At 41.1% G+C, this 245,378-nt stretch overlaps 8 protein-coding genes across 16 annotated transcripts; 2 read left to right on the forward strand and 6 right to left on the reverse strand.

The window, feature by feature from the left end:
* Nucleotides 1-1,796: 1,796 nt before the first annotated feature.
* Nucleotides 1,797-9,195, reverse strand: tmem9b (TMEM9 domain family, member B). Its single transcript, XM_086107269.1, has 5 exons — nt 8,974-9,195; nt 7,092-7,183; nt 6,900-7,008; nt 6,234-6,368; nt 1,797-2,840 (listed from the first exon to the last, which is right to left on the reverse strand). The coding sequence occupies exons 1-5, from the start codon at nt 9,043-9,045 to the stop codon at nt 2,685-2,687; spliced, it is 564 nt and encodes a 187-aa protein (XP_085963395.1). The 5' UTR covers nt 9,046-9,195; the 3' UTR covers nt 1,797-2,684.
* Nucleotides 9,196-9,935: 740 nt separating this feature from the next.
* On the reverse strand, nt 9,936-46,608 carry scube2 (signal peptide, CUB domain, EGF-like 2). 5 transcript variants are annotated; one of them, XM_086106879.1, is made up of 23 exons: nt 46,342-46,608; nt 45,896-46,012; nt 44,371-44,496; nt 42,061-42,195; nt 39,177-39,302; nt 38,949-39,065; nt 34,567-34,656; nt 31,132-31,248; nt 30,223-30,345; nt 28,397-28,513; nt 27,759-27,881; nt 27,360-27,476; nt 25,290-25,379; nt 25,051-25,173; nt 21,679-21,846; nt 21,142-21,348; nt 16,915-17,085; nt 15,293-15,460; nt 14,414-14,575; nt 14,140-14,337; nt 13,018-13,170; nt 12,827-12,906; nt 9,936-11,111 (listed from the first exon to the last, which is right to left on the reverse strand). In XM_086106879.1, exons 1-23 carry the CDS (start codon nt 46,427-46,429, stop codon nt 10,965-10,967), a joined length of 3,063 nt encoding a protein of 1,020 aa, XP_085963005.1. In that variant the 5' UTR covers nt 46,430-46,608; the 3' UTR covers nt 9,936-10,964. The 5 variants fall into 5 exon arrangements, with proteins under 5 accessions (XP_085963005.1, XP_085963006.1, XP_085963004.1 ...); XM_086106880.1 differs by having other exon boundaries at nt 21,142-21,345; nt 45,896-46,015; XM_086106878.1 differs by having other exon boundaries at nt 45,896-46,015.
* Nucleotides 46,609-48,463: 1,855 nt separating this feature from the next.
* sinhcafl (SIN3-HDAC complex associated factor, like) lies at nt 48,464-55,039 on the reverse strand. 2 transcript variants are annotated; one of them, XM_086108163.1, is made up of 6 exons: nt 54,900-55,039; nt 53,845-54,013; nt 52,519-52,618; nt 52,155-52,269; nt 51,186-51,336; nt 48,464-50,190 (listed from the first exon to the last, which is right to left on the reverse strand). In XM_086108163.1, the coding sequence occupies exons 2-6, from the start codon at nt 53,970-53,972 to the stop codon at nt 49,998-50,000; spliced, it is 687 nt and encodes a 228-aa protein (XP_085964289.1). In that variant the 5' UTR covers nt 53,973-54,013; nt 54,900-55,039; the 3' UTR covers nt 48,464-49,997. The 2 variants fall into 2 exon arrangements, with proteins under 2 accessions (XP_085964289.1, XP_085964288.1); XM_086108162.1 differs by having other exon boundaries at nt 51,186-51,339.
* An 847-nt stretch (nt 55,040-55,886) lies between these two features.
* On the reverse strand, nt 55,887-91,707 carry dennd5a (DENN/MADD domain containing 5A). 3 transcript variants are annotated; one of them, XM_086106872.1, is made up of 24 exons: nt 91,475-91,707; nt 78,594-78,665; nt 77,658-77,767; nt 75,195-75,885; nt 71,010-71,197; nt 69,720-70,031; nt 68,599-68,814; nt 68,123-68,357; nt 67,819-67,969; nt 67,641-67,734; nt 67,348-67,452; nt 66,224-66,355; nt 65,864-66,016; nt 65,662-65,749; nt 65,492-65,579; nt 63,298-63,426; nt 62,243-62,364; nt 62,018-62,163; nt 60,370-60,488; nt 60,105-60,286; nt 58,689-58,771; nt 57,819-57,942; nt 57,567-57,735; nt 55,887-57,273 (listed from the first exon to the last, which is right to left on the reverse strand). In XM_086106872.1, the coding sequence occupies exons 1-24, from the start codon at nt 91,572-91,574 to the stop codon at nt 57,090-57,092; spliced, it is 3,993 nt and encodes a 1,330-aa protein (XP_085962998.1). In that variant the 5' UTR covers nt 91,575-91,707; the 3' UTR covers nt 55,887-57,089. The 3 variants fall into 3 exon arrangements, with proteins under 3 accessions (XP_085962998.1, XP_085962999.1, XP_085963000.1); XM_086106873.1 differs by lacking the exon at nt 78,594-78,665; XM_086106874.1 differs by lacking the exon at nt 67,348-67,452.
* Nucleotides 91,708-93,372: 1,665 nt separating this feature from the next.
* On the reverse strand, nt 93,373-100,668 carry tmem41b (transmembrane protein 41B). The gene is made up of 7 exons (XM_086107702.1): nt 100,441-100,668; nt 98,345-98,462; nt 97,192-97,320; nt 96,555-96,648; nt 96,121-96,225; nt 95,456-95,594; nt 93,373-95,364 (listed from the first exon to the last, which is right to left on the reverse strand). The coding sequence occupies exons 1-7, from the start codon at nt 100,553-100,555 to the stop codon at nt 95,195-95,197; spliced, it is 870 nt and encodes a 289-aa protein (XP_085963828.1). The 5' UTR covers nt 100,556-100,668; the 3' UTR covers nt 93,373-95,194.
* A 1,751-nt stretch (nt 100,669-102,419) lies between these two features.
* On the forward strand, nt 102,420-120,969 carry ipo7 (importin 7). The gene is made up of 25 exons (XM_086106876.1): nt 102,420-102,640; nt 104,378-104,459; nt 107,295-107,448; nt 108,661-108,819; nt 108,888-109,044; nt 110,164-110,253; nt 110,352-110,446; nt 110,520-110,604; nt 110,706-110,840; nt 111,147-111,246; nt 111,344-111,420; nt 111,549-111,665; nt 112,068-112,157; nt 112,314-112,479; nt 112,582-112,742; nt 113,369-113,497; nt 115,032-115,098; nt 115,265-115,390; nt 115,521-115,618; nt 115,702-115,797; nt 115,905-116,125; nt 116,915-117,123; nt 118,376-118,582; nt 118,675-118,791; nt 119,919-120,969. Exons 1-25 carry the CDS (start codon nt 102,557-102,559, stop codon nt 120,014-120,016), a joined length of 3,120 nt encoding a protein of 1,039 aa, XP_085963002.1. The 5' UTR covers nt 102,420-102,556; the 3' UTR covers nt 120,017-120,969.
* Nucleotides 120,970-122,072: 1,103 nt separating this feature from the next.
* Nucleotides 122,073-145,030, forward strand: LOC147207543 (switch-associated protein 70-like). The gene is made up of 12 exons (XM_086107147.1): nt 122,073-122,204; nt 124,063-124,203; nt 125,863-126,036; nt 126,120-126,344; nt 127,263-127,409; nt 139,617-139,725; nt 139,975-140,156; nt 141,772-141,879; nt 142,629-142,795; nt 142,858-143,056; nt 143,665-143,761; nt 144,700-145,030. Exons 1-12 carry the CDS (start codon nt 122,109-122,111, stop codon nt 144,816-144,818), a joined length of 1,764 nt encoding a protein of 587 aa, XP_085963273.1. The 5' UTR covers nt 122,073-122,108; the 3' UTR covers nt 144,819-145,030.
* Nucleotides 145,031-148,973: 3,943 nt separating this feature from the next.
* Nucleotides 148,974-242,030, reverse strand: sbf2 (SET binding factor 2). 2 transcript variants are annotated; one of them, XM_086106884.1, is made up of 42 exons: nt 241,897-242,030; nt 230,623-230,708; nt 206,861-206,998; nt 201,864-201,998; nt 201,657-201,767; nt 200,494-200,599; nt 193,040-193,172; nt 192,389-192,497; nt 192,088-192,201; nt 191,742-191,819; nt 191,402-191,515; nt 190,711-190,839; nt 190,410-190,508; nt 189,112-189,316; nt 188,911-189,020; nt 187,326-187,475; nt 180,210-180,278; nt 174,064-174,234; nt 172,665-172,930; nt 171,042-171,214; nt 170,727-170,800; nt 167,634-167,829; nt 167,353-167,480; nt 166,151-166,326; nt 165,840-165,973; nt 165,535-165,736; nt 164,820-165,016; nt 164,489-164,629; nt 163,426-163,509; nt 162,197-162,271; nt 159,919-160,097; nt 158,638-158,814; nt 158,345-158,446; nt 155,863-156,048; nt 154,211-154,337; nt 153,854-153,981; nt 152,256-152,480; nt 152,079-152,180; nt 151,262-151,452; nt 150,362-150,449; nt 150,158-150,289; nt 148,974-149,965 (listed from the first exon to the last, which is right to left on the reverse strand). In XM_086106884.1, exons 1-42 carry the CDS (start codon nt 241,949-241,951, stop codon nt 149,867-149,869), a joined length of 5,694 nt encoding a protein of 1,897 aa, XP_085963010.1. In that variant the 5' UTR covers nt 241,952-242,030; the 3' UTR covers nt 148,974-149,866. The 2 variants fall into 2 exon arrangements, with proteins under 2 accessions (XP_085963010.1, XP_085963011.1); XM_086106885.1 differs by lacking the exon at nt 162,197-162,271.
* Nucleotides 242,031-245,378: the final 3,348 nt, after the last annotated feature.

Below are 245,378 nucleotides of genomic sequence, written 5' to 3' on the forward strand. Positions count from 1 at the left end.
AATAGTTTTTATGACACATTTTTAATACATTTATCAAGATAAACTATTGTAATCCAAACAAACAACAAATTATCCTCATATTGTAATTTATTTTTAAAATAAATTACAAAATTACTGATAACATTTTTATCAGTGCTAAGGGCTCTTTTGCATGAAAATTGCCATTCAAGGACGGCACAATGCTGCTGAACAAGAAACCAACATTCAGTATAAGTTATTTTTTTCACAAAAATCAGCTCACTCAAAATTGTAATATGATTGAGGTTCTCTGTCTTGCAGACATCATTTCAAATCTGAAAACAATATATTAGGCCTACTCGCATAATAGAGGGCATAAAACCCAGTGTAAGGGCAAATAAAACATGTCTGCCATCTACTGGTGAATGATGATATTACAACTTTAAAACAACATATTTCGAATTCGGTATTCGTAGATTTGCGTATTCAGATTTGTTTCCAATATGGTATCATATTTTGGACTCACCGTATTTCTTGTGGAATATGTGTGTTGAATGTTTATCAGCATTTTAAAAATCAAGGGGCCACTCAGTGCAGTCACATCCCTGTGCTATTTCACTAGCTCATCTATGGCATTTACACAGATGATGAGATTCAAACCCGAAACCTCTAAACTGTGGAGCAGTCACCCTAACCACTCACTCACTGTACTGTTTTCATGATCATTTGGACTGTTGGAATCCTTAAAACTGAAGCTGAAGCGCACCATAAATGTAATGGGCTACTGTTATTTTTCTTATTCAGCAAAGTTATAATATTTTTTGTTTGTTTATTTCTAATCTTTATGAATATGCTGCATTTTGTGTCACTTATGTTGAGAATTTGCGGATTAAACATATTTCCATCGCTTGCCTTAATATGTACGTTTTTTAACATTTACCATTTTAATGTATTCTTTCTGTAAGGTAAGCGACTGGATTTTTGAATTTCCCTCACAATTACTAAAGCATCAATCTTAACATAGCGTAGCTGGCCCTTTTGCGCTCTCCTGCAATGGATGTAACACTATCATCTTCCTCTTCAATTCCAAAGGTCATAACAATAAATCCAGATTGACATTTTTACCGATTAAAACCATTTCGTAATCTCATCCAAGTATCTGCACATGTATGGCTCAAAAAGCAAGTGGCGAGGAGGAAAAGCGGCACACATCCCAACGAAAAGCATTGCTGGCGCATACTGATGAGGTGACTGTTGTTACAAGGTGCCGGATCAACTTTAACGTGCCACATTCTGCTGAGATTGAAGCCAAATGCAGCAAAAAAGTGGGGGTGATTAAACAGCGTTTCACAGTGCAGGATGTCTGATTACACAAAACACACAAGCCAAAGCAAATCGACGGCTTTTCAAGGCAAACAAATGGAATATTCTTGGCCAAGCAAGTCACCTGACCTCAACCCAAATGAGTCCCACAAAATTGTAGCCGAGGCCTGGCGCAGCAGCCGAAGGAAGGCCACGCAGCATTTGGTGACGTCCGTAAATAAAAATTACCCGTGTCTAAATATCACTGGACTTGCAAAATAGAACGTGGTTTCAAATTCTAAAACACAATGGCTGGGGGTTGAGGGGGGTGGGGGCCGCACCATCAATTACAATCATGTGATTTTGTTTCCAATCCATTGTGGCAGTGCATCGGAAAACTCTCAAAATAGTCAACGTGTGTCTGTTAAAGATCGCTAACAGATGTGACTGGATACATTCACTTTGTGTACAGACTGTACCTGGAGGGAAAGTTTGTCGCGGTTTGGAGCGTGATTCACAAAATGGCGACGGCACAGTTGCAAGACTCACAAATATTCACATCAATTTATTTCAAAGTTAAAAGGTGGCACACATGTTACAACGCTTAGGAACGGTTTCTGAGGCCACCCCAAAGCAGTTATCATAATAACTCCAGTGTGTCGCTCGCGCGGCGGGTGTCCAACTAGGCATGTTATTTAGGACCTTGATAAAAATAAGTCAAGTTAACAGAATTGGAACGGCTACACACCTCTTCACCATCTCTGTCATTACGTTCACATTTGGCCTCACTGGTTAACTTCCTGTCCCAAAGTGAAATACAACTGGTGGATATCAGTCGCCATACAGTTAATAAAAATAAAATTTAAAGTCCAAATGTCACTAAAAGATGCACAGATAAATAACACGAGATCACCTATTTCAGCAACTAAGATCAAATGAAAATTTCAAATATATTCAACATCGACTTACTCAGTACAATATTCGCGATCAAAAAGGAAACGCCTTCATAAGATGTCTTCAGTCCGTGCGGATTGTATTCGGACAGCCAGTTTAGTGTGCAAAATATACGAGGGTGGCCCAGCTTTGATCCAATGTGGTGCTGGTCCAGTAGATATAACAAATCATTTTCTTGTAAGGTTTTTATCTGGCATTTATTAGTCACATTCTCAAGATATATTCCTCTGAGAGCATCCGTGCATGAGTTCAGACATATCATTGAAAACAGTGCAACAATAGTGTTATGGAGAGAAAAAAAAATATCTATGTGATCGCTTGTAATGTCCCTTTTGATCTAGTTTGTACTTCATTGACACTTACGGAGATACAAACCACAAAATGAGAAACGGGAAGAGATACAAGTCACAGACTCGGTCACAGTGTGTTGTTGTTTGGGGGATTTTTTTTTTTTTTGTCCTCTCCATCTTTTAACTGAGGACGACATGACGGTCGAACACAGACTTTCTCTGTTCCTGGACTTGCCTCCTCCAGCGCTGCTGAGCGTGCTCGACCTTGTTCAGCATGTTGGGTCGAGAGTGTGAGCGAGAGAGGACGTTGTGAGCGTTTGCAAAAGGCTGCTGGTCCTGAAAACGCAGATGATTATTTAGTTAGGGCCTGTATGACATTCCATGCCTTATATTCCAAGGTTTATAATGTAGCAAATCCCAAACTTTCTGAAAATGCTGCACTACAGTGGATCTAAAAAGTTGACACACCCCTGTTCAAATGCAAGGAATTAAGAACCGTTGCAAGTCATTAGCGTAACAGCAGACCGTAATTGCTTTAGCCTAGTAACATAATTGCCATTTTGTTTGTGAAATGTGAAGAAAAAAAAAATCAAATTCAATAAACAAGAAGAGGGTTTGGCACTCCAGTGGGAATTAAGAACAATTACAAATCATTAGCCTAATATAAAATAATTGATTTCTCTTTATGACATTGTTTCCCAAGTAATTTCTGAACGTTTTTGTAAAACAAGGGGGGGAAAAAAAACACATACGAGATGAGTCTGTTTGCATGCCAGGTGAAATAAAAAGTCGACATTCCCATGTTCAAGTACAAGGAATTCCAAACCGTTCCAAGTTGTTAGCTTTACAACATAATTGCCTAAATCAATTATGGTAATGTTTTGATTTATATTCTGACAGTACGTTAAAAATGACTAGGGCAATTATGCTATTAGGCTAACGATACGCCTGTCAGTTTTAGCACAAACCTTTGAGCTTCTTCTAGAAAAAGAAAAGTCATAAAAACCCAACAAGAACACCTCAACTTTATTTTCGGTTAATCAAAGGTACGATACATTAAATCACAGGTGTCAAACTCAAAGCCCAGGGGCCAGATCTGGCCCACCACATCATTTTATGTGGCCCGCGAAAACAGATCAAACATGTCAACTTCCATGAAGCTTCCTAAGATGTCGAACAACATTTTGAATTCTCAAATGTAATAAATAGAGATATTGGAAGCATTTTCTTGTTACCCTCATGATGGTAACTTAAACAATAGTTGAATCAACAGTTATTCTTGACTTCTTGATATGGCTCGAGTCATCACAGCCCTCCAAGGGAAACGGTAACTAAAATGTGGCCAGCGACAAAAATGAGTTTGACACCCTTGCATTAAACAGTGGATGCTGTGTGATGGCTCCTATTGAACAAGTCACATTACTGGTTTAAAGGATTCTCTCTCTCTCTCTCTCCCTCTCTCCCCCTCTCAGTTTTACTTGCAAAGACATGAGTGGGACATCACTGCGAAAGACAGGTATCGGACGAACTTGAATGGGCTAACATCTCAAAATGTCAGCCGCCGTGCGCTCGAGGAACCACTCGGAGGTAAAACAACAACAATCAAACAAACAAAAACAAAACACAGCACACACTCAAAAGCCGAAGTTCACAACGACCCGCGAGGCTGCACGTTAGCTAAAAACACGTTTTAGCTGCAACAAAATGAAGCAACATTTTAATTGAGGTGTTGTGCAAAAGTTTCAAGGTGCGTTTCAAAAAAAATTGTGGTTTCCACGTGACCATATTTGGTCATAGTGATGTTTAACGATCAAGTGGAGCTAAGTGGCTCAACATCGCATCTCTGCTGTGTTGATGTCTGTATTCATTGGAAGTGGAATGAGTGATCATTAAGGCAATGAAGTCGAAGCAGTTCTATATGTTTTAATAAGTCATAAAAAAGGTCAGTCCTCAAAATAAAATGAACAAACATCATCATCCATACGTACATTTTCTCTCTCTCTCTCTCTCTCTCTCTCTCTCTCTCAAAAACCTGTCATTTGAACAAGGGTGATAAGACTTGTAATGTCCACATCATGTCCCAGAAGAGTGTCACTTTCAAAGGACGACAGCATAGGAAGCCCAGGTCAAAGATTACATGAGTTCATGTTTTCTGTCAGCAATTCTTCCATCAACTGAATTTTCCACAGTGCTAATTTGAAAGCTCTTCAACGGCCAAAAATTCTCCAGGACAGTTCGTATTCCCTGGAGGAATTTCGGTGTCTACCGGTCACTGCCCCCCCCCCCCCCCCGCTTTATAAAAAGAAGTATTGGAGACTCAGAAAATAAATGACACATGGATAAAAGAGCACATAATTAAAGTTACAATGCAACAAGTACAGTATCAGAATTTTCCCACAAAATAAGCCCCGCTAATATCTCCACAAGGAACAAATTAAAATGTTACTTGAGGAGATGCTAGTCAGGTACTGAATCCTGTCGAGATGCCGGTTAGCAGGTTTCACGTCGTGATGTTGTTCACGCTTTCTTTTTCATTACGTTTGACTTGCACATTTTTTCCCACAGATTCTTGGATATTTCTCACAAGGTTACACATTCAAAACAGAATCTGATCCCCGACGTTACTGTTTTCCAATACATTTTTGTTCTTCTCGAGCGAAATTTGCCAAATAAAATAACTCGACAAAAAAGAAGTCTCGGCTCCTCCGAACAAGTGGTTCAGAATTCCGCCTGTAACCACACAGCCTTGGGTTTGATTCGGGTGAGTGGCATCGGTTTATGTGCCGGGGAGTGAATAAACAGCAGAGTTATGTAGAATGCTGGAAGGCTTAATGAAATGAAATGAGTTTGGGATACGGTGGCACCCTATCTAACAAGTTGAATTTGTTGCGTGACAACACTTGTAACTCAACGTGCATCTAAAATCATCTTTCCCCATTGAAATAACTGAAAATGCAATTCAGCCATCCCACGGTGTGCGAGCCAATTAGGAAGCAACCTAAAGCCGGCGCTGTTGCAAAATCGAGGAGGAACTAGTTGTCTCGAATGGTTGTGTTTACGTTTCTCCCAAGTATCACTGACCACAATTCACATTGGTTACAAGATCTAAGAAAGGAGCAGTACATTATCCTTGTTGTAGCAGAAAATTTGATGCAACAATTCTTGTGCGGTATTGGATTTCATTCGATTGTGCAGGTGTACCTAATGTTGTTTCCCATGCTGGCATGTAGGGAGAGAGACATAACTGCATTGACCACCTCCCGCTAAATAATGGATGCGCTATGATGAGAAGCCGACTCGAGCACTCAGCAAGTGTGCAAGTGATTGGGCTCTCAAATGGATCCTACAGTCGGCTCTCCCGCGCAATACATCTGCCGCCGCCACAGAGAATGATGACAAAATAACACATCGCTCATTTGCACTGACAACTTCAAGCCTCAACCCATTTAAACAGCTGCTTTAAAGTTTGTTTCCTTCGGAATCCTACTTTTATATTTACATTTCAGTATTTCAGACCTACAATCTTGTTAAACTTGATCTAGATGTTTGACGAAGGGGAAATCTTAGCTTATATACACATCGACAAGCCCTCACAGCTAAGTGTTACCATGTAAATAAGAAAAACATCGCATAAATATTACTATTAGACAGTGGCCACTGGTTGGGGATGGTTACGATGAGACAGATTTCTAGAAAATGAGTTTTTGGTGAGGCGATGTGATCACATACCCCAACATCATCGTCACTTTGAATGAGCTGCGAGTGACCAAACAGACGTCTTTTCAGGATGGGCTCCAGGAGCGTCAGGTAGACCATGTAGAGAAGCAGCAAGCCCAAAATGGACAAGTAGATGATGATAGTGACCTGGGGGGGGGGGGGGGATAGTACAGGTTAGAAGGGTTGCAAAAGGCCAACAAATCTCCATACATGTCCCTATGGCCCATTCAGGGTACTTTCCACAGGAATTGATGATAAGTAAAAGGTAAAAATGTGGACATTACTGTAAAAACAATAGCAATGGTCAACCGCAAGTTTTAATCAGAAATGGCTTTATGTGTCCCTATCAGTTAAAAAAAATGATCAGGAACTACCAAAGCATATTTTTGACACCAATTTCAAAAAGGTCTTTTTTCTGGCACTTCAGGTTTTGCAGATATTTTCTTTGTTGCGATTGTTGTTGTTTTTGAGTTTGACTTATAAAACCCTTGCACAATACAGATTTGAACACGTGTACGAATTTTCAGCATTTCAGAAAAAGCGTCACCAGTTACTTAAACTAATATAGGTTGAAAATGTAGATTAGTCTTTCTCAGCGCGTTTTTTTCAGCCAGCAGTGAAGTACTGTATTTGTGCTTAAAACACTCATCCAGTAATGCAAATGGTTGTACAACTTACCTTAATAGTGCCTGAGCTTCTCTCTTCATATTTACACTCACAACGTAAACAGTAAGCCTCCACGTCTTTTCCATCCACCGGCATTGGTTCCACTACATGCAGACAGTTACTGGAAAAAGGGAAAAAAACACATTACAAGACATTCACGCCGGGACATACATTCATTCGGAGTGGGAAAAACACTGAGCATACCAGTCTTTAAGAGACACATTCTGCTTGTAGATCTGTCCCTCGATTTCTCTGTATGGTGGGCAGATGCACTTGCAACGGATGTCTTCAGAATTCTGGAAGAAACATTATCTCATGTTATTTTAAAATATACTGTCGATTTTTATTATCTTTATGCCCAATTTTTGTTGATCATTATGGCCACTTTATTTTGACATTCTACTGCTTCCACATTACGATACAGAATCAAACTTTCAAGCACTCATAAAATTCAAGAATGGGAGGAATTAATTTCCATAATACAAAAATGCTCACATATCCCAGATTTCAACTTTTCCACCCCCAAAAAAACATTGAAGTGAATGGGATCATTATTAAATTCTCAAACAATGCTCATCTGAGCATTCATTCCATACTCTCGATATCCATCTTAAATTCCATGTACTTGTGGGGTCTTTATCCTCACTAGCAGGACAACTTTGGCGTTCTAGTGAGGAAAAACTGTGCACTTATTGACAACTGCGTACTACTAGCACTAACAAATGACACCAAAATTCTACGACTTAACATCTAGTGCTTCACTAGTAGTGTGAAGATGTCAACTTGTGCATAGTTTTGCCAGACTAATAGTGACGCCCTACTTAAATGCCAAGGTTGTCCCGCAAGTGTGTCAAAACTTCATACAGTAGCGGAAGGCAATATGGGAGGAAAACGTTACTTGTAAGACACATTTCTACTGTTCTCCAAGTGCACTGAATTATCTTACTAGTTAAGACAAAGCATGTACAGTGTTCCTTCGCTACTTCACGCTTCGGTTATTGTGGATTTGCGGATTTTCATTTGTGACGGTGACTTAACCTATAGTTTTAACTCTCTATTTTTGTTGGTTTTCTAACTACTTTTCTTACTTTTAAATCGGACCAGTCAAGAATTTTTTAATGTTTTGTTTGTTTGTTTGTTTTGTTAAAGAGAAGAGCATGCGCCGCTTACATTTATTCATGAATTCAGTTCTGTATTTATTCAGCATTTTAAATTGTGGAAGTTCAATTTATTAAGTTTAACAAGTGTTCCCAGGGGGCTTTCTATCAACGTAGTAAGACAACATTGGCATCCAATAATAGGACAATTACAGGTGATGAGTGAGGCAAAACCATGCACAATTTGACAACTGTGTCTTACTAGTACTAGTACTGTAGTTGTGTTGAAAAATGGCATACACATGTTACAAATACACACACGCTCTCGACAGGGTGCTCAATTGTGTACAAGTGAGGACATACGGTGTACTAGTACCTGAAGCTGGATGTCAAGATTACCAAAAGAATGCTCAGGCGGTTTTCCAGAACATTAGTAGCACAACTTTGACACACTCGTAAGACAACTACATGACAAGGGAGGCAAAACTGATACCAATAATGCTACTGACATTACATTTTCCTAGTTAGCTTCACGAGAAGTACTAGTAGCACGCATATTTCAACCTTTGCTAAGTTTTGCTTATTAGTAACCTGTAGTTTTGGTACTCGAGTGCCAGAGTTGCTCTTCTAGCATGCAGAAATTCTGACAGAAGTGGAAGGCAGTAAGGTAGGAAGGTAACGAGTTAAGCGCAGTCGTTGCACGTTGAATTGTCTTATGAGACAGGACAAAGCGCGTGCTAGTGCATGGACCTAAAACTGGATTTCAAGATTTAAAAAAAAAAACTTAAATAATTGCTCAAAAAACGATTTTCCACAGGCATCACACCTGTTCAGAACTGTAAATACAAAATTTGACTAGATGGCTGACATTTTATACATTTAATACTAATTCAACACAACGTGTAGATGAGTTGTGATACAAACAGAAAACATTCGTGATTAAAATCTACATCATATGTCCCCTCTGTCCCAGCTAGCGTTAACCTTACCTTCGCTGTCACTTCGCTTAGAAGCAAAACACACACAAAGCCAAATGTCCGTAGAAGAAACACGCCCTGCATTTTAAAAACATGTGTAGTGCACAAAGGAGAGTGGGTAAACGGTTTACACGCAGCACGCCGTTACGTGTTTTCTGTTAACGAGGGACGAGGTTAGCCATGATGCTACCACACAGATAAACAGCCTCGCATCAGCTGACTTAGAGCTTCCGGAACATGGCGACCAATTTCCGCACATCGTGCTCCGTTATGAAATACTGTACAGTAGAGCTCTTTCGATAGACAGTCAAGAATCGCTAGTTTTACAAGGAAAACATTTTCACCAATATATAAACAGGTATATATTCAGATGATATAATGACATGATGATTATTATTTATTTTTCAATTCTGTGTAATGTCATGAGCACAGACGGGGAGTTAAGCTTAGATCTAGAATGACGTAGTGACCGAAACAAACGTAACCAAGGATTTGCTGTCAAATTTTTTGGATCCGCAAAATCTCCCAAATATTATGCTATATTACATATTTTGTGTGTTTCTTTTTTTAACTTACTTCGTGTTAAAATTGTTTTGTTTTTTTATATATCATGGTATTGCATTGGCTTTCCTTTACATTTACAGTACATTACATTATTTTGTCTCGCATGTGATGTGCTAAGTTGCCGTTTGACATAATACAGTATTGACATGAGTTGTTAAAAGAAAGTACTCAAACAAAAAAAACGTGTCTTAAAGTGAAATAAATGATTCCCCACGAGTCGGCTTCACTTCAGTTGGCCTCCAAACTTTCATATTAGACACAAACGTTGTTTTACAGTTACTCTTCACTCACATTAAATGACAATAAATGCAAAATGACACATTTTTCTCCTGCATTATTTTATACTGTATTTCAAACTCAGAATTTAGCAGATGAAAGTCACAATCTTAAAAATGAAGAAAAAAATACTGTTAAGGTTTCTATCTTTATTTACAGTATAGTAGATGTACAAAACCATAAAAATATACACACACAAGAATCATCTATGGCAGGTGAGTAGCTCAGTTCTATTTTACAAGACTTTTCATTGACTTACCTAATTTTACTGTTACTCAGAAACATGTCATATACCATTACATGCTCTCAATTGTCAGAATAGATTACAGGCGTCTTTGGTTATTGGTTCACGATAAAAAACAACATTTAAAAAACAATGGAGGAGTTGAGATGCCCTTATTTCATTTATTCGTCCTCTTTTTTGGAATTTGGGATGTATTTAAAGTGATTTTCCATAATGTGGCAACCTCTGAAATAAGAGTTGCAGTACTATCCCGTCAAACATCTCATCGCTACCATACATTTCACCTAAAACTTTTTACATCATATACAAAACATTCATCAGGATAATTGCTTTTTGTGGCTCCACTACTTTCTTCATAGTGCTAAAGTTCCCAAGAACGTCATATGTGCTATCATTGTTTTTCTCATTGTGTATATCTGTCACTTGTAATAGTAGCCTATGTGAAAACTACAGACGCACTCTATATACAGTATCACTGAGTTTCAGTATATATTTACTTTGCTACTCACTTCTCATCAGAATGCCATCAGCAAATGTCTCCTAGTGTTGCAATGAGCAGGTTGAGCAATATTCACTTGGATGAATACACATAAGATGAAAATACAGAAGGCTCGTCAAACATCATAATGAGACGTATACATCGAAAAGGAGGTTATACAGTTAATGTCGTTGCTTTGTTTTAATTCCAATACAAAGTGGCAGAAGTGATCCTGATGCTCTATTGAGGCCAGAATATTCCCCTGCTAAGACGTCCAGTTCAAAAGTCTGCTCTCTTTTCTTTTATTTCTCCTCAGGATTACTTGCATCAGTTACGTGATCCACTTTATTATTAAGCATATAACGAGAGAAAACATTGAATCCGGACAAATACTCGGGGCTGCTTTAACTATTCATCAGCATGGTGTCCTTCAGCACTTTCTTACGGGCGAAGGAACCTCAGGACTTTGGAGCGCAGGAAGCGGATGAAGGATTTGGGGAACATTTCTCGGGATTCTTGTGCCGTGTAGTTGAAGAAGTTTTGTGGGTGAGCCAGAACATCGAATAAGGCCTTCATGAGCTTTTTGTCCTACACAAGAGCATAGGAAAAATACACAACAAACAGTAAAGGTAATGCATACAAACGGAATAAACATTAGTGGAGATAAACAAGTAATTAGCATGTGCTGTACTGTATTCACTGAAAGGATGAAATATATTTAACACAAAAGGCGGTTATTCAACACATAAACACACTCAACACCAAATGTCTACTCAAAAAAAATCATTGATTATCATTATGTCTAACGTCAGCGAATCTTGAGGTACAATAATAAGGAAGAACCTGAAAAATGAGGGTTAGAAATCACAAGAAACCGCTCATGTCCAATCGGCTCCATTGCTCAGATTTCATTCCTATATTTCACAAACACTAGGGGGCATGTTTGAAAAGTATCATGGTTATTATAGCATGTTGGAATGCATCAACCTAACCGCAATTACATTTATAATTGTGGCTGTAGTTGGCAGACGTGTAGAACAGAGCCGCATATTCAGAGCCGTTCTTAATGTTTTGACTAGCTCTTGTGACTAAATGAAGCATTTGAAATAAATCAGTTTAGTTCTACACCAATTTCTACCAAAACATACATCATGTTAAATGACTCCCCTCTGATCATAACCTTGCAATCTTTTGTCAAAGCAGTATTTTGCAAGTTTGGATGCCATTCTTCACATTGTGGCCAGTGTGTGTATTGTAATAGATCAACTTTATGTGAGAACAAGAGGCTGCTTCATCTTGAATTTGTGGTGGGTCTCTGGAGAAGCTGGTGGTGCTGCTCCAAACGAAAACATATTTGCTCTTGTGGCTTGTACGGGAGGGCAACTACGGTTTGCATGGATGTCTTCATCCTCATGAGAACAAGCACTCAACAATTGCAAAAGCTAAACTGAAACATGACTTTATTATTATTATTATTATTATTGTTACAAACTTAAATCCTGACTAATTTTCTTTTTACTTTGTCACCAACGTTGACATTAGCAGATGCTGCTTGTAGTTATACCTGTTTCCAAGAGAGGGCAGTGCACACTTATACAAACAAACAAAACAAAAAAGGGAAACGTCTACCCGAATGGTAATCAAACTTTTACACAAGTACCACCTCACACAAGCCACAGGTTTTATTCCTAAAAATTGTATTTAATATTTTTGATAGTCACGTAACATTATGCACAGTCTCAACATCAACACTGTGCTTGAATATGAGAGAATGAAACACTACACGTGAATGTATTGTACACAAAAGTTAAATAGAACTGAAATGAATGGCACTGGATTAAAAAGAAAAAGATAGAGCCACCGTAACATTATGCACATTAATTAATTTAGTGCACTACGAGTGGTAATCGTACCACACTTTGAAAATCTGTATGCAAATAATGATTGAATGAAAATAAATTTCAATATAATTGTTACCTAAATAAAAATGTTTGAAAACAAAGACTTCATAATTATTAAATGCAATGTGTTGTTCCTAAAAGTTAAATACAACTGAACTGTACTGTAAAAAAAAGTTTAAGTCACTGTACCATTCACTAATTCAGTGATTCTTTTTCACACCACCAGGGGGAGCCCGCATACCTCTAGTGGTACTTGAAGCACATTTGAAGAATCACTGGTCAAACTTCTCTTGGGCAACATTGACGGTACATATGATAATACAGTACATTTAACTGGTGGATAAAAGTGTACGGTATAAAGTTTCTGTGGAGGACAAAAAAAAAAAAAGATTATTTGCATACCTTTAGAATCTCTTGATGATTCTCTGACGCATATAACCTCCCGTCTCTAACGATGTCCTCTATCAATTCCTGGTAGTCCTCTACAGTAAAAAGTCCATCAAGAGCGTCACAAGACAAAAATGCATACAAATAGACTTGACAACATCAAATTAATGGGACAAGAAATGCAATTAATGTTTTTTTTCACTTACCATCATATGTAACGTACGGGACCTGGAAGCCTTTCCCGCTGTTCCCCTCATTGGATCGGAATTGAATCCAGAGCCTCTTGGAGCGAGAGGTGAAGGCGATGGGACGCTCGTATGTCTGGCACGTTTCGTAGGTTGTCACAGAGTTTAACAGAGCTGTGAAGTTCAACCATATGACACAACATCATATACACGTGCAAAATATCAAAACACCTATTCGTTCATTCAATTTCCATAGTGCTGGTGCTCATTAGGGTCATGAGTGTGCCTGAGTCGAAATGGCTGAAAGCAAACCCGCTGATGTATCTTGGCCCTGGCATGAGTCGTCCCAAGTATAAAAGAACCTGAACACTTTGTTTGCATCAGCAGTTATCCGGTGCAATTGCAAAGTGCAGTCAGGTAACTGTTCACCTGGTGTGGCCGCGTTAGAGTGCCTCAATGTCAGCGGTGAATGTGCGCACGTCAAGCAGAGAAAGATGCAAAAGTAAGGAGTGAGGAAAATCTTTTAATAAGTCCGACTTCACAGTGTGCTTGTTGACCGGGGCTACGGGCTAGCGTAACAGGTTTAGAGCGCCACAATGTCTGCCATGAGTGTGCACACTTCACACAGAGAAAGGCTGAATAGTAAGGATGGAGGTAGAATTTTTTTTTAAAGATCAGATGGGACAACTAGAGTGTGGTCAGTGGCTTTGTGTTGGCATGGCCACTTCAAGGCACCTTGTTGTTGCGGTGTGGAAAAGCCCTACGGCGACTCAGATAAATACCAGCCACCAAAGGCTTTAAGCGGATATATTTTCACAGGTCAAACATGTATTGATGTGTCGGTTATAAGAAAGATGCTAGACAGACTACTGTCGGATCTATATTTCCAGGTCATAGTAGAAGTATTTGACTGACAGTTGACATATTTTCACAATTTTGAGGCCTTGTGTTATATTGTATAGTCGCCAATTATTATTTTTTTAATCATATACATTTGGTATAAATGTTAACAACATTCTTTTCTGTAGTGTGTCACAATGTCTGATTGGGACTTTACAAGTTAAAGTGAACTGTACTAAACAAATGTAGTGTGCTAAATACTAACTGTAAAAGGTATAGGGACAGAAAGACAACCAGACTCACCACTTTTCCTCATCACTAAGTAGTCTCCACACTCGTCCTCAATTGGCAGGAAGATTTCCGGCACCACAATAAGAATCCTACGTTTGGGCGGCGGATTGATGGTCCACGTGCACTCCACGTTGGCCGGGTAGTTCCCGGGATAGTTGGGGGACTCGATGTAGCCAGTGAAGTCCCCCAGCTCGCCCCCGCACTGTCTGTCTGCGAAGCGACACTGTTTCGTCAACTCTTTCGATTTGTTCGGCCAATCAAAATGCTTCGTCGTGTACACTCATACTTTTGCACTGCATAATGCTGGTGGAGCCATCAAAATCCGTGGATGTGTTTCCGGGGCAGGCGACGCAGTAGTTCTGCCCAAAATCCACCTGAAAGGTGCCCGTGGGGCAGCGGATGCAGCGGTGTGTTGTTGTGTTGTAGTAGTGGCCTGGGGAGCATTGAACTACAAGGACCAGAACACATGTCGTCAATCAAGTCCTTCAGAACGTCTCATCTGTTTCATTGGCTTTAGTGGAAAGAGTTCAAACCTGTCGGGAATTTTACAAGTAAAATCCAAATTGTACTTATAAGACAATGTTCATCCTCACGTCGACAAGTGACACTTTATGTCAGAAATATATATACGATTCTGTTTTATTAGAGAGATGCGTACCCCTCGCGTTTATGGATTTGTTAAAAAAAATCAAGGATCCTATTAGTAGGCCAAAAGTGGTACTGTAGTGGATAAAATTGTTACTAAGTCAATAATTCTAAGTCATTCTAGTTCCCTGAACTTTCTTATTACACTGAAAAAAAAATGCTGTGTAGAAATTAGTCATTTTCATTTCAGCAAGTTGTTGCACAAAACAAGATCATCTGGAATCAGATACGTTTTATAAGCAGACTGCTACTCTACTTAAAACAAAACTCTCTTTGGATCCAGATGCTTTTATTTTGTGTGACCACTTGGGGAAAAAAAATGTAGTTAACGCAAGACACCATTTTTTCAGTGTTGTGAAGACAAGCATGGTAAGTACATGGAACTTAAGGTGGATATCAAGAATATCAAAGCCATGCCGCTGTATCTGAACACACAACGTAGTTGTTTACATAGTAAGCCAAAAAAAAAAAAAAAGAAAGAAAGAAAAAAAATAAGTATTAAAAATAAGAAGAAGCACACCTTTGGTCTCACACTCTTGAAAGGTGACGGCACCACTGCGCTTGGTGACCAGGTTACCCCCACAAGGGAAGCAGGTGGTACGCCCCACTTCTGGCTGGTACGATCCCAGAGGACACAGCAGGCAAGGGGTGAAGCCATCTTGGGAGAATTGACCTGGGGGGCACTGACCTGAACACACACACGTTTAGCAAGAACTGATGTGTTGCAACTGCTTCCATGACAACAAGAGAGCAGATGTTGGAGGGAAAAAAAGTCATGTTTTTTTTTTGTTTTTCAAATTTTTTATCTCCAATCACATCACACGTAGTATCTGGTTGACTAATACAAAGTAGGCGCCTCTGGGAGGCTACAGATAAATCTTTTTGTTTAGTCTGTCAGGGGAGATGTGGATTTAAGCTATGGCATCACGCCACATGCTGAGTGCGATAACGACAGGCGGGGAGAGCAAAACATGGTGGCTCGCCCTCAGCGTTTATTCCCAAAGAAGATAAGTTCGCCTCTAAACTCGGCTTTCTTTGGTCTTACACAAAGCAGAGAATTTCTGACAGAACATCCTTATCGAGGCACCGTCGCATCTTGTGTGGTTTCTCATTGTGAAAAAAGTGAGTTGCAAGCTGGCTTTCGTATTGCCCAGCTTTCTCATTTGACTGTCAACGTTTCATTTATTCACGTTATCAAATTGTGACAATCTTGAATACACCTCTCGGCCAACATTCTTATGTTGGATTCCGTTTGGTGGTCATCCTTAGTACTTTCAAGGAAAAAAAAAGATCAAGTGTCTTTTCTCCTGTTATTTTTGGTTTTTAACAGCATGAACTCAGTCTGTTGGGACTTGGGCAAGTTATTTTTCATTCTTCACAAAAACCTCTGCTGATGTTCCTTTTTTTTAATGGCACACATCCCCTGCTTATTCACAAACCCCATAATTTGTCAGAAATTATATTTATTTATTGTTTGATTTATCTTTTAACTTTTGGGGTGACCCCAGCTATTTGTGGATTTTTGCTTTTCGGATTTAGGCCCTTATCCCTTCTCTGCAAATTATTGTGTAGTTTATGTTAAGAACAGATTTGGTTAAAATAAAAGCGAATTGATTTTCTGACAAAATGAAAAGAACAAATGCTTTTAGCAACAAAGACATTTGCTTTAGCGGGTCATGTAAACTGATGCGGAGGGCCAGATCTCACTCCCATGTCTTGACTATGAGAACTAGAGTGGGCTTCCTCTAGTGGCATGTGATCAAATCAAGTACAGTTCAGTTGTATTTAACTTAAGTTCAATACATATACATTGAATCTTTAAGAACTGACTACTGTATTTGAAAACCTTTGGTACAGATTTTCTTTAACCTTAAATTGCGACACAATTCAACTGAATCATAATTTAAGTGCAGCTTTCATTTTTTGCAGCTTGAGTGCTGCATTAATGTTAAAACTGTGCATAATGTCACAGTAGATTACAATAATATTACACATAGTTTTTAGGAATCAAACCTCAGTCTCATTTTTGAAGAACACATAGCCCTACTAGCTACTGTATTCCAACGTTGGCTATGAAGGTGGAATTTTTTTTTAGGTGATTTTTGGGGTGCTTAAATGTCTTCTTAGATGCTACATTTTTACCTCCGCACTCGGAGACGTTTCGAGCTCCGGCCACTTTGGCGACGTCCTTTCCTTCAGGTGTGGGGCACACCTCGCAGGACATCTGGCCTTCCTCGTCCTGATAGGTACCTGCTGGACACGTCACACACCTCCCCTGGTCGCCATCATAGTATGTGCCAACACTGCAGCTCACTGTTGGACAGGTGAGGAGTGGGATTGGTATTTAACACATAAGTGAAGAACCTTGCTCTAAAAAAAAAAAAAATGTCACGCTTGTGTTTATTCAACACAGTGAATGTTTTGTCGTGTATGGGACAAAAATAAATAAATACACATCCCCTGAATAAAAATAGTCTTGTAATGTGGCATCTTGGTGCTTCTGTACCCAAGATGATCTCCTCATAAAACAAAAACAAAGCATTGGAAGTCCAAAGCTAAATGTTGTCTGCACTTGTAATTAACAACCATTTAAAAGACAGATCAGTATGTGGCGTGTCAATCGAGCAACCCCGCCGCAAAAGCCATGAGAGGGGAAGCCAGACAACAAATCAAACGGCCCTGACAACACGGCAGATTTACACCATCGACGCTGCACTTCAAGTGTGTAACAAGAACATAAAATTAAAGCAAGCCAGACTTCATCAGCACATCAGCTGCCTTTAAAAGGATCTGATGCACAGGTGACAAAGCCCGCTGTCTTCCAAATCACACGCTAATTCTCAGCAGATTTTCACACTGGGATAAGTGCTGTTTATTTGAAAGCACTCACCACCTCTTTTTTTCCCCAGCAAGAAGTACGCTTTACTTCTGCATAACATTGGTGAAGTGATATTCCAGGGAACCCAGCATTTGCTGAAAACAGCATTTCAGTTCCACACTCCAACGATCTCATCTTAACAAACAGATAACATTATGGAAATTCGTTTCACAGCACAACTGCATCTTTGACATCCAGTTTAAGGTCCATGTGCTCAGTCGTATGCTGCTTGTCCTCACTCGTTTTGTCAACTCGGCATACTAGTTGAATGGCTAGCGTCATATTAATAAATAGATTCTATCATCTTCTCTGTTTTAATATTTGTTAATCTGAACAAATTATATTGTAGATGCTCTTAATATAAATAGACAAGGTCTTCAAACCGACTGCAAAATGTCCTAAATCCTTTTTTAACATTTTCGGAAAGCAAGAAAAAGCTGAACCAACTGAACTAACAAGAAGAGTCCAGTTGCCTCAATTCAATCTTTGTGGATTAATTACCATTCCGTCAATAACTGCGAATCTACACAGGCAGAATGGCAACGCTTTTATTTAAAGCAAGCACATGGACATTTTTATTTTTTTGGTAATATTCTCACAGTAAGTTGAAAATGACTTGGGCAACTATGCTTTAGGATAACAATATGTTTGCTCATAAGAAATTATTACCAAATTCCGGTTTGACTCCAGAAATTTGTAAAACTGAAGTGCTCATCGCACTTAATACAACTGCGTGGAATAAAACAATACAAATAACAACTGCTTCTAATCAATCTTTTTTTTTTTCACATAAGGCATTTGGGATATAAATGATAAAACCTGTAATTGACACGAACTAAGCTACGCATACCTCCTGCGTGAGCCGATACGTACACACAACACGTGAAGGCATGCATGCGCTCCCTCATAATTATGTCAGAAACTTCAGCACATCCAGTAAACTACGGTCAGGGGCACATAAAAAGTGCTTCACCGGGTCATTAAGAGCTGTTGCAAACCCGACGCCAAATGCATTCTTGTAAAAAGCAGAGAGACAAAAGAGCACCCGGCCTCTCCGCAGCTGCCTCCGACGACTTGATGGAGCGCGGCTGCTGTGGCTCGCCAAATGACTTTTAATGTCGCCGTAAGGCCCCAAACACAGAAGCAAATCAAAGAGCGCATTTTCCTCTTATCTCTTAAACGCCTAATTAAAGGGACTCTTTGCTTGGGTTCCTCCCTTTCAGACTGATGCCTGTAATTAATTTCGGGAACCTATTCTTAAGAACTCGACTCGGGAGAATAAATCAAGAATCCGAACTTTCAGTGCTCACAAAGGCGTTAATTAATTACGTGAGGTTCAGCAAATTGTTCAATTTTCCCTACTGAAAGAAAAGAAAATATAATTCTCTCGAGAGCGCTACGATTTTTGGAAGGCCCATTGACTACCGTGAAAGAGCATGAGGAGCCATCATCGTATTGTCCGAACAGCTTTTATTTGACAGAGGGAAACAGTGAGAGAAGAGACGGAGTGAGAGTGAAAGAAAGAAAAAAACCTTGAAGCCTTTCAAATGCAAAGAGCGCATCCATAGTCCTCCAATTGATGGCCCCAAAGAGGTTTGAAAGACCTTTCACCTCTATTCAAGCCTTCAGTCTTTGCCCACTTGATGACATAGGAAAACACTCGGGTATCACAGTGGTAAGGAGCTGAACCCAATAAAAGGGATCAGCTTTCTGAATCCCCCCATTCTGCTCGGCCCAATCGCTGCTCACGCCCATCATGCCGGGGCCCAAACAGCTGATGCTAATTGATTCCCATGGTGTGGCTGAAGTCAATTCTCTTTAGCAGTTTAGTGGCTGGGGGTCATGCAAAGTGGCCCCGGCTGGGGGGCACTTTGGATGCAAGAGGAGAGCGGTGGGGGACAAGCCGCACTCAAGCTGCCAGCTTCAATCAACACGACTTCCTAAACAACTTAAAACAAACAAGGAACAACAAAACAACAGTTCATTTAGTCACTGTTTATATCGACTAGTTAATTCTTAACCTGTCAGTGCCTCAAGAGTGATCACGACTTAACCAGCTCAAAGGATAGCAGCGGCCCGTCGAGGCGAATGAAGCCGAGCACGCTGCCGAAGTCGGTAGAAAGGGAAAGCGCACCTCTCCGAATGCACTGGAGGCTGCCTTGCGGTAGAGCGCCTCGTCGCTCTGAGTGGGCTTTTCAATGAATGGCACCAAACTGCAGAGCTAAGCCAAAGCGGGAGGTGGGGGAGGAGGAGGAGGAGGAGGAGGAGGGGAAAATATAGCTCCTTTAAAGAGCTGGAGGTTAAGAATGCCTTTCACTCACCCCCACTCCACCTCCGCCACCACCTCTTTTCTTCTAAATAACATGTCCACGCCTACCATGGCCATTGGACTGCTTAATGTTGATCTGAGAACATAGCACTTAAGATCTGCCTTACTCACATCATGAGACAGTATATCAGCATCACAAATTACAAACTCATGAAAATACATCAACGCCTTTCCCAATAACACAGTCAGATGCCTCATGTAAGGGAGGATTTATAGTGGGGAAGGCCTCTTATACTGCTTTCGATATGCATCGGTTAATACACTAAATGTGTTGAGAAGCGATCCTAAAAAGGAATTTGGCAGTACTGTTTTAACAATGAAGCAGCAAAAAAAGGTAAAGGAGTTGACAGTTACAACGAGGCACTCTTAAAACAGCTATGCCAGCTGACCGACACCTTGGCTGTCAAGTTAGAGTTAATTCAAGTTAGAACCTCCACCTTTCCCTGCGCACACTCACGGTCAACAATGTGGAGCTTGAAAACGCCCACGCCAGCCCAGCACGAAGCCCCGGTCCACACGCTGGCTGTCAAATCTGACTTTCCCTCAGCTAGCTCTTTCCCTGCTCTCTGCATGATGTGCACACACTCACTGACAACAAGGCACACTATTTAAAGCAGACATGCCAGCGGACTATCTGAAGGGAAGATGGATTTTCGGGGTGTAGGCTAGCTAGCTGCACGTCACAACTGTACCAGAGAACTGCTAATGCGAACCAAGGCGTTCAAGTTCATATAAAGTGGGGAAGGGGCTTCTCATCCTGTGTTTTTTAGCCACCACCCAAAAAAATCAGGAAACATGTCATGGTGAAAAAAACGTTCGACACCATATTTCTATAATTATTACAGTACTACACAGTACGAAGTGTAAACACACTTTCAGCAATTATATTCAAAAATGCATCACAAATTTAGAAATAAATCTCTGAATCCAGTTTTGGTCTTGGCAGTGTCTTTAGGCACAATCAATAAATGTGCATTTAATCTTTTCCCATCAATTGTTTGTTTAAACATTTCTTTTTATTGTGCAATACATTGTAACTGAGTCATTACTTAAGTTCAGGGTTTTTATTTTCCCATATTCAAGCCCAGCATTCATGCTAATGAATGTACATACAATAAACAAACGTAATCACTGTACAAAATAGAGTAAAAAGCGAACTCACCACACCTCCTGCCCACCAGCACCTGTCCCGCCAAGCAGCGTCCTGCTCCTTCCGCCGGCTGCGCCAGATTCTTGGCCAGCTCGTAGTCCGAGCCGGCAAAGTGGAGGTGGAACTGTTCCCGGTTGATGGACTTCCTCAGGGTGCGGATGGTCTTCCTCAGCCTTTTCTCAGAGCGTCGTCTCATGCAGTTCAGGTCGCAGCCCTCTGCTGAGAGAAGAGCTAGATACCACAACTGTCTCCAGGAGGGGAGGAAAGATGTCACCTTTGTGTTCGGTGTCAATTGATGCCTTCCTTGGAGGCTGGCATGCAAATGTGGACATGCATGGAGACAAAAACCCTCATGATAAAGACACACTTTCGAACAGGAATAAGTCATGACATTAAAATCTAAACATGAGATCCTTGAGCCCCAAAGTACAGTCCACCACCATTGCAGCACACTCAAAACAGGAGATACTTTCACAGACAGAAGCAACAGGAGCAGACGAGGAAGCAAAGACTGCAGGCAGGCAGGCAGGCAGGCAGGCAGAGACCAACCTGTTACCTCCTCTAGGTTCACATCCAGCTCAAACACGGCCGTGATGGATGAGCCGTCCTCTTCGGCCGCTTTCCTGCCATGGCGGCTGCGCCCTCGGTGCGCCGACGAGGTGCAGCGCAAGCTCACGTAGCTGAACTGCACATTCTCGGTGAAGAGAAACCTGCTGTCTGTAGACAGTGGGAGAGCATCATCAACTGTCAAACGATCAATAAGTATCGTCGCCAAGAGGTGCAAATTGAAATGGAATAGGAAGTTCTGTTATGTTGTAACACTGTCATAGATTTAGTGGCACACAGAAGCCCTTTACATGAACCAAAACATTCAGACCACATTTGATTTACGGCCCGGGCTCAGAGTGGCCCGTAAAAGAGTCTTGCGCTAATTCCACCCACGCTTGTCACTGGCAGACGAGGTGGTGCGCCAAGACCGGCAAGACAAACCAAACCACATCACTTGGCCCACAAATTTCTTTCACATATGCGTCTGCTTTTTGGCTTTGTTTTGAAGCAGCCATCATGTATGCTTGATCTTCTTTAGAGGAGAGCTCACAAAAGTTCTTTTGTAAGTTGTACAAAGCTTTATCCAAAGAAGTTGTTGTTTTAGACGTGCTATTTCCTTTTACGGAGAATCGCCCTCCTCTCAGCGAAAAATGCATCCCGCCCTCACCAGGATATTCAAATTAAATGAAGCGAGAGATCAGACTCAATGGGCCTGGGGGTTTCAACCATTCCGTCGATATGTGTGTTATTCCCCAATAGACAAATTAACGACTGTTAGAAAACTGCAGTTGTTTGTTTACATTCAACCTTCAGACTGAAGCCATCACAAGTTATGAACACCCTCGGCGCACAGTGGAGACTTCAATCATGCTGCTGTCTCTGACTGAAGAACAACTTCACACAACAAGCAGACTCTGGAACAAGAGGGAATAAAACTCTGGACCTCATTTGTGCCTAATGGCAATGTGAAAGGAGCTCTTATTGTATACTTCCATCTATCCATTATCTGAATCGACCATTATCCTCACAAGGGTCGCGAGCGTGCTGGAGCCTATCCCAGCTGAAGTGGTTGCCGGCCAAGCGCAGGGCACACATTAATAGACAAACAATAACCAGTCACACTCCCAATCACACTTCGGGACAATTTAGAGCAATCAATCAATCTACTATGCATGTTTTTGGAATGTGGGAGGAAACCGGAGTACCCGGAGAAAACCCACGCAGGCACGGGGAGAACATGCAAACTCCACACAGGAAGGCCGGAGCCTGGAATCGAAACCTTGCACCTCTGCACTGTGAGACGGACATGCTCATCAGTCTAACACCGTGTCACACTTGTATACTTTAATAAATGAATAAGATTTATATATTTATTTTCTACACCAGTCTTCCTCAACTGGCGGACCGCGATCCACGACCGGACCGCCGACCTCCTCTGTCCGGACCCTCGGCAAATTGTATAAAATAATAAATTATAAAGTGATTTTTACGTTATACATTTTATATTTTTGGACTATAATCTGCGCATTACCGCGATCGCTTGTTAAAATTATCCGTTGTATTATTTGCGTGCACGAACAGATGTATTGCAGAGGACGCAGCAGCGCGACTGTGTGTGTATAATGTTTGACGAGGGACCCTGGCTGAGCAGGGCATGCCGGCGATAACGATGCGCTGATTGCTCCTCTGAACTTAAGGTGTGCCCATACATAAGCGTCACGCATTCAAAATGGATGATTGTGTCAGGAAACAGACGCATGCGTGATGCCACAGTGTGCTCACAGCTTCAGCACAGGAGAGCCGTACACAGACAATTAGACAAGACGAATCGCGGGAGGTTTCGATTGTGTGCAGTTTTGCTCCCGTCTACCCGGGGATCTTTGCAGCTGTTTAACAGCAGAACACCGCAACATGGTAAATGAACATCACAATGGCGTCCTCAAATAATATTTGCATGCCTCAGACATTGCATTCACCTTTAGTGGAAGAACAGCACTGCACATTCCTGTGCTCCCTTGTGTCAGTATTTAAAATGGTTCTTAACTCCTCTTCTGATATATTTTTCAGTGATTTCAGAGGGGATGTGAAAAGGGGATTTGTACAAATGAAAAGGATATTTTTGTTTTCATGTTTAGTATTTATTTTGGTAAAATTAGTATTTTGTTTTGCTTTTGTTAAATTAAGGGAAAAAAAGACAACTACTGTTTAACAAAGTTAAAGTAAAAATGTCTTATTTCCCTCCAAGGGCTATTTCTATTATTAAGCAGGCACAACTTAACAAAATAAAAGAGTTCCTCTGCCTCAACACAATACCTCTCATTATTTGCTGTGTACTGGCAAAGTGAATAATTGTTATTTTCATGCACCCCATTATTGGTTGGTTGTGAGGAGTGTTGATTTGTATAAGTTTGGCTTGACCATACTAAATTAGCATATAGCCCTGCTCCCCATGACCGCCGTGCATGGGACCGGACCTTGGTCTTATAAAAAAAAAAAAAAAAAGTGGACCTACAGCCTTTCTAGTTGAGGACCACGGGACTCACTTTGGTGGCCAGATGTTTAGGTGTTATGAGCTATGTGTTGATTATTTGGAAGGTAATGTTACACAAGCTGTAGACTTACTACTTTACACTGTAGCAAAGTGTAATTTCTTCAGTGTTTTTTCCCCATACAAAGATAGAATAAAACGTTTACAAAAATGTGAGGAGTGTGTTTTGTGAGATTCTGTGTGCATATACATTTATGTTTAGATTTGTGTTTATAAGTCGCTTGTCAAATATCCTGCAGTGGTAATGTTGCAATGTTTGTAATGTTATTTGAAATGTGTTGTGTAACAACAGCTTGACAAGGCACTGCCAAAAAAACAAACAAACAAAAAAAAAAAACATTTTCACTCAGGGGTGCTCTCAATTTTCTGGTGGTATAGACATTAAAGGCTGTTTGTTGAGTTATTTTGAGGAAACAATACATTTATAGAATTTATATATTGACTACACAACATAATTTCTTCATTGTTGGCCCATATAAGTGCATTGTAAAATATGTACCAATATGACAATACAGTGAAACGCCTCTACAACGAAACCTACATGGGCGAAAATACCTCCTAGTGTGAAAACATCTTCATGCATTAACACCATTCCCACTTTCCTGCCCCCCATACAACGAAAAAAAACCCCTGTTGCGTGATACGAAATCTTTTTCTCTGCTCTTGCCTCGCGACGACATTCACTACAACGAAGTCTAATCCATCAGCGACCTCTACCTCACCCCCCCCCCCCCCCACTTTGGAGGAGGAGGCCATTAGGTTATCGAATGTGCTTCCTTGCCTAAGTTGAGTGCACTTGTGTTGTATTTTCAAAACGTGTGTACCTGAGCGTGCTGAGTTCAAGCTCTCCCTGAGTCGCTCCTGGCTTCTTTTTAAGTTGCACTTGGTCGTGCCCGACTTGAATGTCGCTGTGGTCTTAATGCGAGGCACGCCAGACAATTCTGGAGCTAGGTAAAAAAAAAAAAAAAATCTTGTCATTGTGATTAAAGTAAACGCCCAGTAAAAACACTCAAAGCCTCAGTGACGACAATCTTGCCACGAATCGCCGGTGTTTTGTACTTGCCGAAGCATTGCAAGCCACTGTTGTTCTTTTGTGCGTCAGCCAAGCAGGGCAATGGCATTCCACAGGTCACGGTGTAGGAATCCTCCATCCCTGAAAACACACACAAGAGGCCGCGGCACATACAAAACTTAGGGCCACAAAGGCAAGCGAGCAGCATGTAAGAACACGATGCGTCTGTCTGCGGAAGGATGTTGACGACTATTTGCACAACAGATTCCACAGCGGGTTAATGTTTAAATCATGTTTTATAACAACACAGCACCACTGAGGTTGACTTCACATTCTTGACAGCGGGAGCATGTCATTAGAATAAGGTTTAATTACATGTATGGGACTAATGGTGTTTATAATGATTTTCAAACATAAAAGCGTCTGCGTGTACCAACGCCTTTCCATGAGGCATTCATTCAAGATCCCCCCTGTATGCGTTTCAATAGAAGTATGTATTCGACGTCCTTATTAGTCAGTTTAAGGTCCATGTACTAATACGCTATTTGTCCTCAGCGTACTAGTAGAACAACTGTGTCTTGCTCCTAACATTTTGTCCACTACCAGCGTCACTTTAGATTAACTAGTATGCAATTCATCCTTACGAGTCAACTACTGTGCTCCACTAGTAAAAACAACTGTACTATGCTCCTGAACCCTATTAACACAAAAATAGAAAGTCCATGTACTAGTATGCTCTTTATCCTCACAAGTAGGACCACAGGACATGTTATAGAAACTCTTTCCAGGTGTGCGGAAGCTGTTGTAGTTGCAGGTGGAGCTTTTCGCTTCCTGTCCATGCCAAATGCCCCGATTCTTTTGTCCATGTCGTGCAGTTGAATGTCTTTGTAGAGTGCATCTTAGCCTCCGAGTTCATTTGAATGACTCGGTCATAAGCAGAGGATGTGGATTTTTTTATTTTTTTTGGTCTGTCTGAGATCTAACAACTACAGGATTATTAAAGGCCGCGGTTGTGAATGAAGGGATGACAAATCCTTTTGAACGGCGCACAATATGAAGCAGATGCAGGAAGTGTTGCGTGGGCTAGAAACGGAAAGCCATCAAGGGCGGCACTAAAGGCAATTGAGTGCTGTTCGAAGCAGGCGTGTTTTTGTTTCCAAGAATTTGGTCAGTTTAGTGATCATTCCAGAATTGGAGGACATTTTCATCCTTGGTCCCCATGAAACTTCAAATTAACCATGCATATAACACATAAGCATCCACTTTTTGCATTATTACAGTTGCCCTGACACAAAATGTACCTCTAAAGTTAATCCTGAAACTATCACAAAATCTTACACACCGCTTAAAATTCCTTTTTATCTTTCACGTTGACCCATTTATTGATCAAATGTAACAGATAAAATCTGATAAAACGTGCAGATTTTAATTTGTAGTAATTAGGATCTAAAATTGTGTCTCTCATCGTGCATGCCACCATGCCACTGATACACCTTCAGCCAACGACAGAAAGATATGGAAAAAAAGTGGACAAGCTGACCCAGTGTATTCTAAAAATAAATAAATAAATACATAAATGGCGGTTCTACATAGTACCCAAACGATACTTTGGCTGGTATGCATAGCAGAACTGCTCGGTGCTATTTATCAGCACCCATAACCACTAAGAATCTGTGCTAAATAGTATCTTATGGTTACTAAATTCTACCCTTATGCTTGCAAACTAAAGAACCATTTGGGTACAATGTAGAATAAACATTCTACATAGCATTCTAATTTTATTTTTATTTTTTTGTCGAAATGACATAATCAAGCTAATTGCTCTCACCATAGGTACACCGATCATGTTTTCTCGGTTTTATTTTTCATATTTTTTATCAACACTTTCAGCTGTAATGGATTGGGCCACACAAACCAATGTAAGCATGTATAGCTCTCTCTCAATCTATCTATACACACACACACACACACACACACACACACACACACACACACACACACACACACACACACACACACACACACACACACACACACACACACACGCACAGCAGTGGAAATAAAAGTGCCATTAAAGGGTTTGTCGCATTGAGCGCTGCACTTTCGCTTGATCCAACTCACCACTGCTGATATGAACTTGAGACTGGCATGTCAGGAAACAGCGGTCGCCTCCCTCCTGCTTGCTACAGTTCAATGTGGGTTTCGAGGTGGCTTTCGCAGGTGGTAAACCCTCTGCCTCTAGATAGAAACCACAATAAAACTCCAAGGTAAAAGAGGAACGCGTTGGAAAGGGGCAAGAGGAAGAGCAACCCAATATTTGGACGGCGAGGACAGCACGGCTCTGATTATTGTACAAGCGCACACGAGAAAGTGAGCGTGTGAGAATACAAGAGAAAAGAGAACAGAATTCAAAGTATCTCCTGTTTTTGTCCCACACTCCCTCCGTCTTCCAAAAATGTCATACATGCTTGAGTTTTGTTCAAAAGGGCATCTTTTCATGCAGAGGAGGCTTTGACTTACCAATACAGTCCTTTTTGTTCCAGTGGAGCTTGTAGCCAGGGTTGCAGGAGCATTCAAACCCACCCTGGGTGTTCTCACAACCCTGCTCACAACCGCCATTGTTGACGCTGCATTCATTTATGTCTAAGAAGAGAGAGAGGAAGTCAGCTCAGATTGAGAGTTACTTTTAACGTTTCTGATAACCTTTTTGGGCTACATGGACACAGTGCAATTATGATACTTCTCTATGTTGATCAAAAGAAAACATTACGGTATTATCTTTGGAAAGTTTTGGAGAAATCTCATTAGAATTGGGGTTTTTTTTTAAATGTTTGGAACAACAATCAGTGTTACTGGTCTAGTGAGGCTCAACAGTGCCATTGGACATCGCCCTCGACCCCCCCCCCCCCCAAAAAAAAGCATATTGCTCAAAACAGTGTGCACCACCGTATAAAACAAATTGAGACAGATACAAACACCCTGTAGCATACTAAAATATGGAACAGTTAGACATGTGCATCCAAAGGTTTAGAGATAGTCAAATTAAGATCACCCGTCAAGGTGAGTGTGCACTACAGCCTACAATATCCCCAAAAATTGTGAGCGGAGTGTTTCGCTGCGCATTCACGCGCCTGAAGTTCTACCTAGCCTGATCTCACCTCCACAGTGGGCCAGTCCGTACATGGTGTAGCCTTTGTTGCACAGACACTGAAAGCTACCGGGGGAGTTGACGCACGTGTGATCACACGTCCGCTCAAAGAAGCACTCGTCTATATCTGTAATCAAAAAACAAAAAAAATCACGTGACATAAAAGCAGAGAACTGTTCATGAAGAGGGATTTCCCATCCACGCAGACAAACAGGTGCATTTGAATGAACGTTCAAACGGCTCTGGCTGTAGCAATAATTACAGGGGAGAAGAAAGTAATCTTTTAGCTATGCAGCTACTATCAGTCTGGCATGTGTTACAGAGCTAATATTTTTACCAAGGCCCAAGCACTAGCGGTCGCACTGACCTACATGTATAACTTAAATTACAATAACTCATTCCTAACAGTCAATTATCTTGAGTTCATTGCATCGCTGAAATAGATGTTTCTTTTTTTTAACCAATCAGATTTTAGATTCGCCACTTCGTGCCTTCACGCAGGCTCAGAGTGATGTTGGCAATTTTCAGTCCTCTGATTGGTTCAGCTAAATATTCTGCTTTGTTTATACCACTAATTGGTTACGCCAGGGAAGTCAAACTCATTTTAGTTGTGGGCCAATTTTGAATCATGCCTTCCTCAGAGGGCCGTTATGACAGTAAAACCACAAAATTATTACACAACAAAATAACAGATTACTAGTTTTCAAATCAGTAAAGTAAATTATAATAGTTTGTTCAATTATTGTTCAAGTGGATGTAAACAGGGTAACAAAATTACAGTATTGCAAAATGTTTGCTCAGATTTTAGCAAGTTGACATGATTTGCTTTTGCGGGCCACATAAAATGACCCGGCGGGCCAGATCTGGCCCCCGGGCCTTCAGTTTGACACTTTTGGGTTACGCTAAATATGCACACTTTATTTACGGGGGAGGATGATGTCAGACTTGATTAAAATTTTATTTTCAAGGTGTACTTTTCAAGAAAAAAAACATTTTGTGATGACAGGTCAATAAATAACGTTGCCGCCTGGCTTGTTTCAACCTGGAAAAGGATTTTTGGGGCACTTTGAGAGAATCACGTACAACTGCTAGAGCTAGCTTACACAGACAAGCAGTTTCAAAGAAATGTGAACTGCATCAGAATCCCTGGTGAGTTTGATGTATTTTATTGAAGGTTTTTCTGTTTTTGCCATATTATGTAAATACAGTTTTATTGATTCTGAAGTGGTATATTGGAGTGTAGAGATTTGGACTTGTTTGGAGATGAGGGTAAAAAAAAAAATCTTGTTAGAGTAAATTAGAAGAAGATTTAGGTCAGGTGAATTTTGTAGCGCAACAAAAGGCGGAATTATATTGCAGCAAGAGTGATTATGAGCGTCCTTCCTTGTCATCATTTCAAGGGAAATCTGACAATCAGAAAATCCTGTAAAAATAAGGTTTTGGCTATCAAATTATTTCATACTCTATATAACAGCTGTATCTCTTTCTGTGTTTTGCACAAAATGTCCACTGCCTTGTGTGACGTAACACTAAATTCAGAATTCATAGTTTTATTTGGGGGTTTTTTTTGGTATTATTTGTATTAGACTTCCACATAATTTTTTTAATTGTCAGACAGTAAAAAACTGTTTAAATGTTACTTTGCCAAACATTACTCTGCCCCTACAACAGATTATTCCCACTTCCATTATTTCCTATGGGGACATTTATTTTAACATTCAAACACAACACTCTCCTGGGATGATTTTTTTTTCTTTGAGGTTCCACTGTACTATTGTTTTCAATGGAAAAGTGCTATTTTTTTTCCCACACAAAGCAACGAGGTGCAGGCCGTACCTTGACATGAACGTTCATCCGTCAGCAACTTGAAGCCTTTTCTGCAGTTGCACTCAAAGCTGCCGATGGTGTTCCTGCAGAAGTGATCGCAACCGCCATTTTGAAGCTCACACTCATCGATGTCTGCCGACAGAAGCAGATGGAAAGCATTTGAGCATTTATTCCACAACCTTGGTATTCAGGATATACTTAGATGCTCTTTTTCCTCACTTATGAGACATAGCAGACTACATACTAATAGAATGAGGGTGTCTTTACACTGGTAATGTTTTTGCCACAGCTAAAGCCATTTTTTTACCTACTTGGATACAACCTTACTAGTAAACTACCGGTACTGTGTTGTGATGAACTACTAACCCGATGAGTAGACGTGTGCCCAACACTAGTAGCCTCCTGAACTGTACTAGTAGACCGAAATGCCAATTACTACTTTTGTCTTGCAAGTAATATGGAGTTGTCCTGTTAGTATGTCAAAGGTTTTCTGTGATTGTGAAAGTGGTGGAGAAAAAAAGCATTGCTAGAGGCACAGTTGTTCTACGAGTGCCCTGAGCTTTTATTCAATAGCCACGAACTCCAATCAAAGGCGCACTCGTGCATTCTTTTTCCTCACAAGTCCAACAGTTCAGCACAATAGTAGAATGAATAGCTTCATTAGCAGTACTAGTAGGGCACGTATGTCAGTTAGTGCACACTTTAGCCTCACGAGTTTGATAAAGTTGCACCGCTTGTTCACACAAATGTATAGTTGTGGAAGGCCTTGAATTGTCCTACTTGTGAAGACGATGAGTGTACTAGTACATGACCTATGCTGGATATCGAATAAATGCTCAAACGGTTTGTCATAAGATCACACGTTCTCAACAAGACGACAGTGGCATCGGTGTGGCTGCTCCGAGCGGCAAGACGGACCTTTGCACGTTTTGGCATCCGGCTGCAGCGTGAAGCCAACGGGGCAGCTGCAGCGCACGCCCGTTGATGTGTCTTTACAAGTGCAGTCGCACCCGCCATTGTTGACTGCGCAGGTCTCTGCAAGGACGACACACAATATGCAAATGTATGGCAAAGATCAAAACCCACAGCAGTCACGGCATGTTCAGTGATGGACAAAATGGGTGTATCCAAGCGACTGGGGAAAGTTTCTCTATTTGTATTGTGATGTTACATTACATACATACATACATTCCTACTCCTCTAAAATGTAATTTTTGAGATGGGAACTTGTCATTATAGATGACTTTCTTACATTTTGAGTTCTTTTCTCCATTGCTCTTTTCTATTAAACACGGTGGGGAGGCAGCATTTGTATGGGAAGCTTTTTGAACATTTATACTGTTTTCCTTGAGCTCGACTTTAAAGGCGAATTTAAAGTCCATGTAATAGTACACCCTTTGTCATCACTTGTAAGACAATTCAAGTACACTAATAGAACCACTGTGTCTTACTAGTAAGGGCAAAACTGCGCACAAGTTGCATTCTACGAGTGACATTCTAAAACTTGACTTGTTAACATCTAGTGCTTCACTAGTAGTACTAGTGGTGCAGAGATGTCAACTCGTGGCCAGTTTTCCCCTCCTAATGGTAACATGTAGATGTTCGACTAGTATGACAATGTTGTCCTTCTAATGAGGACAAAGAGCGCATACTCATCCCTGGACTATTATTTGAGCATTTACGATAGCGCACTAGTAGCTATTCATAATTGAAAGCACTGGTAGAACATCACACGCATGCTCAAACAGCATCATGGCAAGCAAGGGCGCACTAGTAGAATGACTTTTTTCCACTTCTGCTTATCAATACGGTATGACAGTTGTGCGCAATAATTGGCCAACTTTGGCATGGTATGTGCCAAACTACATTTGACCAGTAAGGCAAAACTACTCATGGCAATTTTAGTGCTATGATTGGCATCCAAGAGGCTATTAGTGCTTGCCTTCCAGTGGGGTCCAGTAGTGTTATTACACAGTAAAATTGGTTGACTAATATATACAGATTGACATTTTTTTTTCCTTTTCATTTACTTTTATTTAGACATTTGGGTACAACCTCACAGTGTAAAATGTGGCTGAGTAACATTGATTCTCTTCAAATAAAAGTTCATTTTAATTGTTTGGAGTACAGTACAATTAATCCACTACTCAGAGAAAAAGATGGAATATTTTATTCTCTTCCAAGGGGAAATTTTACTTTGTCCAGCCTGGGACCCAGTATAGTCTTTTTCAGAGTATAATTTTCCTTGATTAGGATAAAATGTACACTATGAAATTTACTGTGTAGTGTGAACATCTGCACATTATTAATACTACTGGTGAAGCATAAGATGTTAACTGGTACAATTGTATAATGTCACTAATGTTACTGACAAACCATACAAACCGTCAACTAATCCACAGTTTTGATTCACTTGTAACATGAAGTAACATGGAAATCTGGAATGCACCAGTTGTGAAAAAAACATTACTGGTTCTACTAAGTCACTGAATTTTCATACTGGTGAGGATGAAACGTATACTCCAACATGGACCTTAGTATGGATGTCAAGGATGTGGAATAAATGCTCAAACGGCTTTCCATAGTACTGTGGCTGGAGGTGAACAACACCACAAGCAAAAAGGGTTCAACTTGTCCTCGCAAAGAACACATTGTCCTAGTCAGGATGAGAGTTCTTGGAAATAAAATTAAGCTGACCTGCATAATCAGATAAGAATCAAAGAACGATAGTATGGTTTAAAAAAAAACTCCTAAAAGTTAGATACGACTGAGCAGCACTTAACAAATGCAATGTACTCCCCCACCACTCCCCCCTGCCCCCCCCCAAAAAAATATATATATGTATACACACACACACACGACACGCTGTTTGAATATTTATTCATTGATTCTTTGCGTACCACTCGAGGGAGTCGCGTTACCACTACTGCATTTGGAAATTATGGGTCGGCTGTGTTAATATTTCGAGTGTTATGCAGATGAATCAAGGATGCATTTTAATAAACAGTGGAACCTCAGTTTTCATGTGCCCTGGTTTTCGAACCATTCAGTTTTTCCTCAGTCACTCATTTCCGCGAATTGACGCGCATTCACCTGAAGCGTTTCGTGAATTGCATATTTTTATGCAATTCAACAGATGGCAAGACATGTCGCCCAGAAATGCAACATTATTGACAAGTCAAAGCAATAAATCTCAGGCGAAATCATATTTTCTAAATAAAAGCACAGCGTGCAATAAAAAGGTTTCACTACACCTTCTTGGGCCACATGATGGCTTATTTCACAGTTACACGTGAACAACCTCAATATAGTTTGAGTGTGACTGCTAAATAAGCCACAATCGGGCTCAATTAAATGTAGTGAGAATATGATGTGCTATTTCGTTGAAGGCCTGATATTTGGCAGGCCGTCACACCACTGTTGCCCCAGGTTGTCTGAGTGTTGCCGAGCAAACCGATATTTCCTCGAATTGTTAAAAAAAAAATGTATTCAATCATTTTTGTTCATATTTTTGGGTGTCTGGAACAAATGAATTGGTTTCACATTCTTTCCTATTGAAAATATTTATTTGGATTTTGTACCATTCAATTTTACTCAGACTTTCTAGAATGGATTGATCAGGAAAATGGAGGTTCTACTGAACAATAAAACAGATCCCACTTATTCCAAATATACAAGCACAGGTCTCACACTTAATGCCCAGACCCGGTCAGCCACGTCATTTCCTGTGGCCCGCTAAAGGATAATCATGCGTGTCAACGGCACGATTTGAGCTGAACCAAAATTGAAAAGTGTCTCCACTTTTGGTAAATTTTCTTTGACTTATGTATACAATCATTGTGTATATGTAATAATTCACGTATTAATTGATATGGTTTCAAAGAGAAACCATAACTACAACGTGGCCTGCAAAGCCCCCGACTACTAATTAAATGATTATTGGACAACAACCTCCCAATAGGAGCGAATCTAATTAGGTGTTGCCATTGTTTGATTTAGTGTTGCTTATGAACTTGAAAGACCTTTTAAGGCATCCACACATTTAGCAACGTTTTCTGACTAACATGTAAGGAGTGACCTGAAAATCTGTCAAATCCAAAGTGTCGAGTCAAGGCTTTCACACTCGAACCTTCCCAAATGGAAGGAAAATGTGAAATGTACCACACTGTCACAAGTGCATATTTTTCAGGGGAGAAGCAGTGGGCGAGACGGTGAGTGTGCAGTCATTTCACAGTTTGCTCAAAAGGCTGAGGAATGCTCCGGTTTACTAGACATTTCGCCTCTTCAACGCCCAGCGCTTCCTGGCAGCTCCGCATGCCATCACACAAGCCAAGGGACTGACTGCTATATTACCCATCAGAAGCCTCCGCTTGACCCGTTTGTCCACCTCGGCGAAGGACGTGGCGTTGTGGTCCGACGACTCGGTGGTGGCCTCGTCTCGCTCTGCGACACAAAGCTTAGAGCTTAGGGCACACACTCACTATTCACACAGAACTGCTTGGGCAGAACAAAGCAACTAGTAGCCATTCCACTCACACCGCAAACATGGACTGAGGATAGAAAAAGCCTCCACACCCTTGTTCAAATGCCAGGTTTGTGTGATGCCCAAAAAATTGCGACTGAGATAAGCCATTTTAAAACTTTTTTTTCCAATATTAATGTGACCAGCAACCTTTATGAACCAATTGAGAAGGTTGTTTTCATTTTTTTTGAGAGGGAACATACAAATAAACAACTGAAATGATGTGGTTGGAATAGCGTGTACCGGTAATTCAAATGCAAGCATTTAAACTCATGCTTGATGGGACTTAGTACTCACCTGCAACCATATAAGGCGCCACTGATTAACCACAAATCAATTTCAGGCATTCCAGTGAGCTTTTCTTGACATGTCAAGCCGAAAGTGTGACTGACTGCTATTTCAAAATAAAATATCTCGCATTGTCTGATGAAACTTGAAAAAAAACTAAAAGTTTTGGACAATTCCAAAAGGTGTTTTTTTTTTTTTTTTTTTTGCAAAACAAAAACAAGACTGTTCGATTGCCTGAAAAACACCATACTTACGAGAGAAACATGGTGTTGGCAGCATCCTGCTTTGGAGGAAGAGGGAATTATGAACAGACTAAACCCTCCCACTTCTTCTAGAATGCAAAATGTCAGGAAAAACCAACTAGAATATCTGATTTTGATTTTGGGGTTCATCAGAGGCACTTTAAATGGTGGCAGGTGACTGTGGACTCCCATTTAAATTGAGTTTGCATGTGATTCATTAATTCTGAACACAGCCATGTCCCAATTATAAAAGCATGTGCAGACTTTTAGTCATTTAGTTCGCTTGTTCTTTTCAATTGAAAATGTATCTTGGTCTCATTTTAAAAATAACAACCATCTGGTGTTCGAACAGGAGTGTGTAGACTTTTTCTATCCACTGTATACTGGGAAGTCTCAGCGTCAAAGAGTAAAAATATCTTTCTCTTTTTCTGTCTGCTCACGGTAATCATGACGAACAACTCGATTGCTGTCAAGACACCAACCCAAAAAGAATGGCTGGCTTTAGACTGATCATTAATGTAACTATTATACAGATTTGTTTTTTGTTGACTTATGAAAGTTATTTTTGTCTTTGTTCCATGACAGTGTTTTTTTCTTTTTGATATATTTTTTTCAATGATTGAGTTTTTATTTTCCTGTTGAAAGAATGTTACTTGCCTGCAGCTATAGGATGAATGTAAGGTACATCGAGAAAATAGTGAAATCGAGAAGGCTATTTTGAGGGGTGCATTGGGTCGGGATTTTGTTTCAGGTTGGAGCCACTCAAGACAAAAGTGGGCTTACTCCATCTTATCCTGACTTGAGTCACGTCTGAGCTGGAGCCTATCCCAGCTGACTTCAGACGAAAGTCGGGGTACACCATGGACTGGTTGCCCACCAATTAGAGTGGGCTAACTCCATTTTGTCATTTCGCAGGAGAGAAACTCAAAGCTTGAATGTTACAAAAGCAAAATAATCTTCCAATTCACTTCAAAAAAGGACAAATATGGAGTTAGCCCATTGTAGTTCTCTGTGGCTCACTGGTGGTATGCTTTATGGAAGTAGTAATGTGTTGTGTATGTTACGTTTTTCTGTCTATATGTTGTGAGTCAACAGCTGGAAAAAAAAATCATGAATCCAAAATAACACTGATGTCAGTGGTCGTCTCGCAGCATGTTTACACTTACGATTTTTGGCTGTGTGTGTGAGTGTGTGTGTAGCTATCTCGGCACAACAGGAGATCCAATTTGGAAAGAAGCCTGCACAGATATACGCTTGGACCTCACACACACACACACACACACACACACACACACACACACACACACACACACACAACAGCCGCCACGGTGGAGCAAAGATATCACCTGATCTCTGCAGCCTGATCCCTATCCTTCATGGTCCACTCAGAGAGCTTTCCCCCGCTACCGTGTTTTCATTCATTCATCAAAATAATCTCTGCTTGACTAAAGAAACAAAGTTTGCAACTAAGCTGGCCCCCGGCTTGTGCTCTCATCGACTTGCGGTGGACTTTTCGTTCTATTTTGACAGGAAATATGACGAAACACACTGAAAAACTATTTTAACAAGCAGTTTTGCACTGTTCCTTCTCCCCTGTGTAGGTCTGAGGTTGGAAAAGATCCTTAGCCCCACTCACAATATCTGTTTTTATAGCTGCACCATTCCACCAAATGGAAATATTCTGGGTGCCTTTTGGACGGCTTCATACACATTCACCCAAAATGAATCTTGACATATTTGGTATCTTTGGAAAGTACTGGATGTGATCTCCAATGAAACTCTGCACATTTGCGTCTGCATAGTCTGCACAGCATGAATTCACACTCGAGTGACCTCCGGGGAGGTCTGCATGCTTTTTACAGCTTGAACCCTGACTTTAATGGAATATTAATTTTGGGGGAGTTGTGAGGCAATTAAAGCTTTGATGGTTTGCCAGCTCTTTATCAGGTTTAAACAAGGGTCGCGGACATGCCGGAGTCTATCTTAACTATCTTCGGGCAGTAGGCGGGGTGCACCCTGAACCGGTTGCCAACCAATTGCAGGCCACACAGAGACAAACAAGCATCCGTTCTCACAGTCACACCTAGAGACAATTTAGAGTGTTCCATTGACCTGCCATGCATGTTTTTGGAATGCGGGAGGAAACCGCCGTACCTGGAGAAAACCCAAGCAGGCACGGGGAGAACATACAATCTCTAAACAGGAAGGCCGGAGCACCTCTGCACTGTGAGGCTGACGTGTTAACCAGGCATCCACCGTGCCGCCCTTGTCAGGTTAATTCACTGAAATACTTGGAAATTAGAAGCTTTAACCACAAAATTATGACGTTTTAAGTTAATTTTGAATTCAAAACAACTGGCCAGCCTTTTTACCTTTGTCAAAGAACAGTTTTTAAGCAGCTCTTGTATTGGACAGCGATATTGTATAATGGGCAAGCTGTCATATTGTTGGAGCTGGCATACAATGTCCTTGAGAACATAATTCTAACTGCATATACGAGGTTGTGAGGAGAATAGTAAACATTGGAACCACTAAAGACTAAACTGTGGAAAGCCATTTGAGCATTTATTTGCTATTCTTGATATCCCACTTGCGGTCCGTGTCAACGTAGACTCTTTGTCCTCACATGTAAGGAAATTCAGCACACGTATTGAACGAATAGTGCTCAGTTTAAGCGATTGTGTCTTACTAGTCAAACCTTTTTCCCTCTTCTAGTGCTTTACAGTAAACTTCAACCTAGGACTGACAAACAGCTTAAAGCAAGCATGCATTGCCTCTTATTTGGAGAACTGTGCGAGAGCGAGTCTTCTTTGTGGGTCTTCGGTGATTTCATACAATCGTCTCCCAGGAACAGGTGCAAAGAAAATCTGAAAGTGTGTTTTGATAAGTTTACGTGAGTTTTAATGAGCGTTGAAAAGTGTGTGAGGGATAAAACTATAGGATCGTTCTATATTGGAGATTTTTAGTCTACTAGAGATGTGTCATGAAGTGTACGGGGAATGCTATCAAAGTTACTCTGTTCAGTTATTAAAAGGTACTGTAGTATAATTTCAAGTTTGACAAAAATTATTTAAACACGTAATTATAATTTGATCGAGGCACAGGCGGACAGATTCTGAGCTCCGTTGACATGTGTGGTGGATCGCACCCAACAACAAACCCAGTGAATCACTGTATTATGCATATTTTCTAAATCATTCCACCGGGCGGCACAGCTATGGGGGAAGCACATCAGTGACAGGGGAGGTCTCCATGTGCTCCCTCCACGGCACGGATGTGCTTCCATCATGGCCCGACTTTCATGAGACAAATAACATTTAAGAGAATGAAAGGTGCTGCTTTGATTGGTCATGACTGGTCCCACCGTAGGGCAGCACCCCCAATGTGCTCGTCTGCGAAATTACTCGCGGGTTTAACCCGTCTTCGTACAGAGATATGACGTGCGCTACACTGAATTTACACCGGTCGCGAAAGTAGAGCCTATGGTGTTGAAAACAAAGGTTCCACTGTTTGTTTTTACATGTCATGATGCATTTTTTATGAGTATTATATAGATAGACAGATAAATAGACAGATAGTTTAACATGGGACTGTCCTGCCATTTTTGTGTGTGTGTGTGTGTGTGTGTGTGTGTGCACCTGACATACTGTACACAAACATGAATAGAAGGCAAAAAGACTTACCAACACACGACCTCCTGTCAGGCTGCAGGGTGTACCTGACATGACACTTGCATATCGGGCCATGATCTGTGTCCTCACAGGTGTGCTGGCAGCCTCCGTTGCCATGGTTACAAGTCACTACGGGGGTCAACAATAGCCAACTATGAGCCGCACAGTCAGCAAATAAGCCCTCAAATGTGTGTACATCTGTGGGTTTGTGGTACTGTATCGAGAAAGATTCACACGTACATATGCAGCCTCTCTGGTTGTGCGCCAGCTCGAACCCCGGGCGACACTCACAGGCCACGCCTCCCTTGGGTGACTCTTTGCAGATGTGGGCGCAGCCATGCTCCTTATTCATACAGTTGAGGCCCTCTGGGATGCACAGAGGAACACAATGAGGCTCTCTAGACTCCTACAGTGAGTGAGCAGCTCTACACAAAAAGCGCTCATATTAAGAGATTAGCCCAGGGCTGATTGTTCTCATGCTTTGGAATGATACAAAAACATTAACTGGCATGTCATTTTTAGCTAAAGAAATTTAGTGGTACCTTGAAATACGAATATAATTCATTCTCTGACCGCATCCAAAACTAAAAACATATTTTATCTCAAATCACCTTTTCCCATTGAAATGCATGGAAATGACATTAATCCGTTCCAGTTTTCCCCAAAAGTACAGAATTTTTTTTTGTAATTGTGTATTATAAGGAAAAATAGCACTCCATAACATTGTACTGTATATAGACACGCAGTAATGGCATTAAACAAAATTAAAATGAATTCAACTGTTGCACAATTTGGCCACCTGGGGGCAGTATAAGACTGGCACCAAGGATAATGCTCATAGCCATTACTTGAGCCGCTTATCGCTACAAGGATCGGGGCATGCTGGAGTCTACCCCAGCTGTCTTCGGGCAGTAGACGGGGTACACCCTGAACTGGTTGCCAGCCAAACGCAGGCCACACATTGAAAAACAACAACAAGGGACAATTCAGAGTGTTCTATTAACCTCCCATGCATGTTTTTTTTGGAATGTGAAAGGAAACCGGAGTAGCCAGAGAAAAGAAAACCCACGCAGGCACGAGGAGAACATGCTAACTCCACGCAGGAAGGCCAGACCTCTGGACTGTGAGGCGAATGTGCGAACCAGTTGCTCACTATTCACTGAAGCGTTAATGTGAATCCCATTTGAGGTCTCAGCAAACCATGCCTCTTTGCAGCAGCATGCCTCTTTAGCGCGTCATGTCCTGCAGCAGGATTCAGAATACAGCTTTTTTGAGATGTTTCAACTTCATTCTCAGGTCACCCGTATTCCACGCAGAGGATAAAGAATATATGACTTTAAGAACTGTTAGATATTGTCTGTCAACATGTTGCCGTTGTTTATGTGTGTTTTAAACACATGAAATGTAATTCACTTTGTTTAATTAGACGGTAAACTTCAACTCGTGATGACTTGTTCACTATTTGCCAAACTGTTACTTAGTGTAAAGCGCGTTGAGCTGCGTTGACTCACGCAGTCAAATGGCTCTTGTGTGCGCTACCGGGCTCCCTTGATGCTTTCAGTTGGAAAATGAGATATGGAGTATTTGTAAAGATGGGTCACAGCTGAGTGGCCGGGTCTTCACGAATTAAAAGGCCTATCAGGACCTGATGGAGTGGAGAGCACAAAAGCACTCCAGTGTGATGTGTGACACAGAGCACACAGGGGCAAGTGTTGTACTTATTAACTTGTTTTGTTCTCGGGATGCAGACATCCTTTTTCCCACAGCGTGTTGCTGCCGCAGATGAAAAGCAAAGGCGATGCAAGCTTCATTGTGCCCTCCAAGTCTTGAATTTGTATGAGAATTTGTCACTCACAAGGAAACACAGGCGTCATCAAATCACACTTCAAAGTCTAAATGTTGAGAGATTCACATATGTATGAAAAGTTACTTGATCATGCATTTGATAGCTTTGATAGCTAGCAGCCAATTATATTGCAGCAGGACGTGTCCTAGTACTCAAGTGAGATTCATAAAGTTACATTGAGACGCCTCACCTCCTCACTTATCTAATCAGTACTGCACAAATATTAGTTGTTCAATGCAGAGGATGAAGAATATGTGACTTATTCTCTACATGTGTACATGTTTGTGTTTCACCATTTTTTATTCAGATTTTTTTTCAACTACCATAGCCGCTTTTGCCCTTCAAGTACGAACCAATAGCTAGCTATAATTGATATTGAATATTGTGTATGCTCATAAGGCTTTGACATCCTTGATACTCACCTTAAGGCTATGTACTAGTATGCCATAGTAAGACAATTCAGCACTCTAGGTGAACGAGTAATGTTAAGTAAGACACAGACACTCTACTGGTGTGCTGAATTGTTCTTTTCCAAGTGAGGACTACTATTTATATTAGTACGTGTACCCTAAAATGGATATAAAGGATATCAAATAAATGCTCAAATGGCTTTCCAAACATGCCGACTAGTCGGGCCTTGTAATGTGGCATTGTAGTTTACTAGTCACGTTTGCAACTAGTAGGCCAAATGTGGCATGAGCAAAGGAAAAAATATTATTAGTACGACACGGTGATTTTTCTAATCCCTGAAATAGCAGACTATGCTTCATAAGAAATAGGACTACACTAATGGATGTTTTTGAGGCTGATTCCGATATTTGGCAAAATAAAATTCCACGATCCGATTAATTGACTGTTTAATTAAAAATATAAAAATAAATAACTTTATTATTAAACTATTTTTGGTCCATTATCACTTACAACAGTAAAAATGTGAATTACAGGCACAACAATTTGGAGTGTTTTACCATCTTTTAGTGGTTATCTTAACAAAGGGGAAATAAAACCTGTAAAAATCAGCCAATTTTGGGAGGGAATGAATTTAGTGAACAGTGTCTGAATGTCATTATCTTTGTCTTAGACTGTAATTTGTTAATGTGCAAAAGACGACAACAACAAGCCGATTTTTGTTCACTTTTTGCCTATTTTAAGATCTCTAATAGAGATTTCTTCACCCAGCTGATTGTTTGGGGCCCAAATATGAAGGATATGCAATAAATATTGAATCGGCTTTGCATCCTTTGGTACATGCATGTTGTGGGCGTGCTACGCACTCACCAACAGAGCGGTGGATGCACGTGTGCTGGTTGTCGCTGAGGAAGAAGCCGTCCTTGCAGCGGCACTCGTAGCTGCCCATAGTGTTGACACAAGTGTGCTGGCAGCCGCCGTTGTTGAATTTGCATTCGTCCACATCTGAAATTCAAAGTCGGAGGTATTCATGGAGGTGTTTACGACCGGTGGTGTCCAAACCATGACCCGCGCAGGAGGGAATTTGCGGCCCGTCATCAGTTTTTTGGCAGACGGCGGTACATAAGTACTAAAATGAAAAATTGAGACTGCCCAATATATACATTGTGTATATAAAAAAAAGTCTACATACCTATGGTAAAATGCCAAGTTTTTGTGGTAAACAAAATCAGAACAATTTAAAATACATTTCAAATGTCAAATGAGAATGTTTTGTGAAAGACCCTGAAAGGTGAATTGATGGATTTGTTTCTTTAATACATTATACATGTTTGAAGCTACTTCCTAAAAACATTTGCAAAGACTGAGAACTATGTAGTAAGCCAGACATGTCCAGCTCCAGGCCTGGAGGGCCATTGTCTTGCCTGTTTTCCAGCACTCCCGCCTGCAACACACCTAATTCAGATGATCAGCTCATCAGCCAGCTCTGAAGCAGCATTCAAACGATCCTGATGATTTGAATCAGGTGTGTTGCTCCTGGGAGAGCTGGAAAACAGGCAGGACAGCGGCCCTTGTGGACCGACTTTGGACACCCCTGTAGTCAGCAGTTGTGGAATCACAGCACTAATTTTCACACATTTCAGCTGTGCCGATTTTTTGGGGAGTGGCTAAAATGGCTCCATGTAACACACTTTGGATGAGTCGCCCCAACTTCGCTACATAAGAAATGCTGTTAGCTAGCTAGCTATGCCAACACCATAGAAATGTATGTTTCCTTCTGGTAGTCTGCAGGTGTGGCCCCTTTAGAGCACTTCATTGTTGGCCGTGAGTGTGTGCACATCACTGTGAGAAAGACAGAAGCACAAGGAGGGGGAATTTGACAGCCATGGCAGCTTTAGAGCGCCTTGAGGCACTCGAGCCTTTAAGCGGATAAATGTTCATCGCTCAAGCATGTAGGGATGAGCAAAAAGACAGATTTGTGGTATTTTATTGACAGTTGACATTTGAATTGGGCATAGTTTCAATGTATTTGGCTGACTTGCCCACAGCATTTGCAACGGGACAAAACAGACGTTAAACTTAATTTTGTTTTAACCATTACAATTGGAGTGGTCTGAAAATAATCTCACAGTTGCTCAGGGCTCAGGTAATGACCAATCGTGGCTCAGCTTCAAAAAAACAGTTGAATCGTAATTGATCATTACCTGAGCCCTCAGCAACTGTGTGGTCATTTTCAGCCGACAGTGGGTGGCAAAATGGCCGCTGCCTGAGATAGATAAAAACGGGAGGATTTTGCTGCTTAACTCATATTCCATCCATGCAATATGAATCAGAATGCTGTGTTTAGATTAGTCGGGCTGCTTAGAACATATTCCTTCAAAGAAAATGTTTGGGCTGACTGCCCCTTTAACAACACTCTCTGTGGCGTGGCACATTTCCAAGAAATTCTACATGGACTTTAATCTTTTGCAGAAGGGAAGTAAAAATAAATCACAGACATGAAGTGGTTGCAAAAGTGTTCACACCTTCTTATAACAGGTAATATGACTGATCAAAATCAATCATCACATTCAAAGTTATCTTAAATGTGAGTCAGCACAAAGTGCCTCTGATTAACCCCCAAATAAAGTTCAGATGTTCTAGAAGGCTTTTCCTGGCATTTTGGAGGGTGGGCGGGGGGGTTGAATTTTTGCATTTTGTTTTGTACAAAGGTGGATTGCTAAATAAATTACAACTGAAACATGTCAAAGTGGACCTTGCATTGTTTGATTTTTTTTCTGGATTGCTAAATAAATTACAACTGAAACATGTCAAAGTTGACCTTGCATTGTTTGATTTTTTTTTCTCTAAATGCAGCATTTGGTCGAAAAAGTGTGGACACTCCCTGGTTGAGACTCGTTGGTTCAGCTCAATCAGCAAATGCAAATCCATCAATTCATTGTTCCGTTGCTTGTCCCAAACATATGGTAAATCCAGCTTTTTCATATCATTTCAGACATAAATATTTATCTGACTTTTGAGCGCACATGAACAAAACCAAAACTATTTGTATTAGGTTACATTTTCACTCTGTGTGAGTTTCAAAGGAAGAAAAGAACTCCCGAGTCAGTGTGAGAAAGTTTGCAATGAGCCAACACAAATGCGATGTGTGCCATCAAAATCGCCCCCAGCTGATCTTACCTAAACAGTTGTGACCATCGTGAGCCAAATTGAAGCCGTCGTAACAAGTGCAGCGATAATTTCCTGGTATATTGTTGCATTCGTGTACACAGCCACCATTGTACTCCAAGTCGCATTCATCAATGTCTAGGGAGTAAGCAGCACATAAATCATTGAGCTTAAGCAACAGGAGTACAGTACGGCTCATTTGCCAGAGGGTCAGAATGGGCTAATGATGCTATGCTAGGAGGGGGCCATCAAGGACATAATATAATTCTTCTCACACACTACTGAAATACTCTTGTGTGCGCAACTGAAATTCTCACATGCAATATTCAAACACACATCCACACTGCTGAAAGACTTTCACGCCCACTACTGAAATATTCTGTGGCACACAAAATGAATCATTCTCATTCACACTACTGACGCTCTCATACGCACGACTGAAATGCTCTCATTCAAACTACTGCAGCACTTCCATGCACACACAACTGAAATGCTCTTATTTATAGTGAAACAATATCATACACTACCGAAACGTTCACACACTATATTGAATGTGCTCATCCAGACAACTGAAATGATCACACACTACTTAAATGATCTCATACACACGACTGAAACGAGCTCACGCACGCCACGGAAATGCTTTCACACCAGCACAGACATATTTTTTGCTCTCTCTCTCGCTCTCTCTCTCACACACACACAGACACACACACACACAGGCTCCCATAGACTACTGAAACACTCTCACATAAGCAAATGAAACACACGATATATTGAAACTCACGCATCCACAAAATTGTCACACTCTCACACCCACTTATCAAACGCTCTCTTAAACTAAATGAAACTAAAAGCTCTCATGCACACAATGGAAATGCTGTCTTTCATACTGCTGAAATGCTCCCACACACAGTGCTGAACTGCTCTGATGCAGACATCTGAAATGATCTCATTCACACTACTGAAATAATCTCAAACACTCTACTGAAACGGGCTCATGTGCACTACTGAAATGCTTTCACACATACCACTGACATTTGTCTTCTCACACTCACAACGGAATTGAGTTACTCCAACATTTTTTAATTCATGTGCACTATTGAAATGCTCTCACATGTCAGTTTCATGCATAATTACTGACATGCTCTCATAAACTACTACTGAAATGCTGACATATATATATATATATATATATACTGCTGAAATGTTCGTATACATGTATACATATACTCTCACACCCACGACTGACATCATTGCTCATATATGACTGCAACACTCTCGCACATTACTGTAAAACACTCAAGCACATTACTGAAACTGAAATTCTCTCATGCACACAAACAAAACACTTTTACATAAACACTCTCAAGCGCTATTAAAACACTGTCACACACAACTGAACCACTCTTCAACACTCATATACACATTACTACCGTGCTTCGGTGGCGCGTATCAGAGCGTTTGAGTAGTATATTTGAGGGGTAATCCTGATTGACGTCCCTGACGACCCCTTGATATAATGTGCACACGTTACCTTCACAGTGTTGGCCGTCTCCTTTAAAACCTGTTTTGCAAGTGCACTTGTATGAGTCCTGGGTCGTCTGACAAATAGCATCTATGTGACAGCCATCACTGCCCTCTGCACATGGGTCTGCTTGGAAAACCACACAGCACAGTCAACATGGATTTGAACGAGCATTGCCAACCGCTGGACGCAAACACGAAAAAAAGTATTGCGAAAGTAATCAAGTAAAAAAAGTACACGCATTGGAGATAACGAGAGATATAGTTTAGCTTCACAATCATAAAGTAAACGTGTAAATTAGAAGAAAGAAGAGCGCACTCTTGAAAGCGTGCGTAAAGAAGTCGTCTCAAACACAGGCACATACACACGCACGCATTTACACGCGCGCGCGTACACGCATATATCTATATATGCACAAGCGCACGCACGCAGATACACGCACGCCATAGTCCAACCTCGAATCTCTGGAAGCGCAGCACTTTGGCGACTATTTAACAAGAGCAAAAACAAACAAAAGTCCCTTGTAGCCCAAATAGCTCCCATGGTGATACGATCCAAGTTTAGAGGTCTGCTCAAAAGGACGCGTACGCACTGGAGTCGTGACCGAGCGTCCGCCTCATTTTCATTCTAGCCTGTCAATCTGCCTCACAAGGGCCTTTTGAAAAGAGAAAGGAGTGAGTAATAGTGAATGTGTGGGTCTGCCTCTGTGTGCGCGTGTGTATATGTGTGTGCGTGTGTGTGTATGCCCGAGGGGGCGAGAATGAGGGCGTGCGCGTGTGCGCGTACACGGGAGACGAAAAGAGAGAGAGGGAAAGGCTTTTGAAGCGGGGCAGCATCAAGGTAAAGCTGTAATGATCAAATTACCGGAAGCAGTATTACACAAAATAAAAGTGTATATGTCCGTTCAGCAAACATTCTTATAATTATGAAATAATCCATCTACTGTTCGGCGCGTGTGTTGTTCCACTTGACAGAATTTGGCTTTGGAAAGCTCCGTAAACGTTTAGTGTGCTGTGTAAATTCAGCAATAATAAACTACGAAACTCAAAAAGCAGATATTTAGTGCAGCTAACACAATAGGTTTCCGCGGGGGTTGTTTGCTCATTAGCTCAAAACGTAAATATGGCAACGCTGACCTAACAACGTGGTTGCCTAGCAACACCGTTTTGTCAGTCCACCGGAAACTTCAAGCAGTCACCATTAAAAGCCATATAATAGATCCTAAGCAAAAATATATATATAAAATAAATTGACGTTTTACAAAAGAGAAAGAGGACGTTACCTTGATTCTATGCGGTTACTCTATCCTATTTAATAGTTATTTTAACAGGAGAATTTGAGGCCTGGACTGTGTGCAAACAGCTTTCGTCACAGCTGTGAGCATTTTCACCTTGATTAAGGGAGTTGGACATTTTATATGAATTGGAAAATCAATTCATGTAATGTATTTTGTTAATATAATTGGCACAGTTGCACCTTGTTTGATTATTTTCAGACAAGGATATATACAACATACATGTGCAAACCCAATTCATTGGGACGTTGTGTTCAACTTTAATAAAAACAGAATACATTGACTTGCAAATTATGTTAAACCGATATTTAATTGTATCTACTGCACAGACAAGTTGTTCAAACTGATAAAGCTTATTGTTTTAGCAAATAATCATTGACTTAGAATTTTATGGCTGCAACTCATTCCAAAAAAGCTGGGACAGACACAGCTAAAAACAAAGTTCATCAGTTTGAACATTAAATATCTTGTCTTTGCAGTGTAATCAATTAAATATATGATGAGTATCATGGTATCCTGTTTTTATTTATGGTTAAGACAACGTGCCAACTTCAGTAGATTTGGGTTTGCACACCACTTACAAAAAGTTGGAGGGGTTCAGTTTTTGGGTTACATCTTAAGATAAACATAAATGCATTATAATCTTTACGCGTGAATTTAATTTGACCTAAATATTTGAATGCACTTTAATGTTTTAGTACCTTTCACACAACTTGCTTTCAAGATTTAGAGAAGGTCAAATTAAATTCACCTGTAAGGTTTACAGTGCATGTTAGATTCACTGTGAAATTTGACCAAAAGGCCAATATTATGTTAACTTTTCTTTTGATGGCGGTGCGGGCACCCGCAGCGGCTCCTCTTGTATTATGTTGTCTTGAGAGGGAAGACATTTCATCTGTGTTGTGTGGTGCACATACAGCACATTTGACAATAAAGTTGTACTTGACTTGATATCCTTAACTAGTATAATAGTGTTTGTGTTTTTTTTATTGTTTTCGTCTGGGCCCTGAGTAGGTAGAACAAAAAATGGACTTCATTTTTAATTAACGAGGGTAATACCGACAATTACCGACTGTACAGTGCACCCATAGCCGAAATAAATCACAACCAGGGTTCGTCTGGACTTTTTGTCAAGTTATTGGGCGCCATCTAGCGGTGAAAACACGTACATTACATCTTTATATAGCGCGTTCACAACCGCTCAACGTTTAACAGAGCGCTTTACAGAAGAGTTAACATAAAAAAACAAAATAATGTAACACATTACATAAGACACGGACATCTAACACCTCAATGACACCGTTTTATTCGATTTCAACTTATTACAGTACAGCTCTACACGGTGGTACAGTATACAAAAATTGAGGAACATTGTAAGTTTGCATGTTCACGAGAAGTGCGCAAAAACATTTGGAAAAACGCTCTACACCAGCTATCTCAGTAAAAAAAGAAAAAAAACCCCTTCTGCAATAAATAAATATAAATTACATGAGAAGACAAGGTCAGGTAATTCATTAAGGCACATCTCACTTTCAAAAATGCACATGCCAAAAAGCTTATCAAGCAGTTTGAAAAAGAGCCAGCCATTCTCCTTTCAATGAGAACCTTAACAAAATAAAATAACCCTGCCACCATCAAGAGCAGTTCTGATGGTTTAACCCAAAAAAAGGAGGGGGAGGGAGGGGCATAGAGACAGCGTGCCATGGCTATCACAGTGGTGCAACCTGAGCATCATGAACATTAGACATATTTGGGATGATAACAATGAATGGTGATTATGGGCTCTTTATACAATTAAATTTGGTAGAATCAGGACCAAGGTCACGTCACACTGAGAGACGGCGATTGACCCAAAGTCGCACATTCAGAATGTCTGCATAGTTTTTGACAGTTGACATGACAAATCACATGCAGTCACCTATGCACACTATTTCAAATATATTACACTTCCCTGAACTTTAACCAAATAAAAATACATCTGAGCTTTGAATTGAGTTTTAGCATATTCGTCAATAGGAATGGTAAACTGGAACGGCAGAAAAAGCTTAAGTAGTGGTTTCCCATTCTTGTAAAGAATTGTTTGCGTGGAGCATAACTATTTACAAAAAAAAAAAAAAAAAGTAATGTCATTGGTGGCTATACAAACGAAATAAATAAACAATTTATTCGCCTCCAAAAGGTAGAGAAACATATTGCATGCATCTTCTAATCACATCTATTCAGATCAATGTGCTCCAAGTATTGATAAAAACAAAAAGAAATGATGCATGACATGCTTCATCTTCCAAAAACATCACAATTGCTTTGACAAAAATATTAAAATCTAATTTAATTCATTTTGCTCGGAACGTGTCGCTAGCATCCACCCTCGTGTGTACTCTCCAAAAAAGTGAAATAGATAAGGATAAAAGTTTGCAGCATCATGTGCAGGAGTAATTCCAACACAGAGGAGGGAGGGAACTGATATTGGAAATAGCTGGTGTTTTTTTTTTTCAAAATGCATATCATGGAAAAATAGAACAGTCTTGATATGTATGAAAGTGACAAAATATTTACACACCAAACACATGGATAACCAAAAATAATGAGTTTTCGCAGAATTTTTCTCCTCTTCCTATAAATAAAACTAATGCCCATAAGTTCTTTTTTTTGTGTTTTGTATTTTACAAAAAGAAAAGAAACTATACAAACGTTAAAATAATATCCATATGTGGAAAAAAAAATACATCTAACCAACTGATCGAAAGAAGATGGTAAAAGGGAAGTCTGCCACTGGAGACAAATTCCGGGTGAGTTCCTTGGACAACTCTTGCGAGGTTAAACGAGAGCCATCACCAGGTTTCTTTCCTCCGGGAGTTGTGGCGGGAGCGTTTCCGGAAGGAGGGAGGGAACTTGCGTGGACGCCAGAGTCTTCTGCGTTTTGGAATTGCAGCAGGGCTTAAAGACTCGAGGATCGATGATCACCTCACCAAAGCGGCCCTTGTATACGATCCCACAGCAAACTTTTTGCCTGCAGATGATTTTTTTGGGGGGGGGGGGGGGGAAGAAAAAAGAAAAAAAGACATTCAATCAGTTGTTCAAGACTTTATTAACAGGGGAGGCATTTGGAGTGTGGTTGTTTACATAGCTGACTTAAGGAATGAAGCGATACCATTTTCCCCTCCCAGACCGAGTACTTGCCAACAGAGAGTACCGATAATCGATAATGCTGTTGCATCTTAACAGCTTGTCATGACTGACATGTGAACAGCCACCCACGTGTTTTTCTCACTATGTTGTCACAAAAGGTATTTCAGTTTTGTGCTGTACTCAGTCTGAACACAAGGGGGCAGTATACAAGTATGACTACAGATGTCATGTTACCTTTGTGCAACAACAAAAAGTTAAAAAATAAAACTGCCACAGGACAGCTGAAAGGATACTTCATCATACCATTCGTGGTTTATCTCTCTTTACTTTGCTGCCACCCAAGAAGAGTTCACCATTCATTTTTGTGAAATTTGCAGTCAGTGGTGCCAGTATGTAATATTGGAACACACGTTTGTTTTTTAATTCAGAGTACGCGTACCAACACCTTGAAAGGCACCAATACCCACTGGCATTATTTCCAGTGAAGGTCCTATTTAGGGGTGTCCAATTTAATTTTTGCTTTCAAGGCAAAGAAAATTAAAATGATCCAAGAGCCACTTTGACTTCCTTCACCTTTCATTTATGGAACATAAAAACTCAATCCACGAGTGTAGGTAAAGATCAAGGTTATCATGGTCAATGAAAGCTGACAAATCAAGTAAAATCAAAACAAATATTTTTGTGAATGAAATAAAAGTATGAGTGCTTTTAAAAACACAATAACTAACCGAAACTATATTTCAAAGTTATAAAACCACAATTATCTATAATTAGAGCGAAAATGTCCTTTGCTTTCATCTTTACCAGTTCATTGCATGTTCGGGGTTTATTTTAAACATACCGGTATTCATTTTGGTATTTACTGCAATTCCTCACCTTTTCCAGTAGGAGCGGTCCAAGAAAGAGAAAGCAGAAGGTGATGAGCGCCTTTGCTTGGACTCGATGTCCGAGCCGTCGTCGGACAAGTTGCTGTAGCTGGGCGACTGGGCGGGAGACACGCTGGAGGTGGTGCTGTGAGCATCCGAGTCTACTTGCAAAGCAAAAAAAAAAAAAAAATAGAACATTTAGTCAAAAGGAGAGATCGGACACACTGTGCTGGTTAACGCTCAACAGTGGTTATCTCAGCAAGGCCTGAGGATGGTCAAGAAACACTGACCTAGATCTAAACTTGCAATTTTTATTTTTGTTTTGTCAAAACTGTATGATAATGTCATAGCAACAGTCTACTCTTTCCCTTTGGGCAGCATTTCTTTTGGCTTCACGGCATTCAGTATGCGTCGGTCAATTACATTTTTTTTTCCTCCATTCAGTCAGATTTCAGCCTCACGGTGCTTCCATGTTTATCTCATCAGCCCAGAGTCTTCAGATTCAGCATAATGGGCCGTCGTTACTTCGACTATGAGCAACTGGACTGTTTCTTTCCCCGAATTGGCCCTCAATGTCCTCAGCATTTTTCTGTCCTCTGATCAGATCAGGTCAGAGCAAAATTTGTCCCAGCCAACTATGACTAGCAAAACATGTTTGTGGCAATAGTGTGCTGTGTAATAATAAAACATGTCCATTTAACAAATGAAAATGTAGTTTAACTTCAATGTTTGGCTTGGATATTAATAACAAGAATTATTTGCATATTTATATTTACTGATCATTAAATACTGCCATGTCTTTATTTCTCTCTAGCAGAGGATAAAGAAAACGGGCCTCAAAATGACAACAGATTTAAAGTGACAAAAAGGCACGACAGTCCTGGAACCAAACACAGCTGTAATCATGAAAATGTCATCCATTGCAGACACATTTGGACTTTCTCTCACAAGTTTAGCTGAGTAGATAAATGGGACTTACTTTGCCTCTTCAACTTGTGAAGCCTCTTCAACTTGCTTTTCTTCTTGCCATCGCTGTTCTTGATCTTTTTGGGTTTTGTCACTTTGAAGCCCGGTCCAGCTCTGGCATCCACCACCTGCATTAAGACAGCCAAAACAACAAGTCTGATGACTGAACACAAGATTTTAAAAGGTGAAAAGTGGATGTGACAAGAGAATACAATCACCAGAAATGATTCCTGTCGCAGACTTTTTCAAATGTGGGGAATGAAGTCAAAACATCAGAAAAATAAATACATACTCAAAGCATAGACACCTGAAAAATCAACTTGAGCACAGTAACAAATTATCCGTGCTTACTACGTAAAGATGCACATGTGACTTACGTGGTTCCAGTTCTTCTTGGAGCCATTGGGGAGTTTCTTCCACCTCTTCACCAACAGCACGCAGGCATTGCAGATGTCTCCAACACGGTCCTCAGACAGCCTATCAATACAAATTAAAGCAGTGGTTCTTCAACTTTTCACAGCAACCGTTACCATCATGACCAACAATTTGTTTTTGGAAGCACTTGTGGCATATAGTTGTTATTTTATGTTAAATGTTCTGTAAGGGGGCTTTGTTACAGCTGCAGCTGTTGTGAAAGCGCGATATAAATAAAGACGTATTGTATTGAAGTAGCGTTGGCCAGTTTTGCTCATCCGGTCAGTTGACTGTCACCAGGGAAAGTATAGTAGTCACATGACATGCAGTTGGGGGAGGCTTGCTGAAGACATTTACATTTAGCCTTATGTTGTTGTTGTTTTTAATTAACATGAAATGATCTACAGTACAGGGACTAACAATGATTTTGTCCCACTGCGAGCTCACATGGCTGAATCTGGATTGAAGGCACAAACCGGGTGCTGCCGGAAGGCGTGTCCTGCCATTGCAAAGGCAACACATGCCTTTGAAATGGCATATACGGTATATCTTGAAGAGAATTGCAATTGTTGGTTTAACAGATCAAGATACAACAATTAATCAACAATCAATTATCAAATGACTACTAGTCGATTAATCATTTAGAGCCATTGTTTAACTTAACTTTGCAAATCCTCTGAATTTCACCCTCACAACAGTAAATATACAAATATTTTTGTACATCGAATTAAGACATTTAGAAAACAGCAGCCAACATTTTCTGACGGATCTTATGGGCGGGGACTCTGGGGGTGGGGGTGGGGTGTCATAAACAGAATCATAAACAATTTCCTGTATGTTTGAGCATTTTCTGCACTCTCGATTTGATAGAATGTCCCATTCTTGAATTAATGGATCCAAATGTATTTTTAAAATTCAATTTGGTTAACCGAGGAAAAAATAAATCAACAGTTTATTATTTTTCAAAATCATTTGCAGCCCTACTAAAAATATACAATTGTAACGCGCTGAAACATCAGGCACATTTTGAACATAAACAATATTGGACAATAAAAAAATACTTTGATAATAATTCAATTAAAATGTTTTGGGGGGCTGCATTCAATCACAGTTATACCTAAATAAAAGTATACAAATAAATGTATTTTAAAAAAAATAATACAACTAAACGTACAAAAAAGTTAAGTACGACTGTACTTAAGTCGGAAACTCTTTTTCCACACTTTGACAATTACGAGCATGCAAAAACAACACAAGAAAAATAATTCTGCACAAGTGCGACATGTTACCCAAAACAGAGCCGGAACGTGTCTTCATATCGACTGCTGTCTGTGAAACGCGAGCTGGATGACTTGGTTTTGCAGATGCAACAGCCGTCGTTACTCCGGTAGATCTTTGACTTGTGAAAGCCAAACATAGTCTTCCTTTTTTTGCAGCTCGGTGCACGCGTAAAAGAACCTGCACGAGGAACGAACACACACACGCACACATACATACACAAAATGAGAGCTTGTTCTACTAGTTGTGCACCAGGAGCGAACACTCTGGCACTCGCCACCATTGTGCAGGGGGGCGGTCCCCGCTCCGAGCACACATTAAAAGATGAAGGTATCGTTTTTAACATGCGTGAGACTTGGGAGATATTTAGACAGCACAAGGGAAATGCTTGGACTGGACTGGGTCACTTTTTTATTGCACAAATCGAAGCGGTCTAAAGGCGATTTAAATGAAGCTCAACTATGGCTTCACAGAAAACCAAACATGACTTTAAAACCCAAATTGCAACGCGACGCCCACCACCAACTGACAACGACGTCGCTTTTGCAGACAGTCGTGAACACGCAACATACTTTAGTGTAAAAAGTGCACATGTGATTATAAAAGTCGAATAGGTGTCATGCGACGACGCAGTGCAAAGACAGCAGCTCGCGTCTATCGGAGAAACAAAAAGCTACCCGGGACGGTTTGTTGAAACATCAAACACTTGGTTACAACATGAACAACTTTATTTCGCTTGGAGTTCTCCACTCGAGTCGGTTGTGTTGATCAAAAGGCGAAACGTCGCGTGAGAATCGGTGTCCCCTTTAAATTCAAACTTTTGCCCGTTCGAGCGCCAAATATGCCTCATTGTTGTTAGCCGTTAGCATGCTGGCTAGCGCGCTCCCCGCACCACGCCATGCTGCCATTCACTTCCATTGTCGGCGGCTCTTTGTGCAGCCCACTCGACACTATAGACAACTACATAGTGAACATCGAATAACGTTGCTAGTTCATTTCACTCTAAATACATTAGCTCCATTAAACGACCGTCACTACGACCTCAAGGAAATAAAGAGAGACTTACCGAAGGAAAACTTTGAATCTTCGTCGTTTTCTTGTCACGCACTGCGCATGCTCCTTACTACGACTGCATACAGCTGGATATTAAAATATGATTAGCATAAAAAGCCCGAATGAAGCGCGCGAGTGCACGATGACCAAATAAGGCGTGCAGGCGTTGGGTTTGAACAGCGCTCGACCAATTGGAGACACGCACAGAAGAGCGGAATGCTGGGATGTGTGGTGAACACCTCGGCCGGAGCGTTGTTGGTTGCTCATTTGAAACTACAGTTCCAACAAGCCACCTGGTGTACGACTTTAAAGATAAACAGACATTTGACATGGCGCGAAGAAGTTTGTTTACATGTTCTCGCTAGAAAAGAGCTCAAGTAGACCATCGTTAAAAGAAAAGCACTAATCAAAAATAATATACGTAATATACATACACACATACATATACATACATACACACACATATATACAGTATATATATATATAAATATATATATATAAATATATATATATATATATATACATACACATTATATATATGTATATACACACACATTTATACATACACTATACTGTATATTATAAATAAATAAAATAGTAATCTTTAGTCATTCCATGTAAATATCTAGTGCAAAAATAGTTTGTACTATTATTATCTTTGTAAAATAAGCCATGCATCATTTCAGACATGGTCAACCTATACTAAGAAACCGCATGTGAGCCAGAATTTCTGAATCATTAGCTTAAAGGCATAAATTCCTACGTTATCTTTGAATGCCTCGATTCAATTTATGCAAATTACAACCTGGATAACTGAGGATCTACACAGACAAGGAAAAAAAACCCTCAACAAAAACTTGATGTTGATGTTTAGTTAAAAATGACTTGGGCAATTGTTCTATTAGGCTGAATGGATTATGTTCAGAGGCCGATATGCATGAAAAACGATCACGTTTTGCATCATAATTGGATAAATCAACATTTGCAAATTTCACCAAACTAACATTACAGATGCTTTTATTCTTGATATATTTTTACACTGTACATGGTCTGTCACTTAGTAAACACTACATTACACAGCTATATCATAAATGTACAACTGTTTCTTTTTGGAAAACAAAAATATATATCTTGCAAGACACTCATGTATGAGTCATATAGAGAAGAGTTCATTCCAGTCACTGTTGGCACAAAAAAGGAGACCTTCAATTATCAAATCTCTTTACTCTATACATACAAGTTCATGAAAGATGACCCGGTGTGACCTCAGGCGGCCCTGACATAGGCTTTGTGAGGGGGGGGGGGGGGCACATTTTCTGCTGTGGAAATTGCATAGCAAGAAACCATGACAATAAAATCAGGTGGTGGGCAATAGAAGCATTTTTGCTCCCATTAGGGATGACTGCAAAGGAGTAGCAGGGGATCAAGGATATTTTCCTCCAAGATGCTGACATGGGCAGGAAAGCGTTGAAGAGGAGTCGGATGGAGCCATTTACATAAAGGCTGCCATTGTGCAGAAAGGTGGAACCCTTGGGAGCACTTGTATCTTCCATCCGTTATAGAGTCTCTATTTCATGCAAGGAGAATCCATTTTTGCACTGAGGGTACAAAGGTATTTCACATAAAAAGGTCTGCATACATTTCCCAAGAAAAGGCTGCAATGGAAGCGGCCCTCGGCTTCTTTTGTAGGTGCCTCAGTTCAACTCTCCCATTTCTGTCACATCCATACTTATCAAACACACCTCTATATTTGCTTTCTGCTCTGCGTTATGACATTAGAAGACTGGACAACAGAGCAAGCAACTTGACTGATTTTACAAAATACTGTTTTTCTCTGATAAAATATATTAAGAGTTTTGACCCCAAACTCCCTTTAAATACAGCTATGGCTGTATTTAAAGGGAGTCAGCAGTTCATTCCAACAATGAAAATCTTAAGCGTTTGATAAAAGGTAGCACAAGAAGGTCATTGACAATAATATGGGAAAACATGGTTCATAAAAGAAAGCATGTTTGAAACATGACCACATTATTGGGGATAAAAAAAAACAATAGATTTCAAAAGGCTCATTGCACTTCAATACAATATATGGCAAATGTAACAGTGTCTTTCACATAAGCCAAAGTATGTCATCTGTTTCGAGTCTGTTCCTGCATATAAAAGGTTCACTGAATTGGTGCAACCAGCAGGATGCTGGTTTGGTTTAAATCCCGACACCTTTAATGAGCGATGCCTCCAGGGTGATGTTGAACTCCTGCAGAGTCTGAAGAACTCGAATCAGAGCGTTCACCAGCGAGCGGTCCTTGATCAGCGCGGCGTCTTCGTACATTTGCGCCGTGATTGGACAGTCTGCGAGAAGGGCGATCCAGTGGTGTAGCAAATGGTCCCTGAGGGGAAACAAAACAAAGAGCAGACTCAATGCAAATGCACACCGATATCATTTAAGTATAGTGTAAACAATGAATGCATTAACTATTGTTTTATGACTCGCTCGTGACACACTCTTGATGTTGGCCATCAAATTGGTGACAAGATTGATCTTGAGCTCTTTTCTTAGTTTGCAAGTTGAAAGACAATGCTGCTCATAATGTCTAACTAATATTTGTACAGGTTGTTAAAGGGCAAAGTGAGCGTTTAACGTCATCTTCCCCAAGATAACATTCATTTGTTTCCTGCCTACCTTGCACCCAGACAAATGAGCATCTGGAACTTTCCGTCCTTGCCAATGTTTCTTGACGTGTTGTTGATGGCGCGCATGAAGCGGCAGAAGTGGCGCACTCGGCTTTGCCAATTCTCATCCGGATTCACCTCCCGTTGCTCAGCGCTTTCAAAGTACGCTTGTGCTTTTTCTGTTTCATTGACAATATTGAAAATAATAGATGAAATGCAGAATAGAGCTAATATGTTATTTCAAGGAGATAGTGTTTCTTACCCAAGAAGTCCCAGATGAAGACATTTTTAAAGAGTCGAGGTGATTTAAAACCATGCTGGAAAACCTGCTCCAGAGCCCAGACAAGACCAAACTCCCCACAGAGGAGAAGTGTCAAACTGCCTCTCTGTAAATAGCAGGAACACAAGACATGATTTCAATTTCCCTCTGAGTCATGCCTACAAATTCTCTTCCATTTTGTATCCTGTTAGGTCATCTCATCGTTTTATTGACTACATCATTCATGGGTCTATGGGCTAAGAAACGTTAAGAAGATGTGACTATACACTTATTTGCTTTTGTGAAGTATTAAAGACTTTTTTGTCCTGTCGGGGGTCAGCGTGAGCGCAGACTTTGATGTGAACAGTAGGTGCTGGTGGCATGCCCTACCATTACAATCAATGACAGCGTCATATATTTGCCTGTTTTCTTGTCACAGTAAATTAACAATTGAACATGACTTTGAGGTGGTGTTGTGGTAATGTGAGTATGTAATGGTATATAAGACCAATATAACCTATAAAACCAACTGTGAACGATGCAATCGCCTGAAAAGTAGTGATTTTGGAGATGCAAGCATTCTGCCCGATAGCAACAATATGAAATTACACCAAAATCCCCAACCTCCTTTCATTTCAGTGCAATTGAAATGATCTGCTTTGGTGTTGAATACCACAGACTCCAAAACATGAAGACGACTAGCCATCATTCTAGGTCAGACAATCCGTATGAGAATTAAAACAGCTGTATCATTTAAACTTTAATATGTTTTTAACAGTCCAAAAGAGACCACGTGGCAGCTCGGGGATCGCCAGAGGAGGGATGAATAATAGAAGGACATGATGGTGGCTTGTCTAGACTATCGTCTCCCACCTCCTTTTCCGGTTTGTGGAAGTGCTTCACAATGCCGTTGATGGCTTCTCCCACTCCCTCCTGGATTTGACCTGTGTTTAACTCTGCCAAAAGAGAAAGAAGACAGGGCTGATGAGTAAAATAACATGGAGGGAAAAATGTTTTTTCTTATCAGACCGCTGAAATGTAACAGTTCTATTTCATCCCTACTGACTGCCAGAGGCGGTGCTGAAAGCACTGGATGTTCGCTTTGCGCATGCGCAGTTTGAGTATGCATATGAAAAAATGTCACCTTCGACCTCTGGATGACCTTGAGAAAGGTCGGGGGTCGGCAACACGCGGCTCCAGAGCCGTATGCGGCTCTTTAGCGACATCTAGTGGCTGGAGCTTTATAAAAAAATGTTTGAAAGTGGAAAAAGATTTTGATAGTAGGCTAATATAGCTCAAATAGATATAGATACATGTTGCAGCTCCGAAAAAGGAGAGCTGTGGTCTTGTTTTTAAAACGTACACTTTATTTATGCTTTTAACAGTCTCGACAAACACTGACACGTCTGCGTCCGACTCTGTGCCTTCTCTCTTCTCGTTCACTCGAGAGGCGTTCAAAGACAGCCTCAGAAAAACGGAAATTAATGATCACTTCACTGACACTAAGAAAAGCGAAAATAATACACCAAAAAAAAAATCAGGCGAGGCAATTACAAAATAAATTCTATGGGGGCACACAACAAATAAACAATTCTGAGACAGTCCAGTCTCCAACAAACATACAGCATGAGTTTCCTTCATTGTAAGTTTTATAGAAGACTTTTATTTTTTTGCGGCTGCGGACATATTTGTTTTTTGTCCTATATGGCTCTTTCAATATTTTGGGTTGCCGACCCCTGGGATAGGTAGAGGGTTCTGGTGTCACCAGAAGTTAGTTTCCGACAGAATCTTCCAGTGAACATGAAGATTCCGAGTCACAGAACCCTCTGGTGGTCATTTGGAACTTTGATTTGATCTGCCTTTTTGCCCAGATTATATGACATAATATGTTATGATTTCAAAAACAGAGATAAGTGGTGACAGCGACGTTGCATCAGTCAAGTGTTTTCACAGTGCCCTCAGTTTCATGAGGCAATATGTCACGACATATCGAGCCATTTATCCTCTAATATGTAGCCGCTGACAACTTCGCTGAGGGCGGCCATCTTCAAAATCGTGTGAGCAACGAAAGTGTTTTGATTTCCCACTGCTAAAATGATGGGCACACGGTGAGCTTTGTACCTCGTGAGGGGAAAAATATCAAACCTGTTAGAGATTTGCCTTAAGGCCCCGTGAGACAGACAAAGCCCCAAAAACTCACACGTTCTTGTCAGATTATCTAAGTATGTGAAAAAAGAAAATGGACGACATGACTGAAGTTTGGCAAAGTTGTGTGGAGCGGTTTCTTACTTGGCTTGCTATTTGGTGAGATTGTCACAAATCTCCTCATCATCCCCGGCGACTGCTGCATTGGCGGCGTACGACACATCCTTTCGTCGTTCTCCGTGATGGGCGTCATCAGCTCCCCGACGAGGATCCTCTCCAGGCTGCCGTCATCCACGCCTTTGCCCAGCCACCGGCCGCACGGAAACCTGCCCGGCAAACAAGCTTGTTTGTCTTGTGCTCTTGGTGAAAGCAATGTTGAGGTGAATTTTCTTTGAAAAGCTGCACTTACTTGTATGTGTGTCCTGTGATCTCATTACGGACCATAACGCATTCCACCAACCACTTGGCGTAGAGACCCGTGTTATCATGACCCATCTGCACTGTGGTCAACTTACCCAGGTTCTGGCACTGGAAGGGAAGGGACATGTTCTCTTTAAACTTTGGGTCAACACATGAGGTGAACGGAATAGTTAATAGTAAAAATTGGAGTACAGTTATTTTCGAATAATATGACTCGAGTAAAAGTAAAGGTTATCCCTCCAAATAATTACTAGGAGAATTTAATCGGGGAAAACCGAACTTCTGAGTAAATAACGAGTAACTTCTGATTGTTTTTTTTTTAAATTTAGAGCATGAACATCAACAGACAAAATATAAAATAGCAATGTAGTATTCAAATATCACCCAATTAAAACCAAGTTAAATTAAATCTGGATAAAATCATAAAAGGAAGGCAAACTGCAATGACAGCAATTGAGGCAGAAGTCTCTCAAATAACCAAAACAAATTGATCGCGCAAGAAATCAAGCAATAATAAATAGATACAAATAAAGTAGCAAGCTCAGTGTCATGGACTCTAAAGGGGTGTTCACACGGCAAGATCTGGTCCGGTGCTACGCCGGGGCTGCCCCAGTAGAGCGTTCACACGTGCAAATTAGCTCCGGCGTAGCCCCGGAAAACAGCTTACACCGGACCAAATTTGATCCACCTCAGGGAGGTGGTTTAAAAATTTGCTCCAGAGCAAATGCTCGTTAGCGAAGCAGCACCGGTGTAAATTTGCACGTGTGAATGCAACTGGGTTAAATTTGCTCCAGAGCAAATGCTTGTGAAGAGTTTACGTACGGCGAGAATGCGTTGCTTTCGTGCTCTGTCGGACTTCCGCCATGTGTTTGTTTAATAACGACACAAGACTTGGCTGGTAACATCTTTCCTTTTGTAGAAGACTGGACTGTCTCGGAGTTGTTTGTGTAATTTGTTCATTTGTTGTGTGTTCACAACCCCCCGCTCCCCATATAATTTATTTTGTGATTTCCTCTCTTGATTTTCTGTTTGGCGCATTACGTGTTTGCTTTTCTGAGTGTCATTGAAGTCATCGTTGATTTACGTTTTCGGGGGCGGTCACTCTCGAGCAGAAGGCACGGAGACCGAGAAGGAGAAGGACGTTCCTGTCCAGTAGTCGCTTGAATTGTGTATACGTTTTAAAAAGAACCAACACGACAGCTCATTTGTTTTCTGTCGTTTTGCCCCGCTGCAGAAACTGCCGTGTGAACGCAAGTGGGGCTGCACCGACGCTGTGCCGGTGCAGACACGCTCAGCGGCTTTGTACGTGTGAACGCTCCACACAATTTGCTGCGGTGCAAAATATATCGCAACAAAATACATCGGTGCAGCGCCGGACCAAATGTGTGCCGTGTGAACACCCCTTAAGTGTTGTTTCTTCCTACTAATGCTCCAGTAAAAGTCCAACAAGTACAGTTCATCCATAAAGGTGCTTCAGTAGATATAATGGAGTAAATGTCGCGTGTTATGGTGTGCTCCTGTGTTTGATTTTAACCTACATCTAAAAGACATCGAATGGATGATCTAAAAATTCAAGTGCTGCAAATTTATTTTCAAGAATTTGTGTCAGAACATAAAACTCAAGAAACGAGACAAACCTCAAATGTGATCTCCTGAGTGTTCCTGGGGACCTGCAGGATGCCCGTCTCGGCCAGTTCACCTGACACGCACACCCAAGGATTGGCTGTAAACATTGAGCCACCCAGCTTCTTACTGGGAACCACCACCACGTGATAAGGGATCACTGAAAGGCAAATGAGACAAATGTCAATAATTTCAAGTTGAATCAACACCAAACCTAAGAGTTTATTAGGTCAACTCACTGATGGTGGTGAAGACATTGGTGAAACAGAAGTAGTCCACTGCGTTGAATGACAGCAGATGGTAGAGAAACTGCTCTTTCTCATCATCGCAGCGCAGGAAAGCATATCGCTTGTATAGTTTTCTAAAATGAAGGTGGATTGACAAAACAAAATTATTTTGAGCAAGCCAGGCTTCCAGCGAGGTATGTACCCAATATCATCAAGGCGGTGAAATAGTTATGCTACATTTCCAGGAAGTTTACAGCTAATTTTCATTGGAAGTGAAAAATTCTGTAAAATATGCAAAATTGGAACATTTCCATTGGAATTGAATTGATGTGCTGCCGACTCACCGGAATAAAGACTTTCTTTACATGAAACGCGTCTGTGGTACAAAAAAAAAAGTTCTCTCCACCTTCCTTGAGCGGCGAAAGTTCAGACAAACTTGAATGGACCAAGTGATGGCTCATGACTCAAAACACTCAAAAGGTTGGGGCCCCTCTAAATAAGGATTATTTTCCTTTAGTACCTTTAAAAGCTAGTTATCAAGTTTTAGTCAGGATTACGATAAAATAGATTTTAAGTTTCCTATCAAGAGCCAAACTTGAATTTTGTCAATTACTAGATTATTCCTGCTAATTCCCATGGAAAAGTTTCAACTTTCAAAATTCACTGAATATTGCAACCTCTAATATGACTTATGTACTCTAGATGACTTACCAAAGTTAGAGCAAATTGGCTTTAAAAAAACAAACAAACAAACAAACCTCTGTTGTTAGATGGAAAGCACAACTGTGACATGAGGTCATAAAGGCAGACAAAGCCACCTGACCTAGTTCACTTCACTCCCCACCATATCTATTATGAAGTGACGTGGATGTGCATTATTTATGCAACGGCAGACTACAGTGTGATGTTTTGCAGTTTCAGAGAGGCAATTTATTATATATGAGTGGATCACATTCTCCCACAAACATCAAGTAAGTTGAGTTATTCTACGATTTTTCAGTGGCAGAGAAAGAAAAATATTTTGGTTGCATTGGACAGAGGACCCAGAGTGATCTTGTTCAGCTCACTTGGTAAGCTCGAGATCAGACAGCAGCTGCTTCAGGTGTCTGGAGAGCAATTTCTTCTCCATGGAGAGGCGAACCCAAGCTCTGGCCTTTCCCACATCTGTCTTGATCTCACTTATGTTTTGAATGTGTCTAGGGGGGGGAGAAACAGCTCATGTCAGAAAGGTCTTGTACATAAAGAGAAAGACAAATATTAATCTCATATCTAATATCACAATTGAATTATTACAGTGAACCCAGGCGTATTTATGATTCGGCATTTGCTAATGTACTGATTTTATTTTGTGAAGCTATCGTCTGTTATTCACTCTTATGCTCAGTCCAAAGCAGGAACTATGTTGAAATGAATTGGGGGAGCTTCATTATTAAAAAAGGTGTGCTTTGCTACAATCTTGAAGCAACTCACACCAAGAAAATACGTTGGTGTGAGTTGAGGAGTTTAATTTAGATGTTGGTGCTACTGAGCTTTGTTGAAATGAATTAGGAAGCTCCACTTACATAAAAGTAGTGTTTATGATGCCTTCATGTGGAAACATGTGAGTTGAAGAGTTTTATTTAGACAAAAGAACTGCAGTTCTTTGCCGTCATTTTGTGGCACCTCGGGCAATTGCAAACCTTTGCCACTACATGTCGGTGCCAACAAAATATGTTGAAGTTAATTTGGTAGCTTCATTTGGACAAATGTTTTACTTTGTTTTGTGGCCAAGGAACTATGTTGAAATGAGTTGAGTAGTTCCATTCAGATATAAGTAGCGCTTTGCTGCCATTTTTTGACATTTACAGGCAATTATAAAACTGTTTTGTGGGAGCATCAATTACTTGCTGATTTGTACTATCCGTGGCATGGCTGAGTTCCTAACCCCTGCTAATGGCATGGCAAGACCGCTCCACAAATAGGTTGGGTGATTCATTGAAGACTCAGATGTGGCACATTCACTATATTTACATTATTGTGGACCTAACGAGATATGTATTGGATGAGGATTTTGGTTTTCATTAAATTCCTTTAAAGCCATTCAAGTCCATGGTTTGACAAAAACAAATTCCTCTGTCATGGGGCTGAACCAGTCCACATTCGTATGTGTCATTGCTGCAAGCCACGATCATGACTTCGATGTCCAGACACATTCCCTTCCACTCCACCTGTGCCAGAAGCTTGTCTACTCTCTTCTGCCTTCTACAGCTCCCACACCCTCCCATGTCTCAATCCTTTACATCCAATGAGTAACCCATTTTCTCTGCACAGCATCTCCATGGCAACAGAGGTAACATTGATAATGATGGCCAAATATAACAGTGACCCATTGCCAAGTTATGAGAGTCTAGCAATCTTCTGAACATAAATATCGACTCCATGTTATGACAAAGAAATGAATGCTGAAATTAAGTTAAGGGACGTGTGCCGATTGTTTTTGTATTGTGTGTCAAAGTAACGGTACGTAACAGTCTTTGGGTCAACATTGAGTTGGGTGGAGGGGGAGCGTCTTACCGGGAGCACAGTGCTGCGTATGTACGTGTGTGTGTGTGACCTGATATAACCCAGAGGGCGTGTGTGTGTGTGTGGTAATTAGGCTGGAAGTAATATACTGATACACGCACTTCTTCATGCAACACAAATGCAGACGCCTCATGCTGACAATTCTGCAGCCATAGTATGAGTATCAGCACACTCGCACACACATTCACACAAGCACGTACAGATATAACAAACAGTTGACTGATCTGTTACGTTGAACTTTACAGTGGCAAATTTAATGATGACTTAATATATGGACATTATTTGTGACTTGAGACACTTACTAACAACATTGAAATTAATTGAAATGCTATTAAGATGTCTCATCCAACCCACTGTCCACCACCCAAAAACAATACTATTTATTGATTTTGTTGTGGCTATTTAATAAAAGGCAAATACAACTATTACATAAAAACATGAACGTAAAAAAAAAAAAGACTGTTTTACGAAGTGTAATTACTATACGTTGGACAAGCTGAAATTAACAACAACAACAACAGCTGTAGTCCTGTTTGAGTGCCTTTAAGGGGCATGGTTTAGTGAGTGATGTCAGGAATTTGGCTGCATCAAGGTTCTTCTGTGTTATGTATTTAACTTGAGACTTCACAGACATCGAGACAGTATCAGTTTCCTTACACTTGGATCCAAAAATGAGCCTTATTGTTCTTTTCTCCTCACCTCATGTCCTGGATCAGGGACACTTTAAGTGGGGGCATGGCAGATCCACCACCATCCGATTTCCGTCTTTCAGTGTCGTGAATAAAACCTGGGGCATAAATGTTCTCCAGGTTATGCTTTCAGTCGTATTACTTTTTATGCCAAGTCAGTGTCTGAATTTGTTTTTCTACCTGGAGGTCCCAAACCAGCTGGGGTTGCACTTTTCTTTTCTTTGCTTTCCTGGTAATGTAGCAGGTGGGACCATAGTGCAGATTTACCCTGAAAACAGAAAACGGGTGTGGGAGGTGGGAGCATAATATTCAGGGTTAAACACCTGCAAGGGCCGAATAGTGCTGAATAGCCCGGTGAAAACTACTGTGTTGTTTTCCTTACCTGTTTAACTTGCAGCCCGTGGCTCCAGATCCTCTCCAACAAGTCACAGAGACTGGCAATCAGTGTGTTCTCTTCCACACCAGTGATGCTGACTTCTACATGACCCAACTCCACTGCCTCTCGACCCATCTTCTCAACAAGCATACGTTTGGTCTGGAGGGTGAAGGCAATGCTTAAGACCAATTATTTATTGGGGTACTTTATTTGAGAATTTGTTTTCTGACAACTTTTTACTTTTACTCCCTACATTTGAAAATAGTTATCTGTACTTCTAATGACGCACAGAGAAGTACTTTTGCCACCCCCAGATCAAATGGCAATCGGATGAAAACAAAACACCAAAGAGTGACACGTACAAACCTTGATCCGGCATTCTTTTAGTAACCCCTCGACAAACTTCCAGTTGGTCTGAGCAATGACAGAAGGTGACAGGTTGGACAGTTTGGGCTGTCTGATGGTCGTGCCCAAGTTCCTTGCTTCTTGGATATATTTCTATTGAAAAACATATTTGTTTCAACCGCTACAAATCCAACTGTGCCAGAGTAACCCTAGACTTACAAGATCTGTCATTACACACACAAAAAACCTGTCATCACACCTTTAAACATTAACAAATAAATAGGAGCTAACACTCTTGAGCCAAACAATGCCTCACTTTAGAAAAAAAGAAGAAAAATAGCATTCTATAGTATTGTGCTTTAAAAACAAAACAGGAAACAATATAATGAAATAGAATGTGTACATCATGATTTCATGCATTCAACGTGCGACTTCTGGTGAGTGTGTGCGCGCCTTGGTTTAAGTGGGAGGTGGTTATTTTACCTGCATAATATAAATTCAAAGATACTCACAATTGCTCCATAAGCTACAGTAATATTGGCTTTTTTTATAGAAAATTTGGATGTAAAAATATATGACTGTGAGTATAGCTTCATGCTAGTTTTGTTATCCCGTCTATGGCATGTTGCGGAAGCATTAAGCAAGCAGATTTCTGCCAGACAAGGCTATGCACTATTTGGTTAGATAAACACTGAATTTTCTTTGTTCAGTTTTCCAATAAATTTTAACTTGGAATGAAAAAAAGTTCAAATAATGTCTGCCTGTTACACACTGTTAACTGATAAATGATATTTATTTTATAAAGTGGAAATACCAGATCTACAGCCACAAGACATTTATCTAGTGGGACACATATTTATTGTTGAATTAATTCCTCTCAAATAGCGTTATTTAAAACTGGTCGTTATTATCCATCACTAGTGCCGATTCATGGGGTGTTGGGGGAAAAAAAATCTGTATTCTTAATCAATTTGCTTTTCCTCAACTGATGTACAGATTTTTATTGCAATTAATTTGGCCCGTATATAACAGAGAATCTCAGGCAAAGCTGGTCTGATAGTGGAGGAAATGGGAAAAGGGGAAAAATCATAAGCGCGGCTCATGTGATCTGAGCATGATGACCTGACCAAAGGCCAGCAACATACCACATCCACAGTCACCAACTTTAAACAGGGCTTGAAGGACTGCAAGTGCCAGTAGTAGTCAAGAAAGAGCAGGAGCTGCAGCTCCGGAAACAAACACTCTGCATGCTGAGAGTGTGCAAGCATGTGCGCAAACAGAGAGAAAGAGACACAGCGACCAAAGAAATGATGAAACGACAGAACAAAAATATGAAGGCAAAGTATTAAAAAAAAAAAAATTAAAAAAAGAATCAGAAAGGATCATGCAGAGAGAACACAACAACGCTCAGGTCGCCTGTGAAAAGTGGAACGCTAACCTCTCTCTGGTCATTATCTAAATAAAGGTGCTCTGCGTGCTGCTTCTGGCGGTCCCGCCTCCTCCATTGGGCAGGGGCGCTCCTCTTGGCCCATCTGGAACATAACGCTCGGAATAAATGACAAAAGCTGGAAGGAGGGAAGCATCGGTTGAACATTCGGGTGGTGCAAAGTAGTCACTTGTTGCTAGTGGGCCCAGAGGAGAGCACATCGGACTGCAGTCGTGGGAAGAAGCCTTGCTCATAACGTCCTTGGCCAATCTTCATGTCCAGAAGGTGGGGATGTAGGGCTGTGTGGTCGATCTTCATCACTCTCATCTCAATGGCCTTCTCTGTGAGTAAAAACAAAAACGAAATAAAATGCCGTTATATGCGGTTGAATATATCTTTACATTAAATCAAACTCAAAGATTACAATTTGGAATATGTTTCAAATTCCCCAGCTCAACTTCTCGTGACAATTTTCCAGGCCTCCTAATACTTACCCGCCTCTTCAATGTTTGTACACTTCTGGTACATGGAGGTGCGCAGGGTGGGCGTGCGGACGTTCAGCATGCGGACCTTATCGACCCGGGTGTCAAACACCCTCAGCGTGTGCTCCTTGTCCTCATCGTCATGGCAGAGGATCTTGCTGTCGATGAAGGAGGCAAACATCTGTGTCTCCAGGAAACGGGACAGAAAAGGTAGGTAGGGCTCGGGCTGGTCAGACAGGAAGGAGGCCTACACACAAACACAAATGTATAAAAATATTAAAGGCAATTTAGAATGAAATGGTAAACCCTTGTTTAGTGCAGTGGAATATTTGAGGTGATTACATTCAGGCCTTTGGGAAGTCGGTAATTCACATACACAATATGATCACTTCAACGTTGACCATATATAGCAAGGGAATGACTGATGAACCGTGCTCAAGCAGGAGTTCACTGTCCAAGTATTCTTTGAAAAATCTGCAGCATCTCACCTTGTCAAAGTTCTGCATCTGGTCTCGATTGGTGAACCAGGACTCCCTGTCTTGGCTCGGCTGGATCACAAACACCTCGTAGTCAGCAAACATCTGGGTGAAGCGGTTGGCGAAGACCTCACGCACGTGGATGTTGAGCTGGTGCATCTTCAGCTCCTCATCATCACAATGAAATCGCGGGTCCTTATTGCCGCTGGCATCCTCTCGAACCTCAAGCTGATGTGCACACGTGCATGCGTGAAAAGCAAATCAACTCCAGCACTGAAATAGTCACTCAATAACTAAAAAATGTAACAGTAGCAGAGCATACATCAGTGCTTTGGTGCCTCAACTGAAAGTCAGCATTGAGTGATTCAGACAAAGCTGTCAAGTCATCTTTTAATTTGCAAATGATCCTTCCACTTATCTTGATATACAGGTAATTGTTTTTAAGATTAAATGCAACATATCTATGAGACGAACACAAGAGACGATTAAAATGGATAAAGATACAGGCATAAGCATTATGCATATTGACAGGACAGGACTCTGTCAATGGATATAAAGCCATCCAGTGTGGCCCATTCACCTAATGGATAACACGTCCTAAATTTGTATTGCTTGTTGTCTGCAACTGGAATTTTCACGTAAATTTTAATCTTATTCCAAATAAATACAAGAAAACAAGTACCGGTAACACTTTTTTCCTTGTATTGAAAAAAGTGAAGTGTTTTCAATACAAGAAAACAAGTACCGGTAACACTTTTTTCCTTGTATTGAAAACACTTCCCTGAAGCTAAACTCTTCATCTGGACTTAAATGTGTTAACGGTAGTGTGTAAAGGGCTCCCTCCTCTGTTTAGTCAAGGTTACTGCAGTGGGTGTTTTTTTTTAAGTAACTCAACTTAAAAAGCATGTTCACTCATCCAGCTGTGTTCTGAACGGAGCATAGTTATCAGATACAGGAAATTTTATTATGATGGAAACTCATCTATTATCTATTAAGGACTTGGATTTTTTTTAATCGAAAAGTTGTAAAACACAGTTGAACATTTTTCCAAAGCCTTTAAAATGAAAGATATAGCACATCAATTTGATTGATTTGTTTGCGCTTTATAAAGGATTAAACATGTCATGTCCAACCTTCTCCAAACTAACGCCTGTCCTCTTGACCAGAGCCTGTAGTCTGGCGATGGTTACATTCTCCCTCAGCAAGTAAGAGTTGAGAGGCGACGCCAGGTTGCCGTTGCGTTTGTCGGAGACCGCGTCGGCTGATCGCAAGCCTCTGTGCTTGACTTGCGTGTCTGTCGAGTGGATGTTTCCTTCCGGTGTCATGCCGAAGGACACAAGCACCTCCGAGATCTCTTGTATGAATTCAAGCTTGTTGGGAAACTGCGGCAACTCTTCTGGAAGTTCTATAAAATGGTTGTCGATGTCCACAAAACACAAGTTGGCCTGAAGGGACACGGGAAACAAAAAATGTAGTAGACATGCTAATAACTGGCACAAAAATGAAGGTCACCGACATATTAAATTAATGCAAGTGTAAACATAATAGTTCCCTTGTGTGGCGTAAAAAAGAAAGGACAATAGATTGGGACACAATGCTAAGAGCAATAGCTGACCTTGAAATACTGTACTCTTGTGCATTGAGAGTTATTTGCATGTTTTAAAATGAAAACCCCAAATACTAAAACATCTGGAGGAACCTTTAAAGAGCTCAACATGTAAGAATGTGAATGATGAAACTGTCATAGTGGGGCTAGTAAAGCAAAGAGCCCATAATGTGATTTGAAAATGTAAGTTGCACATTGAGTGCGCAGTTAATATATTTTTGAAGACATTTTTCCCAACACTGTCATAAAAAAATTATTTTTCTAATGTTTTTAAATCTGAAGTCGAACATCTTGCAGGACCGGATGGAGTCCCAACGTTGAGGCTCCAATATGGAAAGGCATTCAAGCATTGATTCAATATTCCTGATATGTAGCTTAAAGTCCATGAAGTAGTGTGCAATGATACATTTTATTATGACACTTTTGATATTTTTGTTCCCTTTTGCTTTGATTTGATAAGTAGGCCAAAGGTACGGCTCGCAATTTAAAAAAAAGGCATCGACAAAAGAATTTTTTGTAAGATCCTTCCCACAGTCAATTTAAACTGGCAACACTGCATTTGTGTGGGACAAAATGCTCCATCTCATATGTGAAGGTACTTAGGCACAGAGCCAAAGTGAAGGATGTGCATATTGACAGCTGGAACAAATGGACACAACCAGGGTGGACACTGATGCGGTCAAGTTACACGTCACGCGTCACATGTGATTATGAGATGTACAGTCAAAACACTATGCAGAGCTGTTACAAAGCTAGCTTTGTTCAGGTCAGTCCAAACGAGTGATGCGACATAACGGTGGGGTGAGAGAGTATCTACCTCCTGCGGCAACTCTAGCTTGGTGCGGTCATCCTGTCCATTTGAGTGCAGGCCCATGAGATATGGAACAGGGGCGTCCAGGAAGTGGAGGAGAGAGGCAGGCAGAATTGGAACATACACGTGCTGCCACTGGTAGGGGAACATTAAGGCTGTGATGCTTTCTGCAACCGTCATCAGCCTCTGGTAATCTGTGACGCAGAGAAAACAGATCAGTGAGAGCCGTCCAAATGAGAGTAGTCTTTCGTTAAGAATGAATAAAAGATATCCACCATGTACATATAACAGAATTTTGACAGCCCGTAAAACAGTAAATGCGCCACTCCACCGAATTGCTGCCATTCGCGGCAACAGGAAATGCAATGAAAATAGAAAACACACAACAAAACTAACTGTAAAAGTGTCCTGCATCTTGATCTGATTACATGTTTAATGAATACAATTTAAAACCCATTTAAACTAGGGCTGCGTGAGATTGGAAAAATCATATTGCAATATTTATATTACTGCTGTGTTTAACATGTACCGAAAAAAAAAAAAAAACTTTTTTTCATGCGGCAAAATGAGAAGCCTCAACTAGTAAGTACGTAATAAATTTAAGAACTCACAATTTATTATACTATAAAGGTCACAAGCTGAATTAGTTCTCTTTGCGGAGTAGATAACACCTCCAGGCTGGTGCCCTTGCGAATAGTCTCTGAAGTGTGACAGCCAAATTCAGCTGACCCTCCAAGCTCATGACCAATTCCCTGTTTGTGACTTCACACATCACCACTGATTCGTGGTCATGGTTTCGCTGCAGTCAAGTGGTCCACACACGAATACGTGTCTGCTCCTCCTCATTCACATTCCTACTCTGTCCTGTTGACAGCTACTACACAGCGCTGCCTTTCCTCTTATGGTGACAGACCAAATACCCTTCCTTCATTTGGTCATGTGCTGGTTGGTACGCAAGACAAGATTGCAACTTCGAAACGAGATTCCGCCCTCAGGAGGGATACTAAAATACTAACATGACCCACTTTTCCTTTGACAAGGCCACAAGGACAAGAACCACTTCACTCCTGTTGCTAAATATATATATAGATATATATACTGTATATATATTTTAAATGTGATTTATAAAGTGCAAACTCATTGGCCACTCCATTTAGTACCATTTCACAATCCAATAAAATGCTCAGTTTTGACTGACATTTTAGAGATCCTATCAAGTTCCAAGGCAGTGGCAAAATCTTAGAATCACCTCTCGGTATGACACAGCACAGTTCTACCCACTGAAGTTCCTCTGCAATGATAGCTTTGTTGACCTCGGCATGCGTTCACTTCCCTTCTACAGTTTTTTTGATGCGTCAACCTGGAAATTTTACGAGTGGGTGTCCTTTCAGGGATGTCCTGATTACGTTTTGGGGACAACCCGCACAGCTACATCATAAAAAAAATATTTTCATAACCCAAGAAGATTTTGATCTCAACGGTGAAATTGGTGAATCATACCTAAACTGAATATGTCAGAAGCTGTGATGTCAAACAGGGTTTCGCTTTGTCACGGCGCGTATATTGATGTCAAATGTCATTAGAAAAGGGGGACAATTAGATATGCTGGAGTACAAAAGGCTAAAGAAGGTTAAGTATGACGCAGAAGACCTCTGACAGTTTTAGACCTGTTATTTTTTTGCAGATGACCAATATTTGCATCTTTGCTGAGGTTTGACCATTTTGAGTTTTCTTGTTGTCTTGAAGAACCTTCATTATATTGTTCAAGGACACCTACTGAAGTTGGTTTTCTTACACGTCAAACTATTTGGTAGCAACTACTTATTGTACACCATTTTCACAGCTCTCCAATTGACATTGTAGCAGCATTGCAAAAATGCTGCCTAAAAAGACATTTCTCTACAGTTCAGCACCGGTTTGAGAGGCTTGAATGGCCATCACACCCTGACAATGCCTAGTTCATTTTCATGTCAACGGGACAGAAGTTTTTGCCAGACCGCAAATTTGACACGGTGCTCAAAGTCAATGGGGGAGCCAGGCGAAAGGGAAAGATGTGCTTAAAAAAACCCTGTCAAAACTGTCAAATGCTGATGGCGTCACATCGGTGTGAATGAAACCGAATACGAATTAGAAAGAGTAAATGTACTTTTGGGACACTGTGTTGATCCCTCCCGTCACTCACTTTTCTGCGAAAACAAAAAAAGCAGAAGTAGGCAATAACGTGACCTACAACACGTGAAGTGCAACATGGCACAATGCTTGACACATGAACAGCACAGGATGATGCATCCCTTGACAGATTGGGTAAACGGATCATTGGAAAGATGCTGACCACAATTTTAACCAATTATGAATCCCAGTGTCATGTCAAGCCTCATTGTCGTCTTGTTATTGTAAAACATCCATTTTAATAGCATGAATATTGATGCGCAGTGCTTCCTCCAAACAATCTTTTAGTCCTTCCCGGTGGAGTAATGCCAGTCGACACCCTTCACACGTTCCGCGGCTCTCTCATGGGAGAGAGGGCATGATGTCACCTCCAACCAATGATAATCATCCTGCATCCTGGCTATCCTCCCTGTCTAGAGGTTGCCTAGCAACACCACAGCTTTCCCTTTCAAAAGCTTCTCACCCAGCTCATGGCGTTTTATAAACCATTTGCCCTCCTCTTACTATTATAATGGATCCAAACACCACTCCACATCTAGCGCACACTCTAAAAAGCCCTCTTTGCTCAGCAAATAATTGACTTACTCTTGCATGAGAAACTACCCACCGACAAGGTTTAAGAGATCAAAATGTTACCTAGAAGATTTCCAAGTACAGGTATGTGCATGCAGCATCACCATCGAGTACATAAAAACCTCTGACTAAAATGGGCGAGGGTCGCAGTATGATACAAGCTTGTACTCAAAATGCATTACTTAAATGGACACTTAGTAGGTTATGTAACACTAGTGCCAACATGTATATCAAAGATTTGCCAGCGCCTTGGGTCTATTTCATTTACGTATTAAAAAAAAAAAGACATCTACCACATTGTTAATACCTCACGCAGTGTCAATTAAAAATGTTTTTAAAAAAAGTGTCGAGACAGAATCCTTGATACCACTTTACAGTAAGTGTGGTTCGGTAAAGATTTAGAAATCGTTTATCAGTGGGTTAATAACTCAAGAGTTTAAATGGCATGAAGCATTAATTTTCAACAACACTTGGTTTATTATTTGGTTCGGGTTATTCTCGACAGTTATCCCGTGGCCACTGTCGAGTGGTAACATCTTATATCAGCTTAACAGAGCCTTATGAAGTAAGAAACATCATTAAAAGGCTGCTGGAAAAATTCAGCAACTAAGTGGAGCTAAATGTCAGCTAACAATTTGACAAGCAGGCTTTTAACTACCGTACTTAATGGCTTGTATAGAGAATGTATAAAGCTGTATTAAGGGCTTCCTTTATGCATAAGTCAGTGAGTACCTGTAAACGTTATTTGTATAGGATTATCACAGAGAGGACTCACAAAGTGCTTAATCCAAAATCACAAATATCATGCAGTCAATACAGGATTTTTTTTCCTTTTCTTAAACAATTGTAAAACGGTTCAGGATAGAAAATCTGTATTAACAACTGCTACATTTACAGTGACTCTGTCACTGAATTATTCATTGAGCAGCATTTATTATCGTGGTCGTAGTTTGCAGTGGTTAAAGTTTTATCATCTGAATGAAACTGACCCGTGTTCTTTTCTGAACTATTCCAAAACAGCGGTGCCTTGAGATATGAATAATCAGACTTAAACAAGTCTTTTGACATAAGGGCTGTCAATTCTTTGCATTGACTTGCAAGTTAAAAATTTGATTGCTGTACGGTAGCAATGAAGCAATACTTTGGCAGATAGTGAACAATTTTTTTTGAAAGGGTTCTTGATGCTTAATGCTCACCATCATTTGACATTTAGGGCAAAATGAAACTAAGATTTACAGACTGTGTTTCAAACAACCACACTTGTTTGCATTCGGTTAGCTTAATGCTAAAAAAAAAAACAATGCAAAAGATCATAGAAAGGCTAACGAGACTATTGGTCAAGAGAATACATTTTGCACCACACCATTTTGCTCTGTGCCGCTGTTGATTCATTCATAAATACTGGAAGAAAAGCTGAGGGGGTGCACATGCGGCGGCTGTGTTACTTACGCTGTGAGTAGAGCAGTATCTGCATCTCGAGCAGGGCACAGGTGAACAACTGTAGAACGTTCTCCACCCCCAACAGGTTAAACATTTCACCAATGGCAAAGTCAAAGAGCGGAAGTTCTGATGTGCTCGGCCTCTGGCACACCACAGGACCGTAAACGCCTGAGAACTTTAGGGATCTCCCGGAGGGTGGCAGGGGCACCTCATAGAGGATGTTGAAGACGTAGCTCTCCAGCGGGAGAGGTGGGGGGTGGGGCGAGGTGACGGCTTGGTAAAGTTGCTGCAGCACCTTTTGGCATGCTTGGGCAAAGGCCATGGGTGTTATCAAGCAGATGCACTTTGACACGTACAGCGTGTCTCGACTGATGTCATACGAATTGAAACGTTGCAGACGAGAGATGGCCGGCGCGGCGTGGAGGATGGGCCGAGCCTGAGTGTGGGAGTGATGGAGACGTGGCTCGTCGGGTCCACGAGGGGACGTAGGGGTATGCAAGATGTCATACTGCTCGGCATTGTGCATGTGGTAAAGAGTCTGCATGGCGCTGCAGATTTGCTGACTGGTCACCTCCTCGAAGAAGGTGAGAGCAAATCCGTACGTCCGAGAGCCGTCCTCCCTGGTGATGATGAACGAGTGAAAGTGCGGCTGCCGGGAGTCCACCTGCGTCCTGAAGGCTAAACCTTTCGGCATACAGAGCTGCAGGACGACGGAGAAAGGATGTTAGTGGCATTAAATTGGAAGGCTGAACGATTTTGAAAAATGAGCAAATTGCTTGGGTTATTTTTGCTCGATACTGCGAATGCAATTTAATATGAGGGTATTACTTTTTCAAGGTCTTCTTGTCATGTATTTTTAGCAAACACAAGTCATACATCAACCTGTATTACCATAAACAATATCAGATTTATTATACAGAAATGATTTGCTCATACGTTTGGTTTACACTAAAATATAACCATGCATTAATATAAGTTTATTTATCTACTTCAATTAGAGTTGTTCATTTACTTTCACTTGCAGTCATTTAAGTAGTCACTTAAAACGGCTCAAAGTTCTACCAAACAAGTGTAGTGTAAACATACTGTAAGTCAGTAAGTCATAAGTCAGATGACAACAACATTGCAAACAAATCTGTGAAACCATGAAAGTGTCTGTGTGTGATTTGTGATTGAATAGGTGAGTCGGGGGTAAGGCGACTCGACTGGAAGGAGTAAGAAGATTCTGATTCTTGTCTGCAGGGTGAAGGTTTAAGCCAAACACTGATTTTGTTCCCAGCTTTTATGGGCAGAATTTCCAGGTGCAGTCAAGTCACTTGACGGTGTCTGGATTGGTGACCTCGGTGTTACATTCTTCTTTTTTGCTGAGGATGTGGTTCTGTTGGGGTCATCAAGCTGCGAGCTTCAACTCTCATTGGAGCAGTTTGCAACCGCGGAACAAGAAGCAAGGATACGCCCTGAGTAATTTGTAAACAACAGTCGGCTGGAAGCGGAATTCATGACTGCGAGAGCGGGCAGAGTTCATCATTGTGGGCGGAGAGGAATCGAAAGGAGCACCTGAGACAGCACGGTAGGATACGACAGCAGACATTCCCGACACCAGGCGCACGGTAATGGAAGGAGGAGAATCATTCGCCAGGGCGGCAAAATTATTTTTCAGCACCAGCTGGTGGCAGGGGGGATGGTTCTCTGCTCTTCTTGCTGTGAGACACCACTTCGACCCAGGTGGTACCCTGTAGTGGTTTTCAGCAGAATGGCACTGGGCAGGCAGCTGGATCCCAACTCAGCGTGTCAGTCAGGGGAGCCTCAGTCGTCAAGATCCCACTTGAGTGCCCATCCACGGTGACAGCGGAGATTTGGGGTCAAGGGTCGTGAAACAAGAGATGAGGGCCTCTTTACTCAGTTGGCCAGGCCAGGCCCAAGTAAGGCCAGTGCTGGAACCTGCAATGGAAAAGTGGCATGCGTCTCCTGGTTGGCCTGGGAAGGCCTCAGGATTTCCCAGAGGAGCTGGAGAAAGTGGCTGGGGAGAGGGAAGTCTGAGCTGCCCCTGCATAAGCTGCTGCCCCAACGTAAGTAGAAGAAGATGGACGGATGGATGGATGGATATTTCCACATGCTGTGCCGACTGGCCTCCAGTTGATTTCAGCGAGTCTACAGAATGTTCATGTCAAAATATGTGATTGCTGATTAATTGAGTTCAAGCTATAATTGTCATAGTGCAGTGGGAGTCAATGCATAGACAGGTTGAATAGTCCATTGAAACCTTTAACCAACAAATTCAGGTTTTATTTTTAGCAATCGTCTTTCCAACAAGTGAGACGTTATGACTTAATTCTTTGTGAAGCACACTCCACAGGGAACTTTTGGTCATTACCTTTCACATGAAAAGAGATCTTGCATTTGACTAATTTTACAATACTTCTGAAATGCTATCAAATCCACACCGAGCCTTTGGCTAATTGGTGGTCTTACCATGCCGACTGCATCCTGGTCAAACGGATTCCACTCGACATTGTCTGGGTAATGTGCAAGAACTTTGGATTTAAAGGTTCTCCGTAGCGGACTCTGCTCAAAATTCTCACCTGAAAAGGCGAAGAGGAAAAACAGGACGTGAGAATAAATAGGAGAGAAAGACTCAGCACTAAATAGGCAGCGGTGCGCAGGAAGTGGTTGATCAGTAGCAGGCGCAACTCTAGAGGGGAGAGAGTAAGTCAGCAAATTGGTCTACGGAGGAAGAATGTATTGCATCATATAAAGCTGCCATCTGCATTCCTGACTCAAAAAAAAAAGCCAGATCAAATAATGGGCCATCCGATTGATGTTCACCAGAAAATTAATGAAAACATTAATAAACAAGTCTTAAAGCTCAAGGTGCTTCCTGACAGCTTTAATGGCAATACACAGAAACACACCAAACAATCCGTCAAGAAAAGCCTGAACTGAGTTTGAATTGAACCCAGAATGAAGCAAAAGTGATGCACACACCAAGGCAGTATTGAAAAGCTCATTCAGAGTTATAGGGGGAGAGTAAACATTGACCAGGCAATGCCAGCGCAGGCAGCACTGGATTCACCAGTGAGTGAGCGCAATGAGAGCAGTGTGTGTGCGCGCGCGAGTCCGCACAGGAAACAGGAGCAGTGATTGTCAAACATAAGCTTTGCATTGTTCAGCCGCTGCTTGGGGACGTGAGGAAGAGGGAGGAAGGACAAGCTGGGAGGAGAAAATTGAACTTAGGAGTGTGCATAAAAAGAAAGGGCAAATCCCCACACGGTCTGAAAACAAGATACGAACATGAAAAAGAAACAAAGGAGGTCTACTGAAATATTGTCATAACCGGGTTACAGCTTGAGGGGGTAAAGCTTTGCAAAGGTTAAAACGGGGAAGGAGAGTGTGTGATGGGAGGGTTACCTTCACTTGCCCCTGCCAAATTTCCTCTGGCCCCATCTCTGAATTTAGTAGCCTCTATATACTGGCATAGAGCTACACAGCAAATAAAACAAAAATATCATTACAAGCCTGGTTGAGGAAATGGAGCGCCTCACTTCTCACATGCTGACACCTTGCTGCATAGAGGCATGAGCTTTTCAGGTTGTTTTTAGGCTGTTATGCCACACAAGCTGGTGTTTGCTTGTTTGTTTGTTTTTTTTTAATTAGGGCCCAACCGATATGGATTTTTCGTGATCAATGGCGATTTTGGGCATTGGAAAAAAAAATCTACTGATTAACGAACCATTGAAAAGAAATTTAGAATGCATAAAAGCTTTTGAGAAAGGAAGTAAAAATAAACTGAGATAATGTGGCTGCACAATTTGAAAACTAGGGGTGTGCTTGTGTTCGGAATTAATTGATCACTTTCAGTCTCATGTTCAGTGAGTATAGAGGTACTGGAAGTCCATGGAGTCAGCACACACCTGCCACAAAATAAGTGCCTCTCATTAACCCGAAATAAACTTCACCTGATCTAGTAGGCTTTTCTTGACATTTTTGTCGTCGCATCTTACAGCGCATGCCATGGTTCGCAAAGAGCTTCTGTAGCATCAGAGGCATCGCATTGTTCAAAGGTTATCAATCAATCACGGCAAGGTTACGGAACAATTTCCACGCATTATGACTTTGAACGCAGTAAAAATGTTGACTTTGATACTATAACTGTATAAAGTACCTCTTTCCCAGTACTGAAACGACCATGGCAAAAACTTAACACATCATGTCATTATCTTTGTCTTGTGATGTATGTGTTTGTGTAAAATAAATAAATAAATAAAATGAATTTTACAAAATGGGGGGAGGGAGGGTTGTTTTTTGCTGATTGACAGATTTTAAAAGAATAATCAGTCAGAACAGCCAAAAAACGAGGACCCCCTGTACAGCAGCTGTCTGTGTGGAACTGTCAGTCCTGTGATCATGTTGGTCAACTAGAAAATACTCACATATTTAACACATATTCACATATTCAGTCATACCTCGGTTTTCGACCATAATCTGTTCCAGAAGGCTGTTCGAAAAGCGATTTGTTGGAAATCCGAAACTATTTTATTAGCCCATGATTAGGGTCCAATACACTTTGCAGAAATAACAAACACAGTCAGATGTGAATAAATCACAACAAACACGTCTGATCACGATGAACGCTAAACGAGGAAGCGTCACTTCCTTGTGTAAGGAAGCCGAGAGGAGTCAAGTGGCGTATTCGGGTTTGCTCAATTTGGTCGAAAACTGGTTTTCGGTCGTAATCCGAGGCGTAAAAATCTCGAATTTTCTGGTCGAAAACCAATTTGGTTGAGAATAGAGACGGTTGAAAACCGAGGTTTGACTGTATGGGTATCCCTTAATTCACTATACATTTAACCTTTTTGATTTTAGATATCATTTAGACTGATATCAAGCCCTCAGCGTTTTGACAGTTCAGTCTTTGCAGCTTTTATGAGCATATCGTTCCCTCGTGACTGCCCATGACTCACCAATTGACAGCACGCTAAATTTGTAGCACAAATTTGAGAAGCTGCATGGTCGTCACACTGCTCCAGCACGCATTTCAGTTTACACGATGGCAACTTTCTCAAAACCACTGATGAAAATGCCAAACTCCTTCAGCAGGCGTTCACACAAACCAGGAAATGTCCTCCCTGGTTTGACTGGGAATAAGACTGCAATGGAATTCAGCATCAACAAAAGCTCGATTCAGTGGATGCTTTGGGGAATACTAAAGCTTTAGCGATACCGATTTCAGGTTGTTCAAAGACTTCAAGCAGAACATTTTCATGCTCACTAAACGGAAGTTGCTAAAGTGTACTGTGACAATGACTTTTGGGAGATGTGTTTCCTATTCATGGGTATTTCTGTGAAAAATGTGATGGGACTCCATGAATAAGGAGAGTAGAATCCATTGGACACGTATTTTCTGAGAAATTATGTAACATTTCAAGCCTGTTTCGGCCATTGTGACCTCAAGCTAAAACATGTCAAGGTGGAAAGGGCTGTCACAAATATGGGCATCGAATCGGTGGACAGTCATGGGGTTGACTTCCGTGAATGGCTCTTGTGTAACTAACCCCTGGAGCAGAGGATCTGAGTGAGGTTATCTGAACAGAAAAAAAAAAGTATCACTGGAGCCAGTCAAAGCTTTTTGCTCTCCATGCACACTATTTGTTCTGTTTCACATGAAAATAAAAATGGCAAGACTTGCTCCAGTACTGAAAATATATATATTTTAAAACCACACACATACACAAAACAAATCTAAATGGATTGCTGCACATTTACGTTCCTAATTGGTTCTCTTGTACATCCATCCATCCATTTTCCAAACCGCTTGATCCTCACTAGGGTCGCGGGGGGTGCTGGAGCCTATCCCAGCCATCTCCGGGCAGTAGGCGGGGGACACCCTGAATCAGTTGCCAGCCAATCGCAGGGCACACAGAGACGAACAACCATCCACGCCCACACTCACACCTAGGGACAATTTAGAGCGTCCAATCAGCCTGACATGCATGTTTTTGGAATGTGGGAGGAAACCGGAGCACCCGGAGAAAACCCACGCAGGCCCGGGGAGAACATGCAAACTCCACACAGGGAGGCCGGAGCTGGAATCGAACCCGGTACCTCTGCACTGTGAAGCCGACGTGCTAACCACTGGACTACCGGGCCGCCGTTCTCTTGTACATGAATATATTAATTAAGTTGCGTGCATCATGCTTTAATGCACAGATGTCAAACTCAAGGCCCGGGGGGCCAGATCTGGCCCGCCACGTCATTTTATGTGGCTCGCGTAAGCAAATCACGCGTCTCAACTTCCATGATCCTTGCTCAAATCTGGACCAAAATGTCAAATTGCCATGTGTAATAAATAATGTTGATATTTTGCAATAATTTTATACCCTGTGTATACTCACTTGGACAATAATTGAATAAACAACACGCAAACATTTGACTGATTTCAAAACTAGTAATCCATCAATTTAATTTGTTGTGTACAAGTAACAATACGATGCGATGATTAAACATTTATTCGATTTCACTGTCGTAATGGCCCTCCGAGGGAAAATGTAACTCCAAAGTGGCCCGCGACAAAAATGAGTTTGACACCCCTGCTCTAATGTGCACAAGAAAAGAGCAATGGAAGCTCACTATTCCTTGCTCCCATGAACTAGTGTTGTCTCTGGGCTGTTTGGGCTCATGAGAAGCAAATTTTCCATGAGAATTTCAGCTAATAAAAATAAAATTGGATATTTGCAACATGACTGTTTGACCGCTCCAAAAAATGAGCGAATGGCTAAAGAGTCATCTCAAGTCTTACATCGGAAAATGTATTCGCAATCAACTGCTTTATTTGACAATAATGCTACAGTTGTTTAATCAATGGTTTGATCGGTCTGTGAGAGGGTCACAGAGATGCTGATCACCCGCCCACATTTCAAATCATTAATGACACAAGACTACGAGGGGATGACCACAGTCTGGAGTCAACCATAATGATTGGATTTATTCTTTCTTATTTAATCATAAACGGATGGAAAGCTTGCAGTTATTCTGACCAGTGGGTGAGACACTGTGTAGAGATGTGTGTGTGGGATTACGTCCACTGTCTAATCTTCTTTCAATGCTTGCAGTGCAAGAGATGTTGAGTGGAGACAGGAAGTACTGCGCGGATACCCGCAGCAGATTCATTACACTAATAAACCTTTAAATCTTCAGGATTAAGAGAATTAAGATGTTGTTTTCTTGCACCTCAACACTGGCCACATGGACACAAACACGCTAAAACTTGTCATTATATAATAAGAAGCAATGCATAAATCATAGGGTGTCAAAATTAAAACAATATTAAAGAAGTATTTATCAAAGCACACTGACAGGAACTTATGTTGGAATAAAAAAAAAATCACGTTCATGATTAAACACAAGGCAGGTAGAAATAAGCGAACAATGATGTTAACGGGATCGCTCTCTCCAGTTCTTTTTGCATCTGAGTTATCAGCTGCATGTTGGAACGTGACACACGCTGGGCCCTGAGCCTCTGTTTTCATTTATTCATAGAAGACTGCACAGGTGTAAACTGTCTGAAACTCTCGGCTTCCATTTACTGTGTACATATTTCTCTGACGTTATTCAAATATACACACTCAAGTAGATTGCAGACCACAAGGTTTTGCGTAATTTGGAAGGTGACCCTGGTCAATGAACTACATTATGTCTAAAATATGGGATTGGCTGGGTCTGAGATGGCAACAATCCTCACATCATGAACACTTCTTTGATTTTGGAAAACACAGACGTTGAAGATGTACTTGTAGCAGTGGGAGTAAAGCATCACCAAGCTCTCAGTTTCACACCACCCATAGTCCAGGAACCACCCACTCTTCTCCTCATACGTGGAGCCTCCTGGTGTGGCATTTGCCCAACATTTGTGACTAGAGCAATGTACTCAATCAGGACTTTTCTTTGTTCATGATGGGTTAACATTTTTGTAGGAGAATACTTTTTTTTTTTACACCGAATGTATGAAAAGCTGTGACGTTTGTCTCGAAACAGGTACCAATAGCTCAGTCAATGATAAAAGCATATGCATATAAGGTCTGTCGGTGTTTTTTACTAATCTTTCAGTTCAAACATCTCACCAATTACTACTAGCCTTAAGGCAATGCATTGGACAAAAATTAAAATCCCCAAATGGTTCTTAAAAACCCCACTGATAAACTTAACATGTAATGGTTAAAACATCTCTGACATTCATGAAAAAAAAATGCATCAACATCGTCAATCATTCAGGTGGGCGTAGCTTTTGTTCAAAATATTGCTATTTTGGTTGAACAGCTTTGCACAAGTTCATACATTTACTTTGCAACTAGGGCAAGTAGCCTATGCCTGCTAATTTTATTTTTTTGGCTCGTATTGGAAGCTGGCTGTGTCGTACAAGTCCCGGTGCTCTCAGGCCACAATGATGATTTCGTCTTACATTGTTTGACCACTGTTAACCGCCGTGTATGCGATAGAGTACGCACGTTCTCAAAGGTGTTTGGCTCTGGTGCAGCTTTACAAATTCGCCTCTCTTTGTCAACTCTACTAACTTTATATGTTATCGCGTCACAAGAATATGTCAAGTCATGTTCGGTATGACCACAGTATATCTCGTATCCTTGTTTGGCTGAAGTTTGGCGTGTCTCAACAACTGAGCTATTTCCGACTTTGTTCAAACAGCACGCCCGCCTGCTGGTTGCATCTGTGATTGGCTGATGAACGCTACTTTAAATCAGATGTGAAAATATTTTTTTGTTTAGTTACCTTCCCCCCCAAAAATGTTGCCGCTTCATTCATATTCAACAAACAATAACAATCAGAATGCCGTGTTTATACTCGTCGGGCTGTGTAGATTGTATCAATAAAATTGCGTTGACTTCCACTTTCAACTAGTAACTAGCTCTCGGTTTCTTTTGCTTTGTTCAAGCACATTCAATCTCACAGTTTAGTGATTAGCAACCTTGATTTACAGGGTATGAGATAACACCCCCACACCACTGGTTTACCAAATACTTCCCAAAACTATTTGCTGCAAAAACACACTGGCCTGCCAGAGAAGTGAATCTTTCCAGATCGCTCAACATAATTGTCCAAAACGTAGAAGATAAGCCACTGAATGTCATACACACAGCCTCAAAGTCAAAAACACCAAACACCTGGTTGCAAAGCAGTCATGGCGTTAGCACTTGATGAAAACATATAGCCTGGCAGATTAAAAGAACAGGCTTCAGCGCTTTCAACATTGCCTGTAGTCTCTCCATATTCTGTCATCTTTTTAGCACATTTAATGAAATCGGAAAATGAAGAACATACAGTGGCTGATTTCAACTGATTAGGGTTCCACAAAAGAAACAAACAAATTAAAAAGAACACAATTCCATCTACGAGTCTTTCCATTTCAAAACTAGCTTCTCTTCCTATGTCAGTCTCCACATGGCAGACAAACAAAAATCCATCCCGTGATCGAAAACGATCCTTAGTACAAATTAGCTCATTGGAAGGTGTACTGACGTGTGCAACTATCAGCATTTACTCACTTCTGTCTCAATCAAAGTGAGTCAGCAGCGTTCTGTGCTTAAACATTTGCCACACTTAGGGCTTTAACAACACCTTTCTAGGTTTAAGTTTCAAGTGGTGTTGTGTGAATATGCACAAAGGTTCCACTAAAATTACAAGGCATATACACTAAAGAATTGTAAGCTCACAAAATCCATCTTGACAAGCTTCAGATTGATGGATAGCTTTGCGGCTTGTTGAGGAGGAGACTAGCATGGATGCTACTGTAACAGCAGTTTTATCAGAATGAGACATGTTTTTGCCACTAACTGAGACAGCAACAGAACTGAACTGTTGACTAAATTCGGCAAGAGACGCCATCTGTTTGTCATGATAAATGCTACGTACGTCATTGCACTTATTAACAGGAGTGGAATGTAATAAGAAATAATGACATACAGTAATCCCTCGTTTATCGCGGTTAATGGGGACCAAAACCACCCGCGATAAATGAAAATCCGGGTAAAATATATACGGTATACGGGTAAAAAAAAAAATGTTTTTAAAGTCCGCAAACTGTCCGCGAGAAGCTGCAAAACAACAGCAAGTCACATAGAGCAACATATACAGTACTGTAGTCCATGTATATTAAAAAAAAAATCTATATATATATTTTTTTTTATGTTTGAAAAAATCCGCGATGCACTGAAGCCGCGATAAATGAACCGCGAAATAGCGACGGATCACTGTACTGAGATTTGTCCAATCACGGCTTTCCTTGTGAATTTCAAACTCTACAGCGATCACTGGATTTTGAGATGTCAACAAAACTCTATAGACACACAGAAAATATGTAATCCCCTGTTAGCTTTCATTTGTTGAGCCAGGCATACTCTCATTTGTTTGCCGAGGAGGACTAGGTGGGAACGTTTCTCTGTGAAATTCTAAAGGTTATTAGCATTTGAATAAGCAGCGCCTGCGTGTGAACACACTTATGTCCCTGAGCGCCCCATTTTTTAGTATTGCCTGTGAGGCAACAGGGTCATACATATGCTAATCGAGGTCATTATGCGCCAAACAGAACACTCTGGTCACTTTTTGCTCTACTGTACCGATATATAAATCCATGTATTCTGGATATTAAAAAAAATCTACACAACACTATTCAAATGCCAGGTTGCTGTGAGATAAAAAAGACATCCAAAAGAATCATTTCACCTCTTCTTCCAGTAATGCAGTGTTTCTCAAATAGTGAGAAACACACCCTGGGGGGGGGGGGGGGGGTGCGATGCTCCGTCAAGGGGGGCGAGTTTGACCTCGGGGAACATGCTTTTTTATTTTTTACTGTCCTAAAATAATGTGCAGTTGCACCTCCGCTACGTTAGGGGGCAGTGGCGCTCTCATTTGCAGGGTTTGCGCAGGGAGCATTCTAAGTGAGGAAATAAGACGAGGTGTATGTAGCACTTGGCTTCACTGTGACTGCGGTGGCAGACGAGGAACGATTGGTGAGCTTACCGTGTCTAAAAATGTTGGTTGCGGACAGCATGAAGCTAAATAAATTAAAGCGCCACTTCAAGACATTACACCCCAATCACGCTGATAAGCTGCTAGAGTTTTTTTTCCAGCAAAAACGTGCCGAATATTGCCAAAAATCATGCCGCTTTGTGACTGCTACTTCAGTAAACTGAAATACAGGTCCCGGCTACACATTGAGCAGGAGCCGAGAGTTGATGTGTCCTGCTTCAAACCTCACTTCGAAAAGCTGTGCATTGGAAAACTTGCTCATTGTAGCCATTATTCCAGACATCATCTTTGATATAAAAAAAAACAAAAAAAACCCACAAATCATTTTATATATTTTTGTTTTGCTGGTTAAAGTTTTTTTTTTTTTTTAATATTGTGCTCCTGAGATAATGTTGGTGATTAGTTTGAATGCATTATTAGTTATTGATTTCATGTAATTTTATTTTTCAGTATCGTATGGTTTGACATGGTCAGTCAAAAAATATTTGCGGTTAAATTAAGGATTTAATATAATTTTTGAATTTCAGATGCACTTCAAATATTTTCTGTTCCAGTTACTAAAGCTATTCTTTGTTGTAAATTGGTCCGTATTTCTTTCTTTTTTATTCTCTTATCCGTTAATAAGGATACAGTGTTATGCAAAGGTGTACTTTTATAATTTTATAGACAAATGATACTATTTATAGTCGTACGGGGGCGGGGCGCGAGATGTTCTCCTCTTCCTGGGGGGGGGGGGGGGGGGGCATGACAGAAAATAATTGAGAACCACTGTATTAATGTGACCCTTAACCTGTACAACTCTTAAATCTTTTAGTGTGGTTATGTAAAAATAAATAACTACAGTGTGGTTACACAAGTGCACACACCCTCTTATAGTTGAAGATGTAGCTGTGAATTAAGAATTAACCAATCACAGTCAAACTCGCATAATGGGAGACAGCACACATCTGCCACTATTTGAAGCGCTTCAGATTAAGCACAAATAAAAGTTCAGCTGACATTTTTTTTCTCTCTAGCAGAAGTTTGACTATTTTGTGTTAACAAAGACAGCTATTTCAAACTGTTTAGAATTCCCACCGCACGGTTTCAGGCCAACTTCCAGCTGATGAGAAACAGCCCGAATGCATAATACTGTCACCACCATGCTTCAATGTAGGTATGGCATTCTCTTGGTGATGAGTAATGTTGTGTTTGCTCCCAACATACGTTTTGAAATGACAGTACACCTCAAATCTTGAACCTTTTGTTTCATCAGTCCATGACAAAATCCCCCTAACCCATTTGAGAAAATGTGATTTCATACCCACCGTACCCTTGTTACAGTTAATGAAGTATGACAGTGTGCGTGAGTAAAAAAGAAACTGTGGTATTTTCAAACTTTCCCTTTGAGACTTGTTTTAAAAGGCAAATCAAATGCAGTAGAGATACTCTTTATGCAGCTGGGTACCTGTGGGAATTTTTGGTCAAATAGCAGAATCTACAGCTAAGAGGAATTTCCACACCATTTCCTCCCTTCGACTCAAACTGAAACAATCGACAAGTGTAAGCCACCTGTTTTTGACACACAGTAAGTAGGACAACAAGAGTGATGAGAATATCAGTTCGCACTCTGGTCTGCAGAGCATATTTTACCAGCAAGATCTTATATTTTAAAGTTAAATCCAGAGCCAAATTGTTGGACAGTACACCCCTCTTTCTATGAAATTCACAAGCAACATTTATAAGAATGATTGTGTGAGATGCTGAAGACAAGCAACATCTTTTCTCAAATCAGCCTTCCTGTCTCTTTATAGAATCTGACTACGCATTTTTTTTGCCCTCGAGCACAGCTACATAATGAAAACACGAATGGCAATCCCACGCCAGCATTTTCACAGACCGCAAATGCAATGTTGGCGCTTTTAAATGCACCCACTGGGTGCTAAAAAGGCCTCCCAAGTGGACAATGGTTGGTCTCAGGTAATACAGGCCCAGTGCAAATGAGAGCACGGTGGCTACAGTCAATATCCTTTTTTGATTTGCATGAATTCAAAGAGGAACCTCATTGTAAAAGTGGAAACAGGAAGTGTGTGTGTGTGTGTGTGTGTGTGTGTGTGTGTGTGTGTGTGTGTGTGTGTGTGTGTGTGTGTGTGTGTGTGTGTGTGTGTGTGTGTGTGAGAGAATCTTTGAAAACCAACTGTTTGGGGTTAAGCGATATTGCTTCGGAAGAAACACTTTCACCAAGACTTTGACCTGCTGCACACTGACTCAACGCGCAATTCACATATACAGTATTGGACTCGTTGGAGTGGGGAGATAACGAGGCTGAATATTTCTCAATCACTGACTGACTTCCAAAATGTCAAATTTGCTGATTGGTTATTCTTAATACTTTTATTAGAATATAAGGCCTATAGTTGGGTTACAGTGTTTGGCAAATGTTCTTTCAGTATATTTTACAGTACTTTTACTTTGTCATAAACAACCCCCCTGCCCCCCCCAAAAAACAAACAAATAAAAAAAATACTGCATCCTGTAAAGACGATTGCCGCAATAGGTTTAAATAAAAACTTGGCATTAGCCCAGTCGAACAGTTTTTCTTAATGACATACGTACTTTTGGTGTACATTATTTAGCCCGTGTTTAATGGTCTATGCTTTTGCTGTAGTTTAGATTTACCACTGACATTTGTGGTGTTTATGTCCACTACATAATCAATCAGCACACAGCGGTGTCTTCGATCAGGTTGCAGTGGTGCCCGACACAAAACACTGGATTACAAATCATCTTTCCCCTTTGAAATGAAATGGAAATGTCATGAAACAGATCCATTCTATTCCTTCATTAAACACTCCTAAAATAAAGTCATGGGTCTATACGAAGTAAAATAACTTTCTGGAGTAATAAAAACATATAGTAATAACAATTCAACTTGTCAAGAATAATTTCATGCTTTAATACGTTGTGCGAGTCCTTCTGGAGTGCGTGCCTTGCCCATTAGGCAGCACTATAAAAAATACATGTGTAAATACCAAGAAGATGGACATAACTGTTCCTTACATTGTTGTACTATTGTTTTTTTCCCAGAGGATAAAGAATATATGCCAAGGAGTATTGTTATTGTCTGTCTACAAGAGTCGCTGCACTGTTTGTGTTGAAATATCTGTGGTTTTATGGTTAAAATACTGTGACGATCGATGGTAGTTTTGTTAGCCCGTCTTTGCTATTTTGTGTCGTGTGATAGCATCATGCTCACAGACTTTTGTAAAACACAGCTAGGTTTGTTTAAAAAGAAGAAAACATTTAATCGGCCCGAAAACTGTTCAAATCAAATGACTCTAAAAAACTGTTCAAATCAAATGACTCTAAATCACCTCTTCTCACCAAGAGGCAATAATTCTTTGAGAAGGCCACGAATCATTACTCAAGCCCAATTAAGCCCACCATAAATGACAGGACAGTTTGGTGCAGGGAATCAAACGTCTTTCTTGTTTAGCGTAAACTCTGCCCTGTCCAGTGGCATGTTCCCCTTTGTGCAATTGGAATAGAGTACCACAACGTCACATTCTTTCTATTATGTCATCAGCATAGTACCTACAGTAGCTAAATTAGAGTGTACACACTCTCAATGATGAGAGTCAGCCAGACTCCTTTTCATGGGCATGAGCATGAGCATTATTGCTCCTTTAACATCCACATGTTGACAACATTGAATTGGTGCTTGGCTGACTTGGTGCTGCACCTTCAAAGTAGCAACAAAATAAAGGTCTTATTTAGCAAGTGAGACTAAACAGACCAAAAACAACATAGGGCAATCAATCACTTCAAAGGTGCATGAGCAGAACACCTGAAAGGTTTGTGTTCTGTAGGATTTAACACTCCGAACCATGGCAAAACAAACTCAAACATTTGGCCTTGTATTCACATTTTGATGTGTAGGCACATCCTAATACTATCTAATTAAGTAGAGACAAAAGCATTTCCAGAAACAACCAGATTGACAGTTGAGAAAAAAAAAGATTATAAAGTTTTGTTTTCTTTTTAGAAAATGTAAATTTAGGGACCAAATTGTGTTATGTCCACAAAGAGCCTAACAATAATCTGTGTTAGAGAGCCTTCCTGTGCAGAGATACTACATCAACCTCCGAAGCGTGGCATATCAAAATACTGACTAGACAGGATGATTATTGCACAGGTGTGCCTTGGGCTGGCCACAATAAAACGTTAGTTGCAGAAATAGTCATTGCGTTCTGTTCATGAAAAATGGGAGCAAAAACACATGTGTTTATATCTTTCTACAGTTTATGCAACCACCGGTGCTCATCTTCAGAATAACTGCATCCTGATATCTACGTGAGACTTACCTTTCATTTAATATTATATATATATATGTTGTATCATACAGTACATAAGCATAGATGCATATTTTCTTTGCATTGACTGAAATATATTTGTGCCTCTTGCTTTGCACTTTGGCCAACTCCTTATCAGGTTGAACTGAACTGCTGCTATCAAAATAAACCAACCAGATTGTGGACACACACAAAAAGAAAATAGTTCACCACGTTTTAGTTCAATCGAAGAATTGGCTCATGTAGTTCACAACATTGGGATGATACTAAGTTTTACGAAGCACCTTCTCAGAAAAAAAAACATTAATCGAACCCCAAGCCTGGTGAATGATGCTGGAAACAGATGCGCTATTTCGAGACAAATGTTTTTACAAAACACCCACTAACTAGGATTAGTGTGTTCTGGAAAAAAACAGAGCGTGTGGTTGAAGGCACAGAACCACGTTTCAATATGTTTTTGAATTATACCGCATTTAACAGGGGTAATAGCTTCTTCTTCTCTATTTCAGCTCAATAACGCATTGGCAATGGCATCTTCAATCAGATCAGAACTGCATATCACACCACTGATCAAATATTATACAATGGTGTGTATATAACATGTTCGGTTGGTTTTGAAAACAATATTAGAACCCACAGGACATTTGAGGCTTTTAAATACAAATGAACATAACAAGTCGGTAATCCGTCGCTCTTTGCCGAGAATTGCAAACAAACAAGGGAGGAAACGGACCGAAGCCAGGCCTAGCATTAACATTAGCACTACATACGCTACGTTATAGGGTCTGGAAGAGAAAAACACCAAAAGCAGACCAAATCTGTCCTAAAACGCTAAGGGCCGACCGAATCGTACTCTTTTCATTTCGTTCTTAGCAACAGCATCAGCCCAAAGAAAATGTCCACGATGGCTAATGTGCTTACCGGAGAGTTCGTCTGGTTCCAGCCCGCTTTCGGTGTCCAGTCCGCAGACCACGAAATAATCTGCGAACCGACAGGAGACGGGGCTGATGCCGGTGGTCATTTTGAGACTGGTCCGGTGGCTCCCTTATCCCCGCGACAGAGAGCATATTAAGTGGAAGCGGACAAGTGATTTGTTTCTGCCATCACGTAATGCTATGTATGCAGCCTAGTACGCGCAGTATGAGTCTATTAAAATCACAACCGACCCCTTTATTTACACGCTCAAGCGGCACCGTATATTTCCGGTTTGATCCCTCCACAATAAAACAACATTCTGATGTATCACTATTGCGTTTTGTCGTCGTCCCATAATGTCGAATAAAAAGTGTATTGTTGCAACGACAAAAGTATAGTTAATACATTAAGAAGGAAAGAAAGAAAGAGAATCCTACTTGAACACAATTTTTCACCCCACCCCTAATGACTAGTTATGCATACAGTCGGGGTGACACAAACAGTAGCTGATTATCTCATTTCGATGGAAATTTCCTACACTTCCGTCTTAGATCCAATTACTTCTGACTTCACACACGCGTTGCAGACTTGCAGTCCAGCATGACTTTTGATAGCACGCAACAATCGTCTCTCTTATCAAGTCATGAAAAGAATAAACCTGACAGGCGACTATTGCCCACTAAATAAAGAATTCTCTATACAGTACGTTATTCCCATTATATTAAAAAAATGTGACCCGGTGTGATACAATCTTGGCAGTAGAATAAATTCAATTGTCAAAATGTAACTTAAAAATTAATGGTGGCTGCTGAATGAAGCGACATTGGTCATTTCCAGATAGGAAAGGGTTACGGTATATAGCAGGGTCACCAACATCTTGCCGACACGTGTAGAAGTGACCAGTGCAGTACAGTATAGGCCTGTGGTATAATACAGTGGCATACCTTACTTTTTTGGGGGGGGGGCTTGTAGGAGCTAATTATCCTGTCTTAAATTGCTTCATTTGTCATCATTTGTTTTAGGTAACTTCACAAGAAGCAGTTTGTGAGATTAAAAGAACTGGAAACAATTTAGTAATACTCCCAGTTGATGTTAACTAGAAACATGGAGAATTACACTGTGTAATGAATCAAACACCACATAACTTTGTAAAACAAGAGTCAGCTAGCTTAATAATGCTAAGTCCCGATCCAAACTCCAAAAAAAGGTCCAATAGAAACTAAGATCGATGTCGTGGACTCGTGAATTTTTAACCCTTAGTAAAACTTATATTTGAACACACAGTGCTGCAACACGTGTGAATTATATACAACAATACTCAGTCATTTTTCTGAACCTCTGCGAAAAACGGCCACTATTATCGCAGTTCACGAAATCACTTAGCTGTGAAATGTACTGTATACGTATGCAGGCATTATATTTTTCCTCCTGCTGGCCAAGGCAAGAACACAAAGGAAAGCCGTGCAATGAGCATGAAATCACGATACATGTACAGTACTTGTACTCACATTTTTATCAAGTTTAATTGTTTACATTTTATTTGATAACGCGATTATTGTATGATTGTATAAAGTTAAATACCGCAGAGTGGTACTTCTTATTTGAAAAACACGTTACAGGAGCTGGAACAGATTAATTGCATTTCATTAATTGGTAAGAAAATAACTGCTGTACTGCAGTTCAAATCATTATTGTTACTGTATTGTGGGGCCACCCAGTGGCGGGGTGTCTTCTTAGATTCAAAGAACTGGTTGTACTGCTGCATCGCAACAAGACAGATTAAGGCATGACATTTCCTAAAAGTGATTTAAAACTCTCCACCTAAGGAAAAAACAAATATACATAAGCTTCATCCAATCTATAGATATACTGTATATGACAACGATAGAAAGAGATACCAGTGCTGACATATTGAGGCAGAATTTATTTAAGACATTTCATTCACTTGAATTACCCTGTCAAATAAAGCATCCTTCTTAAGACAGTGAGAAACAAAACAAATCCCAAAACATTGATGAGGAACATGTATGATAAGAAATGTTCATATATTAAATTTACACACAACAGGTAGTTTATCTACAGATATCTGTTTAGTGACTGCAGTCATTCAAAATCCAGTTTGGGGAAGCTCTTACAGTAGTTAGCAGAAATCTGTGCTGCATGAAGACATTTCATTGGCCAAAATGAATCAAAAACTCTTGACAACACTCTAAATAGAAATCTTGAAAAAGATTCAAAAAATTCTGGAATATAAAAATGTGGTATCTATCTCTGTTTACTTCATCAGTTTTACTGTTGTACAGTTCAAAGGCATAAAAAAGAAAAAACAAAAACACTAAAAATTAATTTTGTCAGCCTTGTGATGGGGAAAATTGTAGGACTTAAAATACAAATCTGTCATTTTGCACCAAGTAGAACGCAAATCTTCAATTGGCACTGCACAGGAGTATTATAGTGACTTGACTAAAAGTAGTATGTGGCCATGAATCCAGGTGCATTTAGAGGTAGAATCGCAAACAAAAGATGCACTTGCTTACTTTCCCATACATTTTAATTCCTTCCTCTGTGCTGTACATTTGATTAAGCAAGCACCTGATATGATACTTAAAAACAGAACTTCACTTTCAACGGCGGTGACAGTGCGGCAGTTATTGCTTCCTTAAAGACAGAAATAAAACAAGGAAAAATCTACTAAGACATAACGGAGTGAATGTTGACGTGCTACAAATAGGATGTTGATGTCATCCACCGAAGGAGGAATTCCACAGTAGTGGACTGAGCTCTGAAGTGATGTTATTTTTAGCAAGCAGAAGCACTACCATCAATTAAACAGGTGGCCAATTGAAGCCAACTGCATCTCCTAAACAATAAAAATAATAATAAATGCTCTCTCTGAGAGAAAAGTGGAATATTATAGTCCAGTCACAACATCCTAAAGGTCGTGCCTTATAATCACCCTTAAATGAAAAAAAAATACACATTCTCTTATGTAGATGTTATAGAGCCCCTTTAAGGGATATGGGAGCAGGAGGCATGTTTTGTGTGCACACCAGAAGCCTTTTACTGTGTTACTCTCTGCTGCGCATCGGAAAAAGCAAGTTTTCTTGTGGGCATGAGAAAGGATTAGGAGTGCACATGAGAAAGTTTTCTCGTGAGCATGACAAGATTTACAATCGCACCGGAAAGTTTTCTCGTACGCACCAGAAAGTTCCACAAAATTTTCTTGGGTGTGCCACAAAGTTTATCGGACATCGCAGAAACTCTCTCATGTGTGACAGTTTTCTTGGCAAGTTTTGCTGTGCGCATCATAACGTTTCTGGTACATTTCGTCATGTTTTATTTTGTATGCCCCAGAAAGTTTTACGCGTGCCAAAAACTCTCCCATGAAAGCCAGAAACTCTGTCGTGCACAACAGATACTTCTCAAGTGACCCAGAAACATGCTGTTGTCCCTTTTGAGGCTCTGGAGGATGTGCCGCGATCAATCAGGTAATTATGTGTGCAACTGCAAGCCACCACTGTGTGCACCATGCGGTCGAGCCATGTTTGTTGTAACATCAGCAGGAGAGAACCTCCACCAGGACTTCATGCAGTTGTGACCGATGCAGAGCATCGTGAGCGACAGGCACACATTCCTGAGGAGAAAGGATTTGGGGGGGGGGGGGGGGGGTGCTGTTACTGTTATTCAAGGTCAAACTGCGGATCAGGTGCTGAGGTCTTTTGTGGTCTACTCTAGTTTCTGCTGCAGCTTTTTCTGGAAGCAGACGGGCAGGATGGAAAGCACAGCGAGCACGGCGAGCACAGCCAGAGAGTTCCAGGACACGGCCTCGCCGGCAGTGGTCAGTTTGTACAGTGTTGTACCCGCCTTGATGGCTACGAAAGATGGTGGCGCTACGCCTGTGAATAACATGAGTGCAGTCATTAAGAAAGACTCAATAGCGAAAGTGACTTCAGCATAACATACAAACAAGGAATCAGAATTACATACCCAAAAAGGTTCCAACAAAGAATACCCCCAAGGGCACATTGATGACAGGTGAGGTGATGTTGATGAACCAGTTGGGAAGAAAGGGAGTTATCCTCAGGAAAATGATGTAATAGATTAAATGGTGTCTGTGTTTATCCACCTGCCAGTGAAAAACAAAATCTTGAAATATAAATGTCTAATCAATGGCTTTTTAAGAGTCTAGCTGGGCGGGGCAGTTGGTTTCCAACTGTTTCAAGTAGCATCTCCAAAACACATTCTTGGCACTCTGAGCTCCATCATCACGACCAACATTTAAAAAAAAATACTACTGTGTTTGCATTGTCTGTTAGCATTTGGCTAACAGACTTTGATATGTTTTCTGGTTTGAATACAAAACGTCTTTGTTTTAGGTTTAGTTTTACAGGAAACGAGAAACAGCTTGGAACAAGCGCATCGCCTCTTTTTAATGAATTGTTCACCATCTGGTGCCTGCCAGTTCATATCTAAAAAAATGGAAAAAACAAAAAACAAAACATCACCATTATGTTACTGAAATTAGGAGGTGATTGTTTTCACATACCACAAGAGGGAGACCACATGCCACCACAATTGTGGAATTACAAGACAAGTGTTCTATCAGTGAAGGCTCACAGGCAAACAGTGTCCCAATACTCCCATTTACTTACCTGCTGTGACCACTTTTGGGCTTTTTCCGTGAGATATTTGTACACCATGGGTCGGCCCACCAAGTAGGACAGCATATAGCAAAAGGAAGCCCCCAAACCAGAGCACTGGTATGACACAAACACATAATGACAGCTACATTGATCATCTTTACACATTGACTGAAAAACTAAAGGTTCCTACTGGCTGCCAGAGGACCTAAGTTGAATGAAAGAATTTTGCCAAGTGTCCCACAAATATAGGATCCAACTTTTGACAAAGTAAATGGAATAAATTGCATACTGTATGTACCAAATTGAACCAAACAGTACTGCTCGATAGAAATTCTGCTTTATTCCACCTATTCAATTAACAGGCCTCAGTACTGGGTAACTAGAAATCCAATTGTCTACTAATATACTAATAATATACTGTACTTTATATCGTTATTACTCACCAAGCAGACTAAGAAGAGAGCCAGGGGGAAAGGGTAAAGATATCCAGACAAGATGCTGAGGAAAATCGATCCGGGGATGGCAAAGGTCTGAAGGCTAACGGAAGGTGTCAAGGTATATATATATATACAGTACATTTTTTAAAAGACTTTAAGCATCACATGAATGTACAAAAGCTGAATAAAATGCATGGGGGCTTGAGATGCGAGTTTAGTTGATTCCATGACTACACTCTTAATTCAAAACACTTGAAATAATTTTTCCCATTAAATTGAATGCAAAAGGAATTAATCAGTTCCAGTCCCCCGCCCCCAAAAAGATGTTAGAATGTTTAATGTTTTTAAAATAACATTTTTATGTGAGGTTCTGTCTCTGTGGTGAAAATGCCATACACGTGTAATTGCTTTTGCTTTATGTTTAGCTTGACAAACTACAATAACAGCTTCAACCTTCTTTTTTGAAGAATTTTTCAAAATGTGCCAAAATGATGCTTGTGAAGTAAGCCGAGTTCCTTCCCAGAGAGAAGTGAGAAATTTGTTTTTTTAGTATTGTTCATGTACCATAATACATATTTATGTTGTCACTTAAAACTAAGACTGTTGCAATTTGTGTCCTTTTTTTCCACACTTTGGAGGATACAAAACATATGTTGCAAAATAGGCCACCAACACCTGGCTGTAGTAGGTGTTTTTGTATTTGGACAATACAGTTCCCAGAGCTTTGGCGTCGTCCATGTCTTTGGGTATCTTGATTTTCTTCATTTCATCACTGGAAGAAAAATAATAAGAATTGTTGCTTGTCCTTTAAATTGATCCCTGATTCTCCACTTGACAGTGAAAACAGCAATTCCACTCTGTAATTCAAGTTCTAGTATGTGTGTTCTATGTGCTATTGTAAAAAGATTCATACCATCCACTATATTTATTTTTACATGGCTGTGAAATCAAATGCTTGCACTGACTCATCCCATTAAAAAATGAAACAACCATACCTGACACACCAGACAGATCGCAAAACAGCTAACTGAACAACATCAATTCTTCCTTTTAAATGATAAATAGTATTTGAAGACAACACTTTTACATGTACCGGTACTACAAATGTGTGAGATAGAAATGGGATGCTCAGTTAAGGATCTATCAATGACAAATCTACTCAACCAATGTGCGACTAGCAGTGTCACGCAACTACTTTTAAAATTAATATTCTTTCAAATGTTGAAAGAACTAATACATCTCCAGCAGCAGTTCTCAGAAAAGTGTAGATCAAGTCCCAATTCACAAAATACCTGGCTCTCCACGTACTACCATAGAGAACAACATCAAAATAATTAAAATGTACTGCCCATAAGTTAAAATATGTACCGAAATAAATGTCTGCAAACAAACAGTTCTACACTAAATGAAAAAAATGTATAAGTTAAATACAACTGAACTGTACTTAAATGTACAAATATTAGTGGATTAAAAATTTTTTTTAGTGATTCTTTGACATACAGTACCTCTCGAAGAAGCCTGCACACCACCACTTTGAGAACCATCGATCAAAAGCAATTCTATCACAATTAATGTCAATAATCATGGCTTTCTAGACAGTTCCTTTTAAGTTCTGTTGAAAAACCAATTTGACTGACCTCATCTAGGTCACCCACTTCAGATGAATCTACAGACATGGGTAGCTACATTACCAGTCAATATGTTAACATAGTAAAGACACAGGCAACAACACAGCACCACCATTTAAGAGAACTGCAAAACGGCTGGGGTTTCCAATGTAACCTAAAGCAACTCACTCTGTAAGCTCTGGGAAGTTCCTGTAGACCAGGTACATAATTGAGGCTGAGCAGGTGAAAATAGCAAGGAGAATGAAGAGGGACATCCGTGTTGAGCTCCCTGCAGCATGATGGCTATCTGTGAGGAAAGACAAGAACAATTTGAAAAAATGATGTCTACATTGAGATTTGCAAATGCATGTTCAAGGGATTTTTTTTCCAGATTCCCATCTTCATTATCCCCCAAAAAAGCAGATTGGAAGGTCCAAAGTCAAACAAAATCGGTGCCATTACCTGTAGCTGTCAACATAGTTTTACTTTGTTTGATAGTAGTCCCGATGGAAAACCATGTAATGGAAATGAATTCTCTATGGGCTCGAACACGCCATTATACAACCTTTACAGACTACACAGGCAAGGCTTGAAGTTGCATTTTAACATCCTCCAGTATTAAATAAAAGCATAAATTAATGGTACGCTAAAACAAAAAAATCTAGTCACATTTTGACCAAACCTGACAGATAAAACCGAGAGGAAACAGGAGAGTTTGTGCAGAGTGATATCACACAGTGATAGTGTATACCTTATTAAATGAAATGGTATGATAATGATCAAGCTTGGTGGTGTGTTTTTGAAATATAATATGGTGAAATGTCAAATATCAAACCCCATTTGAAGGTGGCAGGATATGGAACAAGACAATCACACATTCATGCATCCATCTACACATCACAAATAAGTAAGTTTTGAATTATACTACAACCTAATACATACGTGAAAGACAAGAATTAGTAAATTTCATTTTGTTGTATATCTAATAAAGGGATCAGTGAGTGTGCTAAATACCTTGGAGCTATAAGAAATACTTTCAACAATATATCAAAATAGGTGGCAAAAGTACTGAAGGTCTCCACTTAGGTAGAAATACTGACATTCATGTTAAAAATTCCTCTAATTTAGTGATGAACCAAAACATTTGGAAGGATGTATTCCATAGATGCGTTTAATAGGTCATGCTCTGTTCTTATTTATTTGTTCATTTATTTTAGGGTGCCATTTTTAAACATACAATACAATACAATACATGCTGATTTGTATAGCGCTTTCACAACAGCGGCAGCATATGGAATTAAGTAATTAAAATAATTAACATTGTTATTACAGCCGAGAAACGCTATTCGCGGAGGATAGGGACCCTGTTGACATTGAAATAAACAGCATTGAGGATTTTATTTTCTCTTTTTTTTTACCCCGGTTTTAAAAAACACAGCTAAACATTGAATATATGTAGTGCACGAAAAAAGAAAATATTGAAAAATAAATTAAATGCGATCCGTGCGTGCCGAACAGCGAGTATACTCGAATCGATTATGTTGTCAGTTTTTTGGGAAAGCTTTCCAGTGATAAATACCTGTTGAAACGAGGTTAAAGATTAGAAAAAAATGGATGAAAGCTTTTAAATCAGATTTTCATACAGTATGTTGAATTTGAACAAAAATGAGTCCACTGCTGCTTTTAAAGACACATACTTTGTTTATATTTATTACATGAAAATGGTCCTTGTATCAATGAAATATTTTTATATATAAGATATGTCCCATAACGCTGGTGTCATGAAACTAAATTACTGTATTTGCATTTGTTCCACACATAACTCGTATATCCTCCAATGTTGGAACAGGTAACATCTATTTCGACTAAGGGGTAGAAACTACAGGCAAGTTCTCAAATGTGGTAAGGAAGAAGAAAACGTCGCCAAAAAAATACTAAAGTCCAGACACCTGAAAAATCTACATTTACATCATGACGTATGCAAAGATGCTGAGCGATTTGAGAAAATTGTTTCAATGAATCTAGCATTCAAGTTTTTAGAGTTGAGTTACCGTGTAACCAAAACGCGAATCGTCACGTGACAGCGACTGCAACATGACAGCAGTGGTTTTTTACCCTTGTGCTAAGCTAACAGAACGTTCAAATTGTCGTTAGACGCATTCAACAAACCGGACGAATCCAAAAGTGAATCATCTACTTAAGAATTAACTTGAAATCCCGGGTGGGTTAATATTTAACCATTTAATACCAGTCAAAATATGTTAAATTAGCCGCTGCAAACCTACCTGTCAACGCTTTGAGGTTCGTAGCATTAGCGTTCATTTCCCCTTTTGACAAAACCAAGTCGTCGGTCTCTCGTCTGTCCCTCGGCTTTGTGGCCGTATTCTGAGATAATGCCATTCCGTCCCTCGACGGCCGATTTACGCTCGATCCGGCAGAAGAAAGGGTACAGGTGAACTAACCGGTGAAATGACACGTTATACTGCACGAGCCTTTTCCTTCGCTTCCAGTGCTTATCGCGTACAATCGCCAACAGCGTCTCCGCCTGGACGACATTGTTATTACACCCATTGCCATGCGGGCAATTCGCTGTTTCAGAGCTAAATACTGTCCACCTACTAGTACACGTGTTGTCCCCGCGAGTAGTAAGACCATTTGGCGCACTAGTAGAAAGACCGTGTCTTACAAGTAATGTATTTTTCGACAACTGTTGCCTTTGTGTATGTGTATTTCTGCACAGTAGAGGTCAACTTCTTGTTGAGGCAAATTTGCATGAGGTGACATACTGTATGTGTGCTACTACTCGTATTACAAGTAAAGCACTAGACGTTCACTGGTAGAATTTTATAACTGGTGCATAGAATTGGTGCACAGTTGTTAACCAGTTTAGGTTTGTCTCACTTTGTCCAACTATGCCAAAGTTGTCCTACGACTTGTTTAACATCCATCCATCCATTTTCTGATCCGCTTTATCCGGTGGGTGCTGGACCCTATCCTAGCCGTCTTCAGGCAGTCGGCGGGGGACACTCTGAACCGGTTGCTAGCCAATCGCGACAAGACGAACAACCATCCACGCTCATACTCACACCGAGGGACACTTTTAGAGTGTTCAATCAGCCTGCCATGCATGGTTTTGGAATGTGGGAGGAAACCGGAGTACCTGGAGAAAACCCACGCAGGTCCGGGGAGAACATGCAAACTCCACACAGGGAGGCCGGCCTGAGCTGGAATTGAACCCGGTACCTCGGCACTGTGAGGTCGACACGCTAACCACTGGTCAACCGGGCCACCCACTTGTTCAACAAATTAACCTTAAATTCAATGTACACTAGAACAGGGGTCCCCAACCGCCGGTCCGCGGAGATGGGACCGTCTGGTTGCAGAAAATCAAGCTCGGGGCTGTGGTGAGTTATCATGTTCATGCACTTTGAATTTGCGTTGTATCGTATTTTGAAGGCATTAAACATCACCATAGCGATCAGAGTGTTGCGGCCAGAATAGACACTCCTTGTCTTTATTATTATATTTTGAAAACACCACAGGTGTCATGCAGCTCATACCATATTATAGGATTAAGGCAAGAAAACCCTGAGGCACTGGATGACGTGCAATGATTGGGGAAAACATAATTTTTAAGGTACTACCAATCATTGAAATGATGAGAGAGCTCCAGAATTGATGTTGGTCTCCAACATAGCCACAAGAGGGAGACAACTTGCCTTGAATAGAGATGAGAGACTGTTACAGTATTTGAATCCTCAATGATTGGAAATTCATCATTCATTGGAAGTCATCGAAATCCATAAATGTCTGGCACGACGAGAGTCAATACACCCTCTGACTTCCCCACTGTTCTTTGCCTCAAGGTGTCATCTAGTGTTTTCACAAGACACTTTACAATGTCATCATAAAAGATGTTACATCATTTCCTTTGACATTTGGTATTTGTCATCTCCTTTTGTGCGATCGCGCACTTTCCGACACCAGCCTACTCATCGTGACCAACCGTCATCCGTTAGAAGAACACATTTTTAGGATTATGGGCGATTAGTATACACAGATAAAACATGTGTTTGGATTGCCAAAACCTGAATATTGTTTCGTGCAATAATTTGTTGGTCTTAAATGAGGGGAAAACATGTAAAACCTTGATTATTTGAAAATATTTTTTGGCAATTATACAAAAACTACAAGTCCCATAGGCGCGCGGCCGCAGCCGGAAATTGGTCGTACACATTTGGCGCTGATCTATCCGGGTACTTCATTCGCTTCTTCCTTTCGCGCCGGGTAACCGGAGAGCTGTGCGTCCATGTGCGCAGTGCCTGGGAGTTGATAAGACATCTGAAATAGCCTCAATCCGAGCCAAGCAAGCACGTTTTGGTTTTTCCCCCCGACGCAGCGATGGATCCCGAGGTTTTGGTCGAGGCCCTCCGGGGCACCATGGACCCCAACCTGCGAGAGGCGGCGGAGAGACAACTCAGCGAGGTAAAGGTTTCCAACTTGGGCTTTTTTCGTGGCTGATGATGGCGCGGTCTCACATCGGGCCTCGGCTCATAACATCAGGATGATACGATTGCACAGGATGGACTTTGTTACCGTAACCGACCCACTGTTACAATTCACTCTTTAGTGACACCTCGGAAGCGAATGGCAGGTCGCCTTAAATCTCAGTCATGTTGTTTTGTGTTTTTCGTTCATCGCCAGCTCAATGAGCCAGCTGTGCGGCTAATATTGCTAACCTAGCCGCCTCGTCTTGCCCCCCCCCCTTCAAAAGACATGTTAGCTTAGCACGCACACGTGTAGTTAAAAGTAAATCGCGTGAACAAAATGTAAAAAAAATCGAGGAAACAGTCGCCATTTAGCGCATCGAAGAGAACCGGGGGCTATTGGGCTAACTATGAGCTAAATTAGTAGGGGTTTCTTAGCTGCTGCTCACGTGTCACTGACAAGCCTAGTAGCAATGACAAATCGAGTCAACGTCGACATAGTTTATATTCGCCAGATACAGCCAGTACCTTCGATACTCATTAGGCACGACGACATGTTAAAATAACAATTTATTTGGTGAATGTCTTGGTATATGTTTGACCGAAGTAGGGTTGACGACAGGTTAGCGACACCCATTGCTTCGGGGAGAAAAAACCTTGGCTCCTCTGTTGTTTTAAAACCCACGTTTGCTTCCCACACTGTTGATAATAAAGTCTATAAACAAATTTCGTTCTTTAGGTTCGTTCCATATTTTAGTATTTGTGTGGGGAGTTGCGTAACGAAACCAACTTGTTTACACTCCTTTGCTGTCGTCGTGTTGCCACGATATTAAAAAATAACTTTAATACCCGTATGAACGGAAAACAAATGTCATAAAACGTAGACGTGTGATAACCAGTACCAATTTTCTTGATGCATTTTAATGTTTGGATACTGAATGAAGCAATATTATTAAAAACCTAAAACATAATAGAACTGGGAGTCGCAGCTTGGAGTAACAGAACCTTACTTGAACTATTGGACGTGCTAATGTAGCTCAGATTTTGCTGTCAAATATCAGTTACGTGTTTCCCTGTAAACTGAAGAGCCATTTTTAAACATGGTTGTGATTCACTGTAGCTGTGATGGTGTCCATAATGCAGCTGGCAGCAGGTCCAAATTTGTCATTGTGCTGGTAGAAATTCTATACTTGTCATCAAGTTGTGCAGCTAGCGAAAAGCACGTTGTCTGGGGGAGGATGGAGTCCTGCTCAAGTGCATGGTTTCTAAATACAGACATGTGCTTAGTCATGGGCCGTTTTTTTTTTTTTTTTTTTTTTTTTTTTTAAATGGAAGATGGCCAGGTGACTGAGTTAGCAGTACAATTTAAGGGTAATGTAGAACATGGGTTTCATCATGTCAGAGGATAATTGTACACATTTAGGTCATGGATGTTCTTAAATGAAATATACAAACCAACTTTAGCTGTGCTGTGCCACCTACACATCACAGATTCATCAGTGACTGAATGGGTGTTTGTCCATATCCACTGCCTTGTCTCTCTGTATACACTGCGATTGGCTGGCAACCAGTCCATAATGTACTCAGCCGTTTGCGTGGTTTCAACTGGGATAGGGTCCAGCACAACCGTGATCCGAGTGTGCATATGTGGTAAACAAGATGGATGCATGCTTGATGGCGATAGAAGTGCCTCTTTCTTTGTATGTAATAAGTTATTTCCATTTCTGATGTACAGGGTCACACCCAGGTCAACTTTTTATCCACTCTGCTGCGCATCACCATGACTGATCAACTGGATTTGCCAGTTAGGCAAGCAGGTGAGTGTTTAGTACAATATTTATCTTCTCTGTCAACTGTTTAATATAACACTATGGATTAAACCTAAACTAAAAAGTAATGGGGTGAGTAAAAAAGAAATGAGAGAAGTTGAGGTGTTACTATTACCACTATTTCAAGCACTACTAATTCATGTGGGAAGATTTTAGAAGCCATTTATTTGCAGTTGAATTCAGTATGAAGCAGTAGGTTATACAGGAGATCCTGTAAAATATAAATTAAATCTGCAACCTCCTCATTTGTAGGGGTGTGCCAATCACACTTTTTTTTTGAAGCACCCGAGTCTGAGTCAGAGTTCCAATCCGATACCTCGACAATGCATTTGGAAGAAAAGAGGGTGCATCTGATTTTTCTCAAATATAAAAATCTATTTAAATTATATGGGCCATTCCACCAAATCAGCGAGAATTGCTTTTTGTAACTCTCAAAATAAACTCGGCACTCACAATTTGATGACAGACATAAAAATGGGTGTTATATTTTTTTGTGTACTGAAACTCTTTATGGATTGTTTGAATTGAAGGCTAACTTTAAACAGTACATATTAATGTGCATGATGCTTTAAAAATATATTTTCAAGTAATTGCCTTGGGTTGCAAATGGCACCAATTTGATGGACTTGCCCGAATAAGTTTTAACACAGAATGAGGCAATCCTCAGTTTGAGTGCATTTGATCTTTTCAGTTGTAAACAATAAATTCACATTGTTACTTATTGGCTTGTGTAGGTCCATGCAGCTACAAACACAGTCCAAAATAACGTGACCCCCTAAAGTTTTATGTTTGAAGCAGTTTTTCCCTTATTACAAATTTATAATTAGAATATTCGTTCCAGATTAAAACTGTCCTCAATGGATACAATTATCTATTTAGGATTTAGTATATTTGTGTGGTTAGTACAACTCTTCCGGGAAGCACTGTTATCGCGCAGTACAGTAGTGGCATGTAGGAGGGTCCCGATACAAGTTTGTCACTTCTGATACAATTCCGAGATTGCAGCCTAGAGTACTGTCTGATAATGAGAATAGTCAGCAACACTAGGTATAAGAAAATCTGGCGCATTTATTCCCAAAAAAGTGCTTTGCATCAATTCACCTTCAAACATGCCCATAATACTGACTATACTTGACTAAAATAAATGTGAAATAAATAACCCCAATAAAGTCAATACTGTATATGTGAGTTTTCTCCAGGTACTCCGTTTTCCGCCCACATTCTGAAAACATGCATGGTAGGTTAATTGACAACACAAAAGTTTTCCTAGGTGTGAGTGTAAATGGTTGTTTGTCCGGGTGCCCTGTAATTGGCTGACAACCAGTTCAGGGTGTCCCCCGCCTACTGCCCAAAGACAGCTGGGACAAACTCCAGCGCTCCCATGACCCCCATGAGAATAAGAGGTTCGGGCAATGGATGGATGGAAAACAAATTATACTCTTTGAGGTGCAAAATAACAATACAAGTGTAATTCAGTACATTCCAAATCTTTTTTTTTTTTTTTTTTTTTTTTTTTTTTTTGCATTCATGCTGCTGGATATAAGAGCAGGAATGGAGACCGGAAAGATAAGATAAGAAAACCATTAGTCTCGCAATGGAGAAATTCCCAATTCACAGCAGCAAAGTTATGAAAGGAAGAAGTAGAACAACAAAATATAGGAGCTGCTGGAAAGGCAGCCACTCACGCGGCGCCATTTTGAAGTCAAAATAACATGAATAACACAACACAACACATAGGACACAGACAGTTGTGCAATCTTCACCACTTTTCTGCATACACTTTGTTGTCTGAAGCAGTTATAGATGAAAGAGGAGAGGATCAAAGTGTCCTTTCACCAGTGGATCAGAGACGGCATGCTGAAAATGTGCACACGTCTGCTACAAGCCAAGTTTTGAAAGCAAACACGAAGCTGTAGCGTCCATTGACGAAAAGAGATTAGTTCACTTCTCCTGTCCCACGTAATCCGCTTCAAACTCCAAGCCGCGACTCCCAGTTCCAAATCCGCATCGGCGCTCCGCGCTAACGCTCCTTTCTTCTCATCGTCGGCTCCTCAAGACTTACATCCATCCAGCCGCAGACCGTTCAATAGCACCGATCTGGACTGCTGGTATATGAGTATTAATATTGAAGATTTTGCATGTAGACCAATATAATCCGATACCATCCTTTTGGCCGCTATCAGATTGGGACACCCCAAGTGGCATGGAAACAGGAGTTGAGAGAGGGATGGATGGATACTGTGCAGAGTAGCCAGGACAAGGAAGTGTTTACAACTCATTTCACGATTAATACTGTTTTCAGTCATTGTGTAAAATGAGTTTGGATCTAATAGCATTTTTAAAAGTTTTTTTTTCCATGATCAATGTGCAGAACATTTTTGAGAAAAGGGCATACAACTTCAATCAATAAATCCGTCAATACTGCAATCATAAGAATAATAATAAGAAACAAGAACACGACAGTCACTTTAAATTGTTTTATTTTTGTAATTTTTTTTGTGGTAGGCTGATTTCTACCGGACCAACACTGTTGGTATTTGCCCGCTTTCTAATGTCTGCCTCTCATGCGCCACTCCATTTACAACGCCCCCACCCCCATTACCTCATACTTTGCCACAGAGACCAACCCCCACCCCGTGCACATAATATACCATGATACCATCTGTGTGTCACGTTCAAAATAAAACACAGATTAAAGGTCTTTCAATCCACGGGACGGCGAGATGAAAAGTATTGTTTACGTATCTATATCTAGGTGTTTGCACACATGTTTAAGCATTGTCCTGCCTCCTAACAGTTTTTTTAAAATCCCTTTCAATATAGGTGTTATTTACCTTAAGAACATGATAACTCAGCACTGGTGTGGTGGAGATGGTTCTTCCACAGAGACACCTGTCAACAACATCCCTGATGAAGACAGACAATTCATTCGAGACACCATAGTGGAGGCAATCATCCACTCACCTGAGCGCATCAGGTGACTACACACGCATCTGTTTTATTATATATTGCATTGGTCCCCAAAAACTGGTCATGGTAATTTGGTCCTAGGTACAGCTGGCCTAAAACCCACCGTCCCTATCATCTTCCAAAGGGCGCCATAAGTAGGGCTATGCGATTATATAATCAAGAATCCTGATATTACGATGAGCAGCTGTGAACATATACACGATCAGACGCTGCGAAAATGTGCGTGACAGCAGCCAATCACAGTCTGGCCTCTCCGTCTCTACTTTTGTATGCAAGTTGAAGAAGTAAACAGAAATTAATAGATATAGCAAGCAATGTCCAAACATGCAGCTAAACGCGCAGCTGATGGGCATCCATGAGCTAATTTGACAAGAGAAGTTCCTCATCATCGCTCGTCTTGAGATTATCTCCAGAGCGACATCGAGTGAGTTAAGCCAATGTGCAAGGTATATCCTCAAAAACGGGCATTCCAACAATCCTGTTGAATTATTTGAACAAATACCACCAAATGATGATTTGGAAAGCATGAAAATGTGAGCGCTTTCCACAGCCTGCTCAAGTAGAAAGAGCAGTTTAGCCGCTACCGGCTAGTGTGCATCCACCAGACCAAAGCAGCAATCAAAAGTCGTCTTTTGATCATCCACATGTGTAAACAGTAATAATGCTGACGTATGATGTACATTTGTGCCAATAATCTAGTTTTATCTAATTTACCTGTAGTTCTCTTTTTAAGATTATTGTTATTATTATTATTAATGGGATCATCATACGCAAGCTGCTGATGACCACACCTCCTGCCGAGTCACTCATCGCGCAGCAAGTCAACAGCCAGCAAATTTTAAAGTTTCATTTGCTGACGCCTACGTCACTCACCAGGCACTCAGCCCTTTATATCCATACACCTCAAAGTCACAGATGCTACTGGAGAACGTGAAGACCAAAATTTCTGCCCCTCATGCACGTTGATTTTTAAAAATGCAGAATACATTTTTGTCTGTTAAGTCAACCCATTCTGAAAATATTCAATAGCTGCAGTCCTAGTATAGTTCATAGTTCAACACAAGTGTTTTTGTCAGACTACTGCATCTCTGTGGAGGGTGGATGCAGTGGGATGTGGGAGCTCCTACTTTGTGACGTTTCCTACTAGGAGGTCTGAAGTTTCAAATGTCTAATATTCTGGAACCTCTGCATTGGACCTATCTCTTTTTACTTCGGACAGGGTCCAGTTGACAACGTGTATCCACCACATGATCAAGCACGACTACCCCGCTAAATGGACAACCATTGTGGACAAAATTGGCTTTTACCTTCACTCCGACAACAGTGGAGGTTGGCTTGGCATCTTGCTTTGCCTTTACCAGCTGGTGAAAAATTATGAGTGAGTCAGGGTACCATCAGATGGGAAGCAACTGTCATGCTTGAGGCTGACTTCTCCATATCGAACAGATACAAGAAGCCTGAGGAACGTCAGCCCTTGGTCGCTGCCATGCACATCTTCATGCCCATGTTGAAAGACCGTTTCATCCGGCTCCTCCCAGATCACTCCACCGACTCTGTACTCGTACAGAAACAGATCTTCAAAATCCTCTATGCCCTTTTCCAGGTAACGCCACATTGGTGCTTGGGCCCTGTGAAAGGGCTGAGTTTTGAAAGCTCGAATTTATATTCTATTGTAACTACAAACACACGGACATACATTTTTGAGAAGAGTAATAATCACATGGAGCCCCATTATTTCTCACAGAAATAAATCACGATCATTGGACTTGTTGTAACAATGATGAATATTTTAGAGACTGGGCTCGCTCAAGAAGAGTAAAAATTAGCAGATAACTGAAGCCCATCCATTGAAAATGAAAAAGCCTGAAGATTCTTGAGTAAGGTGTGATACGCCTCCAAGAAGTACATTTCCTACAAAAGATGGGGAGAGCCTCCATTAGAGTACAATAAATACATGCATTTTTTTAATGTAGTGGAACCGCTTTTCAACATACCATGTTCACATTTCGAAGTTCACATTTTTCGATTTTGTTTCCAATGATCACCTTAATAACATAGTCTTCATTATAACAACCAGCTTTTTCCCACAAAATAGTGAAGAGGCCTTCGTTAGGACGAACTGTGGAAAGCTAACTGATGCCACAAACTTTGCTTCTAAACAAAATGTACAATGTGGGATTCCCCTCCGTTGCTTAACAACACTAATGACTTGGTCCATTGTTGTACTTTCTGCCGCAACTCATGTAGGCACGCCGCGGTAATATACTGCAAGTCAAAAATTATAGTCACTGGGGTGGTGGGACTAGAGATTGTTTTGCATTATACTTCCATCTACTCCTGTTGTAAACCGTGAATGGTGTCATTTATTGCAGATTTTTTCTTTTTTGTATTTTACATACATATTCTCTCTGTTCAGCTGAAGCATTCAATCTAAACAATTTGACCACACGCTCGGCAGAATATTAATATCTATACTCATAAACCTCTCCATGAAGCATATGCATTGTCCGCCTCTGCTTTTGAAAAGTTTTTTGTGGCTTCATATGTTCATATTGTTGTAAACTAATAACTAGCCATTTTAGAGCTAGGGCTACTGCTGCAACTATAAAGTGCTGGAAAATTATCATACTTTAACGTGCATTGTTAAAGAGTGGTCTATGACAAACCGATTTGATTAAAATCTGTGTGAGAAGTATTTGTGACTTTTCTTTCCTCTGTACAGTATAACCTCCCACTGGAACTCATCAACAGACAAAACCTGACAGAATGGATGGAGATTCTCAAGACCGTAGTAGATAGAGATGTCCCCCCGGTGAGAGCTTGAGTCGCCGTGTCGCTTTAAAATGACAAATGATCTCTTGCACATACGTATATCCTCTTCATCCACTGGCTTGGCTGTTTTTGGTTCAGGAGACATTGCAGGTTGAAGAAGAGGAGCGTCCTGAGCTTCCTTGGTGGAAGTGTAAGAAGTGGGCCCTTCACATCTTAGCTAGGCTATTCGAAAGGTACAGATCTCATCGCAGTCTTAACATGTAATTGATGTCACGTTCAAACACTAAAAGTTAATTTAATTTGTAGATACGGAAGCCCAGGCAACACTACCAAAGAGTACACAGAGTTTGCGGAACTTTTCCTCAAGGAATATGCAGTGGCAGCTCAGCAGGTATGGATTAGGAGCTGTAACGTACTGTATGCTATGTCTCGCTGGCCAAACGCTGGATTGCAAGTGATCTTCAAGCCATTTGTTCGTTCCTCTGCTTTTAGGTGCTGCTGAAAGTCTTGTTACAGTACAAGGAAAAGCAATATGTGGCTCCCCGAGTACTCCAGCAGACGCTCAACTACATTAACCAGGGGATAGCCCATGCTCTCACATGGAAAAACCTCAAACCACACATTCAGGTAGGCCATCAACGTGAAGCCGTTTTGATTCTTGGTTTGGAAAGTCTTTGCTATATCATAAAAGAAAAATGCTCAGACAACAGAATATTAACAATTGTAGATTGGCATTGGAAGAAACTAAGAATTTCATCGACACAATTTATTGAACATAAAGTGGATCTTTTGCTCATTCATTTGTGTGCAAATGTGCCCATGATCAAAAATATTTGCAATGCTCGGACAGAAAATGGAGACAATAAACAGGGAAGTTTGTGTACTTTCTCTCCTCATGCTGCCCTGATTCTGACTTCTGTCTTTGTCTTACAGGGCATCATTCAGGATGTGGTTTTCCCTCTCATGTGCTACACAGATGCAGATGCGGAGCGCTGGCAAGAGGACCCCTATGAATACATTCGCATGAAGTTTGGTAAGCAAAGGAGATGACAGGCAGGGTCGTTCCTTAAGAAATTTATGAACTCACTGATGAGGAATTCGTTCAATTCAATCACGTTTGTCCACTTCAGATGTATTCGAGGACTTCATTTCTCCTACGACAGCCGCCCAGACGCTCCTCTTTACTGCCTGCAAGAAACGAAAGGAGGTCAGTTAATCTTCCTTTTTTTCCCCTGATGATTTTAGTTGATGAATGTTCAGTAGTTGTAAAGGCTAAATGAAACCCATCATAACCCTCTTTGGCAGTAATATGAGCATTTGTTTCATTCTGTTAAGGTGCTGCAAAAGACAATGGGCTTCTGCTACCAGATTCTCACTGATCCTGTCACTGATCCCAGGAAAAAAGACGGTGCCCTCCACATGATAGGCTCCCTGGCAGAGATCCTGCTCAAGGTAAATCGCATCTCATCCCATCTTTTAAAACTGACTGGCCCTGACAAGATCGTTGGCAAGCGTTCTCACCCTGACACAGCTTATTTCATAGTCGACAAATTATGGTTACAAAACTGGAAATGTGGATTCTTAGCAAAGTATCGGATACAGTATCTGATACTGTATACTGATGTTGAAGGCTCTATAAAGTTTCATTTTATAATCATTTTACTTTGCCAAACATCTTTTCCTCCGATAAAATATTTATTTTCTCAGAATCCCTATCATTAACTATTCCCTTAAGTACATGTTATTGTAATTTAGGGTTTGATTTCATACAGTTTTTTTTGGATTGACATTTTCACGGTGAAGTGTTTTGCCTTGAGTAAAATGATGACTTGATCCCCCACACCCCTTTCATAGAAAAAGGTTTATAAGGACCAGATGGAGTTCATGCTGCAGAATTATGTCTTCCCCCTGTTCCGCAGTGACCTGGGCTACATGAGAGCCAGAGTAAGTGATAAACTGAACAGTTTGGTTTGTGCATTAATAGTTGTGAAAAATTATAAATGAAATCTCAAACTGTCATTTTGAATTTTCTCTGTGACATTATTTTGTGTGTATCCCTTTTTTTTACGTTTTATACCTACCTGCTAAACCTCATTGTAGGCATGCTGGGTGATACAATATTTCTGTGAGGTGAAGTTCAAAAGTGACCAGAACCTCCAAAATGCTCTGGAGCTGACCCGCCTCTGTTTGATCAATGATAATGAGATGCCAGTAAAGGTGGAGGCTGCCATTGCCTTGCAGGTTCTCGTCAGCAACCAGGACAAAGGTGATCACAGATGCCGCTTCTACGACTCATGTATATAATTTGGGAGTAATTAAGGCCCCCCCTGACCTCTTGTGGCACTGTATTTTGTTTTTCTTCCCTCAGCCAAAGAATACGTAACCCCCTTCATTCGGCCGGTAATGCAGGCATTGCTGCATATTGTCAGGGAGACGGAAAACGATGACCTCACCAACGTCATACAGAAAATGATCTGTGAATACAGCGAGGAGGTCACGCCCATTGCAGTAGAGATGACTCAGCACCTGGTAAGCATCTGCTGTGTTTTTTTTTTTAAGCTTGTGGACATGATTGACTTTCAGGTTGAGTTTATGCGGTAATTAATTATGAAACAATTAATCGAATAACTTTGGGAAAAATTCAATTGCAGAAAAAAAGTTGAAGAAAAATCTGCCTCGAAGTTTCAAAGTGATCATTTTTCCTTAACTCATGTGAATGGCAGACTATTGCATCTTTCAATGTAGAAATAAATTGGCGCCACCACAGTTTGCCAGGAGGAAAGAGTGCATACAAATGTCTAAAGTTTGGGATATTTTCACACTTAAAAAAAAGAGCACTGTGTCCATTCAAAATCAGAATGAGTCACAGACAGAATGTCTACACAAACTATATTTCAGCTAATATAATATAGTCCACCCTCGCTAGTTAAAAATTATTGTAATATCCTCTCCAATGGTCAAGGCACTCGACAGTACATAACGTTGGCGAACCATTAACCAGTCAGGCTTTAACCTGAGCTCACAACAATCAACGGTGCATTGTAATTCACTGGCTCCCAAGTCACTTTTAAAGCCCCACACTCCCCCAGTCACAGATTGTGTGTGAAATGTACTGCACAGAAATGATCACAAATCTGTTGTTTGCTCTCTGGCAGGCTATGACATTCAACCAGGTAATTCAGACTGGGCCTGATGAGGAGGGAGGAGATGACAAAGCTGTGACGGCTATGGGCATCCTCAACACTATTGACACCTTGTTGAGTGTGGTGGAGGACCACAAAGAGGTAAGCAGCAAAGCCTCTGAGCAGGCTGCCTACACATTATCACACAAAGACACACGCACGCCTGTCTTCTCTTGGTCCCACTTCCTCTGGTTTACTGTCGCCTTTCTGCCAACACAATTCAGCCGCCCACCAACTCCTTGGAACATGTTCTTTTCTCACTATGTTCTAAACACTTATTCAGGCAGTAGATACAAATAATTCAGGTATGTCTATGCTGTTAGATGTTACAAAGCCTTGTGCTCCAGAAAAAAAATGTGACTGTTTCATCAAGGTTTCTCTCACCAAGTGTTGCAATACATTACATGCATGTTTTAAAGCAGTGGTTCTCAGCTTTTTGTGCCCCACCTGGTGTGAGAACATTTTAAAGTTCATCCCAGAACTTAAAAATGTTCTCACACCTGCTTCAAAAGTAGCATCTGATGTTCATATGAGTGCAAATTTGTATCAGCTCATTCACTGGCAGCTATTGTCTGAGTTTGCCAGCCTTTAAAAGCAGTTTATGACTGATCTTTCAAAGTGCTGCAGAAAATTGAGTGCTGTGACAAATTAAAGAGCCAACCTTCCAAAAGAATACTACTCTTTAATCAAGAAAAAAGCTTTTCATTGCACTTTCCACTCTTTAGTCATGAGCAGCATAACACTGCTTGGTTTCACCAAAAACATACATTTCTAACACTGAACAAAACAAGGTGCGTGCGTATGTGTGTAAATTAATCAGATAAACTAACAGGATAATCGATTACACCGTTGTACTCCAACACCAATCTGTGGTATAAAACCCTGATTGGAACACCCCTAAATGTGTTATTTAGAAATGTGATCTGAAGGGGCACTGACTTGCTGCCAGCATCAAGTTGACCCCCTCCCCCATTAAAAAATAAAATAAACAAGGCATTCTTCATTCACTCTTTGAACTGCATAAATCTTGTTTTTCCCCAGTCATAACACACTTTCTTCTACCTATGGCCACACACGCTGTTTATACCATTCACATGCATACTCTATTTGGATGTGAGGCGCTTAGGCTTGTCGGATGTCCGATATGTTGACATAATCTGTCCCTCATAATCGATAAAACAACCTGAGATTTACTTCTCACCCTTTATCTTCTACTCAAAACCTCTGCTAATCTCAAATCAAGAGTACTTCAACACAGCCATGTCCAACCATTAGTTAGTCATTACAGTGGTTTACAAATCAACGAATAATGAACTTGTAAATAGCCTTTTTAATGCTACATGTTACGTGGCCAGAATTAAAAAAATAAATCAAATGCCTGATGCAATATTTGTATGCAAGCTTCTCTTATGACAAAATGTTCCAAAGTGTGACTTAAACCTCGTGCCCTGCAAGTACACATCATGTACACCTGACATGCGTTGTGTTGCAAAACAAAACAAAAAAAAGCATGTCATGCATTTGTTTTTGCAACACAATGCATGTCAGGTGTACATGATGTGTACCTGCAGGCCACGGGGTTTTTAAAGCACCTCATGTGTTGATTTGACACCAATTGCCTTCTAACCTTGCGCAGATCACACAGCAGCTGGAGGGCATCTGTTGGCAGGTGATTGTCACCGTGCTGCAACAACACGTAATGGGTAAGTTGTGGCCAGTTCTTCCTGATCAACCACATTCTGTCTGGGCTTTGCTTTCAACGCTTAATGGCAAATGCATGCTTGGTGTGAGAGAGAGAGAGAGAGAGAAATAGAGCTAAAGTGAAGAATGTAGAGACCCGTTTTCATTTTGTTACTTAACATTTTCCAGAGTTTTACGAGGAGATCCTGTCATTGGCTCACAGCTTGACTTGCCAGCAGGTGTCACCACAAATGTGGCAGCTCCTTCCACTGGTGTATGAAGTCTTCCAACAGGATGGATTTGACTACTTCACAGGTTCACACCCTCGAACAAGCACCTCCTGTCAATGCACACCGATACTCCAGATCCACACTGGGTTCCCTGTTGTAAACGTCCCCATGGTTGCCACCAGTTTTGTGTGACTAACATTTAATTTCAATTCCAGACATGATGCCGCTCCTTCACAACTATGTAACAGTTGACACAGACACCCTCCTCTCGGACACCAAATATCTGGAAATCATGTATGACATGTGCAAAAAGGTAATACGCTGCAAGCTACTTAATGTTCAGAAGCAGCGTGTGTTGTTAACAGAAGGTTGCCAATTGTTTTTGACCCCACCAAGATCCTGACAGGTGATCCAGGTGAAGATCCCGAGTGCCATGCAGCCAAGCTTCTAGAAGTAATCATTCTGCAGTGCAAAGGTCGAGGGATTGACCAGGTAAGTTTATGTACAGCTCATGATTATATATGAGATTCACAGTACCAAAGATTAATCTACACAATGCATATACCACCCCAAGTATTTTTTTTTGCGTGCAATTACAGGTTGTGCCCTTGTTTGTGGCTGCGGCACTGGAGCGTTTGACACGGGAGGTGAAGACCAGTGAGCTGAGGACGATGTGCTTGCAGGTGGCCATTGCCGCACTTTACTACAGTCCACCTTTGCTCCTCAACACTTTGGAGAATCTGCGATTCCCCAATAACACAGAGCCAATCACGAACCACTTCATCACGCAGTGGCTCAAAGATGTCGACTGCTTCCTTGGGTAAGCCTTCTTTCCACAGCAAGAATACGGTAATACACCTCGCATAGTTGACCGGCTGCCAGGTGTTTCAGGGGGTTAACATGACAAAAAGGAATATAAGCAAAGCGGATACAGACTTTATTAGTCAATCTCATGAAATTAAATAAGAAAAATTGACAATGTTCAATCACCACCTCTTCTACTGTTGCTGTTGAAACTGAAGCATTCAATTCCGCTTAAAAAAATCTAAAATTAATTCATGAAAACTGACATAAAATGCTGGATCCAAGCAGGTACCCTACAGTGGAAAACCTACAATGTTTTTTTTTTTTTTTTTTTTTTTTTTTTTTAAATGTTAAAAAACATAAATAGCAGCACTGTGTCTCAGTCGGGTAATTCAAGGGTTCAAATCCCTGCTGAAACATTTTCCTGTCTGTGTTCTCCTTGTGATTGTCTGGGATTTTACCAGGTTTTCAGTTTTCCTCCCACTTGTCAAAAACATGCGTCTTTGGTTAATTTAAGACTAAATGACGGATAATTTTGACGTTATTAGCCCATGCGTGCCCTGAGATTGACTGGCTATCTCTCCAGTGAACCGCACCTCTCGCTCATAGTCAGCTGGAAAAGGCTCCGGTTAGTTGTGGAACTAATGAAGACTAACAGTACAGTAAATGTTTGAATTGGTATGGCATTAGTGTTTGGAGGATGTTCTGTGGGACACATAGGTAATCTGAAATCTTCTCATTTCAAGCTCGGTCTACATAAATAGTGTCTAGATTTTTTTTGGTTGTTGTTTTGTTTTGTAAACAGCCTCCACGACAGGAAGATGTGCATCCTGGGCCTCTGTGCTCTCATTGACCTGGAACACAGGCCCCAGGTCATCAACCAAGTTGGCGGTCAGCTTCTTCCAGCAGCCATCCTGCTCTTCAGTGGCCTCAAGAGGGCGTACGCATGCCGAGCAGAGCACGAAAATGAGGATGACGATGACGACGACGACGAGGATGATGATGATGAGCATGGTATGATTTGACTATGAGGGTTTTCGTTGGCCTATTGCTAGCTAGGGATGAACCCAATCGCACTGTTTTCAGACAGTAAGACTACAAGTACTTGCATTCGAGTACATGCTGATAGAGTACCGGCAATTGATAATGCCAAGTCTGTTTGATGAAAATGCACAGAACAACATCACGACAAAGCTGCTGGAATATAACTTAATTTTTCGCAGTGTTATAATAATATATGCCTGGGATAAGGATAGACCGATTACACTGGTTCTCGGCAAATCAAAATCACAGATGGCTTTGTGTCCCTAAACAAATTTTTGATGCCGATTTTAAAAACATTTCTTTCGGGGTTTTTTTCTACCACATCGGGTTATTTGCATATTTTTGTTTTTAAGTATGGCCTATAAGGCTTGGGCAAAATGGATTTTACCATGCAATGTAATTCATAATGGACATTTGAGAAAAAAAATACACCTTTTGCGCAACCGTATCCATAATTCATAAATATAACTAAACACATTGTTGTATGAAATATTATTATTATGAAAACCATTGTGATATAAAACGGTAGGAGTCCGCGGACCGCTACCGGGCCATGGCCCATTTGGGACTGGGCCACACGAAGCCAAACCTGTGAGCAAATGTATTCCATCAGCGCCAATATTCTTCATTTCCGCACAAATTGGCATCTACCTTAGACCGATATTTATAATTATATGTAATGAACATTGCACATTGCGTCGAGTACATTCAAATGATTAATGTGAAACTTTTTTTTTTTTTTTTTTACGAGCGTTCAATCGAAGATGGGTTCGAACTCTGCATGTGACAGCCCTTTGCATTCATGAAAAACGGCCCAAGGAAATGAAGACAAACACTAATACCATGTATCTTCATTCTTTGTCTAACTGGTTTTACTTGCTTCCTTGTGCGATTAATTACAAATAACTTTTCATCCACACTTTATTTGTCATGCTTCATTGTTTGTATTATTTATACTTCACTAGTTAAATATTATACCTTGTATTTTGTGTTCAAACCTCCTAGGCTCATTTGTTTTAAATTCATGATATTTTATGTCAAAATTACTATTTAAAAAATTAATGTTTGATTAAAAAGAGATTTTGTTACTCAATTTACTTTTACAAGAACAAGACGTGCTGTATCTGCACCAATACTGGTATCGGTGCATCCCTAATTGCTGTACGTCTGGAGAGCGCTTTGGTGTTTCGAGCGATGTTTTCAACCTTTGTTCCGTTTGTAGCTGAGCTGGGCAGCGATGAGGACGACATTGACGAGGAAGGTCAGGAATACCTGGAGATGCTTGCCAAGCAGGCAGGAGAGGACGGAGACGACGAAGACTGGGAGGAAGACGATGCGGAGGAGACTGCACTCGAGGGCTACACTACTGCTGTAGACGATGAAGACAACTTGGTGGATGAGTACCAGATCTTTAAAGCCATACTACAGAGTAAGGCAGCCACTCAAATGCAATGAGCAGTATCGCTTTCACTCCCTGTAAGTTGCATGCGTCACATTTGAATGATCGGCACTCTTCCGCAGGTATCCAGACGCGTGACCCGGCGTGGTACCAAGCACTAACTCAAGTACTTGATGAAGAACAAGGGAAACAGCTTCTTGACATTGGCACACTTGCAGACCAGAGACGGGCAGCACATGGTGAGTGTGCAGTTGGTTTCCAGTCGTTATAAGGAGATTTCGCATTTATTATGTATCGCAGGCACACGACACCGCCCGGCAGTGCAAAGTGCCAATGACAGGGAGCCCACTGTGCTTCACACTCACACCCGCACTCTGAGTAGAGTTAATATGGTGCGAATTGGGGCGTCCAGTTGAGCTAATGATAGCCAAGATGCATGTTTGTGGAGGCTCCTCGTAGTTGCTCTTTTTTATTTTATTTTTTGTACTATTTCCTTGCTTGTGCTGCGAACATTTGCCACACACCCGCCAGGAACCTAGAGAGACTGAGGAGTGTCTTTCATGACTCTCATAACAGACCAGGATGACAGCGAGACCAGCATACATGCCTAAAACAGATTTCCCACTGGACCATTTCGTGCATGAACTCGCTTTAAATACAAATATCTGTCGTTTCCCATCATATGAGACTTGCTTAACTTGCGCTCTTTTTAGAGTGATGATTGTGCTGTATAACATGTATAATATACTTGACATTACTGAGAACACTCCAACAAATGTTAAAAAAAATTAATTTTTCTAATATTATTTACATTTCTTTAATTCATATTCTTAGTTGTTCGTTTAGAGATGTAAATGTTCTCTTTTGTTGACAAGTGAAAATATTTGATCACTGCAACTTATGTGTTGTGCTGAGTAAGATGTAACGTGTGACTTGTGTTTCAGCGAGCTTGAACAAAGTAATGACTTGACTCGACTGAAGTTTTGTGTCGCTTGATTTCCACACGTGTGTGCGCACACACCCTTTTTCAGTAACTTGTGACTTGAAACTTGAAGGCATATATCAACCTTTTGTCATCCAATGGAAGACATTTTCTGCATATCACTTGACACTGCTTGCATAGCTGTCAGATATATTTCCGATGAAAACCCCCCCCACAGTAATAGTAATTAATAATTCTTTGAGAATACTTTTTGATCTCATTCTTTCACTTTTAACTCAACAAGACATAATTGATCCTTCCCAATAAGTCAAATGTGTACCAAACCGAAAATGGAGATACGAACCGAACCGTGGGTTGCGCACATGCCCGTTTAATAGGAAATAACACCTTGTTGTAACTACGCTTTCTCCTTTCAACTTTCAGAATCCAGGATGATCGAGAAACATGGCGGATACAGGTTCACAGCGCCGGTGGTGCCACCTAGTTTTGACTTCGGAGGCACCACTCCTGGAATGAATTGAGTCACCATCTCTACTTTTTATTACTCTGTGACTGATTGTAGTGAAGTGAAAAAAAAAGCTTGTGTTGTTCCCTTAAGTAGTGGTTCCAGAACTGGTTCTTCTCAGTCATTCTTCAATCTTATCAAACGGGGGAAATAGCACGAGAAGATGCGGGAGAGCAACCAAAATGCAACCAATGGCTGGGGAAAACAAACCAAGAACTTGAGCACGATGCAAGAGGAAATGCTCTGAGCAACACTGTCTTCTGGAGTCCAGTGAAGAGGGCTGTCACGATGACAACTCTTTTCTGTAATTTTTTTTTTTCTCCCCACTGAAACAAAATTGGAGGATTAACCTTGAAATTGATAATGGGACTAAATATTACATTATCACTGTCTTGGCCACATGGCCGTAAAAAGATTATACCTCTGGTAGTGGTGATCTGTTGTTTTCAGCATAAACGGTCCGGTTTATGTACATACAAGCCAAGGTTATTGGTTTTTCAAGTAGCCTTGAAAAGCAACCAGAGGCATTTATAAGGTGTCAACAGCTGTATTCATATGTAGCATATTGGATACTTCACAGCGCTATGCGATGCCTGATCTCTGTAAATTAATGACTAGCACTTTCATATTGTTCAGGTCTCCTAGCCTTCTGTATCAGACTGCAATTTTTTTTAAGAATTGAAGACTATTTAAAATGAACTCAGCTGTAAGTTTGTTGCCACAGCTGCTTGTCTGCATACAGAGCGGATCCGGGATTGGGGGGGCAACTCGGAAAAAAATTCTGCTAGAGGAGAATGTTCTTGGTGTTCAGTATGGCTAAGAGGACAGGTGTTTGTGAGCACCGAAAAGTACAGTTGATTACATTACTGAAGCATGTACAATTGGACTTTACATAAAGGTCTCAAGCATTTGGTTGGTGTATGGATGAACCATCTATATAACAACATATTAAAAACAAAGCTAAGGGAATGTATGTCCCACCGCGTTTCATTACTTTCATTATGCGATCATGGTTGGGGTTTTTTTTTGTATTATACACCCACTGGCACAAATATAGCAAGTATCAGTTTGACTTTGAAAAATAATGCTCACTAGTATTTGAAATAATTAAAAAGGATCTATGGCCAATGATTATCCCACAGCATCTGTTTTTCATCAATAGCGACCTTGGCATGAACACAAATTAATGTCCATTCTTTTGACAACTGATACACCTGTCCCAATAACCAGTTTTCGGACTTGCTGTACCTCCTCCATTCCATAGACTGCTAAAAATTGTAAAACTATAGCACTTGTTTATTTGGTATATCCGGTAAAACAGTACTTAAGTACTCTGCTCAAAAAGGATAATATAGGTGCATCCCACATAATCTTAGGCCAAATGTTATTTATGTAATTCACAGTAGAATGTCATATTTCCATATAGATACACTGCATGTTTCATCACATTCGCGCCATTTTTATTGTAGCTTTTAAAGCCCAAATTAAAGGTTTTCAGAAATAAGTAAGAATCCACTTTGAATGGAGAAATTGGGTAGGAATTTGCTCTCTCAAAAGTATCTTCATGTGTTGAGTGAATTAATGGATCTGATTCGTTTGATTGGACCTACAAATGGCCATTCAGAATTGGAGGATAATTTCTTCCTCCGAAATGTCAAATAGTGCATTGTATTACACAAAGCATGCACTTGGTGTGTAAATTATAGTAAGCACGCAACCTGAGATAAAACAATCTAAAGCAGTGTTTCTTAACATTTATGCAGTGATGGTCCGCATTTCACATTTTATGACCTTACTAAAATAATGCCCCAAGTCATTTATTTTCTGGAAAAACTTGAACCAAGTACAAAGTTTTGATTTCAATTCAGGGCACAATTGACTGAACTGTTCAACTAATAATGTAGCCGATTTTGACCAGAGGTGGCCTTTATAAAAAAAAGATGTTCGCAGACGTAGTGTTCCAAACGTAGCGCATGATGGCGCCATCACCAAGCTTTGTCGGGCAGGACAAGAGACTGGAGGACGCCACCACTAAGACTCGCGCATGTATAAACAGCCAAGCGGCACTAACCCTCGAACACAGTCGCGGGCTCCCAGACTTAAGTGAAATGTGGTTTCGCGAAGACCTTTTAAAGTCCATATGGCACGCTTTCACAGCCCTGGACGTGGACCAGCGTGGGAAAGTGTCCAAGTCTCAGTTAAAGGTGAGCGCCATCCCATTGCTGCTCATCGTCGCGTTTCATTCAATTAACTAATTTTTTTTGTACATGATAACATTACACACACACGAATGTAAGTATTGTGGCTTGTTAACGGTTAAAAAAATTAATATAGGTGCTTACAGTAAACGTACCTTTCCAGCATACATAACCAGTTGTGGTCGCTTTAAATAATGGAATTGATTGATTGTCGAATACAGGTAACATTTTCCTTTCAAACAAGTTTGACTCACAAGGGGGGAAAAGCGCTCTTCAAACCAGCTTCACAAAAATGGGACATAATAGCAGGCTGTTATAGACAAGGGCACATAGAGAACTAATTGTCCACAAATCTATAAAACAAATCTCTCATCTCCTGTGAAATCAGAAAGCTTCCCCTGATGGGTAAAATAAACATTAACCAAGGATTTGAATCAGTTATTCTATCCGTTATTTCATCAAATAAAAAAGAAAAAAAATGTTGTTTTCCCAAAGAAAAATCTGATGTTTGCTACTGTCTTATTTTGATGAAATAGCCGTAATAAGGAATCATGCGGCTTTTATTGAGGACTACATAAATGAGAAAATGTAGTAGTTACTGTTGATGAGGTGCTAAAATCAGCATTTGGACAATGTTAAGATAAACGGCTCTAAAGGATTCATCGATTAATTTGATTCATTCTTGATTAGTTGTTGATTAAATGTTGCACCTCTAATACTGTAAATTGTACTATTTATACACAACTGTTCAGAAACATTTGGAAAGAAAAGCCGTTTTCCATTTTTTTGTATTATGATTGTTTTTAATCACGTTGTCTAGACTAGTGTAATTCTGGTCCATGTAATGTTTTTTCTTCAAACATGCTTTTCCTTAAAAGGGAAAAGGATATTTCTGAGTGACTCCAATCGTTTGAACGCTAGTATAGTACAGTGCTTTATTTTCAAAAATAAAACGGATACATGTACAATGTATCCGTTAATGTACAAAGGATACATGTACAATGCAGTGGCTATCAAAATATGGGGGAAAAAAGCCTACATATCACTGTTTATGTCATTGAGGGTCTGGGGTCAGCCTGTGTGCAGACAACCAATTACATTCCAACTCATTGAAATGTTTTGATGATGAGCGGTGTTGCGTTTGTAGCTTGCACCAAACATACCTCTTGGAATTCTGGGCAAAAAGTTCAACCTGCGTTTCATCTGAGCGGAACAGTTTCTTTCCCACGTGTTTGAGACATTTTAAGTGTGTTTTTGCAAATGTTTAAGACCAAGACTGGATTTTATCCAGATATGTATTGATACACAGTTATGCTAGGATAGTACTTTTCTTTCAAAAATAAGCATTATTGGGTTACTTTTAAGTTATCATTTTTGAAAGAAAATCCCAAAATTATTTGAATGAACATAACATTGCGTTAATCAGAAATATAGTGTGGGCATCTTGGATGTGGTTAAAAAACCTTTTTTTTTTTCCCTCAAAGAAGAAAGCCAAAACATACAGCACATTACAAAGTATTGGTGACATGTGATGAGGATTGTTACTACTTTGTATCTTCAATCAGCACTTGTACACTGGCCTGCGGCATACTTTGCAGTTTTTCTGTGAAAGAGTCCACCATGCCATCAACTGTCAAATGTATGACTGCTGATGCGAAGCCGCAGCCCTGTACCGTAGTTCTCATGGTAACTGCTCAAGAAGTGACATTTAATTCCGCTCAATGTTTCTGAGAACGGTGTCATCGCTTGGTCAGTCATGCTTGAATAAGGCCTCCCTATTTTGCATTTTCGTAACCGTAACACATTTACGCTCTTGAACACTTTTGTGACACAGATGAATATGTTCTGTGTGCTTTTTTTTTAGGTGCTGTCTCATAGCCTGTGCACCGTCATGAAGATTCCTCATGACCCCTTGGCTCTCGAGGAGCATTTCAAAGATGATGATAAAGGGCCTCTCTCCAACCAGGGCTATATGCCCTACCTCAATAGGTTCATTCTTGACAAGGTGGGGCAGTTCTCAGTGAATGCACTCTCTTAACTAGTCAAACTATTTCTATAAATCGAGATTATAGCCTGATTGAAATGTACTCTGATAAACATGTCTCACATTATTCAAAGTTCATTTAACAAGAGTCCTCTAAATAACTGCAATAAGTGTAACCTTTAACTGGAACGTCGAAAGCCGAACACATATCCCAAATTTTAAAGCGTCTTTTCTAATTAGAAATTATGAAAATAGAAATCATCTGCTCCCTAGTCTCGCAACAATCATATAAACTTCACCTGTACAAGCATTTTTTTAAAATAACATTTTGATATGAACGATCATCCATTCATCCGTTTTTTTAATCAGCGTATTCTCATGAAGGTCACGAGTGTGCTGGAGCCTATCCCAACTGTCTTCGTGCAGTTGACCTGAACTGGTTGCCACTTGCCAGCCAATCGCCGGGCACACAGAGACGAACAACTATTCGCGCTCACGAGCACACCTCGTGTTCACCACCTTCAATATTAACACGTGAAACTTTTATTATTATCATCGTTCATTTTATTTATAAATGCCGCACATATATAACGATGGTGAGTTCCAAACATTTCATAAAGGAGACACGATTTCCTCACAATTTCATGCAATTCCCAGGTGCCACGGTAACGTTTCTGTGACGTACTTTTGTTAAAATATGCCAAGGGTCAGGAATTATAGCACAATTTAAAGTAACTCTTTTTGTCTTGATGCAATTAGCCTCTTTTGAGGGGGTGGTGGTCAGTCTCATACAAGCCAGTGACGAGCATGTATTTGTTTTGTTACCATGATGACTCGGTGCAGAACAAATGATGGCTGCACTTTGAACCCTGAATCTGAAGTAGCGAGTGCCAACTTCAATGCACAGACTTGCCACCAAAAAGACACCATGTGATGTGTTTTTCCTCACGGAGGCAGCACTTCATCGGCCTTTTTTAAGAATCCAATGGCCGTTAAGAGATCAATTTCAAACTGCGTTAACATCAGGGAGCTATGTATGTATATATTTAAAGTTTCAGTGAAGTCTATCAGATATGCTGCTGAGCCTGGTTTTATCATTCTCCTCTTCCATTGTAATCAAAAAGGTAGCACTAGTTATATCCTTTCATCCATTCTTTTCTGTACTGTGTATCCATCTTGGGAACTAATGCTACAAGAAGTACATTTTTAGTAAGATATAGCTGCAAGTTTAATCCTCTCCAGAGCCGTTTCCCACTCATTTGAAGCAAAATGAGTGAAGTGCCATAGTTTCTCTCTTTGTACTTGGAGGCTGTTTACTTGCTTCTCCCTGCTGGGCTCTGACTTGAATTAAAATGAGGTCTTTTAACTGCTTTGGGGAGTTGCACAAACACTGGAGACTCCTTGAGGTAGATTTGCAAATTTACAAGAGTTATCGCTGTCTTTACACGGATAATAATACTCAGTTTGGATTAGCAAAGTGCAAATGTAACAAAACGTTGGGTTTTTTTGTGTGTGTGTGTGTTATACGAATAAAATGACACACCATCATACTAACTGGTGTTAGTCATGTTTTCGATTTGATCAAAACAGAGCATTGTCATCTTTGTAAAGGCATCGTTGTTAAAACGGTATCGTCACTATCGTGTAAGTACCGAATGCTGCTTTTTTTTTCAAGTGCAGGTACAAGAGGATTTTGATGTGCTGGAGTTCAACAAGATGTGCTGGACGCTGTGTCACAAGAAAAACATCTGCACAAGCAATCTCCTCGTTTCAAACTACGACGCCTTTAAAATCTGGTGCATTTTCAACTTCCTGTCTGAAGACAAGTACCCGCTGGTCATTGTGACCGAGGAGGTGAGAGGGTCTTGGTTCTATCTGCTTCCTCTCTCTTATTATATTTGCGCTTTAGCTTCTGAGAGTTGCCGCCGTGTCTTTAGTTGGAGTACTTCCTGCAAAAGCTAACGGACGCCATGGCGAGCGGGTGGAGCGAGGAGAACCTTTCGGATGCCAAGCTCCAGCTGAGCAGCAGACGCTTCCTGACTGTGTGGGAGATGATCCAACTGGTGGGAACAGGTGCCTTCAGCAAGGGCATGCACCAGCAAAGTCTTTCGATGGGCATCAACGAGGTCTTCCAGGAGCTCATACTGGACGTGATAAAGCAGGTTGGAACTGAGAGGTCCACGATGACTTGTCAATGCAGAGAATTAAATCTTTCGTCTATCTCATGGGCAGTGGTTCTGAAATTGACACCGAGTGCCATCTATACAATACCCGGCCGGCGTCATGACCAACATGAATGAACATAGGTAGCTTGGAAGTATTCCTTAACTCATTCCGTACCAGCCAATTCTGGACCAAGTCTGAAAAGACGTTTAAAAACGTCTTTGGGAGTGAATGAGTTAAAAATGAATGTCGCATGATTGGAAGCCACTGCAACATTTTGCCATCAATATTGTGCGTAACTATAGAAGAAACTGTACTTTAAAAATGTGATTCAATTAAAAATAGAGTGCACTTCCAAGTTCAATAAGCATTGCACCAAAATTCATGTATAAGAACAAACATCTCATAAAGATGAAATGCAAATGCACTTTTACAATAGGTTTTCTTGACCAAAATATTTTCTATGCAGCACTACGAGTCTAATTTTGGTATATAGGATTAATATTGCCTTTGGGGAATTACAATTAAACAGCAAAAATAAATACATTTTGATTTATCTCGGGGTGCAGCCTTTTTGCCAACTCGGTACCGACCACCCACCGCTCACCACTTTTCTGAGTTTGGTGATGCAAAGTTCGCAAGATGAGCCCTGAGTGGTCGGTACCGGAGCCAGTTCAAATGGAATCGTCATCCCATTGAGTTGAAGTGAATCGAATCGGTCCACTTTCAACTCGAACCATCCTTGAAATCCCTATTGAATCGTCTTTTGTGGAGAGATGCACACCCCGAGTTGCTACAAGCTGTGGTGTTATTTTTTCTTCCAAATCCCACCCTGTGCCAGCCCCTTCTTTCCCCCTGTAAATGACTCCTAAAATATTATTAATGTCTACTGATTAATGCTGTCTGTGTATTTAAAGGGCTACATGATGAAAAAAGGCCATAAGCGGAAGAACTGGACAGAGCGCTGGTTTGTGCTGCGACCCACCTCAATGTCATACTACCTTTGTGAGGATCTTGTTGATATAAAAGGTCACATCACACTGGAACAAAACTGCTCCGTGGAGGTACATTATCACACGTTTTATTTTGTGCGATGGTGAACGGCAGAGCCGAAACACGATCAGAAGCCTAAATTTCAATATACACTTGACATTTCATTCATTCCTAACATTCTCATCTCTCCACTTCATAACATTTCTCTTGACTGCGCTGCTTCAGTGATGTGTTTGCAAATGTTATTTATTTATTTATTTTGGTCCAATTCCATTTCAGTCTGTATGTGTTGCCATGCCAATTTTCTCTGCACGGGGCCTTCAGAATGAGTTGTGTTGGCTGATATCACTTAAACCAAGGGTGTCAAACACGTTTTTGTCGTGGGCCACCTTGTAGTTACTGCTTCCCTTGGAGGGGCCGGGATGACCATATAAAGAAGTCAAGAATAACGGTTTATTCAACGTGTGTTCAAAGTGTGGCTTGCAAAAAATCTACAACAATCTGCACACATGAATAATTTAAGAATCAGCATCACTTGCCACCATTTAAAGTGCAAGTCATTACAGTTCCGCTGTGGTAATAAGCTTTTCATGACATTTTTTTTTTTGCTTTCTAGCTCTAAGCCTAAAGGTTTTATGCTAACACTGACTGGCATTTAGAACTCGTCATAATTTCCTCTACCTTGACTAAGGCCTATGTAGCAGTGTTGTGTCCAAGGACCGGCAACCTGAGGCCAAGGCCAAGGCTAAGGACTTGACTCCGAGGCTAAGGCCAAGGCCAAGGCCAAGGACTTGGAAAATTTTCCGAGGCAAGGCCAAGGCCAAGGACTTGAGAAATTTACCGAGGCCAAGGCCAAGGACCAAGGACTTGCCTCCAAGGCCAAGGACTGATTTTGAAGCTGAGGCCTAGCTGAGGACATGTATAAAACAATGCTATCATACCACTTGGCAGGTATTCATGATTTGCAACACTCCTCTATCATAACCCCTTGCACTCCCTAACGCTTGAATGAAGTGTTTTTATTCAAAGAGTAGAACAGTCAGGGTACGTGTTATTTATACTGAGAAAAACAAAAAAGCATATGATATACATTTATGAATTAATGTTTTAGCGCAGTAGTTTCTTAATATGAAGTAAATCAACACTCAACAGGCATGACATGGCACGGAAGACAAGTTGAGAAATTACTTTGCATAGAAGTCAATCACTGAGTGCAGAAAAAGCGGTAATCTCTGCAGTGATAATTTTACAGTTTACCGGCAGCGAGTCCCAGGGACTCGCTGATCAGAAAAGTATGAGTCCCATTATGCATTGAGAGAGTCCCAAATTTCGAATTCTGAAATGGTCTACTTATTCAATTACAGATGATAATAACACAAACAGCGGCGGCCCGGTAGTCCGGTGGTTAGCACGTCGGCTTCACAGTGCAGAGGTACCGGGTTCGATTCCAGCTCTGGCCTCCCTGTGTGGAGTTTGCATGTTCTCCCCGGGCCTGCGTGGGTTTTCTCCGGGTGCTCCGGTTTCCTCCCACATTCCAAAAACATGCATGGCAGGTTGATTGGACGCTCTAAATTGTCCCTAGGTGTGAGTGTGGGCGTGGATGGTTGTTCGTCTCTGTGTGCCCTGCGATTGGCTGGCAACTGATTCAGGGTGTCCCCCGCCTACTGCCCGAAGACGGCTGGGATAGGCTCCAGCACCCACCGCGACCCTAGTGAGGATCAAGCGGTTCGGAAAATGGATGGATGGATGGAATAACACAAACAACAACATATACATACAATTATAAACAAATGCTGCAAAAATTTAAATAATTCAGTAGCAGGCCTGAGGATTTCGGAAATTCATGGTAACCGTTTTTCGGTTCCGTCAGATAACCCAAAGGGAAACCATGGTAACTAATGTTGGGTTCCGTAAACATTCATCATGGGAACCCATTTTTCTATTTTGACTGATATTCATAATCAAGAATTCTGACACTCAAAAGTATAATGTTTCAAGGGTAAATGTTTGAAAACGATGCATTAACAATGAACATTACATCAGTAGCTGTGTACTCCAGGTTTATTCCAAAAAATAAATGGATCAAAAACTGGTGTACTCATGTGGCATCATCAGAGTATTTTTTCCAATCTCACACTGCAAAGATTAATTTACTGGTAATCATTAATACAGGTAAGTATTGATGTGGCTTGACATCCTCTTCCCAAGACGATGCATGTGTAATCTACGATCAATTTGACGAAATAATTTAATACACGTCATCATGAGTTCTACCAACAGTTAACATTAGCATTACTACACCTTGTGACGAAGGTTTTATTCATAAAGTTACCATGCTACAACCAGTAAATTATAGAATAACCAATACTGTTTCATCATATTTTTCATAACGATTAGCCTACAAATCTAATGACCAACTTGCCTCGTAATCGTGCCTCTCGTCGTATCTTGCTCTCGTGTTCTGTGCATACATTTCAGGTGAGTTTAGTGATACGCCCTTTGGACGATTCATACGAAAAATCTGACTGGCATTCCCCTTTCTTAAATGTTGTAATTAGTAGACCTTTGTGAGTTTTTTTTTTCGCCGCCATCTCAAACTTTCATCCACGCAATTCCTCAGTTTGCGGACTAAAATACCCAGTCAGCAAAATTGGTCTGGCCCAGCTCTGGGGCAGACACGGCACGTACACTCGGCCCACATACCTCAATGAATGACGGTCCTGCAGTGGCCCACGTCTGGCATCCACGATGTGGGCCGCATTCGGCCCAGATCTGAGCCGCATTGTAAAACCATATCTGGCCCTACTCCGACCCGACGCTGGGCCAGAACAGGTTCCTGATATCAGCCTGAATTCAACCTCAACTAAGCCACATCTTTCATGAGCCATATTTGACCCACATTAAAAAAAAAGTCTCAAAAATGCCTGTTATAAAAATATGTTTATTGTCATAATTTGTGAACCTCACATATAACTCCACATACACTGGAAAAATGCACTTTTCTTTATTTAACAGTGAACACAAAGTCCAAATTGGAATGCAGCTTACTCTTGAACGGTATTTTTCTGTCCATCAAATTGTTGCGCTCTCCATGTCCTCTTTTCTTCTTATGCTCTCCTTCCTGTCACCATCCCGATCACATCTTGATGTCACATCTTTTGATTGTGACATCAATTTCCTGGTCTGAGGCCCAAGATGTTAGGCTGTTAGGTCCCACAGCGGCTGTAAGAACTGTAAGAAACAAGAACAAGAATGGACAGTGTGTTAGGAAAACAAACATTTGTACATGTCATGAACAATGAATGGTCAGTAAAAGTAACCCCTGAAATTTCTTATAACAATAATAATAATACATTTCATTTATAAGCGTCTATCAAGACACTCTAGGACACTTTACAACCAAAACTAAACTAGGTGTGACGCTGTGGGGCGGAATATTTGCCACCAAAAACTAAACGTGAATAACTTTTAAATAGTTTATACTGAATTTGAATTACGTGAATTGAAGGTCAGTGGCTCGGATAATGGATGGATTTGTATATTTTACTCTGAATCATATTGAATCTGAATTGTACAATCTGAATTTGAAACGAGAGACTTTTTTTTCTTTGAAACGGATCCTGATTCTCACTGAAAATTAAATTGTTTATTTTCATATTCAGTCTTACAAATACAAAACGACGTTTTTTTCAACGTCAGATTTCGTTTTTGAATTGAGGTACTAAGTTTTAAATTAACTTTATGGTCAAGTATGAAGTATCCGGTTTGTATTGCAGCAAACGGAATCAAAATTAATTTCAGTGCAGAAAGGGTTCTTTTTGGCAGCACCTCTGACTGTTCAATCACCTACATTTTCACAAGTGATGTGTCGGTCGGGAACGAGCCGGTACAAAGAACCGGCTCCTTGAAGTGAACGATGAGCCGTTTTTAGCCGAAAAAAAACGACCATGTATAGTAAGGCGTTTTTAGCCGAAAAAAACGACCATGTATAGTAAGGCGTTTTGAGCTGGAAAAAAAGGACCACGTATAGTGAGGTATTTTTAGCCGAAAAAAACGACCACGTATAGTAAGGCGCATTTAGCCGAAAAAAATGACCATGTATAGTAAGCCGTTTTTAGACGAAAAAAACAACCATGTATAGTAAGGCGTTTTTAGCCAAAAAAAACAATCCTGTATAGCAGGGGTGCCCATTACGCCGATCCTGATCTACCGGTAGATCTAAGACAGGTCCCAAGTAGATCCGAAGTGTGTCGAGGAGAAAAAAAACAAACAACCATTTGTGTGTCTTTGTACATGTTAGTAACATATTTTTTTGTGTTCATGTACGCTGCACCCTAATCATCTTATCAGTCTCATTTTCACCAAAAAAATGTTTAAAAAATAAAATAAAGCAGGTAAATCTTGAATTTACAGTGGCTTGTGATTACGTCACCGGAAGTTGTTAGCGCTCAGCAGTCTGCAATTGCAGCTTGTGATCAGAGCTGTTGCACTCTATCTTTTATTGTCATTATTCTCATTCAGAGTTTGCTTCGTGTACAATTCACTGAGAGCACGGGCAAAGAATAGGAATCTCGGAGGGTCCAGGGAAGCACTTTAAAACGGTACGTGTGAGCTACGATAGTTAACAGGCTGCAAAAGTGCGTCGCATGCCTCAGTTTCAGGCTGTTTCTCATCATGGCGTGCATGTGTGTGCGCGCGTGTGTGTGTTTGTGTGTGTGTGCGTGTGTGTGTGCGCGCGTGTGCAAGTAAGGGTAGATCCCGGGAGGTTAGTTGATCGAAAAGTAGATCTTCGATCCGAAAAGTTTGGGCACCCCTGCTGTATAGTAATGCGTTTTTAGAAGAAAAAAAAGACCATGTATAATAAGGCATTTTTCAACGAAAAAAACGACCATGTATAGGAAAGGCGTTTTTAGACGAAAACAATGACCATGTACAATAAGGCGTTTTTAGCCGAAAAAACCCCAACCGTATGTAGTAAGGCGTTTTTAGCCGAAAAAAAAACGACCATGTATAGTAAAGTGTTTTTAGCCGAAAAGAACGACCATGAATAGTAAGGCGTTTTTAGCCGAAAAAAAGACCATGTATATAGTAAGGCGATTTTAGCCGAAAAAAAACGACCATGTATAGTAAGGCGTTTTTGACCGAAAAACAACAACCATGTATACTCAGGCCTTTTTAGCCGAAAAAAAACGACCATGTATAGTAAGGCGTTTTTAGCTGAAAAAAATGACCATGTTGTAGTAAGGCCTTTTTGGACGAAAAAAACGACCATGTATAGTAAGGCATTTTTGGACAAAATGTTTGGCCGAAAAAAACGACCATGTATAGTAAGGCGATTTTAGCCGAAAAAAACCGACCATGTATATTAAAGCGATTTTAGCCCAAAAAAAACGACCATGTAGTAAGGCGTTTTTGACCGAAAAATGAGCATGTATAGTAAGGCATTTTTGGATGAAATTTTTAGCCGAAAAAAACGACCATGTATAGTAAGGCGTTTTTAGCCGAAAAAACGACCATGTACAGTAAGGCGTTTTTAGCCGAAAAAAAATGACCATGTATAGTAAGGCCTTTTTGGACGAAAAAAACGACCATGTATAGTAAGGCATTTTTGGACAAAATGTTTGGCCGAAAAAAACGACCATGTATAGTAAGGCGATTTTAGCCGAAAAAAACCGACCATGTATAGTAAGGCGTTTTTAGCCGAAAAAACGACCATGTATAGTAAGGCGTTTTTAGCCGAAAAAAAATGACCATGTATATAGTAAGGTGTTTTTGGATAAAAATTTTTGCGGAAAAAAACAACCATGTATAGTAAGGCGTTTTTAGCCGAAAAAAACGACCATGTATAGTAAGGCGTTTTTAGCTGAAAAAAATGACCATGTATAGTCACGCCTTTTTGGACGAAAAAAAAAGACCATGTATATATAGTAAGACGTTTTTAGCCGAAAAAAACGACCATGTATTATAGTAAGGCGTTTTTAGCCGAAAAAAACGACCATGTATAGTAAGGCTATTTTAGCCGTAAAAAACGACCACGTAGTAAGGCGTTTTTAGCCGAAAAAAACGACCATGTATAGTAAGGCTATTTTAGCCGAAAAAACCGACCACGTAGTAAGGCGTTTTTGACCGAAAAAAACGACCATGTATAGTAAGGCATTTTTGGATGAAAATTTTAGCCGAAAAAAAACGACCATGTATAGTAAGGCGTTTTTAGCCGAAGAAAACCCGCCATGTATAATAAGGCGTTTTTGGACGAAATTTTTAGCCGAAAAAAACGACCATATAAAGTAAGGCGTTTTTAGCCGAAAAAAACCCCCCATGTACAGCAAGGTCTTTTTGGACCAAAAAAAACGACCATGATTAATAAAAAAACACAACTCCACTCCTCTATGTGGTGCTTTGGCTCAGTGGTTGAGTGATGGAGTGCCACACCAGAGGTTGAGTGTTCGATCCCTGGTTGTTGCAACACTGCCTACTCTTTAACAACCATATACAACTTATTAGAGGAAAAACACAAAACAACCCAAAGGTTCATTGTGGTGGGTTAGCTCAGTGGTAGAAATCTGAAGTCCCAAATCCAGCAGTTGGGTGTTCGATTCCCAGTGTTTGCAACAAGGTCACGTCTTTCTTTAACCACCATTTGCAGCTTTATTGAAGAAAACACAAAACAAACAAGAAGTTATGTGGTGGTGTGGCTCAGGGGTAAAGAAACCATGTCCCAAACTAGTGGTTGGGTGTTCAATCCCCAGAGGTTGCAACGATATCCCTTCTTTCTTTGACCAACATGATAAGTAAGGCTTATTGAAGTTGTTCTTTGTATCGTAAGGCGTTTTTCACCGAAAAAAACGACCATGTATAGCAAGGCGTTTTTAGCCGAAAAAAACGACCATGTATAGTAAGGTGTTTTTGGATGAAAATTTTTGCGGAAAAAAACAACCATGTATAGTAAGGCGATTTTAGACGAAAAAAACGCCGTGTGTAGTAAGGCGTTTTTAGCCGAAAAAAATGACAATGTATAGTAAGGCCTTTTTGGACGAAAAAAACGACCATGTATAGTAAGGCGTTTTTGGACGAAAAAAAACGACCATGTATAGTAAAGCGGTTTTAGCCGAAAAAAATGACCATGTATAGTAAGGCATTTTAACTCGAAAAAAACGACCATGAAGAGTAAGGTGTTTTTAGCCGAAAAAAACAGACCATGTATATATAGTAAAACGTTTTTAGCCGAAAAAAACAACCATGTATAGTAAGGCGTTTTTGACCGAAAAAAATGACCATGTATAGTCGGGCCTTTTTGGGATGAAATTTTTAGCCGAAAAAAAAGACCATGTATAGTAAGGCGTTTTTAGCTGAAAAAAACGACCATGTATAGTCAGGCATATTTGGACGAAATTTTTAGCCGAAAAAAAAGACCATGTATAGTAAGGCGATTTTAGCCGAAAAAAACGACCATGTATAGTAAGGCGTTTTTAGCCAAATAAAACGACCATGTATAGTAAGGCGTTTTAAACCCGAAAAAAAAAGTGGACCTACAGCATTTCTAGTTGAGGACCACTGATGTATAGTAAGGCATTTTTGGACGAAAAAAACGACCATGTATAGGAAGGCGTTTTTGGACGAAAAAAAGACCATGTATAGTAAGGCATTTTTGGACAAAATTTTTAGCCGAAAAAAAGCGACCATGTGTAGTAAGGCGTTTTTAGCCGAAAAAAATGACCATGTATAGTAAGGCCTTTTTGGATGACATTTTTAGCCAAAAAAAACGACCATGTAGAGTAAGGCATTTTTGGACGAAATGTTTAGCCGAAAAAAACGACCATATATAGTAAGGTGTTTTTATCTGAAAAAAACGACCATGTATAGTAAGGCGATTTAACCCGAAAAAAACGACCATGTATAGGAGGGCGTTTTTGGACGAAATTTTTAGCGGAAAAAAACGACCATGTATAGTAATGCATTTTTGGACAAAGTTTTTAGCCGAAAAAAACGACCATGTATAGTAGGGCGTTTTTAGCCGAAAAAAACGACCATGTATAGTAAGGCGTTTTTAGCCGAAAAAAACCGACCATGTGTAGTAAGGCGTTTTTAGCCGAAAAAAATGACCATGTATAGTAAGGCCTTTTTGGATGACATTTTTAGCCAAAAAAAACAACCATGTATAGTAAGGCATTTTTGGACGAAATGTTTAGCCGAAAAAAACGACCATATATAGTAAGGCGTTTTTAGCCGAACAAAACGACCATGTATCGTAAGGCGTTTTAACCTGAAAAAAACGACCATGTATAGGAGGGCGTTTATAGACGAAAAAAAATGACCATGTATAGTAAGGCATTTTTGGCCGAAAAAAACGACCATGTAGTAAGGCGTTTTTAGCCGAAAAAAACGACCATGTATAGTAAGGCGTTTTTAGCCGAAAAAACCCCGACCATGTATAGTAAGGCGTTTTTGCACGACATTTTTAGCGGAAAAAAACGACCATGTATAGTAAGGCATTTTTGGACAAAATTTTTAGCCGAAAAAAACGACCATGTATACGAAGGTGTTTTTAGCCGAAAAAAACGACAATGTTTAGTAAGGCATTTTTGGACAAAAAAAAACGACCATGTATAGTAAGGTGTTTTTAGCCGAAAAAAATGACCATGTATAGTAAGGCCTTTTTGAACGAAAAAAACGACCATGTATATTAAGGCGTTTTTATCCGAAAAAAACGACCATGTATAGTAAGGCCTTTTTGACCGAAAAAAACGACCATGTATAGGAAGGCGTTTTTGGATGAAATTTTTAGCGGAAAAAAACGACCATGTATAGTAAGGCGTTTTTGACCGAAAAAAACAACCATATATAGTAAGGCGTTTTTAGCCGCAAAAAACGACTAAGGCCTTTTTGACCGAAAAAAACGACCATGTATAGTAAGGCGTTTTTGGACGAAAATTTTAGCGGAAAAAAACGACCATGTATAGTAATGCATTTTTGGACAAAGTTTTTAGCCGAAAAAAACGACCATGTATAGTAGGGCGTTTTTAGCCGAAAAAAACGACCATGTATAGTAAGGCGTTTTTAGCCGAAAAAAACCCGACCATGTATAGTAAGGCGTTTTTGGACGAAATTTTTAGCTGAAAAAAAACGACCATGTACAATAAGGCGTTTTTAGCCGAAAAAAAACCAACCGTGTGTAGTAAGGCGTTTTTAGCCGAAAAAAAAGGACCATGTATAGTAAGGCGTTTTTAGCCGAAAAAAACGACCATGTATATATAGTAAGACGTTTTTAGCCGAAAAAAACAACCATGTATAGTAAGGCGATTTTAGCCGAAAAAAACGACCATGTATAGTAAGGCGATTTTAGCTGAAAAAAACGACCATGTATACGAAGGTGTTTTTAGCCGAAAAAAACGACCATGTATAGCAGTCTTCCTCAACTGGCGGACCGCGATCCACGACCGGACCGCCGACCTCCTCTGTCCGGACCCTCGGCAAATTGTATAAAATTATAAATTATAAAGTGATTTTTACGTTATATATTTTATATTTTTGGACTATACTCTGCGCATGACCGCGATCGCTTGTTAAAATTATCCGTTGTATTCTTTGCGTGCACTAACAGATGTATTGCAGAGGACCGCAACAGCGCGACTGTGTGTGTATAATGTTTGACTAACTGGAGACCTTGGCTGAGCAGGGCATGTCGGCGATAACGATGCGCTGATTGGCTCCTCTGAACTTAAGGTGTGCCCATACATAAGCGTCAGCATATACGATGCGCTGATTGGCTCCTCTTAACTTAAGGTCTGCCCATACATAAGCGTCAGCACGCGTCTATTCCAATATCACACGCATTCAAAATGGATGATTGTGTCAGGAAACAGACGCATGCGCGACGCTACAGTGTGCTCACAGCTTCAGCCCAGGAGAATCGCACACAGACAATTAGACAAGACGAATCGCGGGAGGTTTCGATTGTGTGCAGTTTTGCTCCCGTCTACCCGGGGATCTTTGCAGCTGTTTAACAGCAGAACACCGCAACATGGTAAATGAACATCACAATGGCGTCCTCAAATAATATTTGCATGCCTCAGACATTGCATTCACCTTTAGCGGAAGAACAGCACTGCACATTCCTGTGCTCCCTTGTGTCAGTATTTAAAATGGTTCTTAACTCCTCTTCTGATATATTTTTCAGTGATTTCAGAGGGGATGTGAAAAGGGGAATTGTACAAATGAAAAGGATATTTTCGTTTTCATGTTTAGTATTTATTTTGGTAAAATGAGTATTTTGTTTTGCTTTTGTTAAATTAAGGGAAAAAAAGACAACTACTGTTTAACAAAGTTAAAGTAAAAATGACTTATTTCCCTAAAAGGGCTATTTCTATTTTCATGCAGGCACAACTTAACAAAATAAAAGAGTTCCTGTGCCTCAACACAATACCTCTCATTATTTGCTGTGTACTGGCAAAGTGAATAATTGTTATTTTCATGCACCCCATTATTGGTTGGTTGTGAGGAGTGTTGATTTGTATAAGCTTGGCTTGACCATACTAAATGGGCATATAGCCCTGCTTCCCATGACCGCCGTGCATGGGACCGGACCTTGGTCTTATTAAAAAAAAAAAAGTGGACCTACAGCATTTCTAGTTGAGGACCACTGATGTATAGTAAGGCGTTTTTGGACGAAAAAAAACGACCATGTATAGTAAGGCATTTTTGGACGAAATCTTTAGCCGAAAAAAACGACCATGTATAGTAAGGCGTATTTAGCCGAAAAAAACGACCATGTATATATTAAGGCGTTTTTGGACGAAATCTTTAGCGGAAAAAAACGACCATGTATACTAAGGCGTTTTTAGCCGAAAAAAAAAGCACCATGTATAGTAAGGCGTTTTTAGCCGAAAAAAACGACCATGAATAGTATGTGCCAGCTTCATGCCGAATCCGGGCCAGATGCCTTTGCTGACTGGGTAGCAATCCGCATGCGCACATAACTTTATCTGTTGCACCCCCCCCCCCCCCTCCAACACTGAAAAGAAAACCAAAACGAAAGTAAATTAGAAGAAAGACACTCACACACCACACCACAAACACACATACAGGCACAGTGAAATCGCGTTGATCACACAGTGAACTCGTGTGCGGTGACTTTTATGGTTAAACTATTTTTCGGTACCGTTAAAATGACGCCACGGAAACGACATGCTACCGGTAACGATTGTTACCGTGAAATCCTCAGGCTTGCCGTAGTTTTTTTTTGTTTGTTTATTTGTTTTGACTTTGAAATTTCCTTGCCTCTCCAAAAACGCACATTATTTAGAACTGTGCGTCCCGTGAGAAAATTATGCGTCTAGGACGCGGGACGCAGAGGTAACGAGATGGCTGAATCTCTAAACATTCTCTGAGTACTACTATTATTACCACTCCCACTAATACTACATTAATTAATTTAATACCTTCAACTTCACAACAATAATAAAAAATAATTAAATCAACCATGATTTTAAACTATGTATTAACAATATTCATTATTCCAAACATGAGAAAGCATTCAGCAAACATAACTGGAATCGAGCAAAAGGACTCCAAATCCTAACGGCCAAACCCGGAAGTGAAGTGCCGACATTATTGACTCCAGCTGTAACGCAAATTACAAAACTACTCTCGGGACTGCACAAATGTGACGACTGTGCAAAAATAACTAAATAAAAGACACCACTGTTACAGAAAGGCTTTACACGCTATTTAAACTGCCGATCGCGAACGGAACGAACCGTGATTGAAACTAACTGTGATGCCGCTCTTGACACGTTTTACTGACTGTCAGTGACAGCCCCGCCCTTCCTAAAGCGCCAGACAAAGTTATCAACATGGGTTTGGATTTTGTTTGATTTCTTTGTGATTTTTGCGGTCCTCTGGCCCACTTTATACCTGTGGACGAAGGATTAGGGGCTCTAATCCCTCGTTGTATCCGATGACCGGCAACCCAAGGCCAAGGCCAAGGACTTGACTCCGAGGCCAAGGCCAAGGACCAAGGACTTGACTCCGAGGCCGAGGACCAAGGACCGCCCTTCGGTCCTCAAGCCGGTCTTCGAGGCCAAGGACCGGCTCGAGGAACACATCACTGCTATGTAGACTTTTTACTATACAGTATGCACACTGCAGTAGCATGCTCTTATATTGCTTTTTTTGGGTTCCATTTGAGTAATGGTTTATCTAATTGCGATGTTACAGTGGTGGAATTAGGAAGTGGATAAAAAAAACAAAACAAATAGAAATAATGTTCTCTCCTAAAGTCTCTCCCAGACAGAGAAACAAAGAAATGTCTGTTCATCATCAAGTGCCCCAATAAAAGCTTTGAGATCAGCGCATCTGATAAAAAGAAGAAGCTGGAATGGATTCAAGGTAGAAGACGTTAATTTCCACAATGAAGAGACTGAACAAAGTCATCGGGTGCTATTTTTGCCTTTCGTACTTATTTGATATGAAACATCATTTTATTGCACATTGAAAATTGAATAAATAACCTTGTCTGCCAAGGAAATTCCCAACATTATTCTGTAACCGATCTGTTTGCGAGAACACAAGTCATTTCCCTGCCGCTTTGTCTGTAAATATTTGACTGGAGCTCCGTCTCCCTTTATCACCTGCCAGCTATTCAAAGCTGCATCCAGCTGCTGAGGTTGGGGCTGCCCTCCCCTCATCGCGAGGCCAGACTGAGGCGCCGCGAGCTCCGGCAGAGGCAGCAGGAGAAGGACGACGACCTGGCCGAGAGGATGAAGCAGCTCCAGGCGGCCAACGACAGCAACCAAATGCAACTGGACGTCATGAGGAAGGTGCAGCTTTGATGACACATTGACAGAGAAATAGAAGTTAGTCACAGATTCCATTCAGAACTCGGTCTGGAGTGCTTTACTGCAGCTTGAGTGCCACACACGAGGACGCAAGTGTGGTGGAAATGCTGCACTGAAAACAGTGTAGTGTACATATTTCTTTTAATCTATTTATGGCAATGCATTGCTGCTCGTATTAAATCTTTCAAAATTCCAGGTTGAAATGTTGGCTCCTTCTGGCTAATGTGGTTGAGTGAAGTCATTCTCAATCCACATTCGCTAACTTGACTGCAACCGTGGTGGTCACACTTTGCGCACCACGTACCACCTGACAAAACACGTCCTAGTGCCCACATCATGACAATCATTAAATAAAGTACATGAAGGTAGTAGACCTTAGCTTTCATCAAGAAATTGTATCATAAAATTCCTACAAAAGTGTATTTGTTGCTTTGTGTTTTAATCCACTGGATCATTATGCACCAATTTTAACACGTTAAAAATGTTTAAAGATAGCGCGGGGAGGGGGGCGGGGATTCAATTGCCCATGAACATAAATGAAATTTGTTTCCTCCCAATATTTCAAACAGTTAAATATTACATGTGGGGCGGCCCGGTAGTCCAGTGGTTAGTACGTCGGCTTCACAGTGCAGAGGTACCGGGTTCGATTCCAGCTCCGGCCTCCCTGTGTGGAGTTTGCATGTTCTCCCCGGGCCTGCGTGGGTTTTCTCCGGGTGCTCCGGTTTCCTCCCACATTCCAAAAACATGCATGGCAGGCTGGTTGGACGCTCTAAATTGTCCCTAGGTGTGAGTGTGGGCGTGGATGGTTGTTCGTCTCTGTGTGCCCTGCGATTGGCTGGCAACTGATTCAGGGTGTCCCCCACCTACTGCCCGAAGACGGCTGGGATAGGCTCCAGCACCCCCCGCGACCCTAGTGAGGATCAAGCGGTTCGGAAAATGGATGGATGGATGAAATATTACATGTGAATGTATTGCGCTGAAAAGTGCAATACAACTGAACTGCACTTAAAAAATGTGCCGCACTGAATTTTTAAAAAACAAAAAAAGTTGAAACTGGTCGAATGTATGCTTAGCTGTAAGCTTCATTCGAGTGAACGAAGTACATTTCCCTGATATTTTATTTCCGTGATCATTCATACGAATTATTTGTGAATCAAATGTTGTAATTGTTTAAGTCTGCTTTATTTCTGTTGCGTCAATTGAATACGGACGTCATCTCAAAACAGATTCCATTTCAAACAGTCCAGGATTACACTGTCAACTTCACACACACACACACACACACACACACACACACACACACACACACACACACACACACACACACACACACACACACACACACACACACACACACACACACACGCTAAAAAGGGAAATGAAACCTCGATGCAAATAGCATCTTGTACCATAGCCACCTGCAATGTGAGCTTTTTGGTCACGTCCCGTTTCACCATGACCCCGTTTAGGTCAAAATGGGACAACAAATAATTTACTATCAAGATGGTGATTTTATGGAGTGCCATTTCCCACAATAACACGCCACGCTCAGTTAAAATCTGTCTCCATGTGGCCTGATGTGATTCTTTGCCGACAGAAAATGGAGGCGGTCGCCGCTGAAGCGGCGACAGAGGAAGAGAGGAGACAGAAGACTCAGCTAGATCTGCAGGATCGCTTCAGACTGGACCTGGAGAGAGAGAAAATGGTGAACACACGGAGCCGTTTTATTTTTGGGCTCCTGCCATCATTCATGTGTGCGTCCGTTCTTCCAGGAAGGACACGTGTAAAGATGATGTTGACTCATCTGCATGTGTGCGTGTCAGATTCGTGAGCTCTACTTGATCAGAGACGACGCAAAAGGATTTGGATGCATCCTGTGGGGAATTTGAAGTTAAACAAAGTCTCAAAAGGATTCATCAGTGATCAAAATAATTACTGATTATTTGATCATCGATTCTTTGTTGATTAATCGTTGCACCTGCAAACCATTCCATATTTAGATTTTTCTTTGGAAATAATTATCCGCATCATTACACCCTCAACTCTTCATTTAATGTTTTCAGTAACATCCTAACCATCATACAAGATTAAAGAAAAAATATAATACTGTACAAGTAAGCAAAATAAAAAAGGGAATGTTGGTGCAGAGTGATACTGCCACCTTGTGGTATTTTGTATTTACTGTTCAAAATATTTTTTGCAGAGGATAAATAATGCCTGCAAGTGTTGCTATATTATCAGTGTGCATCATTTGGGTTCTAATATTTGTTGCATAGCGACATAAATGCTCTAGGGCATTTTACATCGTTAGTTGGCATGAAGCTAAACATCTTTTCCTGAGGCAAAGTTGCGAAGTTGTTGTAAATATATACCTTGTAATTCTCAACAACAAAAGGCGGGAACAACACAACACTAGTATCATCGAGTTGTGTGTGTGTGTGTTTGCTTGTGCAGGTGCGTCAGCAGATGGAGAAGCAGGTGGCCCAGCAGTCCAGTGAACTGGAGCAGTACCTTCAGCGCGTCCGCGAGCTGGAGGACATGTACCGTCAACTGGAGGAAGCCTTGGAAGACGAGAGGCAGGCCAAGCAGGATGAAGAGGCCATGCGCGGGCTGCAGGCCAGGTCTGGCGCACACACGCGCACCTGTCATGACAAAGACTGTAACTAGTGCATTCCCCTAACAGGCTGTTGGAGGAGGAGGCCGCCAGGAGGGCGGAGCTGGAGTGCCTCCACCTGCAGCAGAAGCAAGCGCTGTGCCAAACCCAAGCCGAGAAGCAGGAGCTGGAGGCCGAGCGGCTGGACAAGGAGCGAGAGCTGCAGGCCGCCGTGGTGCAGCTGGAGAGGGTGGAGACGGAGCGACACGGTGCTCTGCAGAAGTACGAGGTCAGTAGGATTGTGGAATTACTACTCGGGCTGAAACATCCATCCATCCATCCATCCGTTATCTGATCCGCTTTATCCAGAAAAGGGTCGCTGGAGCCTATCCTAGCTGTCTTCGCGCAGTAGGCAGGGGACACACAGACGAACAACCATCCACGCTCACACTCACACCTCAGGACAATTTAGAGTGTTCCGTTAACCTGCCATGTTTTTTGGAATGTGGGAGGAAGCGATCAACCACACTCGTACATTTTTGGAAATATTTTCTATATACTGTATATATTTTTTTCAAAATCGTTCAGCCCTTATTTGTGGTGTATTCAATGCTTTGACCCTAATTTATGGATTTTTATGGGCTAATGAGCTTCATGGTGCCAATATTAAATTTTCCCCTCCCCTTGATTGTGCGCACTCATGAGAACGCAGGAGGGTTGAACTAGCGAAAGAAATCTAGCGGTACTTCTCTACCATATCCCGAATTGACTGAGAAAGTTGCGACATTATTTATTCCGACTTCTTCGGTCACCTGCCCTTCGAATCATCATCACTTTTCTCCCTGTGACAGCGTCCCTGTACATACGTTCTTATGCGCCTGTATCCATATCACACAGGAGGTGTCGAGGAATCTGGAGCGAGCCTCGAACAAGACCAAGAAGTGGAAAGACCAAGTGGCCAAACATGAAGGACTGGTGCTTCTCATCCAGCCAGGTACAAAGTTTTTTTTTTCTTTCGATGTAGTCATTTTTATTTATTTGTTTATCTCGTGAAATAATTGGTGAATTTATTTATCGGAAATGGTCAACCAAAACAATCCTTATAAATCATATTAAATGGGGAATGATTTATCATTTGCCATAATTATGTCATTCATTGATTGCTTGATTTACTGGAAATATGAAAGTACGGCATCATACTAAAATAAACAATTTAAAATGCACATTTAATATTTGCATTTTTGTACAACATACACATCATAATTGCTGAATGCAGTATACTTAAATCATTTCTGAATATTACAAAACACATATTTTTTTGTGAAAATTATAGTCTTTTAAAAATCGATTTTTATCATTATCTTATTAATCTGATTGATTGTAATAAAATAAAACACTGAAATGAGAACTGTAAAATCCAAGTTTTGAAAATTAGTTTATTAAATAATTGGTGAATAATTAAACAATTGGTGATTTAGAATTCACTGAATTACAAATCATTTTAAAGAGGGAAGTCATTGCTCACTTATTATAAAAATTATTTTACAGTTAAATATTTTTATTCGGTTATCTGATTGATTGGTTTATTGATTTATCGTAAAAAAATAAATAAAATGAAACATTACTTAAACCAATTAAAAATAGATATGTAACCTTTTTAAATGATTTTATTGAATCATTGGTGAATGCACTATAATTAGCTCGAAATATTACGCTGATAATACAATGACCATATTTTGTTATGAAAATGACATCTTTTACTTGTACCCATTAACTGTACATAGCGCAAGTCCTCCGGGTAACAATCAGATAACACTAGCGTGGAAAGAGGAGTTCAGAACATGGTGATTTTTTTTGCTGGTGTTGTTGTTGCCTACACGAGGAGCACTTTGTCGCCGTCTGGTTCAAAGACATCACTGTGTCGTCTTGTAGGCAACAAGGGTCCCCAGAGGGTGACCAACTGGGGGCCGGCCTCGGTGACCGACGTGGAGCTTGAGCTGAGGAAGAAGTTCTGGCAGGAGAGCAAGAATTACCAAGGTCAAAGTTCATGAAGGACCGATGACAACACCTTAAAACAATTTGAAACCTTTTTCTCTCCTCACCCACATACCATTTGTCGATTACACACAGTGGTACCTTGACTTGGTTGACCGAATGGTTCACTGCGTAGTACTAGATTGACTCATTTTTCTCATTTATCATGTCAAAGCATGTGATAGTCTGTCGTTTTACTCATTAAAAAATAGATACAATGCGAGATACATGCCTGCTGTGTACTGTACTTCTTTCGCCATGGATCTTCTGACCACAAGTGTCCACTAGAGGGCAGCACAAGACCATCTTACTCAGTCTGTCATGACACTTAAAGGTTCAATCGAAACATTTTAACGTCGCATTTTTATTGTTCGTATCGTCACCTTCCTGAATCATTTTTACCCACCTTTTTTTTCAGAAAACACGAAAAAGTTTAACCAAACGCTGATTATATTTATTAGTCAATTCATTTGACTGTTACAGTTGAATGATCGGTTTAACTAAGAATGTAGATCGAATTTAGCAGAGGTGGTCAGCATCCTGAGTTGTTTGGCGCACTTTTTTTTTCCAACATATGACTTTGGCCATCATTTTCGGAGGTTGATGACATTGTTTTGTACATTTACACCTGTTCAAATCCAATATCGGCTACAAATCGTGCTTGAGGATCACCAGGTGTCACTGTTCTTTTATTTAATTATTTTTAGCTCATAATGCTAAATCATGTGACAGGTTAAATAGTTCAACTTTAGCCGTCTTTCTGCGTATTTGATCAAGCTCATGTACAAAGAGATCTTGCCAATTAATATAATACACGGCACATATAACGTGTACATCATACTTAACTGATTGTTAGTCATTATGATTAGTCTGGAGCAGAGGTGAAATTAATATTTTGCCAACATTTCTGTCAGATTTAGTTTTAAATTCAACAACAGCAAGAAAAAAAATCCTGATTTATCTGCAGTAAGAGGATGGACTGGGCCATTACGTGAGAAAGAAGACGAATGTGCAGTCCAAACGATTACGGTAGATGACGGATTTATTAATGGTTTTAACATTGATTCAGACTAAAACAATACATTTCTTTCAATCAAACAATATAAATCGTTTTTTTTGAAGACATAGTTGGCTCAATCTCCCATGTTGACCTAAATAGTAAGTCCACCCCTGCTCCTCGAAAAGAGCACATGGTTTCTTCTACGTATGCAAAGTATTTATATCTCAGCGAATAAAAATGCGGTGCCTCTTCCTCCCCCCCGACATGTCCAACTTTCACAATCACACAAGCATTCCAACCGAGAGAACATCTCCAGTTGTCTCGCCTCATGTTTCACACCGAAAATCACCCGCAACGAATTCATTTGGATTCATCTCCTACATTTCCTCATCTAAACTGATTGGGAACATTCTTCTCCATTAGAAAAAAAAAAAGTCTGACAGATGTGTATTTGCTGGGTGACCTCATGGGCCAAAAGTTTCACCGGCACCACAAAAACACATCAACAAGACTCACGAGCATCAAGGCCTCAGGCCTTTTTCTGTTCCACGATTTGTTCATGGTAATGTATAGACATCAAAAAAATTGACATTGTATTTCATGGTTTTTGATTATTTTGAGAGAGAGAGGGTGATTGGGCTTGTCCGAAAAAAAGCAGCATGTCTCCCTCTCCGCCTGCTCCTTAGCAATACTGATTGTCTTATCATAAACACATCGCCTGCGCAGGGATAGCTGGCCAGGAGCTAGCTGGAGGCTAACGGCACATAAGAGTAACACAAGTCTCTTTGTCTCTCTCAGAAGGCAATGCTGATGAATGTTAATTACTGGATACGGTTTTATAATTGAAGATTTAAATAAATACATGTACTGCTGTAGTTTTTGTCACAAATATGTAAAGTATAAATACTATTTACATATTTTAAACATGCTGGTACCCATATACACTTACACAAAAATTCCTAGGGGGGAGCCAACCCTCCGTAGTTTTTCACTTATCGAGGCATGGCCCGAGATGAGATTTTATATATATATGTGTGTGCGTGTATATATATGTGTGTACACACACGCACACACACACAATTCTATGAAGCATAATGATGTAAAGTGGCATCATCTCAGTGTACTTGTTGTGTCTGTGTGCCCAGTTTACAGGCCCTGGACTCAATTTGGTATTGATTGTTGCTTACATACTTGAAGTATTATTCACCACATTGTTCTTACGTAACAACAATAATGCTTGCTCGTCCAAGTGGATTATACCAAATATCCGCATCCTCCTCATGGGCTCTTTTTGCAGGAATTCAACAAGAGAAGAAAAAGTTTGCGGCCGTGGCATGGTTCCACAGTTCCTGCTAGGAAGCTTTTCTGAAATTTGGTCAGAGGGCTTCCTTCCAACAATGGCACGCAGGGTCGAGAGGCTGAGGGGTAAAAGTGGTGTTTTGAAGTAGGGTCACAATTCATGAAAGTGGTTCGAGTTTTAGATGGTGGATGCAACCATCATGTTTTCCAAGGAGCGTGTTTATTGTTTTCTTAGTGGTCGAGGTTGATGGACGTCCTCCTCCTTCTGCCTGGTCCACGCTTGCCCAGACATTTAAACTTTTCAGTCCACTCGTATGCACTTCTTTTCGATTGTGTGCTGCTTACTCTCTGGTGAATTTCAGCCCTCGACACACCTTATGACCATGGCAGCAATAACCAAAATCAAGCGTGTGCAATAATTGGTGATGAGTCTTTCATATCGCTGTGGAGATTTTGATCCACTCTTCTTCGCAGAATTGCTTCAACTCTGCCATATTGGAGAGTTGTCTAGCATGAACTGCCCATTTAAATTAAGGGCACACCTGGACAGGGTTCCCACTCTTCCACTTGTTTTTTATTTATAACCCTTTTAAGGACTTTTGAGGGCTAATTTAGCAATTTTTAAGGACCTTTTCTCCATTCAGCAGGGGATTCACGGTGGATTTAATGAACAGAAAGCCACATATCACTGAGCTGGTGTTCAAATCATGGCTGCCAAAGGAAGGGCACATCTTTATTTTCAGGGGTAATCAGCTAACTGTTTATTTGACACACTGTATGTCAAATTGGCCCGAAATGACCTGAAGTGATCACGTGATCATCATCGGAACTGATCGGTGACGGCGGGAAAAGCAGAGCGCTAACCAGGAAGGCATTTAGACCGACAACGGGTTTGATGGGGAAGGGCGCCATGTGCATTTTCCGACAAAACTATGAATTGGAAGGGTGGGGAAAATGACATACACATATGAAATGAACACCACGGGTTAATTTTTAAGATTTTTATTGATTTTAGAAGCTTTCCCTGAAAATTAAGGGCAATTAAGAACATCATTTTACAACTTCTTTTTATGGATTTTTATGAACTTTAAGGACCTGTGGGAACCCTGGTTTGGGCGATTGGGGAGAGAGCAATTGGGGTTAGGGCGATAATATATATTTTCTTTTGCCATTCAGAGGTGGACTTTCTAGTGTGTTTCGGATCGTTGCCCTGCTGCAAGATCCAAGTGCGCATGAGTTTGAGGGCACATCTGATTGTCAGATGTACTCCTTAAGGATTTTCTGGTAGACAGCAGAATTCATTGTCCCATCAATCACAGCAAGTTGTCCTGGTCCTGAGGTAGAGAAGCAGCCACGGACCATTACACTGTCACCACCATGCTTCACTGTTGGCATAATGTTGTTTTTATCAAACGCGGTACCATTTTTACTGCAGACGTAACGGGCCGCACAACGTCCATAAAGTTCCATTTTCCACTCATGACTCCACGGAATGTTTTTACAAAAGTCTTGAGGATCATCAAGATGTCTTTTGGCAAATGTGAGACGAACCTTCGTGTTCTTTTTTGGACAGCAGTGGTTTTCGCCTGGGATCTCTCCCATGGTTGCCATTTTTGTCCAGTGTCTTTCTTATGGTACAGTCCTGAACACTGAAACTTAAAAGTAGTTTCTCTCTGTGTGAACTCACAGAACTCACCAACAACAAAGTACTCAAACACGGCCACGCCAACGCACCATCTGAAAGGAAAATAGCCAGCTAACTCACTGCAAGTCACAATTGCCCCGGAAAACCACTGATGGGAATGAAGCCGCTTATGTTGTTCTATAGTGGGAGAAGGCTGACTCACGTACACGCACCAGTAAGAGCACAATCTGCATTTCAATTGTTTATTTCCCCTCAAAAAACACAATTAGTGTTGGCACAACAACACTGTAAAAGGATGCAGTAACAAAGCTGCTGATATCTTTGAATTGCTTCATTTTGTTTTGATGCAACAGTAAAAGACTTATTTGTTTTGTTAAAAGGCCTAAAAAGACAAAAACAAAAAGTCTTCCTTTTGACAAAGAAGGCCACTCGGGTATTTGCAACAGTAACTTTCAAGAAACAATTATTAGTGACGTCAAGAAGGTTAGAAAACGTTTGCTTTACAAAATCAAAAAGTGAAACAAATATTTACACAAACAAGGACACGGAAATTTTTCTTTAAAAAAAATAATTTACAAGCCACGAAACAACATTGTTAGGCCTAATGGACATTTCACACACACACACACAAAAAAAAACATTTAAATAAAACAAGGTCAGGTAACTTTTGAACTGGCTGTGCAAATTGTTGTTTTCGCTTCCATCTTTAATTGAACATGGAACCTAGCTTGGAGGGACTGCTCACTTGTAGTGTGAATTGAAAAGCTAACAAAATGGCTTCCGCCTCACTTCAGGAGTGCATACGGTTCCTAAGTGCAACAAATTGCCTTGTCGTGTTGTGCATTAAACACGAAGCAGCAGTAACTTCCCCTGGTAGTAAAATACAACTTCTTCTCCGTTACAAAATGGCGCCCAGTTGGGACGGCCAACGAGCCTTATTGCTTTGAAATGGTCCTACCTCCTTTTCCACAGAGAGCTGTGATGGCAGCTGTGGTCCCTAAAAAAAGAAAATGTCGGAAAGGGGGGGGGGGGGGGGTGATGAGCTGTCTCTGATGTCCCCGTCCGGCCCACCCGGCGCGGCGCAGCGCGGATAACCTCGCTCGACCTCCCGGCGGCGCGCTTCAGGCGTCAGAGATGCAGTTCTGGATTTTGTCCATCCACAGCTGAGCACTGGCTGCGTCTGACGCACAGAAGTTATACACTCTTTTGCTGGTCTTCAACTACGGAAAAAAAACCATACACACACACTCAATAGATCAAGTACCCGATTATTAAATGAGATAAATGAATAGAAAGAAGAAGCAGATTTTGGATGAAACAATGAAACAAATACAACTGAACGCATCCGGCGGTCCGTACTTTGCCGCTGATGATTTCGGGGTCAAATGAGAAAACGAATGTCGTGAACTCACGTCAAAGAAAGCCTTTTCACTGATGTGTTTGGGTGCGCCGGTGGTGGGCGCGGCGATGAGCACCGACTCCACCTCTGCCAGCTCGATGTGACCTCGACAATTGGTGTCCTCGCCGGTGTCGTAGTACCTCATCTGCAAAGACAAACGAGCCAGGTCAGAAAGGCTGAGCGCTCTCTGGCGTCCCCTACCGGGGAGTTGCCTCACCTGGTGCTTGGTAATGTCCAGCACGAACCACCGGGGCTTCCAACCTTTGAGCAGGGCTCCTCGTTTGTACAGGACACCCTCGTACGACCTGCCAGTATGGAGAGCCATTTTCTTGAGATACAGTATACAGCTTTACTAGGTCTTACTACGATCAAAGCGGTGCATCTTTTTTTTTTTTTCCCTAAGCCGAATCACCGGGTTCTCAAAAATTACAGTTTTTCAATTCCCATCCCTAGTGTGGAGTAGTACAAGTAGATGGTTGTTGTCAACTAGTGCACAGTTTTGCCGCACGTATGACGTGGAGTTGCCCTATTAGACGATATCCTATAGATCTACCTTAGGCTCCGTGTACTACTGAGTTCTTTGTCGTCACTAGTAGGATGGTTTTCCATAAGTGGTGGATGCTGTTAGCATGATGTAGCGCACACTAACAAATAGTGACTCCACACGGCATTGTGCACATTGCAGTCTTGCTGTTTTAAGAGGGGGGCCAGCTGCGGGTTTCTCGAACAGTTTCACACATGTGCTTTGGAGATTTATATCCGTACTTCAGCGTTCGAAGAAAGCCATTCTAACAGTCACGGATGTGCCGATGCAAGTTGATCAATTTGGAATGATCATGTATCAATACTTGGCATCGCTGAGGAAGGGTGAGAAGCGCTCGCGTACGATTGCAAGCCTCCAACACTATATTGGAAATCCATCTGTGGAAGTTGACTTGGGGAACTATAGTATTCCTAAGTGTGATTGGGGGGAAAATTATCCACAGATGAGCAACAAGATAATGTACTTGAACCTCTTCACCGCCACCATATCACACAACATTCTCCAGCTGTGACTCAGGATCAGGCCTGCCGTAAGTAAATCAACTGTTAACCCCCAACCGGGCTACCGTCCCACCTGTTCTCCTCGCTCTTGGGGGTGAACTGGTTGTAAAGTGTGGCGGCGCGCCGGTTGATCCCATTGGACGTGGCCGTGCTGCGGTCCTCCACCAGGCTGCTGTCTGGCAGGTGCAGCATGGAGCGCCGCTGGAGTGCCTGCAGGCTGGACGTGGGAATGAGGCCGGAAATGGACAGAGACTGCTTGCAGAGCTGCAAAACACAAAAATGCGGTCAAGACGACAGATCATTATGTGGTGGAGAAGGAAAAGTGAGGGGGTTTTTTTTCTTCCAAAGACGCAGGTGTTGAACCCACACCCAGGGTCTGACACATACACACAAAACAAAAAATGCATTCACTATGTTTCTTTTGCAATTGGGACCAAGTTAGCTTAGCTCCTAGCATTCACTTAATGGTGACCCGACCTGCAGTAGTGCAGTTGTGTGACTGTTCGATGTGGATGTACCATTTCATGTAAGCTTGGAGCGGGATAGAAAAATTGTGGTTGCTAGCAGCTCTGTGCTCAGATATGTTTGAAGCCACTTTCATATTGAGGCTGATATAATCACGTAACCAGCATGAACCCTTTCATGCACCCTGTAACCTGATAACATGATAAGCTGCCCACTGCAGTAACGGCGGTCCCTGAAAGGGTTAAAAACAAAACAAAAAAAAAAACAATCTGAACGGTAAAAGTGTAATTTTCCTGGTATGCAATTTTTTTTGTCATTTTATTTTTTTAAATTGGTTTTAAGTAATTGAGTCAGTGGGAATCATATCCCTGCGATCCGGTGACATGTGCGCTAAACTATGGCTGGCTAGAAGGATTGACATTTACTTCTTGCTTGAGGTCTTCCTGGATACTAATGAGGACTCGGTCCAGAATGATTTGCCATCTCTCGGGGGTCTGGTTCATCTCTCCCTCAAGCTTCTCAAGGTCCTGCAGTACACAAAAACAACGGATTATTTTAAAAAATGGCAGAAGAGAAACCAGTCTGAGGTTTGAAAGTCTTACAGCGAGCAGCTTGGTGATGGCATCGGGCTGAGCACGGCTCACGCTGCTGTAGCAAGGCCACACGATTCTTCTCTTGCTGCTGGAGATGGTCTGGGGCTCCTCAGAGCTGTCTGGCCTCGCCGCCATCAGTCGCCAGTCGTAACACGGTCCCGTCGACAGCGTCTCGTCGGTAAAGAAGTCCCACGTCTTCAGGTTGGGGATGGCAACCGATGGTTTGAGGATGGTCTATGAGAAAAGAACCGTTTTGAAACGTTGTACAATTGAAGACCACTGTTGTGGTAAATGAGCAACTGGAAAGTGATTGAGAATGAGATATAGTCTCTATATCGTGGCTAGCGGCAAGACTTTGTCATCTAAACAATTCCTCCGCATAAAAGCAACCACACGAGGTGGCTTGGCCATCGAATATGGATGCCCCCCATGTGCAGGATTTCGGGCATGGTTCCGAATGTTCTGATTCCGATGTCCATTTTAAGTTTCGTTTCTTTTTTTCTTGGTCTTCGCTTAAGCAGGGGTGCCTTGACATACGCGCGACAAAAGAGAGACTGAAGTCTTGAGATGCAAGCACTGTATGTTGGCACCGCAAATTACAATGAGCACCCGTTTGGCAAATTGTGAACAAATCATCCAAAAAAAAAAAAAAAGAGCCCTCAAGTTGTTTATTGCCACAGACAGTGGGGGTTTTCTGTCAAACTAAACACAAAACAAAGAAAATCACATTCTGTGAATTTAAAATATCAACTGCCTAATGAAAGGCTAGCGTCATGCTAATGCTAATGCTAATGAACATCCATGTTGGAGGATGTTAAGCCTTGACTGTCAGAAACAGATTCAACACGAACGGCTCAACAAAAGCATGTATGCTAGAAAGACATTATAAAAGTACTCATATACTCTTTATCCTCTGTGTAGATTACCAAAATTTGTATCCTACTGATGAGCTCAGAGAGGGCTTGAGGTGTTTCAAAATTCCACTCAAGTGCTAAGCAGGCCACACCCTGCTGCAATACGATTGGCTGCGGCAAAGAGGCAAGGCCTGACCAAAACTCAAGATGGATTTATAACACCTCATTGAAGAGTATATTGGAGCTGTCTGCATGTCTGTCTTACACTGCCCTCAGGTGGCCGAGGCGGGAGCAGCATTTTTAATTGATGCAATCTGACATATTCCTTCAGTCTTTGTACTGGTAATTCTACTGAATGGAATCATTACTGTCTGGTTTTAGTATGCGCAATATTACAAAGTGCTATTTTTCATTATTAAATTACACATTACAACATTTTTTTTTGTTTTGTTTTTTGGGGTAAGGCTGGAACGTATTAAAGGTATTGTCATTCATTTCGGTGGGAAACGATCATTTGAGTTACGAATGTGGTCACAAAACAAAGCAAACTTGTACCCCAAGGCACCACTGCATTATAGATGTATTTATTCTTGTGAAGAGAGGCATAAAAGTAAGAATTTCGCTGCATGGTTTTGTAACATTTGCCTTTTTTTGCAATTGGATGAAGTGGTTGAAAATGGATGGTGGATCATCTCATACCATGTCAGGATGAAAAAGCACTGCAACAAAGTGCACCCCGAGAGAGAAACTCACTTCGCTCTCTGATGCGTTGTACAGATAGTTGAAGAAGATTGGACTCCGCCGATGGATCCTGTTGATGCACTCCCAGATGCAGATGCCTTTCCTCGCCTGCTTATCACCCTTATCGTCAAATAACAGGCCTGTCAGACAATAAGAGAAGACACAACAAGAATTATTGCTTCCACAGATTGCTTTCTTTGTGTTGAAAAGATGGAATTGCAAAGGGATTTGTCATCTGCCCAGGGAGCGTGAATGAGAATGACGTGAGATGATAACAGCGGCAACAAAGGGTCCAATAAAAATAAATATTCATCAAAAAACATTTATTAAAAAAACAATCTGCTGGTTTGGGTGCAAAAGAAGACCCACCGTGTTCCAAGCGCTCGTAGTCAGAGTCCAACAGGAAGTTCTTGAAGCGGTTGGAGATGTGATGATAGGCCAGGAACTTGAGATAGTACTGATTGAACTCAAACTCCACAGGATGCTGCATCAAAATCTGACAGGTTACACAGAAAAACACAAACGCAGTTAATGCAGGGTTGGAAATAACCACAAGTATAGCACGTACCAATTGTCTGTAAGCAAGCAGTGGCGGTCCCCCGCTTGAATGGTACCCCACCATCACAAACCCCCATGTTGTTGCCCATCTCAGAAACGCTGCCCAGTGCAACCTCACGTATGGCGCATGCCAGAACCCGCCGCTGTCTGGAAGCTGTGTGACATTTTCTGACTTTATTTAGTATGTCCATGTCTATCAGTAAGTTGTTTAAAGTAATTCAGGTACCAATTCAATTCAAAGTTACTTGTAACTACGACGTGCATCAGATCCTTGACATACTCCCGATCTCTCCAGTGATTGGCAAAATAGTGGATGATTAACTTCCCGTTTCATTCCCAACAGTGGGAATATGAACCAGAAATGCCAGAAAAAGGCGTACTGTATAAAGTTGCTCCATAAAATGGCGCACATTTGAGCCACTCGATGTGTTCTTGTACTAAAAAATTATCCCTCACGTTATATTTACACTCTTCTGGCAGTTTATGCGCTCCAGCTTTTCTGTTCATTTTTCCCCAATGTTATGACTGAAGCAGGAAGGTAACTGGAAACCAATTTGCCGATCACTGATGAGATCGTACGTCACGGACTTGGTGCACGAAATCCATTACTTTTACTGAATAATTTGCCCAACACTGGTGAGACCGGAAAAAGGAAGCTCCAGTATGACAGCTGAACCACATCCGAGAGGCATTACGCCCCACCAGGGCCGGAATGATTTAATTTTGAACAGGAAAGAGTGAGGTTGGTCTTTTGGGGGCAAATGATGTCATCACTGCATGATATAGCTAGACAATCATCGTCAAGTGCCAGTCTTCCCACCCAATAGTGTGAAGTGGCCATTGAACATTTGAGGCCACCTGGGTCTGCTGGCGAAAACAACAGCTGTTTTGGACATGAGGCACTTCTATTTTCAGCTCTTATCTGAAATCCCGTTGTTTAGAACGCTCCAGAGACACCCCCCACTCCTGTCATTTGCCAAAACGACCCTTTCAAAAGACAAATGCAGAAACTATGCGTTGATGTCAGTGGGTGTGCACATTAATACACAATATTGTCTAAAATAAGCATTTTAGCGTGAACCTCACGTGTTTGCACTTCATTTTGAAAGCCCCTTCCAAAAGCCCCACACGCACACATGAGCCTTCCTCTCAATCCCCCAAACGGTATTTTTTCACATGTTGCTCCAAATGCGAAGAGATGCTGAAACACGCGAGCACAGACAGTTCTATGCCGATCACAGGGTTCACACACCATCTGGGCCACAGCCTTCGCTGGTGCGAGACGCCGCTTGGGAATTGCAAGCGCAAAACGAAAGCAAATGCATGGCTTTGCGCTTGTTGCTTTCTTCGCCCTCACGTCTATTCTGTCTTTGCAAATGTGATGAGCTCATGTAGAAGATATGAATGATTTGGGTTCATTTAGAAAGAGGGGTGGACGCACATTTGCTAGTATAAATACTCACCTGGTGAACACAGTCCAAGAATTGCAGAAAGATGGGTGTAAAGCCGCTGCCCTGACTGCTGGGACTCAGGTTGCTTCGTTGGCTAAACTTGTGGCCGAAGGAGAGCCACTCTTTCTCCAGCAGCACGTGAAAGCCCTCCAGAGTGCGGTAGAAAGGGTCGCTCAGCAGCTGCACTAAAGACACCACCTGTACAGATGACACCCAAAAAAAAAAAAAAAAAAAAAAAAAGATGAGATGAGATGAATATTCAAATGTGAGTTTCCCTGAATATTGCAGTGTCCTCATGAGAATCAGTTGTTAAAACACAGCCTCGCTGTAAAAATGTCAAACCGAGTTTTGTTTCACAACATTTGAAGGCTCGGTGTATCTAATGTTGTAGACAGAGAGTGTACTGTGGTATACCGTGTGGAGTTAAAAAGTCATCAATAGTGGATTCTTTAATGCTGACATGATATGCAAGCCAGGAAAATCACAGTTTTTCATGAATGAGCTCTGCCTTTTAGAATGTGATGAACACTGACAGTTTGACACTTTTGGAATGGGATTTCTTGTCACCAGACGGCATTTTGTAATCATTTTAGAGGGAAAAAAATAGCAGTTAAACATTTTACTACTGAAAGGGAAGAGGCAGCTTGCTGAAAGACAAGTCACAAAGCAGCGCCGACCATATGTGTCATAGATGGCATACATGCACCTCCCCCCCCTCATTGAAGCGGATCCCAATGTCAAACCGATCATCTGTTATCAATAACACTTATATAACAAAGGCTAGTTAAATTCAGGCTCACGCCACTTGCCCACACATGCAATATGTTTGGCGGGCCTTCCTGCCCATGTCACCTCCGACGCTTTAATGAGCCCTGACAGAGATGGAATGAGAGGAGTGCGGGGTGGGTTCATGGCTTGCCGGCGGGCTTTACTCTAGCGTCCAACACTGAATGACAGAGAAAGCCACTGGCGCCCTGGCACAGATACGAGGCACTTAAATTACAGGCAGACCACAGAGACAAAAATGAGGACTTGGGGGGGAATAGCAGAAAAGAAAGTCGTGTATCCTGTCTGCTGGGTGTCTATGGCCCATGGAGAGAGAAGCCAGAGCATATGGACGCCATTTGGCCGCGCGGGCCTGACCAGGACCGTTGCGAGATGAAGCCGGTGTCCCGTAGAGAGAGAATGTCTCAGGACCAACATGAGCCTGGTATGAGGCACCCTCAAAGTGTGCTTTTTAGACAGCAGTCCGGGCCTTTAGACACCCCGTAAACACTTCTGATGGCCGCGCGCTTGCAACACCAACATGGAAAACATGAGCAATGAGCATGACGAAACGTGGACACGGAAAGGACCCTGACAAGTGTTTACATGCCTTGGAAACACAATCAGAAACCATTCGGGTTGAATTCCGCACAATTTGGTGACATCAGGCTTTAAGAACCTCAGTCCTTCTCAAAATCCGTCTTTGCACGATGAGTTCAACGGTGACACAATCGGCTGGAAGATGAGCTGAGAAAACATTTTTGTGATTCTTACACGGGCTGCTCCGAAGTGGGGTCAGAGCCTCCATACCTTGTAATATTTGGACTCACGGGGGGATTTTGAGGGACTTTTTGGACTGTGTTTGGGAATGAGATACTCAAGAGAAAGCAAACCATGGCAGGAAAAACAAAAGGCAACCTCAATGAGATCTATCGCTTTTGACACAGCCAGCTTGCTTTCACGTCGGGCTTAACCCATTTTATGAGAACGGCGGTCATGAAAAAGGAGAAGCGGCCATCCAGCGTCAGAACGTGTTTGAATGCGGACTCTTTCAATTTCATAGAGCGCTCGATGTTTGACCATTTCGAACGGGAATGAGGAATTCCATCTTTTCATATTGATAGCCTTTTAGTTGTGGAACTGCCAAAGTCACTTTTTTTTCCCGGAAAACATGAAAAACAATACATTCAACAAACAACAAGAGTCCCATTGCCTCGTTTCAACCTTTGCAGATTAGCATAACCTGGACGATTGCGAAATCACACAGACATAACGGGAACCCACATTTTTATCAAGTGTGTGACTTTCATAAAGGCTACACTATCATTGAAGGCTATTTTAAATCATTGCTTCGCCGAGTGGAGTCAGCAGACTGAGCCCTGTGGTGAGCATGTCCACAGCCATAGCCTAAGGTCCTGAGTTTCAACTCTCAGCTCAACCCTTTCTCTCTTCATGAATGTGTGGGTCTATGCCAGCTATTCCGTTTTACTGGCGCAATCCAAAAACATGCAAGCTGGGTTCATTGAAGATTCTAAACTTCCCTCAGGCGTGAATGTGATGTTTGTATTTGTATGACTGCTTTAATGCTTTCTGGGAAAGACAAAATCTCTGTTTTGGTTTCTCAAGGTGCCAACTTTCCAATTTCTTTAGAAATCTTATGCATCTGTCTTCTTTTCTACTTTTTTTTTTTTTAAAGGAAAAAAAGGCCCTACTTGTGCAACATTCTCACTTGTGTGGTGATGTCCCAGCCGTCCTCCAGACTGAGCAGAACAGATGAGCCGCTGTCCAGGAGCTCCACCAAAAAGAGAGCCAGCTGCAGGATCTTGTGAAGCTGTGACAAATGGGCATATGGGTAATTTATCTCAGCAGTTAATCCCTTATAAATGTTGCTTTGTTACTTCTTGTCTACTTTTTGACCATGAAGAATACATATCCGAAAAAGGAACAAACTCTACAGAGGGACAGAGCGATGACCGACATGACGGACATTGCACAAAAAGCTTGATGAAAAAAAATCGTCACCTGCAGGATCCATTCCGAGTCTTCCAAAGCTTTGAGGAAAGAGTCTTCGGAGTCGGAGGAGTTGGCACTAGGAGCGCAAGCCCTCAGCAGCTTTTTAAAGGAGCTCTTCACTTGCCGCATGTCTGCGAAGTCCACCGGTACCAGTTCACAGTTCAGAGAGGTGTCCACTCTGAGGCCCTGCACAAAGTAACACACAGCACGGGTCTTTCCATGTAATATAACGCTGTGCTTTCACCAGGACAAATCTGAATCCAAATCAATTTTTCATCACTTTTATGCTGAATGAAGGAAAAAAAAATTACTTTAGGAAAACCTCATAGTATCCCCACCAAAATATAAAATGACTGATAGTGCTTATTTATTTATTATTGTGTGTAAATGCCAAAAAGCAATCTTAATGACTTAATACCATTTGTGTAAAGTGCTAATGCAGTTATTTGTATATGGTGGGCAGTCCGCCCGTACTGATGGAAGCTCTTTTAATCCGTTACTGACGGCTGACAGAAACATGCGCCGCCTGTCTCATGTGTGTACACTGGGGTTGCTTCGAGCGGACTGCAAATATGCATATATGGAATGCTTTGCGGTTCCAGTACAGGAGGTGGCGGTATGCAGACTAAAAAGGAGGAGGAGGAGGAGAGGAGGAGAAGAAGGACAAAGAGACAGAGAAAGCAAAAGCTTGCATTTGGTGAGCGACTTGGATTGGATTCTGCGGAGTGGGATCCTGGTTGAAGTAAGCCATTTTAAACTTGAAAACTGTTTTTAACATTTTGACGTTCTAGAAGTTACAATAGCGGCAGGCAGCCGCCAGCACGCTCCTGCTGTATACGACGTAGCTACACTGATAGATAGTGCACTTCATTTCCCATTTTAATCATATTGAATATTTCATCTGTTGGACTGTGACCTTTTTTTTTGGGACTGACAGAGACTGGTGAAATGTACTAATGTCCTAAAATTGTGTAATTTAGCAATAACGGAAGGCTTGGTTAAAATAACTGATGGCATGATGGACTGACAATTAGAGTCACTGTACACCGCTGGCAAATATAGATTAATAAAAAAATACATATATTTTTTAAAGCAAATACGTTTTCTGACCTCTTCTTGCTACGACACACCCGATGACCGTTCTCTGCCGCACAGCGACAGGGAATTACAGTTCGATGTAACTGCTCGAAATGTTATCAATTTTGTGTCAAAACAAAGCGTGTTGAACTTCTTTGTACAACTTTTGGCAAAAGTTGCCCTGTGGATTTCCACAGCCAACTCCATTCTTACCTTCAAATGTGACTTTTCACCAAACACATAGAAGGCAGCTTGCTGTTTGAGTAGCTGGGCCTGTAGGCTGTTACTCCCTGCAGGGGGTGCCAAATCTTTCCCTGCGAGTCTGGCGCCCACGCTTACTGTGGATGGGTGCTGGCTCAGCTTGCTGCTGGAGCGCAGGCTGGCCCACATGCCTGTAAAAACATCGAGACACAAACAAAACTCACAACACACGTACACACACTCACGTGCTCATTCACAATGCCCCTGATGTACACATGCTGTCAAACAAACTAAGACTGAGTGATGAACACATGCAGAAGGAGTTTACAGGCAGCAAACAGGATAACGTAAACACCTTCATTCTTTACATGCACAAGCAAAGATGTTTGCACCTTGAATCGGTCAATGAGATGTTAGATGCAGGAGGTGATGGATTTTTTTTAAGCGTGTCAGCAAATCCACTAGCAGTTCCTTGGAAAAACTAGCATGCATCGAAAACATCAACTATTGACGGGAAGGAAATTTCACAGTAATCCCAGGCAACAATTTTTTTAAAGGTTTTTTTTTCTGTCTGCTGCCATAAACTATGCTAAGGGATACACGACGACAAAGGTATTGGGTCACAGAGTCATCACACTGAGCCATCACCCTGAGCAGGGTAAGTGTCTGTCTAGTTATTTCAGCTGAACATTTTGATATTGTATGAGGTGGCCGAACTCAGTTATTAAGTTATTTTTAGTTAACTTAAGTTATTTTATGGACTTGAGGTCATGATTCTACAGTTCTCCCAAAACCAATCTCTGAAATTTGGAAGTATGGAATTGTCCAAATTGTTTTGGTCTGATTAGGAATTCAGGTTAAGATTGAGAGGTACAGTTGCAGTCACGGGACAGAGGTTGAGGGTTTGAATCCGGCCTCCGGCCGTGCTGTGTGGAGTTTGCATGTTCTCCCCGTGCCTGCATGGATTTTTCCGCGGGTACTCCGGTTTCCTCCCACATTCCAAAAACATGCATGGCAGGCTGATTGAACACTCCAAATTGTCCCTAGGTGTGATTGTGAGCACGAATGGTTGTTTGTCTCTGTGTGCCCTAATATTTGCTGGCAACCAGTTTAGGGTGTAGCTCGCCTGCTACCCAAAGAGAGGGTTAGGCTGCAGCACATCCGCGACCCTTGTGAGGATCAGTGGTTCAGATGATTGATGGATAGATGGATTAAAAGTCATGTCAACACTTAATGTTGTATTATTTTGTAATGATTTTTTTGTAAATTATTGAAAACGTAACAATCTACACACTGTCCCTTGAAATGCATAATATGCACTGGTAAATCTCTTTGTTTGGTTCAGTCTGACAGTAAACTTCAACTGGAATTGCAAATAAACAGCCTGGAGCCAGTTTTATTTATTTATTTATTTTTAAAGAATTATTCACGATCTGCCAAACTTGTTTAGTTCACTGCCACTCAACAAAGCTCATACCTCAAATTTTGCTTGCAAGTCAAAGCAAAAACACAAATCCTACCAATGAGTCATATAGCGGAAACTTCGTACGTAAGGTGACTTCTATCTCAAGGCCGCAGTGTATTGTATGTCCTAATACCTTTGCCCATAGAGTGTGACTATGTCAGCTAAGTGAACACCTTTTCCTGGTTTAACATCAAAACTGATTACTTCAAGATATCTTCACCATTATGACCCGAGAGTGCTAAAAACAACTCCGGCAACCTCTGACTCCAGCTAAAATGAAACATCTCAAGCTGACATTTCAAAAACGACCCCAGACAGTTTGAAGTAATGAATGATGAGAGAAATCCTACAACCAATTGGTGTTTATTGTCTTGCTGCTTCGCTGGGACTAGAATGAGTTATTCCTTTTGAATTTCATCGAGATTTTTATCTGGGCTGTCTTCGCTGAACTACGTGCACGGTCAGAGGTGCCTCATTTCATTTGATTCATGATGGTCTGCCAGGATAAACTGCTTCCTTCCCTCCGCAGTCAGTACTTGGCTTCCAACTGACCACAGCGGGCCTTGCTGAGCCAACATATTAGCCGTGGAATAGGCCAGATCAGAGCGGCCACTTGGGTTTGGGAAAAACCGCAGCTCCCAGAGGTGCACTTATTTCACTCCAGTGATGATTAGTCATTAGTGGCTCAGAGGCACTTTGGGGAATGGCGATATGCCTGGTGTCTGGTTAGTTTTTGAGAGGACAGCTGAGGTGTTAGAATGAAACTCAGCTTTGGAAGAGAAAGTGGGTGAGGACGGGCAGGAGGGGGGAGCAGTTGCACTCTACCTTGGTTGTGGATTCTCTCCTGATTGGTAGGTTTGGGGTTTGAGTGAGTGAATAGTTTATCTCTGTACTCAAGCACTGCATGGCGGTTGTGTAGAGGGGGTCAAGATGAACATGAAAAATAACGTCAGTGTCATAAAAACATTTAATCTTGACATAGCGCACACGGTCATGCATGGTCGGAATGAAGAGTTAGAGCTCAAGGTCAACGATTGCACGGCCCATTTAAAAACCTTTATATTTTGAAAATGAGTCATATGGGTTGCATGCACGACATTCGCGGTTATGTCTGGTAGTGAGATAATGTATGTAATGGTTCACTCCACAAACACACACACCAACACTGGTATGAAAATGGTTGATTTGCAGGTTTCTGGAAGATAAGACTCTCAGTGTTTTTTGTTTGTTTGTTTGTTTTTAAACAACAGAAATATTTCTAAAACATTGAAAACAAGCTGCAATGTAATCTCAAAAATGCATTCTTGCTCCATTTATTCCAGCACTCCCATGACAGGATTGAAGGCTCATAAGAAAAACGCTCTGGAATGTGGCTACATTTTTTTGGAAAGGTCATCCAGGCAATTTACAAAGAACTAATGTGGGAGCGTGGCGATTAATTGGAGGTGGATTACGTGTCCCAACCCACTGCAGTGATTAAGGTTACGGCCACCTTTGGAGCGGTCAGTTGGGATTTGAAAAAGAACGTGCTGGGAGAATGAAGCAACATAATCACAGATTTCATAAATTTGCCAGATGAATGAAACCAGTTAGGTTTTGACATTTTCTTGGCATTGTCACTCTTCTTCTGGGGGCAAACACAGTGTGAGCATTTATTTGAGCACTAACTGTATGGATCAACAACCTTGAGTAATCTGTCCCAAAATGAAGATTTAGCCTAAATGCCTTTTCAGCTTTGACCTTGATCTAATGACTAATTCCTGAGATATACACCGACACTAAGCACAATGTCTTTAGGTCAAGAGCAAACATTCAGTGCTAATGGACTCCACTGAACGCTTCACATTCTTGTGTGATTACATTTACAGTAATATTTATCTGACAACAGGTTAATACAAGTCATGGTCAGTCGACTCATTTTGTTGTTCTATTTTTAGTTATTGCTCACTTCACAATATGCACTTTATCATGCAGTATGATGTAAAGTTTGTGTCTGGATATACAACAAAACTGCATCCTTTGCCCTTTAATTTAGAGCATTGTGTGACACTCACCTCCTCTGGTAAAGCTATTTGAAAATGGGATGTCTAAATGGACGGGAGCCATCTTTGGTATTCTGGATGTTCTCCTTTCGCTCCCTGAGGGGACAAAACATTCACACATGATGCAAGAGGGGAAAAAGAAACACAACCTAAGAATGGTTATTCACCCTGAAGCAAAAGAACAAGACAAAATGTCAAATCCATTATTTACTCTTTTTGTCAACAAGTGAAAAAAAAAGAAGAGCTTAACATGTTTGGGCAGAAACAGCTTCTGATATTTGCTGGTATATCTGCAGCGGTAAGCACACTTTACGTTGCAAAACAATACAGAGTGTTTGCTTGTTTGTGAGAGCAAAATGCATCCTGAAAAGTTTGAGAGGAGGATACACAAGTCTGAGGAGATGGATGGGCCGGGTGGTGACCCGTGCTTCTTGCATAACCTTTTATTGTACAAGTTTCCTTCCAAATGGTACCAAATATCAACTACAGTGCCTTATTGTCTCACGCACGCACGCACGCGCGCACACACACACACACACACACACACACACACACACACACACACACACACACACACACACACACACACACACACACACACACACACACACACACACACACACACACACACACACACACACACACACACACACACACACACACACACACACACACACACACACACACACAACAAATAGGTATAAAATAAGAAACGACTGGGGAAAACACATTTTGAGATTGATTGCAAAGCATAACACACTTGGAGTGAACCAAAAATAACACTAAAAAGTGCAAGCAAGCAGTTTCTCCAAAATGCAATTGGCCTCTTTTGAGTCCCCCCCCAACCCTCCAGTGAGTTGTCACTTGACAAATTCAGGTCAGGTGGAAGCACCAACCAGACTTGTCAAAGCACAATGATTAATTTGCCGGCCAATAACTTCAAGTCACTGGGAATCTATGATGAAGTTAAGAAAAAAAAATAAACACAGCTTCTCATCTCTAGATGGTCCCAGAGGAAGCTGAAAATAACAGGCATTAAAAACAAACCAGAATGTTAAGGTAACCATCCACATACCTGGTGAGAGGCCTATGATCGAGCGGTTAGAGAGGGTGCTATGGCCATTCATCTTGAAGTAAATGGGTATGGAGTCGAGGATGGCTTGCAGGTACTTCTCTTGTTCAAGGCTACTGGATGACTCGGAGGACGATGCAGGTGCTATATCAAAACAAAACACAGCATGCCTTTTCAACCAAAAATGCTTTTGAATGGTTCACACTCAATTTAAATAGTGAAAACGGTCTATAGGTTGAAAGAAATGCCTCAAACAAACCAGGTTGGATTCATTTGATACAAACAGAGGCCCTGAAAAAGTAGAGTAAATTCTTGCAAAGACATTAACAATCACCTGTTGAAGAGGGGTTCTGTGACTTGAACAACCCCACCACACTTTTGCCATGGAAGCCTCCTGAGCGCAGCAGCACAGCTTTGGTGCGAGCATGTTTCCAACACACAACAGGCAGACGGTTGTGTCGGTAGCATCGTGCCACTTTGTGTAAACTGCTGTCTTGTATGGCCTGGGGAACCACCAGCAGACCCGGATAACTGAAGCAGACAAAAAAATATTTATCTTGGGCAAATGACATAGAAAGTGTATGTGTCACTATGAGTTGAATGACTTCTGAGTTTTTGTAACTAAAGTTGAGTCAAGTCAAGGGTGAAGTCATTAAATGTTAAATAGCTGTCCGTGTAACCGCTTTCCTTGTGCCTTCAGAAACACGCTTTTGCTATTTCCGGGTGCAGTCACCACTTCCCTCGACTCTCTCGATCACATTCAAATAGATCATCCAATCGTATTCAGCTTGCAGATAGTCGGAATTCATGTAACACAACTGCAGTGTCGCTGCTCGGGACGGCACAATGATGAATGTATTGTAAAGACGCTCTTATGTGGCTTTTTGCTAGGGTCTGATAGTCTGTGAGACGATGATGGTGTCTGAATGTGATATATGATTGGATGAGTGAGTCACTGGGTGGGGCAAGTCAACTCGTCAGTTCGACTATTATGTGTCACAAGTTCAATGTGCGTCATAGGATTCTCCACTTCCTGAGATTTGGCATACCTGCGACAAAGAGAATAAAGCCTATTCACAGCCGTGATCCGAAACTGGTCGCCCGACTTGGAGCGAGATGAGCTGACCGTGATCGTACCAAAGCCCATCCGCTGGTAGTCACGGAAACAAGACTGTTCCACCAGCTGCTCCATGGTGGACTTCTCGGACGATCTCAAAGTGCTGCAAGGTGGTGGCTCCCCATCATCTGATACTGTAGCACACATGCAGAGGTGAAGTTTTGACACTTAACCTACAATTAAGTTGGGCTTTAATCACGAGAACTTGATAGATGCATTCCCCCACCCCCCTCTCACTTGATATGTCATCATCTTCGTGCCAGGTCATTCTGCTGCCTCTGTCATTCCTTTTCAGTGAGGTCACGCTACCACGGCCCATTGTGATCTTGCTGGCTCTTTTAGCTCCTTTGACAATAGTCTTGGATAGTGTTCTGAAGCGATGGCAGAGCAGAGAACAACTCAACTTGCATTCCCCCCACCACATGAAGATTGTCCACCACTTCCAGCCAAGTTAAAATGGTACCAGACTTTTAGGTCTGATTACCTCCAGACATGGCAATTCAGTTTAGTAAAATATTTTTCATAATCAAGCAAGATCAACTACGAACCTAAAGCCAGTGTTCCTCTCTTTTTGCTTTGGAAGGATAAGCTGAGGTTGAGTTTGCCCTGCGGCAAATGCAAAGGAGCTGAAGATGGACTGTGGGTAGCGGATTCGCTGTATGTGCTTCCTGAACATCTCCACCATTTCAGAGTTCACCTCTTCGTCGAAAGCCACCTTTATCAACTGTAAAAAAAAAAAAATAATAATAATTATCAAGATGTACATTGCTATCTGAATATACAGTGGTGCCTGCAGATCAAAGTTGAATTAAATCTGAGACAAAACATATCTCAGTGGAAAATGCTGCCCATTCCAGGCGCAAAAAAACGCTTTGGGGATGTCAAGCTGCGACTGTCAAACAGCGCCCCTTTGATGGAGATTCCCCTCCATCAAAAATCAGTGCTGGTACATGCGTGCTGCCGAGAAGCCACAACCATCAAGCACAGATTCTTCTCCTTGAACGAATGTCATGTCCAAAGCGCTGAAAACAGTCCACAAAGGGTCCACACGAAGAACAACAAACACCATATTACAAAACAAAAGACAAAAACAAGAAAGAGCATAGCTCTTGCAGACGGCTGCCAACTTCGGCGCCATCTTGAAACCAAGAAGACTCAAAGGTAGGAGTGTTGTCAGACGTGCGATGTCTGCAGAAACAAATTGAAGAGGAGTAGTACTTCTCCGACTACTTCAAGTGACTCAGTAAGATGCTGTGATAATTATTTTTTGTACAGGATAAAGGAAATATGAATACTGTTATACAGAGCAGTACTGTTATTTATACACGTGTTGCACCAGTATTATGTTCAAATTTCTGTTGCTTCTCAAACTGAATATTGATGCTAGCCATTAGCATGTCAATGTTTTGTTTTGTTTTTTTGACTGGAATTTCCTAAAGCCACGGGGTTGTTTTAAATGCACATAACATTCTCTGTGTTTTTTTGTTCTGTTTGACAGTAAACCTCAATTGTGAGTGGGATTAAATAGCTTGAAGCAACTTTTATGAAGAAATGTTCACTATGTGGCAAAAGGCTGCTTATTGTGAAGTGAGTAGAATTGAGTTCACTGCGACCAAACAGCATCATATCTAAGGTTTGCAAGTGCACGTCAAAATGAAAAAAAAAAAAAAAAGCCAAAATGATGGTTTGGTGCCCTGGGTCACTCGTATCTCAAGGCACCACTGTATGGAGAAACCTGCCATCTAATCACCTGACAGGATGCAGAGCGTAGCTGGAGACCCTCCTGCATGTTCTGCTGCAGTAGGTTCTGGATGCTGATCTTTTTCTCCTTAGTCAAGGTGGACACTGGGAAGGCTCTGATCACCGCCTGCTCCCCCACTGCACACGTGGACAATGACACATGCAGAAGTATGGCCAGTGCAACAGGGATAAAATACAATGGCATAAACTCGAATTGGTTGGTAGCACATGACTGCATCAGTGTTTCTTATCGTTATCTTTGAAACCTTCATTGGCGCAAAGTGAACTTACCCAGGGGGTCATGGGGGATGCCTTTGAAGATGATGCGGTACGTGGTGAGGAAGAGTGCTCCCTCTGCTGGCAGGATGTGTGGGCCCCCCAGCAGCCCCCCAGTGGCTTCTTCCCGGCCATCAGGATCCAGAAGCACCCTCAGCCCCTCGGTCACAAATTCCTCCCCAGGAAGCAGTGCTGGACGTAGAATTTTAGGCTGATGGGAGGACATGTTGAAAGTTAAATCCAGAAACAACCCAAAATATGTAATTCTTCATTTTGAATTCTTGGGAGTCCAAATCTAAAAGCGCATCAGTATGAGAGCATTTAAATATTTTCAATTACAATGTCAAATCGCCACGCTATGATAGACATTCAAACTCCACATGCATAACACTTTCAAAAACAGGCACGCATAAAACTTAATTTTCAAACAATAATTCCCACTGTTGGTTAATACCACAATGAATTACAATTCAGCTTTTTTTGAGAAAATTAATTCATTGAAATCAGACACTCATTAACATGGGTCATCTTGCATGCTAAATCAGGCTCATCACTGCCAAAATAATCTGTTTCTTCATCATGCCAGCTGCAAATATTGCATTTACCACAATTTGCCCTCCAATTAAATTGAGGCTAATCAATAGAGGGCTGCAATGTATTCAGTACCTAAGCAACCAAAGGGAGTAGCCTCACTTTAAAACCACCAACACTGAAATCAAGAGCACGTGAAGTTCATGGGAGATAAATAATTACAGCATGCAGGCAGGTCACACCGACACAATATGCAGCTCGCACTGGGATCACAGCAGCCGTGGAACCAGTCTCATAACGCTGTTGTCCATTTCATCTCAGCTGTTTTAGTGAATGTAGGCTGTTGGGCGTGTTTCAAGAGAGTACTGCAAACTGTATCTGACACAGTAACCCCGACTATCGACCTTTTCATCATGTTTGGAAACAATAGGTGCTCGGGTACTTCCGGATGGCAGGAAACGAGTGACCACCATTGACTGAAAGGTAAACGATGAGAAACTACTTGTTTGGGGTTCTGCTCTCAGGTGTACCCCAATTTTTTTTCCCAATTTACTTCTTTCAATTAAAAAAAATAATTGTATATTATATATATATATATATATATTACTGTATTATATACTGTACACACACACACACACGCACACACACACACACAGATTGCATTCATCCATCCATCGGAACCTTTGGTTTGAACGGAAGTGACGTGACCTAACCTATCGTCTTTTCAACTGGCACGTGACACATTCAAACCATGGTAGGAGAGAAATTAATCATTTACTCTGTTGTCACGAGCCTTGGTCAAATGACAGAAGAGTTTGTTTACTAGTGGTGTCACCGGAACTATTGCCACCCGGAAGCAGGTATGACATCATGGTGAATATGTCTATTGGTGTCTAATGGGGTTTTGATAATCATAATCAAATGTCAGGCAATGCCAATCCTTTTCATTTAAAGTAAGTTAATGGGGACCCTTTCAGAATGGCCCAGGTTTGTCTGTGGCTAAGAACCTTCTTTGACCCGGGTCAGCAGTTTAAAAGAGGTATTAGATTGCATCTTTAATGCATTCCCTGTTTTTCCTTCCAGAAATCAGAGCTGCTATTACTAATACTACTCGGACTCGTCATGAGGCCGGTGCCACTGTTGTTTAGACACTTTTTAGTATTTGGCATGCGTCTTGCAGCTAGCAGTCCAGCTTGGAATGAGCCACAAAGTTCAGCAGACAGCTCACCACAGCTTCCAGGTTGGTCTCAAGGCAGTACTGGGATGGTGTTTGTCTGTGTGTATGAGTGCGTGTAACAAGGATTACCAAGTGCTGGCAGAGGCAATAAAAACACAGAGGGGTTCAAAATACCAAGTAAAATATTTAAAAGTGCACTTGAAAACATTGGATATCTTCCACTTGCTGCACATGACCAGGAAAGGGAATTAAAAACTGGGGATGAGAGTTGGATGCCACGGTCTACAAAAAAGGTCAACGAATATTATCACTTTCTGTTGTGGTTGTTTCTGTGGCTCAAAAAAAGTGGCTCAGAAACTAATGTTTTGTAAAGTTTAAAACCAATATGAAGCTTAAGAAAACCACCAAGGAAAATCATGCTTATTTGCTTGCTTACAGTGTCACATTATACTGATTCACATAGATGCTTATTATGGGTTCACATGTCAGAAATCTAAAATACCACACTGCTATCGCACAACAAAATGTTTCGAATCAGACTATGTGCGTACAACACGGTGGTAAATTCAAAGGGAAATGATACAAACATTTGTGAAATGGAAACAATGTGTCACAACTGTTTGAACTACCGGTATTTTCATCTGACTCAGACAACAAAATAAATGGTTCGGGTGAAGTATTTCATTTGAATAAATTCAGCGTGTGTGCTTTGTGGATTCTCACGCTTCTAGAAATTAGTTAATATGTTCAGTCACTTGAAGACAGAATTGCCCAGAAGTGTGAATGTGAGCATATATTAACAAAAAAAGGAGTTAGGTTTTAAATAAATAAATCCATCCATCCATTTTCCGATCTGCTTATACTCACAAGGGTCGCGGGGGGTGCTGGAGCCTATCCCAGCTGTCTTCGGGCAGTAGCCGGGGGACACCCTGAACCGGTTGCCAGCCAATCAAAGGCCACACACAGACGAAAAACCATCCACGCTCACACTCACACCTAGGGACAATTTTGAGTGTTCAATCAGCCCGCCATGCATATTTTTTTGGAATGTGGGAGGAAACCGGAGTACCCGGAGAAAACCCACGCAGGCCCAGGGAGAACATGCAAACTCCACACAGGGAGGCCGGAGCTGGAATTGAACCCTGTATCTCTGCACTGTGAGGTCGACGTGATTACCACAGTGCCGCCTAAATAAATACATACACTTATATATATATGTCACTGAAACAATCAAAATATTGTTTTTTGCCTAGCTTCCCTTACATGATTGCTTAGCTGGATGGTAGTTACATTTATTGTCGACAGTCTCGGGAGGAGTGATTCAGGTGCACCTTTTCATGCTTGTACGCAACTTGAACTATACATGCTCCAAACATGTTGCCATGTGGAGCATCACACACCTTTTGAATGGGCGGTAACCTCCTGCTCTCCCTGTGAACTGCCTCTAGAGCCTCCATCTGCATGGCGACGACGCCTGTAGGTCACAAGATAAGGTTACCTGGTGTCCACAGAGCCCGTACAAAGACACACATGTGCTCGCACACATTCACACAAGCAGTGTGTGTATTTTGAGATTTTAAGGCCATTTAACATGTCAGGAGTTAATCAGCTCAAAGGCCGGTGTTACTGAGAATAAACACCAGTAGGAGTTACTCTGAACAAAGCTGAGGGAATTAGGACAGCATATACGTGAATGAACTCCGTCTGTGACGTACCAGGGATCATGCTGTGGAGGTTCTTGATGTGTTCTTGGGTTACTCCGCTCTCAGTGCACACCTTGTCGATGAAGCGAGCCACAAATCTGACCACCGAATGGGCCACGTCGCTGTTCTCCGACTCCTCAAAGCCGCTTTCTGTGTCGAAGCTCTCGGCGACACTGCCAGCGATGCTATAAATGAGAAATGGTATGATAAAAACAAGAACATGTAAAGGGTCAAGCTGCTGCGTCCATGGGGAGATGTGAGAGTTGTGTGTCGACAGAAGTGATAAAGGAGCAGTGAGCCCGGCACAGGAAACGTGTTGATGCTGGGATCAATCTATTAGCCATAGCGAATGTTTCACATGAAGCAAATTGCCTTCTGGAATCCTCACGAGTGAGTGACAGGATCCAAATGTCTTCTATAAAAAGCAAAGGTCTGGGGCCACAATGGAGAGGAAAAAAAAACAATGAAGGAAAATGACTACCCAAACAATTTTGCAGCTGTTGTCTCATACATTTGAAAACATAAGAAATAAAATGTTACATCTCGAGGCAGTTTTGAGAATGAAATGTCAAAATTTGGGTGAAAAAAATAGGTAAACACCACAAACAAAATGAGAACACCGTGTTCATCCGAGGGTTTCTGGCAACAAGCTAGCCACTTTGAAGATTTACTTCACAGTGTTCAGCAAGCATAATCACTGCTCTTTTGTTCGATTTTAGTTGATTTACAGAGAGACGACTTTTTTTTCAAGAATCCTGCGGGTCACAAGAATCCCGCAGGATTCCCACGGGATGGGACTCAACTTTACCTTTAATCATGGAATTGGGACGGACGGGATAGAAAGTTCATGGGAGCAGACAAATTTGTTTTCTGTGTTGCACAAAACAGTAAGAGTGAGTCCACGAGGAGAAATGGGACGACAAACAGTTATATATGAGTAAAATGTAACTTTAGTCTTTTTTTTTTTTTTTTTTTAAATATAGCTGACATCCAAAATGGGAGTGGTACGGTATTGGCAGTCATTTTCACTGGGAGTGGGACGAGACATGATTATAAAAATATATATATTTTTTATACTATGGTCTGGGATTGGGACAGGATGGATTTTTTTCTGTGGAATTGGGAAGGGGGTAAAAATGCAATCCCGTGTCACCCTCTAGTACAAAGTGGCCCCATTAATGACATCCAAGAGAAAGCCTCACTAAAAACAAAAGACGTCTTATATTTAAAAAAAAACCCTCAAAGGTCTGGTCACTTGTATCTGGCACTACTCTATATAGGCAAGAAAACCAACTGAACACCACATCGAAAAAGCACTTTGATGGAGGCAGGGAAAACCTCCCTCTCACATAAGGAAGAAACCTCCGACAGTGACCATCTGCCTCGGCAAAAGTTGGGTTGAGATGGAGAAACAGAATAGAGGGACAGAGGGTAAACAGAGAGAGAAAAAACAGGTAGAGGGGTTGAGCGACAGAGGGAGGGACTTGAGAACAATGGGCACAACAGCAGCCATTTTCACAACGGCAATATGGAAATATATAATTTCGTTTAATGCGACTATTTAAGAGCACCGCTAAAACAAAATAACGTGTAAACTCAAGAAAGTGAACCAACCTCTTTCCTCTCCCTGCTCACCTGTTGGTGACGATGCTGTTGCTTCCACTCTCCCAGTCGGCTGCGGGCGTGTTGCGAAGCAGCTTGTTCTTGCTGGTGTCCAAAGGAACTAGCAAGTATACCATGAGGCTGGCATAATGGATGGCCTGGCTGAAAATGGTACTCTCCTCATTCTTCACCAGTTCCTGCTGCTTCTCTTTGCTCAGGCTTGGCCACAAGCGCAGCTGCTCGGCGGCCAGATCCATCGCTGTCTGCTCCTCGTCTTTTCCAGGCACTCTGCCCACATACTGGAAGATGGCAACAAATGGTAGGAGAGGAAATGTTTGAGAGGATTGAGGGAAGTTCACAAAAAGCTCAGATTTAATAGTAAAGATTACTTGCAGAAAACAGACAACCGGTTAGCTTATAATTAAAAAAATAATAAAAATAAAAAATGTCTAAAGAGGCTATGTCGGTAACCCCAAAACTATTATTTCAATACAACTATACTACTCTCTCATTTAATAGTTTTCCAACAATACAATTTGAAGTTCAATCTGCACTTATTACTAGGGATGTTCTGATTCGGGTTTTAAGCTGCCGATACGATCATCCATGAGTGTGATCGGTCAATATATTACGTGCTTCTTAAGTAATCGATTCATCAATTGATTTTTTTTCATCCCCGTACCCGAGTGGATTATCGCCGGGTACTCCGGTTTCCTCCCACATTCCAAAAACATGCATGGCAGGTTAACGGAACATTCCAAATGAGCTAAGCAGTGTAACAAGCAGAAATGAACCTGCGCGCAATTATCATTGTGGCTGACTACTGAAGGATTACAACGATCTATTTTTAACAATGCAGGCTTACTCAAATGACTTGCCTACTTTCACTTATTGTCACACCAAAGTAGTTTGAATTTTGAGGCGACATACTGACACGCAGCTCCTGTGGAGTGTGGAAGAAGCAAAGGTTTACGATACAGTACTTCTCAGACAGCTCAAGTATTCAAAAGAATTAGAGATTTGTTCTCAAGCTTTTTTCAACATTTTAACTTGGTTAATAATGTGTAAAAATAAGAGGTGATATGGGGACAAACGAAGAACATCGATTTGTGGAAAAATTAAGAAATTTGACATACAAGGGCTTCTGCCCGACAGAGATTGGTATGAAATCATTTGCCCTTTTTGCAAATTTATGGTAAATTTAAATTTAAAGTAGTGTCCTACCTTTCTTCAAAACCAATTAATGTAGTTGAACAAAGTGTTAAATGAAATGACAAGAGCAACCAAAAATCTCTAATCAAAGTTATTTTAACCTGTTACAGCTTTGTAAAATTCTGTCCCCGGATTCTACATGATCTCTAACATGGATTAAAAGAGATGAGCTAAATAAGACTACAGATAAATCCAAGCTCAAGCAACGGCATCATTTTACCTTCAGCCTGACAGCGATGCCCCACTTCTCCTCTGGGCTGTTGAGGTACAAGGCTCTGATCTGGCTCTGGACCTCGCCGTAGAAAGTGGCCTCCCAAAACTGCTGGTTGGTCCAAATGGGGTGGTCCTGGATGCAGGTGTAGGCAAACTGGTTCACCCCAGCAACCAATTTCTAAAAGACAAAAAAGCATTAAAAGACAATGAAAATGAGCCTGACCATTGTAAGCAAGAGAAACACTACATAGCGCAGGTCTCCTTTGATTCAAAATAAGTAGCTAGGGTCTTCAGAATGAAACTATTGCTTCGACGACTACTATTCTTTTCAATGTGATGACATTGACAGCTCTTCTTGTTTTTCCTCTTCACTCAAATACAAGAGTCAAACCAGTCATGACTTCAAGGAAAATCAATCAATTATCCATATTAGAATCTGTGAAGCTTTGAGGTTACTTAATGCGGTAACAGACACCTTTTTTCGGTCGGGATATTTTGTGTTAATGTTTTTTTTTTAAAGAACTAGTGGGGGATGAACATTCAGCACTTGCAATGCTTCTGGCATTAAATTGGGTTTCCACACTGGAACACCACAATATAACCTCTGGTAACACCTAAATAAAATAGACCAACATGACTCAAAACAACAGTCCATCTTCATTCAGTGTGATGATGATATTTTAAGACCTGGCGCTGTTTTTTTTTTAAGACCAGCTTACGATTCCTTTCCCGCTGCGGTATTTGAGCAGTGTTTATTTGGTGTTGTTCTTTATTTTTTTTATTGTTATTTCATTATTTATCCACAACTATGAGAAGCGGAGGTGGTTAATATAATTACAACCAGCAGAAACAAAACAGCTTTAATCCCTCTACGATGGGCCTGAAGCCAAGAGACTGACAACCTCCCACTGCTGTTCCTCATGCGTACTATGTTGGATCCAAGTTCATTGGATTCGGTGATAACAATAACATGATAATTAAGCTCGGAATAAAACTATGCCCAAATTGCAGCTGATGACCACAAACTTATAAATCAAGCCTCTGAGGAGAAAAACAAAACAAAAGCGACATGTTACTGCAACACCCAACACAAAGCCTTGTGCTTCTCTTGTTTTACACTACACACAACACAACTGGGCAAACGTAATTTGAGAATCAGAAACAAAGGTGAGGACTTTCATGAATTTTTTTAACGAAAATAATTTAAAAATCACAGAAGATTTACACTGCACGTCAAACGTTCGGACGCGCGTTACACTACGATGAAAAAAGTGTGTTCAAATTTTCGACTGGTGGACTTAAATACAGAGTATTCTTTTAACAACATAATATCTTGATGGAACTCTACATAGGCCAAAGTGGTTACTTATCTCATGTCACTTTTCTATTACGTTCCCCGTAAACTGTAAGCGGAACACTGTCTTGTCCGAAATATACGCTCACACAGAGGATGCAAAAGTTCAACTTTGACAGCCACTATTGTTTTCAACACAAAAGGACAGTGTGTCTCGGGTGCTCAACTCCACACCAATCCTGCCTGTCATGTCTCGAACACCAAGTCGGAAGCGTGGCAAATTAGTGGGTCAACTTCACAGTCCCTTACACACAGAAAGCAAGGCAGGAGACAGTTGTGGAAATGCTGGCTTTTCACTCCTGTCAAGAGTGAGAGAAATGTTGAGCTCTACTTGGAGCGTCTTGATATTGTTTCTTCTCCCTCTGGAATATAACTGCACCCACTGCACTTTCATATAATTTATCTTTGTTTAAATTAATACACTATGACTAATATGCTCTGTTCTCTATAATGTAACATTGAGGGCGACAAAAATGTCCCATCATCAGCCTAAATAATACAATAAGTCATTGCGAAGTCATTTCAGAAAGAAAAAAAAAGAGCTCAACTTCTGCGGTCAAAAATAATTTGAAGACTGCACTGAGACCAAAGATCACAGTGCGTGCAAAAGAGGATTGCATTGTAGTCTAGATTCTGCACAGACAAGTTAAATTTAAGATTTAAGGATGAAAGAAACTCAATTACAAACAAAAAAATATGAACAGTCAGAAGCGCTGGAACACCTCTCTGTGCTACATGCTATGTTTCCAAAAGCAGATGCGCGAGTGTATTTGTGTGCAGGGGCGGTGTTTGTGACGTGTCTATGCTGTCTATACTCAGCCTGGGTGTTTTTTTGACTCTTCGGATATGTGCAGGTCATTTTGACCTAGGTCATCTCTTCCGAATATAGCAAGACACTCACAAGACATATGGCAAGGCGGGAGATGGGGAAAGGGAGAATAATAGAGAGGGAGGAGGGAAGGAAATCAAGTTAAAGCGAAAAAGGGGAGTATACTCCTATCAGACCCATCTGGCTGAGGTACTCGACTTGTGGAGCGTGGAATGTACATTTGAGAGAGGGGTAAAAACAAGCCAAAAATGAAAAATAAAAAGGAGATGCAAGGGAAAAATTGTGTGTAATGGTAAAGTGGCTCTCAGGATCTGTGATCTTGTTTTTAACTTAAGGGTTACTTACGGTCCTGAGGTCCATGGTATGACAACCAGTAAGTAGCCTTCAAGCACTGACGGGACATCACATGTCAAGTATGTCTCGCGGGCAATGAGTGATGGTGCATGTTGTCGCTGAAAATACTGAATCGAACCCAATATGTCACCAGCCTTTAGGCAGAAAAAGTACTGGGAAGAAATTCAGTATTCCCAAATGGCAGAGAAAAAAAAGTAATTATTTCTCCCTCTATGGAAATACATAATTGCCTGGCACATAATCAATCTCCTGAAAAAACAAATTTAAATATATAAGATAATAATGAAAGTAGGGCGGCCCGGTAGTCCAGTGGTTAGCACGTCGACTTCACAGTGCAGAGGTACCGGGTTCGATTCCAGCTCCGGCCTCCCTGTGTGGAGTTTGCATGTTCTCCCCGGGCCTGCGTGGGTTTTCTCCGGGTACTCCGGTTTCCTCCCACATTCCAAAAACATGCATGGCAGGCTGATTGAACGCTCTAAATTGTCCCTAGGTGTGAATGTGGGTGTGGATGGTTGTTCGTCTCTGTGTGCCCTGCGATTGGCTGGCGACCGATTCAGACCGCCTACTGCCCGAAGACAGCTGGGATAGGCTCCAGCACCCCCCGCGACCCTAGTGAGGATCAAGCGGTTCGGAAAATGGATGGATGGATGGATAATGAAAGTCAGAATCATAAACAAACCCGCCGATAGAACATAACTGTGTAATCACACATTGTACAAGTAACGTAAATGTTCCAAAAGAAGGTAAACATAGATTAAGTAAACCAGAAGTTGAACATTTTTGGAGTTGCACAAGGGTCAACCAGTGCGTCACATTGCGCATGAGGACATGCTGGAGGAAAATGCCCCGCCAACTCCCCCAACTCACAGCAGAGTGCTCCGGCAGAGTGGGTCATCAAATTCCTTTGATCTGCTCGGATAAAATACACTGCACCCAGAAGAACAAAGACACCTACTGTGGCACATTCAAATGGATTGAATATTATGCAAAACAAAGATATATACAAATGTCGGTGATGCCTTGTCGTCTCCAGATCAACACTCATCTTTACATAATAAAGGCCAGAGGAAATGTGCAGCTCGACAAAACTCACTGATTGCATCTAATAAAGGGCGAATGTGGTTAGATGAAACCTAGATGAACTTTACCAACTGGCAAGCACGCATGGAAAATGCAACGGCATATTTTGGACATGCATTTGTCCTTTCTTCTATTGCAAATGTTAACAAGCATGATCTGCAATGTACAGTATGTTAGAAGAGTCAGGGGACACCGAAAAGCAGAGGCGTTTTGGGAATGAACAAAGAATGTGGGTCAGTCAATAACATCAGCTGTAAGCGTCAACATATGGAAACAAACCAAAACACTCCCATGATGCTTGGCTTGAGGAATATACATGAGATTTTTGTGGATAGCATCGCTGACAACAACAAGGCGAAAACAGGGCGAACTTGGACTCCCGAATGTGACTTTTGTACTAGAGTTAAAGACAAACCGTCTTCAAACATTCCAAATGTAGTAAAGGGAAATGACAACTACAAAATCATCAAATTTGTTCATGATTTCACACAACTAGTGTGGTTTCAACAAATTGATTTCATTACTCATGTCTTGATGATTAGGACCCAAAGAAACATCCCTCCATTATCCAAAACACTTATGCTCAAACATATGAAACATATGAAATTCCATTTTTTTCCCACAACCATGTCAATAAATACCGTGAGCTTCAATGCATGCATGCATTTACTGTAACATGCTCCTTTTTCAAAATAAATTTAAGGAGATGTGCAAAATGTGATTTCACAAATATGAGTCAAGTAGAATTTATTCATATGGCCCTGAATCACAAAAAAGGTCTCAAAGGGCTTCATATCCCCATTGTTGACAAATGGCATCCTCCAATCTTAACCCCCAGGAGGGCTAGGGGGAAAAAAAATAATCTTAGATTTCCTACAAGACTTCAAAAACAAATGAGTGAATCATATGAATGGATGGAATTAGTACAGTACAGATTTTGTTGCAAAAGTACACAATTTGTGCAAATTAAATTTCATCAAAAATGGCCATGTCCTTATCATTTAAACCAGGAATATAATGTCCTTTTAAGTTTCCCTATAAACCAAACATTTAATGATACATTGAAATAAACCCAAACACTACATCTCAGTCGGTGTAGAAAAAGTTGATGAAATATTGTGCTTTTAGAAAACAGCTGTCCCTGTGTGTCTTCTTTTGAAGAGTTGCCAAGATAAAGTCTCTCGTGTCTAAAATGAACATGGCAGTCTGTCTTAACTTATGGGGGGGGGGGGGGGCACACAAGACCTGCCAAGCAATCTTTTTGGAAATATGAGACCGAAGTGAAGATGCCTGGCCATCATGCACTGCACCACAATTGGCGCAAACCAAATATGTTGGGCTTATGTCGCTGCCACAGGATCTAGGCCACTTGCAGTGATTTAGTCAACCACGCATTGTGTGTACCAACATATTTTAGATACATTTAACACGATAATGATGCCCAAGCGCCCCCCTCCAAAAAAAAGGGGGGGGGGGGCAGAATGGCTACTGGGAAAAACAAGTGGTGGTCCAGTCAAAGTGCAGACATTAACCTCACTCCAAAGCTTACGAATTGAATATCTATGAAGTTCAAGAAATGAAACAATGTTGCAAAGAATGGGATGATTTATTTATAAGCGAGGTGGAAAAGTACCAAAAGGCAACAGTGCTCACAGTGGTTGGGAAACGCCGCGTAGTTGGAGATGGTGACTGTGGGACACTCCATTACTTATCTCTGTTTATGTCCTGGTTCTAGTGTGTGACTCTTGCACCAGTTTTTACGGAATCTATTTGTTGGTGTTATTTTTGAGAGGAGGGGGTGGGGGGGGGGCAGGCGCGTATTCTTGGCTGACTTTGCTTTTTACCGACTAGGTAAGGCGAAAACGAGTTGCCAAAACAAAAACGGTGCTATACGCTGCTTGAGTCTCCTTTATTGGCTTTCAAGGCCGAGTAAGAAATTATTAGTGATAGTCCACTGGCCAACAGAAATCCTATGAGACCACACGGTTTCAAATCTTTAAACCGGCACCAATCAATGAAAGCCTTCTCTTTTAATGCTTTTATTTTCTTTGTTAATAACTGAACAGTATGAGCCATGTAGCGCTCAAGTGCAACGCAGGTTTCAGTCTAGCTCAAGAGGGTAAAATACTGGTACCCAACAAAATGGCAATGTGGCCTATTGTGTCTGTCCCCATAGCAAGAAATACCATACCAAGCCGTGGGTACATGTAATGAGCCATGGCAAGCTATTCTCCACTGACAGTGTGGTTTGGAAACTAAGTCCAAGTCAGTTCTCCACTGTGACAATGATGCTATAACTGTTTTAAGTTACGAGAGTGGCCGTGCAACAAATTAGACTCGGAAGTCAGGGCACCATTATGAAGTGAATATGTATGATTGTTGGGTGTCTTAAAGGCTCAAACCTACTGAATGTAAAGGACTGGAAGTGGTTTTAGCTACACGTGCCACCCAAAACACTTTGTATGCATTATCTGTGAAATGAGCAAAACAGAAGCCTGACGTGGAACACACATCTGTGTTGAATGAACCTACTTACTCTGTAAAAAGCTGTTGACAGTGGCAGCAGTGCAGAGGCCACGGTGTATTCTTCTGAGCTGGAACAGTCCTGTAAGTCAAACAACAGGGGACAAGTGTGAGTGGGGCAAGACGCAGCAGGTCACAGGTTACGTATTTCTGTTACAGCTCACAAAACACACCAGGACCACTGTGGGGGCGGGGGGGGGGGGGGGTGTAATGCAGGTTTTGGCAAAGGAAAAGTAAGACATTGTGTGATCTCGTACATGCTCCTCAGCCATATCTTAAGAAATGTTCTGTCCATCTGGACATCAAGCATGCATGCGACACAAGGGAATGATCAATGTGATGAACACTAAGGGGTAAAATGATCCAAATACCCATTTACATGAAGACAGTCGTGTCCTGTCAAATGTCAGCGCCAAATAACTAAATAAATTAATAAATCTGCCAAAACCACTCACTTCACCATGGTCCATAGTAGACACATGCTTTCAATAGCCTTATATAATGCTTGCCCTCACACACTTGTTTTGAATTTATTTGCAACATTTTTATTCGCAATCTTGACCAGATCACACAAGTCTTATCGCAAACTTTCATAACATTCATTCATTCATTTTTCGATCCGCTTAATCCTCACAAGGGTCGCAGGTGGTGCTGGAGCCTATCCCAGCCGTCATCGAGCAGTAGGCGGTGGACACCCTGAACCGGTAGCCAGCCAATCGCATGGCACACAGAGACGAACAACCATCTACGCCCACACTCACACCTAGGGACAATTTAGTGTGTCCAATCAGCCTGCCATGCATGTTTTTGGAATGTGGGAGGAAACCGGAGTACCCGGAGAAAACCCACACAAGCCCGGGGAGAACATGCAAACTCCACACAGGGAGGCCGGAGTGGGGATTGAACCCTCCGCACTGTGAGGTCGATGCGCTAACCACTGGACCACCGGGCCGCCACTTTCATAACATGTTGCATAAAATCCACCCACCATCTGGTCATGCCGAGATAGACCCAATGATTTTCAAGGAATGGTTGGAAATATTTCCTCAGTGACAAAATAAGTGTTACCCCTGCCAGCAGTTTTTCTTTTGTTGTCTCTCCTTGCACCTGCTAGTCCATCTGTCTTGGAAACTTGCTAGGTTTTACAATCTTTTTTTATTGGCCCTAGGTATACTTAAAAAGTAAAAAAAAATAATAATAACAATCATAGAGGTGCTATGGAAAATAAACTGTCGAAAACACAGAACCCAACTGAAAATGTTAGCCCAAAGCGATTCAATCTTGGCCAAATCGATATTTACTAAATGGCTAATGTTTGGCTGTTTAGCCATATTACAACATGTACTATTTAAGAAATATTCTGCATATTAACACCTTTTTTATAGCATTATCTATATTCATGCCTCTGATGTATCAAATATATCATGCATATTAATTTACACTAATTGCATGAATGCTCCCATTGCATTCGTGGACAGATTTATGACTTACCATGGGCACCACCTTCGTCTTCTAATTCAAATTTTCATCTTCTAATTTTTCTTCTTGCTTAGATTAAATTTCCTCTGTCTATCTACAAATGAAACGAGGAAATGGAGCAAAATAATGTTAGAAATATAAATCAAAAACTATTCGCCATTTTGATTCTTTTTCCAGTTGAAAAAAAATATTCATATCTAAGATTTTGAGGAAACTGAATTTGACCATTGAAAAGGCTCCGTCGAATACAATCTTCTCCAGCATTCGAATCAATTAGAAATGTAGAATCTTGAACAATCTTTTTGAGAAACGGTATGAAGAATTTTTGGACATGGAACCTTTTCTCATCACAGCACATAATAATAACAATAATAATAATTTGCTTTAAATCTAAATATTTTCTCACAATCTTCTAGCTGCTTTACAGATTCTTGGGTATGTTCTAGGTAAACAATAACCATCCAACAAATATCCACTTGAATACAATACAATACAATACAATACATGCTGATTTATATAGCGCTTTCACAACAGCGGCAGCTGTAACAAAGCGCTTAACAAAACAGTTAACATCATACCTGTCAACTTTTCGGAGCGCCAACCTGTATAAACTACCAAAAAAATCCTTATAAAGAGCAAAAAATCCTTATAACATACCAAAGCATTTTATATGTCAAAATAAGGGCAGAAAAAAACTCACGAAATTTTCAAATATACTTATTGTAGATCTCCATAATACAATGTCTGGTTAATGTATAATCATCATTCTACTTCGTGGCATTATTGTGTTCAGAGTTGTATTCCTGCGTTACTTTTTTCACCAACTCCAAATGCTGACCCATTGGCTCAAAGTTACAGCATCCATTCATATTTAGGTACTTTGGAAATGAAAGCATTCGAGTAGACTCGCACCATTCTGGGCAAAAGCAAACGGAACTACCTGTTTGGGGGGGGGGGGGGGCGGACATTTTCAGAATCCGTATGATATATGCGATACGGCCATATACGTAAGATTCACCACAAAATCCGTATGAACTATGGCTAAACCGTATGAGTTGACAGGTATGTAACATAGAGTAAAATAATAAACACAACACATAACATAAAACACGGACAGTCCTAACCACTTTTCCGTCACACGCTTTGTTGTTTGACGCAGTTTGAGATGAAAGATGAGAGAATCAAAGTGTCCTTTAACCAGTGGATCAGAGACGTCATGCTCAAAATGTGCACACGTCGGCTACAAGCTAAGTCTTGAATCCTAAAATCACAGGGAATTGATCATTTTAGGCTTAACTCTACACACGTTCAGCATAACCTGGATACAATACAGTGTTTCTGTCACAAAAATGACAATTAACTGCTCAACACTTTGGCAGGCATGTCCACACTGTATTTTAGTTTCGGTCAGGGTCAGAGAGGTGACTCTTCTCTGTTTCAAGAGAACACTGTTGGGATGGGAAGTACATGAAGATTCATCCAGCAGGAGCTTTGGGGCTCCAAAAAAACCCCTGATGAGAACAGGAGAAAAGGATGCAAGTCGGACTCCAAATGTACTTAAATCACAGGAAATTGGTACTTATTGGTGCTAAGCTACATCAGGATAAGCAAGTGGACTTAGGGAGAATTCAGCCAGAAGAAACAAAAGTAATACCATACACTGATTTTGACCTGGTGGCGTACCTCATAACCCTCAAAAAAGTATGAGCATTTCTTTTGAAAGTCATGAAAAAGTATCTGCGTAAACACAGGCACACATTGGGAAATCAAGAGTTCACAGCATAAGGTGAAGAATGCAGCATTCTCTGATAGTGGTCTGTAATGGGGCCCCTGTTGCCATCATTGCTCAAGAACAGAAGACCAAAAGAAGAATGTACAGAGGAGCGAAAATGCAAAACATAAGTGCAACAGCTACACATGAAAGCCTGCCTGCCCCCTGCATGGTCTAAGTAACACACGTTTGTTTTATTTTGCTCGTCACATGCGTTTGTCTTTTGTGCTATTGGGGCTGCGATAAAAAGTTCCACCTTGGAGCGGCATCAGAGCATTTTACCGGCACAGGGAACAATGCTGCAGGTCCCTGCAGTTCCCGGTCGGAAATGCACAGGTAATGAGTGAATATCTAGCAAGCCAAACTATGATGCCTCTAATCTTTTTAGAATAGAATGCCTTGATTGTCATTGATCATGTGTTCTAAAATGAAACTGAATTGCTGCTTTTCTTTGCAACTGAACTTTTCAGATGATGAAATCAACAAACAGAATATACGGAGAAGTTGGATGCCAGTAGGAGGTGGTAATTTATAATCCAGACGCACATAAAATATCATGGTTGACTCAAATAACCCCAAAACACCACGTTTGGAAATCGTGTCATAAAAAGTATAGATATATTTTTGCTAACGTATATACATACAGTACATATGCAGCCTAAACATCTGTTGGATTCTAAAATGCCACATGTCAAGTATATGGCATTGTGTTCAGCATACTTCATTATCACCTACAATCTCCTCAAAGCAGACTGGATGAGTAGCGACAGCACAAAAGCTTTCTAGATAAACTCACAGGGAGATAACCACTACAATCTACAAAGTGGCTCAGAATAAACCCAAAGTGAAGTGAAAACTGATTATCCAAAGTGATGAGGAAAATTTGCAAGGTATTGAAGGCAATGCCACTAATGGATTCACTGCATGCAGGTTGGAGAGTACATGCTAATTTATTCGGGGTGTCAAGGATTTCCAGACAAGAACTTGTTGTAATGTGTAGCCTTGTGTTTCTGGCCACTACGACATCCCGCTGTCTTCTTTTCCTCCCATTATTTACTGTACTTTTCACCAGTCTTTTCCTCCCCCTTGAAGCTGCGGGAACTCTTCACGGCTATGATGACTAACGTGGCTATTCGGCCTCAGACACGTACGCCATGCAGCGAGCGCAAAAAAGGAACTCAAGCATGCGACAAAAATGATGCAGGAAGTGAACAAAGGGAAACTTCCTGAGACACTATCCAGGAAATCTGCTGGAATGAAGTGATGTGTCTGGAATGCACACGTAAAAGGCACTTTTACGCACATATACTCCATAGAAATATGTGAGCTAAAGAAGAAAGGAAAAGAAGGCCACATAGTTGACCTCTGTGGTGTATTGAGAGTTTTGAAATCTGATTTCAACAGATGTTTACCTGGCCACACTGGACATCCAACTGATTGAGCTGAACATGGGGTGCCTCAAGTATGTCTGCGCCAAGACAACAGTGAGATCAATTTTCGCTGAACATCTGTGTGGAACATGCGCTCGTCTTGCCCACTTTTCGCTTCACCGTCATGTGGGACATATGGCTTCGGCGGCACTGCGGCACCAGATGAACCTCTCACCGTAATCCCCTCTCCGAGTAAACTGCCATTCAGAGTGTGTTTTTTAACTAAGATGAGGCCCTGGGCCATGAGAGAGCAGAGCACAGAGGGCTAATAATCCTATCTGACAGGAAATGGTTGGGATGCCAGGATACATCCACAGCAGGCCTCATTCCCCCACATGGCTTGTGTACTGTGGAGAGCAGGAGCGCTGACCGGTGTGCATACACACACAACTTAATGTGCAATTGGCTCAAATGCGTCAGTGAGGCTCGTTACTTTGAGTGACTCATAGCAGAAGCACAGAAAAGGATAACATCCTTTGTTTCAACAGGAAAAAATATTGTAAAACTCTTACTGCCGATCACAAGGTGCATCCCTACATGCAAATTAAATCAACCTGACTCGAATATGCAGACATTTGACTTACTGTACAGTTTCGTTTCACAGGCCAACACTTGAACCTGAAAAACCTTCTGAACACTGATTACAACCACAAACCAAAACTGTTATTTACCCCGAGGGGAACAGTTTAAATACGAATAATTGGCCTCCTCATGATGATGTCATTGTGAATCAACGTGTCACATACATGTTACGCCAGAAATCCTAATGAGGCATCATGCTATCGTTCTATAATTGCCAGCAACATTTTTTACAGGATCGGTCACACTGATCCCCTTCTCCCTCTCCCTCTCTCTCACACCCACACACAACTAAAATATCACCCCGAGTCTGTTATGTGGCAGGGTGTTGCAAGAAAGGGCGGTGTGAAGTTCTAATCACTTGACCGTCAGTATTCTATTTATATTCCTTTCCCGGCTCATCTCAAAGAAATCCATAAAAAAAACGAGCTTAGAACAGATGCCTGGCTCCAATGAAAGAAAAAAAACCCAGATAGTAAAATCTGAATGTGTGTCACGAGTTTTAGCAGCACGCCAGGAGTGCATGTGATTCTCCCCAAACTTATTCTTGCATACTTTACAACTCTATGATAGTAAAGTATATAAGGAAGTCAGTACGTTAAGCCCAGTTCAGTATAATCCAGTCAGAAGGTGAGAATGCTCCTGCCAATCAATATTTTTGTCACATGGCAATAACTTCAACATTGTGTTCATGCCCAGAGCAGCTGCCAAGATTAATTGGCTTTGTATTTAAAAACATGACTGGAATCCAAAGTCACTCCATGAAAAATGTACACTGGGGACTGCTTACCATGATTAAAATCCAGGGAAAGAGCTGATTCAAGCAGTAAAAATTAAGCATATGCAATAAAGATCTGGCTGATTTAGCTGAGTGAAGCCTCAGTCTCTTTCAGGACTGCACAAAACACACAGAGAACTGATTTTGACACTTGTTTTGACCATGATGGCACCAAGAAGAGACAAAAAAGCTGTCTGATATAAACAATGAGCACCATTACTGGACTCATTCTTACGACACATTGTAAACAACTGTAGAATACAGGAAAGATAAAACCAGGAGGAAGGGGAACCATGGACAGTAGGTCTTATGTACAATTGTGCTCCTCTGACACTGCTTTTGCTTAAAAGCTGAGGACATTGTAAGTATTTTCCTGTTTTGATTTCCTTTCTGGATGGATCCACAACCATAAATCGTGGTTATTTTTACCTCAAAAAGCTTTTATGTAAGAGGTCGGGAAAAAAATGTGGGGTAGATGCTTATTTTTTTTTACTGCAAAAACAAACAAGTAGTGGCTAACAACACTCATCTGAGTCAAAATAAATAAAATTGCATCAACAAAATAGGCAAGAACATTTTTAGGGCAGTTTCGGATGAAGAATCATCCCAAATATCCAATGTTTTCCTCGATATGCTCTCGTCTCATTAACCTTGCAGCAAATCTCTTCTTAGAGTGGTCTAATAGATCCAGTATGTTCATTGAATCCCTTGGCAATTCGGGTACTGTTCTTGGAACCTAGGCTGGGCCAGTGCGCTACCCAGTAGTAGCCTTGCAACCACCTGCCCAACCCCACTCAACAAAGAAAAAAAAAAAAAAAAAGAAAAACTGTATCCTATGGAGGGGAATGAATGGTACCACTGTCTTCGGTAAGAAAAAATGACAGAGAAATTTATTTCATTAATGTCAATAATTAATGTATGTCATTCTTGTTTATTTTTGATGCAGACCACTGTAATCATTCAGTCATTTGGCAAAGTTGAAGAATAGCCAAGTGTGGCCATTTTCAGGAGAAGAAAAAGGTTTAGGCATTTGATTGCTGGCCAGCTGAGGTTACTGTTTGAAAAGTGATTGGGACAAATTGTGGGAATTACCTGCAGGGCACAATTCATCATCCGAATGATGTAGTCAAACTGCTGGTGGTCCAATATGGCCCGATTTTGCTGAACATGAAGACTTAGCTCCTCAGTTAGACACTGGCGAGCTGCTTTGCCTTTGAGTGCCCGCAGAGCAGCAGGAAGAGTCTGTTTAGAGGGAGATGATGGACAGAGACAGGGTTGGCGAAGAACTTACTGAGACTGTAATTAATGTAGAACGACCAGATTTGATGATCCATATCAGGAATAACAAGAATAATAAGTGTGAAAAAAATTACTGACCGATTAATATAATGAAAACCTGGACTCACCCCCACTCAACCATTTTTAATGTGCTTATATTTATATTTTATATTTATGTAAATACTTTTTGTCTTCTACTTTCTCCCTTTCATAATTTTGCTGCTATAAATTGGGAATTTCTCCATTGTGAGACAAATAAAGGCTTTCTCATCTTATCTTATATCACCGTAGTGTCTGCCATGGTGGTTAATAATCTAATGTAATGTAGTTCATTTTCGGAATAGATCTGTGGTCTTTAGAAAGTGTCATTTAAAGAGAATCTTTTGTAGTTTAATTTCGAAGAGCAGGATGAACCATGACTACTTTACTGTAAAGTCAGTGATTGTAAGAGCGGTATGCACATTCCCTTGGGTCGAGACCCATTGTTTTTTTCAGACCATGTGTCAAAGTTTTATAGGCCCGCTGACGGTGCACAGTATAAATGGTATGCATTCTTACATAAACAGCGAGATGGAGGCTCTTATTATAAAACATATATATAAAGTCAGTAGAATACAAAACTGGCCAACAGCCAACATAAAAAGCAAATAAGTGCTGTAGTTTTGCCTTCGTCCCGGTTTGTGAGACAATCTGCACGTCGGGTAAAACACACAGGATGGACTAATTTACCTTAATAGTGAAATAATCTGTTGCTCAAGGAAGTTGGCAACAAACCACTAACTATCAGTTACTGTTACTGTTAAAAAGTACATAAAATCAAGGAGAGTGATTCTCGAAGTGTGGTACGGATACCGCCAGTGCTCCGTGAGCTTCCTCTTGTGGCATGTTAAACATCCAATTTTACACTGAACCAATGGAAGTGTTTTTTTAAAACATAATTTTGCATACTTAAAGTTTGTACTTATCTTTTATGTGCAATGTAGTTTAAATGACTCATTACTGAACAATACCAACCAAACATGAAGGGCTATAGAAATCTGAGAATCTATACTGTTTAAATTGATTTGGACAATTTTAAAATAAAAAAGGTATCCAAAAGATTAATAGATTATCCAAATTAATTACCTTAATATGACAACTGATTACTTCCATTAATCATCGCACCTTCACAGTAATATTAAACATAGGGTTATTTTTTTGGTTTTTTGTTTGGCAATGAAACCTGTCTTGTTTTCGATGCTTCTGCGCTACATTATTTTAAGGTTGGAGAGAGAAAAGTTTTTAAAACTGGTATTAGGTGTGTATAGGTGTAAAAGGTTTGACAACCACTAATCTGGGGGATAAATATACCAATCCATCATACATCTTGTGAAGCAAATTAAATTATTGAACACTGAACCTTTTCCGTCTCGAGGATCTTGTTTTCAAAGATGAAGGCTATGCAGCTCTTGACTACTTCAAGCCTGCGAGCACTGTTAAACACAGAACCAGTCTTTCCTATAATGGACACTAAAAACAAACAAACAAGGAATCAATTCAAACATTAATATTCACAAAGTGTTCTCGTATCATCATAGTTATATACTGTAGGTGGTCATACCAACAGGAGGACCAGCAGGTACAACACACTTCTTCTCCAGCCGTGTTAATGGAGGGACATTGGTGTGTTTGGCCAGACCCTCCTGCAGTAGCTTCTCCACTTGGTCGTCACCCAACAGGGGGAAGGGTATTTGGTGCACTCGGAGGTGGGATCCCTCTGATGGTCTGGGCACTTTCTGGAATGTCAAGTGTGGGTTTGGAATCTCCTAGTGAAAACACATGCAAAAGGAATACCAAAGTATGAAGAGACTGACCAGCGTGCAGTTTTAAAATCATATACAGTGGTCCCTTGAGATTAATTTAGTCCATGAAGCAGTGACCATGCTCGTAACTTAAAACACTCGTATGTCAAACCAACTTTTCAGATGAAATGCATGGTAATGCCATTAATCATCTGAAGCCTCTAACCCCAAAAAGAACAAAATTGTGTTTTTCAAAAAGGAACATAGTATTATGTAATATTGTACTTTATTAAAACATACGGTAATGAGGTGATTAAATAGAATGAAATGAATTTCACAGTTTTTGCCACTATTTTGGTTTTGGACATCGTACTGCTCCTTCTGGTGTACTCACCTTGGCTATCGGGGGCAGTATAATGTAGACATATGAATATACAGTACAGTGCAGACAGTAATTTGTCAGTGAAGGGCAGTAATATCAGTCATTTTTTGTCAGCGGATAAAGAATATATGCCTGTTAGTATTGTTATATTATCAGTTGCTCCATAATTTGCTTACTTAATGAGTATTACACTGCCAACCCAGATATTATTCATGAGTCCATCTACAGCATTTTGTATTGTTTGTTAGCATTCAGCTAATCTGACTTTCCTGAAGCTGGGTACACAGGATTTTACCCAAGATTTTTTTTTTATCATTATCAGACCCCACACAAAGAAAAAAATAAATCAGGCATTTCAGAGTTTTGGTCATATTGTTTGCAGGGTGCTCAGATAATCTCAGCACAGTGCCCCACACACACAGATTGAGGTAGGATATTACTCTCCTAGTTTATCAGTCAGAGTTATTTTTGATTGACTAAATTGTGTCATATCACAGTTTGCGAAGTTAACATGCTCAGAAGAACTTGGCTTCCCGCACACATGAAGATTTTTGTTTCAAAATATTGAACAAGTTTATTATTTAAGATTGTCGGTCCCGACTGGTTTTGAGACAAATCCACCAACTGGGAAAGGTGATAATAAGTTTGAAGGTTCTTTTTTATTGTTTATCTATTTTCCCCCCAAAACTTGTTCATGCTTCATATTCATTACAAAAACAAAGTTGCCATTCTCACATTTCTGTATAGTTGTTCGGAGAGTTCCCTGATGCGTCTCTGCAGCTTGACAGGGTTGAGATCTTCTTCCCTAAATTTGTCAATATCTAAGGCCACCAGCTATGAACACACAGAGAATAAAAGTAGAATAACAACTGCAAAACGTTCTAGAAGAATCTGTAGTTACAAGAATGGATCCTCTAGTTAGAAAACAACAACAATACTAAAACAAGTCCTATATAGGTGTACTGTTTAAGACGTTTCTACAGCTTATCTCAATTTGAGCAGGGTCAGGGGTGGACCGGGGGTTGGGGTGGCTTACCTCATCAAAGAGATCACAAGCTCGGTAAGGCGGCCCACGCTCAGAGACAAACCCAGCGAAGGCCATGCCATCCAAGACTTTTGTGATGAAATCGTTCTCAATGAGGCCCCGCTGGCCTAGAAAGGCAGTCTGGACAATGTCAGAATTAGAACAATTACAACACTGCACATACATGAACAATGGTATACTGCTGGCATTGATACAAAGCAGCAAGTTAGTGTATAATTACAGGATATTTGACCTATTATCTTTTGAACAATCGCTGCAATGTTGTAATCAAGTATAAGCTCTTGTATAACAGAAATAGATTTACCGAAGAAGCCATTTAATTGAGGTATCATTATTTTCTTCATCATTATTTGTTTGTGGGTTCACTCAAATGTTACCCACTTATTAATTTCAGGGATTAATAGACAAGACACTGAGCATGATATAACAGAATCCATGTGGGGTACTTTGATGATGATGACATGTTCTGAAGTTAAAAATGGGAACACCTCAGACAAAAACAAAATACCAAATTTGTCACATTTTAGGGACACACATGCTAGTCCTTTTACTGATCATTCCTGGAAGATTATAGGAAAATCTTTATGGAAAGCAGTTGCTAAAAAGGTTTGATCAGGCGGGGACTAGCAGGAAAACTACGTTTTAGAACACTTTGCACGGGAATTGCTATTTGTTATCTTACCTTGTGAAAGTGAATCACAGTTTCGGAATGGATGCGAATGAGCTGCAGGCATGACCTGTAGCCCTGGAAGAGTTGTGCAAACAGCCTGAGAAAGACAGCCCTCACCTCCTTGTCCTGACACATTCACACAACACATTCACCCCGAAAAAAATATGAAGCTACATCACTTGATTCTAAATTAATCAGCAGGTTTGGATAACAGTCAGTTGATGCGGAATCTCCGATTGTGACCTTTTCGAGATAAGATGCCTTTTATTGAAAGCAGTAATATCCTCCTCATGGGGGAGGAAGATGTCAAATTATGGGCAAAGGGAGCGCATGTGACATGATGCTGACTTACCAACAACTTGAGGTTGGAGGGTGCGGTGCGAGGTGGTGGGAACGCATTGTCTGCAATCTCCAGATCAGGATGCAATACCTAGAAGAGGCCAGACCTTGCACATGACAATTTTCCAAGTATATCAGCACACCACGAAAATGTTTAAAAATATTTCAATGTGAGACTAAGCACATTTGGTGTGAGTTTAAATTCTAGTAATCAAGTGTTCTTTTCCTCAGTCATTGCTTATCCCAACAGTGTTGCCGACAAATTTTACAAGATTTTCGTGAGTACGTCTGGACAGTCCTGAGAGTGTGAATAGAGTCAAATGGAAAAAGAATGAGGATGTTGGCATGCACATGCTTACCAATGACAAGGCCGCCTGTGTTTGGCTGAGAAGAGGTTCAGGAAGTAGAGACAAGTGGATGCACTCTGGGATTTTTATTGTGCCTCCATCAAGGTCTGCGATGATGACATCCAACTGTTGACACATGAAATACTGACATGTCAGGCAGGTGCTTTTATTGCAAGACGCAACACGTTGGAGAAGGAGCCAAATATATACTCTACAAGGGTAGATTATTTGCTGACAAACTAAAGTGCTTGTGAAACTGTAAACATTGTATCATCACATTATCAAAAAAATTTACAAGTTATTCTGTACTCACCAGCTCCTGGATTTCACTCTGAAACATGGAGTGCACGCCGATGATAAAGGGAGTCGGGGAACTGAGCACCTCCAGTAGACGTGACGGCAGGATGGGGATATAGGGATAACTACAGATATACGCATACAAAAAACACAGATTGTACTTCAAGCAAGACTAAGGAAAAGGAAATTTAACAAACAAGTGCATCACAAAGCACCTTCCCAGTTCTCAGCAGAGAAATTTGTTTATTTGAAAGGACTTCACAAGAAATCTCAAATGAGTAAATTCATGACAACGCACACAATGTGCAGAGATTTTGTAATAACATCATCATCATGACTGGAATATCATCAATTACAGAAAAATGACCAGTCCTAATTTGGAAAATATTCAAGTACATTTTGATGAGCTTATAACCAGATACGGTATTAGCGCAGGGGTAGGCAGCAACGGGTGCTTGCACCACCAGGTGTATGAAAAACTGGATCTGCCAATATAAATAATTATGAGTGTGGTGGGCCTAAATATATATATTTCAAGACATTGTTGTAAAAAAACACAGGGGCAAATCACAATACTAATGGCCCTTCAACAGTCGGATAAAATTATTAGTGGCACTAAATAAATGATGAACTAAATAATGAACAGAGTGGCAGTGCATACACTCACCTGTATTTGAGGGGAAACATAAGAGCTTCCAAAGCGCGACACGCCTCCCCAAGCCTCTGGTAACTCGTGGAGTGGAACAAAACTTTGTGCTCGGTCAGTATTGCACAAAACAGGCTTAAAACATTTTGAATACCTGCAAGAGGGAAACAATAAAAATTAACAAAGAAAGCACAACTAATGAGGTGTTCGTAGGAAGGAATGTTAAAGGTAATGGCCGCATTGTTTCAATCTAACGCACACAGTTGAGGGGATTTAAGATTGCAGGAAAAGAGAAAATAGGAGCAGTCGACGGTCTTAGAGGTAAAAATAGACAAAATCCAACAAATAACATGCAAAATGTCACAGATGGGTACAAGACTACTTATTGAGGTTATTTGTGTCCGACTGTGGGTTAATGGCATGACCGGTTAAAACAGAGTCAAATACAGAAGGGTTGGCTTAATTAGGGGGGTTTCAAATTATTTTGCTGCACTGCTAAGTTAAAAAAATAAATAAAATGTTAAGGCAAAAGACAAAAAGTAACGACCACAGTACAGGAGTCACCAATCTATTGGCTGTATCCATCCATCCATCCATCCATCTTCTACCGCTTATCCGGGGCCGGGTCGCGGGGGCAACAGCTTTAGCAGGGAAGCCCAGACTTCCCTCTCCCTAGCTACTTCTTCCAGCTCTCCCCGGGGGATCCCGAGGCGTTCCCAGGCCAGCTGGGTGACATAGTCACTCCAGCGTGTCCTGGGTCTTCCTCGGGGTCTCCTCCCAGTGGGACATGCCCGGAACACCTCACCAGGGAGGCGTTCAGGAGGCATCCGAATCAGATGCCCAAGCCACCTCATCTGGCTCCTCTCGATGTGGAGGAGAAGCGGCTCGACTCTGAGCCCCTCCCGGATGACCGAGCTTCTCACCTTATCTCTAAGGGAGAGCCCGGACACCCTGCGGAGAAAACTCATTTCGGCCGCTTGTATCCGGGATCTCGTTCTTTCGGTCACGACCCATAGCTCGTGACCATAGATGAGGGTTGGAACGTAGATCGACCGGTAAATTGAGAGCTTCGCCCTTCGGCTCAGCTCCTTCTTCACCACGACAGACCGATACAACGTCCGCATCACAGCAGACGCTGCACCGATCCGCCTGTCGATCTCTCGCTCCCTCCTGCCCTCACTCGTGAACAAGACCCCAAGATACTTAAACTCCTCCACTTGGGGCAAGATCTCTCCCCCGACCCGGAGGGGGCACTCCACCCTTTTCCGATTGAGGACCATGGTTTCAGATTTGGAGGTGCTGATTTTCATCCCAACCGCTTCACACTCGGCTGCGAAACGCTCCAGTGAGAGTTGGAGAGCCCCGTTTGAAGGAGCCAACAGCACCACATCATCTGCAAAAAGCAGGGATGCAATACTGAGGCCACCAAAACGGACGCCCTCAACGCTTCGGCTGCGCCTAGAAATTCTGTCCATAAAGATTATGAACAGAATCGGCGACAAAGGGCAGCCTTGGCGGAGTCCTACCCTCACTGGAAACGATTCCGACTTACTGCCGGCAATGCGAACCAAACTCTGACATCGGTGGTATAGTGACCGAATAGCCCGTATCAGGGGGTTCGGTACCCCATACCCACGAAGCACCCCCCACAGAACTCCCCGAGGGACACGGTCAAACGCCTTCTCCAAGTCCACAAAACACATGTAGACTGGTTGGGCGAATTCCCACATACCCTCGAGGACCCTGCTAAGGGTGTAGAGCTGGTCCACTGTTCCACGGCCGGGACGAAAACCACACTGCTCCTCCTCAATCTGAGGCTCGACTTCCTGACGGACCCTCCTCTCCAGCACCCCTGAATAGACCTTACCAGGGAGGCTGAGGAGTGTGATCCCTCTGTAGTTGGAACACACCCTCCGGTCCCCCTTTTTAAAAAGAGGGACTACCACCCCGGTCTGCCAATCCAGAGGCACTCTCCCCGTTGACCACGCGATGTTGCAGAGGCGTGTCAACCAGGACAGCCCCACAACATCCAGAGCCCTGAGGAACTCCGGGCGGATCTCATCCACCCCTGGGGCCCTGCCACCGAGGAGCTTTTTAACCACATCGGTGACTTCAACCACAGAGATAGGAGAGCCCACCTCAGGGTCCTCAGACTCTGCTTCCTCCAAGGAAGACGTGTTGGTGGAGTTGAGGAGGTCTTCGAAGTACTCTGCCCACCGGTTCACAACGTCCCGAGTCGAAGTCAGCAGTGCCCCATCCCCACTGTACACAGTGTTAGTGGTGCACTGCTTCCCCCTCCTGAGACGTCGGATGGTGGACCAGAATTTCCTCGAAGCCGTCCGGAAGTCGGCTTCCATGGCCTCACCGAACTCTTCCCACGCTCGGGTTTTTGCCTCGGCGACCACCGAAGCTGCGTTCCGCTTGGCCAGTCGATACCCGTCAGCTGCCTCTGGGGTCCCACAGGCCATAAAGGCTCGATAGGACTCCTTCTTCAGCTTGACGGCATCCCTTACTGCTGGTGTCCACCAGCGAGTACGAGGGTTGCCGCCACGACAGGCACCAACCACTTTACGGCCACAACTCAGATTGGCCGCCTCAACAATAGAGGCACGGAACATGGTCCACTCGGACTCAATGTCCCCCGTCTCCCCCGGAACATGGGAAAAGCTCTGTCGGAGGTGGGAGTTGAAACTCCTTCTGACAGGGGATTCCGCCAGACGCTCCCAACAAACCCTCACAATACGTTTGGGTCTGCCAGGACGGACCGGCATCTTTCCCCACCATCGGAGCCTACTCACCACCAGGTGGTGATCAGTTGACAGCTCCGCCCCTCTCTTCACCCGAGTGTCCAAAACATGCGGCCGCAAATCCGATGATACAACCACAAGGTCGATCATCGAACTACGGCCCAGGGTGTCCTGGTGCCAAGTGCACATATGGACACCCTTATGTTTGAACAAGGTGTTCGTTATGGACAGTCCGTGACGAGCACAGAAGTCCAATAACAAAACACCACTCGAGTTCTGATCGGGGGGGCCGTTCCTCCCAATCACGCCCCTCCAGGTCTCACTGTCATTGCCCACGTGAGCATTGAAGTCCCCCAGCAGAACAAGGGAGTCCCCAGCAGGAGTACTCTCCAGCACACCCTCCAAGGACTCCAAAAAGGGTGGGTATGCTGAGCTGCCGTTTGGTGCATATGCACAAACAACAGTCAGGACCCGTCCCCCCACCCGAAGGCGGAGGGAAGCAACCCTCTCGTCTACCGGTGTGAACCCCAATGTACAGGCACTGAGCCGGGGTGCAATGAGTATGCCCACACCTGCTCTGCGCCTCTCACCATGAGCAACTCCAGAGTGGAAGAGAGTCCAACCCCTCTCGAGAGAACTAGTACCAGAACCCAGGCTGTGTGTGGAGGCAAGTCCGACTATATCCAGTCGGAACTTCTCTACCTCACACACCAGCTCGGGCTCCTTCCCTGCCAGAGAGGTGACATTCCATGTCCCAAGAGCTAGCTTCTGCAGCCGAGGATCGGACCGCCAGGGTCCCCGCCTTTGGCTGCCGCCCAGCTCGCATTGCACCCGACCCCTTTGACCCCTCCCACGGGTGGTGAGACCATGAGAAGGAGGACCCACGTTGCCTCTTCGGGCTGAGCCCGGCCGGGCCCCATGGGTGTAGGCCCGGCCACCAGGCGCTCGCCAACGAGCCCCACCTCCAGGCCTGGCTCCAGAGGGGGGCCCCGGTGACCCGCGTCCGGGCAAGGGAAACTGAGTGCCATCGATTTTGTCTGTCATAAGGGGTTTTGTGAGCCGTGCTTTGTCTGGTCCCTCACCTAGGACCTGTTTGCCATGGGTGACCCTGCCAGGGGCATAAAGCCCCAGACAACTTAGCTCCTAGGATCATTGGGACACACAAACCCCTCCACCACGGTAAGGTGACGGCTCCCGGAGAGGCTATTGGCTGTATCAACTATTTAAAGCCCTCGAAAAAGTTGACTCATTAGTAATAACTTTTGGCCAACCAATGGAAATGAAAGAGTCGCATACATTAATAATAATGTTTCAAATCCCAGTGTGACAAGCAGGAAGAATTCTAAGTTTACAGTTCCTGTTATTGTTTCCTACCAAGTATCTGACAGATCAATTAATCACAAATAGGAATGACAAAACAGAGGAACACTAGCAGACATGTCGGGTCCACCGGGGGCGCTGGGGCTGGATGTTTGGCACCCCCGAGTCCAGCTTGACACTGATAAACAGGACACTGAGAACATCTTAAATGTTGAAGATGAGCAAATTGATCCTTTTGAGTAGATTACTAATACACTAAAAAGCACAAATAGTAATGGTGTACACTATATGAAGAACTCCCCTGAGACGGATGGATGAGGCCCCAGCTTAATGTCAGACCCAGGTGTTTACTCATTTTATGAAAACAGTGACACATTTCCGAGCCTGAAATAAAAAGAGACAGCAGCAGTCCCCGATAACAGTGGAGACAAAGGCAACAAACAAACCAACAGCAGCACTCTTGATTGCCTGTTTTATCTCACTACCGGGAGGTTCAGGGGGTTGTACTTCCTCCACAGTGTGTCATGTTTAACACACATTCCTCTCCACTGACTTCTGTGACCTGTGCACACCGAAAGATTTGGCGAGCCGCCAGTCTGTAGGTCGTTTTCTGCAATCCTTATTTGGGTAGGAGGGTGGACGAATTAGTGGAAATGCTATGTTTGTTCTTTGCGGATCAGATGCCAAAAAAACTACTGATAGCACCCAATAGGAATCTGATGAATGATTAACACGAGTCATAGCGGACATGCTTTGAAGATAATGATCAAAAACAAATACTGTACGTGAGCAGACAATCAAAGAGGGATTAGGGACAGTTATAACTGTCACCTGTAGCTACAACATCAACACGGGCAGCAGATGGATATATACAGACATACCTGTACTTTAGTTCTGGCCTGTTCAAAAGACTGACAGTAAATGTCAGGGGATGAAAGAATAGCTCCTTTTTGGGCAGCGGGTTTTCTTGACAATTTAGGAGGATGTTTGTAAAAGACTAATCTGATGAAATGAGTAGGGAGGAATGTGTTTTTTAGGGTTACTTGGAAAATGTGTGGGGATTTGATCTAATTTAGGATACTTGAAATGCTCGGTCATATATTATGACAGTAAATCACTCCAGGCATCCATTAATTGTTTATGACGCTGTACAGTACATACACTAAACAAAAATATAGACGCAACATGCCAATTGTAACATGCCAAGGGATTACACTCCTCAGCCTCCCTGGTAAGATCTATTTCGGACGGCTATAGAGGTGGTTTCGTTGGGAAGTCCAACCTCAGAGGGACAAGGAGCAGTCTGGTTTTCGTCTTGACCATGGAATAGTGGACCAGCAGCGACATGCTCAGCGGGGTTCTGGAGGGTACAAAGGAGTTTGCCCCAACCAGTCAACATATGCTTTGGGGACTTGGAGCAGGAGTTCGTAGTCCTGGAGAGGGTGCTCCAGGACTATGTGGAACTGGACATTTCAATACGAGCTGTTTGCACCACATTGCCCACAGCAAGTCAGAGTTGTTTTTAATCAAAGTTAGACTCTGGCAAGGCTGTCCTTTGTCACGGCTGCTGTTCATGACCTGAACAGAATTAATATATACAGCTGAGGCGCTGAGCGAGTCCAGTTTGGCAACCTCAGTATTACACTCGTTTTTTGCAGTTGATGTGATTCCGATGTCTTCATCAGACCATGATCAACTCTGGCTGAAGCAGTTCACAGCAATGTGTGAAGCGGTTGGGATGAGAATCATCACCTCCAAATCTGATGTCATGGTCCTCAGTTGGAAAAGGGTGGGGTGCCCTCTGTGAGTCGAGGATGAGATCCTGCCCAAAGACCGAAAGAACAAGCCTGCGGATACAAGTACTTTCCTCCGCAGGGTGTCTGGGTTATCCCTTATAGTTAGGTTGAGAAGTGTAGTTATCTGGGAGATGCTTAGAGTCAAACCGCTGCTTCTCTGCCTCGAGAGGAGCCAGATGAGGTGGCTCGGGCATCTCATCAGGATGCCTTCTGGACCCCTACCTGCTGAGGTGTTCAAGGCATGTCCTACCAGGAGGAGGCCCCAGGGACAGCCCAGGACACACTAGAGAGATTCTCTCTCACGGCTTGGGATCCCCCCCAGAAGAATGGATGAAGTGGTTGGGGGAAATGGATGTCTGGGCTTCCCTGCTAAATCTGGTGACCCTGCACCTCAACCCCAGCAGTAACTTGATGGTTGGATAGATGGATGATGGATGGATGGACGGACGGAGGTGCAATTGGGCAGAGGTTCAGTGTGACTGCCCAAATTCTGATCTTGAATCCTGAATTTAACTAAAGCAAATCAAACATGAATAGGGCAGCACTGGATTCTTTCGGAGAATGGAGCTTTTCTTGACATTAAGAGCAATGAATTTGCACCTTGCCAACACATGCATGTCCTAAAATCTGCTTTAAGGAGCAACAGAATCATTTGTAGGTAAATGAAAACAGATGTGTAAAGACTGACGTGTTTGGCTTTTATGTCAAAACAGTTTTGTTTTCTTTCCGCAGATTGGCTACAAACATAACTTCCACATGACCTTGCTTAGCCTATGGTGTAAGTACCCCCCATGTGCACTCACGAAATAAAATCAAATATGTTTTCAAGCACATTCTTGTTCCCAAATGAGGCTCGACGAATGCCAATTTTCCACTGTAAATCAGATTTTGTAATTAATTCACCCCAAGATCAGATACTAGTCGGCTTACTTCAAAAGTGAGGTTAAAGTCTAAAAATACAACATACATCATCAACATTAGTGGTCTCTGTGGAATAGTAATTTGATGACGGATAAACATCCTAAAAGCTGCACGCGTCACAATGAACTCAGCATGTACTGTACTGGCTGTACAACTGGCTTATGCAGAAGTTAATATATTGTGCAAATGGAGCAACGTGAGCCCAACAAACGGCATCAAATCTTCATCATGTGCTTGTTCTAGCTTCGAGCAAATTGCAGAATCACTAATGGGAGGTCAAAACCTCATAATCTTGCCTCGAGCACGTTTACAATACAATAAATCCAAATGTCTCCTGACTCTAAAAATCTGCACTTGTGATTTAGCCAAAGGAATTGGGGCTCTAAAATCTGATAAGACTGACTTAACTTACACCACGTCATGTCAAAAATATTAAGATGCTGGGTTGAATCAACTAAGAAGGGGATTTTAGGAATATTTTTAAATATTATTTTAAAAGATTAAGAGCAAATAAAGGGATCGACATTTCACGCAATCTCAACTAAGAAGGAATTCTTGATATATGCAGTGAATGCTACACCATCCCTATCGTGTTGCCGCTAAACATGATTAATTGACATGAGCATGACAGGGCACCTTGTAGGCTTGCTGTCAAAGGATGACTGACTGGTCGCTCAGTGGCGGGACGCACCTAGTTGCTGGAAGAGCAAAGCGACACTCTTGCATGTGACAGGTAATGTGTCATTCAGAGGCGTCTGGATTAGTTGTCGGTCACCTGCTCCCAGGCTAAATAGCTTCTGTCAAGAAAAAAAACATGACAATAAATGTCAAAAAACATTGTAGTTGACAGCCACTCATTTCAAGTTATAGCAAGGTGCGCTTTCTAGTCAAGGCGGCATGGGCACACAGCTACAACTAAAATGTCAGTGATCAAACTGCAAAAAAATTTAATTTCAATGATGTGCTTGTGAGTGAATGTGTCTTCATGAAGTGCGCAATACTGTTGGCTCTTTGGATCAATCGGCTGATGCAACAGTCACCATTGCTTGCAGGATGCACACTTTTAAAGACGCGGCAACAAGTCAAATTTGAAGTTGAAGGGAAATCCAGCTTTTTCATTCATACAATTCCTCGCATACCAGTAAGGTTTTACTGTGTGCTAGTTTCACTAATGTGTCTGTTCCCTTGCCTAAAGGCACACTTAAGGTGTTGGGAATTGAAGAGGCGTCATGCTGGGGACATACCAAATGCTTTCCTCTTACTGGTGTTTGTACAGGAGCTGCACTCTCAGAACAATGGGATATAAATATTTAGATTTCCCTCATCAGCAGTACTAAAGTGACGACATTTAAAAATTTAAGAAGGTGCCACTATTTGAATTGTTAATGTTGCAATTATGACATGAGTAGTGGAGCTCATGTCCAAAATAAGCATGGTATCTTATAGTTGCATTCTATTCTGTATCATCTCTTCTTATTATTTCAGTCCACGATCTGCATTGAGTTGGATCACTGGTATCACTTTCAAACATTGAAAAAGCTTACTTCTTCATTAGGAATGTTAACATACAAGCAAAATTAGAGTGGTATTTAGCTTATTCGACATTTCCATCCATTTTCTATACTGTTTATCCTCAACAGGGGCTGCGGGTGAGCTTTTTGTCCGATTGTTGTTCTGATGTTGACATTCTGAAGCTGGGGGGGAAAAAGCATATTCACTATTTTGACCTTCGACTTTGGTTACACTATGTGGAAATCTTGGCAGTCACTGTTGTAAAATTTCATCATGAAGCCATGGCCACCGACAAAGATAAACAGTCAAAATCAATACAAAATACTATAGTTTGAACAATACCTGGGATCCACCAGCCACAGGGACGTGAAATATAAACAGATTGGCCACCAAACCCTCTAAAGGGACAGTAAGGCTATCAATGTGCACGGTGTAGATAAGTCCCAAACAACCCTGGAAGGACAACATATACAGAGACATTCAAAATGAAGGTTTTCTGAACAAGACAGAATATAGTTTTTTAAAATCAATCACATTTAGCCTTTTTACCCTGAATATTTCTGGATGATCCAATCTGGACACGAGAATGAGACTTTTTGGAGCAAACACTTGAGCTGGCTGGATCAAGCAATCCTCTTCCACCTCTTCATCTTCATCTTCGTCAACCTCGATACTTTTAGATCCCTGGGATGAAAAAAAAAAGACTTAAAACCATGAATTGGAACATGTCAGCGCTATTTACATCCCGGTTCAAAGTCATTGTGTAATTGATAGTTCTCACATCCAATGCATGTGTTTGGGAAAAATACTAGTGTAGCTAGTCCTAAACTCAAAAAAACAAGCAAGATGTTTTCCAATGTTTCCCACTGAGCGGCGGAGGTTTGCGAGTGTTTGTGATTGGCCTGAATGTCGATTTCCGTCAGGGTTCCTTCAAGGTCGCAGTCTTAAAGACATCTGGCGAATGAAAAATCAACATTTGGGCTGTGCACGAACACTTGCAAACTGTCGCCGCTCAATGGGATACAGCCTTTAGCTATGTTTCTTTATTTTGTAGCATACATTCCAAAACTGAAACATGAATAGCGGAAAAATGAACACAAATACAATTACCACGAGAAATTAGTTGATGGAGACAACCACAATTCTAATAGAAAAAGACCGTTTTTTTTCAGGCGTAAGTCACTTTTTTCCCCCATAGTTCAGCTGGTCCTGCAACTTAAGACTCAGGTGGGATTTGTATATATTACAATTAGAGCTAGGATTGGCACCTAAAATCCACATTCCCTAATCATGTTGACTTTCTTTTGGGAGACGAGATGAAGACGGCGGAATTTAATTATTTCTCAACATAAGTTTCTTCTAGACCTTTGGTTTACTTTGCTCCTCGGGGGAACCCTTTTCTCTGATTAGCTCACAAGTTACAGTTGAAAATATGCACCAAAAAGCTCATATGAGCTGAAATCCCGAGAAGTTCTCCAAATCGACGCATCCAAATTACCATGAAGTTTCGTTTTACTAATTGATCAAATTAAGCAGGTAAAAAAAAAAAAACATAATTCTTGGAGGAAGTACAACATACATTAGACAAGTCAAGTTCCTACCTGGCTATTTCTTTTTTAAATATTTGGTGTATTAATGATATATGATTAAAAATATTTATTCTTCCAGATTGAACACTTGGAGAATAAGAGATTTATGTTTGGTCCAACAAACAGAAAAATGCAAAACTTGAGAATGATTAGAAGACTACAAGATGCAAACCTTTGCACGTTTGAACTTTGAACTGCATCTTTCCTCTAATGTTGGCAAAAACACTTTATAACCATAATTGTGATTAATGAATGTCAAAATGATTAGCTGTGATTTAAAAAAATGCTACACGGTCAAGTAATCTTGGGTGAATCCTCAGCCAGGAGTGTTCATTCCTGACTAAAGCGTTTATCAGATTCTAGTATAGTTCTTCACTCAATTGAAAACATGCCAGGAGAATCAGAAAAAAAAAATCTCATTCAGACAGGGGGCCCACTTCATCGTTATATTTAGGATTCAGTTCAATTACTAGATGCAAAACATTCCTCTGCCACCTGGCTGGACTCTCGGAAATTTGATTCGGCAGATAAGGATTCATTTAGAGTAACGACTGTTCAAACAATGTCACGTTTCAAGAAGATCTTCAGTGCCTTATGTGGAACTGAAGAATGTGTGTTTGTTATGCTGGAGCAAGATGTCGGCACACGGCCAAATATAGTCCTTGGAGTTCCTTATCAGGATGAGCTTGACTCAAAGAATAGGTGGTATAATACAGTTGTGTTTAATTTACAGTCAGCTGGCAGGATAAGAGAACAATTTGAGTAACATCTGCTTTGGGAAAATAAGACCACTCGGTTTAACTTTTAACATGTATTGATAGGCTATGTTTATTTTAAGATACTTCCTGCTTCTGGTGTGGAATTCACAGCCCGCTTGCCAATCCCATGACTTTCCTTAAAAGATTAGAAGGTAAGACCTTGACGCTGACGAAGGAACTGACATTTAAGTGGAGTTTTAAGGGATCACATCAGTAAGAGGGTAGCAAAGATGACTGTATAGGTCATAAATAAATAATACTTAAGTCGCTGTACTTACTGTAACTTTACCCTTCTAGCTCAAATGTAAAAATATTAACTTTTTTGTTTTACACATAATTCGACTGCAAAAGTAATCTATACTGAGTAAATGTGGTCATAATTGTTCATTGTGTATTTCATGAATGTGACAATGGAGTGAACTGCTTGGCTTTAGCCAACGTAAGCGCTTTCGCTTCTCTCCCTCGCAACTAATGTGAGGCCTGAAGAAGAATATCATGTCAGATATAATCTACATGAATGCAGACCTCAACACTGACATGGGATTTAATAAATGTTTGTTATTTTTCCTCACACAGGTAGTTAACAGGAGCAAATGTTCTCAACAAACGGCCCCACTGTGCGTAACCATTACGAAGAGGTGCAAGCAAAATGAGAGTACTAATATTTTGAGCTCATGTAACACCTTTTAAAATCCCAGACACAAAGATTCTAACAACACTTCATCTGTTCATCCATTTTGGGGCTTCTGAATGATCCGAGGTCTGGCGGGGAGTCGTGTCAGGTGAGTCGACTGTCAATTTCCTGGCGCTCGCCTGTCCCGCAGCAGTTCTTTGGATGTGCTATCCCAATTTTGAAATGGAATGTTAATCAAGGATGGGAATTCGGGATGAGTCAAATCCAACAAAACGTGGCTTCATTTCATTTGCTGGCTTCAACAAAATTATAAGAGCAACAGGTTTTCTTTTCAATAAATCAGTAAGGTGGTGGTCTTCCACTAACACTGCCAATTCCATCACTTCAAATTTCATATTGAGTTTGCGGTGCTCCTCTTTTCGATATGGTGGTCTCCATCACCTGCTGCCAACAACATGCGTAATCTATTTGGGTAAGTGAACACCTAATTTAGGACCCGCTAATGCAGGCCTAACACTCCCACTTGTTTTTTTGACTACAATCAAATATCTGAGGAGGAAAGGTGTACTAATGAAAAACAATTGACTGAAAAAGGATGATCAGTGGTCTCCAGTGTGTTACACAGATGAAGAACTTTAACAGCTAGTGACAGACAACAAAGGATGTCATTTGGCTCCTCTGCAAAACAACAGGGCTATTTTTGATCATTTTCTGTCTATGACGTGGTCATTTGTCCGATGATGCTTTTCAACCTCTGGGGAAATGTATACTTGGTTTTACACCAGGAAGGATGAAAAAAAATTATGGTCTGATTCACACAACTGTGAGGTTAAAAAGAAAAGATCATCAACAATTGTTTCTTTGAAAGATTCCTGTGCAGTCACTAGTCCACTTTTTGAGACGTGGCGCATATTTCTTCTATGAGGTTCCATCTCAAAATCACCTACGCAACGATTTGCTGACCAAACTGGAATGTGATTGACGACTGCCGTGCACATGTTAAAGGATGTGAAATCACAATGGGCAGAATGACAGGAGCCATTGGAGGCCTCTTGCAAAGGCAAACACAGTGAAACAATTACTTTGGTATTCTGTGGGCTTTTGGCGGGGAGAGAATTTAACGAGGTCATTCATAATCATACACTAATCAAGTTCCATTGAATCTGTTGTGATCAGTGATAGACGGGGATGTCGTCTTGCATGCATGAGTAAATCCAAAGCCAAGGTGTGCACAAGATCATTGTATCTCTACTATCAGCGTCCGGCATGCTTTTTATTAGGCTGGATTCATCCAGACTTTTGTTTTTTCCTAATTCTTGACGATGTCACGCATGTGCATTCCTTGAAGTAAAACAAAGAGCCGAAGAACATAAAAAAAAAAAAAAACTAAATGATAATCCAAAAATAGAAAACAGAAAATGAGAACCATCATCTTTATCAACCAAAATCCCCTGTTGACCTTTAAGCATTATGAAGGTGACACACCAAACGAAAAGTATTTCACACTCATTGTGTGAGTGTTCAACAAAATTAATTTTACTATCGTGGCAATCTTAAACAGGTTGAGGAGCCTGAGATTTCAGATTTCATTACATCAGGATTAATGAGGCTCGTGCAGCAGTGCAGAGTTAGCGGGGGGGGGGGGGGGGGGGGGGGCTCATAGTTAATCAGTGTGCATCACACAAACTGAAGTACCCATAGGTCCAGAGATATTTGGACTATGGCAGAGATTTTATCATCTAATACATTTGAAGTCCAATGAGATTTCACTGCAAGTGAATGTGGACATGAGGAGATTGAGAAAACAACATACATCTAATAGGAGAGGAAACACTTCAAAAGTTTGGTCCATTATTAAAAAGCTGAAGACCTTCAAAGGATCGTATGATTATGGGAGACAATAAATTATTATAATTTGAATACTCTAGACGAAACAAAGGCCAACTTGTATCAGAATGATTGGGAAGAGAAAAGTAGGAGAAGGAAACTAACAACTCATGATCCAAAGCACACCACATCATGTGTCAAACATGGTGATAGCTGTAAACGGAACAAGCTCATATGATAAAAGAGCATTGACTGCCGCTGCCTTGAACTGATAACGATCATAAAAATCTTGTGTTAGGATGTAGCACAGCCAGATGTACCACAAAAAAGTTTCATTTTTAAACCTCCATCAATGGGCGTGTGGAAAACAGTTTCCCACGGGTATGTATGAAATTTGTGGTTGGTTCTCATTGAGTAATTGATCAAAATATAATGGCGAACCTGCAAGCAAACTTACCGTTTTGTGAATCTCCGCTAGCATTCCATCTCCCGCTGAAGCAATTTAATCTCAAATAACTTCTTTTCAACTCACATCTCACATTCAAACAACGGTGTTGGAGAAGAAAGCTAAAATCATTATTTCAAGCCATTTTCCCTGTTTTCTAATTTGCTCTTCCTTGGTCAGATGACATGATACGGTTTGTTTGCTCGTGGTGCAATCGGAGTTTCTTCCACCTACAAGTATGTGTGACATCATGTTGGAAAGGTTTACAGCTGGCTCTGTGTATGCAATCTTACCTGCAGATTGACCTCAGCCTCATAAAAAGTGAGGCAGGAGCAGTAGTGTCTGTCTGATTCAATATCCGTCAGCACGACAGTGAAGAAGGTGGGTGCTTTCCTCTCTCTGGACAGCTTCCAACCTCCTGGCTGGCAAAACTGTAAAAGTGATACTACGATTGTAAAATGTTCTAGAAATGAAGTTCATACACAGCAGCAAGACCTACTTGTGGTATGAAGAGAGCGATACTCACAGATTTGCGCGAACCAAATATGACATCACTATTACAAGAAAAATCAAAAACTTCTGTTTCTACAATTTCACGTTTATTTTTTTCAAGAAAATGCTATGTTCTGAATGGCTTGTCAAATGTAAACTTTAGGCATAGTTCAGTGCATAATGAAAAGATAAAGTACCTGAATGTCAAATGGCGTTTGCATACAAATGAGTACAGATAGACATTGACCTGCGACTTAACATGCAGGTATGTATACTCGTACAACAGCTTTGATCACTTTCTGGAAGTTCTTTTACTTGACTGAAGTAACTACTCCATGTCATGCGACTGAATGCACATGGCAGATACAAAATTTTAAAAATAACAGGCTTCGAAGAGTAGACAAAATCGGGTCAGGATTCATCAAGTGCACTAAACAAATTGACAATGTGCATTGTAAAAAAAGAAATAAAGTAAATGCATAACTGAGCACTGCATATAGCACAACGCTGTAAAGTCTGAGGGTTCTCATCCAGCCACTGTGTGGTCAGACCTAGCAAGCTAACAAAGCTAGCAGGGATAACATCACACATCCATAAATCAGTCGGGATGCTTGTGTCTGTATTTCCATCTCTCGGTGTACGCAAGATTGTGTCATATCATATTTTGATGGCAAACATACATTCCAAAATAGTGGCGGCTCGGAAGTAACATAAACGTAGCGCCACGTGGTTTTATTAGCTGACAAAAACCAGGTTGCTCTTCAAGCGGCCATCATTTCCATGATGAAATCACAGATTGTTTTAGCAGTTGGGCCACTTTGTGTACTTTTCAAATGCAGCGGCAATGGGAAGAAGCCCGGGTCTCTTTGTGGCTTGCTTTTGGGCAGTTTCTTTACCAGGACAGGCATCTTTGTAGGTTTCAAAACACTGTTGGACATTCTAGCTATGACAATGCAAAAAGTGGCTGATAAGATTTGTTGTGTTGAAGGTGATTGATTTTTTTTTGGGTGCAAAAACCATGCAAAATGTCTTCCTCTAAAACTGAATACATCCCGCACTATCGGTGTCATGTTTGATTAATGTGCCTTCAATGCACATTTACTACAGGGCGTATTAAGTACAAAGGAGAGCTTGATTTCCTCATAAAGATGTCCCATATGTTGTTTGTGAGCAAGAATGATCAAGCTGAGAGCAGAGTTTACATTATGACAGGCCTTTCCAATCAGAAGGAGCGCACCAACAGACAGCGAAGTAAGGCTTCATTGGATTTTCAGTTTGATTCTTGAATGTTTTTTTTTTGTTTGCTTGTTTTGTAATGTCAGATTTATTGATATGGCATCTTAAGTCCTAATAACAGCCATATAATTATCGGGTCAAGAATTATCCTGCATCCCTACTTTTGAGACTTTCTGCTAGTACTAGCATCATTCCTTTATTGGACCAGACAAAAACATTTTCATCAGTCATTCCTAATGCCTCCGTGTAGAATGCAAACAGGATGTGCTGTTGGGGTGTTGCAACTGTATTTACTCATCAAAGCTAAAGTGTCATGATCATATTAAGAAGAAATGTCTTCGCTAAGTGTCTCATCGTAAAAGCGGGGGGAGGGGGTTGGGACAATAGCCCAATAAAAGGTTGCATTCCAATGACAACTTTTGAGACATCCACACAAATTATAGGAGCAAATAACAGATATGGAGAAAGTGGGGCAAAAAAAAAAAATAGATGTCATAAGGAACAAGGCACAAAATGTATACATTATCTTTCTGTCTCTCATATGGGTTTCTCATAATACAATGTATCACTTTGTCTTCACCAGTATTACAATCCCATCCTCATTTAGAGACTCAACTCTAAAATATAGTTCTGGAATTGATCTTTCATTTTCCAAACACAGAAGACAAAATCATGAATTTTGCAAATGTCACTTCTTTGCAGAAAAAAAATTTGTGAAAGCAAATTGATTTCCATAAAACAACACTGTATATGTATAACATGTAGTTTTGAATTTACACAGATATGACATGCCATAAGAGCAGGGAATCAATTAACCTCTGTTGTCCACAATTGACAAGGGTAAACAAATGAACAAACTTTGAGGACGTAAGAGAAAAGTTGTGCCAAAACATGGGAGGCAGACAGGCATTTGGAGTTAAGTGTTTGTGTCTGCTCTTGTTGTGTTTTTGCTGGAGGCTTGACTGGCCTGGCTCTGAAACCATGTTTAGACTGCTCCCTGGAGAAAGCTGGACAGCAGGAGGAAGACAGCGCGCGCGCGCGCGCGAGCGAGAGCGAGAGCGAGAGAGAGCGAGAGAGCGAGAGAGCGAGAGAGCGAGAGAGAGAGAGAGAGAGAGAGAGAGAGAGAGAGAGACACACACACACACACACACACACACACACACACACACACACACACACACACACACACACGGCCGAAAGCCGTTTGAGCATTTAGAGAGAGCGCCAAACATCTGGACTAACATTAATGTCTGTGTAAAACCAATAAAAGATACTATAGAGATATTACATGGGAAAAATGTCTCGTTAATAATGAATCATTTTTGCAAAAGTTTGACGAAACCCTTATAGTTGATGCCTTAAATGCTTGTCAAATTTTGAGTTGGATGAAAGTTTCAGCAAAACTTTGCGAATAAAATGCCTGAATGCGTGACATCGTCTCAAACAAGCCGTCAGAGCATCTCACATAACCTCCTTTCAGCCAGCATCAAATGATGAACTCAACCTGTGTTTTTTGATAGGATGTGATTACGTCTTGCAATTCTAATGAAAATGTCCATCCATCCATCCATTTTCTGATCCGCTTTATCCTCACCTTGAATCGGTTGTCAGCCAATCGCAGGGCACACATAGACGAACAACCATCCGTGCGCACACTTACACCTAGGGACAATTTAGACCAAAGGTGTCAAAATCAAGGCCCGGGGGCCAGATCCGGCCCCCCACATCATTTTATGTGGCCCGCGGGAGCAAATCATGTGTGTCAACTATCATGATTCTTGCTGAAATCTGTACCGAAATATCAAAATGTCATGGATAACAAATAACGTTGAGATTTTGCACTGGCCCTCCAAGGGAAACCATAACTCCGAAGTGGCCCGCAACAAAAAATGAGTTTGACACCCCTGATTTAGAGTGTTGTGTTAACCTGCCACGCATGTTTTTGGAATGTGGGAGGAAACCGGAGTACCCGGAGAAAACCCACGCAGGCACGGGGAGCAAACTCCACACAGGGAGGCCAGAGCCGGATTGAACCCACGACCTCTGCACTGTGAGGTCGACGCGCTAACCACTGGACGACCGGGCCGCCACTTGCGTTACAGTGGGAAAAAAAAAAAAATCTGCATGAGGTCATCAGTGACACGACACTTCTTACAGTAATGCAATGTTTTATGATAGGGAGAGCCAGTACTCTAGAAAGTTATTAGAAACATAATTGATTACAGGAAGTTATTTATTGGAAATGGACCAAATCTTAAGTCAACCAGTAACAAATAAAACTTTTGAGGTTCTGTATTCCTGCCACTGTATATGATGTACTACTCAAAACTTTAATTATAGAAATTTTGTTTGGGGAAGGCCTTGGGATGGGTTTGGTGCAAAACCTGTGGTCACATGGCACCAAGACAACACAGAAAGCATCGGGACAAAGGAGAAGGAGAGCGCAGAAGACAATGAGAGCATGTAAAAAGGAAGGAACAGGAATTGAGAGTGGAAATTGCTGGGAAGAAACTAACTGAGCTTCTTCAACGTGAAGGTTTAGACCAGGAAGCTGCCATATTCCAGGAGATACGGTACAATGGCTTACAGGAAATCTGTTTAACCTGTATTGTGGTGCTGTGAAGATACTGTGTGTGAGCACGCGCACACTTGCACCAAAAATGACCCAAGGATGACAACTGTGATCCCGTCTTGAACTATTCCAACTATGCCATTCATTGTTGTCACACACACACACACACACGCACACACACGCACACACACACACCAAAAAAAAAAAAAGCTCAAACTGTGAAGATCACATACCTCAGACAATCACAGTTGACATAACATCCTGTGTGTGTATAAGTGTATGTACATGTGGGAAAGAGACACAAACACCCACACGCAAGCACACACACACACATACATATAGTGCACACGTGGATACGAGGCGATTACAGGGAAAGGAGTCTAGCTCTGCGATATCATTTCAGTGTTTGCCGTAAAGCTGGCCTCAGGGTCTGCAAGGAAGCACTTGAGAACTGGAGCATGTTCCAACACTTTCAGTCTAATTTACAATTGCAATAATTTTAAATCAGGAGCCACTTCGAGCTGCCTTCTCAAAACCCATGACTCAACAAGAAGCTCCAATAGGTGATTACATGTACATACCGTCATGAAATGAGGCAACAAGAACAAATCACCTCTTTGAGTATTTGAAATTAGTGATAAACAACTTGGCGTGAGCTCTGTCCGCATGAAGTTGCTGAATGTGTTGCCTGCTCACGAATGAACTACTATTTGGACTGAGTCAAGTGTCTTGAATTCAGATTGCCTTTGTGCAACCTTTGCGCAAATGGTGTTTATCATGAACTCTTATGACGCACAGGGCCTTTAAACAGAGACCATATGCTTATGCTATTTCTTTAAACGAGCCAATCAAACAGTGCAGCGTGTGGAGACAGCATATACTTTTGGGGCTCACCATGTTGAGTAAGATGATGGACTGAAAGCAACAATTTTTTTCCCAAATTTGATACTATTTGACATGCAGGCATGGAGAAAAATGCAAACTCCACACAAGAAGGCCAGAGACGGGTTTTGAACACGCAACCTCTGAGCTGTGAGGCAAACCCGCTAACCATTCACCACAGTGTTGCTTAAATATTGTTTTAACCTTAATATATCTTGTGTGACGTCAGAGACATTTGATTGTCAACATTAAAAACATCCTGGAAATGAATATCTGCACTGGTTATCTGATAAAACTTTAACCAGGAAGTTGGGGGGGGGGGGGGGGGTTAAAACACACAAACACACCAGGCAATTCAAAGCATGCCAAACTTGGGAGAGATCATTCTTTTTATTTTACCTGTGCACTGTTGGGATGGCAAAAAATTGTCGGGTTTATTTCCAATTTGAAATGTTTTTTGTTACCGTTTCAGAGTGTACTTATCCTGTTCATGTTTAAAACAATAACCGCCAAGGTACTTCTGGTTGGCAGAGTCTGAGTGACCACTGTTGAAATGAGCTGAAAATGGTGACAAAAATGTACTGTGTTTTGGGATGCTCCTTCACATAATCCCGAAAAGGTTTACTTTTTTCTGATTTGCTGAAAAAGAAATTTCAAAATAAATCCAAAACGTGATGCAGTTTGTGGAGTGAATGCAGACTACATTGTATAAAAGCCACTGACATTCAACTCAAACCAAGATGTGAGCCATGAGCATTTCTTAGTTGTATACAGTGGAGCCCTGCTAAATAAATAAAAACGGAGTCTAATTGCTGCCCATGGAAATGCATTGGAAAAATAAAAATGAATGAATGTAAACCCCCAGAAATGCTTCAAAAAGTGCTGATGAAAATATTATTAAATGTATATTTTTATTTAATCTCATCTTGATTAATGTGTGAATTTGCAAATCCATGGGTGCCAAACAGTGAGTATGCAGGAGTCCACTATATCTGTATAATATAATAAATTTGCCAAGAGAAGAACAAATCAAAGTCTTGATTACGCCATTTTATAGTTTTAGGCATCACAAATGTGAAACATTAGTATAAAGTCACTGTTCTTGTCACGCTTGACTTGTTTGCTCCGCTTTTTAGTCAAAAACATGTGATTTGATGGAATCAACACATGTTCTAATGGTGACTAAAAAGAACGGTCAATACTAGGAGAAAAACTTTTCTAGTGAAAGAAGAGTCCACTCTTCCTCTTTGTAGGTTCAGTGCCTTACAGTATATTGTCAAGGATGACAATAGTCTGTGTGTCTTGAAAGCTCAGTCAAAATACTCTGAAGGACTCGGCTTTGAAAAAGGCTGGCAGTGAAAAGGTTCCAAGTAGGCATTTGATGGTTATAATAAACCAGGTTGCTAGCATGATCATCCTCAGGTAGTAAAACAAATGCACATCTGGAAGCCCACCAGCATTAAGCAAAAACCGATCAGCTGCCTATTCAGAGAAGCAGAGATTAAGAGCTTTGCTCGGGGGTACATCTGATGTCCCATTTACAAGTCTATCCACCTGAAGCTTGGTAATTTATGAGGGAATGAATGCCAGATACCATCAAAGAGAAGTTGTACTGTAAATTAGCTCAGCAAAGGCGCCAAAAATTCATGTCAGTTTCACAGGTGCAAAGATCAGCAAGTAGAACATAGCCTTTACGGAGCACACGCCGCACGCGCACATACACCGACACGCGCACATAAGGCAACAAGACATCTCCTGTTCTCAAATTAGCCTGCAGTCAAGTGACAATGGAACTCCGGGACACGCTTGCTGTATTGATGTCAAAGTCGAGAACATGGGTGCCCTCGCAGCTAAAGTTGCTGCATCACATCATGTGCTGCAGCATAGCATGACTGACTCCCACCCCACTGCACTATTCACGTCCACCTCCGCGTGTGACACAAGATCTGCAGTCTGACCTGCGAAGCATCGTCACAGTGGGGTACGCAAGGGGCAGCGTTGATTGAAAATAAAAATGCACCAGGGGGAGCGGCATTCTCCTGTTGTGACGGTAAGCAAGGGTGACCCATCCCAAATATAACTGGAAAGGGGATGACCGGTACACGGGAGGAGTGTCACAAGGCTTTGTCTTTCTCCGCAGTGATGGAGCTTAAAAAGGGAAGGAAAGAGATTTGTGCTTATACTTGCAAGTATATTTCTTAGGGGGACAAATAAAGATAAACTTTCACACAATCTTTAAATCACAAAAGCTCCTTAGACACATTGTGCTTTACAGTATAATGCAGTGTTCCCCAGGCCCCACTATAATCAGATTTTATCCTTTGCGCCTGTGCTATATTGCTTATTGTTTATTGTTTGATTCTTGAGACTATTTGCGAACATTCAGAATAGTTCAAATATGAAAAGATTAAGCGCAAGAGGCAGAAAAGGTTACTAGCAACTTACTCCTACTTACCCCACCCCAGTAACAGTCACTGTTTCCACAGAACAAAGATAATACAATATATACTGTACACTTTGAGTCCTGTTGTATGGTCTGCCTGTATGTTGTGCTGTTCTGTGTGTTAAAGTAGCTGATTAAAGATTTATAATTACTGTTAACATCTATGCTAATTCCATTAGCCCGTTTCACTCGATATGTCAAGCTAGTTTTTAACTAAAGTATGTAGAGTGGTACATCTTGATGTTTGAATATACAATGTGTAGCTCTCTTTTGTTTTGTGCGAGTCTTCTTTTCTTTTCCGAAAGTGATGTTACGCCATAGTTTCCCATTGTGTGAAGGACTACTTCAAACATGTTATTTTTTTAATGTGTGTTTTAAAATGTTTAAAGCGGATAGGATGGGTATAAGTTCTAAAAATTATGTATTTATTTATTTTTATCGGTGCTCCTGACTGACACAGAACCTGTTGAAACAACAATCTCACATGAAGAAAGTCTTTCTCCTCTTCCTCTGCAGAGCTCATAATCAGAAGTGTCATGCTACTTGTGACAGGTATTGCACACCAATCAGCCGCTGCTCACGAACTTGGGAGATTACTTGGCACTAACACACGCGGCGCCAGGGCTCAAGCTACGAACTGTGCTTGCTGCTGATGCAGCTCGGCTGAAATATCCTCTCGCGTGCAGATCTTCTCATCCAAGTACCTAAGCCACGCCTCCGTGGCAGCAAATTTGCTACACTTCTAATACACATCGTTATCACGCAAGGTGGACGAGGCTTGGCCTACGCATGTAACATTGAGCGAGAGAGAATAGAAGAAGCCAATGCTGATCACGAACCAAATGTGTCTCCAAACACAAATAAAAGTATTTCAGTGTACAGTGCACTTTTTATAGCGGTCTGGCTGGAACCACGTTTCAGTCGAGAGTAAACAGCAAATTAGCGGGTCAATTGTTGAGAGAGAACATCGACACAAAAAGCACACACGCTGACTTCCCTTCAAGAGTCATTTGTTTCTCCCCTTTTCAATCAATCACCAGATTTCACTGCTTATAATATAATATTGCAGACATAATACAGAGATAAAATAAACAACTTAACTGAGATCTGTGCTGTTGTTTGCGTGTGAATGTATTTTGAGTTTTAATTGGTAACTATCTCTGTTTGAAGGGAGTAAAACTGTTCAACTGTAAAAAAAAAAAAAAAAAATTATAGTAGTGTGCATTGTGAACATTGACCTGTAGTTTGATTTGAAAAGGAAAAAGAGAAAAAATTGTGAATGGAATCGAAATCGCCATTTCTGTCAGGAAAATCTCAATTCAATATTTTTCCCGAAAGCCTCAATCTGAAATGGGTTTCAGTATACAGTGGAATCGCTCAGGTTATATAATTTGTAATGCAATAGCATCTTCTGTAAACATATGGCTTTTTAATTACACTGTGGTTAACTTCGCTTTACTTATTCCCATGTTAGAGAACATGAATGTAAAAAATGTAAAGCAATATAGGAGGTAATTCGGTCAGGATAAAGTGTGCTCAATTCTGTCTTTTCGTCATCATCATCTTTCTAACTTGTACTTTCCGCATTCATTGGAAGAGTCGCATGGCAGGAAGACAAACACAATGACGGAAAGTGGAGACTGAGGCGTCAGAGGCCTTGGAGGTGGTGAGAAGGTCAACGGCGTGCTGCCTGCCCAGAAGCTCCATGTTATCAGGTCTACAGGATGAGCAGCAAACAAAACAACCACAGAGGTCCGGCCACGATGGTTGGTGGCCCAAATTTCATCTCTCACCTTCCTCACCTAGCTTAATTGCTGCAGGTCAACAAGATAAATGTAAGAAAGAAACAAGGTATGAAACCCAGTTGAAAACATTATGTGCCGTCTGTTACGGTTAGCTCCATCATGAATCGTTTCCCAAAAATGGCACTGCCATTGTTCATCTTAGCTTCCCGCTGTTAACAACAATCCTGGTTCCACTTTGCTGATATGTTATGCAACGGTAGGCACATATGGTTCACTTTAGGATAGATATTTTTAGATGACCATGATGGTCTGAACCACAGAAATAAGAACAAAAAAATGTAAGGGATACAGAACAGGAAGAATCATCTAAGAAAGTTTACAAATTCTCCTGCATGCAATTTGGGCTTCATAAATGCCATGTGTGTAGGAACTGCAATGTCAGAATAAATACTTTGTGTATTGCATTGTAAATGCAGAGGTTTTGCAGCCAAGTATTGTCCAGAAACAAGCTCAATATGTGGATTTATTCCACACTCAGCATAGATTGAAAACATGCAATGAGTTAACCGCATAAAACTTGAAAGCAGACATTTCATCCATTTCCCAAATTCATCATTTCTCAAGATCAAACTAAAAAGCTCTGTTTTGTCATTGATTTTCTCAACATCAACCAGATTTAGCGTCTTTCCAAAACAAAAATGTGATATGAAGAATCAATTGGCAGATGAAGCCTTTTTTCTTTCTTTTTTTTTTTTTTTTTGCTTGATTAGCTTAGTAAAAATTCACCTGACTATGACTCACACGGTTTAATCACACTTCAGGAGAGCAGTTGAAATATACGTAGCCTACAGCCGGCGGCACAAAAAAAAATCCCCACTGAGAAGCCACAGAATGTCATGGAACTGTTACTGTAAACTGCAGATTGTCTGGGCAACATTGACTTCGAAACAGGCATAATCCGGTAAACTCTCTCATCTCTACATTTGATGGGAAAAAAAATAAAGCTCGAAAAATCTGAGGTGAAACAGAGGACCGATGACTGTATACATTGCGGTGGGTGTTGAGCCTGAGCAACCCAGAGTAAATTTGTTTTTAAAAAAATCAAATTTCATTATTATTTAAAATTTAATCTGACATTTTCTACAAAGTCATGTTTGTTGCCCCCCCCCCCATGTGCTATGAGTGCACCGCACAGCTGCACACATTATCTTTGGCTTTCTATAACCTTCCTTTGAATGAGGAAACAGCTCGGGGGGGGGGGGGGATAGTTAGATCACTTAATTTGTTTTTTGTAAGTTGGAAAGTGATTTGGTCAAGTTCTGTGATGCTTTTGGCAAAGCCAGGTGACGTATATAATTAATGACAAAGTCAAGTCAAAATTTTCTTTACAAAACGTTTTAAGCGGCCTTACTAGTCTAAACTCCGTATTCTGATTAATATTGTGCTTATGGAAGGTGAATTAAGCAGAAAAAGCAACCTGTTCTTGTCCATCTCAGGGGGTGGCCATTTTGCCACTTGCTGTTGACTGAAAATAACACCATAGTGCCTAAGGACTCAGTTTCCGAACGTCACATGACCAAACCCAGAAAACAGGTGAGCTTTAATTGGTCGTTACCTGAGCCCTTAGGCACTGTGATGTCATTTCTCGTCAACAGTAAATGGCAAGATGGCCTGCCCCTGAGATGGTTTTAAAAAAGTGGATTTAGCTGCTTCAATAATATTCCACAAATGCAATGCTAATCAGAATGTCGTGTTTAGACTCATGGTTGTGCAGACAACAATATTGGAAAGAAAATTTTTGACTTGGCCTCCCCATTAAGAAAATCATAGTTAGTGTTGTTAAAAATCGGCATTCCTATAACTCTCATTTTCATCAACCAGCGCAATATGAGCAATGTCCACTTGAAACATCATATTTCTACAGCAATATAATCCAAATGTGTGTTCTACGTAATTTACTTTTTATGCATTTATAGCAATGCAATCTTGCTGGTTTTAGTTGAGCTAATGGGATGTCATACACTTTGATTGGACTATGTATACGTACATGAATGACAAAAATGCTGATTCTGATTGTACTGCAAAATAATGTTGCAATCACAAGCCTTTTCCGTGCGCTTCGAGAGTCTAAGTTAACATGTTTTTATGGATTTCATGTGCAGAATCTAAACACAAAACATCAAAAACACACTGCTGAGCTCAAAGGGTGATGAATGAAAAGAGGAGGGTAAACAGCTTTATCCTGAGCTTGCAGAAGAGTACAATGAAACCCTGCGTCAGAGTGCTGAGCGCCGGCCTTTAGAAAGCACTAAGATAACGGCTGATAATGACCCTGCAATGGAACAGGTGCTTCCTCCGCCGCCTAAGGAGGCCACTTTTAATTTGTTCACTATAGGCTACAGTAATGCTTTTTCTCCTCATCAGCTCAGCTAAAACCTGTAAAAATATGAATGCTATTTCACAAGTATAAATAAATCTGTGGATTGTGTGCCGGCATGCATGCAGTGAATGACATTCTCTTTAACAGACCAATCATGACGCATCTTAAATGGTCGCTTTGAAGATGAACAACTATTCCCCCCCCAAAAAATTTAAAATATGCAGCTGTGATTAGTCTGGACAGGGGAAGCTATTCCTCTGAGAGGAAAGGAAACACAATGTGCACCCAACTACTTGTGGAACAGCCGCGGCACGTGGCCACAGGAGTTTTTAAACAATAACAAAAGGATGTCACTTGTTTTGTACCAAAGACATGGTGTCTGTCCACAGCTTTCATCCGCAGAGAACACATGTTGGTTGCCATTCAAACAACGGTGCTAAGCACAAGAGTGCTGACGATGTCAGCCTATCATCAATCTTGTTACTTGATTGACAATTTTGACCTTAAGGTTACCGCGTTTGCGCAAACAACGGCGCTAAGCGCTGGACTAGTCAAGGAATTACCTCCGACTTTTAAGGCAGGGGTGCCTAGTACATCGATCGCAATCGACCAGGAGACAGCGGACTGGTCCCAAGTCAACCGCAAGGGGTGAGAAGAGGAAATGGGGCGGGGGGGAGAGTGATTTGTGTGTCTGTAGGTTTCGGTTTCGTTCATTTTCTGGGCCGTTACGGCTGTTGATCATCGTGGCGTGCCTGCGTGCATATGCGCATGTGTGCTTGGTTGCGCACCTGCTTGTGTATATGCTTGCACGTGCGCGATCGGGTCGATCGCGGGAGTAGCTTCAAAAGACGATCTTCGGTCAAAAAAAGTTTGACTACCCCCTGCCCAATGTGGCAAGCTGAACCAAGTAGTAAGTAACCGCTGCAGCTCCCATGCAGACAGTGCCTGCTTTGATTGGCAACAACGGAATACAAGCCAGATTTGAAGAGAATTATTCAAGAGAAGGAATGCCAGAAGTCGTTAAGCAACATGCATTGTTAGAGAAAAATATATTTTTGTTTGTGAACTTGGTTGAACCGAGAGTTTGTGTGTGTGAGACAGTGCACACAATATTCATTGTTGAAAATGACTGGCCTGTGGTCTTAATTCTGTCGGAGTCAATTTCTGTCATTATGATGTTGGTGTGTGACATTTACAATAAATCTGGCTCAGCAGAGGTCTCTCTTTGTATGTGTGTGTGGGGGGGGGGGGGTGATGTTGATGTGTTCCCATGTGTATGATGTGGCTCTTTGCAGTAACACAGTAAAAAAATGGCTCTTGGTCTTGTGTAATTACTGTATCGTATGAAAAAAAAGTAGTTCGAGAGCTTCAATGAGAACCCACACTAAATCTACATGCTAACTGTGTGTCAGTTGCGGCTCTAAGCGCTCATGGATGAATGTCTGTGTTTAACTTAAAAAACAACCGGAAGTGCAAAGGTGGCTGTGTCTATCACACGTGGGGGCACTACAACAACATTTAGCTAGTGAATGATAAAATAATTAATAAATAAATAAATAAATAAATAAAAGAGTTCACATATACACTTAGTTTTTAGAGATTGCACATTTGCTCTCGTGCATCAGTTAGTTCTGCTTTGCAGTCAACGCATTGGAATGTGAATATTCTTTTTAAGAGTGAAAAATGATCTCAAACTTTCGACATTTCGTCTTTTATGCAGTCTTTGCTTCTGTCTTGCTGCCATTCTGACAACGTATTTTTACACGGCATGGTGCATGAGTTCTCATTAACATTAGACCGTGTGGGGAAAATGATCACTGCAAACCCACGAGGTAGAGGTTTTGCTCCAACATTTAATTATAATCGAATTTTTTTTAGTTATTTGATTATTCATTCCACCTCTATAGCACAGCCTTTCCTCCTCACTCATAGGGGAGCTTTATAATGTGGGATTACACAGAGTATGATCAGTCCAAGAATAAATACAATTTAACTTTATAAAAAAAAAAAAAAAAAAAAGAACACAACAGGACATGTCACGTGTCATTTGAGGCCTTTAATTATTCCACAGCTGTTCTGTGCTTACCAAATGATGAACGGATGGTACGCACATGGTAAACAATGGCTTAAAATGTAATGGCTTAAAACAAAAAGACAACACTAACCCCATTCCATAAGAGGTTGTGCAACAGTTTTACGACACACATAGCGGTTGAAAGTTTGCTTTTAATATTTATCAAACTATATATAATACCTTTCCTCAACCGGGCCCCACATCATTCCACAAAGTTTTACTTTTGAAAGTCATGTGCCATGTCTGGGGTCACATGTTTTACAGTTGATTTGATTGCGCTTACAGCTTCCCTGTCAGAAACAAATAGCTCAAGTGTTTTAATAGAGAGCTCTTTCTTGGTAATTTTGGTACCCATGTGAGGACCAAGTAGGAGGCATCTGGTTCCACAACAACTGCCTGAACATGGCTGATGCGATCATTTGCTTCAATACAGTTGACTGAATCTTCTCGTGCTGATATGTCTCTTTATTAACTATTGGGACAGTGGCATGATGTGGTAAATATGAAATCATATTTCATCATACAGCCAAAAGGAAGCCAGTAACCTTAAAGGTCTTCAATTGCTTTGCTGTTTGTCAAAGGTTTGACACCCCCATAACACTGTCATCCCAAGAGCCCTATAGTCTAGCCACGACAACTAAAAACGTCAACAATGGATATAATATATTGCTCCACCATGTTATTTTGCTGTCAGAGACGAAGACTGGTCCAAAAGGATCTAGAGATATTTTTCCAAAAAGAATCTCAAACATCTCTCTCAGGTCAATATTAACACAGTATTTCTTGAACAATCTTTTGGGATTGGGAATATATGCCAAAAAGGCAACTTTACAGCATCTACTTTAAAGACCTTAATGATGACAAGGATGATTGATGGCCCCTTTCCACCGCACTTGTGTTAGTGCTAGTTCCGGGCCAGCGCCCATGTTCGCACCAGTTCTTTCTTTTTCCATCACCGAAATTTTCTAAACTCAAGCTCTGGTGCTTCAAAAGGATCTTAAAATGCCCCCAATTATTTTTTGGGTTCTGGCATCCTCTACATCAAGGGCCGGGGGGTGGGGTTATAATGACGATCGCAGATGTAGAGGAATGACTCCCTGGATACACGGGAAGTTTTGCACAAAATGTTGAGTGGTGAACTTCGTCACAGTTGTGTTCCACCAGAATATCGATCGCAGATGTGCGCTGATATATATTCAATATACAATGATTAAGAAAGATATAAGCGGTTGCTGATTGCACGTCCCTGACTGTTAAATACTAGATATAATCGATGCTATGCTAAATTGCCTGGTAGATGCTTACAGCGCATTATTATATTTATTATTATTATTATTCGCGCAGGAGGTCTTGGGTTAACGTCGACATAAGCGGTGACATCTGGACGCTTTACGATGACGTAATGACATACCTCCTACTTGGCTCTTTGCTGGTGGAAAACCAAACACGTTCTTCGTAAGAACTTGTTAAGCACCAACTAAGCACAGTTTTTTGGGGTGGAAAAGTGGCATGATTTGGCTTACAGTAGACTGTGCAAAAAATACTGTCAGTAAAACTAAGACATTTGCCAACAATGAAACATGCCAAGAGTGACACTGACCGCACGGCTTAAGTTGAACTTCAGTGGCTTTATTACATGGGAGTTGTTATAACTCCGACACGCACTCTGTTTATACCTGACATATACTGTAGATACTCTGTTTTAGTGTGAGGTGCCTAAACCTAGACTCCCTCATAATCGATGTGCCAAGCCGGGATGCACCGCCTAATCTTTATCTTCTACACAAAAGCTGTACTGATCTCAAATCCAAAGCAATGCAATGATGCCATCTACAAGAATTTGTTTGTCATTACAGAGGTTTACAGCTCTGAATTTCACAAACAAGCAGAGCAAGGCACTATCCCATGCCTACCTCTTGTAAAACGTATATTATATATATATATATATATATATATATATTAGAGCTGTCAAACGATTAAAATATTTAATCTAATTAAAAATGCAACTGTCATAATTAACTCAATTTCACTAAAAATGAATCGTGATTACTCACGCATTTTTTATCGTTTCTGAATTTCCTTTTATATTTTTGTCCTATTTTTTCCCATTTTAATGCTCTCATCAACATGGAATCATGAATCAGTTTTCTATGTGCAAAATGCAAATATTTACTGAAATAACAATTTCGATTTTCAATTTTACATGAACATTTTTCACTTGGAGCAGTTATTCACACATAATCTCACACAATATTACTGTCCATCAACAACTGTGAAAAAAATATTTTGTCACACAACAGCTGCTTTAACAGCTCTCTTTATTGAATCAAAACAGAGCAATATAACATTATAAAGTGCACATCTAAGGTAAACTAGTACTCAGCCTATAGTGGATTTAAGCCATGGTTGCATACTTCATTTTTCTCAAGTTTGCTTTGAACACAGCAGTCAGGCTATGTTGATGCTGTTGGTCCTTCTTGCGCGGAAGTCTCTCTACGGTTTTGTGTAGACATCATTTCGGATGACTACACTTGGTTCGATGACAACACTGGAGACGTTTTATTTTCGCTAGGTCGCTACCACTGCACCGCTGAACTTCACCGTCACTGTCAGACGAACACAGAGAAGCTCCACCCGCTCTATTTATATGGACACGGAACACTGTAACCTTCCACACAAAATAGTTCCAAACAAGTAACAATCGCGTCAGTGGCATACATCGTTTACCTGTATGATACAGGTAACTTTGGTCTTGTCAGTGGAGCAATCTGGCAACTTTTTAAAAGTAAACTTACCATTCATAAACTCTTTAAGTATCCGTTTTCGGTGTCTTGCGCTGCTGTGGCTGGCAAAACAAACGTGCGTGGACCTATGCAGCGCGCTTGTTGTTTTGTTTCTGGTTTATTTATAGAGCAACGTAACATCCGCTGTGACGTGTGCCACGTTAATCTAGCGAGAAAAAAAATGTAATCCCGTTAAAATTCATTTAAATTAATGCCAATAAAAATGCACTAAACTGACAGCTCTAATATATATATATATATATATATATATATATATATATATATATATATATATATACACATTACATGTCGGTGGCAGTAAACAATTGGATTCCAGTGAACGAATATAAACGTCCATGGCAGTTAGTGAATTTATATATATATTTTTTCCATAAATATTTTAATGCTATGAAAGAATCTGCCTCTCAGATGGTTCCATACCTCTAAAATGGTGCTAGTATTGTGTTGTGGTGAATAAGACCGCCCTGAGCACTTGTCTTTGCAGACGTCTTCTACCACAACTTCACAATATCACGTTTCTCTTCATTTAGACCTTAAACTAGTTGAGGGGGAATGAACAGTGTCACTGGTGGTTATACCCTAAAAGTGATTCAATTGCTTCAAGATGGTATTTGCTTTGCCAGAAGAACAGAAATACTATGTGCGCTCCTCAGTGTCGTGTGGCTTCAATTCATCTTGTCCCATTTCGGGTGATCTCACAGAGCTTTTCAGCATGGAAACTCCTGCTTGCTTGACAGCTCCAGTTTTGTTTCCTGGTATGTTTAGCATCACTCGGGCACATAAAGCATTGATTACTCATGAGTTGGTCTTCCTGACAAACACATGATCCCGTTCCCCCACTGGCCAGGACAGCATCCTGCTATGTGGAATGCACTGTTTAGACTTTCTCGGAATGTTTTACAAACATCATGAGACAGACGTGCAGTGCGACATGTCAAACTCTGGTGACGTGACTCAAAGCATTAAAGTGATAAAATTTTGCTGCATTCTTTCTTGAGTCAGCGGTATGCTGGGGAGCTTGAATGACTAATAATGTGGCTCAAGATAAACAAAGGTGTGTCATGGTGAAGCTGCAAGGAGAACAAGGCCGGAGCAATGACTGCTTGCAGTCCTAAGGGAGACTTCTTTCCTACTGAACTGACCCTGACCTCTGTCAAATCATGCTGAAAGCAATTCTTGAAAATATAATTTACCTAACTCTCATAGCCATGACCAAATGTGAAAGGTTTGTTTAATGTTCTGTTGTCTGTATTGAGCCAGCAGTGTGCAAGTTTTTGGGATCACATCAGCGTCCTTCCCGGAAGTCGGAGCCATGATCCTCATTAAAGAAGGGGTCAACATTTTAGACAAGAGAAATTACACAACTGTTTACAGGCTGGTCAAGTGAAGTCAAATTCCTTCATTATATGAAGCTGGGCATACCAGAGGAATTTTTAACAATTTCAGAGTGCAGTTTTTATTTTTTGCATTAGATGAACAAGCTACGTTGTGTGCTGGTGTGGAACATGCTCATGTATGCTCATTAGTTAAGTGTACTTACAGTAAATATACTGTTTTAAATGCAAGACAAATACTTTATTCACGTTAGATTGTTGCAATGTATCTATATAGATATAGATACAGGCAATTTCGACAGTAAAATATCACTCTGTAACAGAGGCAATGCCATCTCTGTCCCCTCTTAATTCCCCTTTCCACTGCCTGACATGCTGACGTAATTTATTGATACTCTATTTGTGCCCTGTAATTGGCTGGCATTCACTTGAGGGTGTACTGTCGCCCAAGGACAGCTGGGGTAAGCCCGAGGACACACACAATCCTTGTAAGAATAATGAGTTCAAGGAATTGTTGGATGGGGTATTAAAAGTAATAGTTGTAAAAAATATATTAAAAAAAAGAATCAAAATAACACAAATCTCTCCCATTATGCTTCACAGCCGTATTAAATGAGCTGAAAGAAGCATGTTGATGATTTTAAATGTACTCTTTCCGGGTATATCTTTTAGGTGGCCCACTGTAGCGCGTCAACCTCACAGACAGTGCAGAGGTATTGGGTTCGATCCAATCCACTGCAAAATACATACTTACCTTCTGTCAGTTACAATTCACGTTACTGAGATAATATATTCCGAATGGTCAAACTGTGAAGTTACTTCATTGAGAGGCTCTCAGTATATAGCAGAAGTTGTCAGTAATAGTGGCAACGTAAGATGGCTGGCCTGTCTCTGGCTTCAGCCTCCAAGGGCCTATTGATAGTCAATTCATATACAGTACAAGTAACCGCAATGCCTAGTTGTGACTTTTCCCATTGAAAAGAAATTGGACCTTGTTCGTTTCTCAACTGGTTGTCATAATATACAGTACTTTTTTTTTTTTTGGTCAATGTATGTGCTATCAATATAAACAAATTGGGGAAAAAAGCGCCCTTAAAATATTTTGACCTGTAAAAGGTTGCTTTCAATTGCATTGTAGTAATTGTACGGCATTGTACACAACCGGATAATGAACCGGCATTCTTGGCCTTTTTGTATGCAGCATACTGTACCAGTATTCTTAACCTTTTTGTTTTGTTGCCATCCACACACACAGAATTTGTGACTTGGACCCTTCCTAGCGTTGTTGCCATAGGCATGCAGCTCAAACGGGGTGTATCGTATCTACCTCATCATATCTGTGGTATGCGGCTGGATAAACGCCTGAGTGGAAGAGAAAACCCACCAGTACATCAAGCGTGTTTGATTGGGCTGCTACAGGATCGTGATTTTTTTCAGTACTGAAGCATCTCGCCCACAGGCACATGATGAATGGTTGACAAGGTAAGTCTGAGACTTGCACTTTCAAATACCGTTTGGAAAGGTTACAGATCACCGTCAAAAACTAAAAACAAACTTGAGAATATGTCAAGGAGGGGGAATGTGCAACAAATGGAAGTTTGTGAATCAGCAAGTCTTGTTAATTATAAAAGGTCAATGTCAAACTCCAGATCAGTTTTTCTTCTGCCAAAGGACTGCAACAAAATTTAACAATTAAAAACTTGGAGCTCAGAAATGTCTCAAAATAACGACAGAGATTTTTTTTTCTGTCTATCCATTCCTGTTTAAAATGTCGTGTGTTTCATATATTCTCCCGCAGGCAAACATGACCCCAGTGTAGACAGCAGGAATGAGTCTACTGATTGAACAATGTCTGCAGGCTACGTGTAAAAGACTTACCCTCATGTTTAACACCGAAATATGTGGCATTCGAACATCACAGGTGTCGTATCCAAGACAACACTCACAAAATATACACAAACACAAGCACAAGGCCAGCCAAGCACAAACATAAAACAGTTATCTAGTTCAACTGTAGAGCATGTGGCACATGCACTGTACCATGCCCCCTTGGGTCCCCCCCCCCTTCCTTAGCGAAGCCAACTAAAATGTTTGTTATAGGAACAAAAACAATTTAACAATAAAAATGAGTCTCATAAGGAGAGCTTGCGGTCAGACACATTTTAGTGGTTCTTAATCTCAAGGATGCAGCTATAGAATACTTTTAGATCCATCCTCACGTTCTACTGTATTATCTGCGACTTTCCGTGTGTATTAGGGCTGCCACAATTAGCCGACTAGTCACAATGACGTTGACAATCAAAATCGTCGACAATTAAATTAATAGCCCATATGCACTGGATTCTTTCTTTTACAGCGGACTCTTTCCTCCTGGCTCGCTGCCATTGAGCTGATGTATTTTTACACAGAGTAGTGGGAGTAGTACATTAGTCCGTGTGGAAATCTGATTCCTGCAAAGCTTTGAGACAGGGATTTTCCCTCAATCTTTTACGTCATTGAATTTTTTGAGTTTTTCCATTCATCGTTTTAGCGCAACTTATTTCGATTCCTTGCGTTCCGGTTTCTTAAACATAAGCATCCCACAAGTTCTCAAACATCCTTTTACAGCACCCAATGAGTTTGGGATTGTTATATCAGAGTACGATGTGATGGAAATGTACTGACCTCCATTGAAAGAGATGGCTCATCCATAACAGATGAGGATTTGAGCTGGTTCCTATCATCATCACTTGCCTGAAAAGATTAGAAACACATTTTCCGCGCACGAGTTGTAAACGCTTTTTTTGGGGAGGTGCATTCCTCATCTGTGGTTATTTAGTTTGCTGGGGGCCGGTTGTGACCACAAAATGCTTTGCGTGCTTAACTCCATGCGCTGTTTTCACCAGATGTGTTTCTTGTTTGTAAATGACTCATTTTCTTTTTCATGGAGCACAGACAATCTGCAACGAATAATGGTCAACATACCAGCGCAGAACACGGCCAAAATGCAAATTGCTGAGTGGGTCCGCTAAACACTATGGTTCATCTTCATAAAGCTTCAAAGATGGATTCATGTCATTTGGCACCACTCAACCAAACACTGTCACACACAAACAAATGGTATGAAGAAAGAATTTATGGACGAAACCTTTCTGTCCGAGACCCTTGGACTTGCTGCGAAACAATGACGAGACCACACGAATCCCATTCTTCCTGTTATCTATGCATTTCATTGTGTTCATGTACATTTTGCTTAATTTCAAAAACTGGGAGCAGGTGCACCATTGACTGAATAATTTTGAAAACACGTGCTCCTAGCTTATAACAAGTAGGAACAAATCAAATGCTCTCTGTGTGGCCTTCAGATTACAGCATAGTGAAGATGAAATGCCAAAGTCACCCTGCTGAAACAGAAAACAAAATAAATGAACACGCTCACAAGGATGCAAAAACAACGTGCAGATCCCCAAGTGACATCTGGAAACGCTAAACTAAATAGATTTTGTCAAACATGTGGCCGTGTTACTATATTTAAATGTGTCGAAACCTCCACATGATACTTGAGAGATGATTCTCAGAAAGGAGAGCCAACATGGTTCATCACCCAGAGCGACTAGAAGGCCAGTGTTGCACTTTGAAGTTTGACAAAATAAATCCAAACCTAAAATGAATTCAATTAATTTTTTAATAAATCCCAGATTCTGCCCCAAGACTACAAACACGCTGCAAATCATGTTCTGATTTGGAACGCCACTCTAGGGCTCATGTCGCGACAAATCCATCGCCCCCGCAAATTACGAAGTTTCTTGAGCCTCGTCGTCAACTCTGGTCAAGCCAGCCAGGCTACAGCCCTTCCGCTCCCACGGAGAAAGCCAGGCAGGTGACATGCTATGCTGGTGGTCTTTTCAGGAAGCAGTCTTGTCTTTTTTTTCCTTGCTTTATTTTGTAGTTAACACATAGGAAAGTAACATGGCATCTTGTCAAACTATCTTCTTCTTTCTTTCAAAGCTATTTTTTGTAAAACAGCCCCCTAGTGTTCAGACTGAGACACCGTGTAACTCAAACGCCTTGTGTTACAGGCTCCATTAAGTGCAATGTGTTTTTGAACAATAATCTAGTAAAATAAAACCATTGCAGGAGAAAACTGCATTATCAAGACCTCAAAATGTAATTGTACTCTTAAATCGGTTTAAAAAGAGAGGTATCGGTCCTTCCCTTAATATCTTATCAGAGAGTCATCAACAATGAACTCATAATCGGACCTCCACATACTTTTTGCCTTAGATTGAAAGACCCTGCAGGCTGCTGACCTCACCCACTCACAATTTGCCTATTTGCGTTTAACTAACCGTCACTTGACCTCAAGGGCATATAATTCCCACTGCAGGAAAAAGGCCCGTTGTATCCCTTTGACAACATTCACACAGAATTCTGCTGGAGCTAGATTAATTGTGGGCATGGGCGCAGATATATTCATTTTAACATTACTACTTACAAGCTTGTTCCCCTCCGTCAAAGCCCAGTACCAAAATCCCACCTGCGCCCCTGATTGTGGGCCATCTCTTATATCAGCGACTGAAGGCTCCATTCGGGCAAAACAGCGTATGGCTACAATTAGCCTCATCAAGTGAAATTCTAAAGAATGCTTGATGGTTTGCTCTCTTGGCTTAGATGGCTGACTCATATTATGCAACTCGCTGGCCTTGACACCTGCTGTTCTTCTCGACATCACTTAGCTCTTGAACCCAACACCTCCGGTTGTGATCTCTGACATTCCCCAAACTCAAAACACCCGGCGCATAAGACATGGTGGGGTAGGAGTGGGGGCGGGGTTCAGAACAGAGAGCAACAAAGCTCCAGACAAGAGTCAGCAGTAGGAACCTGAACCGGCTCTATTGCTTATTTTAACATTGTGATTACGATAATATTAATCTGTTGCTTTGGCACAGTTGTCTCTTTCAAGACCTAATAGTATAAAAATGAAATGTCATACTTAAGAGGTTTTCTGCGGTTTTGATTAGCGTATTGGCTCCAACTGTACTCACAAATGTTGACTATGTTGCGAAAAAAACAAAAGTCTTCAGCCTCTTATAAGAGCTTCAGCCTATTTTCCCTTTCAGACGTGTACACTATGATTCCCGAGAGAATGGCCAAGGGTGAAAAAATGTCTGGATAAAATAATAAACTGAAACAAAATCAGAGTGAAACAGAAACTGTCGCTTCTGAATCCCTAAACAGGGGGCAAGCTTTTACACTGTCTCTCCATGAGGGCTTTTTACATTGACATTTACAGAGTTGTCACCCCTTTGTTCTCTAAGTACAAGCAACAAAGTGTACATACCAAAGTGTTTGAGTAAATTTAACAAAACCACATTGTGGATTTTAATATAAAGAATTACCAAAAACCAAAACACTGCAACAGTCAATCTTGATCAGTACTTCCAAGAGCTGTACTGGGATCAGAAGTCATCATGTGGTTTTCGCTCCTTCACTGCCAAGACCACTGAGCTTACCAATGTGCTGCAGCCAAGACAAATGAACAAACTTGATATACTGCAAGACAGACGCTGATATCCTTTGCACAAAGTTTACAGATATTCTGTGAGAAAGATTGAGAGGTTTTTTTTGTCCACTCAAATAAGCAGGTATGCATTGCTCCAATGGAATGTGTTTGCAATATGGGTAATAGACCCCCTGTCACAGACCCCCAATGGCCTTCCAGAGATGGAAGAAGCTACTAAGAAAAGCTTAATATCACCAAAGACAAGACCAAGAGGGTCAATTATTCAAAAAATTTGAAGCGCTTGCTAATTACTGAGCACAGGAAGTGCTTTTGAGTAAACAGTTCATGATGAATGAGGCAGGAAATTCCATTGTCCATTCGATGTGAATTCACTGAGAGTGGGTTGGTCTCACCGATGGAGAAATGACACAATTCAAAGAGTCCGAAAACCAATGTAAAATCATGCACAAGCTCGCTTATTATTCCCTAAGCATTTAACAGAGCTGATTATGGTGTTGACATAAATCTTGCAAATTCATTCAATCATCAGACAATACCCCGCTTGCCCCCCCAAAAATTGCATTCATTCTTACGGAATTGTTATTACTCACCATTTCCACCCCTTGAGGGAAGGCTGTCCCATCCCAGTCCTTCTTGGGAAATCGCTGAATAATCTTCCCACATCCCTCTCCAGAACCTGCCAATTAAAATGGACAAAGAGAGCAACTTAATATTAAAGACACCAATAAATAATCTCATTAATTTGACAAAGCGGCAAACTAAATATGTTTTTCCAATGCACAACAACCCGAAGATTCATCATATTTCAAACGGAATAATGGCCGGTCAATTAATACAATTTCCACATGTGGACATCAAATTGGTGCTACGTAAAAGATGAAACCCCTCACTGTATTTTCCATTTCTTTAATCTAAAAGAAAAATATTTTGCTAATTTATTTCTCTGCAGTAGAGGAAATAGTATGAAAATTGTGCATCACGATTATCACCATTATCTTTATATTGCCAATATAAATATATCAAATGAATGCACCGAAAGCACAGTGACACATTATTTTAAATGAAAACAGATAGAAAATATTTACTATTTGAGATTAGAAACGACACACTGCACAATACATTCTGATCTATCAGTTCATGTTCCTCGTTGCATCCATTCAAATATGTAATTTTCCAGGGCAAATTTGGATTCAGATTTTTATGCACAGCTGATTGTCTGAAATCTTAAAATACAAATGACAGAACTAACCTTTTTGAGTAACTCTCAGAACCTGTGTTGATGTGCTCAAACAGACACTCGCAAAGTCATGCAAAACTTCCACAACGCTCAGATATACAGTAATTCCCCCTATTACATGCCTTTTTACATAGGCTTAAACGACACTGCCCCAAACTTCAGTTGGCATCCTCTTTGTCCAGCGTCACGTGACTCCATAAAGTTGAACTCAAAACAACCCCTTAAGTCAGACGGCCAAACAAAAAACTGACCAACGCATGTGGAGAAACTCCTTCTTACTATCATCACCCCAGTCTTTGGTGCAGGTCAGTCTGTGCCAAATTAAACTCTGTGTCTTGGCGATTACGCAGAGTGACACTACTTATGGGCGACATTTTGGCGCTTGCCTAATCTACACCAGAGATGGAATTTATTTACACAAAAACAAGACATTCGATGAATCAGGCCGAACTTTTGTTCAACCCGAATCAATAAAAGGCCCTAATGTTGCTTTCTATTTCTTGCACACAAAGCGCATAATTAAGAACATAGAAAAAGGCGTGTCAAAATGCCCCATTACGTGCAACAAGACATCACAACCACACAAAAGGCTTTAGTTTGCTTTGCTGTTACACAACATGTCAACATGAGTTTGGTTTTGTACCACTTGCATGTTTCCGTAATAAATCCATTTCTTAAGGTTTGTTCAGCCTTCTTGTAAAAGTACTGGAGCAGTGAGGCCATTTCCTTCATTTTTGCATTACAACGGTAACAGTCATCAATCCATTATCTGAATCGCTTTATCCCGTACGTGCTGGAGCCTTTCGCAGCTGACATTTGACGTCAAAAATATGTAAAAAGAGATGTTGTTTTGCACACTCTGTAACAATAGTGGGCAGTCCATCAGTACTGAGAGGAAGTTGCGTTTTGCTGGCGGATTGACAACTGACGGAAAAATTGAAATACTGACGGAGTTATGTGTTGAAGGAAGAGTTTTTCCACCGTCACCCAGTCACAAACATGTGCACTGGCACGTTCGCCCCGTCCACACGACAGACATTTCTGCGTGACCGCGCGCCGTCGTATCAGTTTTAATTTTAACATAATATTAGTAGTTGTTTTTATATTACAGTTGTGTGACAGTTGATGTTGAAGTAAACAGTTTTAGAGTAAAAAAAAAAAAAATTAAATGCATTTGTTGCATCAGCAAAATGTTCACTATCGTAACCTCATTCATCATTAACTCATTCACTGTAAGATCCTCCTTTACCTTGCCGCGTTGGGGAGATTGTATATATATATGTATGTATATACAGAGAGAGAGAGAGAGAGAGACTGATTAACTCATTCACTCCCAAAGACGTTTTTAAACGTCTTTTCAGACTTGGTCTAGAATTGGCTGGTACTGAATGAGTTAGAGTATTTTGTAATGTTTTTAATGAATGCATAGATTCATTAACATCAGTTTGTACTTATATGACAGTTAATCATGTTAAAATGTTACTTACAATGTGTGTTTGACTTGGAGGTTCCACTTGCTTTTGTCAATTCGTTGACAGATTGAGCAGGAATCAATTACAGAAAACCAAATTCTAAACGATCAATGCATTATTTTGACCGTCCCTCATTAATACCATAATCCCAGGAAGCATGCCACACACCCGAATGATCCGAATTTGCAAACACATCACATGATGGCAGATGAAGAATAACGATGCATCTTGATTACATGTTGCTGACTGCTTAGCCTTTGACTCCAAGACCCAGGTCTTGGAGTCTAAGGCTTGCTGTCAACAACTGGTCGAGACCGAAGACCTCTCTCTGTTAAAGAGGGTGCAAATGATGATACGGCTTTTGGCTCTGTATTTCATATGCATAGCTTAAACACATAAAAGCTGGAGCATCTTGATGCTAGTGTACGTGCGGGAATAGCAGTCATGCTAGTCAGAGAGGAATCTGCATGACAGTGCTGTTGTATTTGGGATTTTCCAGTTCCCCTAATTGAAATCGTATGCTCGGAATGCGGCGAGTTCTAATTTTTGAGCGAGGATGATAATAAATGACAGAATTCCTCACATTCCATGAGGCGACTCTCTCGTATTAAAACAAGCTGCAGTCTCCAAAGCCATCTCCCTGATATAAAAAGAACATCACAAAGAAGAACAGAAGCCAAGCTGAGAAGACATGCTATTTTTAACATCCGCTCACAGGATGCCTGGTTGAACTCTTTAAAAGGAAAAAAAAGAAGCTATTTAAGCAAAAGTTATTCTGAAGAGCAAACAACCGGAGAACTTCATCTGTGACATCATCACGACCAGCATCTGACTTGTTCTGACTTGTCTGAATACAACATGATGGGAGAGGTGAGCGTCGAGTGTGAACCATGAAACTTCTGCCGATGCTGATACCGATCATATGGATTAGCTCACCTTTTTTCAATTGTGGTGCTGCTCACTCACAATTATTTGAATAATCGATAAATCTGTCCAAAAAAAAATTCAATAATTGATGAATGATTTTTAAAAAAAACATTGTATCAAAGTGTCCCTCCTTTTTTTATCTAAAAACAAATTGAATGTGTAGAAAATGCACAAACATTATGTGTCCGTTACGGCAGTGTTTCTCAAATAGTGGGGCGTGCCCCCCTGGGGGGCGCGTGGCTCCATTAAGGTGGGCGCGTTTGACCTCGGGGAACATGCTTTTTTATTTTTTTACTGTCCTAAAATAACATGCAGTTGCACCTCCACTACGTTAAGGGGCAGTGGCGCTCTCATTGGCAGAGTTTACGCAGGGAGCATTCTCAGGGAGGAAATATGACGAGCCGTATGTAGCGCGAGGCTTCAATGTGACTGCAGTGGCAGACGAGGAAAGATCGATGTGCACATAAAGACATAACACCCCAATCACGCTGATAAGCTGCTTGAGTTTTTTTCAGCGAAAATGTGCCGAATATTTCCAACAATCATGGCGCTTTGTGACTGCTACTTCAGTAAACTAAAATACAGTACAGGTCCCGGCTACACATTGAGCAGGAGCCGAGAGTTGCTGTGTCCTGCTTCAAACCTCGCTTCGAAAAGCTGTGCATTGCAAAACTTGCTCATTGTAGCCATTATTCCAGACATCACCTTTGATTAAAAAAAAAAAAAAAAAAACCACATAAATTCTTTTATATATTTTTGTTTTGCTGGTTAAAGTTTTTTTTTAATATTGTGCTCCTGAGATCATGTTGATTAGTTTGAATGCATTATTAGTTACTGATTTTATGTACCGTATTTTCACGACCATTCGACGCACCGTATGGTTGGGCGCAGTCTCATTAATGGGTGCTATTTCTGTATTTTACACATAGACAAAACGCACTGTATTATTGGGCGCGATTTTAAAGTGGTAAAACATACGGCAGCTTAAACACACGGCATGCATGCGCGCACGCTAAAAACACGTTAGCTTGTAGCATACGGTAGCATGCCAAGACATACAGATACAAGCTAAAAACACGTTTTTAAAAAGGCAACGAAGCAAAACGGAGTTCCGTTGTATTTTATTTAGCCATCGTACAATGTACTCACGTTTTTCGATCAATCATCACCCAGAAATCCATCAAAGTTCTCATCCTCTGTATCAGAATTGAACAATTGTGCAAGTACCGGTAATCCATCAAAAACGCCGTGTTCCCTCTCGTTGTCAGTCACTCTCATTGCCATGTGGCTCCACAGAAAAGATGCCGGCTTTGCCAAAAACTCGAACAACAGTGCAAGCAGACACGTTCGTCCAAGCAGCCACAATCAATTCGCAAATTGTGGCGTAACTCGCCCGGCGCTGCCTCTCACTCTTTGTAAAGTTGTGTTTGCCATCGATCATTCATTGTTCCCATGCCGCTCGCAACTTTACTTTGAACGCCCGGTTGATGCCGATGTCCAGCGGTTGGAGTTCTTTAGTCAAGCCTCCGGTAATAACGGCAAGCTCAAAGTTCATTTGCTTGACTTGGTTTTTCACCGCTGCTGTGAGATGGGCACGCATGCCAAAAGCATAACCGATGGCTTGAAGTTTGAACTGAGCTTCGTAGGCGTGTCTCTTTGTAGAATTTATTTTCGGGGGTTCTTAGAAACCAAAACCGAAGTTGTTTTGCAACAATGCACATAGCCACACTCTATACAGGTGTTGGTACCTGCTTGTAGCGTCGCTTTAGCGTCCACTTACACGCCCACCCTTCACTCATTGGCGGCCTGCTTCCCCGCATGCCTGTCACTCACGTCTGCCTTTTCTCTCTCTTTCTCCATATATGTATATATACACGCCCACCCTTCACTGATTGGCCGACTTCTTTGCCGCATGCCTGTCCACAGTCACTTCCGCCTTTTCTCTATATAAACAGCGTGTCGGCTGTCAGTCAGGTTTTGGAACTCAGCGCATAGACAAGACGCTCCGCATCATAAGGCGTCCTGTCCATTTTGGAGAAAATTTTAGACTTTTAATGGCGCCTTATAGTCGTGAAAATACGGTAATTTTATTTTTCAGTATCGTATGGTTTGACATGGTCAGTCAACAAAATATTTATTATTAAATTAAGGATTTAATGTTATTTTTGAAATTCAGATGCACTTTAAATCTTTTCCGTTGCAGTTACTAAAGCTATTCTTTGTTGTAAGTTGGTCCATATTTCTTTCTTTTTTTATTCTCTTATACGGTTAATAAGGGTACAGTGTTATGCCAAGGTGTACTTATAACCATTTTATAGGCAAATGATACAATTTATAGTTGTGCGGGAGGGGGGGGCAGATGTTTCCCTCTTCCTTGGGGGGGCATGACAGAAAATAATTGAGAACCACTGCTTTACGGTAACGTGCAGTGTCATCATAGAGTATACCCATCACACACAGCCCATTTTCCATTTATAGAATGTCTAGCAGCATTTTAGGAAGAATTGCTCAGGTTTAATTGTCATTATATTTTCACAATACATTTCAATATTGGCTATTCGTTGCCTGGTCCAGCCCCAATAAGCCCGTTGCAGATGTTTCCCCTCATGCCACACAACTGATTCAAATGGTCAGGATCGTTATCAGGCTGTCGCGACGCTTGCTGATGAGCTTATCTTTTGAATCAGGTGTGTTGGAAGAGGGAGACATCTAAAACAGGCTGGATAGTGGCTCTCGAGGCCCGGACTTGGGCACCCCTGGTCGAGATGACGACTCTCGCTGTTCATTTTTTAAAAACTGTATTCCACACAGAAGTGGGCTTTTTCGAAAGGCATTCACATAGGCCTAACACTTGTTTGCACCCTTAATATTCAAACAAAAAAGTACAGAAATGATCTCTTTGCCCATTTGGACCACTTTTTTTGTACTATAAAGAGTACTTATTGTACCGAGAGGTTCAAATGTAGACACAAAACTTGTACATTGGAGAACAAAAATGGACCCCTAAAGTACCCTTTTTTTTTGACTGTGTACTAACAGCTTCACACAACATGCGCAAGAAGACAAAATAAAACTTCCTGTGTGCTAAATGCAAATGTAAAGGGAGCGCTGGCATATTTCAATTAGAAAATATGTTAGAGAGAGAGCGAGAGAGATAGAGATGGTGGTGTTTTTTTTGTTTGTTTGTTTGTTTTTTGTTTTTGTCACAGCTATCGCTGTAGACGTGCTCGGGAAATGGTTGAGTTTTAAAATTGTGTCCTTTCAGATAGGGGCAAAAAATGTATTCTGCTTTTTCATGTGGTCAATTGTCCAAAATTGTACAACACAAATGACAAAACTTCAGCTTTTTTTTTTTTAAAGGCATCTTCAGAAACTCTGCTGATTTGGACAACAGCAAACATGCCAATGTCTTGACAAATTGCCAAACTTCCCCAATGCTCAGATGTAGTTACATCCCCAGGTGTAATTGCAGTCCGTATTTCCTCTTTCTGAGGCTGAATGGCAACATATTAACATATTCTCAATCTGACCTTTTGTTTCATTTTATCGCATGCCTAATAAATGTCATATTTGATTAAATGGTTGAAGTCAAATGTTCCCTGCCCTGAATTTGAATTTAATTTGCATTGTCAAAGAAAAACAAGGATCTGACTGTGTTCAATCTTATTAACCAGGTGGTAATAGTTGTCAGTGGAGAATTGGAAATTCCCTCAGTCGGCAATCAATTTTAAACTTTCCACTTCGCTGCCCAGTCTAAATCCGACCATAAATTGCCAAATGTGAAAGGAAAACAAAGAAGGGAGCAAAAACAAAATGTGCTCAATGAAGAACAATGTTTATACAATCGTACACAGAACTGGAAAGCGCTGTTCATTGAGAAATGTAAAAAGACAATACAAAAGCATCATAGTCAAACAACATCAGTGAACAGCGTTTCCAGTCCTGTCAAAATTATTTCAACATTTATTTGTCTTTTCAATCAAATCAAATTATGGGATTAAAATAATCTATTTTCAAACCACTACACATGGGAGCACTTTAAGAAATCCACATCGCCGGCTGATAAATGTGATCAAATCCAAATCTCAAAGTTGTCAAAAGGTTTTTGGATCCTCAGACAATGTTAAAATCAGTCAAATACAACCTTTGATTGATTGTACAAAATTGACACTTTGTCGTAGGGCTGTCACTATCTTATATTTAAAAAGTCGCTTATTGTATTGATTATTCGATTAATCGGCTAAAAACTTATTTTGAATCAAAATGCATGACAAAATATTTTTTCTAGAACATTTAAATTATAGTTTTTTTTCATCTGGTATTGTGTAATGATTACATAAAACCAAATAAATAACAATTATGCAATATCACACGAGAGTGAGGATGTTGTACTCACCAATGTTCTTGAAACTGAGAGCTATATACTGTATGTCGCACCAATGGACAATTCAAAGCTTCTTTGACTTAGCCTATGTTCGAAATCAGAGAACCCAAGATGACCACATAATCATTCTAATGTCATTATACAAGTGTGAATACACAGTACACACAGACAAAAAATTGACATACGGTCAAAAGCATTTTTTTAAACAAAAGCACTCGTTTGTGGGTGTGCAGAGTGTGCCAGCAGCACAAAGCAAACCCTCTTTGAGTTTTTGCAACAAAGATCCAATTCATGATGCTTTCAGACGATAAAGACTTGGGAACAACTTGTTGAAGTTCTTGTGAGGCATTTATTAACTTTTTCATGATTGTACGTTGGAACTGATTCTGCTCAACAATTCTGTCAAAACGAACTCTATGGGGCAAATTGGCTTGTGGGCAAGCTTATTTCCCCATGATGACAACATGGTATGTAAGAAATCCCCCGATTTACGACCAGATCGGAAAGACACATGAAATATACAACACTGTGTGCTGTGTGTGCTAACATTTCATTTTCCATCCATCAATCCATTGTCTCAACATCACATATCCTGTCCAGGGTCCTCCTACCTCTGCTGATTTGGAGAGAAACCCTGCATTGGCCGCCAGTCAAGCACAAGGGCATGCGTAGCGACAGAAACTCATTTGGGCCGTCACCGAGCGGAACCTTTTTTAAACTGCACTTCTTCACCTTGCGGTACTTACGAGTGCACTTTATCCTTATCCAAGAGGCCTTTATTATGCAAGTTTTAATAAACAAATTCTTTAACATGATAATAGTCATATTCTTATTGAAACCCTTAACTTAAAGTATATTTCCCGTAAAAGATAGTGAGTCCTTTGAATTTACACAATACAAGCATGTCATGGCACCTGGTCAGGATGGTACCACCTCTGGCTCAATTTGAGCCAGGAAAAACCCTGCATAGCGTTCTAACCTATTACAGAGCCTGTTAATGAGATTTTTCTGGTCAATGAGGCTATTGATTGATTGGACGTGTGAAGTGCTTGTGCTTCCAGAAACCAGAAAACATAAGATATATTACCCACATATGCCCCGAAGGCTCCCGAACCATAAAACTGACATGAACTATGCATAATTATCCATATCAGGCAAGCCATAAAAAGATGACTGGATGTTTGTATCACACCTGTTTGGAAACAAGTGCATCTGCTTACCATCACAATGTCTAACAGTCTTGTGGATAAAAATACCGTAGATTAAAAAAATAATCCCCTGCCTCTCTGAGCGTCATTCTATTCAGACTCCTTTAATGACGCCAAGAACATTTTGTCCCATGAGTGTCTAAAAAAAAATCATTTGTCAGTCGTGATGGGATACATAACTGATCAAAGTCACTGTTCCGCTATTGTGAATAACAAGCATGCTATGGTGGCAAAGCAGATTTACTTGCTCAAGCCCTACTTTGAATGCCACTGCATGAGGTAAGGAAACGTATTTTATCGAGTCTTCGAGGCCGATTTCAATTCTTCATTTCAACAACATTGAACAAAGTATACAACATTACAATGTAGTTGACGCCTTCCCTAAAAATGTTTATCATTGCCTTTATAAAAGGTTTAAACCATGACTATACCGCAGATGATGATGATCCTAAAACTCATTTCAAACTCATTTTTTGTCCAGCTTTATGAATTGTAAGTGCTATCAATCAAAATGACACTCAGATGATCGTCTGCAGGTACGTGGTTGAATGAGTACAAGTGTTAGTTCTGTGTCGCGACATTTAACGACGGCTGCTTTTACTTTGGCAAGTTCATTTTATTTCCTATCTCAACTCCCATTTCCATTGGCTTGATCAAACTCTGAGACAGACTTCGATTTTGATCTTTTCTGATTGCGCTGGTGTCATGTATTTGAGGTACATCCGTTTACAGTATGGCAAGAAGGAGCACTGAGTCAAGATGTAGCCTGTCTGCAATGTTAGCATCTTATGCTCGGTGACAGCTGCATACCTATGATTCAAGGTTGAATTATATACTGTACATGTGGTGTTATGTTTTAACGTTTTACGTACATTGTACATTTAAGTCCTCTAAATGTAAATTTTACAACCCACAAAAAAAGTGTGTTGACAAATTTGCATAAGTAAAAAGGCATGTAAAACAGGGCTCAAAAATCATACAAAAGCAAGATGCTGTCTCTACTCTTGTTGTGAGCGTGTCTGCTGAGTTGCGCTAAAGTCTTGCTCGGCGCATCTGTGAACTACGACCAGCAAAATGGATGCTTCTTTCTGTACCATCTTTCTTATGCCGAAACATACCTGGCTTTTTCTGTGCCATGACAACGAGACAGTGTAGAGTAGCCGGGCCCGTACGCATTCACATTCGGCAACGAGGCACTCTAAAGCGGTCATGCAAGCAGACTAACTTTGCTGCTGTGAATTGGGAATTTCTCCATTGCGAGACTAATAAAGGTTTTCTTATCTTTTCTTATCTTATCCAAGGGAAGATGCATTTTTGTAGTCAAGCTAGCTTAACTTCGCCAGATAGCCACTGATACAAAGGCACTCAAGTTCTCGTTTGGTGATGGAATCGACATAGTTCTTAGCCTTTGCACATGTTTTCAACAATCATCTTAAAACATACACAATGTATTTAGGAACAAATGTCATAATGCAGTTTACAGTGTCTTTATTTTCTGACAGTTACTGCTAAGAGGTGCATCAGTCACGCAACATTGATTACCAGCCACATTCGTCATTAACGAAGTTTATTGTTTTAGACTTCGGCATACCAATCATCCATCCACCCATTTTCTCCACCTGTGAGCTGTTCCTTCTTGAGTGGAAGTATGCATGTTTTTGAAATGTGCAAGAAAAAAGAAATCCCATCAAAGCACAGGGGCGAACATATCAACTCTAGGTCGGAGCCTGGATTTGAAACTCCAATCTCAAAACAAAGAACTGGTTGTGTTACATTAATTCAAATATCCTGAAACGTTGTCTGTACCCTAATACAGATTTTATAAGCCGAGTTCTTCTAAACCTTTTAAATGGAAATTTTATTTGACGACCAGCTTGACAAAACATTGCGGTTGTCTGGTGGAAGTGAACAACTTTTCTCTGAACCAAAGTTAGAAGGAACAAGTGGAGCTGAGCTTGAGGCACAACAAGTGGAAGCAGGGTAAACTTCCTGTCACAGCACAGATCAACATTTGAGAGGGTAAAAAGAGGGAATAGGATTGAATGCCTTTATTCACAGCTGCACGATAGCTGCTATCGTGGAAATAAACGTGCAGCTCTCTTCCGCAAAAACAAACACATGACAACAAATCATCAAGCGCTTTTGCAGCAGCGTATAAATAGCAGAGGGGGCAGGACTAAGCCAAGCAGCCAATACTTAATAAAAAATGCATGCACAGCTTGACTATCATGGAATGCTGAACTCGCTCATGTCAACATAGCTATTTTTTATGACAATCTGTTCCTTTTATGCAGCCTGTAAACTGCTTTGAGCATGCCGTAACTGCAGTGCAGACACTTTCCTTGACTGACACCCAGCAAGCACAACCGTCGCGGACAGGATGTGACTCATTTTGGATTCGTGAAGATTCCATTGGTATACAACCTCAAAAGCACATAAAAGCGTGTTATTCTGAAAAACACCGGTGCCCCCAGATGATCCACGGCACTCAGCGAGTTAATGAGAAAAACGAAGGCGTCCCTAAACTCGCTTTTTAGCTTTGCGGCTAACCAGAAGCTAGTCGCCAAGCTATGTAGCATCAACATCATCCCACAGTGAGTGTCGCCCTGGCCACAAAGCTCAACTTACACACTTACCGGCTTTTTCCTGATCGTATCCCACAACAACAAAGTAGTCAGCCAATCTAGCCATGTCTGCCGCTTTTCCCGAGCTGTGCCAACACAATTCAGCATTTTTCCTGCTTCCAAAGCACAGCCATTTTTTGACATAAGGGCCGTCAGTGCGCATGCGTGGACGACATCCATGGGCGTGGGTCCGCAAGTTGGCAAATACAAACGCCGCTTTGGCCCTCAAATTGGTGGAACAGCCCGGGATCACCACTTTTTTGGAAACTGAGAGGTACTTCTTGGCAATTGGTCATTGCTCCCCCTTGTTATTAGTTAATAATCATTTGTTTGAAGACACTAATTATGTTAAATATTTCTCAAGGAGGGAAACAATTAAATGGCACTAAGTGACACTTACTCAAGAGGGTTGCAGGCATGCTGTAGCAGCGTAGCCTATCCCAAGTGTCTTCAGGCAGCAACCAAGGTACACCATGAACTGGTTGCTAGCCAATGGCAGGGCACACATAGACAAAAAAACATTCACACTCACAACCATACCTAAAGACAATTTAGAGTGTTGAATTAACCTACTGTGCATGTTTTTGGAATGTCTGAGGAAACCAGAGTACCCCGAGAAAATCCACGCAGGTAAGGGGAGAACATCCAAACTCCGCACAGGAAGCCCAGAGCCCGAATCAAACCTTGCACCTCTGCATGGTGAGGTGGACGTGCTAACCAGTCGACCACCGTGCAGCCCATGTCATGCAGTGTGGAATTGACATTTCTAGTGACACACAACCGTTTGATTAGTGCGCTCATGTGACTTACCACTACTTGTAAGGACAAAGAGCCGAGGTGACTAGTACATGGGTCTTAAACTGGTTATCATCATGCTGTAGTGTGCTCTTTGTCTTCACTAGTAGGACAAGTTTGGTATACTTTGAGGACAATGAGGTTTTACCAGTGAGGCATAACTGTGTACTAGTTGGCCTCTGTGCCCTATAAGTACTAGTGCTCATACTAGTAGTGCACAACTTGTTTATGTACTATGCATATTTTTGAAATATGTGAGGAAGCCAGAATACCTGGAGAATTGTTTTATTTTAAAAGTTTATTTATAGAGCCCTTGTGTCTCAAAGGGTGTACAGTCCACAAAAAACAACAACATGGCCAGGTCCCGAACACCCCATCTGGGCACAGACAAACACAGAAAACCTATTTAGGGGTGCAGTGGTGGGGATGGAAACATAAGAACCCTTCAAGTGGCATGAGTAGACTCCTTCAAGTTCTCCCAGTAGCTCGAAGCAGAATCCTTACAGCATCAGCTGAACTTCAATCATGATCACCGAGTGCCCTCTGCGCTCAGGCGTCGGTGGGGTGTGAGGGAAGAGAAGCGGCAGTTTAACAGGCCAACTGCATATGTCAGGGTCTGAAAGAAAGACTGAATACTCAAGAACAAGGAGAACACGCAAACTCCAAACAGGAAGGTCAGACCTGAGAGTCAAACAAATGGTATATGCCATAAATAAAAAAATAAATTTAAAAAAACATCGCACACTCCATCGCAGATGTTGATTTTTAAAATTAAAAAAAAATTGAATACCTTAATTTTTCCTCAAAATCTGTGCAATCTGTACAATTTCTGGTGTGCATTTCCCTCATTTTTTCTTTCTTCCATAAATAACCATCAGCCAACAGTCAACCTGACACTATTTACATTGTATGTTTTCAAAAAAAAAATAGGCATATCGCATCTTTCATTTATTGACAATTATTATAACATATTCAGATGCCCCAACGACTGCTCATGGGGCATAATGGATGCCAGTTTTGCTATTCTGACCGTGCAAATGGTTAGCCAGTTATATTAAGGAACAGAAAAGTTGTCTCAAATTCAACTGCGGTTGTCAAAAAAAAAAAAATTGCCGGAACACACGAAAGTACAATCGCTATCTTCATTATTGATTATCTTCAATCTTTCCATGATTTTGTGTTCGTCCCGCTCTTTCTGCTGCCACCTCAAAGTTTGTCCAAAAAATAAATAAAAAAAACAATGAATAAACATGCAGAAACATTTTTGAACTTGAGCCAAAATGAGGTCATCGACATTGGATGTTTCATGTACTGCTGATCGTTACCCAAGAATTATCCCCCCCAAAAAAACCCGCTCATGTTTGACGGTTAATCAATTAAAATCATGAATCATCAATCAAAAGCGTGTCCTCAGGCTTCAAGCGCTCTTTTTCCTGACATACACGGGTGTAATTACACACGTTTCCTGCCACACGTACTTTGGAGCTGGCAGTGAAAGACGGGACACACCGTGTCAGTCATCCTACCATTGCCAAAAAATGTCTTTATAAGGAGCCAAAAAGAAAGCGGGTGCTTTACTGTCGTCATTTCACAATTCGAATTGTTGTCTTCCTGTAAGTGCATCACTTAAGGCAACTGTCGTTACTGTTTTACAGCACATGTGTTTGGCATTTGTCTTGTCCTGAGTGTAAAAAGGGTCAAATGTAGTCATAAATATAAAGCTCTGAAGAGCTAGCAGAGGGCTCCCCCTTTTTCCCAGTTCCCGATACTAAAATGAATGTTTTATTGCTGTATTTATTTATAGAATTTTGAGATGCTGATGGAATGTCAAGTGTCAGGTTTGCGTCAAATTAGGAAAACATGTCGCAACACATTACCCCATTCGATTCCAAACTCAAAAGAAAAATTCAAAGCTGAAAGGATTACTCCACTGTGATCGATAAAAGAAATTTATAAGTTCACTGGACCTTGGTGAAGAAACCATTCAGAAATTTCTGCAATGTTAAAACCGTCCGGGGGTCAACAGCACTACATGTGCTACATTTTGGAGAAAGTACAAAAGAATGACGACAATATGTCCATCTCTCTCTCTCTCTCTCTCTCTCTCTATATATATATATATATATACACATACACACAAATGCTGTATTTGTTTACCACATTTTACTGCTTCCTCTGAATGTAATATTTGACATTACTCTACCTTGTGGTTTTTTTAAAATATTCTATTTAAAACACAAGTAGAAGCACAAAAACCCGTACAAATGGCAGTATTTATCTATTCCATTCTGTTCTATTCATTGATGAATTCCTGTGCACATTCCTAAGGGCAAACGTGTGGCGAAATGATTTGCCAACTCTTTCCTGAAAGCAACAACTCATCCAAATTATTGAAAACATGTCTGGACCAATATTGTTCAATTTGATTTTTTTGTTACCGGTACTCTTGATTTATTCTTAGATTATTGTAAAATTCCACCTCACTGTAGTCGGCAGGTTAAAATAAATCAAGGCGTAAGGCGAGTTATTTACCTTGTCCAAACAATACCTTGAGTGTATTGGATTTACAGTCAGGCATATTTATCTTATTTGTTGACTTGACAAATGCTTCTCTCATTTCAAAAAAATTCACTCACTCTAATTCATCAAGCTGACATGGAACTTCACTGTGTCAAGGAGTGGCATGAAAAGGAGAAAAT

The sequence above is a fragment of the Hippocampus guttulatus genome, chromosome 3 (genome assembly GCF_054856545.1).
Source record: "Hippocampus guttulatus isolate MCC_2025c chromosome 3, RoL_Hgut_1.0, whole genome shotgun sequence".
Taxonomy (NCBI): Eukaryota; Metazoa; Chordata; class Actinopteri; order Syngnathiformes; family Syngnathidae; genus Hippocampus; species Hippocampus guttulatus.

Bases quoted from the DNA above. Each gene is read 5' to 3' on its own strand.
- dennd5a (XM_086106872.1), bottom strand. From the start codon at position 91,574: ATGACCACCGGCATCAGCCCCGTCTCCTGTCGGTTCGCAGATTATTTC. The intron at 78,666-91,474 runs GTAAGCACATTA...TTTGCTGTGTAG, and splicing joins GGAACCAGACGAACTCTCCG to CTCTATGCCAGTATATAGAG. The intron at 65,750-65,863 runs GTAAGGAAAACA...TTCTGTTTTCAG, and splicing joins ACGGGCTGCAAGTTAAACAG to GGTAAATCTGCACTATGGTC.
- ipo7 (XM_086106876.1), top strand. From the start codon at position 102,557: ATGGATCCCGAGGTTTTGGTCGAGGCCCTCCGGGGCACCATGGACCCC. The intron at 102,641-104,377 runs GTAAAGGTTTCC...TCTGATGTACAG, and splicing joins CGGAGAGACAACTCAGCGAG to GGTCACACCCAGGTCAACTT. The intron at 110,254-110,351 runs GTGAGAGCTTGA...TTTTTGGTTCAG, and splicing joins TAGATAGAGATGTCCCCCCG to GAGACATTGCAGGTTGAAGA.
- tmem9b (XM_086107269.1), bottom strand. From the start codon at position 9,045: ATGCAGGGCGTGTTTCTTCTACGGACATTTGGCTTTGTGTGTGTTTTG. The intron at 7,009-7,091 runs GTATGCTCAGTG...CCCTTTTTCCAG, and splicing joins AATGTGTCTCTTAAAGACTG to TAACTGTCTGCATGTAGTGG. The intron at 6,369-6,899 runs GTAAGTTGTACA...CCCCCCCCCCAG, and splicing joins GAAGCTCAGGCACTATTAAG to GTCACTATCATCATCTACTT.
- LOC147207543 (XM_086107147.1), top strand. From the start codon at position 122,109: ATGTGGTTTCGCGAAGACCTTTTAAAGTCCATATGGCACGCTTTCACA. The intron at 139,726-139,974 runs GTAGAAGACGTT...ATCACCTGCCAG, and splicing joins GAAGCTGGAATGGATTCAAG to CTATTCAAAGCTGCATCCAG. The intron at 142,796-142,857 runs GTCTGGCGCACA...TTCCCCTAACAG, and splicing joins ATGCGCGGGCTGCAGGCCAG to GCTGTTGGAGGAGGAGGCCG.
- tmem41b (XM_086107702.1), bottom strand. From the start codon at position 100,555: ATGGCATTATCTCAGAATACGGCCACAAAGCCGAGGGACAGACGAGAG. The intron at 96,226-96,554 runs GTGAGTAATAAC...GTGTCATACCAG, and splicing joins CTCTCTTCTTAGTCTGCTTG to TGCTCTGGTTTGGGGGCTTC. The intron at 95,595-96,120 runs GTAAGTAAATGG...TTTCACTGGCAG, and splicing joins CCCAAAAGTGGTCACAGCAG to GTGGATAAACACAGACACCA.
- sinhcafl (XM_086108162.1), bottom strand. From the start codon at position 53,972: ATGTTTGGCTTTCACAAGTCAAAGATCTACCGGAGTAACGACGGCTGT. The intron at 51,340-52,154 runs GTAAGTCCCATT...TTGCTTTGCAAG, and splicing joins TCACAAGTTGAAGAGGCAAA to TAGACTCGGATGCTCACAGC. The intron at 50,191-51,185 runs GTGAGGAATTGC...AATCATCTGCAG, and splicing joins GACCGCTCCTACTGGAAAAG to GCAAAAAGTTTGCTGTGGGA.
- sbf2 (XM_086106884.1), bottom strand. From the start codon at position 241,951: ATGGCTAGATTGGCTGACTACTTTGTTGTTGTGGGATACGATCAGGAA. The intron at 191,820-192,087 runs GTAAGCATGTGC...GGCCTCTTCTAG, and splicing joins CACAGGCGGCCTTGTCATTG to GTATTGCATCCTGATCTGGA. The intron at 189,317-190,409 runs GTGAGAATGGCA...TGTTTTCACTAG, and splicing joins CCGAACAACTATACAGAAAT to GAGATTCCAAACCCACACTT.
- scube2 (XM_086106878.1), bottom strand. From the start codon at position 46,429: ATGGGAGCTATTTGGGCTACAAGGGACTTTTGTTTGTTTTTGCTCTTG. The intron at 39,066-39,176 runs GTACGTGTGAAT...TGACCCCCGTAG, and splicing joins CAACCAGAGAGGCTGCATAT to TGACTTGTAACCATGGCAAC. The intron at 15,461-16,914 runs GTAAAAATGTAG...GTGTGTGTTCAG, and splicing joins AAACGTCTCCGAGTGCGGAG to GTCAGTGCCCCCCAGGTCAA.